The following is a 288,358-nucleotide window of genomic DNA, read 5'->3' on the forward strand; positions in this document are numbered from 1 at the left end:
TTGTTGGAACAATGTGGAAGGCAGGCTTCAAAGCGCAGTACCTGGGAGATCATTGGGGAGCCTTCATCCAGCAGTGGCTCAACAAGGTCTGAAGATGAGGATGATCTATATATGTGGGTAATGCGCGGCCGTTTTAAAGGTTTGGGGAGCATCCAATTGCCTACCACTGTTGTATGGTAACAGCATCATAGCCCTCGACATAAAGATAGCATATTTCCGGCTGAAATAGGACAGGTTTTATATGAGCCAGCAAATATATTGGAGAGTAGCGGGGACGCACGAAAAATGTAACCTGTGTTTGTGACACAGATTCGCAGCACCTCTCCCTAACATAAGAATTCGTGCCCCACAAGTATCCCCGGGACTTTTACAGCTACTGTAGTGTGCAATCATTCCTGGGGTTATTCACCAGAGCCAGTGATCTGGGAGAACATTTTCAGCAATGTCCTTATAAGGATAGCCCCCTTTAAGGGGAGATGGATGATGAAGGGGTGGAGAGAACAGATGATGGGGAGGGAGAGAGGAGGGAGAGAGAGAGAGCTACAGTTTGCTGGCCTGAACTGTAGGGGAAGGGATTTTTCTTTGATATACTGTAGCATGGAACATTTTCACACAGGCACACAGCACTGCATCACTACAGACTAGGGGCAGCATTCCTACAGACAGACAGGTTAGCGCCGCACTCATCACACCCAGGTAAGCCCTGCACATCAGGTGGGATTCCCAGAGGAGGCTGGCAGCTGGACGCAGGATAGAGGGACAGTGCTGTTGATGTAGGTGGGCTATTTTAAAGCCTGTCACAAGAAACATCAGGCAGATCAGCTTTTACATTTCCCCATCAACTAGTCCTTGGTGACTCGGCTGGTCTAACCACGTCAGCGCCAAAACGGACAGCGACACACCGCATCGCAATACGTTGCCGACGCCGCTGGTACTGAAGAGGTTAATTTAAGGTAATCCAGGAACTAGAAGCATGTCCTGTTTTTTCCATTATTAATGAATATTTTGTATTTCACAGCCAGCATTGTGTGTGTGGGAAGCTGTCTTGTCGCTGTGTCTAGTTGCGGTGTTGTCTGTGTGCGTGCCAGTGTTTGTGTGTAGCTGTGCCAGCGTACGATGCAAGCTGTTAGACGCTTCCCTAGTTATACCACACAGGCTGTCCGCCTCGCTCAGATGGTGCTCAGCTACTCTCGCCAACCCCCAAGCAGTGTTCTCAGTGCTTTACATAGCACTGCTCACATAGAGGAACGCTGTGTCATGAGGTTCCATATGGATACAGCGTTAGAGGGGAGAACCTGTTCCAAAGAGCTTGCAATCTTTCTTCTTACATGCTGCTGAAAATGTACTCAGCGCTGTACAAAATGACATATATTGAGTGAACAAGATAATACAAGGTTAATACAAGGGTATTTGTTACTGATAAAAGGATAATGCAGTTTGTGCCCCAAAGAGCTTACAATCTAAACCATGACACCTCGCACTGCACAGGGATAGTTACACTGTCAGCATTCTAGCAGCAACGTGTCCAAAATGGATCACACACATACCTGTAGGGAATGTGTGGTTTATACTGTTATACTGAGGGGGACCTTCAATAAGCTACCTTATTTCTACAGGGCTTAACCAGGGCTGGTATACTGTATGTCGGCCAACAAGATATTGGAGATAAAGCACGGTGCTCCTCTAAAAAGCATTTATTTATTATTATTTAAAAATAAAACATAGTTTTTGTTATGTCTTTATGCTACATTTATCTTTGACTTATTTGAGCATTTCAATGAACTATTTGCGAGTTCGCCAGAACATTAAGCAGCTTTTAATAAACTCACATTCCTGAGATCTGGGATGTAAATATCTCCGGCTATTTTAGTGCGGATCTGATTTCCCGGAACCTTTGTGTTATGGATCAACAAGAAACGTCATATAGTGATTCTGAAATAATTAGGAGCAGGGCTGGAATGCTGACAGATATTCTGATTCTAGCACATCTCTTTATTTAACCAATATCTTCCTTTACTGGGGTTTAGAGATAGTCATTTTTCTCTGTTTCAACATTTCTTCCTTCAAAAACACAGCAGGAAATATTACAAACACAGACCTCAGTGTTTGGGTCACCTTTGTGTTCTACTGGCGCCATCCACTAATGGCACCGGTGCTGATTGGACTGCTCGCTGCCATTTTTCTCACCCCGATAGGGGAAACTTTGGTGCAACGATCTTTGTTTTTTGCCATTTACCGCCTTTGGAAAAGAGGGGATCTCTCGTGTATGAGTGATCCGGTTATGCTCTGGGAGATCTCTCGTGTATGAGTGATCCGGTTATGCTCTGGGAGATCTCTCGTGTATGAGTGATCCGGTTATGCTCTGGGAGATCTCTCGTGTATGAGTGATCCGGTTATGCTCTGGGAGATCTCTCGGGTATGAGTGATCCGGTTATGCTCTGGGAGATCTCTCGTGTATGAGTGATCCGGTTATGCTCCGGGAGATCCCTCGTGTATGAGTGATCTGGTTATGCTCTGGGAGATCTCTCGGGTATGAGTGATCCGGTTATGCTCCGGGAGATCTCTCACCGCTCCGCCGATGGTAAACCAAGGAATAATGTTAACTGGTAATTGAAGAATTGGGTTTTCAGTGTGGAAGCGATGCTTCAGCATTTAAGAAGTTGAACAGGAGGGAACAAAATATAGAAAGTGCATTTAGATGGTGAGAACACGGCCTACCTGATCTAAATAGCAAATAGAAATATGATGCGTGCACATGGGAACAGAGGGGCACTGCACTGGGCAGCTCCGTGGCTGATACTATACATCTCGTGCACTGACCCTTTGCAGACGCACTGACCAGAGCGCGCCCTCCTACAGTCTCTGTAAGTTCTCACTACTTACCACTTAGAGTGTAAGCTCTTCAGGGCAGGGACTCCTTTTCCTAGTGTTACTTTGATGTTGAAGAGCTTATTCCCATATTATGTTCTGTGTGTTCCAGCTGTGAAGCGCTGAGTACATGGGCAGCCCACAATAAAGGTATACACACACTGCAAATATTCAACCTTTCCGCAGGTCCAGTTTTCTGTAGAAATGATAAAATTAGAGTTTAATCGCGCTGGTCCAGGGGTCCTCAACTCCAGTCCTCAAGACCCCCCAGCAGGTCAGGTTTGCAGGATATCCCTGCTACAGCACAGGTGGCTCAATCTTCCACCGAGCCACTGATTGAGCCATCTGTGCTGAAGCAGGGATATCCTGCACACCTGACTGGTTGGTGGGCCTTGAGGACTGGAGTTTAGCTCCCCTGGTCTAATTCCTATTTCTGCGCCTTGTGTGAGAAGCAGCAGAACATATTAGGGAGAATTCTTCCCCTCCTACTGACTCGGGGGGGTGAGGCACTGAGGGGCGTGGGCGCCAAAGGCCCAGTTTGTGGCTAGTAAAACTAAGACCCCAATAGAGAGATGGTAAAAAAAAAAATAGGCGTAAAAGACATTTTGTGTGGGGAACATTAATAGAACGACGCAAGAGACAGGAGAGGCGAGTCTATTTAATTTGTTTAAACGAGCTCAGCCTGGGCGTGCACACGGTAAATACGACTGGTTTTGTTTTAGCGTCTAATTAAGAGTGGGAATAACGGCTGTTTTTAATTTAAGATCTCTTCTTAATTATGCGCCTGTAGGAAGCAGCCGCCAATCAGGCTGCACTATAAGAGCCCAGCGTTTGCACATAGATTTTCTGGAGCCGTGGCTGTTTGTTGCACTGTTTATTGTGCTGGTGTGTGCGCATGTATACATATACATATATATATATATATATATATATATATATATATAAAGGCAATAAAGCAGCGCCTAGTGAGGGTATTGATACAAGTGAGAATATAAAAATTAAAATATATATGTATTAGTGATTAGTAAATGTACTAAATATATGATATAGTCAATAATAAATGTACTAAATATATAATATATGATGAATATAACAGATATACTAACTAAGTGCCTGCGCAAACAATTCACACAAGTGAAAAAATGAATAAAAGAACAACCAGTGAATAACCTGTAAATTACATACAGTATACTGTGATAAACAGGAATATTAAACAAAAAGCAATAAAGAGGGTAAAAACCAGTCCTCAGGGCAATAGTCCAATAATCTAAATAGATGCTGGTGCAAGGGGTCTCCGGTTGCTCTCAAGAGGATTAACCACATCCGTAAGGAATCTGCAGAAAGGAGAGAGGAGAGAGCGCACGCCCCATAGTATAAAACCGTAAATTTACTGAGGGGAAGGGGGAAAAGGGGGGGAAAAATGCACTCACAAGGGTACAAGGTTTAAAAGCATTTCGTGATCATAATCACCACCATCCGGTAACTGCAATAGATTCTTTGGAAGACCCTCGATCTCGAAGATGGAGGAACCACAAACTAACAAGATGTCCAGGGTAAGTGGATAGTTCGGCAACAAGTTCCAGAGATCCAAAGAATAACACCTTGCTGGCAGGCCTCTGTGGCGTCTGGCGCTCGAGTCGGTCTGCTCCTGCGCTCCGTGATGACGTAATGTCTATACGCCTTACGTGATGACGCTCCCTGACGCGTTTCGTCACACACGGGTGACTTTTTCAAAGGGGACTTTTTATGGTTCCTCCATCTTCGAGATCGAGGGTCTTCTAAAGAATCTATTGCAGTTACCGGATGGTGGTGATTATGATCACGAAATGCTTTTAAACCTTGTACCCTTGTGAGTGCATTTTTTCCCCCCTTTTCCCCCTTCCCCTCAGTAAATTTACGGTTTTATACTATGGGGCGTGCGCTCTCTCCTCTCTCTTTTCTGTATATATATATATATATATATATATATATATATATATAATCAAAAAATAAATAGATGATACCGTTCTGTGGCTAACGAAATGCTTTTATTTGTGCGAGCTTTCGAGATACACTGATCTCTTCTTCCGGCGATGTTACAATAAATGAAGCAAGGATAACTTAAAAACAGTGTCTCTTGGAATGTTATCTGTGCTTGTCCTTCCCCCGGTGTGGATGTGTTTTATGGCTAGAGGTGTTATATATATATTTATATATATATATATTTATATATATATATATATATTATAAAGCGTGCACTTGCCTAGACACGCTGTATTATAGTGCTGGGTGCCTACTGCCTTTCTATTGTATACACACACACACACACACACACACACACACGAAGAAAAACATACAGCGTACCAGAGGTGAATATCCAATTAAGTGTATTAAAACACACCCAACGTGTATCAGTAACTTACATGTAAGATATAAAAAATGTGCTCAGCTGGAAATCCAGGAAAGAATGAGACCGTAGATAAAATACAGACAGGACCACAACTCCAAAAGGAGAGCAGACCGCGTCATGGCGTGTGACGCACGAACAGGACGACGTATAGCGTGATGACCTGAGATATGTTAAGGCTAAGGTATTGTTGCTAGCCTTAGCATATCTCACGTCATCACGTCTCATGTATATGTATGTGCTGTCCTGTAGGACACATGCCCTCCCTGTGGGAGTAGAAATATGATGTTCGGAAGGCAGCATTTCCTGCCCAAAAGCCCAGAAACAGAACTGCCCGTCAGCTCTTGCACACGGCGACACACAGGGTTCTCTGCCTGTGTATATCACTTTATAGGGTTGGTGGATAATGCAATAACAGGGTGCATACAAGAATTGTGCCAGTGAGGAATCCTGGAACGCACTTCAGGAACGCACATCTGGAACCCACATCTGGAACCCACATCTGGAACGCACATCCCCTCAACATCGGCCATTCTCTCTCCACCTTCAAGGCACGGCTTAAAACTCACCTCTTTATCGAAGCATTTCAGTAGCATCAAAGTACTCGCCCCTTGCAGACGCACTTACCAGAACACCCTCCTACTGTCGCTCTAAATTCTCCGTACATACCACTTCGATTGTAAGCTCTTCGGGGCAGGGACTCCTTTTCCTGTTTACTTTTCGTTGGTGCGCTTATTCCTTGGGTGGGTGTCACAGGAGACCAGGACTTTTAACCCTTTTATACTGGGATCATTCACTAGGCAATACAAGGTAGTGGAATAAAATGTAGTTTATTCGGGTAAACCCACGTACACACAATGAATACACAACATACAGACGACAACACACTTACTGGGAGTCTGGCAGGAAAATAAGCACTTATTCCCATGACCTGTTATTTATATTATTTGTTATTTATATGATTACAACATGTATTACTACTGTGAAGCGCTATGTATATTTATGGCGCTATATAAATAAAGACAAACTACTACTACTACTATCCAGGTATCTTTGGTTGAAAAATTGGCGGAAACACAGTGAAAAGAAAAAATGTTATTTAGAGAGCCGGTGCACTGATTTTGCACCAGGGAAATGTTGATACCTCTGTGTGTTCCGTCATTCAATGCAATTAGTGAGAGCAGGGCCAATCAGAGAGCTCCGTTACGAAGCGTTCTGACCGCCGCGAGTAACTCGCTGTCTCCCTGTTTCCGCTTCGCGCAGGAGCCCAGTTACACGCAGTTACGACCATGCCTCTCGGGAAGAACGGCAAAAAGAAAATCGAGGACATCACCATGGTGTATAACCTCAAGGAGAAGCTTGGAGCGTGAGTGTCTGATGGAGGGGGGCGGGGGGCACGGGACCGAGGGGCGTTATTCCTAAAGGGCAGGGTACATCCTTCTATAACATACAGGCTCAACATGTCAACAACTTGTTCTTGTCATACAGGGGGCGCGGCAGAGAACGACACGTTGAGGTTATTCTTATTTTATTCACAGATGGTGGCTGAAGTACGTTGAGATTCACTGATATTGCCTCTGGCTCCTGCTTCTCTTTTTTTGTGGAACAGCACAACCCTGTCCCCTCAAACATCAGGTGAAGTAGAATGGAGGGGAGGGACAGGTTTGTGCTGTTCCCCAAAATCAGAAGCCAGGGGGGATCAGCAGTTAATCTTAATGCACCGCACACTTCCAATAAAATAAATCACATCACAATATTTGAGATGTTCTTTTTTTGTAAGAGTACGTTTGGATTTTTAGATGTTTTGAGGCTAAATGTATAAAATGGGTGTATGCTTTTTGTAATGATGTTTTTGTTCTATATTGATCTGTGACTATACACACAGTGCTGTCATAGTACTGTAAAAGAAATGCACGTGCAGTGAATCCATGGCCAGCAGAGACTGCAATCTACGTGTTCAGTATCAGAATGAAATTGGTTGCCTAACTGCAGGTTTATAGATATATTAGAAGGGACAGTCTGTGTGTCCCTTTGCCCAGTGACAGGAGGGGACAGGCTGTGTGTCCCTGTGTCCAGTGACTAGAGGGGACAGGCTGTGTGTCGCTATGTCCAGTGACTGGAGGGGACAGGCTGTGTGTCGCTATGTCCAGTGACAGGAGGGGACATTCTGTGTGTCCCTGTGTCTGTGTGTGTGCACAGTGACAGGAGGGGACAGGCTGTGTGTCCCTGTGTCTGTGTGTGTGCGCAGTGACAGGAGGGGAGACATGGTGTGTCCATGTGTGCGCAGTGACAGGAGGGCAGGCTGCATGTCCCTGTGTCTGTGTGTGTGTGTGCAGTGACTGGAGGGGACAAGCTGTGTGTCCTGTGATTGGAGGGGACAGGCTGTGTGTGCAGTGACTGGAGGGGACAGGGTGCGTCCCTGTGTGTCCAGTGACTGGAGGGGACAGGCTGTGTGTGCAGTGACTTGAGGGGACAGGCTGCGTGTCCAGTGACTGGAGGGGACAGGCTGCGTGTCCAGTGACTGGAAGGGACAGGCTGCGTGTCCAGTGACTGGAGGGGACAGGCTGTGTGTCCCTGTGTGTGTGTGTGTGCGCAGTGACAGGAGGGGAGACACGGTGTGTCCATGTGTGCGCAGTGACAGGAGGGCAGGCTGCATGTCCCTGTGTCTGTGTGTGTGTGTGCAGTGACAGGAGGGCAGACTGCATGTCCCTGTGTCTGTGTGTGTGTGCGCAGTGACAGGAGGGGACAAGCTGCGTGTCCTGTGATTGGAGGGGACAGGCTGTGTGTCCAGTGACTGGAGGGGACAGGCTGCGTGTCCAGTGACTGGAGGGGACAGGCTGTGTGTCCAGTGACTGGAGGGGACAGGCTGCGTGTCCAGTGATTGGAGGGGACAGGCTGTGTGTCCCCGTGTGTCCAGTGATTGGAGGGGACAGGCTGCGTGTCCCTGTGTGTGTGTAGTGACAGGAGGGGACAGGCTGCGTGTCCAGTGATTGTAGGGGACAGGCTGTGTGTCCCCGTGTGCCCAGTGATTGGAGGGGACAGGCTGTGTGTCCCTGTGTGTCCAGTGACTGGAGGGGACAGGCTGTGTGTCCAGTGACTGGAGGGGACAGGCTGCGTGTCCAGTGACTGGAGGGGACAGGCTATGTGTCCAGTGACTGGACGGGACAGGCTGCGTGTCCAGTGACTGGAGGGGACAGGCTGCATGTCCAGTGACTGGAGGGGACAGGCTGGGTGTCCAGTGACTGGAGGGGACAGGCTGGGTGTCCAGTGACTGGAGGGGACAGGCTGCGTGTCCAGTGACTGGAGGGGACAGGCTGCGTGTCCAGTGACTGGAGGGGACAGGCTGCGTGTCCAGTGACTGGAGGGGACAGGCTGCGTGTCCAGTGACTGGAGGGGACCGGCTGTGTGTCCAGTGACTGGAGGGGACAGGCTTTGTGTCCAGTGACAGGAGGGGACATGCTGCGTGTCCAGTGACTGGAGGGGACAGGCTGCGTGTCCAGTGACTGGAGGGGACAGGCTGCGTGTCCAGTGACTGGAGGGGACAGGCTGCGTGTCCAGTGACTGGAGGGGACAGGCTGGGTGTCCAGTGACTGGAGTGGACAGGCTTTGTGTCCAGTGACAGGAGGGGACAGGCTGCGTGTCCAGTGACTGGAGGGGACAGGCTGCGTGTCCAGTGACTGGAGGGGACAGGCTGCGTGTCCAGTGACTGGAGGGGACAGGCTACGTGTCCAGTGAGTGGAGGGGACAGGCTGCGTGTCCAGTGACTGGAGGGGACAGGCTTTGTGTCCAGTGACAGGAGGGGACAGGCTGCGTGTCCAGTGACTGGAGGGGACAGGCTGCGTGTCCAGTGATTGGAGGGGACAGGCTGCGTGTCCCCGTTATGCCTGAATGATTTGTTACACAGTGCATGTACTTTGTTCTTGGTGTAGGAGATTAATACAGACACCAAGGACACATCCGATGCATTGGGAGAGGCTTGCCCAATATCGCACCAAATTGGCACTGTGTCTCCAACCACACTCCCACTTCAGAGGCCGAACCGCCGCTGTATATCCTGAGCCATCCAGACTCTGCACTTTCTTCTGAACAATATGTTGGATTTTCCCCCCCATCCTCCTGCTGTCCTAATTATCTCCGTCTGCCCACGTTGTACCAGGGGAGGGGAGGTAGGCCCAGCCAGCCGTGCCAAGGTGCTGCAGTAGGGCAGTTATTGCACAGAGATACACTGCCAGCCTGAGCCCACGAATCAGCAGGGATCCGTGTCTGGAAGGTGGCATCTCTGCTTCCTCCTCCGAGAGCCCAATTAATTCAATGTCTCTCCTCCTCCGCCTGGTTTCTCTGCTGTCATGTCAGCCTGGCTGGGTGCCGCTGCCGCTGCCCTCCTCTTCCCACGCAGTGCCATCGTTCGTGGGAGACGGCTCCATCCTCCCCCTGCTAACGAGGAGGAGCGCTAGTTAGCGAGTGGTGAAAGCTCTGTGCGTGGGCTGAGGGCCGCACAGTAGCCTAGAAGAGTCACTACGCTCCGTTAGCCTATATGACGGTGACGCAAACCCGAAATTGACATGAATAAGGGTGGCCATTTTAAATGATCCCTGCATTATATTCATTCCCTAGTCACCAAGTTCCTTTACGGTAATTGCCAGGAAGTAAGACATTCACGTCATGCCTTAACCCTGGCATTACGCCCAACCAGACCGGGAAACCCAGCCCAGCTGGAGAGGATGAATGAAAGATAATACCTACAATGAAGCATTCATCCCAGAATACCAGGGCAGTAATACTAATGTCAGGGACCCCTCCGGGACCCGCCTCCAAGCTCCGATCCCAAAACCTACAAGTTATAAAAGTCCCCAGATTCAGACGCACGAGGCGGGCGAGCCGTGCCCCTTTGGTACTGGGCGCCAGGGAAGGGAACGCCCTCCCCATACCCATCAGAAGCCTCAGAGACCGCCCCGCTGTCAGAAAACAGCTCAAGGCTCGGCTCTTAGAAATCCCCTTTCCGAAACCCGATTCATTCTTCGCTCCACCTTTGGAGTTATTAAAAAGCGCACCGGAGCAGGGTTACCTTTGTGTACGCGCCATACAAGACATGGAGATAGATAGATAAGATAGATAGGATAGATAAGATAGATAAGATAGATAAGATGGATAAGATGGATAAGATAGATAAGATAGGATAGATAAGATAGGATAGATAGGATAGATAAGATAGATAGGATAGGATAGATAGGATAGATAGATAGATAGATAGATAGGATAGATAAGACAGATAAGATAGATAGGATAGATAGGATAGATAGGATAGATAAGATAGATAGGATAGATAGGACAGATAAGACAGATAAGATAGATAGGATAGCTAGGATAGATAAGATAGATAGGATAGATAGGATAGATAGGACAGATAAGACAGATAGGATAGATAGATAGATAGATAGGATAGATAAGATAGATAAGATAGGATAGATAGGATAGATAGGATAGATAGGATAGATAGGATAGATAGGATAGATAGGATAGATAGGATAGATAGGATAGATAGGATAGATAGGATAGATAGGATAGATAGGATAGATAGGATAGATAGGATAGATAGGATAGATAGGATAGATAGGATAGATAAGATAGGATAGATAGGATAGATAGGATAGATAGGATAGATAGGATAGATAAGATAGGATAGATAGGATAGATAGATAGATAGATAGATAGATAGATAGATAGATAGATAGATAGATAGAATAGATAGGATAGAATAGATAGGATAGATAGGATAGATAAGATAGATAAGATAGATAAGATAGGATAGATAGGATAGATAGGATAGGATAGATAGGATAGATAAGATAGGATAGATAGGATAGATAGGATAGATAAAATAGGATAGATAGATAGATAGATAGATAGATAGGATAGATAGGATAGGATAGATAGGATAGATAAGATAGGATAGATAAGATAGATAAGATAGGATAGATAGATAGATGTAGGATTTGAATGCCCAGGGTAAAGGTGAGCTCCCATGTGTTTGAAGACGGAGAACATGATGCTAGCGAGCTCTTGTATGACCATTATTTTTGCTTAGTGGAAAATACCGTGTTCCTGTTCTAGGTAATGTCCCATTATTTGACGTGATGTAATGAAGCTTAGTGAATCCAGCCCGGCGAGTGGAAGGATTGCCCCTACAGAGAGGCGTTGCACGTTAAAGGGGGGAGCATGAAACCTTATTCTGCAGTCGCATTGAAGTCAATGGGTTTTTCAGGATAAGGGCCAAACAAGCACAGAGCCGCAGACACGTCACAAACAGACATGTCCCGAGTGCCGATAGCAGCAGGAAATCGCAGGAGTCTGTATAACAAGCAGTGACTGTTTATAGGGCGAACACACAACAAAAAGGGTTTGAAATGTGAAACTTTAAAAGGAAATTAAAGACAAAAGGAGTACACCAGGGGTGACCAACTCCAGTCCTCAGGGACCACCACCAGGCCAGGTATTAGGTCTATCCCTGCTTCAGCACAGGGGGTGATGGAGGGAGAGAGGAAGGTTTGATATGCAGTGATGCTGGTTTCTGTCTTCTGATCTCAGGGGGGCTTTCTCTGAGGTGGTCTTGGCTCAGGAGAAGGACTCGGAGCGACTGGTGGCCCTGAAGTGCATCCCCAAGAAGGCGCTCAGGGGCAAGCAGGCTGTGGTGGAGAATGAGATCGCAGTGCTGAAGAAGTAAGGAGCCTGGGGAGGGGGTCACAGGCCGGGAGGAGGGAGGGGTCACAGGACGGGAGGGGTCCCACTGCTGGACACTATTACATTATCCGATGAGCGAGTAACCCCTTCAACCCCACAAGAGGCTGCGATGCAACACAGAGCAATGTATTGCATGTCTGCACTGAAGAGGTTAAGGAGAGGAGGGGGGGAGGGGGGGGGGGGGGTATTAAAACATTGCACCACCAATGTGTAAATATTATCATCCCCTTTTTATATGGGTCCCCGATATCTTCCCCATTATATCGCCGTTACCTGCCCCGACGTGCAGCTGCCAAATAGGATGCTACTAGCTGTTCCACTTTCCTTTTACACAAACTCAGGCGGATGTTATAGACACTCTCTCCCTTTCTGTTTAATGGGCAGTCCAAAGAACTTTTCCTGATAAATCCCTTCACATTGCGTTGTTTGCCCCCTCTAGCCTTGAAGGGGTTAAACCACTGCTGCTGACTTGTCACATGTCTCTAAAGTAGGACAGCCAGTATTAGTCCTTAACCGGATTTCCCTAGAATGGTTGTGACTCGTCACCCCTTCAGTGTTCCCTGTATATAGAGCTCAGCATACTGAGCGAGGCACCTGTAGCAGGGAGACCCTTTCCTGGTCTCATTATAGTTGGCTGTGGTTAGCCAGCCATTGTATGCTAGGGCCGCGCGTGCGCCCACTATATTACGGGCCTAACGCAGTGCCGCGATTGTAGTGAGCGAAACGGCGCATGCGATTTTGCATGCTGCGCAAACAAAGTGCAGCGGCTCTAATGGGCCGGCCATAGTGCGCGCTGAAAAACAATCGCGCGGCAATTTTTTTTAAATACAAATGATTTAGTTTTTTGCGTCATGTGACCAGTTCAGCCAATGAGGGCGCACCGGCCTAGTGAGGCGTCTGCCACGTCTCCCCATCGCCTCAATCCTAAAAGCACACATCATTTACTAAATATATGCATTTTGTTCCACAAAATTGATGAAAAGATTATATATTTATTTCAGTTGCAATCGGGTCCAAATAAAATGATATATATATGTATATTGTCCCTTGTAGAAACTACATACATACTACAAACACCTGATAATTACCATGAGAGCATAGAGAAAAACGAACAAAATCACATATATAAGTAAAAAAAAGAAATAATAGGAATAACATTAACTAAAAAACGCCTCGGATATGTACCTGTGTTACTCCATGCGCTTTTTAAATCGGGATTACACGTTTGTAGGGAATGTATAATACTGCCGAGTATCGCTATACACTTGCAGTCTCATCCAATTCCTTCTCCGCAGAGAAAATCACATTTAAACTACCGTGTTGTATTCCCTGAAGTCCCACGGTGATTGTGATCCGTGTGTGGCCTCTCTGACAGTAATAATGGGTCGGGCGGCTCTGCCACAGCAGGGACTTGTGTCCGGCTGCTCGCAGGCTGCGAGGGGCACTGCAGACAAGCAGCTTAAACAGCTGTAATTATGTTCTCCATGGAGATGAAGCTTATAGGTCAGAGCACTCCCGAGTTACACTGTATATTGAGGCGTGCGAAAGTTCCTATTGGTTTATGGGCTCCAAAAAAGCAAATACAATTTCTGTGACAAAACAGTGACAAAAGACAAAGAAGTTTCACTTACAATGCGCGTACTCGGGGCACACTCCCTTTGCTATTTGTGTAAATATGTCGCTCAGCATCCCGCGCATCGGAAGGGACAAACAATTACTGTGTTACCAAAACCTACAAAAGTAAATGTAATATTAAAATGAATGGATGCGCAAACACTGGGCATTTCTACACCGTCACCTCTGTATAACACAACGCCACTATAATGCGTTCTGGCATTTCTACACCGTCACCTCTCTATATAACACAACGCCACTATAATGCGTTCAGCCATTTCTTCACGTCACCTCTGTATATAACACAACGCCACTATAATGCGTTCAGCCATTTCTTCACGTCACCTCTGTATATAACACAACGCCACTTTAATGCGTTCAGGCATTTCTACACCGTCACCTCTGTATATAACATAACGCCACTATAATGCGTTCAGCCATTTCTACACCGTCACCTCTGTATATAACACAACGCCACTATAATGCGTTCAGCCATTTCTACACCGTCACCTCTGTATATAACACAACGCCACAATAATGCGTTCAGCCATTTCTACACCGTCACCTCTGTATATAACACAACGCCACTTTAATGCGCTCATCCATTTCTACACCGTCACCTCTGTATAACACAACGCCACTATAATGCGCTCATCCATTTCTACACCGTCACCTCTGTATAACACAACGCCACTATAATGCGTTCAGCCATTTCTACACCGTCACCTCTGTATAACACAACGCCACTATAATGCGTTCAGCCATTTCTACACCGTCACCTCTGTATATAACACAACGCCACAATAATGCGTTCAGCCATTTCTTCACGTCACCTCTGTATATAACACAACGCCACTTTAATGCGCTCATCCATTTCTACACCGTCACCTCTGTATAACACAACGCCACTATAATGCGTTCTGGCATTTCTACACCGTCACCTCTGTATAACACAACACCACTATAGTGCTCTCCAAGCATGAGCGCCGGGTGTTTGCACTATTTCGCAAGTGCGCAGGGGGGGGGGGGCACGCACGTGTGCGAGGGGATGGGGGGGCACGCACGAGCGCACCGCGTGAGCGGGGACTTGCAGATATACATTTATGTAATTAAAAGTGGCAAGCACCGCGCGCTCAGCGCAGTCAGCACCAGCAGGGGCTCACTTGTTGCCAGTATTCCCAGCAGCAGTTTGAGCTGCAAACTGTAATAACAGATAATGTTACCTTAGTAATATAAGAATACATTGTAGCTGCTGCGTTACACTGACTGAAGGACTGATTGAAACTGAAAGGCAGCCATTTAGTGAACCCTGGGAAGCAGGATCTTTGCTGATCGATTATGGGAGAACTAATTGATTGGCAATTTAGGTAATTAATTTTCAATAAAGGTAATCACAGGCTGCATATATTAACAAACAAAAAGATTTTTTATTTTTGAAAGTGCGGATTGGATTGTCTCTTTAATTTCGTTCTGGAAGCAGAGGTTTAAACTGATGTCCCTTTCCTATAGCTGCAATGTTTCTGTGTATGCAAAACAGAAACAATGTTTCCCTCCTTTTATAATCCCAAAACAGAACATGTTGCAGTGTATAGTGGTAGCAAAACTCTGTATATCTCCATCTCCTTGGAGGAAAAAAAAATGTAATAATTTAGAGCCCCGACATGCTGGATCGCAAGCGCTTATCTGATCAAAAGCAATCCTTTTGGCATGGTTATATCTTCGCCCAAAAGCAGAACTCCCGCCGTTACCGTGGCAACCTCACAACTTTTCTCTCTAAACTGAAATGATTCAAACGCAGTGTCCATCTTACACACGCCGCCCACTGTATAATTGCCTGTGCGTTGCTGCAGAGAGCAGGGAATAAAGATATATATTATCAGTGGTTCAAGTGTCTTAAGAAAAAAGCCGTGGCCCCGTGTCTCGCCGCACGCAGTCCCAGCCACCATGGTTACAAAACTCGCCGAGGACATCGTTTTCAGGGCAGAGGAATACTATGGGTGGGGGGCTTTTTATTTCCATAAAGGAATATACAGTGGTGTGAAAAAGAAAGTACACCCGCTTTGAATTCCATGGTTGTACATATCAGGGCATCATAACAATCGTCTGTTCCTTAGCAGGTCTAAAAATTAGGCAAATACGACCTCAGATGAACAACACACGACATATTACACCGTGTCATGATTTATTTAACAAAAATAAAGCCAAAATGGAAAAGCGATGTGTGAAAAACGAAGTACACCCTTACTGCTTCCATCGGAATTAAGATGCTAAGTAGCAGACAGGTGCTGCTCATCAAATGCCCTTGATTAATTGATCATCATACAGGACTGGTTTTAATTGATCATCAGCAAGTGTGACCACCTCTATAAAAGCTGAAGTTTTAGCAGTTTGCTGGTCTGGAGCATTCAGGTGTGTGTTAACACAATGCCAAGGAGGAAAGACATCAGCAATGATCTTAGAGAAGCAATTGTTGCTGCCCATCAATCTGGGAAGGGTTATAAGGCCATTTCCAAGCAATTTAAAGTCCATCATTCTACAGTGAGAAAGATTATTCAAAAGTGGAAAACATTCAAGACAATTGCCAATCTTCTCAGGAGTGGACGTCCCAGCAAATTCACCCCAAGGTCAGACCGTGCAATGCTCAGAGAAATTGCAAAAAAAAAACAGAATTACATCTCAGACTCTACAGGCCTCAGTTAGTGTCATGGTAGACCAAGCTTATTAACCTCTTAATTACCGGGATCATTAATTGAGAAAAGCAGAGAGATAAAATAAATTGCATGTATTCACATAAGGAACGTACACAACTATGTTACACAAATTACAGGAAAAGACACACTTACTTTGGAAACTGGTATAACAAAACTAATCTTTCTTAGTTGCAAACACACAGCAAAATAATCCCAGCCATTTTTCATTCCCTTAGCCTCTTGCTGTTGGATTCTGTTCACTTATCCTCTGAGAAATTTAGACGATTTACTCAGAGCTGGAACTGATGGAACTCTTAGATGGAACTGACTTCCCCACTGACTGCACAAACTTTTAAAAACTTCACAGGTCCTATTTCCATAATGTACAGCCAATCTCTGACGTGGACATTTTTATCCCTGGCCACTCACACGCTTTGCCAGGTGGATAACTCCTGGCAATCCTGGCTTCAGGAAAGTGACAGAGCATGTGCACGAATCACCATTTTGCACACTCACCATTCGAAATCCCCCCACCTGTCACAGGACATATGGCTTCCTGCTTTCTTAATGAATGCAGATCAGTCTGCCTCACTCCTGCCTGTGAACAAACGGTTTAACACATCTAGGGCACAGCCTTTCCTGCTAACACAACAGTTCGCACCTCTGGGACAAATGTCTCTTTCATCTATTAGCCATAAGCCCCCCACTGAGTTTTTGCAGACTAAAGATCCTGTCTAATTTAATACTTAAAGGTTAACCATATCTTAAAACACTGTTGCTTAAAACTATACTGGTTTCAATAGCCTATACTTTTCTACAATTCTGTATTAACATGCACTAAGTCTGTTGGGGTGAGAGAGAGAGCGAGAGAGAGAGAGAGAGAGAGAGAGTGAAAACCTTAACTGTTGATACACTTTAAAACCTAACTTACACAGTTTTAGTCTAACATGAATTAAACATTTCCCTTACCCCCCAAATAAACTCTCAGCTTTTATCACCTAGCTGGCGTTATTCCCTGAACCCCTAAACTAGGTTCAGAATACCTGGGCATGTATGTGGGTACCTCTGCAATACTAAGGACTCTGTGTATACCTGCAGATATCTTTTAACCCCTTCGTACCCATTTACCTTGTCTGGAAGATGCTGCAGCAGGGACTCTGGCGGTGTCGTAAGAACGTTTCCAGGGTCTGAGGTTGGCGGAATAATGCGCTTAGCTGTATCCGAAGATATCACTCAATCTCCGGATACAACTTTTGGGGTATCCCCTAACTCCGGAACCCCGCTACATAACCACATTCTGCAAAGACTTTCTCCGCCAAACCCACCCTGAAACTTACAGCCCAGAAATCTCCCGATCCCAGCACCCCAGGAAAGGCAAAAAGTGACCGAAATCTTTAATGTCGCAGAATTAGTATACAGTTGCAGTAATACATTCTCGACATCTGGGTCCCAGAGCTGACACTCTAAGACCCCAACACATGGGTCAGGGTTAACCAAGTGGGCTTGACCTATATTATAAGCCTGGTTAACCCCTTCCCCGCCACACCTCCCCACTTCAATAGGAGGGCTTTGTGGCAACCACCTCTCCTGGTGGTCCCACACACCCGGAGACTTTTGAGGTTTCTGGCTCACGAGGGATATCCTTGTCATGCTGGCTGCCTTTCTGGTGTTGAATAGCAAAGTCAAAGTCCTGCAATGCCAGAGTCCAGCGCAGCAACTGGCCATTCTCCCCCAGGCCCCCTTGCTCACTAGTGGCATACTGCTGCGGCCGAGTTTATTCGAGCATTTGCCCGTTCTCGGCCGCAGCAGTAACCTGGCGCGCGCCGGAGGGTGCCGGGCCCGCGCCGAAGCAGCGGAAGAGCGCCCTCCGATCGGGGCGCTCTCCCTCCCGCTGCCGGGTCCGCCGGGTCCCCCGGCACCCCCTGCCGCCGTCCCCCACATCGCGGGACACCAGGGCTCCCTCGGGGAGCCCTGGACGCGCGTGCAGGGGGCGCTGGCACCCGATGACGCGTGACCGCGCATCGGTGACGCGCGGCACACCGAGGGAGTGGGGCTAGCAAGCCGGGGCATCCCCCGGCTTGCGGAACTAGCCCTGCTCGAAAAAATCGTGTCGGTAGTGTATGCCACTTCTCTGGGCAGCAGTTTTCTGCTCAGATGCACAATGGGCGGTTCACCCCCCTCCTCGGCCCCCTGGCTGAGTCCACAGGCAGGAGACCAGACTACCAGACCTGAGAGTCGCTGTTGGGTCACGTCAGTCAAGGGTTGGGTCACAGCGCTGTACTGGGGAACAGCCTTCCTGTAGTAACCTGCAGTGTCTAACGAAACCTTACCCCATTCTGGTTCTGGCTTTAGGTGCCCTCCACCCACTCAGTAGCCAAAGTACAGTACCTCTGCCATACCCACCACCCAGTTTGTAGGCTTCAGCGTCAGCCCTGCCTCCCTGATCCTCTGCAGCACAGCGGCTACAGAAACTAAATGTAAGACTTACTAACCACAGCCATGGTGTCCAAGTATGCCCTTGCAAACCTGTGCATCCCTTCCAGTACCCTCTCTACACTCTCTGTTGCTACCTGATAGGCATACCTATGCAGAGATCTCCAATCACCAGTCTCCACTGGATGATCTGGGCTATGTGTTCTGCCCAGCTCACCTGGGAACAGAACCCTATGCTGTTCTAGCATAACCCTTGCTTGCACACGCTGCTGTGCACTGCACTGGGACCCTATCCCTACCTGCTCCACTGTGCCCCCCTGCCTAGATTCCCCTAGGAGGTTAGGCAGAGCATCGCTCGCCGGGTCCCCCATCAGTGTGCTACAAACAGCCAGCACTGATGCCACACTCTGCTTGAAATACTCCTTACCCATGTTAACATGATAAGCCCTATTTCTCTCTGTCTCTCCATCTTCCTGTACAGTGTACACCATAGGTGTACTCATTCATTGTCCTGAAAACCTGCTGGTTAGGTAGGCTAAAGCCTGCTATAGAAATCACAGGATGAAAAGTATATTAAAACTCATTAAAAAAATGCAGTAAGTATCTAATATTACAGAGCTGATTTATTAAAAAACACACGTAGGATATTGCATGCATTGCTTCTTTAATTCACACCTCTGCTGGAGCAACCCCCTAACAATCTCAATTTCCTTTGGTTTAAGGATTAACCACAAAAACATTGTTGCCCTGGAAGATATTCACGAGAGTCCCACTCACCTGTACCTGGCGATGGAGCTGTAAGTCACACGTGTTTGTTCATATGAGCAATCCGACCGGGTGCACCAACTCACCGCCGCGTGGCTCCACCTCACACATAGATGTCCATCCAGGCCAGGGGGGCTATGTGTCAAGGCAATTTGGGAGCAAAACCAGGGCATTTTCCCCCTGCACCCATATATGAAAGCATTTTGACCCATAAATCCCCAGCTTGCACCTTGGGGAGAGTCAGTAGGAGGAGTTGGGGAGGAGTTACATGGGGCACAGATTATAATGAGATGTATCACATTCTGCGTCTCTGTCCCAGCATGCACCTTGGGGAGAGTCAGTAGGAGGAGTTGGGGGAGTTACATGGGGCACAGATTATAATGAGATGTATCACATTCTGCGTCTCTGTCCCAGCATGCACCTTGGGGAGAGTCAGTAGGAGGAGTTGGGGGAGTTACATGGTGCACAGATTATAATGAGATGTATCACATTCTGCGTCTGTCCCAGCTTGCACCTTGGGGAGAGTCAGTAGGAGGAGATGGGGGGTTACATGGTGCACAGATTATAATGAGATGTATCACATTCTGCGTCTCTGTCCCAGCTTGCACCTTGGGGAGAGTCAGTAGGAGGAGTTGGGGGAGTTACACGGTGCACAGATTATAATGAGATGTATCACATTCTGCGTCTCTGCCCCAGCATGCACCTTGGGGAGAGTCAGTAGGAGGAGTTGGGGGAGAGTTACATGGTGCACAGATTATAATGAGATGTATCACATTCTGCATCTCTGCCCTGGCTTGCACCTTGGGGAGAGTCAGTAGGAGGAGTTGGGGGGAGTTACATGGTGCACAGATTATAATGAGATGTATCACATTCTGTGTCTCTGACCCAGCTTGCACCTTGGGGAGAGTCAGTAGGAGGAGTTGGGGGAGAGTTACATGGTGCACAGATTATAATGAGATGTATCACATTCTGCATCTCTGCCCTGGCTTGCACCTTGGGGAGAGTCAGTAGGAGGAGTTGGGGGAGTTACACGGTGCACAGATTATAATGAGATGTATCACATTCTGTGTCTCTGACCCAGCTTGCACCTTGGGGAGAGTCAGTAGGAGGAGTTGGGGGGAGTTACATGGGGCACAGATTATAATGAGATGTATTACATTCTGCGTCTCTGTCCCAGCATGCACCTTGGGGAGAGTCAGTAGGAGGAGTTGGGGGGAGTTACATGGTGCACAGATTATAATGAGATGTATCACATTCTGCGTCTCTGCCCCAGCATGCACCTTGGGGAAGAGTCAGTAGGAGTAGTTGGGAGAGTTACATGGTGCACAGATTATAATGATGTATCACATTCTGCGTCTCTGCCCCAGCATGCACCTTGGGGAAGAGTCAGTAGGAGTAGTTGGGAGAGTTACATGGTGCACAGATTATAATGAGATGTATCACATTCCGGTCAGCAACCGGATACGAATTTAGGCTGGTCTTTCGTTGGGCCTTATAATAGCAAAGTTGCTTACAGTCCAGCAAAGACAAATACCATTTGTGAGCACATTCACGTCTCAGACAGGGCCACACACCTGCCCTTCCCCGTTATATCTTAACATACAATGCTTCCACTGCACCCAGGGATTCTGGGTAATGACATGCAAATGAGCACTCACAGGGAGTCACATTTTGCTCCGTATCCACTTTACCATGGACCCCTATAAGCTTACACCTGTCGTATTACACAGCTTTCCCTAGAAAAACCTACATGGGTTTATTCATACACAGAAAGGATACATATACTGACATATTCAAGTGCACAAACCCACCCAGGGTTTATTCACTCAATACCTAACTCACTCACACTCAATCACATGCTTTTTCTAATGCCGCACTCACATAAAGCCCTTCCCTGCGTTACAATGAATTGCGCCCCCCTCTGGCGGGGAAGGGGCTTGGCTCTCAGGAGAGGGTCAGCACATCTCTGTATTTCACAGCGTCACAGGTGGTGAGCTTTTTGATCGCATCATTGAGCGCGGATATTACACGGAGAAGGACGCCAGCCAGCTGATCCGACAGGTGCTGGACGCGGTCCAATACCTGCACAACATGGGAATAGTGCACCGTGACCTGAAGGTACTGGGGACACGTATATAGGAAGTTGGGAAGAGGACAGGTGGCAAGTCCTGTATTGATAGCAAGGGACAGGTATCTGCGGGTTTACTGTGAATCAATGCTTTAGAGAAAGGCTTATTATGGGTCGAGGGGTGACAGTCCTTCATGCCATTTATCACACCGGCATTATCAGAAAGGCTGCAGTGTATTGAGATTTCTTATTAAATCCTTCCGGGTTTATGCGTCCCCTATTTTTAAAAATGGCAGCCGGCGAGGAAGATGACAGGTTTGGGCTGCACTGGGGTTCTCACTGCAAATGTTGGCAATCAACCGAGACAGGAAAATTCAGAGAGCCGGGGGTCTGTCAAATATTGATGGTGAAGACAGAGGCAGGAGATGTTATTACTATTACGTAACGTACGTTATTGCCATGTCTTCTCCCCTTGCTGGCATCATGTCCTCCTCCTGACAGCCGGAGAACCTCCTCTATGCCACCCCTTTTGAGGATTCCAAGATCATGATCAGTGACTTCGGCCTGTCCAAGATTGAGGACGGTGGAATGATGGCCACGGCTTGTGGAACTCCAGGCTACGTGGGTAAGCTTCCTGCTGTCTCTGTATAGGGCCTGCTAAAGGGAAACCCTTTGATCATACTGCATCAGGGTGCCAGCAGAGCGGTGTCTGAGTCAACATGCATGTGCAAGTGTGTACGTGAACTTGGGAGGAGTATACATGATTCTCCAGAGTTGCTCGAGTGTGAATGCCATTGCATAGCTGAGTTCACCATAACATGCCGTAGTTGGGTTTGCACAGCAGACATGAAGACTAGTAACAGAGCTGTGTGTGTGCCTGGAGAACCATTAAAGTGAAGGCAAAGTTTACTCAAGGACAGACGAGTGTGTCTAATCAGTATAGGAATGGCAATGGGCGCTGACCAGTGGGATTCCATAACAGTGCTCCATCACTTGTTCTTCTCCTCTCTAATTCCCTAACCCCTTTCTGCTGCTTCCAGCTCCTGAGCTCCTGGAGCAGAAGCCGTACGGTAAAGCGGTGGACGTGTGGGCTATTGGAGTCATCTCTTATATCCTGTACGTATCTCTCCCTGCCTTCCTCTTCCCATTCTTCGTGAGGTGTAGTAGGGAGCAGCACAGAACTATATGAAATCAATTGGACGGAAAACCATTTACAGAGTAGCAGAACCCATCGGATTGCCTACGATGGCCACTAAGGGCTCTATGTATCAATGGCAAAATGTAGGCGCAGTCGTTACCCTAGCGCACGGTTTCTCAAAGCAAGTTGCGACATCTGTTTGAACCAGTTTAGCATCTGCGAGTGTTTGTTGGATACCTCATGTTAGTGCAATATCACCATGAAGAGACAGAGAGACGCAGATAATGTGCAAACTCCTCTCCCCCCCCCACCCCTCCCGGTTCATCTCGGCCCCTAATGGTTTCCCCATTTTTTGTAGGCTTTGCGGTTACCCCCCTTTTTATGATGAGAACGACTCAGAGCTTTTTAATCAGATCCTGAAGGCGGAATATGAGTTTGACTCTCCTTACTGGGATGATATATCTGAATCAGGTATGTACCCCTGACAATAAAGCACCTAGAACCCCTTTGAAAGACTCTTAAAGAAGCAATCCACCCTAACTAGCCTCCATTAATTTTAGTTTTTAACGGAATTGGAATGCCACCCAGGAGCCCACTGTGTTGGGAGATACTCACTGGTGAAGTTACTGGTATTGCTTTCTGTTTTTTTAATGGGGATTTAAATGTCTATTACTTAGGAAGCCACCACCGATGATGTTCCAGCTTCCTATTGGCCCGAGATTTGGCAGCCATTTTGTTTCCCCTGAGGGAGATGTAAACCCGGTAACTCCTTGGGAACCAGGCAGTCCCCTGAGCTGAAAACAGTGGCGATTCAGGGTGACCCCCAATTGCCATCCTGTAAAAAAAGATGGAGGCTAAAAAAAATGTAGGGGAAACTGTTCCTTTAACCCCTTCACTTACTAAGGGGCAAAACTATGCATTGCAGCCAATACTGGTATGGAACGGGCAAACCCCTTACTGCCCGAAAATGCGTGTCCCTCTTTTCACAAAGGTGGTTAATTACCAGGTTGGTCTTTATTGTCATAGCACCCTGAGGTGGCAGACACCCTTTCATGCATTTCATGGAGATGCTGAATGAAGGGGTGTGGGACCCGTTTGCTGCATTGCAAAACATGCACATCCTGAACTTACATGGACCCTGTGTACATCGCCTGTACATACTGGTGCTTGGGTGTCGCTCGTACATTTTCTCCTACCTGTCAATGTCTTCCCAGCAAAAGATTTTATCCGACACCTACTGGAGAGGGAGCCGGAGAAAAGGCTGTCGTGTGAGCAGGCTCTACAGCATCCTTGGTAAGCTACCCACGCAGAGCGTGGCATCATCTCCCATGGCCTTGCTGTGATTACGTCTACCACAGGGTTAGTAAGTAGGCAGGTAAGGGCAAACAACCCTGTCTAATCTGCAACAATTAGGCTTGTTTACCATCATATGCAATTATCTTCCCACTCTACACAGGCACCAACCCTCTGCCACCTTAACCCTTTCAGTACTGGATAGGCTCGGGACACAGCTCCCTCAGGCACTAAAGGGATTACATTTGGAATAATAATTTTATATTTACTTGGAAAACAACCTATTTCTTAATGTATTATTGTAAAGTGAAAAGCAGGCACCCAGCCCTTCACCGCGAGACCATGCAGATAATGAAACACACTGGACACTGCAAATACATTCTAAATCAGTGGTTTACAACTATTTTTGGAACCCTATGTGAAATTCGGAGGAAGCCCAACCCTCTCTAATAGCACGTCTGAGATCAGATGCATTGTATGGAATCCCAACCTTCTCTAATAGCGCGTCTGAGATCAGATGCATTGTAAGGAACCCCAACCCTCTCTAATAGCGCACCTGAGATCAGATGCATTGTAAGGAACCCCAACCCTCTCTAATAGCGCGTCTGAGATCAGATGCATTGTAAGGAACCCCAACCTTCTCTAATAGCGCATCTGAGATCAGATGCATTGTAAGGAACCCCAACCCTCTCTAATAGCGCGTCTGGGATCAGATACATTGTAAGGAACCCCAACCCTCTCTAATAGCGCGTCTGGGATCAGATGCATTGTAAGGAACCCCAACCCTCTCTAATAGCGTGTCTGTGATCAGATGCATTGTAAGGAACCCCGACCCTCTCTAATAGCGTGTCTGAGATCAGATACATTGTAAGGAACCCCAACCCTCTCTAATAGCGCGTCTGAGATCAGATGCATTGTAAGGAACCCCAACCTTCTCTAATAGCGCGTCTGAGATCAGATGCATTGTAAGGAGCCCCAACTCTCTCTAATAGCGTGTCTGAGATCAGATGCATTGTAAGGAACCCCGACCCTCTCTAATAGCACGTCTGAGATCAGATGCATTGTAAGGAACCCCGACCCTCTCTAATAGCGCGTCTGAGATCAGATGCATTGTAAATAGCCCCAACCCTCTCTAATAGCGTATCTGAGATCAGATGCATTGTAAGGAACCCCAACCCTCTCTGATAGCGCGTCTGAGATCAGGTGCATTGTAAGGAACCCCAACCCTCGCTAATAGCGTGTCTGAGATCAGATGCACTGTAAGGAATCACAACCCTCTCTAATACCGTGTCTGAGATCAGATGCATTGTAAGGAACCCCAACCCTCTCTAATAGCACGTCTGAGATCAGAAGCATTGTAAGGAACCCCAATCCTCTCTAATAGCGCGTCTGAGATCAGATGCATTGTAAGGAACCCCAACCCTCTCTAATAGCGCGTCTGAGATCAGATGCATTGTAAGGAACCCCGACCCTCTCTAATAGCGCGTCTGAGATCAGATGCATTGTATGGAATCCCAACCTTCTCTAATAGCGCGTCTGAGATCAGATGCATTGTAAGGAACCCCAACCCTCTCTAATAGCGCACCTGAGATCAGATGCATTGTAAGGAACCCCAACCCTCTCTAATAGCGCGTCTGAGATCAGATGCATTGTAAGGAACCCCAACCTTCTCTAATAGCGCATCTGAGATCAGATGCATTGTAAGGAACCCCAACCCTCTCTAATAGCGCGTCTGGGATCAGATACATTTTAAGGAACCCCAACCCTCTCTAATAGCGCGTCTGGGATCAGATGCATTGTAAGGAACCCCAACCCTCTCTAATAGCGTGTCTGTGATCAGATGCATTGTAAGGAACCCCGACCCTCTCTAATAGCGTGTCTGAGATCAGATACATTGTAAGGAACCCCAACCCTCTCTAATAGCGCGTCTGAGATCAGATGCATTGTAAGGAACCCCAACCTTCTCTAATAGCGCGTCTGAGATCAGATGCATTGTAAGGAGCCCCAACTCTCTCTAATAGCGTGTCTGAGATCAGATGCATTGTAAGGAACCCCGACCCTCTCTAATAGCACGTCTGAGATCAGATGCATTGTAAGGAACCCCGAACCTCTCTAATAGCGCGTCTGAGATCAGATGCATTGTAAATAGCCCCAACCCTCTCTAATAGCGTATCTGAGATCAGATGCATTGTAAGGAATCACAACCCTCTCTAAAAGCGCGTCTGAGATCAGATGCATTGTAAATAGCCCCAACCCTCTCTAATAGCGTGTCTGAGATCAGATGCATTGTAAGGAACCCCAACCCTCTCTAATAGCGCCTCTGAGATCAGGTGCATTGTAAGGAACCCCAACCCTCGCTAATAGCGTGTCTGAGATCAGATGCACTGTAAGGAATCACAACCCTCTCTAATACCGTGTCTGAGATCAGATGCATTGTAAGGAACCCCGACCCTCTCTAATAGCGCGTCTGAGATCAGATGCATTGTAAGGAGCCCCAACCCTCTCTAATAGCGCGTCTGAGATCAGATGCATTGTAAGGAACCCCGACCCTCTCTAATAGCGCGTCTGAGATCAGATGCATTGTAAGGAACCCCGACCCTCTCTAATAGCGCGTCTGAGATCAGATGCATTGTAAGGAGCCCCAACCCTCTCTAATAGCGCGTCTGAGATCAGATGCATTGTAAGGAACCCCAACCCTCTCTAATAGCGCGTCCGAGATCAGATACATTGTAAATTATTCTGTTTTTGGTACAATTTTAAAATTATCTGAAAATTGCAGGGGACTCTTTAGGGATGCCTGGGGGAATCCAAGGGTTTCTAGGAATCCTGGTTGAAAGACACTGCTCTAAATAATAATAATAGCATTAGATACAGAAGCTAACACTGAAGACAAGGGACTCGTGTTCCGAAGAACATACCGGTCCAAATCTTGTAAGAAGTCTTCTGCCATAAGACTCCTAGAGCTGAAAGAAACCTTACAGGCCATGGTCGTGGATGGGCTGTAGGATTTCTTTTATGGCCAGAAAATGTCTGTCTTAGGCTGCGTCCAGGGTGATGCTAAGCGGGCGCACGCGCTGGCCGCGATGAAACACATTGCTGCAATGTGTGTGGCCAGCGTGAGGGAGCGCCTGCGCATGTACAGCACTTACCTGCTTGGCGAGACAACCAAATTTGATTTGGCTGCTCGCTGATGTGTCATGTGAGCGGTTCGCCCAATGAGGGCAAACCAGCTTTGTGACATCACGGCCGCGCCCCCCAAACCCGCCCCCTTGAGCGCGCAACTGGCTGGCAAGGAAACGCCCAGCACCTGACGTCATGGCGCTCGAGCGGCAGCGAGCGCTCACCCATCCTGGCCGCAGCCTTACGATACAATCATGCATAGTAAAAATTACGCACAATCTCTGTATGGCTTCCCTAACACTCTCATTTAATGGACTGAGAAATAATTTAGGGGTGCCCATGAATCTCAAAGCTCAACCAATCACCCTACTGGCCATTAATTCAATAACAGACAAGTAAATATGAGGTTCATTTAGATGATGGGGTAGAGCTATTGTATCACAAATGTACTACAAAAATCCAAAAGATAGTGATGAAAGCCCCAGTAATGCCGGATCTGAGAAGAAAGGAAGGGCCTGAATCAGACCCTACAACTCTGTCATTACCTGTAGGATTTCTGGGGACACAGCCCTGGAGAAGGATATCCATGGATCAGTCAGTGAGCAAATCCAGAAGAACTTTGCCCGGAGCCAATGGAAGGTGAGTAGATGACAAGGTGTATGGGTTAGGGAAGCTACTCAAGAAGGGTCACTTGCATTTAAATGCATCAAGTACGCATCCAAATACCATACTGTGTGTAAACTTTAAACTCATGCTTGAACAATATTACCACTCATAGTAACCCAATTCATCGACCAAATTATTACTCAAAAAGTTAAGTAAAGGCAGCATCTTATACACATAGGACATGAGCCATTAGAAGTGACAGTACCACATATTTTCCATAGAATGGAATTATTCTGGATGTCTACATCTGGGTTCTTCAACTGATGGCCTGTTGGCCAATTACAGCCTTGTTGTTGCCCTTGGACTGTCTGCTCCTGATCATTTTATCGTAGTTGTTAAGGCAACTAAGTGCAAACTTAATTGTAAAGATAAGGTAATGTACATATATATTGTACAGATGTTACTAATTGTGTGCCAAGTGTGCATGTGTAATAGTTTGTAAAGTCCAAGCGTATACAGAATTACATTACAGGCATACCCCGGTTTAAGGACACTCACTTTAAGTACACTCGTGAGTAAGGACATATCGCCCAATAGGCAATTGGCAGCTCACGCATGCGCCTGTCAGCACGTCCTGAACAGCAATACCGGCTCCCTACCTGTACCGAAGCTGTGCACAAGCGGGGAGACTATAGAGCCTGTTACACATGCGTTATTTACATCAATTATGCACGTATATGAAGTTTGCAGTACAGTACAAGCGTCGATAAGTGGGAAAAAGGTACTGCTTCACTTTAAGTACATTTCCGCTTTACACACATGCTCCGGTCCCATTGCGTACGTTAATGCGGGGTATGCCTGTACAATACTCATGTCCCCTTCTACTCTTAAATTTGTTTTGATCCGGCCTGTAAGATGTGTGCAGAGGTTCATTTAATGGAGACCGATTAGGGTTAAATAAAATTCTGGCTTTATTAAGCCTGTTCCTTTAACAAGGCAAAACATACAAAAAGAAACAAAATAAACAAACACCTACTCCTATTTGTAACGATGCTCGTCTCAAGCAGGAAACAGACCCGCAGGGCTGAGGTCGGAAGGTGAAAGAACCGACCTGAGCCGAGGGACAGAGTCCGGATAGAGTAGTGAGTCGTAAGCCGAAGGTCAGGGCTGGCAGCAGAGCTGCGCAGTCGGTGTGGATGCAGAGGCCGAGGCAGGCTGAAAGCAAAGGTTAGTCGAGGTACTTGCAATGGTCGGGGCGGGCTGAAGACAAGGGTAGTCAAGGTACGTGACCCGGGTCTGGTAACGTGAGAGACATAAAGCATAAACGCGTTGCATGAACACAGCAGGAAACTGGAACTTTGCTCTGCAACTTCCTGCTAACAGGGCTGTCTTTTTAAAGGAACAAAAATGGACGATCCAGCCACAGAGAGCGAGCAAGAGCAAAATTCCCAACCGGAATATGAAAACCCGGAAAGGATTTTGCCAAACCTCATAATTTTCAGGAGTCTGACAAAACATTTACTCCCGCCCTTTGATTGTGAATTTTAAAACTGTGATCCCACTGCAGTCTGAGTTGGGATGTTGAACATTGTATGAAGTTGACTAGGATTAGTTAACCGATATAGTATGTTTCTCTGCTTAACTCTGAATCTTGTTTCTCCACATCTGTCCAAAGAGGGCCTTCAATGCAACATCATTCCTGCGTCACATCACGAAGATGGGACAAAGTTCTGAGGCAGAGACGGAGGAGAAACTTGGAGAGGCTGTCCCGGAAGAGAAGGATAAGTGGTGATGGGAGGTACGTGACTTTTCTGATATCTCCAGTACAAAATATGCATGTGGGAGTCCGGGGATTCATATTGTACCCGTCAGTCACAAAAGGTAGATCATTTTATTTGGGAATCCAGATATAATGCTCATTCAAAGTCACAGACTAGAACTGATCAACTTGATACCAGGAAGAGAGGTTGGCCTTATTTATGAATGGAAGATTTAATTGGGCCATCCTAATCTCCCAACTGTGTTATGCTCTTGGAAAGCCATATAGATCTTTATCCCTATTAAGCATAGGAAGAGTAACACATCATGTATATTTCTTTCAGTTATCACAAGACAAACTTGCTGAGCTTCAAATATACTCTACATTGATTTAGCTAACGGCTCTTATTAAAGTCTTTGTTGGTTACCACACTGGGGACACTTTTAGTCATGGTTCTGTGGGTTGGAAGGTGGGTTGTGAGCATTGGCACAGACTTTCTCTCTTTCCATTTGCTCTTTCACAGCTGAAGAAAGAAGACTTGATGCCTGGAGTACCCCATACCTGGGATCCTCCATGTCAGGCACAACACCCTTGCATGAGCTTGTGGTGACACCTGTCTGCATGATGCCTCTGGCCGCCAATGGCTGTTCTTCCCTTAGCCCACCATGGCACCCTCTCCTCCCAGCCCCTCCAGCTGGACCCAGTTGTTGAAAAGTTGTTGAGACAGGGTACAAATTGCAGCTTCAGCAATGTTGGTTCTCATTATTTCCATGAAAAGAAAGGGAAATAGACCTGCCTTCTTGGCAACTTCCATTTGTCTTATTACTAGGCAGTCCTCCGTCGCAGAGAACATTCTGCAAGATGACCAAGTAACCAGGAATGAGTAGGATGGTGCATTACCTCGTAGTAAGTACATAGTGGTCACCCTCAAGGGGGTGTTTATATACTTAACCTTCTACCAGCTCCTATTCTGTATACCAAGAGGCCCTTATATATATATATATTATTAATTTCCATGTATGTTGGGCATTCATTTCTCCATCATCTACAAGGATCTGATTAGGTGCCTCACATCAGTTATTTGCAATGCGCTATATTCCAATAGTACGACATCAATATGCTGTTGCCATGCTTGTGGCTGACAACAAAGTCTTTAATGAAAGTTGCTATATACAGTGAAACACCATTTGCCACAGTAAGGATCCTGGTGTCCTGACATTGCAGCGCTTTTAAGGGTTTGCTTTTACTTCCTTTCCAACCAACCTTTTGACAGCAGCCTGTAAGTGTTAGGAAACATTTCCTCCCACAGCCAAATTATTAGCTTTATTCATTGGACTTCAAAGGCTCCCAATATTTCCCTCTCAGCTATTTTAGTTCACAGTTTTAACCGTGAGCCACCTACTCTGATGTGTGTGTGTGTGTGTGTGTGTTTGTGTTGGAAGTAATGACCCTAAGTTTTATGTCCCTTGCAAATAAATGTCCCCAACAGACAAGATGGAGAGAGTTTGTCGGGAAGCTTATAAGATGGAGAAAAAGGATGCAGAGTTGGATGGAAGTGGGAAACTTCAGAATAAGCAAAACGTTGCCTGTTTATAAATGGGAACAAGACGAACAAGGGAAGGGAAGGGGATGAAATATATTACCAAATACGAATGGGAGGCTGGGACCAGGGAGGCTGGAATGGTGAACTGAATTATACTTGGGATTGGATGTATGATTGTTCCCCTTTTAGTGAAAACTTACCTTACTTCAGCGTCAACCTGGGCCTCTATGCACCAAAATATGGGCCATGTACTGCTTGCTGTTGTCATGTCGCCTCTACATGGTTGTACTGCTCCATGAACCCCATGAGTGATGGGGTTTCTTTGCAGTCTCCTCCTGCACTAAAAGTTAGATGCAGCTCAGAAAAGGTCTCTTCTTGTGAACACCCCCCTCTCCCCGTCAGTAACCACCACCCATTGTGAAATCTCCCTTTTACCCTCTCACGGTGAAGTCGTGTCCTTTTGGAAAGTGTGCCTAGGCTTCTGGTGTCGCTTTGAAACTGAAAATACTTTGTGGTGTTTTAGGACTGTGTTTATTTTTGGTTTTCTGGAAGACCGTACTCTTGTGAATTGGTTGTCTTACATTAAATACCAGTGCTGACCTGTGACAATATCTGTGGCCTCTTGTCTTGAATTTCTCCAGCCTCTTGCCCTTTCTTCTTGATTGTGATTGGATGAGAGCAGAAACAAAAAAGGGGAATGATTATTTGTGGGACATTTGTAGCCATTATATAAAAAGGTTATTTTAAGCAGAGCTTTTTTTTTTCTCAAAAAAGAAAAGATTGATGTTCACAGGTTGGGCCTATGTTGATGCTCAATTAAAATATAATAATATACACACAATTGTTGCTACTTAATTTGATTAATCTGTAGGAGATGCGTGCAGAGGTTGTAAAAAAGGAGAATTCTTTTAAGGGGAAATCATATGGGCTTTTATTAGCTGAAGCTTTGACAACATAAAAACTGCTTGTGTTCAGCATACAGGAACAAAAATAAACAGGTCTAGATAGTGTTTGGAGCGTTCACTATAACACTACTTAGTCTATATATAAGTTGGGAGGCTAAGCCTTTTTCCAACGATAAGTCACCAGTCAGGTATAGGCAAGTTCTACCTTTGGGCCTCCTGGCTGGGATGGGGGTTAAAAATTCCAGGTACATGGTGGTCTCTCTTAAGCGGTCCAGTCTGGTAACTTCCTGGATCCCAGAGTCCTTTGCAGTAAGTTCTGTAGCTGAGGAGGCTAAGTAAGCCAGGCTGCTCTGGACCTTACCTGCAGCACAGTGCTGACTCAGGCTCTGAAAACATGTTTCCCCGGCACTATTATCAGACAGGGGATCCACCCTCTTACACTCATATTTATGGGTCCATCACTAGATGAGTAATATGAATTGGAGTATTTAATTTAAGTGAGCGGGTCTGACTCATTCTCATATTGTGTATGTTAACTGGGCAGTATCTACACAACAAGAATGCGAGAGAGTAGGAAGGTGGTGGTAGGTTTTCCAGAAGACCTCAGCAATGGCAGAGTGAAAGTATATCTATATATCTATATACACACACACACACACACACACACACACAAAGAACGTGGCCTGGATAAGGCCTCGGGCATGGTGCCTCGGGCCGCGCTGAGCCATGCTCCTGATCTGCATCGCCTGCTCAAACTGGAGCTTTTTTGTGTCCTGGCAGGCGAGGCAGTGAGCGCGCTTTGGGGGCGGGGTGAAGGCGTGGCGGAGGTGGAACGGAGGCGTGGCAGGAGGCGGGGCTAGTCCGTCGCTCCCATTGGATATGAGCGGTCACATGACCGCTCCTCCGCTCACCTGAGCGGCAAATTTTAAACTTGCCTGTCTCCTCAAAATTTCTCAGCCTCCGCACGCATGCGGAAGCAGCTGCTAAAGCCGCACTGATCACAGATGAAGGGGGTAAGTTCATCTGCTCAGTGCGGCTCAGCACGGCCTGTGGGACTATGTCCCAGGCCTAAGGCCCCATACCGGCAAAGCGGTTAAAATGTGCGTGTCGGGCAGAAAGATCGCCAAGAGGTTTCCAGGCTCTGGTCTGTCCTAAGCTTAGCGCTGTCATAACATGTGCCGGATTTAAGCTGCCACCCTCTCCAGCAGCGCATTACCAAGTAATGTTTATGACAGGTATGTGGCTCAGCCCGCTGCTCGGGAATGTAATGTTAAACACAAGGACGCCTGTTTCACTTAATGTCAGACATTCTGCTTCTGTCATCCATACTGGAGTTTTTACCATTCAGAGTATGGCACAGAACAGGGGAGCGCAATCTTTTTTTCCCCGCGCCTCCCCTGCCGGATGTTCCCCTCTCTCCGCGCCCTCCCCCCCCCCTCTCTTACCTCGGCACTGGCGTTGACACCACGTTGCCATGGCGACGCGTCTCCAGAAGCCGCTGGAGTCAAGGTAAGTGCAGTTTACAGAGGCCTTCGCCGCTTCCCCGGCACTTAATTTAATTGCCTTCGGGAAACGCGCGGGGCCTCTGTAAACCCCGCGCCCCCCACAGACAATCTCGCACCCCCCCTCGGGGGCACGCCCCCCAGTTTGCGCACCGCTGGCACAGAATACACTCTCCAGCGTGCAAAGTGCTGGGTTACTGACTAATTTATTTCACTTCTTTTTGCAAAGTAGATATTGAATCTTTTTTGTTTTACCAGTAATACGGTGAGTGTGCAAACGCCTGCCAGTCTGCGATACGTGGAGGAAGCTATAAATGAACACGCGTGGGATGTCGGCCTACATGAACATCGGACTGACACCACGATATAATATGTACACTTTGTATCCTCTCCATAACTCGTCCTTGTGCTGCATGGAACTACCCTATTTCATCAAATCTAAGACGCACCTTTTTTTTCCCGATTTTCACATGTCTGAAATCGGGGTGCGTCTTAGAATCGATGTATTAAAAAAACTACAGTACTAACCCCCTCTTTTCACTTAACATGTTTCAGGATGTCAGCGGAGGACGAAGCGGGCAGCGGCAGGAGAGGTCCCACGTCTGCAGATGGTTTTAGATGGACAGCGGGCGGGAGTGCGGTGGCGCGGCAGGACAGGTCCCAAGTCTGCAGGTGAATGAAGATAAGAAGACAGCGGGCGTGCGGTGGCGGAGGCGGCTAATAGATCGTAATAGCAGGAGCAGAGCGGCATAGGGCCGGGAACGGCTTGGGAGGTGCACTCAGTAACACCGGAAGTTGACCGGTGTCTGACTTCCGGTTACAGTGTGCACCTCCCAAGCCGTTCCCTTATGCCGCTCTGCTCCTGCTCAGCCCCCCTCTATTATGATCTCCTGCCGCCGCACCCACCGCACATCCGCCCGCCATCTTCTTATCTTCATTCACCTGCAGACTTGGGACCTGTCCTGCCGCCGCCACCGCACTCCCGCCCGCTGTCCATCTAAAGCCATCTGCAGACGTGGGACCTCTCCTGCCACCGCCGCCCGCTTCATCCTCCGCTGACATGGGACCTCTCCTGAAACATGGTAAGTGAAAAAGTAATTTTCCTCGATTATAAGGGTCAAATCGATGGTGCGTCTTACAATCGAGAAAATACGGTACTCTCCATATACAGCCAGCTATGTAAAGTTACTCTCTGCCACTCACGTGAGGTATTTCTAGGCAGCTTGGTGGCTAATTTGAAAATACCTGCAACACCGAAATGCACAACTCCGAGAAATAAATTAGAATTTAAGGGCCAAGTATCACGGCAATTTTGGAGTATTTCCCCCCCCCTGTACCTGCGTATCAAAGCATTTTGCTCCAGTTTTGCCCAATCTGCCCCATCTTGCACCTTGGGGAGAGTCAGTAGGAGGAGTTGGGGGAGTTACATGGTGCACAGATTATAATGAGATGTATCACATTCTGCGTCTCTGTCCCAGCATGCACCTTGGGGAGAGTCAGTAGGAGGAGTTGGGGGGAGTTACATGGTGCACAGATTATAATGAGATGTATCACATTCTGCGTCTCTGTCCCAGCTTACACCTTGGGGAGAGTCAGTAGGAGGAGTTGGGGGGGTTACATGGTGCACAGATTATAATGAGATGTAACACATTCTGCGTCTCTGTCCCAGCTTGCACCTTGGGGAGAGTCAGTAGGAGGAGTTGGGGGGAGTTACATGGTGCACAGATTATAATGAGATGTATCACATTGTGCGTCTGTCCCAGCATGCACCTTGGGGAGAGTCAGTAGGAGGAGATGGGGGAGTTACATGATGCACAGATTATAATGAGATGTATCACATTCTGCGTCTCTGCTCCAGCTTGCACCTTGGGGAGAGTCAGTAGGAGTAGTTGGGGGGAGTTACATGGTGCACAGATTATAATGAGATGTATCACATTCTGCGTCTCTGTCCCAGCTTGCACCTTGGGGAGAGTCAGTAGGAGGAGTTGGGGGGAGTTACATGGGGCACAGATTATAATGATATGTATCACATTCTGCGTCTCTGCCCCAGCATGCACCTTGGGGAGAGTCAGTAGGAGGAGTTGGGGGGAGTTACATGGTGCACAGATTATAATGAGATGTATCACATTCTGCATCTCTGTCCCAGCTTACACCTTGGGGAGAGTCAGTAGGAGGAGTTGGGGGGGTTACATGGTGCACAGATTATAATGAGATGTAACACATTCTGCGTCTCTGTCCCAGCTTGCACCTTGGGGAGAGTCAGTAGGAGGAGTTGGGGGGAGTTACATGGTGCACAGATTATAATGAGATGTATCACATTGTGCGTCTGTCCCAGCATGCACCTTGGGGAGAGTCAGTAGGAGGAGATGGGGGAGTTACATGATGCACAGATTATAATGAGATGTATCACATTCTGCGTCTCTGCTCCAGCTTGCACCTTGGGGAGAGTCAGTAGGAGTAGTTGGGGGGAGTTACATGGTGCACAGATTATAATGAGATGTATCACATTCTGCGTCTCTGCCCCAGCATGCACCCTGGGGAGAGTCAGTAGGAGGAGTTGGGGGCGGGGGGAGTTACATGGTGCACAGATTATAATGAGATGTATCACATTCTGCGTCTCTGCCCCAGCATGCACCCTGGGGAGAGTCAGTAGGAGGAGTTGGGGGGGTTACATGATGCACAGATTATAATGAGATGTATCACATTCTGCGTCTCTGCCCCAGCATGCACCCTGGGAAGAGTCAGTAGGAGGAGTTGAGGGAGTTACACGGTGCACAGATTATAATGAGATGTATCACATTCTGCGTCTCTGCCCCAGCATGCACCCTGGGGAGAGTCAGTAGGAGGATTTGGGGGGGAGTTACATGGTGCACAGATTATAATGAGATGTATCACATTCTGCGTCTCTGCATCGCTCTTTTTTACTTTTATTCATGCTCCCACATCTGAAGTGACGAAAGTTTATCAGATGAAAGAAACTGTTCTAACATACGCTGCAGCCCTGCTCCAAATTACAGAGCACTGTGCGTTAAAACCAGCTTTCTCTACGTTGACATATAGACCTCTTACTCTGTAGTAACAAAGTTGTTACCGTTACAATGACCCTTCTCAGACTGCTCTCTCGAACCCCTATACCCTGGGAAGCACTGGATGTTCTACTGACAGCTAAGGCATAGGACTCCGGCTGCAGTTACATACATACATACCACACATTAACGTACGCAATGGGACCGGAGCATGTATGTAAAGCGAAAATGTACTTAAAGTGAAGCACTACCTTTTCCCACTTATCGATGCATGTACTGTACTGCAATCATCATATACGTGCATAACTGATGTAAATAAAGCATTTGTAACAGGCTCTATAGTCTCCCCGCTTGCGCACAGCTTCGGTACAGGTAGGGAGCCGGTATTGCTGTTCAGGACGTGCTTACTGGCGCATGCGTGAGCTGCCGTTTGCCTATTGAGCGAGATGTACTTACTCGCGAGTGTACTTAAAGTGAGTGTACTTAAACCGGGGTATGCCTGTACTGCAATTAACTACAATCAGGCCACTAGGATTACTCTGGCTGGTTGCAGGTGAGGACAATGCTTTCTTATGGCATGGTAGCAGTTGTTCCTATGCCACAGGGACGTCTCTACCACCAGCTATTGAAGAGCATTAGATGTCACAGGATCTTGGGAGTACCACTACGCAGGATCTTTCCTTGTGGTACAGTACTGCGATTATTCTTATTATTATCATTGTTTAGTTGTAAAGTGCCAACATATTCCACAGCGCGGTACAAAGGGGGGTACAGATTTGATAATTACAGAAACAGAGTTACGTACAAATAAGGACAGACACGCACAAACAGTTACACAGGGGTAACACGGGCCCTGGTCCTGAGAGCTTACACTCTAGAGGGAATGAAGGGCAGTGTTGAAAGAAAGAGGTGCAGCGTCTGCTCATTGTGGGGTGGCGTATACATCAGGATGGAGTGTGGTCCAGCCACACAGGGTGGGGATGTTACATAACGTGCCACAGATGGGGGACCCCCGCAATAGGACAAGGATTTTTAACACTCGTCAAAAGGATTATTCTCCATTTATAGAATAAGATCAAATACCTATCTGTAACTTTAGTGATTGTCCAATAAAAAGTATAACAATCTTTTAAAGTCAAATTTCTTCAGAAAAAACAACAACTGACAATTAAAATGGCACAGTGCAGTTTGTTGTGTGATTGTAGTGCCACCTAGTGGTGGAACATTGAAAAACAGCCTTCTTAACTCTAAGGCCTGGGACCCGCTGCGCTCGTTGGCGCGGGCGGCCACCCGCGAGTTCCCCACCAGCAGGGGAATCCTCCCGAGCCGGTCCCGGTCCCCCCTGGCTGCACAGCTCACTACACGCTGTGGCGCATCAGCCGCTACGGGATACAAGAGAATGGTGATCCCTAGCGTTGACGCGTCACGTGGTGTGGCTGTGAGCCAATGAGGAGGGGAGGCTTCGGGAGGAGGAGAGGCTTCGGGGAGCGGGGAGGAGTGTGGGGGGAAGCAGCGTGAGTGCCTGTCTGTGTGTGTGTCTGAGTGCGTGAGTGCCTGCCTGTGTGTGTGTGTGTGTGTATGTGTATGAGTGCCTGCCTGCGTGCGTGTGTGTGAGAGAGAGTGCCTGCGTGTGTGTGTATGTATGTGTGTGTCTGAGTGCGTGAGTGCCTGCCTGTGTGTGTGTGTGTGTGTATATGTGTATGAGTGCCTGCCTGCGTGCGTGTGTGTGAGAGAGAGTGCCTGCGTGTGTGTGTATGTATGTGTGTGTCTGAGTGCGTGAGTGCCTGCCTCTGTCTGTGTGTGTGTGTGTGTATGTGTATGAGTGCCTGCCTGCGTGCGTGTGTGTGAGAGAGAGTGCCTGCGTGTGTGTGTATGTATGTGTGTGTCTGAGTGCGTGAGTGCCTGCCTCTGTCTGTGTGTGTGTGTGTGTGTATGTGTATGAGTGCCTGCCTGCGTGCGTGTGTGTGAGAGAGTGCCTGCGTGTGTGTGTATGTATGTGTGTGTCTGAGTGCGTGAGTGCCTGCCTCTGTCTGTCTGTGTGTGTGTGTGTATGTGTATGAGTGCCTGCCTGCCTGCGTGTGTGTGTGTGAGAGAGTGCCTGCGTGTGTGTGTATGTATGTGTGTGTGCGCCTGTATGTGTGTGTGTATGAGCGCCAGCCCGAGCCCGTGGAGGGAGGGAGGGGGGGGGAGTAGCGGGTCCCTCCGCTCAAGCCACGCCCCCCCTCCCGCTCAAACCTCCCACTCCCGCCCACCTCCCGCTCCCTACAGACCGCATATCTGTGTCTGTCAGCGCCCCGCCTGTCTGCAGTGCGGGAGCGCTGACGGAGGGAGCGGGGCCTTAACCTAAGGCTGCGGCCCCACTAGCTCTGAGTGGGCGGTGCTTGGCGAGGTGACTTGCATATATATATATATATATATATACATCGCTCACGCGGGTATGCGCGTGCACACACGCGATGCGCTTAGGTAAATTACATTTTTATACTTTCCCGCTCGCTCAATATTCGGCAAGGCCGCCGCTCTCCTCCCCCCGCGCGCGAGCAGACGCAGGACACCCGCCACACATGCTTTGAGCGCCAACGTGCTCAGCGCTAGCGGGGACGCAGCCTAAGGCTGCGCTTATTACGCCGGCGAAGGTGACGTCAGGCTGCGTCCGCTGGAAAAATCAAATAGAGATGACTTCCAGCGATCGCTCCGTCCTTACAATAAGCACACACAACAGCGGCAATGCATCTGTTTTGCCGCAACGTCGCCGGCACTATAAGTGCAGCCTTGGTACAAGTGACACCTTTCGTAGCTAATGAGTGGTTAAAAAGAGTGCAAGCTTCCAAGACCACAAAGATCTTCAACCGGACTTTTTTCACAAATGAATCTGAAATAGCTTGTTCTATTTATACAGTGATGACGTCCTAGTAAGCATAGATATACAGGTTTAAATGATGTGCTTCACAAAGTAACATCCTTACAATAATTATACTATGTAACTATGTAATTCCTGGCCAATTTACATTGGCTTTTTTGCATTTCCATGTTACTTAGTGTGATACACAAACATCTGTATATCCAGACTTATTAGGCCTCGTCCATGGTTATTGCTTGCTGGCGGAGGCGCGCTGAGGCGCGCTTCCACTCAGCACTGAGCCTTTACCGCCGCAATTAGAGCGGCTTTAGTAGGGGCGCGTCTGCGTTTCCGCAAGCGCGCGGAAGCGTAGGTCTTACCAGAATTTTACATTTACGCGCTTGCCGGAGCGCAGGGCCGGTCACGTGAGCGGTTCGCCCAATGAGGGCGAACCAGCTCCGTGACATCACTTGCCCGCCCCCGGCCCACCCCCTGACAGCGCGCTGTCTAAGCCTCAGCGCGCCTCAGCACGCCCGCCGGAACCCTGGACGAGGCCTTAGGGTGTAATTCTTGTATAAATATGACATGCTATTTTAACTTCATTTGTAAAAGAAGGGACCTCTGTGGTTCCAAAAGCTAGCACTCTAAATTGGATTGCTGCTGTTGTGTCCAAAGCAGTTAAAGCAGAAAAACATGAAAAAATAAAAAATTGTTGGGAAAAAAATACCAGCCCCACGTTGTGAGCTCATTCACAGGTCTCAGACAGGACTGCAACGCTGCGCTTCCCCTATAATATCTCCCAGCATACAGTGCTTCCACTGCAGCCAGGGATTCTGGGAAATGACAAACGAATGAGCACACAGTGTCATCTTTACTTCAAATCCATTTTGACATGGAGACAAATAAATATTTTTATTTTTATATAACTTACAAAATGTTTTAAATTGTTGGAAATTAATCGGTTCTGTAGAATTAGATAATACTTTTTTTTAAACTCAGCAAAACAAGAAAAAACACAAGAGCCAGAGCGCGGACTGAACTTTTTTTAAACTTTTTTTTAAACTCCTATCGCCATTTTTAATTATTTTTTTAATGTACTGATCATCCGTTGACTGCTACAGCAACCATTTAGAAAGTCACATCCACTTCCTCTTTTGGAAACAGGCTCTGAGATAACTTTTTAAGCTCTGCCCTTTGGCAACAAAGTATCACAAACAGATCTGTTGCTGTGTTCCAAACAGCAGACTGTCTATTACTCTGAAAGCTGTAACAATAATGTGTATCACTTAGTAATTTAATGTTACATATCAGCTAAAGCATTTCACAGACTGCAGCACAAAGTTACGAGGCCGCCATTTCGTTAGGCCCACAATCAGGATTTTTACAGACTTATAACAGGAGCACCAAACGGTTGCCAGCCTAGGTAAGAATGTAGAATGATATATCTCACATGCTTTGTATATCAAAATAAGAAGAACAAAAGGTGGAATGTAGTTTTGCTGTTTAAAATGTCAAATGGATCCATATTTCACCACAAGGTGGCGCTGTGTTACTGTCTGCAAGCAAATGCCCCATGTGTTCAGAGCTGCTCGGATCCTAATGATAGGATGAGTATCTTCTCAGCCCATTACATGTAACATTACATGTAACATTACATGTAACATATGGTGAACTTGATGGACACATGTCTTTTTTTTTTTCAACCTCATCAACTATGTAACTTTGAAATGTGGCACTCCGGCCTATGGATCCATAAGAGACTGTAACACAAAAGCACAACTTTGCATTGGAGTTTGTGGTATTCTACAGGAGCACCCCAAAACAGATCTCAGTTTATAACCCCCCCCCCCCCTCCCCGCCAATATGAAGGTACTAAAGAATTTCACATTTTGATAAAGAAAGCTGTATATTTGTGTAATCGCGCAGGGGGCGAGAGTAAGAAGTAACGGATGCACCCGGTGCATGAACCCCGCCTGATGGGATGGGATGGCGGGGTAATATGGGGCGTTTAGCAGCTTCTTGTATTCAGCCGGTCCCCCAGGGCTTCCTCGTGTTACTGGCGGATGAGATTACGGGAACGCAGCACAGGACATATTCTTGTGAAACATCTCGAGTCCTTACTCTCTGCTCTCCCCACCCACCCACGCATCTCCTCCCCAATATCCCCCCCGGGGGGGGGGGGGCTCAGTCACTGCTGATCCCACTGTAATGGGCAGGGTCCTCGCTGGGAGCACTTAAGCAGCCTTTAACAATTTACTCACCCAGAGCAGGCCTAATGTAGTCCGTCAACAAGGACCCTTTAACCCTTTGCTGATTTTCTTTGCAATTAAAGGGGACAGTTACATATTGTTGGCCTCTATGGCAGGAAAGAAGCTTAGCATGTGTGCTGTATACTGTATGTGTCTGTATAAAGCACACGGCAAGGAACTGTACTACACGTGCCCAGGGGCATAGGCTGCCATTTTTTGGGGGAGGCAATTTATTTGTATGTGTTTCACCTTTTACATAGCAGGACCCCTCCTGTAGTGTTGCGGCGTCATGGCAACGCAGCGTCGTGACATCGTACGCTCAGGAGGAGGGCCGCCCCCCACCCCCCTGCCTACAGGCGGTAAAAAGCTAAATCCGCTATTGCAAGTCCTTAAGGCTAGGTCCCCGCTGCAGCCGCGCGCGCGCCTCTCACCAGCCCCTTACCTCCTCCCTAGCTGTCCCCGGTGACGCCTCGCTTCCCTGCTCACTGCGACGCGTCAGCCAGCAGGGGCTACAACAGGATTGTGATCCCAAGTGGCGACGCGTCACGTGGTGCGCCAGGGAGCCAATCAGCGGGACCCTAGCCTCCGTCTCTGCCTCCTTTCCACTTTCTTTTAATTAAGTGCTGCTCCTCCATCTTGTATCTGGGGGGTTGGGGGGGGGGGTATTGATTTTCAGCCCGTATTCGGGGCAGCTCGCCCTAGCAAAGGTTTGTCACGAGTTTTGGAAAACGCTTTGTGTGTGTGTTTGTGTATTTGCGGACTGCAATCTCGCACATTACCCTGCCCCCGTCATGGCTGCGCCCACCCGGCCTGTTTTGGCCACGCCCCCTGCGCCTAAAAAAACTCCCTATAGACAGTAGATCGTGGTGAAGTGCCAGGATGCAAGGCGCGTGCAGTGGGACCTTAGCCTAAGGCCAGGTCCACAGTGCCTTTGCCGGTGCGCGGCCATGACGTCACACGCGTGAAGCGGTGCGTTTTACGGCCATGGTAGACGCACCGTCGGTGGGTGTGTCTAGAGGCGTGCCAGTGACGTCACGGAGCTGGTTCGCCCTCATTGGGCGAACCGCTCATGTGACCTGTCTGTTGTGCCGAGAAATCAGTTTTAACTGATTTCTCGCGCGATGCGCGCCCCACCCGCTGTTGAGCGCACACTCACGCGCCGTATGGACGCGATCACTGCCTTAAGGCAATCTGATCGCGCCACATGTGGACGCCTCAGCGCGGTCTGCAGCAGCATAGCCTCAGCCTTAGTGTCTATGCCACATCTAAAGAGACGTTGACGTGGTTGATGCTACTTTCTTAGATAAGTCACAATCCAGCCAGTGCTAGAGGTGTGACTGATACATTAAAGGTGACAAAAAAATGACATTATAAAAGGGGGAACGGCTGCTGCAAAGACGTGTTTAAAATTACTCTGTCCCCTAAACCAGGGGCGCTCAACTCCAGTCCTCAAGGGCCACCAACAGGTCAGGTTTTTCAGGATATCCCAGCTTCAGCACAGGTGGCTCAATCAGTGGCACAGTCAAATCTGAGCCACAGATTGAGCCACCTGTGCTGAAGCAGGGATATCCTGAAAACCTGACCTGTTGAGGGGTCTTGAGGACTGGAGTTGAGCGCCACTGCCCTACACAATATGCCGTTAGACCGTCTTTCCGCTGCGAGGGAAGATTTAACATCCATTCAAACTGCTCTTTTCCGCTGTATTGAAAGCAGCCCCGAGAACACCATCTTCGGATTCCTGCGAGGGCGTCTGTGTCACTGAGTGAGGCTCACTTCCCCTAGCCAAGGCAGGAAGCCAAAGTTCCCCGTGGCAACACAGGATGGGGAGGACAGAGACAGGAGCTGCGTGGCGCGGGGCGGGTTCCAGGGCTGTTTCCATGGATACCGCATGCAGCTGCAGGGCAGAGGGAGACATAGGGGGGGGGGACAGGGACTTTAACTGCAGCCGGGGGGATATGTATTAAGGAATCATTACAGGAGAGGGAACGGTCATCGACGTGTGTGTGTGTGTGTGTGTGTGTGTGTGTGCACGGAGTGGCTGGCAGGGCGGAAACGGGGGGGGGGGGGAGACATTTATCAAAGTCTCCTGTCTGCAAAACTGCTGACAAGAAATAGCATGAAAGTGGGTTTTTAATGTGTCCGGAGACTATGAGGGTTATCCATTAAATTGGGATGTTGCTGAACCCATTACATAGAAACGAAGTGGTGGTGAGTATTTATTCATCCGATTCGGTCCAACACCGCACCACCTCGAACCTTGCGTTGGGCCGAGACGTCGGATGAATAAATACCACTATTTTGGAGGGTTGCACTTTCCTCTTTATGTCTATGGGATTTCCCCGTTGAGTTTCAGCACTGCAGGTATTGTTCTTTTGTGGGTGCACGTATACTGTACCTTCAGATATTCTGTGCTGATCTCGTTACACTCATAACCCCTTATGTATCTAGGGAAAAAACTGGTGCAATCATGGAGCAAAACAACCCCGCACCAGATATATAAATCAAAATATGGAAAGCAGTATGGGGATATTCGTGCTACCGTTTGCCCCCATTTTTCCTTAACACATAAGGGGTTAATGTTACGTGTCAACGTCTGGCTGCAAAAACCAAAGCAGAAATACTACGCTGCAGTGATCCAAGCAAAAACAATCACTTTTAAAAGCAAACAAAAGCTTTGAACAGAATTTTGGACAATTAATCTGGTGTTGTTTTGTTGCCGCTGGGAGATTTTGATACATAAATCCCTGACCGTGTTTCCTTGATAAATCTGGTACTGTTTCTTTTAGCCCTGTGGGGGGTCGCGTGGATAAGTTAGTAGAAGATCACAGGGACCGCACAACACAGGCCAGTAAGGATAAGACAGGAAAGGAAGCTGCAGAGAGCCATTGTATTGTTCTTGATGTCACCGACGTCCCACAAGAAGTATTAAAGTCAGGGGAAGTTAACAGGAGAATGAGGAGCGATAACCGGTGTCACTATTCAGGCCCAGAGGTCGGTTATTGACCAAGGGTAACACCCTGGGAGGTGCTAACGGTATCCCCGAAGCTCACTAACGCAGCGTTAAGTGCTATTTCCGTCCGGAACGGGCCGTTAGTGATAATGATATCCAAAATAGGTGTTCCCTCTAACAACAAAGCATGTCCAGAGCTGTTATAGTTAACACAGGGATGTAACAAGGCGTTAGTTGGGTCATACAGGGAGACATAGTCCCACAAACACACCTTTATACAGTACGTTAGGCCTTGGGACCCGCGCCTCCGGGGGCCCCGCGCTCCCTCCTCTTGGCGCCGGAATCCAACTTCCACCTGACCAGAGAGGGGAGCTGGAGAAGGGAGCGCGAGACCCACCCCCGCCCCTCCTTCGGCCCCCCTCCTCCCCCATCCTCCAGCTCCCCCCTCTGGTCGGAAGGATTCCGGGCGCCGACACGAGGAGGGAGCGCGGGGCCTCTGGACCGGCAGAAGCGAGGTGAGTGTGTGTGTGCTCTGTGAGTGGGTTCTTACCTTTACCAGAGTGGCCCGACTCCAGTAGCATCGCTTTGCCATGGTGACCAACGCCAAACGATGCCGCAATGCTGCCAGCGTGCCGCCTTGGGCCCGGCAAACCCTAAGGCCGGCCCTTGCTCGTCTTGGCCTAAGCCCGGCCCTGCGGTTAGGGGCTCCCAACTCCAGTCCTCAACACCCCCCCCCCAACAGGTCAGATTTTCAGGATATCCCTGCTCCAGCACAGGTGACTCGGGCTCTGTGCTGAAGCTGGGATATCCTTAAAACCTGACCTGTTGGGGGGGTCTTGAGGACTGTAGCTGAGAATCCCTGCAATACATGGAGCGATACCTGTTCACAAAAAGAAGCGCAGCTGCTAATTCTGTCTCTCGTTATTTCAGGCCAGCGTGAGGCAGCGCTAACGTAACACGGCGTTAAGGTGCGAGGCACGCCGCAGCCGTTGTTTTTGCATATAATTAGCTTTGTGAATAAATGCCCATTAAGGATTATGATAACGTCCCGTTGTTAGCAGGGTGTTACTGGGCCTTGGTGGACCCCAGCTTCCGCTCCCTATGTTGCAACGCTCCAATGTTCTGTTCTTCTATGCATTATTTTAAGAGTGTAAAACATGGCGGACATTTGGCACCCCGGGGTGGCCGAGGGGGGTATAGTATTTTTGGTGCATAAATGAGAAAACTAACATAAAGTGCTGAATATTTTTTAGGGATTTTAATTTTTTTGAAGGGTGAAAAAAACCCAAAAACATTTAACCGCTTGGTGATCAGAGGCGCTTACAACTCATTGCCGCGGCTGGCTCCTCCAACTGCCAAGGGGTTAATGAATCTGGTTCTGTGTCAGTGAGCGCAGCACCCTGTCCTGGCCGGCTGCCTATCCCTGCAATGTCAGGAAGACTCGCTTCCCCTTTGTGTGCAGGAAAGCCTTCCCCCGGAAGCAGCTTGCAGGATGCTGGTGTGTGCCGAGGGAAAGGGAGTCTGTGGGAACGGAAGCCAGAAGCCTGGGCAATGCGTCGCCTGGTGAGCTGTAAGACTCTGGCGCGTCTCTGCACAGAGAGACAAGTGTGAGGTCACTGAGCAGTCATCACTTCACTGTCTGTACCGAGACCGTCATTATATAGATGTGTGTGTGTGTGTGTGTGTGTGTGTGTGTATATATATATATATATATATATATAGCAAATGGAAATATTACTGTATGCTCATTTGCATGTCTTAGGCAGGTCTGCAACCCCGCCTTTCACCATTATCACCCAGCACTTCCACTGCAGCAAGGGATTCTGGGAAATGACATGCAAAGCAGCACACAGTGCCACCTTTTGCTTCAAATCCATTTTGACATGGACACCTATAAGCTTATGCTTGCTCTATATATTATATGCACAGGGTGCATCATGAATATTAGAAGTTTGCATGATTGAGCCACCTGTGCTGAAGTTGGGCTATCCTGAAAACCTGACCTGTTGGAGGTGGGGGTAGGGGGGGGGAGAGCTTGAGCACTATCATGGGACACTAACCTGTGCATTTGCCTCTCCGCTTGTCACTGGCCCCGGAGAACTGACACACAATGTCAGTGTGCTTCAGTCCTGTGATAAAGTGCCGGGTAATAGCCATGTGACATTAGCCTGGGAATAATGTGGCCAGTCACTGCTGCTGGTGGCTCTCACTAGGACACTTTCTTTGCTAGAATAAACCATCTCACGCATAAAAAAAGGTGCATTTTATTTTTGTTTAAAAATCGTACAACAAAGAGTGAGTATGCAGGTCATTAATTAAAAAGACAGAGACTCCGTAACTTGCATAATGCCTTTTTTTCCCCGTATCTTCACTAGACAAAGAGTTATTTTAACAGGTGAAGGGAGCAAATTACTCACTTCCTAAATGTACAAGAGTTCAAGGTAAAATTAACCGAGAAAAACAGGTGGTCCTTTAAAAATCGCAGCGTTCAGCAGCTCTTGGCTACTACATCAGTCCGGAAACGTGTTGCAGAATCTTCACAGGAAATGTAAAAACAAGGAAAACGTAACAGCACAAATCCGAATTCTGCTGCCCCCCAGGTGAATCAGCTTGTTATTTCTGGGCTTCACTGGGAGTGAATGATCTGGCTGTTCTGTCACGCCCTGCTGGTCACCTCTCTCAATGATAACGCAGGTTTAACACACTGCTGTCATTTACATCTCAGCTCGTTCGCTTTCTGAGCCCGCAGCATTTTGTCATATCTATCCACTCTGCCGGGCGAGTGCTAGTTTGCTAATTTACAAACGCATCTTTTCTTCTTTTTTTTTTTGTTTCACTGTAATCTTGTATTAAAGCTGCAGTTCAGGCAATATCCTGCATGTGTGTTTTTTTTAATAAATCAGTTCTGTAGTGAGAAAAAATACTTTTAGCATTTTCTGTTTTAAAACCAACAACTTTGAAAGACCAATTTTCATGTATTCTATTTTAACAAGCATGCTAGTTCCTATAGCAACGATTTACATTCCCCATATTTAAAGATGTCGCCAAACTTTGCCGATCAATAGACGGAGAACGAATTGACCGGCAGCTATGCAGTTCTTTAGGTAATTAGAGATTGCCCACATGAAATTATTGAAGTAAAAAAATAAATTAAAAAAAAAAAGACTGAACTGCAGCTTTAAACAGTTGCTCGCTGGGGCAGATTTTATTAGGGTCTCGGAATGGCTTCGCGCGCGTGAACAGGTGTGAACGGCCCATTGGCTTAAATCGAAACCGACGCCTGATTGGGTGCGTTTATCCATACCGGACCATTTAGGAATAACCGCCACTATGTTAATTTGCAATATCTGGACCATTAAGAGCAGAATCATCTCTCATTGAAAAGGTTGCAGGGGGAAATGTAACACTATTTTACTAGCCACAGCTGGTTGGAACAAGATTTAGAAACTGGGAAGTTGCAAACTTTTTTTTTTCTTCCCAGGGAAAGATTTGTTATGCTAAAAATAATGGGAAAGCCTGGATCTTTAGTTCAAGCTTTCGTCTTTGGTTCACGCCCGTTATAACAGGGGTTCGACTTATATTTATAGTAAAGATACGCGGGAACAAATCAAATAATACTTTGCCCACGTGTGTCCATGTGCCGGTAATATGAGCTGGCTTTCCGCTTCCACATTCAGGGTGAAGCTGTTGGGTCCTCCTGGTGAACGGGTGCCTGATTTGGAAGAGTTGGTGTCTCTGACCAGCTTTTCTCTTTTTGTACAGACCATCACAATGGGTACTTATTTAACCTTTACATAACTATGGATACATTGATGACACTTCACTATCGCAGCACAATCATAATCCAACCACAGCCTCTTTTGGAACAGCCCCCCATTTAGAATAAGTGCTATGCAGTCCAATGGCTTTGGTGGAACTAACTTTATGATATAACGTGTCGATAACCAATGTTTCATGTGAAAATCCTGTTTTACAAAATACTTTGAGGCATCTCAGGGGACTGATTTCTGGGCTGTTTGGGTTCTGTATTGTCCTACTAGTTATACTTAGCCAGAGAATGGCAAAATAAAAACAAATATTCCAACCTGAGTAACCTCTACATGCATCTCTGACTGAATAAATACTTTGTATCCCATCCCACAATCATATCTGTATGTAAACTGGCAGCCATCAAGTGTACACAGCTGTGTTGTCTGTGACGGACGAGACATGGCAGTATTTCTGATAAAAGCAGAGTATTTTGGACCTTCTGGGCATACGTAACAGTGACCAGCGGTAATCCTGGCCCTGCACTGCAGAGCTGCAAAGTTGTGTAATACCAAGCGCTTTACATCAATGTAAATTTCCCAAACGGCATGTTTAACCACAAGCGCTCCCTCGCCCTCTTGGAGAGGGGTCTTTAAATACCAGAAGAAATCCTGAGTTCCGTTTTCTGGGACCGGTTATAACTCCGGTCCTGAAAGGAGTCAAATCGTAAAAAAAAAAAAAAAAAAAAAGACAGGACAAACGGTTTCCAGAGAAGCACAGTCAAAGTCCAAAAGTGAAGCGAGTAAAATATCAGAATAGAAATGCTGTACAAATGTCGAGAGACATACATGGCTTTGTATATGTTCACGTCCCAGCCCAGACTGGTCTGAATCATCCTGTCTAATGATGCTGCTCTTCTATAATCCCGGCAGGAATCTATCCTGGCACATTCTGCTCTTCACATTCTCAATCTTATGGATTCCACGCACAGAATTGCTTATTCCAGTCGAGCAAAACAAGGGATTCCTGGCCGTGATCCATTAAAAAACAAAAAAACAAAAAAAAGAACGAGCACGTTATGTTCCTGATTTGAGTTTTTATTCCCAATCGTGTATACTTTATATTTAGAGTAGCTAGCACCTCTGTTCTGAAATTCAGCAATAAATAAGACAGAATTAATCTGCTCATAGAATAATATGAATCCACTTGCCGCTGGAAGGTCTAGCAAAACGTACTGGCTGATGTTCTTACGTCAAGGCTGTGAGGTTCTGGCCCAAACAAGCTGTAACAAGTTGACTCTGTTGTAAGGTTATCTTTCGGTCTGAATGCTTTGGTGGTTCTAATGCTCTCTTGCCAACTGCACACCCCCCTGCAAGGATGAGATGCATCTAACTTCCCTAAACAACTGGGGAGTTGTGCAATGAATGCCAGCCGCATCCAGCAGTAATCGCAATGTGCAACGCGTGTTGGATCTACCAAACCATAAGCTTCCGGCTCGTTCTTCCAAACATATTCCAGCCTGTAAACATCTTACAGTGATTTGAACTGCACATGCGGAGATTCTGGGGGAGGACTTGCAAATTAGCACGTGTCCCTTTTTGGCTTCGCATTCACAACAGGAGCACCAACATCATTAGCCTGTTGCATTGAACAAAGCATATATAATGCTCCCCTATGTTCCAGCTGTTTAGACTAGCCAAGGAATGCTCAAAGTGAGAATCTGAAAGAAAGCCCCATTCCCTACGTGGAGTCCAAAGAGTCCAGCTCAAAGACGTCGTCACTGGCAGGGCTGGTGAAGAATGAGTGGTGGCCAGGTGGCCGATTGTCATCGGGGCTGCTGAGGCCCAGGCTCTTCTCGAAGTCCAGCAACTGGCCCATGAAGTTGAAATTGGGGGAGATGTTAGTCTTCTTGCGCTTGACGAAGTCATAGGCATCATTCAGGGAGAGATTGAGCTTCTGCATGAGGTAGGCGACGGTGACAGTGACGGATCGGCTGATGCCAGCCAGACAGTGCACAAGTACCCCACAGTTATGGGAAGCTGCCTCATCTGGAGAGGAAACAGGAACATCCAATGTTACTATCACTGTATATAAAGCCCTTCATTCTACAGGAGCCACTCAAGAGCCTGCCAGAGAAAATCCATAGCTTTGCTGCTAGAGACATTCCATAGCTTTTATGGATAACTCTTTCCTTGCGGGAGACTTTAGCTTTACTGTAAACATTTTGAACTTATAGAGACTGTTCACAGTTCTGCTGTTTAACCCCTTCCTATAAGCCATAGATACTTTTTCTTCCTCCTCCTCCATAAGACTATGGTGCTGGCCACTGCGGAAGTCAACGGACCATTTGGTCTAACCTAGTATCGGCGGTCCTCATGACCAATAATATGTTTTACAAGCTGCTGTACAGCAGATATGACATTACTGTGTTACTTTTTGTACACCCCACTACTCCCGTGGCACCGTCCTCTCAGAGGGTCACGGAATAACTGTAAAGTCGCTTATAGAAGTAAAAGATTGGGAGGACAATATGCGCACATTCTTATGAGAAATTACGATGTATCAATATAATCTGATATCCCGATGCCCATAGATGGATACTCATATGCCTGTCTCATAACCCAGCGAGCTGCGTGTCCTCCACCGCAGAGAGGAACGAGGTAAAAATAGCTCTCTAGACAAAGGCAGTAAGTGGCAGACAAAGGAGGAGGAGGGACATCCATTAAGGTAACCTTATCCGGGAGGCAGTAAGAAGCCAGACTGAAGGTCAAACTCAAAGACATGCACACACACAATCATGTCCTTAAGATGCCCAGAAAGATACACATCAGAGATATTTACCCCTAAATCTCTATTGCCACCTCTGTGTGATGCCTAAATACGATGCGATGGACTCATGTAGCAGTTTATGTTCAGAGTAAACTGTTTCATTATCCCCCATTAAAATTGAACATAGCAATCTAATGACGACGAGTATCTCTGCATTCCTCTTGTACCCAGTTCTCTCTTTCCTTCCAGAAAATATAACTTACACTACCCCCCAAACAACCCACATATGCAATGTAGAATTGATGCACGACCACCCATCACTGCTGCCCTTTAACCCCTAGTAACGCCCAACAGGCGAGCCTGTCTGTAGTAGCGGGTACATGCTTGGGTTTTGAGGGGTTAAATAACTGGAGTAGACCTTAGTAGGGGAAACAAGCCAAAACAGCTAATGTAAGAATATGTGGGATGGAGCCTGTCAAAGGAATACACATTTTCATAATCAAACTCCAAAAATAAAACGATTATTTAATAATAAAAAATATGGCTGTACTCACCAATAAACTCAATAGCTTCTGGGAAGAACTGGGACAGATTCTGGCTCCAGTGGTCAGAGATGGGGATCTGCTTGTAGTGGAACTCTCCATCCTTCTCGAAGATGTTCGGTAGGTTTGGGGTGACGTTTAGGATGTAACGGATTCCTAGCTTGGCCAACGTGTCCATGTTCCCAGAATCCCTTGCGCTGCCAAGGTATAGGTGAGGCAGGATTTGCACAGGGAAGGATGGGGGCTGGTTGCGTGGGCTCATGCCTTCCGAATCCATCCCACTCAGAGGCTCCCGGTCAAGGTCCGACTCAACATCAGAGCAATCAGAGGCGATGCACAGGCCCCCCAGTCCCAGCACAGGTGTCGGGGGCAGTGGTGAGCTACTGGCACAGCTGGTGGAGTCCAGATTGGTTTCACAATGGTGAGGGAATTCAGCTAGAAACTTACTGAAACCACCTGTGAGGGAAAGGTAAAATAGCTTTACAAAGCACAGTATCTAACGCCAACGTAGGAAATCTCCTGTAGTCGCTGCTTGAGGTTGGAATGCAATATATGAAGCAGTTAGCTGGAGCTGTTAGGGGCAAAGTTACAGAGAATGGCTATATGAAGCACCAGGAAGAGTTAGAGGCAGAGATACATGCAACCGTATGAGGGGTTAAGGAGCAGCTACAGGTAGCAATTATATGCAGCTGTAAGAGATGTGTGCTGAGGTATGCAAATGGAGACTGTTTTAGGGTGAAATTATATCTTGGCTTTATTGAGCCTGGATAACAGGCAAAACATACAAAAAGCAACAAAATAACAAACCCCTATCCCTTTGTAAGGGCTAACTTACATCCCCAGACCCTATCTGCAGGACTGGAGGGATATTCCCATTACCAGCCTATCACCCCAAAGTCTCAGGGGGTACCTTAAGCAGGTGTCCCTCCGTGTCAGTCTCTGGCAGGGTCCTGGGTCCTCTGTGTCCAGGAAATATAGGTCTGTGGGTGTCTTGATCTCAGCACAGCCTTTGTGCTCATGACAGTGTCTGTGTGCAGGCTTCTCTGCTCTCCTTCTGTCAGCCCAAATGTGAGCTAAGGAATCTCTCTCCTGATTCCAACAGGAGGCTGTGCTTAGAGCTCTAATGTGGCCAGGTGGAGTCAAGTTAATTGCCTGTCTGCAATTAACCAGCTCCGTGCTGGATTTAGAGGCAGTTTCTCTCAAACAGTGATTAGTCCCTGTTACAGCAGTAATGTGAGGGGTTAGGGAGCAGCTATAGGTAGCAATTATATGCAGTAATGAGAGGGATTAGGGAGACATTCAAAAGAGCAGTTATATGGAACAATAGGTTTGGGGGGAGTTATACGGGGAACACGGAGCTAGGGGGAGTTATAGGTAGAGGTTATATGGAGCAACAGGAGGTGTTAGGGAGAAGTTGTTAAGAGGGGAATCACAGCCCGAACATTCTCTAATGTAGGACCCAACTAAAACTGCACCAATTGTAGCCATCTTCATAGCTGTGCATAAATACAAAAAAATAAATATATATATAGAGAGAAACTTGATAAAGGGTCATTGTGACCTGAAACGTCGCTGCTGTTACCGTTTCCTGCTGCCAATCTGATGGGATAAATGTGAGTTTTTTTATGCGTTTGAATATACCTGCGCTGTGGACTGTTTTGTTTTCTATGGAACTACTTGGTGGATGGGTGACACTTCCTAGTCCGACGTGCACCTCTTCTGGCAACTATTCTTACATGGGCATTCCTGTGTTTTCTACAGCCTGAAGCAAGGGCGTAGCTATAGCCCGGGCTCTTGGGGGCCCCGCTCTCTCTCCCCCCCCCCTGTTGGCGGCCCATCTGTCTCTCTTCTGATAGAGATAGGCTTGGGCGGGTAGGAAGAGAGCGGAGGATGCCGGCTGCTGAGTGCGGAGCTGATCACAGAACGGAGGGAGCAGGGAGGAAGGAGCAGGGAGGAGGGAGCAGGGAGGAGGGAGCAGGGAGGAAGGAGCAGGGAGGAAGGAGCAGGGAGGAGGGAGCAGGGAGGAAGGAGCAGGGAGGAAGGAGCAGGGAGGAGGGTTGTCTGGCTGCTTAACCACTTCTGGGCAGCAGGTGGCGCTGCAGAACTCTCCATAGCTGCTCCTCTCTACATCTCCTGGTTCCTTGTGTGTGTCGGTAAGTGGGTGTGTGTGTGTTGGTAAGTGTATGTGTATATATATGTGTGTGTGTATGTGTGTCTGTGTTGGTAAGTGTGTATGTATATGTGTCTGTGTTGGTAAGTGTGTGTGTGTATGTATGTATATGTCTGTGTTGCTAAGTGTGTGTGTGTCTGTGTTGGTAAGTGTGTGTGTGTGTGTGTGTGTGTGTGTGTGTGTGTGTGTGTATGCCTGTGTGTGTGTGTGTGTGTGTGTGTGTGTCTGTATTGGTAAATGTGTGTGTGTTTATGAGTGTGTGTTGGTAAATGTGTGTATTTGTAATGCATATGTGTGTTTCATGCATTATGTGCATGTATATATTGTATATTTAGTGGGTTTTTTATATGTTGAATATAAATGTGTATTTGCATATGGTGTGTGTGTGTTTTACACTAATGTTGCATGTTTGGTAGGTGTGTATATAGTGTAGTGTTTGTGTGCATATATGGGAGGGGATGGAGGAGAGAGAATGGGGGAGGGAGGAGAGAGAGGATGGGGGGAAGCGAGGAGAGAGAGGATTGGGGAGGGAAGAGAGAGGATAGGGGGAAGGGAGAAGAGAGGATGGGGGGAAGGGAGGAGAGAGGATGGGGGGAAGGGAGGAGAATGGGGGGAAGGGAGGAGAGAGGATGGGGGGAAGGGAGGAGAGAGGTTGGGGGGAGGATGGGGAGGAGGTGGGAGGAAGGGGGGTGAGAAGAGAGAGGATGGTGGGGAGGCAGGAGAGGATGGGGGGAAGGAGGAGAGAGGATGGGGGAAGGAGAGAGGATGGGGGGAGGGAGAGAGTGAGGATGGGGGAGGGCGATAGTGAGGATGGGGGGTGGGAGAAAGTGAGGATGGGTGGTTGGAGAGAGGGGGGAGGGAGAGTGAGGATGGGGGGGCGGAGAGCGTGAGGATGGGGGCAGGGAGAGAGTGTGGATGGGTGATTGGAGAGTGAGGATGGGGGAGGGAGAGAGTCAGGATGAGGGAGGGAGTGAAGTGAGGGGGAGAGAGTGAGGATGAGGGGGAGAGAGTGAGGATGAGGGGGAGAGAGTGAGGATGGGGGGGCGGGGGGAGTGAGGATGATGGAGGAAGCAAAAAAAAAAGAAAGGGGGGGGGGGTGTAGGCGGACGCCCACAGAGGTATGCAAGGGAGTCTGGTTATAGTGAAATTAAATAAGGCTTTTATTGCGCCTGTTTCCTTAACAGGAAACCATCCAAACAAGGGGTAAACAAAGCTTCTATTCACTTTGGAGTATTTCTAGTGAAATACTACTGTATGCAGTCCACACTCCCTTTAGATAAGCATGTCTCCCAAACATAGAGCATGAAATAAGCAGATATATAAAGTCTCATAAATTAAAGTCTTATCTGTTCCTTGTGGTTTGAAGGGAAAATCTTCTCTGTTCCTGCGTTGCTACCTTTCCTCAGGTTTTGTCAGCATTCAGGTTTAGAAGTTTCCCCTGTGTCATGAAAGCAGCTCTGCTGTTTCTTCTGGCAGGGCTCAAGACAAGTTGTGAGAGTCAAGGACAAACTCTCTGCTCTGTCTCCAAGTTCAGCTCAGGTGTGAGCAAAGGAGTCTCTCTTCCTGTCTCAAAAGACAGGCTTTTCTAAGCAATCTAATCAGGCAGGTGGTGTTTGTTAATTGACTACCAGCAGTTAACCACTACACTGCTGGATTAGAGGCACATTACCTGAACAGGGATAACTCCCCTGTTACAGGGGGGCATGTGTCCCAGTTTTTTTACATTTGAAATCTGGTCACCCTAAGGAGAGGGAGATCTGATGATGAGGAGGGGGGAGAGCTGATGAGGAGGGGTGGGAGAGCAGATTATGATGATGGAGATGAGATGGTGGAGAGAGATGATGAGGGGACAGAGGGGAGGAAGGAGGTGGAGCGAGGAGGGGAGATGAGGAGTAGTAGGGGGAGAGATTATGAAGAGAAAGGGGCGAGATGATGATGGGGAGAGATGATGATGACGAGGAGGGATGGGGAGAGATGAATAGGGATGACGAGATAGAGGATGGGGGGGAGGGAGAAAAAATTGCAGTCAGTATTAATATTAATGGGGCCCTGAAATTTCTTTTGCCCGGGGGCCCGCAAATGTCTAGCTACGCCACTGGCCTGAAGTAAGGGGTTCTCACCCAATACCCAGTAATCTTTTTCTGAAGCAGTTTCCATTTGTTTCTTTGTGTGTGTGTGTGTGTGTGTGTGTGTGTGTGTGTGTGTGTGTGTGTGTATGTGTGTAATATATATATAGAAACGTGAGAAAAACGCTCTGGTTTCATGACATCGCATTCTCTACAAGACGGAGTACAAAAGTCAGATCCGATCTCTAGTCATGAGGAGCAATAAGTGAAATGTTAATAGTTTCCTCCAGTTCTCCTATTAATAGAAAACGTGCTAATGAAAGCGCTGGTAACGGCCTTAAGCAGTTGGCAGGAAAGATTTCTTAATGACTTTGTGTCTGCTGGATATTTCCCTTTGTCTTGCTATTTTAATTTCATTCATATTGCTTCTCGTAGAATAAGTCTGAACTCCTTAAGCCACAATTTACTGTAACAACCACTCGTACCTCCTTTCCCGCGTGGCATTTCCATGGAACCCGTCCCTAACCAGACATCTTCAAAGCAGCGCGGTGCAAGCACTTTCCCGACACACACACTTGCAGACCACTGCCGTGTAACCCCCTACCAGAGACCTGCAGAAACGTTTGTCTATTCTTGACATAGCTACTATGTAACAAAAGGGCTGCATTGTCCTATATCGGATTGCATAATGATACCATTGTGGCAGGAGCACAGGTCAGCAGTAATGAGTATCACTGGGCTGTATAGGAGGACTAACCAGAGATGCCCACTAAGGCTGCTTACCCTGTAGGTAGTAGGCCGGACAGCCTTCCTTCCGGAGCTTGTGGAGCAGAGTCACAAGCACTGGTTCCTGCTCCTCAGCCTGGCTCCCAACGCGCCCTGGCAGGATGGCCGTGCACTCATCATATAGAAGGACCGCTCCCCTCGCTGCTGGTGGGGAGCCCGGGAGCAGCGAGTGAGCGGTCAGGTTCCCCTTGCGTAGCCGTCGTAGCATCAGGCCAGGAAGTGCCACGTGCAGCGCTTTCTCCACGCGCGAAGAGTCGTAGAGCTCCCGGCTGCGACAGTCCAGAACGCGCACGCCCTGGGCATGAGAGTCCAGCTCCTCCCGCAGCCAGGACGTGGATTTACACAGGGACTCCATCCGTCGGGTTCCAACACGGACCAAGTCAGCTAAATAGGGGGGCCCCCCCCCTTTTTGTGAGGCCTGACAGGCCCAGGGCAATCTCTTATTTCTTGGTTTGCTGGTTCAGGGCATCTCTCTGGAGAACAGGAGAGGGGGCAGAGAACAGTGAGGACCATTTTGAAGAACAAAAATGATGATTAGATAACAGAGAATTAGCAAAAAAAATGGGATTTGAAATAAAATGGAAAAACAGGGCAGATTTCCCCACATGTGAGTGTGGGAGAGTAAGCCAAACGCTATACAAATGCACTGAACAGTGCCAGGTATTTGGGAGCTTGGCATGTAACAGTAGTATTGGGGCTATCAGAGTCTTCTTCTATACCATGCTGACTTGCCACTCGCACTTAGGGAACGTAGAGCTGAGTAACGCGAGAGAGAGAGAGCAAAGTCCTACTAGCCGTACGAGAGGAGAGCAGATTCATTGTACGTTGTAATACAATTTAGCGAACCAACATTGAAGTCATTTACTGATTAATTTATAGTGTACCGAGCTTTTGAAACCTCATATGTTTCTTCTTTAAATGCACTAATGTTGGTTGTTCCGCTAAGGTTTCACTACCTCAAATGAATGTGCGACAGAGCAGAAGGGTGGTAAGTTTAACACGTGTTCACTCCTACTCACATGAATGGGAGCTGAGGATTTGCAGTAACACACCCTTCTGTGGATCAGGGCCTAAGAGTCATTTGGATTACACAAAGTATTTTGCCTGTAATTAGTGAGCCACGGGATCGGTGTACATGGGACTGGAGAGGGAGGAAGCAAATACACGTATGATAATGGCATGTTCCCAGTTCTGCATCTGGGGCCTTCATTTTCTTCTAACTTTCTTCTCAGTCAAATACATCAGAGGTCAGAGGTGTCGTTAATCTCTCCGGCTAACAGATGTGTGTCGGAAAAAACAGACTCTCACATTAATCTTTGCGGCAGGTAAAGGTACGCCGCCACGAAGCGCTGTGCGGCAGGTAAAGGTACGTCGCCACGAAGCGCTTTGCGCAGGTAAAGGTACGCCCCCACGAAGCGCTTTGCGGCAGGTAAAGGTACGCCCCCACGAAGCGCTTTGCGCAGGTAAAGATACGCCCCCACGAAGCGCTTTGCGGCAGGTAAAGGTACGCCGCCACGAAGCGCTTTGCGGCAGGTAAAGGTACGTCGCCACGAAGCGCTTTGCGGCAGGTAAAGGTACGCCCCCACGAAGCGCTTTGCGCAGGTAAAGATACGCCCCCACGAAGCGCTTTGCGGCAGGTAAAGGTACGCCCCCACGAAGCGCTTTGCGGCAGGTAAAGGTACGCCCCCACGAAGCGCTGTGCGGCAGGTAAAGGTACGCCCCCACGAAGCGCTTTGCGGCAGGTAAAGGTACGCCACCACGAAGCGCTTTGCGGCAGGTAAAGGTACGCCCCCACGAAGCGCTTTGCGCAGGTAAAGGTACGCCCCCACGAAGCGCTTTGCGGCAGGTAAAGGTACGTCGCCACGAAGCGCTTTGCGGCAGGTAAAGGTACGCCCCCACGAAGCGCTGTGCGGCAGGTAAAGGTACGTCGCCACGAAGCGCTTTGCGGCAGGTAAAGGTACGCCCCCACGAAGCGCTTTGCGCAGGTAAAGGTACGTCGCCACGAAGCGCTTTGCGCAGGTAAAGGTACGTCGCCACGAAGCGCTTTGCGCAGGTAAAGGTACGTCGCCACGAAGCGCTTTGCGGCAGGTAAAGGTACGTCGCCACGAAGCGCTTTGCGGCAGGTAAAGGTACGTCGCCACGAAGCGCTTTGCGGCAGGTAAAGGTACGCCCCCACGAAGCGCTTTGCAGCAGGTAAAGGTACGTCGCCACGAAGCGCTTTGCGGCAGGTAAAGGTACGCCCCCACGAAGCGCTGTGCGGCAGGTAAAGGTACGTCGCCACGAAGCGCTTTGCGGCAGGTAAAGGTACGTCGCCACGAAGCGCTTTGCGGCAGGTAAAGGTACGCCCCCACGAAGCGCTTTGCGGCAGGTAAAGGTACGTCGCCACGAAGCGCTGTGCGGCAGGTAAAGGTACGTCGCCACAAAGCGCTTTGCGGCAGGTAAAGGTACGTCGCCACGAAGCGCTGTGCGGCAGGTAAAGGTACGCCGCCACGAAGCGCTTTGCGGCAGGTAAAGATACGCCGCCACGAAGCGCTTTGCGGCAGGTAAAGGTACGTCGCCACGAAGCGCTTTGCGGCAGGTAAAGGTACGTCGCCACGAAGCGCTTTGCGGCAGGTAAAGGTACGCCGCCACGAAGCGCTTTGCGGGAGGTAAAGGTACGTCGCCACGAAGCGCTTTGCGGCAGGTAAAGGTACGTCGCCACGAAGCGCTGTGCGGCAGGTAAAGGTACGCCGCCACGAAGCGCTTTGCGCAGGTAAAGGTACGTCGCCACGAAGCGCTTTGCTGCAGGTAAAGGTACGCCGCCACGAAGCGCTTTGCGGCAGGTAAAGGTACGCCCCCACGAAGCGGTTTGCGGCAGGTAAAGGTACGTCGCCACGAAGCGCTGTGCGGCAGGTAAAGGTACGTCGCCACGAAGCGCTTTGCGGCAGGTAAAGGTACGTCGCCACGAAGCGCTTTGCGGCAGGTAAAGGTACGTCGCCACGCAGCGCTGTGCGGCAGGTAAAGGTACGTCGCCACGAAGCGCTTTGCGCAGGTAAAGGTACGCCGCCACGAAGCGCTGTGCGGCAGGTAAAGGTACGTCGCCACGAAGCGCTTTGCGGCAGGTAAAGGTACGTCGCCACGCAGCGCTGTGCGGCAGGTAAAGGTACGTCGCCACGAAGCGCTTTGCGCAGGTAAAGGTACGCCGCCACGAAGCGCTGTGCGGCAGGTAAAGGTACGTCCCCACGAAGCGCTTTGCGGCAGGTAAAGGTACGTCCCCACGAAGCGCTTTGCGCAGGTAAAGGTACGCCCCCACGAAGCGCTTTGCGGCAGGTAAAGGTACGTCCCCACGAAGCGCTTTGCGCAGGTAAAGGTACGCCCCCACGAAGCGCTTTGCGGCAGGTAAAGGTACGTCGCCACGAAGCGCTGTGCGGCAGGTAAAGGTACGCCCCCACGAAGCGCTGTGCGGCAGGTAAAGGTACGTCCCCACGAAGCGCTTTGCGCAGGTAAAGGTACGTCGCCACGAAGCGCTTTGCGCAGGTAAAGGTACGTCGCCACGAAGCGCTGTGCGGCAGGTAAAGGTACGCCCCCACGAAGCGCTTTGCGGGAGGTAAAGGTACGCCGCCACGAAGCGCTTTGCGCAGGTAAAGGTACGCCGCCACGAAGCGCTTTGCGGCAGGTAAAGGTACGTCGCCACGAAGCGCTTTGCGGCAGGTAAAGGTACGCCGCCACGAAGCGCTTTGCGGCAGGTAAAGGTACGTCGCCACGAAGCGCTTTGCGGGAGGTAAAGGTACGTCGCCACGAAGCGCTTTGCGGCAGGTAAAGGTACGTCGCCACGAAGCGCTTTGCGGCAGGTAAAGGTACGCCGCCACGAAGCGCTTTGCGGCAGGTAAAGGTACGCTGCCACGAAGCACTGTGCGGCAGGTAAAGGTACGTCGCCACGAAGCGCTTTGCTGCAGGTAAAGGTACGTCGCCACGAAGCGCTTTGCGCAGGTAAAGGTACGTCGCCACGAAGCGCTTTGCGCAGGTAAAGGTACGTCGCCACGAAGCGCTGTGCGGCAGGTAAAGGTACGCCTCCACGAAGCGCTTTGCTGCAGGTAAAGGTACGTCGCCACGAAGCGCTTTGCGCAGGTAAAGGTACGTCGCCACGAAACGCTTTGCGGCAGGTAAAGGTACGCTGCCACGAAGCGCTGTGCGGCAGGTAAAGGTACGCCTCCACGAAGCGCTTTGCGGCAGGTAAAGGTACGTCGCCACGAAGCGCTTTGCGCAGGTAAAGGTACGCCGCCACGAAGCGCTTTGCGGCAGGTAAAGGTACGTCGCCACGAAGCGCTTTGCGGCAGGTAAAGATACGCCGCCACGAAGCGCTTTGCGGCAGGTAAAGGTACGTCGCCACGAAGCGCTTTGCGGTAGGTAAAGATACGCCGCTACGAAGCGCTTTGCGCAGGTAAAGGTACGCCGCCACGAAGCGCTTTGCGGCAGGTAAAGGTACGCCGCCACGAAGCGCTTTGCGGCAGGTAAAGGTACGCCGCCACGAAGCGCTTTGCGGCAGGTAAAGGTACGTCGCCACGAAGCGCTTTGCGGCAGGTAAAGATACGCCGCCACGAAGCGCTTTGCTGCAGGTAAAGGTACGCCGCCACGAAGCGCTTTGCGGCAGGTAAAGGTACGCCCCCACGAAGCGCTGTGCGGCAGGTAAAGGTACGCCCCCACGAAGCGCTGTGCGGCAGGTAAAGGTACGCCGCCACGAAGCGCTTTGCGGCAGGTAAAGGTACGCCGCCACGAAGCGCTTTGCGGCAGGTAAAGGTACGCCGCCACGAAGCGTTTTGCTGCAGATAAAGGTACGCCGCCACGAAGCGCTTTGCGGCAGGTAAAGGTACGTCGCCACGAAGCGCTTTGCGGCAGGTAAAGGTACGCCCCCACGAAGCGCTTTGCGGCAGGTAAAGGTACGCCGCCACGAAGCGCTTTGCGGCAGGTAAAGGTACGCCGCCACGAAGCGGTTTGCGGCAGGTAAAGGTACGCCCCCACGAAGCGCTGTGCGGCAGGTAAAGGTACGTCGCCACGAAGCGCTTTGCGGTAGGTAAAGATACGCCGCCACGAAGCGCTTTGCGGCAGGTAAAGGTACGTCGCCACGAAGCGCTTTGCGGCAGGTAAAGGTACGTCGCCACGAAGCGCTTTGCGGTAGGTAAAGATACGCCGCCACGAAGCGCTGTGCGGCAGGTAAAGGTACGCCCCCACGAAGCGCTTTGCGGCAGGTAAAGGTACGCCGCCACGAAGCGCTTTGCGCAGGTAAAGGTACGTCGCCACGAAGCGCTTTGCTGCAGGTAAAGGTACGCCACCACGAAGCGCTGTGCGGCAGGTAAAGGTACGTCCCCACGAAGCGCTTTGCGGGAGGTAAAGGTACGTCGCCACGAAGCGCTTTGCGGCAGGTAAAGGTACGTCGCCACGAAGCGCTTTGCGGCAGGTAAAGGTACGCCCCCACGAAGCGCTTTGCGGCAGGTAAAGGTACGCCCCCACGAAGCGCTGTGCGGCAGGTAAAGGTACGCCCCCACGAAGCGCTGTGCGGCAGGTAAAGGTACGCCGCCACGAAGCGCTTTGCGGCAGGTAAAGGTACGCCGCCACGAAGCGCTTTGCGGCAGGTAAAGGTACGCCGCCACGAAGCGTTTTGCTGCAGATAAAGGTACGCCGCCACGAAGCGCTTTGCGGCAGGTAAAGGTACGTCGCCACGAAGCGCTTTGCGGCAGGTAAAGGTACGCCCCCACGAAGCGCTTTGCGGCAGGTAAAGGTACGCCGCCACGAAGCGCTTTGCGGCAGGTAAAGGTACGCCGCCACGAAGCGGTTTGCGGCAGGTAAAGGTACGCCCCCACGAAGCGCTGTGCGGCAGGTAAAGGTACGTCGCCACGAAGCGCTTTGCGGTAGGTAAAGATACGCCGCCACGAAGCGCTTTGCGGCAGGTAAAGGTACGTCGCCACGAAGCGCTTTGCGGCAGGTAAAGGTACGTCGCCACGAAGCGCTTTGCGGTAGGTAAAGATACGCCGCCACGAAGCGCTGTGCGGCAGGTAAAGGTACGCCCCCACGAAGCGCTTTGCGGCAGGTAAAGGTACGCCGCCACGAAGCGCTTTGCGCAGGTAAAGGTACGTCGCCACGAAGCGCTTTGCTGCAGGTAAAGGTACGCCACCACGAAGCGCTTTGCGGCAGGTAAAGGTACGCCCCCAAGAAGCGCTTTGCGGCAGGTAAAGGTACGCCGCCACGAAGCGCTTTGCGGTAGGTAAAGGTACGCCCCCACGAACCGCTTTGCGGCAGGTAAAGGTACGTCGCCACGAAGCGCTTTGCGGCAGGTAAAGGTACGTCGCCACGAAACGCTTTGCGGCAGGTAAAGGTACGTCCCCACGAAGCGCTTTGCGGCAGGTAAAGGTACGTCGCCACGAAGCGCTGTGCGGCAGGTAAAGGTACGCCCCCACGAAGCGCTGTGCGGCAGGTAAAGGTACGCCACCACGAAGCGCTTTGCGGCAGGTAAAGGTACGTCGCCACGAAACGCTTTGCGGCAGGTAAAGGTACGCCCCCACGAAGCGCTTTGCGGCACGTAAAGGTACGCCCCCACGAAGCGCTTTGCGCAGGTAAAGGTACGTCGCCACGAAGCGCTGTGTGGCAGGTAAAGGTACGCCGCCACGAAGCGCTTTGCACCAGGTAAAGGTACGCCCCCACGAAGCGCTTTGCGCAGGTAAAGGTACGCCCCCACGAAGCGCTTTGCGGCAGGTAAAGGTACGCCGCCATGAAGCGCTTTGCGGCAGGTAAAGGTACGCCGCCACGAAGCGCTTTGCGGCAGGTAAAGGTACGCCGCCACGAAGCGCTTTGCACCAGGTAAAGGTACGCCCCCACGAAGCGCTTTGCGCAGGTAAAGGTACGCCCCCACGAAGCGCTTTGCGCAGGTAAAGGTACGTCGCCACGAAGCGCTTTGCTGCAGGTAAAGGTACGCCCCCACGAAGCGCTGTGCGGCAGGTAAAGGTACGTCGCCACGAAGCGCTTTGCGCAGGTAAAGGTACGCCGCCACGAAGCGCTTTGCGCAGGTAAAGGTACGCCCCCACGAAGCGCTTTGCGGCAGGTAAAGGTACGCCCCCACGAAGCGCTTTGCGCAGGTAAAGGTACGCCCCCACGAAGCGCTTTGCGGTAGGTAAAGATACGCCACCACGAAGCGCTTTGCGCAGGTAAAGGTACGTCGCCACGAAGCGCTTTGCGGTAGGTAAAGATACGCCACCACGAAGCGCTGTGCGGCAGGTAAAGGTACGCCACCACGAAGCGCTGTGCGGCAGGTAAAGGTACGCCCCCACGAAGCGCTTTGCGGCAGGTAAAGATACGCCCCCACGAAGCGCTTTGCGGCAGGTAAAGGTACGTCGCCACGAAGCGCTTTGCTGCAGGTAAAGGTACGTCGCCACGAAGCGCTTTGCGGCAGGTAAAGGTACGCCGCCACGAAGCGCTTTGCGGCAGGTAAAGATACGCCCCCACGAAGCGCTTTGCGGCAGGTAAAGGTACGCCGCCACGAAGCGCTTTGCGGCAGGTAAAGGTACGCCGCCACGAAGCGCTTTGCGGCAGGTAAAGATACGCCCCCACGAAGCGCTTTGCTGCAGGTAAAGGTACGCCACCACGAAGCGCTTTGCGGCAGGTAAAGGTACGCCACCACGAAGCGCTTTGCGGCAGGTAAAGATACGCCCCCACGAAGCGCTTTGCGGCAGGTAAAGGTACGTCGCCACGAAGCGCTTTGCAGCAGGTAAAGGTACGTCGCCACGAAGCGCTTTGCGGCAGGTAAAGGTACGTCGCCACGAAGCGCTTTGCGGCAGGTAAAGGTACGCCGCCACAAAGCGCTTTGCGGCAGGTAAAGGTACGTCCCCACGAAGCGCTTTGCGCCAGGTAAAGGTACGTCGCCACGAAGCGCTTTGCGGCAGGTAAAGGTACGCCCCCACGAAGCGCTTTGCGGCAGGTAAAGGTACGCCGCCACGAAGCGCTTTGCGGCAGGTAAAGGTACGCCCCCACGAAGCGCTTTGCTGCAGGTAAAGGTACGCCGCCACGAAGCGCTTTGCGGCAGGTAAAGGTACGTCCCCACAAAGCGCTTTGCGCCAGGTAAAGGTACGCTGCCACGAAGCGCTTTGCTGCAGGTAAAGGTACGCTGCCACGAAGCGCTGTGCGGTAGGTAAAGGTACGCCCCCACGAAGCGCTTTGCGCAGGTAAAGGTACGCCCCCACGAAGCGCTGTGCGGCAGGTAAAGGTACGCTGCCACGAAGCGCTTTGCTGCAGGTAAAGATACGCCCCCACGAAGCGCTTTGCTGCAGGTAAAGGTACGTCGCCACGAAGCGCTTTGCGCCAGGTAAAGGTACGCTGCCACGAAGCGCTTTGCGCCAGGTAAAGGTACGTCGCCACGAAGCGCTGTGCGGCAGGTAAAGGTACGTCGCCACGAAGCGCTTTGCTGCAGGTAAAGGTACGTCACCACGAAGCGCTTTGCTGCAGGTAAAGGTACGTCGCCACGAAGCGCTTTGCGCAGGTAAAGGTACGTCGCCACGAAGCGCTTTGCGGCAGGTAAAGGTACGCCCCCACGAAGCGCTTTGCGGCAGGTAAAGGTACGTCGCCACGAAGCGCTTTGCGGCAGGTAAAGGTACGCCCCCACGAAGCGCTTTGCGGCGGGTAATGGTACGTCGCCACAAAGCGGCGTGATAGGTCCGGCCTATTCATCTCTGTCTGATTGTGTTTTTTTTCTTCCTGTCACCAATTAACAATCCTTTACCAGCAGCTTTACATGTCATTCTGACGCATGTCCTGGGACAGCGAGATAACACTGATGTAAATATTACGACGACACACAGGTGACAAACAGAGGAGGGCAATGTATTATCAGCAGACCACAGATTCAGGTGGTGCCTCCTAAATCACTCGAGTCTGTTCCCGTGATGAAGTGATATTGGCCTCATGAAATGCGTCAGTAGACAAAGTCTGACCGGCTGACCGGCTGTCCCTCTGCATTGTAACAGCTTGCTGTATAAATGTTGTACAAATAGAATGCTACAATGTTTGTTACGTAATTAATGTGGACATGCGAGACATATGAAATCGTGGCTTATTTCTACATGTTTTTTTTTTAGCGGTTTCTGATGGGTCAGAATGCCAGAAATTGCTCTAAAATGTAAATACGTTTTATATACTGTACATCAGACACACATTACAGTACCTTTAATGCATTTGTATACCCCGCCAGCGATGGAGGGATGGACAAGGACTGCAGGACTATATATAATTATTCACACACACACTTGTAAGCAAATACACACACACACACACACTATATATATATATATATATATTTAATATATAATATACACACATACACAGTACAGAAGCACCCATAGTGAAAGTTGGTTTATTGGGTCCAACGTTTTGGTTGGACCCAATAAACCAGTTTTCAGAATGTGTGCCTGCCCTCTTTAGTTGTCTGTTATATGAGTCCTGGGTATGCTTAGTTAGCACACTGTACCGTTGCAGTATATATATATACTACACACACGCGCGTAATGTGCGGTATCATAACTACAGATGCTCACCTTGTTTAGCCAAGTGCTTGTTCTCCGTAGGAAACTCTTCTGCAATCAGCAGGTGAAACGCCTCACTGTAAGGAAGTTTGTTTCGCTCCCAGGTTACTGCCGAGTATGCTGCCCATGACTCCTGCTAGAGTCCTGCCTGGGATGTAACTGGGTCTCACTCCATCACTGTGTTGGCCTCTGGCTGTACTGTACCAACGTCTTGCAGTAATCCCATGAAAGAGCGCAGAGGGAAGGTCCTTGTTAGCTCAGCTCGGTAACTGCGACGTCCTTATCAAGATGTCCTGTATGTGAGTGTTCCCTTTCTGCTGTACGCACGTTGGTGTACAACAGTAAAAACAATGTGTGTATACTCTTCATTCAGATGATATTGCTTCTCTTCCTGTGTCTGTCCTACGCCATTGTGTGTGGCCAGCGACCCTGCCCATTTTCGTGTCTGCTCTCTGTAAATTCAGGGAATTCCCTTGTCCAATGTTCTCTTCCCTTTAATCCAGCTGTATCGTGCTGGCTATCCAAAGCCACTCGACATGCCGACTCGCAATTCGGCTAAAAGAGCGGCCCTCCTCTTGATCGTGCGTCTTTGGCAAGTAGTCATCCAGGTGTTTTCCAGTGTGGGGGCGAGATAAAAACAATGAAGAGAGATGCCTTGCGGTTTGTCTCTCTCCTGCCCAGCTCAGAGAGTTTAGGGGTGTTACTGCATTCACACGGATCGAAGTGCTGGGTATCCTAGGGACCTGGAATGGGGAAAGCAGACAGAGTTGGAAAGACGATGCCTGCATGTGGGAAATAACTGACGAACTGGTGGGAGAGGCTCTCACTGCCCGTTTTCCTGGAAATCCACCCCCGACTTCCTCCCCTCCTCCCCCCCCCCCCCCCCCAACCCCTCACATGTGCTGCTAGTAGGTTTCCTCTGGACAGGACCTCAGCATGGAGGAGAATATAACACAAATCCTTCCATGTGCTGAGTTTAAGCTACTTCAAACCATCATAAGAGAAGGGTATCCCACCTCCATCCTGTTACATATGGGGGGAGAAACTTCTCACAATATGTATGGAGCTGTGCAGAACTTTGCATCAAGTTTGCAGACACCGTAATTATGTATAGTATTACAGGGATCCAATTAACACATTTCAGTATTTATTGCTCTTCTTTGCTCTTTTAATTTGAATACATCAACGGCTCTAATACAGAATGAACACAGTCTCCAGGAAAGTGCAGCCGATGAAACGTGGAATTGTAAATGACAAAATATTGTTTATGGGGCTGAAAGAATGAATGGAGATGGCTTCTTACAGAGCACCCCGAGAGTGTTAGGGTATGTACATACAAGACCTCTCCGATGTGTGTGCACACATCAATTGCCTCTGTAATATTTGTACACATCTTTAATGTAATATTGCTTTCAATGACACTAACATTTGTATTTACTTTCCTGCTTCCTGTATTTACTTAACTTCAGGTGGACAGTTATAATAAGGAGGGGCCGAGATCATTACCAAACTGTTAGGATTGTTATAAAACCCCACTGGAGGCATTTACCATTGGTAATGAATGATGACAAGTCTATAAATGTAACCCCTTTCTGTGCTGCAGGGCAGTGAAGGGGTTACAGGCTTTTTATGTCTTTTCGGAGTCAGATAAATCCATTCTGCACACCCTCTCTTTTCTGCAGAGAGGGGGGTTCACACATTCTATCTGCCCCCTCTACATTCCAACACTGTACTGTATATAAGAACAACATGATGGTCCAGCTGAACTGTACCTTTCAGACAGCTCAAAGTATGAGCTACAGATCCACTCTGAGAGCCATGTTGGGTCACACCCACTCACCATACAAAAGATTACTTCCAACAATGTTATTGAAGATCAGTCATTATTGCAGCTACCAACCCACAATGTCTGATGCCCTCCAAGAACCAATGGCGAAAACCTATTTGCCAAAGCACTCCTCTGCGAGCTGCAGAAGTGCGCACCGCATCTTCCGTAGCTGGACATGTGCAGTGGAGATCGGTGAAACATGTGCACGCTGTTTTGTAAGGCGCAAATCTTGGACATTCACAACTTTACAAGTAATTAAAGAAAATAACATTCAAATGCCCAACTTGGGGGTGACAATCCATTCCCACATTTGGACTTTTTGTTTCTTTGTTGGCGGGTTTGTCAACTTTCTCATCATTTATGAAATACCCGTCAAAATCTGACAACGTTGTGATTTCCTAAAAAAAAAAAATATGGGCACAAAACATAACACGTGTTTTGTGTGAATTTATCAGTACATTTGCATCAACATTCACAAAATAAACAGGAAAAACAAGACATATCTCTAGTGCACTGCACAGTATATCCGTAACGGTATATACAGTGCAGGAGGTGGTAATACAATGCAGGAGCACACAAGGGGTTACAGCAGCTATGGGTTAATTAACAGAGGGGCGCTCAACTCCAGTCCTCAAGCCCCCCCAACAAGTCAGGCTTTATGGCTATCTCAGCTTCAGCACAGGTGCCTCAATCAGTTACTGCTTCAGTCTTTGACTGAGCCACTGATTGAGTCACCTGTGCTGAAGCTGGGATATTCTGAAAACCTGACATGTTGGGGGGGGGGGGGGGGGTGGGGGGGAATTGAGGACTGGAGTTGAGCTCTTGAGGGTTAATGCCCCCGAATAGTTGTTACCTTCAAGTCAATTAGAGTTTACAGCATTTTGGGACAGCCAACTCGCACAGGAGCTTGATGAATCTGGGGGGGGGTACACAGTACAATTAAATACTCAGTACTCCAGGTTTAATCAGTTACGATAATACTTGATCCAAAGAGATTACAATTTGGGTTTCAGTACGATTCTTCGGGGTTATGTACAAGGCATAATAAATGCCCTTTATTGCCATAAACACGACTCTTGTATCCTGCGTCTCTCAGCATCAATGTACCAAATCGTTCATCTGGTACTTTGCCCTGTGTGGGTCAGTTTCCGGCTCAGGGAGTGTCCACTCGAGAAGTTAGGGAAGAGTTACATGATTGATACAATTTATAATGGGATGTATCCAATTTGGCCTCACTTTTTTCCTCTTCTTTGCGGGCCTCAAAACTCCCCCACATACCCCTCTCTCTAACAACTTGCATTTGACCCAGGCAAAAAAAAAAAAGAAAATCCATGTGCACTGCTGTGTATCTATGGGGGATTTTTCGGAAGCTTGGTACACAGACCTAAATACACTCTGTCGTGACTTTGACAAGTACAGAATGGTCTCTACACAGCCTCAGATCACTGTGTGTAACTCATCATGTGAATTCAATCTTTTCGTATCAATACCACCTCGTGACAGAGCACAGACAACCACACTGTCCCTGCAGCTGCATGACATTTTTGTTTTAACAATGACACTTCTTTCAGCCTTATTTAAAGCTTCGTAGCTGGAGGCCACTCTGGTAGAAGAAAAAAAAAAGGGAGAGAGTAGAATGAAGCAGTTTTGATGTGGCGTAGTCCTGCACGGCGATGTTCTGCAGGACACTCTGGCAGCCAAGGGAAGCAAGGGCTGGGAGAAACACTGAAACACACACAAATCTCTCTCCCCTTTCCTGGATGTGTAATTGCAGGTTTCCTGGAACAGCTTATGCGTGATTTCCAGGCGCTGGCCTAAGGAAAGGCCTTGGCAAACAGAACCTGCAGTGACTCGTTAGGGGCCGAGAGATGTTTTGAGATGAGGAGGCATGATCGTATTCCTGAACACGCCTGCACATGCAGCAGCACACAGCTGCAGGGATCCACATCAGGTCCCTCGCCATTAACTCTCCTTGTGCCAAACGGCGCAGCAATGCATTGTAGGAATTTAAAAAGGTTTAAAGGTGCAGCCCCACGTGGTGACCTGTAGCTGTAATTGCAATAAACAGCCATGCGACGCATTCTCCACCATTCTTCCTGTATCATTTAGGAAACGGTTTCGTTTACTAGCTCTGCACACTGAAGCCCGAAACCATAAAGGGAAACGGTCCAAGAGCAATTATCAGAGAATTTACAATACGCGCTGCTGTTGGGAAGCGCCAGTTAAGAGCAAGGAGAACGTGGAGCAAAAGCAGCAGCGTTCACTGAGGAGTTAATAAGCAGCTTTCAGAAAAACACAATGGCGGACAGCTTTAATAAGCCAGAGAGAAATTGCATTTACATCAAAATGTCTCCAAATCAGAGAAGTATCAATTGGTGAGGCTTATACCAGGGCCAGCCTTACCTATGGCGGGGCCCAAGGCGGCATACTGGCAGCAGGACCCCTCATCCTGCAGCGTCATGACATCATGTCGAAACGTGACATCACGTTGTCATGGAAACCCATCACGTCGCCATGACAACATGACCCTGCAGAAGGAAGGCCCCTACGCATAAGGCAAGACCCCCACTACGCATGCGTGCGCGCACACCCACCCTCCGATGCCCCGACCTTGGGGTGAGCGGCGGTGCGGTCCTGCGCCGGTTTGAGGACTCCCCAGCTCTCCCCTCTCCTGTTGGGCGGAATTTGGATCCCGGCACCGACAGGAGGAGGGAGCCCGGGACCCCCCGAAGGCGCGAGGTAGCCCACCTTTCCCTAGGGCTGGCCCTGCAAGTTGTAACCAACATAAAAAAGTGAGAGTAAATTAAATGTTTAGAATATAGTGCTGTCAATGAACAGTCCTTTATGTTTTAACTGCGACATATGAAGTTAATTTGGTGTTTTAAAGTCCAACTAAGTGATGTACAGTATGCAAGATGTGCAATACAGTGCAAGCATTCAGGCATGTTTAGCCTTGTCTAGATATTTGATGTTTGACGCCAGATGTGTTTCACAGCTCTTCAAACCCAGGCCCAAAAGCCTAATTAAACAATACACGCTGCTTTCGTTATGCGCTAATTAAGGGATCATACGAAAATGAGGTAAGGATGCTACAGTGATGCAGAGATCTTACAAAACATTCATATTTAAAAGGCTCTGCACACATGCCATTGTTATATTTAAGGTTTAGCTTGGCTGGATACTCGGTCTCACTCAGGGTGTATAATGTCTACAGCAGGCACTTTAGATGTGCCTCCGATTCCTCAAACAGCCCAGAATACTTTATTAAGACACAGTGAGGCAGCCTGCTTTCAATTTCTCTTTTAAACAGATGGATTTTGCTGGTTTAACCGTGAAGTTGCTGGTTTCTCTTTCCCAAGATGTTCTCTTCTTTCCTAACTCCTACTACAATCCCCTTTTTTTTTTTTTTTTTTTTAAGCCTGAACTTCTGGGATACAAAAAGTATGCTCTTAAATATGAAAATAAAAACTCTAATCTTATCACTGTACCCAGAATCACCATCCTTAAAGCCGCTCTCCCTTTATTCTTGTTTTAATTGAACGGGGGGTTGGATGGCAGTGGACCACAGACCGCCAACCTCTGTGGACCCCCACGCCCCCTCCAGTTCACAAGATCCTCGTAGTTTTTGTGTGCCGTTTCTGGCACATATAGATGGCCGGGGCATTACTAACAGAAAGCTGCGACGTCATATCACGACAGCTCTGTATTGCTTGCCGGAGCAAGGCTTGACCCCGACAGCCATTTTGTATCCCCTGCGCTAGTATTCGGCGATTGCCTTGGCGTCATAGCACCCCATCCCGATTCCAGTAATAGAAAAATAAAACAAACCGGTGTGTACTGCGTCTTTCACATTCCAACTGCCAAGTATCGCCGGAGGTGTTACCAAATGAAGGAAGAAACAAAACAGATGCATTTTGTTTCAAGAGGTTGTGAAATGCTACTTCTGTACTGCAACGTGGTCATAAAGGTAAAGAAAATACAAGAGCAGGGTGCTATTTTGATACGCTGTGATTTTAAAACGCCGGTTCCCTGTGCATGTGCTCAACGTAGGAAAATCAGCGAAGTCACTTGCCTTCCGCAAACACCCCTCAAATTCCATTCAATGGTATCTCCGCGGCATCATATCCCTTCACAAAGTCCCCATTATACCATCAGCCTGGGAGCAAAAACAGTGTGTGGAGCCTGCTCAGGGAATCAAAGGCTTTACAGAGCATACAAAAATGTGCTGCTCGCCTCCGTACAGAAGAGAGGGAGAGAGAAGGGGAGAAGGAAAGAGCTGGGGAGAGAAATAAAGGACGGAGTTGGCCAGAAGAGGAGAGAGTGCGGGGTAAGAGACAGGCGGGAGAAGGTGACAATGCAAAGGAGAGATGACAAGACAGAGAAGGTGGTCTGGTCTCCCCCAAAGGCTCTCCAGTTGGAGCCTAAATCTTATCCACGCTGGGAAAAGCCCTTCCAGTCCTCGCTTGATCAACTCCGCCAGCCATACAAGGAAAAGGGAAACGGATGTTTAGCATCATCACAGCGGCGCTGAGCTATAATGTATTCTAATGGTAGCTGGCGTAGAACTTGCAGTACAACTTCCAGAGAAAGTGGCAGCACAGGAGGAGCGTTGGTCCTTCCCGCTGCGTGGTTTAGTTATTTGCTGTCGGAATTCTGCGCATAAAACATATTAAGCGAATACCTCCAAACAGTTCAACGTGCTGGGGGGGCTTTCTGGCTTTGACATCGATTTGTTTGCATTTGCCTGTGTTGTACTTGTAAAGCATACACAAAAAACAACAACTTTTCATGCGTGCTGGAATCCCAGATAGTTAAAATGTTTTATCCTTACACTACTTGGATAATCCAGCGCATAACAAAGCAGTGCATTCCTCTCCACAGTTGATGGGTTACAAAAAGGAGGGTAGGCGAATATGGGACCCTAATTACTAACAGCACATCTGCTGTAAGACCTTAGGCTCTGCTTGATCTGTGCCTTTTATCCCCTCTTCCCTAACTCACGAGGGGTTGTGTTGATCCCATGCATTGTATTTCATTCCTTTGCTGTACGTGACTCCCCCTAGTCCTGCTCTGGCCCTAATTCCTCCACCCTTTTAGTGAAGAGGAGGGGTGGGGGGGGGGGGCTTCCTTTCGTTTCCCCTGAGACCATCGCCCACTCCTGTTGCCAACAGCTATTCCCAGCATTCAACCGACTTACCTGGAAACCTTTCGCAAAGTGTACACATATCCCTGGTTGTGGATGCAGAAGGGTGGCAGACAGGACCTGCCTCTATCTCTCTCTCCTCTTTGCACGCTGGCAAGCAGGCAAGACTTTTAATGATTTCCAGCTCAGCTTGGCGGCTGCATTTCCTCTCTTACAAAAAGCAAACCCCTGTTCCTCCCTCCTCCTCCTCTCTTTCCATCATTCCCCAGCATCTCCTCCCAGTACACGTGCGGGCTGTGTACAACCTGCAGTACCGCCTGCTCCTCTCCAGTGGCTGATGTGGGATTCGGGGAGGAGTTGGACAGCACCAGGGGCCCGAGTTGATGTCAGGTTACAGAGGAAAGTGGGGGCCGAGGGGGGGGGGGGGGGGGGGGGGGGATTTCTGAGTCATTTTCACGACTGAGCCTGTGTAATGATCATCTTCAGGCATGAGCCAGAATTAACTCCCGCAGTGCTGCAATGGGCTGAAACTAGTCAGGGGTAAAGCTGGCTAATTGGGAACCCCAAGCAACAATACATGAGGATCCTTTACTCATCCCTCAGTACTGAGGGGGGCGTGGGGGGTGGGGGGTGGGGACTAGTAATACATTATTGGGCATGCGTGGCCGCGCTTATAGTGCCGGCAACGGTGACGTCAGGCTACGGTCGCTGCAAAAATCAAATTGAGATGACTTCCAGCGATCGCGACCAAGGCGTCGCGCTTACTATAAGCGCACGCGACGGCGGCAATGCATTTGTTTTGACGCGACGTTGCGTCGCTGGCACTATAAGCGCAGCCATAGATTGTAAACTTTTAAGGGCCGGCACTCCTTTCTCCAAGTCTTTGCTTTATTTGATCCACTTACCCTACTTTGTACCATATTTCCATAAAGTATGTTTTATTTAGACGATGTGCACTATAACATGTAAAAATACCCAAACACTTAGATAAGCGTCTCCATCACTAACTCATTTATATACTGATCACATGCCCTGCCATTACCGAAGAGACGTGTATAATAGTTGCATTTGCAGATTATAATCTTGCTGCGGTGCAGCCATTGTTACCTTTTGTATCGGTACACATAGTAATATATCTTTATTATCCTCTCTCGTCCCCAATCCACTCAGAATATATTGGTGTTTTACAAATAAAAGTTAATGGCCAGAATGATACAATCTCTCTGCATAATTAAAGGGATTCGTATAATATTCTGGATCCTTGTTTTCACTGATTGCAAAAAAATCTTTGATTCAATTATTCACAAGGCACAGCAAGCATGATTCACTCTCAATCTTTGTCTAAAATAATAATAATACTGTACAAAAATAGATGCAGTGAATTGGCCTTGGTTGGACTGTGTGCAGTGATTTGTTTTGCTGTAACTTGCAGTCCAGATGTGATCGCAGCCCCTGCTTTGTCAGCTGTTAAAGATCACGGCAGTCTTGGATTACGTTTTCTGCCAGTTTCATACATGCTTTTTTTCCAGCCCAGACCTGGAAAGGTCTTATGGAGAAAGTTTTCGGCAAGATAAGACCTAAAACAATGCCAACTAATAATATTCGGCATTTGTATCATAAGCGGCCTACCTTACGCACAGATGTACGCTGGATAATATTTATTCAAAGCCCCTTCATACATTGAACATTCCAGCAAAATGACCCTTTCATCTTCCACAATGTAACATTACTCTTTTTTCTTAATGCTCGTTGACTATAGCCCTTCCATCGCTGAAAAGGGTCCGAATGATAAAATAATTTTCCCCTTCAAAAACATTTCCGTGTCTCATCTGGTTCGTTCGGCCTCGCTAGAACTTCAATTAAAAATGAACCACAAAAAAAAAATATGTTTCAAACAAACACAGTCACCATATTCCGCCCCACAAAGTTTTCTGGAGATACTTAAAGTCGTACAATCAACAGCTCAGGCAAACCACCTCAATCCTTTACTATGAACACCGTGGTAATCTGCAAAGCACAGTTGTGACCCACAGGGCAGCCATCTTTAAGAATTCCAGTTGTTCTCTCATACTGTAGGCGGCAAAGCTTCTTGAAACAGGGACACAGTGAAAGAGCCCAGGGCTTTTTGTGTTGCCTCTAGTTTTGGGGGCGATATGCTGTCAGGGTTCCACCACAGAGGAGGCTGCATGAAGCCTCCAAAGTAGAACTCTATACCACTCCAGACGTGAAAATCAGCACAACACAAAGTATAGGTATCTTTTTTTTTTATTTCAAACATTTTTATTGTTTTCTGACAGGGGTACATTCACATCACATGGTTGTTTATAGACAGTAAACTTAATTAACATATACATTTAAAAGTGAACAACCCGAAGCATCTCAAGGTTGATTGATCGAGAAGAGGCGATCTGCCCCTAGTATTTTGTAACCTCCTATGCATTTAGATTCTACTATGTAGATCCCGTCCGGGAGAATTAACAGTTTTAGGAGGATCTTAGATCAAACCCCTTATATTAGTACTGTAAAGGATAGGCAGAGAGAGAGAGGGGGAGAAGAGAGAAGAACAGAAGAAGGGGGGAGAGAGGGGATAGGAACGGGGAGAGCTAAGGGAAGGGGTGTAGTTGTCCTCCCCTCCACCTTGTCAAAAGACCCTGAGTAGACATGAACTCCCCCTTAGAGGGGTTAGTGGTCTAATGCAGAGTCCAACTGAAGCATCCATATTATCTTTAATGTAGATATTTTCAGTGTGTCTTGAATGATGGGAGGAATGAGTCTCCAAACTACTGGTTTTTGTTAACAGAGAGAACTTACAGAAAGTGATGTTAGGATCACTTTCTGTAAGTTCTCTCTTAACAAAAATCAGTAGTTTGGAGACTGTTCCTGTAACATAGGGGTTTGTAGTTGTCAGGGAATGAGCGTGAGGAAAACACGCATGCTTATACAGAAGTTTGCACGTACTGTCATCCGCACACGGTCTGAGGATTTACAGAGCTGCACTTTGATTTCATCTGCCATCTTGTACAATTAGATGATCAGTACTTAGCTTAAAAAAAAAAACCTGGATGTCGGGGTAGGATCGTTCAATTGTTCTGACGGACGAAAATACGTTTCTTTGCTTTGTTCATTTCTTGAGTGTGGAAAGAAAGTTTGTTGATGATGTTTAGGTTACGTGAACAAGAGGGATCCCTTAATTCCTTCAGTTCTCCAACACGGGAAGCAGAGGGTTAAACAGAACCTCAGTCAGAGCTTCGAATTACTCTGCAGAAAAGAAGGTCAGAAAGTCTAACTGCAAACAGCACAACACCAGGAATACAGTATCTGCCACACAATGGTTTCATTAAGGGAATAATTAGGGCCTCATACCCAACAAGGAAAGCAATGAAGCGCGTTAGATGCAGAGATCTGAGCTGTACAGAAAAGAATTTCCTAGAAAATTCACAATGGTGTCCACTTATAAACCTTTTATATGTAACTTCCTTCTCAGGCACAGAACAAGAAGGGAGGCCATACCACTGAAGTATTGTGACCAGGCTGAAAAGGGAACCAGAGAATCTAGTGTTCTGTAAAATGTGGATAAAGGGAGAAATATATATCTGGAGCCCACAGAGTGGGTCTGCATGTTAAAGGGAAGGATAAACAGATGACCTCATCGCTGGCAGAGAATCGTCTGTCTTCCATTCCCGAGCTGCAGAGTTTCAGACTATTTCAGGGCTCTGTCTTCTCTCCCACTCTCATGTTCGGTTTACTGCATCCATTTTGCGACTGCTCTTACCCCAGGAATTATATATATATATCTATCCCTGGTTACCAGCAGGAAATTTAAGTCGTGGCCTGAAGTACATCCAGCAGTGAGCATCTGGTTTTCTTGCTATACTTCCTCCTATACAAGAAACAGCGGAATGTAGAGATTTCACTTCCTGTTTCTTGAATTCGCTCTGACTTGTCACGTTATTTTCTTCAAGTGAATAGAGGGTATTAGATCAGTGGTTCCCAACTCCAGTTCTCAAGGATGCTCAACAGGCCAAGTTTTAAGGATATCCCGGCTTCAGCACAGGTGGCTCAATCAGTGGCTCGGTCATTTTCACTACACACCCAGTGCTGACGCCGGGATATCCTTTAAGCCGTGGGGGTTCTTGAGGACTGGAGTCGGGAACCACTATGTTAGAGGAACTGGTACAAATGAAACGACTGAATGAACGTGTAAGCATAAGAAAGGCCAATGAGCCCCGCATCCACCAATTAGATGCAGTCACTAGAGTACGACCACAATATCCACTGAACCACAGACCCAGCTGTGTGACTATCTGCCAGTGGTTCTCGTCCTTCTCTTCAGTAACCCCAGTCCACACCTGGTTTCTGTGGCAAACCACACACCATTTTAATTATATGCAAATTAAGTATATTCACCTGTATGTATGCAGGTGCATTGGTAATTCCTAAAACCTGGTGTGGGCGGTTTCCTGAGGAGAAGGTTGGGAACCAGTGGTCTAGAACCGTGGTATGGAGTCCCATGAAAAGCAATGGTGGATTTGCCACTATTTTCCTATAGAAGTTGACAGCCGACAAAGGCCTCTTAGTTTACTTAGTCTTCCCATCAAACTGCAGCCCTACATAATCTCTGCGTGTTTCATACGTTATAATCTAGTTACTGTATGTACCACGAGCAACTACTGCTCGTCAGTAGAATACAAACATGATGTAATGAATCCAAATCAAGCTGTGTGCGGCCCTCAGCAATCACAGTAAAAGAGCAGTTTCGCCTACTTGGGTTTGTTTTTTACCCCAATATTATACAGGGTGAAAAACAATGGCTTCCCCCTGAGTCAGACACCCCTATTTCCAGCTCTGGGGACCCTCTGGTTCTTGAGGTACTTACCAGTGAAATTACTGGGTTTAAATCTCCGTCAGGGTGAATAAAATGGCTGCCACATCTCAGGCCAATAGGAAGCTACGACATCATAGTTGTTGGCTTCCCATTGGATGGCCATTTAAATCCCCTTTAAAAACAAGGAAGAAATACCAGTAACGTCACTGGTTTAGCTTCCCCGAGCTAAAAATAGTGCGGATCAGCTCTGGAGAAGAGAATCCCCCTCCTCCCCCCCTGTAAAAATGGAGGTTAGTTAGGGTGGATTTCTCCTTTAATATAGAGTTAAGGAACGCAATGGACACAGTTGCTGTCTATAAACAAACCTGTACAATTAAAGCCAGTTGGGGCATGAGTCACAGATTTGTAATAGTCGGTCCAATGCTCCACCTGCATAACTATTTGCACAGCAAGCTTCTGTAGGGCTACCAGCTGAGTGTCCTCTACCTTTCCATAACCGACCCATAACACGGCTTACCATCATGAAGACAGTTTACTGACCTCCTCCGTATGAGACGGTTGGGCAGTACCGGCCTACTTGCTTAGATTGGGGTGTTAAATCCCGATAACCAGCTGCTACATAGAGGCCTCACCCAGCAACCCTTGGCTACTACATGCTACAAGCCTGGTGACTTTTCATTGCTTTTACCTGCTTAAGTGTTGAGGAGGTCTGCAATATGATACAGTACCTCTAAAGCAGGGGTGCTCAACTCTAGCCCTCAAGCACCCCTTCCCCCCCGGTCAGGTTTTCAGGATATCCCTGCTTCAGCACAGGTAGCTCAGGTCTAAGACTGAGACTGAACCCTGTGATTGAGCCACCTGTGCTGAAGCAGGGACTGATTGAGCCACCTGTGCTGAAGCTGGGATATCCTGACATGTTGGGGGGGCTTGAGGACTGGATTTGAGACCCCCTGCTCCAAGGTACCACTTGTGGACAGAAACACTGACCTCACGATATACTTCACCTTGCGATGCACCTACATCTCTGTAGTGCTACAAGAAGGGAATGAATCACTGTAGGAAGCATAAAAAGGCTTGCAGCCACAGAATGTGTGTTGCTTGATAGCACATTCGCACGTATAAATGGCAGAGTAAAAGTTTTAAGACAACTTGTTCAGTGTGCAGCCCACCCGCAGAGCCTGCACCCACTCACTACGACTATTTCATATCACCAGCCATCTGCTGCGCTGATACGGGATAGCAAAGACAAGCTTTTGTTCTGTAGCCATTAAGCGCTTCCTGCTATTATCCAGCCTCGCGTCCGGCCAAGAGCTCTTCAGTTTTTAATCCCCTTTCTCCAGCGAAGGACGGATAAGAGGGCGGAGATGGGGGGGAGGAAGCCAAAATAGGATGTTTTCAAAACAGAGTTCAAGGGCACAGGGAAATAAGCAGGCCCGGCAGGAACCCTCGGAAAGGTTTACTCTGTGTACTAAAGGCTGCGATCAATAGGCTGCAAAACGGTGCAAAAAAACAACAACCCACACCAAAGGTATCAAGAAAGAAAGCTAAGGATTGTTATAGGTGGATGGGAAAAGAGACTTAAGTTCATCGAGTTCAACCTATGTAACATTTAGATTGTGACATTGCTGTTGTTATGCAAAGTTTACAACAGGGAGACTTGCTGACCAGCTTTCTATGAATGTATCAGCCCCAGGGCCCAGTGCAGCCACTTTAGGGAGTATAGGTCAAAGTGGCATTAAAAATTTAGCATCAAAGTGATTTATTGCTGGAAAGTATCATCTCCTCCTAAAGGCGGGGGCAAAGCTTTTTGCATTCCCTTTACAAAAGGTTTGTGTGACGAAAGAAGGGCAAACCCTTTTTCAAAACAGATTAATTTTTCTGTAACCGCACCACAATTATAAATAAAACCCCCACTTAAAACAATGTTTTCTTTGTACAAATCTGATGCTGTTTTTCTTGGTCACACTATTGTACTCATTGTGCGCTAGGAAGTCTTTGATACAGAGCCACTATGCAAATCAAAAACAAGTATTATATATATATATATATGTATATATATGTAAAGGATATGTGCAAATACATACTAGGCTAAGTATTTACAAATGAAAAGATGTTGGCAGCAGACAAAGGCCTCTGAGCTCACCTGGTTTTCAAGGAAGATGAAGAGCAGTTATACCTGCTATAGACCCCAACAGCTCAGAGGGAACAAACCCCTTTAGAAACCCTACTAGCAGCTCTGATTTGTACAAATAGATCTAAGGAACCCTGCTGGCCCTCAGGGGTCAGTATAAGTGATGGGAAACTTCGGTTATTCCAGTAAGAGTCGCTGGGCTGTCTTCTCTTCTCTCTCCTCTTTATTTTTCTTTCTCGGCCTTCACACCATACCTGATGACTCAAGGCCTATTATGATACCCAACCTCAAAGGAAATATCAGGTCACATGACACTCACAGAGACCATTGATTGACTCCAGAGCTGGGACGGCTGCTGTTGATATCTAGACATACAGTTGCTGCCTGGCGCTGATACCCTCTTATCAGAGGCATTTGTGCCTCTAGTTTTGATATAAAAAAAGGTGGGAGGTAAAGTGATCCTCCTCCCTCAATGAAAATGATTATGAGCAATATGAGCAATATGAAATTCTGACGACGTCTATGGGCTCTCTTCTACTTTACTCAACCCCACCAACCTTCCCCTATCACTATACCCAATGCCCCCCCACTATACTCAACCCCACCAACCTTCCCCTATCACTATACTCCCAACGCCCCCCCACTATACTCAACCCCACCAACCTTCCCCTATCACTATACCCAACGCCACCCCACTATACTCAACCCCACCAACCTTCCCCTATCACTATACCCAACGCCCCCCCCACTATACTCAACCCCACCAACCTTTCCTCTATCACTATACCCAACGGCCCCCACTATACTCAACCCCACCAACCTTCCCCTATCACTATACCCAACGCCCCCCCACTATACTCAACCCCACCAACCTTCCCCTATCACTATACTCAACCCCACCAACCTTCCCCTATTACTATACCCAACGCCCCCCCACTATACTCAACCCCACCAACCTTCCCCTATCACTATACCCAACGCCTCCCCACTATACTCAACCCCACCAACCTTCCCCTATCACTATACCCAACGCCCCCACTATACTCAACCCCACCAACCTTCCCCTATCACTATACCCAACGCCCCCCCACTATACTCAACCCCACCAAGCTTCCCCTATCACTATACCCAACGCCCCCCCACTATACTCAACCCCCCCAACCTTCCCCTACCCAATACCCAACGCCCCACCCCACACTATACTCAACCCCACCAACCTTCCCCTATCCCAATACCAAATATCCCCCCACTATACTCAACCCCAACCTTCCCCTATAACTATACCCAACGCCCCCCTCCCACTATACTCAACCCCACCAACCTTCCCCTATCCCAATACCCAACGCCCCCCCACTATACTCATTCCCACCAACCTTCCCCTATCCCAATACCCCCCCACTATACTCAACCCCACCAACCTTCCCTTATCACTATACCCAACACCCCCCCCACTAAAGTTAACATCACCAACCTTCCCCTATCCCTATACCCAACGCCCCCCCACTATACTCAACTCCACCAACCTTCCCCTATCACTATACCCAACGCCCCCCCCACTATACTCAACTCCACCATCCTTCCCCTATCACTATACCCAACGCCCCCCCCACTATACTCAACTCCACCAACCTTAACCTACCACTATACCCAACGCCCTCCCCCACTATACTCAACTCCACCAACCTTCCCCTATCACTATACCCAACGCCCCCCCCCCCACTATACTCAACTCCACCAACCTTCCCCTATCACTATACCCAACGCCCCCCCACTATACTCAACCAAACTAGTTTCTCCCCCACTAATCCTATCCAAAACAACCCCTCTTCCACTATTCTCAAACACATTGGTCTGTACTCCCAAACAATGTCCCTCTCTCCTCTAACCTTCCACCAGCCTCTGACCCCTACTGTACTCAACAAGCGCAGATTCTCTTTCATTGTGCCATTATTTTCTCTTCCTCCATTTTTTCTTGAATCTTCCCTGCAGATGGTAAGCTCCTATGAACACGGGATCTGCTTACCTACCTAATTTTTCCCATTGATTTTCCCATTGCAGTATATCACCCTCCTTTGTCCTGCGCTGTGGTTAGAGCCTTACACGTAAAGGATGATAACGTTGCTCAGCGACCTTGTTGCTGTGCCCGTCTGGGTTTTTATTATCACAGACCCACCAATGTTTCCTGCAGGCTGCGGGCAGATGGGGCTGTTATGATCAGCCCACCTTTCTGGCAGTGACTTTCTGGGATAAGTTTAGAATCACCCAGCAAGCCTTACACCAACAACAACAAAATATATCTTTCAATTCACAGCCAAGCAAGCAGGCAAGTCTGGATGAGCAATGCTTCGTGCACGGTAACCATGCAGCATCTGCAAAACCATGGTAACGGGGAAAGTATTTAGGGAAATATTCTTACCTTGGGCACATTCTCAACACTGCTCTGCTGAGAAGAGGCGGCACAGAGTCAGACACTTACAAAGCTAGGCTAAAAGAGATGTCATTATGTGACAAGGGGGAATAATACAGTTGCAGAAAGCCTTTAATGCAGAGTACCCTGGCATGGTCATTCTACTGCTAGTGACTACTGCAGGCAGATATACACAAGGCTCACTTCTGTTCTATCCATAATCAAGGGTACAACAGCGCCACCTTGTGCCCAGGACCTGATATTACCACCACAGCGACAACCTACTAGAAAGTGTAATATCTCTACATCCTGTTCCACAAACTATGGGGTTTATGCAAATCTGGTGGTTTTACTTTATTTAGGTTTTTGATTTATGCCGAAAACTAGCATCCTCATTTCGGAAACATGCATCATTTGTTTTTCAAACAACTGGGTGAAAAATAAATATCAATCTGGATGCAAAATGTAACACAGATCAGCACTGAGATGCCTGCTGAGATGTATTGTTTCTCTGCCAGTACATCATACAGAACTTTTCAACCCAAAAAATTCACTGCAGATCTATTTGGCCACGTGTCTGAATGGAACACTAATCTATATCTGATAGAAAACGGTGCCTAAAATTCACTGAAAGTGACGCATTCTACCTGGCTCCAAAAACATGGCTTCCTAGTCTCAGGAGGCACGGGTTGTGCCAAGGCCAAGCACTCTGTACACATAAGACTTTATACACAGTAAATCGCACAAAACATGGAGGCACACCGTTTAAGTTGCAAAACCGATTGCTAGGATTTTACTTCATGCTTACCGGTATATCAGACCAAATAACGGTTTGCCGGGGGGCAATTATCTCTGGACGGGGCTGTGTCCCGTAAACGTTATTTGGTCTGCTATAAGCATGAAGTTAAATCCTAGCAATCGTTTTTGCAACTTAAACTGTGTGCCTCCATGTTTTGTGTGATTTACTGTGTTTATGTCCGGAGTTGGAACATTTGGGTGTTGATGGGTTAGTTTGCACCAGGACTTCAATACCGTCTCTCTTTTTTGGTAATTGGTGTGCCGCTACATATATATTATATATATTATACTTGATACCCTTAAACTCCGACTGCACTTATACTACGGAGTCTGTAAGCCTCCCAACATACCACTTAGATTGTAAGCTCTTCGGGGCAGGGTCTCCTTTGCATTAACCTGTTGCGTTTATACGTGTTTGTACTTTATTTTCCTTGTATTATAATGTTGTAAAGCACTCTGTACACTGTTTGCGCTATATAAATAAAATGATACGTACAGATCACATTGGGAATAAAGCCTGCAGGATTGATTATACCAGGAGTGGCCAACTCAAGTCCTCAAGGGCCCCCAACAGGTTAGGTTTTCAGGATATCCCTGCTTCAGCACGGGTGGCTCAGTCAATGACTGCACCCCATGTGCTGAAGCAGGGATATCTTGAAACCTGACCTGTTGGTCGCCCTCGAGGACTGGAGTTGGCCGCCCCTGGATTATACTCTGCACTAACAAGCCATATATATTGAACAAATATTCTTCTTTAACCACAAGCCTAATAAAGGACACGGATGCTAAACGCCTACAAGCCAAATACCGCGGAAGGACCTGGAACCGTCACTCTGTCTACATGAAGGCTGTACGTAATTAAACATAATGCGTTTACAGCAGCGCTTTAAGATTACACCTGAAAGAACGCTGTATTCCGTCTCTATAATCCTGTAATCCATTCTTTAAGCACAACACGGGAAATATGAGCTGTAAACTGTGAATGGTTGGCTTCACGTAAATAAAATATATTATATACATATTATGTATGTAGTAACAGCTAGACCTCAATATTTTAGAGTGTATATTGATGCTGCCCCCCCCGCCCCCTCTTAGGAGTAAAAAACAATGGAATAAAAATAACCCAGTCGCCCACGATGCGCAAAATGCCCATTTTGTACCATTATCTGCACCTCCAGCATCATGGGTGAGGAGCAATATACATTGTAAGATCTCAGGATCGGGCCCCTCAATGCCCTGTTGTATCTGGGCCTGTTTGTTCTCGCCTGTATGTAACTATTTATGCATTATACATCACCCTGTGCCTCTGCAATAATAATAATACACATTGATTAGCTATACCAGGGGTGGCCAACTGCAGTCCTCAACGGCCACCCAACACATTGTGTAATAAAGATATCCCTGCTTCAGCACAGGGGGCTCAGTCCTGTGCTGAAGCCAGCATACCCTTAATACCTGCTGACTGTTGTCTGGCGCTTTGAGGACTGACTTTGATCACCACTCATTGCAAATCGTTATATAAAAATAGGGAGACGAGCGATCCACCCGGGATTCAAACAGAGAGAGGGTTCTCCAGTAAAGAACCGCATGTTTTCAGCTCCCAGGACTCCGGCGTCCCAAGGTACTCATTACCGGTTCTCAAAGGGGGATTTAAATGGTCACCCAATGGAGAAGCTACAACGGATGATGTTGCAGCTTCCTATTGGTCTGAGATTTAGCAGCCATTTTTTTTTGTTTTTTTTCCATGCTTTTCTTTTATTGGGTAGATATACAGTTACATATATACAAGAGTCAGCATTTACATCCCAATACTTTACACCTTTTTCGAGTTTTGTGGAAGAGGGGCAAGGCACCTTGCCCATAAGGAGCACTTCCCAAGAGGGGGAAGCTTAGGATAGTTCCAAAGTGGAGAGAAGAAGGGAGAGGAGAGAAAGGGCGGGGGGGAGGAAAAGAGGGAGGAAAAGAGGGGGGAGGAAAAGAGGGAGGGGGGGGAGGAAAAGAGGGAGGGGGGGGAGGAAAAGAGGGAGGGGGGGGGGTGTAGCCATTTTTGAGGGAGATGTAACTCGGTAACTTCACCAGTATCTGGGATACCTGGTTCCCACCCTGTAAAATAAACGTGGACGGGCGGAATAATATGGGACGCGACGACCAGCAATTCAGATGAAGCAGTGAGCCCGCGTGTAATCTACTGTCAAACAGATTGTATGGGAAGATTCCCTTTCCTCTGTGACAGGGGAACGTGATTCCAGAAGCAAATGAAAAAATATATGTATTTAAAGGGGCAAGACAAGCAGGCAGAATAGACCAGTATGTGTACAGGAGTTTCATAACCCCCTAATATAATCCTCACTGTGAAACTATGAACCTGTTAGTGACACCCCAACCTGTGTGTGATGCACAGCTACAGCAATAATATGCAACCCCAATCTGTGTGTGATGCACAGCTACAGCAATAATATGCAACCCCAACCTGTGTGTGATGCACAGCTACAGCAATAATATGCAACCCCAACCTGTGTGTGATGCACAGGTACAGCAATAATATGCAACCCCAACCTGTGTGTGATGCACAGGTACAGTAATAATATGCAACCCCAACCTGTGTGTGATGCACAGGTACAGCAATAATATGCAACCCCAATCTGTGTGTGATGCACAGCTACAGCAATAATATGCAACCCCAACCTGTGTGTGATGCACAGGTACAGTAATAATATGCAACCCCAACCTGTGTGTGATGCACAGGTACAGCAATAATATGCAACCCCAATCTGTGTGTGATGCACAGGTACAGTAATAATATGCAACCCCAACCTGTGTGTGATGCACAGGTACAGCAATAATATGCAACCCCAACCTGTGTGTGATGCACAGGTACAGTAATAATATGCAACCCCAACCTGTGTGTGATGCACAGGTACAGCAATAATATGCAACCCCAATCTGTGTGTGATGCACAGCTACAGCAATAATATGCAACCCCAACCTGTGTGTGATGCACAGCTACAGCAATAATATGCAACCCCAACCTGTGTGTGATGCACAGGTACAGCAATAATATGCAACCCCAACCTGTGTGTGATGCACAGGTACAGTAATAATATGCAACCCCAACCTGTGTGTGATGCACAGGTACAGCAATAATATGCAACCCCAATCTGTGTGTGATGCACAGCTACAGCAATAATATGCAACCCCAACCTGTGTGTGATGCACAGGTACAGTAATAATATGCAACCCCAACCTGTGTGTGATGCACAGGTACAGCAATAATATGCAACCCCAATCTGTGTGTGATGCACAGGTACAGTAATAATATGCAACCCCAACCTGTGTGTGATGCACAGGTACAGCAATAATATGCAACCCCAACCTGTGTGTGATGCACAGGTACAGTAATAATATGCAACCCCAACCTGTGTGTGATGCACAGGTACAGCAATAATATGCAACCCCAATCTGTGTGTGATGCACAGCTACAGCAATAATATGCAACCCCAACCTGTGTGTGATGCACAGCTACAGCAATAATATGCAACCCCAACCTGTGTGTGATGCACAGCTACAGCAATAATATGCAACCCCAACCTGTGTGTGATGCACAGCTACAGCAATAATATGCAACCCCAACCTGTGTGTGATGCACAGCTACAGCAATAATATGCAACCCCAATCTGTGTGTGATGCACAGGTACAGTAATAATATGCAACCCCAATCTGTGTGTGATGCACAGGTACAGTAATAATATGCAACCCCAACCTGTGTGTGATGCACAGCTACAGCAATAATATGCAACCCCAACCTGTGTGTGATGCACAGCTACAGCAATAATATGCAACCCCAACCTGTGTGTGATGCACAGGTACAGTAATAATATGCAACCCCAACCTGTGTGTGATGCACAGGTACAGTAATAATATGCAACCCCAACCTGTGTGTGATGCACAGGTACAGTAATAATATGCAACCCCAATATGTGTGTGATGCACAGGTACAGTAATAATATGCAACCCCAACCTGTGTGTGATGCACAGCTACAGCAATAATATGCAACCCCAACCTGTGTGTGATGCACAGCTACAGCAATAATATGCAACCCCAACCTGTGTGTGATGCACAGGTACAGCAATAATATGCAACCCCAACCTGTGTGTGATGCACAGGTACAGTAATAATATGCAACCCCAACCTGTGTGTGATGCACAGGTACAGTAATAATATGCAACCCCAATATGTGTGTGATGCACAGGTACAGTAATAATATGCAACCCCAACCTGTGTGTGATGCACAGGTACAGTAATAATATGCAACCCCAACCTGTGTGTGATGCACAGGTACATCAATAATAATAATATATTCAATCATATCTCACTAACGGCCTTCCCAATCCATATCCAACTCCTGAATGAATCACTCACCCTCACGTGTTATGGCGTTGTCACACTGCTGCCACCAGATTGGCTACCGCCGCCGAGCGCGGGAAGGCAGGCCCCGCCTTCTGCTGGCCAATCAGAGCGCAGCGCGGGAAACACGTACCCTGCGCGAGTCCCCCCATGAGACAACGCGCGGGAAATCAGGCCCCGCCCACTCAAAGGGCGCGTGCACTATCCGCCAATCGCGAGCCACCCCTCCTTTGAAGTGGCCAATCCGAGGCGGCCACGCAAGAGAAGTGAAATGTCTCTATAAAATACGGGTCGATTCTGCTGGCCAATCAGAGTGCAGCGCGGGAAACACGTACCCTGCGCGAGCCCCTGAGAAAAAGCGCGGGAAGTGTGTGTGACGAGCAGACAACGCCGCCCGATATGATCGTAACGATCAATAAACACGACGGGGAATAACCGAGTATGAGGGGGTCTCTCTCTGGACACAGCGACTCAGGAATCCCCTGCGAAATCATTACTAACACGTGACACTGTCTCCCAACCGGGAACACTCCCTGGCAACAGCCATTCGCACGCGGATTTCTGCGGCGGGGAATACCAGCTTTATTGCAATAGCTGCAGAGAGCGCGCCGGCAGTGAAGTGGTTAACCGAAGTGAAGTGACCGACGCCGGCGTTTCCACCCTCCCCGGGTATTCGGAGACCAGTAATCGCCCGATCCGGGTCACGCGCAGGGACCCGTATACACCTACGCACGTGCAGCGCTCTCCTGCAGGCAGTGTAAGGGACACCTCCATTCAGCACAAGGACCCCGGAAGCTGTGCTCTCCAGTGATGCCCGTGCTGTGTGCGCGGGTTCTGTTCTGATCGCTGCACACTGGGGGAGTAGCCCATTCTCTGGCGGTGTTTCTCTGTACGTTACCCCCACGGTAGAGGCAATGTACCCGGCGAGCTGTGTATTTAAGGGGACTGGCTCGGTGTTTAACCGGCCGAAGAATAAATACTTGTTCAGACTAACCTTTAAATGTCAGTTTTACCCTAATCTTAATCTGCCACCCTAATCTTAATGACAGCCTAATCTTAATATGCCAGTTTTACCCTAATCTTAATCTGCCACCCTAATCTTAATGACAGCCTAATCTTAATATGCCAGTTTTACCCTAATCTTAATCTGCCACCTAATCTTAATATGACAGTTTTACCCTAATCTTATTATACCAGCCTAACCCTAATATTAATGTGCCATGCTAACCTTTACATGTTACTCTAATCTTTATATCTAGTGTTGACCCTAATTTTATCCCAGCCTAACACTAATCTTAATCTGCCAGTCTATCCTTTACATGCCAGCAGAACACTAACTTTAGTATGGCATCCTAGCCCTAAATTTATGCCAGACTAATACGAATATTTCAGCCTAACCCTATTCTTAATTTGCCACTGGTAGAGGGGCTGAGTCTGACATTGTATCTCCCTGTACACATCAGATACTGTAAATAAACTGCAAGCGCTTTTGATCAGAGCCTGTGATGTATCCTGACTCCAGCGCATTAATATGCTCTTATAGGTGCCATATAAAAATACCTTTTTTTTTTGTATATTTTCAGTGTTCTATTTAAAGGTTTCACTGTCTACAAAGAATCCTATTTACATTGATGAACCGATACAATTTTTGCTACAAATATCCAGGCATGTATAGGGTAATCTGAGGGCTGCCACATTGAAATAAAACAGCACATCCCCTATTAAAACCGCACATCCCCTATGCATAAACCTCTGGATATAGTTCATGCAGTGTTGTGATTTCATTGCTATTTCCCCTGATTTAGGAAGGAGGGATGGACATGGAGACCAATAGTGCAATGAGGGCGGATACAGACAAGGGAGTGAAAACCCACTTTAAAGTCACCAGATTTATCATGGAAGCGGGTGAGTATTTCTTACGTGCTGTGAAGTTAATTGTAAAGGTCTGTATTTTAGATACAGGGGTCACTGTCCATAATATAAAATAAAGTATGCAATGCGAGTAATTTACTGTTCTTTCCATTAGCATATACTGTACATCAATTCTAAGTAACAAAAATAGGGTACATTCATACTGAATACATAATTAACAAAGAGCAATGGTTAAAGAGGCAATCCAAGCGTTTTTAATTTTATTTAGGATTGAAGCAGGGGGTCTCCGGCGCTGAGGCCTATTCATTCATTTTGATGCTCCGTATCATGTGAGCCAATAGGAAGGGCACTGGATGATGTCACGGCTTCCTATTGGCCTGTTGGGCGCAGGAGCTTTGAAAAACGGCCATTATCTGGTCCCTGCATGAGCCAGAGCGGCTTCCGGTACCGCTGAAAGCAGGGTCCCCCTGGAGCTGAAATGAATGGGGTTCATCTCCGCAGCCCCCCCCCCCCCCCCCCCCGCTTCAATCCTATGTTACAAAAATGTAATAATTAATAATAAAATAAAAAGTGCGCTTGGATTTCCTCTTTAAGGTGGAGATTCACCAAAGAGTTTGGGAGGATGTTCCCACGTTAACTTCCATTCAGGTCAGTGGCAGCTATGCCAGATCAAGCTGTGATGCCCTTTATCAGAGCTTAGTGACTCCCAGCCTAAGGCCACGCTTATAGTGCTGGCGATGCGGCCGTTGCCACCGGCGAAAGTTGTAATTTTACTTTTAGGGGCGTCGCTGGTGACAAGGCCAGTGACATCACAAAGGGGCGGGCCACGTAATTTGATTGGTTTAGAGACAGTCATATGTGGCGACTGTCTCTAAAAAATCAAATTTACCCGGCTTCCAAATTTTTAGACGCGACGTAGCTCCGTCGCGCTTACTATAAGCGCTAGCGACAGTCAATTAATTTGTTTCGGAGCGACGTCGCACTATAAGCGCGGCCTTAGGGCTCGTTCAGGGAGCCAGCTGAGGACTCTGAGGGGGGGCGTGCGGGAGGCAGTGCTGGGAGTTTGCTGGGCGACATGTGATTATCCCCCAGCAGACTTTTCAGCGTTGGGGAGGGGGCGGGGCTACAGACGGCAGGGTAAAGTATCCAAGCTGCAGTCATGAAATCATTCTGAAGAATGATTTCATTGGCTGCCTTGGTCCCTGTGATGCTGCTTCAGCACCAAGAAACGAAATTTTCGTTTACTGAAGCTGTCGTCAGCGGCAACTCCTGGCTTCGGAGGCAGGGCAGTTGCTACCCTGACAACAAGTATTCAAATTGAATACTTTGTTGCTCACGGCAGCACGCACGTCAGCACGCCCGGCCTCCGAAGCCAGCACCCTGAACGAGGCCTTAGACATATTCCACATTACATCAAATTCAAATTTTTTAATGCACAAAATACTTATTTTCTATGTGCCATGTACAGTTTTTATACTTTGTTTCACAAAGTCCTCCATTAGTTTTTTCTTAACATTTTAACCCCCCCCCCCCCCAAATGTTTTCATGTATTTTTGCTTGTTCCCTATTTAGTCTTACTGGTCACCTATAGTATTTTACCAGCCAACCTATTAATTTATAACAACATTTACATAGCGCCCTTATACAGGGCACGCTGTATATTAGTTAGTAAAACAACGGTGGGATTACATACGGATCATTTCATGTGATGGGAGTAGTCATTGTTAAGATATCTTTGTGGTGGGAACATTATGGTCGGGCTATGGGTTGGGTAAGGCTAAGGTCCCGTTGCACGCGTCCGCACGGCTGGCTTGCTTGCCGGCGGCGCGTGCAACTCGCTGTACCGCGATCTGCGGTCTACAGGATACTTTTCTCGGAGCGGGGGGCGTGGCCAAACGGGTCGGGGGGGGGGGGCGCGGCCATGACGTGAGGGAGCGGGAGGTGGGCGGGAGTGGGAGGATTGACAGGGAGGGGGCGTGGCTTGAGCGGAGGGACCCGCTACTCTTCCCCCCCCTCCCACGGGCTGCCACGGGCTGCAGGTAAGTATAAAAAACACACACACGCAGGCACTCATACATATACACACACACACACGCAGGCACTCACGCACTCATACACACACACACACACAGACAGACAGAGACAGGCACACACATACACACACACAGGCAGGCACTCACGCACTCAGACACACACACAGACAGGCACTCACGCTGCTTTCACTCCACACTCCTCCCCGCTCCCCGAAGCCTCCCCTCCTCCCGCAGCCTCCCCTCCTCCCGCAGCCTCCCCTCCCCATTGGCTCACAGCCACACTACGTGACGCGTCAACGCTAGGAAACAGCATTCTGTGGTGTCTCCTAGCGGCTGACGCGCCACAGCGTGTAGTCAGCTGTGCCGCCAGTGGGGACCGGGACCGGCTCGCGAGGATTCCCCTGCTGGTGGGGAACTCGCTACATTGCCGCCCGCGCCAACGAGCGCAGCGGGTCCCAGGCCTAACCTAGCCATCGCTTTATGGCAATTTTTGACAAGTGTGCTGTTTTTGTGTTTAAACTTGTGTAGTATGTGTTGTTTTTTAAAATCTTAGCTGGAGGATTTAAATCTGGAAGTTTTTGTGATTAAACGTGGCTGTATATTTAAATACTCTACATCATTATTTGTATGGGCTGATGCTTTTCTGTAGAGTTTCCCATGCCATGCGATGCCTGGTGTTTCCTCTGTACTAACGTTGTTGTGTTGATGCACAGGTGTTAAGCTGGGGATGCAGTCCATACCAATTGCAACAGCATGTACCGTTTACCACAAGTTTTTCCATGAGACCAGCCTGGATGGTTATGATCCCTACCTGGTAGCCATGTCTGCAATTTACCTGGCTGGCAAAGTAGAGGAGCAGCACCTGAGGACACGGGATATCATTAATGTGTGCCACCGGTAAATACTGTCACATAAAGGCTTTACTTGTAAAAAATATAACAGCATGGTCCCTGCCAGAGTAGTTTATATCCCGTTTCATAATTTACTGGCTAAAAATGTTACGTGTATGTGTTCAGCAGCGGGTGTTCATTGAATGTACAGGTAGTCCTCGCTATCCAACGCAACTCTATGGGCCGATTTTCGACGCCTGTATGCGTTATCCGACGCTGAATTCTTTATCCAACGCTCACCGCCACTGATTAACATGGGACTCGCTTTACAGCGGTTTCACTATCCAACGCTACTTGCAGAACGGATTCCGTTGGATAACCGAGGACGGCCTGTACACAGCGTAGGTAGTTATTTGCTGCGTGATTTCCAATAAATTGTGCGATATAGGGTAGTGTGTCTTTAAGGAAGTGTGATACAGTATAGATGCCTGATCAATAGTACTGCTCTGTTCAATGCACAGGTACCTAAATCCAGGAACTGAACCCCTTGAAGTAGACTCACGGTTTTGGGAACTAAGAGACAGCATTGTGCACTGTGAATTATTGATGCTTAGGATTTTGAATTTCCAAGTCTCTTTTCAGCACCCGCACAAAGTAAGTGTTTCAGACTATATCCACTGGCACATTTGATTTGTTTGCATTTTAAAATTGCATCAGCTTTTTCAGTGGTATACAAGAGTGCAACATGTTCTAATAATAGGGATGTTCTTTCTTTGCACATCTTTGCCTCCGTTTCCTCTTGCCCGTTTCATTAAATACGGCCGGTCCTTGCCTTTACGGCAGTGCAATTATCTAAGCTGCCGCTCGCTCTGTTCTTACATCATCGATAAGGGAAAACCCTGCTTCCGAGGGCACGGTATATGGCCGCCTCTTTCAACAGTTGTGTAGCTTCCTAAATAGTTGCCATAAATCATTAAAAAGGGCGTAAAGAGTGGCTTTTTTTGATATATGTTAATGTATCGAATACTACACAAATGCTTTGATTTAAAAAAAAATAGGCTTTTGAATGAAACGCTATTTTCTTTTAAATATCGCACGCTAACTAATGTTCTTATTTCTTTACATCTTTCTCCCCTTGTCCCTCCATGTCTGTGTATGAAACTGGGCGTTGGGCACCTCCCAACCGGAGGGATGAGACAGATCATCGGACTGTATTCGAACCTCCTTGTTTGTTTTCTTGGTCCCTAGGCTGCCTCTGGTTTTAGGTTCATCCACAGGCAAAACGCCGTCACCCCGGGTCTGTTCCTCCCTTTAGAGTAGTTCTCTGATAAAGCGCCCTGAGCGTGAAACACGTCAGCGTGTTTGTCAGGATCTTGTTCCCATGTTTTTTAACCCAACACATCTTTGAAAGAATCTCCGGTGTCCCATGCTGCACGGGTGGGGCTGTGCTCCGGTTCCTATTTTGGACTTCGTGTAAGTCCAACACTGTCCCTTACATCTGTATTCGGGGTTGTTTGATTTGGTGATACTCTAGTATTTTGCCTTCTACGCTTTGCTTTTATGCTGAAGCGAGGGATCCTTCTACCGTCTGCAAAACATCCGGTGATCTGTGTCCTACTTCCAGTTGGAAGAGGCCTAGTTGTCCGTGGCATGTACCGCCAGGGGGAGACTGGAAGTAAATCTCTTTGGTTATGGTAACGATGGGAGCACTGTGTGGTTCCCGTCCTCCTCCGATTCATTTGCTCTCTAAACACACTGTGTAAGCTTATACCTACTTTCTTTTTTCCAGTATCTACTGCATTACCTTATTTCTTTAAAAAACTGGATGAATCGGCACAGCTGGGACCGTACTCCTATTGCTACTGCTTCCTGGGCGCTCCTCAGGGACAGCTACCATGGGGACCTGTGCCTTCGGTACGAGGCACAGCACATTGCTGTGGCAATACTGTATTTTGCCCTGCAATGTTACGGAGTGGAGGTGCCCGGCAATGTCGAAGCGGAGAATCAGTGGTGGCAGGTAAGGTTGGCCATGGGGAATTTGTCATGAACCATTATGCCCGTGCTGCTATATGGCAACACTTTGCACCTTTTATTTTCTGATTAGGAGCTCGGGCCTTTTATGTGAGGGGATGAGTTTAATATTGTAGACCAAATGGGCTAAAATACTTCAGTAAATCAGTGTAAACTGTAGATTGTTTTAACGTAACCCCTTGTTTATCTCCATTTTCTTATTGTAGTTTGTCTGTATTTAGTAGGTGACTGTATTTGCATGAACACATCACAAATATGGATTTTAATAGGTAGTGATGACATTTGGTAGACCAACAAGAAAATAGTTTTTTGTTTGTGTCCTTTTACAGACCATATACAGATGGTCCCTTCCAATCTTCTTACTGAAGTATTCGTTATTTGAATAGACAGGCGCCTCTGATTTAACCATATTTCTAGAAATATAAATTGATTTTTGTTCTAATACTGCTCTTTTCCCACTGTGCAAGAATATCACACACTGTGCAAGAATATCACAATCTGTCACAATATAGTAGCGTAGAAATAGTACATTGCAGGAAAACAGGGTGACAATTTTCATAAATGTTCTTGTCACCTCGTACAAAATGATGTAAATTAGATTTTAAAATGACTATGTCCCTTTGTCAAGTCTACTTTACTTGAGTTACGTTGCCATTTTCAAACAAGCAATGTTGTTGTGACACAGATACAACTTTCATCTGCTAGCAGCGCATGTCCTTACTTTGTGGATAAAATGCACGTGTTGAGTTCTGACCCATATTACCCAAAAACTGACCTTCATTTCCGTCACTACTCCTTCTCCTGCAGGATATTTTGAAAGGGCACTTCCGAGTCTAATAGCGCAATTTGCCCAATGTGCATTTATAATCTCTTCTATAAACAATGTAAAAGTTTTAGTAGAAAAATATAATGTTGCTGGCACCTCACCGCTTGTTTTTACCCAGCGCTGGTGTTTTTCACAGGGTTTCTTGTACTGACTATGAATCTGTTGGGTACTTTTAGACTTTGTATTCTTTGGTTGGATAAAATAAATGAATTAAAAAAGGTCAAAACCACCATTCTAAGTGTGACTTAATTTATTCAGGGGTTTTTTTTTTTACTTTATTTCTTTATGTTGAATCTAGGTTTTTAGCGAAGATATTACAAAACTAATAATCAACAACATCATCTCTGAGCTGATACACATTTACACTGTGGATACGGAAATAGCCTGAGCTTGCGTGGCAGGAGGGCTTTGGACTGAACTACATAATTCAATGACGACTGAACACCTGTTTGTGTAGCCACTTGCAGGCGGATTTAAGTTTGGCCATACTTGTGAGCGGGCATGGATCCCGAACGAGCGATGCAACTCCAATAGCAACGTGTCTATCCGCCTTTTTGAAGATGTTTGGGGTGGCCTGCTATTTTACAACAAGTCTGTTACACACTTTGCTGCTGTATTTCCAGAAGAGGAATCGTGTCCGTGTTTGCACGTGAAGCTATTGTGTTCAAAAGACACCTGTATTCATTGTTTCCGTACACCCCTGTGCCTTCAGCTGCAAGATACACGGGGCCATGTTTTAGGTTATGTTCAGACTCGCTGCTTGAGTAACAAGCAGGCATTTAAAAGCTGCTTCAGCACGCTTGTGTTTCTGTTTAGCAGGATGCCCTGTGCTGTTAAAGTCTGCTTTCCTTTGTTCACTTCATGCGACGTGTACATCTCGCTGTGTTTCCCTGTGAGCTCCACCTGCATCTGGTTTCTTTTTTAATGAAATGAATAAGAAGAAGACTGCCATTATTCCTTGTGCCTCTGGATTTCTTATGTTGAAACTTTTTTTTTTTTTTTTCAATTAAAGCATTTTTTTTGTCTGATTTTTGTGGTCATTGTTGATCAAGAAGTCAACAGCTGGCAATGCCTCTGCACTCTGACTATTTAAATACATTTTTGTTTACTTCTATATTTTGACTGGCTCCCTAAAATGTAGGCAGTGAGCTGGTCTATTCAGGTACAATATATGATTGATAGCACTGTGTTTTATGTATCTTGTGTGTAATTATTATTGTACTAGACATTACATTCACTGCAGTATTTTCGAACTAACAGTGCAAGAAATAACAGCCTCCTTCCTCCCAATGTCAGGCCAGTAAAACTTAAATCCTCACCTCCCAGTAATGTCCCGCACAAAAGCTACTGCGCCTGTCCTAACCCGCGAGCACAACCGCAACCCCCACAATGCTTTGCTGCAGCATGTGGATGGGGGAAACTTTCAGATTGAGCAAAGTTCCCCTCTGTGTTTGACCTGAGCGCCCTCCAAGTCCCCTTGTGCCTCAGGGTGTTAGTTACAGATAAAAGCTGCGGTTTGTTCACCTCTCCCCCCCGGGAAGGGACCTGTGCTCTGGCAGGAGCTTACTCTTGTGTGCACAAAGTCCGTCAGTTCCTCCTCCCTTGGAATTTGTGTGTATATATTACACACCTGTATGTGATTTTACACTGAAGTATGTCTCTTACTAAATGCAGACCTTGAATTAAGAAAAGTATTTTAAATGTAAATTTGGGAGATTAAAAGGTTTGAGATGTAGAACTACCTTACACGTACGTTCATTGGGAGGCTATTCCAACTATTTCACACCCCGAGCTATATGTCACACACACACACACACACCGCCTTCTTTACCCGTTACTTCCATTTATCAAAATGTTGAAAGACAAGAAATGGATTCCGTAACTTGGCAAACGTCACCTGTTTGGGTGTAACCGAGCTCAGCCTGATTTCTCATGTCCTGCCGTGGCTGCATCTTGGTGTTCTTATCAATACAGTTCATTTGGTGCATCTAAGCTGCGCTATCTTCTGTAGCACTATCCCACATTATCCAGCTCCAATGTTCTTTTGGGCACCAATGACCCAGTGATGTGTAATGGCGTTACATTTTACTTCTATGTATAAATTGGTGCATTGCGTCATCTGGCCTTTTTGGGAAGTTCCTCTCTAGTGCAGGGGTGCTCAACTCCAATCCTCAAGGACCCCCACCCTAACAGGGCAGGTGTTAAGGATATCTCAGCGTAAGCACAGGTGGCCCAGTCTTTGACTGGCGGGATAGGACAGGGGTGGCCAACTACAGTCCTCAACGGCCAGGTTTGCAGGATACCCCTGCTTCAGCACAGTTGGCTCAGTCAAAGAATCACCTGGGCTGTAGCAGGGATAGCCTTCAAACCTGACCTGTGGGGGGGGGGGGGGTCTTGCGGCTGGAGTGGAGACCCCCTGCTTTAGTGTACCACAGACAAGTACTCTAAAAAAACATATTGCAATGGAGTGCGGAAGAATTGGGTGGGCCCATACCTGTTTTATCTCCTCAAATGTCACAATAAAAGTGACATTTCTGGTGTAAAAAGCTTATTTATTTTCATATAAAAAAATATATATATAATTGGTTATGTGTAGTGTAGTGATTAGGTTTGCCAAGAACAGAAAACAAGCACACATTACCAAAACTGGGCTTGTAGAATACTTTCATGTTTTTGTTTTATACAGACACGTTTTTTTTGCCTATTTTTAAGTTCTGAAATTCCGATACAGACTTGTTTATACTATACAGGGTGTATTTTGGTTTTTTCTTTCATATATAACTTTTTTTCATAACAGGCAGGTAAAATTTAATATATGAAGCAATCTGAACAAAATCATATAGAGCCATTCAATACAGTATATGGTTCAGAGAGACCTTCCAATGTGAGTTTCAAGCCCACCCTGAAAAATGTACAAGCGTTTCTCTTTATTATTTTTGTTTAAAAAAAAGGACAACATGGACATATTGTACTTTTCCCAATCTCCCGCCTACCTCCACCCGCTTCCCCCAAATAAAATCAATAGGCAAAGCACGCTTACGTCTGGCAAATTTATACAGCAGTAGTGGCTTTTTTTTTATGTGGTATTTTTTTTTTTTTGTGGTTTTTTAAATATATAATTCTTTATCATTTGTTCTATCAATATATCTACAATATTGAATGAAAAGAAGCCTGCAAATTAACTGTATTACACATTTTTTTTATCATTTTCAAATCAAACATCAAGATTTTTTTGTTGTTAAATATCTTGCGTTACACTCGGATGCTGAAAGTACCGAGGTTGGATTTTTAAAAGTTTTTTGTCTTTTTCTTCCTTTTTAACATTTTTTTTTCTTACAAGATTATTACGCAGTTGTTTCTTCAGTGTGGTCTTAAAAACAAATAAATGGCTTAAACCAGCGGGAGCTGGTAGTTTGAGTGGGTACTAGAGGGTCTGACAGCTTTTTATCTGTCATTGCTTGAAAACTATTACCTCCAGAAAAAAAATTGGGACCGTCGTGAAATGCGTCTCCCTTAAAAGAGCCATTCCTCTTACTCATTTTTTTTTTTTAGCCCTCATTATTTTTACAGGGTGGGAAGCGGTTCACTCTGGATCAAACGCCACTATTTTCAGCAGGTTCCTAAGATATTTACCGGTGAAGTTACTGGGTTTAAATCTCCATACGGGGAAAGAAAATGGTGCCCAAATTGTACATCAATAGGATGGCGCAACGTCAGCTGTGGCTTCCTATTGTATATTTAAACCCCCCTTAAAAAACAGGAAGTAATATCGGTTACTTCACCAGTAAGTACCTCGGTAACCGGAATCCCTGGATCGGAAAGTAGTGCGGTTCAGTTCTGGAAAACCCCCTAATTCCAATCCTGTAAAAAAAAAAAAAATGGGTAGGCTGGATTGCTCCATGACATGCTTCTGTCCATTTGCTGTACCCCACAGCATTATACTCCTGCAGGGCGAACGCTGCAAAGTGCAGACACAAAGACGTATTTCTCACCTTGCAATGATTTAATGCAACTGTGAATAAAATCCCTTGCTTTTGCAACACAACCTTGTAACAGAAGTAAAGCTGGCATTTAAAATACATCACGTAGGAGTTCCCATGGCTTATATTTTATGACAGAAGTGTGACTTCTAGGTGAAGAAGTCCTAGGCAGTATCCTACAAACACTGGGGTGGAAGGCATTGCTGTATTTTGGCAAGCTCACTAGTACAGGGTTCCATCAAAAATGTCAAAGCATATCACAGCAGTTGTCCCCCATCCGTGGCGATCATTCTTATCAGCTGAAGAAAAGCGGAGTGGTTAGGGATTCCACCAAGTGTTGGACAGGGTGCTTTGCAATGCATGGCACACTTTCAAAGATACCTCAGTATTGGTTTCAACATGAAAGTGCCTAGTGTACCGAAATCTTTCATTTAGTCAGCTATGCAGCCGGCTCCAAAACACAGACAATAAACAGAAGCCTTTACCGTTGGCATTTACTTCTGTTTCATCTTCATTAATAGGTGCTAGGAAATCAGCTTCTGCCTTGAAGGAACCTCTGGTGTTCCCAATGTTTTTTTTTTAGTTTGAACAAACAATGCTATGCAATGCATAGAACTGACTTTACAGAATAAATTCCCCATTTATTCTGTTACTTACGTATAGATGCACCTAGGAAAACAGACTTTGTGTACTTGTCTCCTGTTAAAATATAGACGTAGAATCACACGCACAGGATGTCGAGAGAAAATGTGAATGTTAAAACAAAATGGCACAAACTTCCGGTCAAAATGATTATTTCAACCTCTCCACTCCCCAAACAGCATACAATAGCACTGGTGTAAATCACCATGCAGTCTGGGATATTACTAATAAGGCTTTGAAATACTCCTTTGCTGCTTTAGTGCAGCATTTATATATCCAACCCAACAATGTTATGGTGGGCAATTATGCGCTGGTTAATGTTATTCAGGGCGCTGTCCCAGCTTAACCCTGCCTTTTCAAATATATATGTGGAAAGAATGGGGGTTCCTGTGTGAGAACCACGTTTATTTTGGATCCGAGGACCCCGTGCTTCCCGAGGTGCATTCCGGAAAAGGTGTCACCCAGTACCTCATGGAGGTTGAAACCCGCTGTGTCACGTGGGCCGACGGGAAGCTTATTGGCTAGTGTGATGCTGGAGATTTACACCTGTTTTGTGGGGCGAGTACCTGGCGGCTCCTTTGCCGGGAAGCAGGGGGTCCCCCAGAGCTGAAATGAACGTGGATCAGCGCCAGACTTCCCCTGCTTTTCTATACATGTAAAACATTAAAAAAAAAAAAGACCAAGCGGAAATGCTTCGTCAAACTGCATTAATGCTGATCAGGGCCTGTCGCCGGCAAATTCCCGTTGAAGTCAACGGTAGTTCCCTTCCCAAAAATCCCCCAATGAGCACTGTTTAATGAATAACCCCCTCAGGGGTCATTTATTTGACATAGATTAATTTGTGAGATTTACTAGATTAAACGCAGTTCTCTGCTGCTGCTGCCTGTTAAACCAGATGCCTGCCTTTTAATAAAAAGACATTACCAGCACCCACTTGTTATTGAACTCGAGCGGTGGCAGAATTGTATTAATGGTAGTGCACGTGCTGGAATACTGTTACTAAATTCTGCGATCAGGATCTATTCAAATCCCCTATGGAAAAAAGAAAACCCCTATTCTAGTGGTTAAAGGGATAAATTGTGCATTTCTGAAGTTGGATGCTCTCCCCTTCCCCCGCTCAGCGCCCTTCTATTAACTATATCATCAACTTTAATATGTATTTGTAGAAATCGTTATGAACTTAGGACAATACGATGTAAATAAAATTTAAATGGCGACATCGGTGTAGCAACATAAGTGACCTTTTCCAAAACTTCCAATTTACTGTGTGTGTGTGTATGGGATTCATCTTCAAATCCCAGTCCATTTAGAGACCCCAATTCTTGCAACTTTGGAATGACCCCAGTTTTCTTGCTTCAGTTCGATACAAATCACCTAACTAGCTGCTAGCACAGGGGCGGCCAACTCCAGTACTCAAGGCCCCCCCCCCCCCCCAAGAGGTCAGGTTCTCAGGATATCCCTGCTTCAGCACAGGTGGTGCAGTCGAAGACAGAGCCACTGATTGAGCCACCTGTGCTGAAGCAGGGATATCCTGAAAGCCTGACCTGTTGGTGGCCCTTGAGGACTGGCGTTGGCCGCCCCTGCCTTAGCACAAGCAGTATGTCATGTTTGTAATACTCATGGGGCCTACGTTTGGGAAACGGCTGAAGATGCATTCCTAATGTTACAATGTCACCTCATGCCCTACACATTGATGGCTGCTTTTACTTAACCGACGTGTCTGCGGGGCTAGGACTTTGCCAGGACCAGCTGATTAATGTTGATGCCTAGGATGACCCCAATGGTATATTTTTAACCTTTCAATTAAAAGTGATGATAAAAATAGCCAAATGGGATCTTATGGTCTTGGATACCCCTATTTTTTTTTTGATTGCTTGGTAGAACACATCTAGGCTGTTTCAGCAACAAGTAAGGAGTCCTGTTCTCTTGCTGTTCTCGTGGTTACTGCAGATTGATTTCGGGTTCTGTTAGAGAGAAGTCTCCACGCTGTGCAACGGGCTTTCAGGGTTGGAAGAGGGAGCCGACTTGCTGCTATCTGTGGTCAAGTAGATGCCGCTGTCTATGGCATTGTTGTTCTTGTTAGGGGATGGGGGTGGAATGGGCCACAGAACCCTGCCCGGCGCCTCGTCGCTGTCTTCCACATCTGTGTCGTCAATAAGGGGAATGTTATGGATGTAATCGTTGATCAGAAACTCTGGTGTTGTCATGAAATTGTGAATGGAGGTCTTGGAGTCGGGTTTCTCTAGGCCTTCGTAGAGGGAACTACGGAATGCTTTCACCACTCGGATCTAAAGGGTTTGGTGGATGGAAGGAGAAGACCCAATGGGCCCAGGGGGGAAGGCGGGGGAGTGAATGACAGAAGGATTTGAAGGGAAGTGAAACAAGGAAAGAAATGTTACAAAGATTATGTTTCCAGCTTGAAAGAAACACTCATTTTCAGGCCACACTAACAGTATGTACTTTTTGCGTTCATCCATTAAAAAAAAGTGTTACTTTTGCTTAACTATTGTTTGGAAATGTGCTGTTTATTAATCATTCTGTTTTGAATCCCTGAAGTAATCTGTTTGCATGTTTCCCCCCCCAGAAAGTATATGCAATATGCAGAGCGGGTAAGATCATTGGATGATGCTTCCATATTAATTATAATATGTTGACGGTCAGAACTAAATGGACATTTGGGAAGGTCGGAACCAAACTAGTTATGGTCTGCGTAAATTAAATTTGGCGCTCCCTGGCAGTAAATGGTTTATGTAGCCACACTGTTCTGTATTGGTGATCTGCAGCATCGTGTTTCCGATGTTTATACTATCGTTTCTGTTTCATTTGCTTGTTGGATGCCCAAATAATGGCTGCACTGCAACCTGTTCATTTCTTGGCTTTATTAGATGTACCTTAAAAAAAAGGTTGTTAATTCCTAATCACTTGCCACCAGTATATAGCAGGGGGTGGGTAATGCCAGTCCTCAAGGGCCACCAACGGGTCAGGTTTTCAGGATATCCCTGCTTCAGCACAGATGGCTGAATCAGTGGCTCGGTAAAAGAGTGAGCCACTGATTGAGCTACTTGTGCTGAATCCAGGACTGATTGAGCCATCTGTGCTGAAGCATGGACTGATTGAGCCACCCGTGCTGAAACAGGGATATCCTGAGAACCTGACCTGTTGGTGGCCCCTGAAGACTGGAGTTGCCCACCCCTGGTGTTAACATCTGACTATCATTCCCTTCATTATTAGCGCACGTGCATAGTAGTCAGATTTGAAGCCGTCTTTTCATTGCCACTTATTAGTTGAGTTGCCGTATGATCTTATTAAAGGCAGTTCGGGAATGCTGCATCTTTGAGATGCAAATGCCAACTCTTAGTTGCCTGTAAATGTTAACTTTTGAATACTTGCCTGGAGTCTAACCCAATCGCTTCCGCTGTGGCAGAGAGGTTGTCTAAATAAATGGTACTAGTTTCCTTCGGGTACCTGGCAGCGACATACTGACAATACTTGGCTTATTTTCTGCTTATTGTCTTTTTTGTTCATTTGTCTCGAACCATCGTTTGTTCTTTGCTGATAAATAGAATAATGCATCATGTACATCAGGGTGCGCAAACTTTTTTGTTTGCGCCTTCTGGCTGCTACCACCCCCCCCCCCCCCCCCCTTTAGCTTTTCTCCGGCGTCATCTGACATCACAACGTCATGTGATGTTGCGTTGTCATTTGACCGTGCGGCGTCATCTGACTCCCGAAGCCGCCAGAGACAAGGATAGGGATATACAGAGACCTCGTGCGCTCCCCATGTATTTAATTTAAATGTTGTGGGGGAGAGCGTGGGGCTTCTGGAAGCGCACCCCCCCCCCCCCCTCCTGAAAATGATGCGTTACCCAGTTTGCGCACCCCTGATGTACATCATGTATAGTAAGTACAGGTTTTTTATTGGATGCGCAATAACAGATCTCCCTGCCACATACTGCATTACTGTAGCGTGATCATGTGAAGCATTATAAAAAAACATTCTATTTCAAGATTTGCAGTGGTAAAAAAAAAAAAAAAAACAGCAAATATATCAATCTATATGGGTATTTATAGCCATATAGAGTTATATATACAGATATATAGACAACGAACTATGTACACAACACATTTTGTAATTAAGTTTACAAAACACATGTGAATTTACATATGGAACATAAAAATGATAAATACTGCACCAAGAGAAAGAGCGTTACTAATAGACTAGTCACAACTCCATGAAACATACATTCACTACGTGGTACCTGAAGAAAGCAAAGCCACGAAATGCAATTCACTACTGGAGGGGGAAAGTGAAATAAAGAGGGGGCACAGAAAAAAATGAAAAGCTGCAACATTGGCTCCAAAAAATCATAGCAAAATGAGCATTGTTTTGTGTATTTGTTCTTTTGCCAAGTTTTTTCTTTACTACTTTGCAAAACCTAGTCACATTTTATCTTAAATGACCCGTGATGGTCATTCTTCTGTACCTTGCAAAAAATTTACAATTTAGTGGAGAGAGAGACACACAGAGAGAGACAGAGACACACACACACACAGAGAGAGAGACACACACAGAGAGAGACAGAGACACACACACAGAGAGAGAGTTGAAATTAATCCACACATGTTCTAAATGAGAATCCAAGGTAATAATTGTATTCATCGTTATTAAAAATATATATGAAGTAGAAAAGAGAAATAAATCCTATAGGCAGAAGAGCAAACTGAATCCCTGAGGGTCTAAGTGGGGTTATTGGTTTAACCCTAAAAGTTCCCCAATTCCTAATGACCAATTTAGAAGGTAATCCTTTCACTTCTGCGATGGCGCACACAGATGGGAATGTTTCATTTCCGTTATTCTGTTTGCATATGTCTGCAAATGAATCAGAAATTGTCAATTCCCTGATTACTTATTAGTCTGCTCAAAAGAAGGAAGCTGCAGACTTCATACCAAAATATATATATAAAAAATATGCAGTGCCAACGGTACAGTTTTTCAAAGTTTCTTTCAGTGTTTAATAAAATAAAATAAAGAATTGTTACCTTTTTATTCCTTTTTCTTATCTTTTCTCAATGTCCTATCAATATTTATGCTGCAAATGGCAATGTATGGGGACTAGTAAGCGTGACGCTTAAGCTTTCATCACTGGAGAGTCCGTCTACACAGCAAACCTTTTTGATTCCATTAACAACGAAAAGGTTGAACAAGTAGAAATCTAAATCGCGATAGTGCATATCGTGATAATTAAGTCCGTCATGACTTTTTGTGAGCACAGGCTGTTGCACTGTTCTCAATTAGCTACCTGCTGTGTGGAGAACTCGGCAATGAGAGGAAGCGTCAGGTGTTTATTGCATTGCGCACATCCATGACAAGCAGGAGTGAACGCCGCCGCCGCATCCAAAATAACGCGTGCTACAGAAAAAGAACATGGACTGTACTCTACGTACGAGTGTGCACAACATGGAAAGCCAATGGATGCCTCAAAAGAATAGTTAACATGAAATCATAAGAAAAATCAAGCTGGTTCTGGTTGATGGAAATGCGCTCATGCTGCCCTTTAAACCCACAGGAGAGGGAAGAATAGGAGGGAAAAAGATCAACATTCTGCCATGACTGTGTTCAGCGTGATGTGCAATACAAAACAACACAAGGAGCCTGGGCCCACACAGTGACACAGCCTTGACGGCTTGGAGGCTGAGCTTTAAAGTCATACTCATGCATTATAGCCACAGTAAACATTCGAGTATTAAGGCCCATCGTTGCTGTATGAAGGGACTTAGCTTAGGTTGACCAGCCTCTGGTGGAACAAGGATCATGCTAGGAGGTGTGTGTGTGTTCTCTCCCATGCCTCGGGGTGGGAAGAAACGGAGGAGACGAGGTAAGGGAAAAGGGAGGAAAGCCAATGGAACACAGGAAAAAAAGGGGAGATACACCTGGATCGGCCAAGTAAGTGACGGGGATGGAAAAGCTACAAGCATGTCTGTGCCAATGTTGTGTTTTTGTGAAGGTACAAATCTCTGAATATTTGTAGCCTTTTTAAGATAAATAAGCTTTTCTGCATGACTAGTAGATCCTATTCTTAACGGACTGAAGACTAGAGTTAAACCCCTCTTTTAGACGGTGTATTTCAGACTGAAACCTTTTTTTTGCTTGCTATGTAGAGCAAACATTTTCAGTAAGGTAATCCGAAACACATGGATAAAGATTACAATCACGAATGTAAAATCCGAGAAATACAGGTCTATCTCGAGCTAAATTGCTTTGTATCTGCAGTCCCCGATGCTCAGCTCTTTATGGTGCGACAGCCTTCTCTACAGTATCAATAGAAACAATGATTGCTTTGAAAGTCCTGACCCTTCGGGGGATGTGTCATTGCAATGCGTTCTTACAAATGGATTCTGCTGCCCCCCCCCCCCCCCCTCTATCGTTCAGTGTTATTACTGCCTATGTTTTGAATTCAATGGTGAGTAGGCCATAATGACAGCAAGAAGCGTTACGTTAAGAGAAAGCGTGATCGTAATGGTGGAAGTAGAAAGAATGGTACATAACAACAAACAGGAAAAGCATTAATTGAAGACCAGAGTCCATGGACTTCTTCCTGTGAGAGCTGGAAAACGGAAGGAGGCAAAGCGTGTGCCTGTGCGTGTAACAGGCGTATATCACATCCGCAGAGTACTAGGGAGCCCTCGCTGTCAAGATCTCATTTCAGGCTTTGTTGATTTAAACGTTTTAAATAGGACCAGCGTTTTTTTTCTCTTCAAAGTCAACAGCTCGAGGCCACTGTTTAGCCTGGCATTAAGGGTATATTCAAGTGAGCGGGCAGAAGGTGTCTTGTAGAGTAACACCGTTTAGTAAATATTGGCCCACGTCTATAGAGCATTGAAGATATGAAGCTTCTAAAATATACTCTTCAGTCGTCTCAGTAATGTTTAATGTCTACATTATGGAAATGCTTTTAGGGTGTACAGTCTTCCAGGTCTCCCTCCAAAATAATTACCTGCAAGTGAAATATCTCTGTAACTTTGCACACCGTAAAAGAGCATTCACATATGAAACATGTGAAGAAGGCTAAGATCGCTTATCACAATGTGCATGTCTCTTTCCCCGTGTCATCTGCTTCCTTAAAGACGTAAGTGACTTATGCGTGATTATTAGAATTATTTTATACACAAATAAAGAAGTTATTTTCTCTTTATATGTAAAACAAATACTTGGATAGCTTATTACTAAATATGACAATATCACTTTATACTTGAAGATCGTTTAGATTGGATTCGATTGTGGCCTTTATTTTGGCGAAGATCCAGTAGGTTTATTAGTCCTGCAGAAATCTAGATTAGTGGCAGGTCATCACACCTTTGAATGAGTTCCTTCTTCAAACAAGACTGCTAAAGAGCCGGACAAGAAATGTTTGGTGCACTACTGCAACAGGAAGGAATACCGTATCAAACAAAGCTCCTGACTTTCAGCGAGGATAACTAAATAGCAAGTACTCCCGCGTAGTATCCGACACTACTCCAATTACTGCCCATTGCTGGACAGAAGAGTGTCTTCCTTAAGTCGCAGCCATATGGAGTTGAACTTCTTAATCCAGAGACTCAAGCCTTTAACATTGGCGGCGGGAACCCTGAGTCCGGCCGAGCCTGCTCTTGTAAGAGGGTGTTTTTAAAGTTTGTACACAATAGCAGGTTTGTTTGTTTTTTGTCACTACTGTTCAGGTTGCTGTTTCACAATTTTTTCAACTTGGTAGGAAGATTTTCTTCTCTCTGTATTCAGACGTCCAGCTCCACACGTCCGTGACTTTAGGAAGACCCTGCTGTCCAGCTCCACACGTCCGTGACTTTAGGAAGACCCTGCTGTCCAGCTTCACACGTCCGTGACTTTAGGAAGACCCTGCTGTCCAGCTCCACACGTCCGTGACTTTAGGAAGACCCTGCTGTCCAGCTCCACACGTCCGTGACTTTAGGAAGACCCTGCTGTCCAGCGATTGGCAATATTTAGAATTCCTTCTTCTGGTGTGGTATTGTTACTATATCGGAAGGTGCTTTGCTATTTAGTTTTCCTCGTTGAAATTCAGGACGTTTCTTTGATTTGACGGCTTAATGAACTCAAATGAGTTATTCGGGGCTGCGGGAACAATATACTCCATGTAGAATGGGTTGCACTTTTGGACTTCTTGGGAGTCCTGCTCCGTGTACAGTTGCCATCAGCTATCTTGGGCCTGGCTTGCACACGGAGTACTTGGGACAGCAGCTTTTAAGCTGCTTTCTGGTGGCATTGATACTTGATGGGGAATGGATAGCAACAAGATAATAGTTGGCCAATAAAAAGGCCAAAGTGCTTAGAGCAGATCATTAAAAAATGAAGCCGTCTCTTGGGAAAAGCCTGGAATGACGGGTCAACTGCAAGGGCTCCTAATCACAAGATGGCGGCTCAAGGATTCCTGATGGGAAAGAAATTGTTGTTAGTAGTTTTCACGCTGAACTTTCAGTGCTGGTCACTGCAAGGAAGAAAAATGCATCCCCCGGCTGCAAAGCAAGAGAAAAGGAAGCAATGTTTTATACATCAGCTTATACTTTGGGCCCATACTCGAAGGTTTACTCATTCGGATCTTGGCACGAAAACAGATCAGCGGAAGAGCGTCAAGAATTGCTCGGCAAAATCAAAAATATTTCACCATATTCTTTTTTTCTGAGTTTTTTTTTTTTTTACAACTCATTGTTAATTTTCACTGCAAAATGAATAATTATGTTTAAAAAAAAAATAATCTTTCTTACCTTTTTTTGGTTTGTAAAAGGGCTGTATTTTCATGTAAACAAGACTGGGGTTTTTGAATTGTTTTAGCCATTAGGTGTCAAATAGTGAATTCCATGAACAGGAAAGCTTGGATTGCAGTTGATGGGTATGTGCAGAGAGCCCAGTATCATGCAGGAACGCTGAGCTATTTAGGGTATTCCAACCATATTCCAATGGCATTTTGTTTTTAGAAATGAATAAAACATTAAAGCTGCAGTTCAGTCAATATCCTGCATGTGTGTTTTTTTTAATAAATCAGTTCTGTAGTAAGAAAAAATACTTTTAGCATTTTCTGTTTCAGAAAAAACAACCTTGAAAGACCAATTTTCTTGTATTCTATTTAAACAGCCATTTGCTAAGGCACTGCCCCTTCATGTCCTGTCACAAGCCCTGGCACACCCCTTTGTCAGCCCTGCCCTCCCTCTTGCACATGTCAGTGCAGGAGTGCTCATGAATATTCATGAGCTTCCACTGACTGACAGAAGCAAATAAAAACATATGCCAGCTCTAATTATGTCACCAAATTTCGCCTATCAATACATGGAGAACGAATTGACCGGCAGCTATGCAGTTCTTTAGGTAATTAGAGATTGCCCACATGAAACTATTGAAGTAAAAAAATAAATTAAAAAAAAAAAAAGACTGAACTGCAGCTTTAATGCGGCCAAATCCCAAACCAAGCAACTGCCCCTAATTCCTAGATCCCCAGCATACGCTCATTATGTGCAGAGGCTACAGGTATCCACGGGACGTCTCACCCTAGTATAGTGGCACTTTCCAATGTTTTCTGTATGATAACTATAAACAAATTCTTAAGAACACAGTCAAAGATAAAAACTCATCTACTGCTGACACTAAACAAAATGTCCAGTTGGTTGCAACGTTTTAATGTATTTATTAAAAGATGTTCGGTAACTGTGACTTATATGGAGATAAAATGCTGTGGTCTGTTCTAGCAACTCACTGTGGCAACCTTACATAGTTACATAGTTACATAGTTACATAGTAGATGAGGTTGAAAAAAGACGTACGTCCATCAAGTTCAACCTATGCTAAATTTAGACAACAGATACTTTATTCTATATCTATACTTACTTATAAATGATAGCATCTTGTTAATCAAGTGCTAAACCTAGTAAGCAAATGTATGTAAAATAGCTGGACATCTGCAATCTGTAGGACTAAAACATAGGGGTTATTCATTAGGCTGCTATAGTGGTGATTGGGGCAGAATCGCACGGGAAACCCCATTGATTTTGGTGGCGTAGTGTCCTAATCTGCACTATGGCAGTTTAATGAATAACCCCCTAAGAAATCCTTTCAGCTTCTCCTATCACATCAGTGTATTTCATTCACTTGGTGGGAGAAGCGCCATGTCAAGCCTTCACTATCTGTCCCTGTGGTTCAAATGGAGGGTCCCACATGGCAATAAACATGGGGTCCAAATGATAAACAACAGGAAGACACGCTCATTTGAAAAAGTGTCTCTAGAAAATATAATATGGAATGGGGGTCATTTTAACAGTGATAGAGAAAATTGGAATTGACCGTATTTAGGGGATACGCCCGGTTTGTTATAGCAAGTTGCCTGGTACTGCGACCTGAATAGCAATCTAATGCAAAACACACAAGAAACGGAAAGCGCTGATGAGGAGCGGCGGCAATTTAGAAGCGAGGCAGATAACACACTTAGCCGGAAGGGAAAATAAAAATCGGCGGCAAACAAATACTTTAAAAAGCCCAACCAGACCCAAAATCCGAACACAATACCATACGCACACCACAATACGGAAGGATAGAGGAGAATATGGCTTTGGAAACTCTAGACCATCTTGACTGTAAAAGACCAGACAAAGCGATAAATAAATGAAAGGAAAGTCACGGCGAGCAGATAATGCGAGACGGCGAAAAAGGAAGGTCAAGTAACTCTCACACAGGTGCGTAACCAAAATGTGTTATCGATGAGCAGTAAGGAAAGGAAACTCACTCCCAGCGCAGCCGGCGGCATTGGCGGCGGAGAGAATGACGTGAGTGGGAGTGGAAATATTTGTTACATCGTGGAGCTGGCTGAGGACCGAGGAACGGCGGCGCGCTGCGCCCTGAAATGAACCGCTTCTCTTGAAGGTACTCACTACCTCCATCTGTGGGAGAGAAAAGGACATTACCGTTTTCTTTCTGTTCTGCCCGGAAGCGTCTCTGGTCTAGGAGCAAGCGGTTAGGGGGTCAAAGTTCAAGAAAAACACTTAACCTCCTGATATATGTTTTATGACATATACAGAGATATACACACATATATACACCCAAATATAGATATGTTCTTAATAAGTGTGTGTTTGCATGTTCCCCCACAAATATTAGTCTATTATAATATATATATATATTTGTTTTGTTAAACATTACCTGAAATTTAAGGGGTTCGTCAAGAGATGAATCTCAGTATCCCAACCCTCCCCCCCCCCCAAGTTTCCAAGTCAAATAATATCAAAATAATAAAACTGCATGGCAGTGCCGGGCTCACCAACAGTAAGCCACAATGGGGTCTATGTATTAAGACAATTGTGATGGAAAACCAGCGCATTGTCACCGTGCACCTAAGTAGCAAAGACCTTTGCTCCAATTCTGCCCTGTCTGCTGCAGCTTACACCTTGGGGAGAGTCAGTGAGGGGGTCGGGGAGGACTTACACGGGGCACAGATTTTAGTGAGATGGACCACAGTCTGCGTCTCTTTTTGCCTTGTATTTGCCCAAATAAATCCTCCATATCTGAATTTGGCGCGAGGCTAAAAAGAGTTAAACGCAGCCGGGTATACAGAAGAGATAGAGGGATAGAAAACACAGACTAATACGTTTTAATATAAAGGGCATCAGAGACGCCCAGTGCACTCACATTATCCGCATACAGAATACCTCGGACTCTACGTGTCTCCATTGAGTTGAGTCAGTTGTACTGCACTCACAATGCGCTTGTTATGCTGGTAATGTGAGTGCACTGCGCCTCTCTGATACCGTTTACAGTAAAACGTATTAGTCTGTGTTTGCTGTCCCTCTGTCCCTTCTGTATCCCCGGCTGAGTTGCATGAGAAGTGCTCTCGTGAAGGACAGAGGAGAAGCCAAGGAGTCTATTCACTGATCCATTTCCCACATGCTCAATCAAGAATAGTGTCTGACTCCCGAATCTTGCAGTGGGGGACACCTTTTTCACACATAACACTGTTTTTCCCACTATTTTCTTTCCCACTGCGCTTTGGATTGTTTTTCTGTTACCTGACATAAATCAGAGAATGAACCTTTGCTGAAATGTTTATTGTACAAACATGAGGAACACATCTCATTTATTTATTATAGTACATGGAAATTCTGTGACACCAATTAACTTCCCAATTAGTAAAATGTTGAACACATGTTAATGACTTTGTGCTTTTTCATAGATAACACTAGTTTTTTCCCCTTTGTTCTTTCCCACTGCGCTTTGCCTTATTCCCTCGGGGTGAGAGACTGCCCTGTGACTGCCTTATTCCCTCGGGGTGAGAGACTGCCCTGTGACTGCCTTATTCCCTCGGGGTGAGAGACTGCCCTGTGACTGCCTTATTCCCTCGGGGTGAGAGACTGCCCTGTGACTGCCTTATTCCCTCGGGGTGAGAGACTGCCCTGTGACTGCCTTATTCCCTCGGGGTGAGAGACTGCCTTGGATGCCCTGTGACTGCCTTATTCCCTCGGGGTGAGAGACTGCCCTGTGACTGCCTTATTCCCTCGGGGTGAGAGACTGCCTTGGATGCCCTGTGACTGCCTTATTCCCTCGGGGTGAGAGACTGCCTTGGATGCCCTGTGACTGCCTTATTCCCTCGGGGTGAGAGACTGCCTTGGATGCCCTGTGACTGCCTTATTCCCTCGGGGTGAGAGACTGCCTTGGATGCCCTGTGACTGCCTTATTCCCTCGGGGTGAGAGACTGCCTTGGATGCCCTGTGACTGCCTTATTCCCTCGGGGTGAGAGACTGCCTTGGCACTGCCCTGTGACTGCCTTATTCCCTCGGGGTGAGATACTGCCTTGGCGCTGCCCTGTGACTGTGCCTTATTCCCTCGGGGTGAGAGACTGCCTTATTCCCTCGGGGTGAGAGACTGCCTTATTCCCTCGGGGTGAGAGACTGCCTTATTCCCTCGGGGTGAGAGACTGCCTTATTCCCTCGGGGTGAGAGACTGCCTTGCTAGTTGACCACTGTTGGACGTATTTATTGCACGTTTGTTTGTTGTTGAGATATTCTATTTGGTTTGTTCTGGCCTACTGTATATAAAGTATTTGTCAGATATATTATACCGCAGTCACAGGTAGTTATTCATTAAGCTGTGACAGTGCCGAGCTGGCTGCTATCACACTGAAAAACCTATTGATTTGAATAATGATCAGTATCTGTCACAACCTTAACTTATGCTGGGTTCAACTGATTTATTTTATTTGGGAAGGGATGTTAAATTAGAAGGGGACCGAGGGGAACACATTGTCTTCTTGCTTCTTTGGTAAAACACATTTGGTAAATGACACAAGGCAGACGGGGAAACGAGTGTTTTGTTTTCTGTAAGGTAGGCAAACGTGTTTCCTTGTCCTTGCTGATCACTCCGGGTAGAAGAGAAACGTTATTGAAATGAAACCTTCAGATTAATAATGCATGCACAAATGTCATTACCTTAGCATTATGTGAAGATCATGGGAGGTATACATAACATGCATCTCAATTCACTTTTAAGCATTTGTTTTCACCAGATGAGCTAACCGGTCTGTATGGAGAGGGTAGAAACGCCGTACCTGAGTCTGGATTCGATTCAGACCCCGAAACCAAAGGATCTGACCACGTCGGAGCTCCCTCTCCGCGTGATCGATTTCATCCTCATCGTCAGCAAGTTCCTCATCGGTCATGTCGTCTTTCCCTGGCCCGTGTCCTGCCTCCTTCAGGCATTTCAGGTGACTTGTGGGAACAGTGGAGATAACCTGGACAGAATAAAGGAGGTCACCTTTGGAGGTCAGAGCCCGTCGCTTGTCCCTCTCCAATACCCGCTACACAAAGATGTTTTGCCCAATTAAGATGATACTTTATTTGCGCAAATCCTCTGTCCTGACACTATGCACAAGGAACATGCTTAAATACGTATCTTTCCACATTACTATCTAACGTGTTATCAAAGCAGGTCATATTGTGAAATGGAAGGAACGTGCATACGAGTTATAGAGATCGTTTCACCTGTCCCCAAACAAGTTCCCCCACTCCTACAAACAGGCACCAAAGCCATTGTTCTGCGTTTAGAGGCGCACAGCTGAAGGGCTTCCCTCCGAACTGCACAATCACAATCTGAAACAAGAAGGGGAAACAGCCATGTCGTTACATGTCAGGGGCTGCAAGAAGGGGAAACAGCCATGTCGTTACATGTCAGGGGCTGCAAGAAGGGGAAACAGCCGTGTCGTTACATGTCAGGGGCTGCAAGAAGGGGAAACAGCCGTGTCGTTACATGTCAGGGGCTGCAAGAAGGGGAAACAGCCGTGTCGTTACATGTCAGGGGCTGCAAGAAGGGGAAACAGCCGTGTCGTTACATGTCAGGGGCTGCAAGAAGGGGAAACAGCCGTGTCGTTACATGTCAGGGGCTGCAAGAAGGGGAAACAGCCGTGTCGTTACATGTCAGGGGCTGCAAGAAGGGGAAACAGCCGTGTCGTTACATGTCAGGGGCTGCAAGAAGGGGAAACAGCCGTGTCGTTACATGTCAGGGGCTGAAAGAAGGGGAAACAGCCGTGTCGTTACATGTCAGGGGCTGCAAGAAGGGGAAACAGCCGTGTCGTTACATGTCAGGGGCTGCAAGAAGGGGAAACAGCCGTGTCGTTACATGTCAGGGGCTGCAAGAAGGGGAAACAGCCGTGTCGTTACATGTCAGGGGCTGCAAGAAGGGGAAACAGCCGTGTCGTTACATGTCAGGGGCTGCAAGAAGGGGAAACAGCCGTGTCGTTACATGTCAGGGGCTGCAAGAAGGGGAAACAGCCGTGTCGTTACATGTCTGGCGAAGCTTCCAAGGGAAATACACTGCCAGGTAGTATAATGTTGAATGATCGTGCTTTGCATTACGGAGGAGCACCCTACCTGAGAAAGTAGCTCGGATTTATGTTTTTGTACAATGTTGCTACATTTTAGGTTTGCGATTGAGCTCATGCAGTAAGAAGATACTTAAATAAGTCATCGCATCGCACTGTAGGGTGTTGGGGAATTTCCCATGTCACTTTGTTTTTGGAAGTGAAACATCTTTGCTGCGCCTACAGGGTTTTCATGGGACACAATCCTTGCCTTGTAATGAAAAACCGCAACGCGAGTGATGTCACGGTACTGATAGGCGCGCACTGTCGCACGTTGCCATCGCGCATGCGCAAAAAAAACCACTATGCCATGATAGCCGCACATGCGGTGTGGTGGCCGGGCACGGCACACATGCGCACCAGCCGCTGGGTCAGCGCACCGCTCATGCGCAGGCGCAACAACAACCCAACTTGGGAGACAGAGGCACCAGATTCACACATACAGAGACACACACACACACACACAGAGAGACGCATGCACACACACACACACACACACACAGACGCATGCACACACACACACAGAGACACATGCACACACACACACACACACACACACAGAGAGACGCATGCACACACACACACACACACACACACACACACACACACACACAGAGAGACACATGCACACACACACACACACACAGACGCATGCACACACACACACACACACACACACACACAGATGCACATGCACACACACAGAAACACATGCATAGACGCACACGCATGCACACACACACAGACAATTAGTATAACTATAGAAGTGCAAATAATTGCAAACGGGGGTGTGCCGAGCACGCGCGTTCTAAGTCAAACTTCTTTGTGTTTTGTCACCGACATTGTGTTTTGAATTTTAATTAAAAATATCACCATCACAAATACAATATCAGTAACAAAACAGTGACCAAAGACAAAGAAGTTTCACTTATAATGTGCGTGCTCGGCACACACGACTTTCTTCCAGTAAAACCTCATCTTGCCGTACAGAAATCTCTGGGAGGTATTTCATTCTCCTGAAACTTGTGCCTCAGTTAATATTCTTGTATTTGATTCTTCAAGACTTCGCCAATCCACTGAAATGGGACGCTCCTAATTTAACTCGGTCTAGTCTCCAAATTAGTATCTGGTTCTAGTGAAATATATATCTTGTCCTTACCTGGACTAAAAAAGTGCCCAGCACAATGCTGCAGAAAATCGGGTTGGCAAAAATACCATCAAAAACGTTCCTCTCCCCGTGGATCTTGCGGGCGTTGATCTCGTTAAACAGCTGCATCATGACGAAGGTGTTGAAGATGATGGTGTAATGCTCGGAGGGGTGAGAGTGCAGGGGCGCGTTTCTTCCGCTGTCAATGTCAAAAATGATTTCGCCTAGGAACCCAATATAAAAGATATCCCTTAATTCCCAAATTAAATATTTTAACGGTACGTTCTTCATTGATAGAGCAGACATGGGTGTTTTTTTTGTTTGTTTGTTTGTTGCTACCTACCAGCAAAAAGCAGTGTAAAAATGATGATGAGTTGGTAAACCGCATGGCCAAGAATGTTTTTCATCATGGTGCGAGATATGAGAGGCTTGTTTCTCCCGTACGGTTTGCGCAGAAGGAGAGATTCTGTAGGGGGCTCGGTTGCTAGAGCCAGCGAAGCAAATGTGTCCATGATTAAATTCACCCAAAGCATCTGGACAGCTTTTAAAGGAGAGTCCTGAACAAACGGTATGGATTACAACATTAATACAACATTAATACACCTTTATTAATTGGTATATTGTAATTTTAAGAGCATGAGGTACAGGAATAAACAGGGCAAAGGCTGCGCTAGGCCAGGGGGGCTCAAATCCAGTCCTCTAGCCCCCCCCCCCCCCAACAGGTCAGGTTTTAAGGATATCCCAGCTTCAGGGACTGATTGAGCCACCTGTGCTGAAGCAGGGGTATCCTGAAAACTTACTGTGCTGGGAGGACTTGAGGATTGGAGTTGAGCCCCCTGCACTAAGCTTTCACCAATACCAGTACAAAACTGGCTTGCAAACATCTCCCCCCCCCTCTCTGAGCAGACTGACCTGGGTAATACAGGCCCCAGTAAACGCCACGATCACGGCCACGACGTTGACGGTCAGCTGGAACTGGAGGAACTTGGAAATGCTGTCGTACACGTTGCGACCCCACATAACCGCCTTGACGATGCTGGAGAAGTTATCGTCGGTTAAGATGATATCAGAGGCTTCCTTGGCAACGTCGGTACCTGCCAAACCCTAGGTGTGCGGAGGGGAGCAGGCAAGTAAAGAAGTGATGAGCGAGACACGGATAGACATGTTCACATACAGTGTGTTTATCCTGAAAGAGCCTGGATAATGAAGGAAATAAACCGGTGTCAAGTAGTGAAAACCAGATATTAGCCCTACATAGTTTCCTTCTCTTTACCAATGGTTACGGCATTGGTGCCATTTTTTTTTAAATGATTTCCTTTCTTTACTCCCGGTTATTATTTAATTGCCAAATTTGGTTAACATGTTTATTTACCAAACCTAAACCAAAGGCCAACATATGTGCCTCTCCCATGGGAGAAGACCTAGGTAGAGAGTGGGCACCCCAGTCTCGGATAATAAATAAAATCGCTTTATTTGCTATGTCAGCGCCTCAGCGCCCCTTCACCGGTCTTATGGTCCCATTAATATTTCAGTTAACAATTTGGCCCCATTTCCATCGATGGTTTTCATGTCGGTAAACAACAGAAAATTATGGCTTGATTGTGATCACGCAGAAGGGCTTCTACAATTGCTCCTAAATATATATATGGAAACGTTAAGATTGGTCAACCTTTTTACTGCGTTCTTTAACAACCACGAACGTGACATCGCAGAATGTGTGGAACACACACTTGCAGCATGATTGTGAAAAATGACAAACAGGGCGCTGAATGTAGTTTGCATTCTTACTATACAACTTTTGTGCTGGAGATTACACTTTAAAAAGTAAACTTTCTCAAACGGCCATTATCTGAGCAATATAATAATGAGAAATCCCAAATCATTTGAGCTAAAAAGAGAGCCTGCGGTGTTCTATAAATATTTTCTCCCAGAATTCTTTGCAGTGCTTATAAGTTAGGTATCCTGTTAGTAAATTACATTGTGTGTAATTCTACTTATTTGAGATTTTGCATAAAAATAACAATACACTTCGCGTGATGAGAATCTATGCTTGGGACGCAATGGCACAATACTGAGCGGTTCCGCTCAAGAGGAACCAAACTCGGCTTTAATTTAATTACTTCCCCCAACCAAACTTTGTTGTATTTATTGATTTTTTTTGTAAAAGCATCTTTAACATTACTTTATATATGTAGAGGGAGAGGGGGGTTGGCCCGGTATTAAAGGGGTTGCACCCCATATGGCCACCCACTGACCTCACCAGGGAGGCAAGGGGTTAACTGGACTGCGGTCCAGGAAGGTGGTTTACACCTTGTCATGTCAGGAAACTGTATGTTCCCCTGTTCCCATGTTTCATTATAATCCTGTATTTTAATGTTTTAAAGTGCATTTCTGTATCTCCAGTTCTGGAGGTCGCAGAGAGTTGATATTTGGCCAATATGTGGAGTCACTGTAGGCATTAAAAACTGGCAAATTTCGACCCACTGAGCCCACCAGAATGGAACTTATTAATATGTGTAGATATTAAAGAGTATATGTATGGTATTTTGGATCTGCTCTGAAAAATGCAGACTCCATCTGCTATGCTAAATAGGTCAGGAAAAGCAGCCGGATGATTGAGCCTAAGTACTAATCAACAGATCAAGTACTAATCAACAGACTCTGCCACTCTAATTGTTACCTGAGGGCGGAGAATCATCAAACTGGAGTGGTTTGTAAGTGTTATGTCTACACCTACAAACAATGCAGATCCTACCAGATACTTAATTTGGTAGACTGGTCATCGCCCCTGATTGAATTATGGGGCTACAGAAATAAGACCCTCAGAGTCCCAGTACACATGGGCTAACTTGCTGGGGGGCATGGGTTAATCTGTGTCTCCACGTTAGGGATTGGATACAGATAATTGTTCACCAATAGTCTGTATTCAATGTTAAGAATAGGGTTACACAGGTATATAAACTGTGTCAACCCTACAGTTTTTAGTTGTTCTTCTGATTCCACCTGGGATGTCACCGGATTGCTGTAGAATTGCTAGCTGATACTTCTCCATCCCCCAACCCTAAGTAGGTGTTACCTTGTCTGTTAATTGTACTATATTGCTGTGTTCACCTTTTTAAGGAATAAATATATTTTATTATATCTAAGCCTCGTTCAGTTCAACCCAGATATTTGGTGTTCATTATATCTTGTCATAAGCTACCGTGACAATATATTGATACATCTCTACATCTTTTGTATCTATTTTTAATAAGTGAAACATAAAACAAACCATTTACCATTGCAAAGCCAACATCTGCCTTTTTAAGAGCGGGTCCATCATTGGTACCATCGCCTGTCACTGCCACGACCTGACGCTGCTCACCAATTGTGCTGTCGATGATCCCTACAAACAATGCAAGACAACAAAACCCTCTACATCCGCATTGTATGATGGAGGAATTCTTTTCAGTATTTGGGGGGTTTTTCAGATCAAGGTTCAGCTTATTAGTCATTTAAAAAAAATAGAAGTGATAACACGGTGCAACAGGGACTTATCACTGTTTGAGAGAAACTGCCTATAAATCGAGCAGGGAGCTGGTTAATTGCACACAGGCAATTAACTAGACTCCACCTGGACACATTAGAGCTCTAAGAAAAGCCTCCTGTTGGAAACAGGAGAGAGATTCCTTAGCTCACATTTGGGCTTACAGAAGGAGAGCAGAGAAGCCTGCACACAGACACTGTCTTGAGCACAAAGACTGTGCTGAGATCAAAACACCCAGACACAGAGAGACCTATATTTCCTGGACAAGGACCCAGGACCCTGCCAGAGACTGACATGGAGGGACACCTGCTTAAGGTACTTCCTGAGACTTTGGGGTGATAGGCTGGTAATGGGAATATCCCTCCAGTCCTGCAGATAGGGTCTTAAAAAGAGATATGGGTTTGTTATTTTGTTGTTTTTGTATGTTTTGTCTGGATAAAGCCAAGATATAATTTCACCCTAATCGGTCTCCATTATACGAACCTCTGCACATATCTCTTACATATGGTGTCAGAAGTTGGGATGAGAGGTGGCCCTTAAAATTAAAAGGGGCCCCGGAGACTGCCTGTGAATTTTTTGTGTTTTTACTTGCATGCATCCTGAGCAACAAAACAAAGAACCACGTACAGAAGTGACCAGATTTTAAGGGCTACACATCCAGACAGGAAAACTACAACTGCACTGGAGAAAGCCACAACACCAGTTTGACTGGGAGGGCTGCGACAGACGGTGACCCACACAAGGCACTGATTCTGTGTTTAGAGTCTACTCCACCACTTGTGAAAGAAAAAAAGAAAAAACCATGGGATTTTAAAATGGCCCCCCAGCTGTAGTCAAATACAGACTCTGCAAGAATGGGGAAGAAAATGTGTTCCTGGTGTACAGAGCCCAGCCACACGAAGCACTGTCCCTTCAGGCCTTATTCGGACGATGAGGATGATCCCTACGTGGCCCCAAAAAAAGGGCTGTTGCCAGAGGAATATTTTTTTCAACGAGCCAAGGAACTGCAGCAGCAAGCAATGCACTGTGGTCACACGGAAGGTGCAGAAGTTTTACTTGGCAAGGGCACATCCAGTATCACTGATTAGAAAGAATGTGTGCACAGTACTGCTGATGTTTCAGAACCTACCAAAGTAAAGAAGAAAAATAAAAAGTCTTCAGAGACGCCTGAGAGAGCTACAAACTCTGCAAGCAAAGTCTGCCCACCTGTAGGACTACCAGCTGGGGTCCTAGCGAATACAGTGAAAATAGCTGCAATAGCGCCTCCCGAAGTCAGGAAGAAAAATACACCTGATAGCCCCAAAATGGAGGACAAGATGAGGCGTTCCTGTAATGAACCCTACCCCACGGAAGAGTGGCCCATCCGGTCCTATGAGAATACGGATAAGGATGAAGATACCTCTTACGGGGAACCCGAACCGAGTCACACCCACAAAACACCCCAAGAATGGTGGCGGTGCCTAAACGCGGTACGCACCGAACAAACAGGTGTATATGACCGCGAATATTCCTGCCAGCTAACGCAACTGCCAGAAAAGCCTGGCGGATACCGTGCAGCTGCTGAAGTTTCAAATAAAGACAGAGACGTCCTGATGGGACGGAGTGGTCCAAAACAAAAAGGCGGAAAAAGGAAAGCGGTTCTTCACTTACCGTGGAAGGAACAGACACGTCCGAAGATCTCGCGGAGAAAAAGGGGGTCCGAGATGTCCTGCAGCCTAGAGAAAATGGAGGATGTCATGCGGATGACAGACTATCCAGAGGGCCCAAGGCTGAAGTCGTGTAACACAAAGATATGTCCGGTCAGTGCCAACAGTGAGGAACCCTAAAGCAACCATACCAGGGAAGCGGAGCCGGAACCAGTTAGTGACGATCCCTTGACCAGCCCTGAAGATGCACTGCAAGCTGCCAGGCATAACTGTGATCTGCTCCGGGAAGAAGTAAAAATGGAGAGAGAAAATCGTGCTGAGCTACAGAAGACTGTGCTCGCAATTTACTCTGCGGCCAAGACCGAATTGGAGGATCTAAGGACGGATCTAGATACTGCGAACACTTCTATTACCGCCATGGATGAAAAGCTGAGCAAGTCTGACCGAATGATTGCTAATCTGAAACAGAAGTATGAGGACGCACTGAAAGAGATTACAGTCTCTCAGCAATAGGTTCGCAATTGCCATAGAGAGTTGGAATGAGGTTCATACTCTCCGCATAGAACTGGATGCCTGACACCAAGAGATAAGAAGTTGCTGCACAGAACTGGAAGTCTCTATAAAGGAACTTCACAGACTCGATGAGGAGCTGGACAGCTCTAAAAAAGCTGTCTACAGTCTAAATATGGATCTTAAAGTCTTTCAAAAGGAGCTTCAGACCCTCAACCTAGAGATAGAAGTCTCACGCCAGGAGACCGGGAGTCTCAACTCAGAAGTGCATAAATGTAAGGAGGACTACAAGGAGGCCCTGAAAATTATAGCGACTGTAAAAAGAGAAAATACCAGCCTGAAAGAGGTAAATTCTGATTTGACTGACCACATCAGTGAAATGAATAGCAAGCATTATGAGCTACAAAAAAGGAATAGACTATTGGAAGATGAAAAGTTTGAAGCATTGGAGCAACGCACACAAGCAGAGCACCTACTGCAGAACCAACTGCAAGGTCTGCGTACGCACCTCCAGAATGCCGAGGAGAAGCAGCGAACTCTGCAGGAAGAAAATCTGTACAAGTACAAGTAAAAAAAAGTACAAGTAAAAAAAGTACAAGTGCTCCAGGAACGTCTGATTACCCAGTGTGTTCCCACAGAGCATCATGAGGAACTGAAGGCTACCCTGATCATCACCAGAGCATTGTTGGAGGCGAAGCTTAGAGGCCAGGTGACTCTGTATGAGAGGGAGCACGAGAAGGTCCAGAAACTATAGCAAGAGATGGAGAAGCAGAGCAGCTGCTCCATCCCCAAAAGTCAGTACGCCCAGGAGAAAGAGGTGTGGAAATCGCAAGCAGCAGCGACCCTGGAGATGAAATCTGCAGAGCTCCAAAATATGAGGATGCGTGGAAATAAGCTCAGAGTGAGCACAGTGAAGAGATGAAGGCCCTGAGAGGAGAATTGCAGGATGCACTCAAGAAACAGGGATCTCTCGCTGATGAGTTAAAGCTGGCAGCTAAACACACATACCAGCAATTTGCAGCTCTACAGATGCAGATTGCTGACCTCAAGATACAGCTCACCACAAAGGAAGAGAGTGAAAAGGTGTCCGTTCGTCAAGTGGCCAGCCAGACACTGCGCTATGAGGCCAAGATGGCCGATGACCGCAAATTGCTGGACAATGAGAGGGCCTGGCTGCAGCTGGGCTGGACAAAGTCCGGAGGAGCACTGGCAGCTGCAGATCAGAAAAAGACAAGGAAACAGATTTAAGCCTTGCGCTGAGTCAACTGGAAGATGTGGAATTGCAACTCAATTCCAAAGAAGCTGAACTTGCAACTGCATTGTGTGGAAAAAGAAGTGCAGAAGGACAGCTTCAAGAGCTGAAAACTCAAATAGCTATTCTTGAATGCTCAGTAAGTGATACCATGACATGGCACGAGTCTAGGATAGTAGAAATAGATTTCGAACATCAGACAGAAATCAAAAGTAAGATGGCAGAGGCTTTGCAAGACCTGAGCAAGGGTTACAAGGAAAGGACATTTAGTGCTAAAATGGAGTCCTTGGAAAAGATGGCGAGAGAAAGCTATTTGCGTAAAAGCTCTGCGACTGTCACCATACAGTCTGCCTACAAAGAGAGGATCGCCCGACGCAGGGGAAATCTCATGACCACGCGGTCAGTAGAAAGACTATACTTGGAAAAAGTCCTCTTCGAGCGACTGAGGTGTGCTGCTCTCAAGCACCTTCTGGAGGAGACACTAATAACCTGGAGAAAGGGCTCCAATCCCAGCGGGACGGAGGGATCTCGTACTCCATCCACTCTTACTCGAGCCGCAGAAATATCTCGAGTGAGAGTAGAAGGATGGACTTCGGCCGTGGTAAGCCCGAGATTTCCACAAACATCGGAGGTATGTAACAGGGACTTATCACTGTTTGAGAAAAACTGGCTATAAATCCAGCAGGGAGCTGGTTAATTGCAGACAGGCAATTAACTAGACTCCACCTAGTCACATTGGAGCTCTAAGAAAAGCCTCCTGTTGGAAACAGGAGAGATTCCTTAGCTCACATTTGGGCTGACAGAAGGAGAGCAGAGAAGCCTGCACACAGACACTGTCTTGACTACAAAGGCTGTGCTGAGACCAAGACAACCAGATAATAATATTTCCTGGACACAGAGGACACAGGAACCTGCCAGAGACTGACATGGAGGGCCACCTGCTTAATGTACCTCCTGAGACTTTGGGGTGATAAGCTGGTAATGGGAATATCCCTCCAGTCCTGCAGATAGGGTCTGGGGAAGTAAGTTACCCCTTACACAGGGATAGGGGTTTGTTATTTTGTTGTTTTTGTATGTTTTGCCTGGATAAAGGAACAGGCTCAATAAAGCCAAGATATAATTTCACCCTAAAACAGTCTCCATTATATGTACCTCTGCACACATCTCTTACACACAGTATGACATTTGTGTTTACACTGAACTAACACGTGACTTTGCGTTTTTTTTTTTAGGTGTCTGCGATGTTAATCTTAGCTTAAAATAGTGGGTAACTTGCAGTACAAAGTTCAAGAGCAAATAAAGTGGAATTAAGCAGTCTATATTGAAATTATAAACTTCTGAGTTTACCTTTTACTAGTGTGTGTTTATCAGTTGGGGATGAGCGAGCCAGGACCCTTAGCTTTGGCCAAATTTTGTCGATACGTTCTTGTTCTATCTGAGAAGAGCAAAAATATATAAATATATATATATATATATATATATATATATATATACACACAAACACACACACATAGACAAAACCTCATACTGTAGGTTTATTTGGTAGATTTAGGAGTAAATTCTTTATACTCCGATGCTGCCATTGAGGCCGGTTTCGTCCGAAAGTCCTCATTTAAGTCATTAAAGATTTTCGGTCTAGAACGGCCTAAACGTTTGCTTCGGGGTATATGGAAACGTACCCCGTAGATTGTAAAATAGAAAAAAATATAAGTGCTTGCTTACAGTTGACACTTCTACATTCTGTATAAGGTGTAGCGTGCTTGGTGTAAGGCGTAGCGTGCTTGGTGTAAGGCGTAGCGCGCTTGGTGTAAGGCGTAGCGCGCTTGGTGTAAGGCTTAGCGCGCTTGGTGTAAGGCTTAGCGCGCTTGGTGTAAGGCTTAGCGTGCTTGGTGTAAGGCGTAGCGCGCTTGGTGTAAGGCGTAGCGCGCTTGGTGTAAGGCGTAGCGCGCTTGGTGTAAGGCGTAGCGCGCTTGGTGTAAGGCGTAGCGCGCTTGGTGTAAGGCGTAGCGCGCTTGGTGTAAGGCGTAGCGCGCTTGGTGTAAGGCGTAGCGCGCTTGGTGTAAGGCGTAGCGTGCATGGTGTAAGGCGTAGCGCGCTTGGTGTAAGGCGTAACGCGCTTGGTGTAAGGCGTAGCGCGCTTGGTGTAAGGCGTAGCGCGCTTGGTGTAAGGCGTAGCGCGCTTGGTGTAAGGCGTAGCGCGCTTGGTGTAAGGCGTAGCGCGCTTGGTGTAAGGCGTAGCGCGCTTGGTGTAAGGCGTAGCGCGCTTGGTGTAAGGCGTAGCGCGCTTGGTGTAAGGCGTAGCGCGCTTGGTGTAAGGCGTAGCGCGCTTGGTGTAAGGCGTAGCGCGCTTGGTGTAAGGCGTAGCGCGCTTGGTGTAAGGCGTAGCGCGCTTGGTGTAAGGCGTAGCGCGCTTGGTGTAAGGCGTAGCGCGCTTGGTGTAAGGCTTAGCGCGCTTGGTGTAAGGCGTAGCGCGCTTGGTGTAAGGCGTAGCGCGCTTGGTGTAAGGCGTAGCGTGCTTGGTGTAAGGCGTGCTTGGTGTAAGGCGTGCTTGGTGTAAGGCGTAGCGCGCTTGGTGTAAGGCGTAGCGCGCTTGGTGTAAGGCGTAGCGCGCTTGGTGTAAGGCTTAGCGCGCTTGGTGTAAGGCGTAGCGCGCTTGGTGTAAGGCGTAGCGCGCTTGGTGTAAGGCGTAGCGCGCTTGGTGTAAGGCGTAGCGCGCTTGGTGTAAGGCGTAGCGCGCTTGGTGTAAGGCTTAGCGCGCTTGGTGTAAGGCGTAGCGCGCTTGGTGTAAGGCTTAGCGCGCTTGGTGTAAGGCGTAGCGCGCTTGGTGTAAGGCGTAGCGCGCTTGGTGTAAGGCTTAGCGCGCTTGGTGTAAGGCGTAGCGCGCTTGGTGTAAGGCGTAGCGCGCTTGGTGTAAGGCGTAGCGCGCTTGGTGTAAGGCGTAGCGCGCTTGGTGTAAGGCGTAGCGCGCTTGGTGTAAGGCGTAGCGCGCTTGGTGTAAGGCGTAGCGCGCTTGGTGTAAGGCGTAGCGCGCTTGGTGTAAGGCTTAGCGCGCTTGGTGTAAGGCGTAGCGCGCTTGGTGTAAGGCTTAGCGCGCTTGGTGTAAGGCGTAGCGCGCTTGGTGTAAGGCGTAGCGCGCTTGGTGTAAGGCGTAGCGCGCTTGGTGTAAGGCGTAGCGCGCTTGGTGTAAGGCGTAGCGCGCTTGGTGTAATGCGTAGCGCGCTTGGTGTAAGGCGTAGCGCGCTTGGTGTAAGGCGTAGCGCGCTTGGTGTAAGGCTTAGCGCGCTTGGTGTAAGGCGTAGCGCGCATGGTGTAAGGCGTAGCGCGCTTGGTGTAAGGCTTAGCGCGCTTGGTGTAAGGCTTAGCGCGCTTGGTGTAAGGCGTAGCGCGCTTGGTGTAAGGCGTAGCGCGCTTGGTGTAAGGCGTAGCGCGCTTGGTGTAAGGCGTAGCGCGCTTGGTGTAAGGCGTAGCGCGCTTGGTGTAAGGCTTAGCGCGCTTGGTGTAAGGCTTAGCGCGCTTGGTGTAAGGCGTAGCGCGCTTGGTGTAAGGCTTAGCGCGCTTGGTGTAAGGCGTAGCGCGCTTGGTGTAAGGCTTAGCGCGCTTGGTGTAAGGCTTAGCGCGCTTGGTGTAAGGCTTAGCGCGCTTGGTGTAAGGCGTAGCGCGCTTGGTGTAAGGCTTAGCGCGCTTGGTGTAAGGCGTAGCGCGCTTGGTGTAAGGCGTAGCGCGCTTGGTGTAAGGCGTAGCGCGCTTGGTGTAAGGCTTAGCGCGCTTGGTGTAAGGCGTAGCGCGCTTGGTGTAAGGCGTAGCGCGCTTGGTGTAAGGCGTAGCGCGCTTGGTGTAAGGCGTAGCGCGCTTGGTGTAAGGCGTAGCGCGCTTGGTGTAAGGCGTAGCGCGCTTGGTGTAAGGCGTAGCGCGCTTGGTGTAAGGCTTAGCGTGCTTGGTGTAAGGCGTAGCGCGCTTGGTGTAAGGCTTAGCGCGCTTGGTGTAAGGCGTAGCGTGCTTGGTGTAAGGCGTAGCGCGCTTGGTGTAAGGCGTAGCGCGCTTGGTGTAAGGCTTAGCGCGCTTGGTGTAAGGCGTAGCGTGCTTGGTGTAAGGCGTAGCGTGCTTGGTGTAAGGCGTAGCGTGCTTGGTGTAGCATGAGGAAAGGTCCACAAATAGGGAATTTGCAAAGCGTGGTTCACGGAAAGCCGTTCCTTCTCCAGGTGAACCTGTCCTGTCTTTGTGCCCTTCTGCACACTCGGATACACTTGAACAAACCTCTCCTTTTTCGTTCCGGATACGCCGGTTGAACTCTTTCCCCTCCAAACAGATGAAGTCCTCCCCAGGCTGAATAATGCCGCACTTGGCTGCGATGGCGCGCGCGGTGTTAATGTTGTCCCCAGTAACCATACGGACGCTGATCCCGGCGCGCTGACATTTGCGGATAGCTTCCGGGACCTGTGCACACAGCATATGGTAATACCTTGCATCATACTCACTGCTCCTGTACAGCATTTGGGACACGTTCTGTCATTTCCAATATTATCATTTTCAGTTTATATTTCTACTTTTTATAGATTCTTTAGTGAATATATCAGTTTCGATCAGGGGTGGGCAAGCCCAGTCCTCAAGGGCCACCAACAGGTCAGGTTTTCAGGTTATCCCAGCTTTACCACAGGGGGTGCAGTCATTGACTGAGCCACCTGTGTTGAAGCAGGGATATCCTTAAAACCCGACCTATTGGGGGCCCTTGAGGACTGGAGTTTCCACCCCTTCCTTCGATGGATGGATTTTTTTACATGAATATATATTGTGTGTCCTTTTTTTACACTGATAAATAATTGCCCGTGTATGTGCAGCTCACACCACTTTGGAGTGCGGTCCAATTTATCACCATGGATTATTTTCCATGTTTTCGAGATTGCTTTACTCATACCTAAAGGTAAATCTCCCTTATAAATCTAAAAACAAGTCTTTTCAATATTGTCATAGTTGAAGAAATATTGACTCCTGACGGTGCTGGCTAGTATCGGCGAGTGCCCGATCATGAGAAACGGTACCCATCTTTACACAGAGTATATTGCAAGTCGAAATTTTACAATCAATTGCTCAGATAAAAAAAAAAAAACCTCTACATTTAAATGCTGTTCCTGCGATGTTAGAAAATGTTAAAAGAAAAACGTGACAAAGTGAATCAACAAGTAATAACTAGAAATTAGAGATATAAAAAACTGTTAAATCCATTGGCACACTTTGACATTTTTTTACACCAAAATTGATTTGTAGCTGATCAGTTTGCAGAACTTTTTAGAACTAAACATTTTTTCTGAAATCGCGCATTTTCACCATCAATTCGCTGTTTCGCCAAAAGAATTGCAGACGAGTCACAAGTGACTCGCCAAACACTTTGAGTTTGTTAAATGAGAATGAAAAGAGACCTAACGTACAATTTATACCACGTGGAGAGATATCGGTGAATAAACCTGGCTCATTTTGGATATGCACAGTATATTCAAATTTGCATAATTCCCATCACTCCCTCTCACGCAACGTCAACCTTTTGGGGAAGCAGAAAAAGGGCCAATTTCACATGGATTGCAAACTCGAGCTAAAGCTTTGCACGTCTCTACTAAAAATTCAAGCGGAAAACTGAAAGATGTCTACACTTGTGCCAAAATATCAGCCTCGTGTAAACAAGTTGGAAGCAAGTACAGAAACCCAAACTTCTAGAAAACCCATGGAATCCACTAAAAAAAATACAACTAAACATAGCCCAGCGGCGTGTCTTACCTCGGGCCTCACAGGGTCCTCAATTCCTACCACGGTAATGCAGGTCAGGTCGCCCACTATCTCGTTTTCGTTCTCCCACTCGGGCTCCGGTACTCCCGGAAGGTCCCGGTACGCGATGCAGATGGTCCGCAGTCCATCGCAAGCCATGGGCTCGATGACCTTCTTTACCATGTCGTCGCGATCGCGGGGGCGGAATGTGCGCAGCTCCCCAGTGCTGCTTAAGATGTTCGAACACCTGGCGCAGGAGAGAGGCTCACCGTCAGGGAAATGACTGGGTGTTTGTGCAGGAATGGTCTTTTCTTATTTTGTAAACCATGACGGATAAGCCGGGCACTATAAATAAATATATATATATTGTAACTGTGAGGATTCGGGGGATCGCGTCCCTTGCGGCGCGGTCCCTCCTCTCTACATACCAGTACTGCAGCGGCCGCTGCCTCCGATCCGCCCCCCCCCCCGCTGTGTGCGCGCAACCCCGCTGTTTACAGAGCGCGCGCGCGCACCCGCTCCTCTTCTACCAGGTCACGGACCTTAGCTCCGCCCCCACGGTCGCGTGACATTGTTCCTCAACGCTATCATATGGACTCGTGAGAACAATAACAGTTTATGTAAGGATGTAACAAATACAATTCCCACCAACTTTGTGGAACATCATTCGAATGAATGAGTTGAAGATGACCCATCGGATGTACCGGTATGCACCATACCGTGATCTGATTTAAAGGATGGGGACATCTGAAGATAGGAGCTGGGTCTTGAAATGTCAAGCAGAACAATTTCTATACAGTGTGAATCCTAAACCATACCTACCCTGTATGGATCGGTCATCTGAAAGAATGACACAATATAGTAACATTTATGTTACCAAAAAAAAAATACAAAATCCTCAGGAACCTTAGGCTAAGGCCCCGCTCCCAGAGTCAGGCGGTGCGCTGAGATACACAGACCGCGATCTGCGGTCTGTAGAGAGCCGGAGCCGGAGCGGGAGGTGGGCGGGAGTGGGAGGTTTGATCGGGAGGTGGGAGGTTTGATCGGGAGGTGGGCGGTTTGACAGGGAGGGGGGGCGTGGCTTGAGCGGAGGGACCCGCTACTCTCCCCCCCCCTCCCTCCACGGACTCGGGCTGGAGCTGGAAGGTAAGTTTAAACACACACACGCAGGCACTCATTCATACACACACACACACACACGCACACGCACACACACACAGGCAGGCACTCACGCACTCATACACACACACACGCGCGCACACACAGGCAGGCACTCACGCACTCATACACACACACACACACACAGACAGAGGCAGGCACTCACGCACTCGGGCACACACACACACAGACAGGCACTCACGCACTCAGACACATACACACACAGACAGGCACGCACTCAGACACACACACAGAGAAAGGCACTCACCTGCTTTCACTCCACACTCCTCCCCGCTCCCCGAAGCCTCTCCTCCTCCCGAAGCCTCCCCTCCCCATTGGCTCACAGCCACACACGTCACGCGTCAACGCTAGGAAACACCATTCTCTGGTGTCTCCAGCGGCTGACGCGCTACAGCGTGTAGTGCTCTGTGCAGCCAGGGGGGACCGGGACCGGCTCGCGAGGATTCCCCTGCTGGTGGGGAACTCGCGACCCGCCGCCCGCGCCAACGAGCGCAGCGGGACCGAGGCCTTACAGAGAGACACACTGTGCGTGTTTCAGAACTCGGTCTCCCTTTTAGGCTCTCCTGTCTGTATCACTCTCTAGGAATCCCCCACGTATATTTTTGGGATTATGGATGTTCTGTGGGGGAATCGTGATTATGCTATAGGAGCTGTGTGAAAATGCTAATAAAATACTTTACAAGTTTGTAAAAGACCCTGTGGTTTTACTTCCCTTAATAAAGTTTAAATGCCAAAAGTAATCGGTCTAAAGTTAAGAAAATGTATCATGCACGGATACAAAATCTACACTATTAAACCTGCTTAAAAATAATAATTTATCACATACGCCTATACCCTCCTCTGCCCCTCCTTACATCTCCCCCTAATATCTCACTATACCATCCTCTGCCCCTCCTTACATCTCACCCTAATTTCTCACTATGCCCTCCTCTGCCCCTCCATACATCTCACCCTAATATCTCACTATACCCTCCTTTGCCCCTCCTTACTGTATATCTCACCCTAATATCGCACTATACCCTCCTCTGCCCCTCCTTACGTCTCACCCTAATATCTCACTGTACCCCCCTCTGCCCCTCCTTACGTCTCACCCTAATATCTCACTATACCCTCCTCTGCCCCTCCTTACATCTCACCCTAATATCTCACTATACCCCCCTCTGCCCCTCCTTACGTCTCACCCTAATATCTCACTATACCCTCCTCTGCCCCGACTTACGTCTCAGCCCTAATTTCTCACTACACACCGCTCGCCTCATGCGTTCTGCTCAAGGATGTCTTCGGTCTGCCCCTTTTATACCTAAAACTTACACATACGGTGGGGTGCCAGGCGGCTTCTCCAAAAATACTGGACCCAATGGTGACAGGTGCAACGCACTTAAGACACACACACAAAATCAGTGGCTCTTCGACTGAGCCACTGATTGGGGCACCTGTGCTGAAGCAGGGATATCCTGAAAACCTGATCTGTTGGTGGCCCTTGAGGACCAGAGTTGGCTACCCTTGGTGTACACCAATTCATCTCATTTGCGTAGTCTTTGATCATTTCCAGCATAATGCTTACATCTGGTGCTCCCCATGTAACGTGCTCCTTCTCCATATAACCTACCAACCTCAGGTAATGAACAATGTGTGTGTGTCCCCCCCCCTTCTTCTTCTTCTTAAGCCGTATTCACTCCTTGTGTCTCATCCTCACAAGAGAAATCGGCGCATTGCGACCCATCGGAAGCACTCACTTTTTCAGCACGATCTCCGACGCGCCCTTGCTGTAGAGCCGGAAGCCCCCGCCCGGCAGGCAGATGATGGTACTCATGGACTTGCGCACAGAGTTGAAGGTGTACACTTTATAGAGCCGCTCCTCAGGTATCTGGTCTCGCACCAGCTGGTAATCCCGTTGTAAATCCAGGACATAGCCAAGCAGGGCGCACTCAGTTTTATTGCCTACTTGCTGAGGAAGCGCTCCTTCTTTCTGTGGAGGCTGGAAGGCAGAGAAATATGTGGCGTTATATATTTACTGTATTTGTCATACCCTTACACAGTACAGGGCGCTGTATCTTAGTTAGCAAAGCATTGGTGGGCATGTAACATTGCGAGTGACGGGCATACAGGCGCTGTTGACATGTCTGTGGTGGGCAGAGGTGGGAACATTATGGTCAGGTTATGGGTTAGGTCAGCGGTGCTCAACTCCAGTACTCAAGCCCCCCGCCCCCCTGTCAACAGGTCAGGATATCCCAGATTTAGCACAGGTGGCTCAATCAGTCCCTGCTTCAGCACAGGTGGCCCAATCAGTCCCTGCTTCAGCACAGGTGGCTCAATCAGAGGCTTAGTCTTCGACTGTGCCTCTGAGCCACCTGTGCTGAAGCTGGGATATCCTGAAAACCTGACCTGTTGTGCAGCCCTAAGGCCGCGCTTATACAGCCGGCGACGCAACCAATGACGTCACCCGTCGCTGTCGCCATTGCGATAGTTGTAATTTAAGTTTAGGCTACAAGGCCAGTGACGTCAGAAAGGGGGAGGGCAGAGGGACGGACAAGCTCTCTGATTGGCCACAAGGGGAGACCGTCGCTGAAAAAAGTCAAATAACGGTGACTACTAGATTTTTGGTAGCGCTGTCGCTTGGTCGCGCCGTCGCGTGCACTATGAGCGCCGATGACGGTGACAATTCATTTGTTTTGACATGACGTTGTGTCGCCGGCACTATAAGCGCAGCCTAACTGTGAATTAAATAAACCCAGCCGAATCATTGTTACAGGAGAACGGATCGATCAGCAGCTCAGCCAATCACGTGCCAGTGCGCAGATTGTACTGATGCGCATATTGATCAGCAGCTCAGCCAATCACGTGCCAGTGCGCAGATTGTACTGATGCGCATATTGATCAGCAGCTCAGCCAATCACGTGCCAGTGCGCAGATTGTACTGATGCACATATTGATCAGCAGCTCAGCCAATCACGTGCCAGTGCGCAGATTGTACTGATGCACATATTGATCAGCAGCTCAGCCAATCACGTGCCAGTGCGCAGATTGTACTGATGCACATATTGAATGGGAGTTTTTTCATGCCAATAATGCTCGTTTTGTAGGGGTAGGGAGAGATTGAGTTCAGAGTGGCACGGAGGCTGGGGGGTGGGGCGTTTGTGAGGGGGGGGGGCTTGAGGTCTGGGGTCTGGTGTATAACATACACACTTACTAGTATCTTGCTGGTGTAGGCACAGTTAATGGCAATGGCATTGACGAGAAGGTCCAAGCTTTTGGGATTGATGCTATCAGGATCTGGCTTTCCTTTATGATGCTGATCCCCGATGTAAGACTGAACAACGGTCATCCGGTTTGTAGTGAGAGTCCCAGTTTTGTCCGAGCAGATGGCGGTGGCATTGCCCATGGTCTCACAAGCGTCCAAGTGACGTACAAGGTTGTTGTCCTTCATCATTTTCTGTAAACAAGAAGCGTGTTGGTTTGAAATCCGTACGCTGCTTTTTCCTGGACACGCCGGGATGGCGTGGATGGTGTGGGGGGCCTAGTGGCCTAATCACTGGCTGCTGAGATGGATACAGAGCCTGTAAGGCAGGGGTGACCAACCCCGGTTCTCAAGGGCCACCACCAGGTCAGATTTTCAGGATATCCCTGCTTCAGCACAGGTGGCTCAATTAGAGGATCAGTCATAATGACTGAGCCACCTGTGCTGAAGCAGGGATATCATGAAAACCTGACATGTTGGTGGCCCTTAAGGACTGGAGTTGTCCACGCCTGCTGCAGTGTGCGTGTTTGGATACCGCATGGCTGCATGTGTTGATTAGATGCTGATCTAACATCATGCAACTTTTGTAACAAAGTGTCAAATAAGTATCCCGAACTAGGGATTGTACTGTGTTACAATGTATACAAACATATTTACTGAGCTGTCCTGTGCCATAATACACATTGCAGACCAGTCTCGCTGTAACGGAAAGCTACAATGATATATTTAGCTCCGTTAACACATTGAACCATTACCGGAAATGTGCCATTTCATTAAAGACAAAGCAAATACTCAAATGGTTTCTCAAATTATCAGTGTACAATGTATTTTAACATCGCCTCAAGGGAAAAATAATCCTTATTCTGCTGAACCCAACGAGACAGACTTCTTTAAACAACTACTTGCTGGAACTAGAATTAATTCATAGACAGGCAAGAGAGTGGGACGGACAGGCGACTAAGGGTCAGGAATAGTCAGAACAGGAATTGTAGGTGCAGGGCTATAAGAGAGTGGGACGGACAGGCGACTAAGGGTCAGGAATAGTCAGAACAGGAATTGTAGGTGCAGGGCTATAAGAGAGTGGGACGGACAGGCGACTAAGGGTCAGGAATAGTCAGAACAGGAATTGTAGGTACAGGGCTATAAGAGAGTGGGACGGACAGGCGACTAAGGGTCAGGAATAGTCAGAACAGGAATTGTAGGTGCAGGGCTATAAGAGAGTGGGACGGACAGGCGACTAAGGGTCAGGAATAGTCAGAACAGGAATTGTAGGTGCAGGGCTATAAGGGAGTGGGACGGACAGGCGACTAAGGGTCAGGAATAGTCAGAACAGGAATTGTAGGTGCAGGGCTATAAGAGAGTGGGACGGACAGGCGACTAAGGGTCAGGAATAGTCAGAACAGGAATTGTAGGTACAGGGCTATAAGAGAGTGGGACGGACAGGCGACTAAGGGTCAGGAATAGTCAGAACAGGAATTGTAGGTGCAGGGCTATAAGAGAGTGGGACGGACAGGCGACTAAGGGTCAGGAATAGTCAGAACAGGAATTGTAGGTGCAGGGCTATAAGGGAGTGGGACGGACAGGCGACTAAGGGTCAGGAATAGTCAGAACAGGAATTGTAGGTGCAGGGCTATAAGAGAGTGAGACGGACAGGCGACTAAGGGTCAGGAATAGTCAGAACAGGAATTGTAGGTGCAGGGCTATAAGGGAGTGGGACGGACAGGCGACTAAGGGTCAGGAATAGTCAGAACAGGAATTGTAGGTGCAGGGCTATAAGAGAGTGGGACGGACAGGCGACTAAGGGTCAGGAATAGTCAGAACAGGAATTGTAGGTGCAGGGCTATAAGTGAGTGAGACGGACAGGCGACTAAGGGTCAGGAATAGTCAGAACAGGAATTGTAGGTGCAGGGCTATAAGAGAGTGGGACGGACAGGCGACTAAGGGTCAGGAATAGTCAGAACAGGAATTGTAGGTGCAGGGCTATAAGAGAGTGGGACGGACAGGCGACTAAGGGTCAGGAATAGTCAGAACAGGAATTGTAGGTGCAGGGCTATAAGAGAGTGAGACGGACAGGCGACTAAGGGTCAGGAATAGTCAGAACAGGAATTGTAGGTGCAGGGCTATAAGGGAGTGGGACGGACAGGCGACTAAGGGTCAGGAATAGTCAGAACAGGAATTGTAGGTGCAGGGCTATAAGAGAGTGGGACGGACAGGCGACTAAGGGTCAGGAATAGTCAGAACAGGAATTGTAGGTGCAGGGCTATAAGGGAGTGGGACGGACAGGCGACTAAGGGTCAGGAATAGTCAGAACAGGAATTGTAGGTGCAGGGCTATAAGAGAGTGGGACGGACAGGCGACTAAGGGTCAGGAATAGTCAGAACAGGAATTGTAGGTGCGGGGCTATAAGAGAGTGGGACGGACAGGCGACTAAGGGTCAGGAATAGTCAGAACAGGAATTGTAGGTGCAGGGCTATAAGGGAGTGGGACGGACAGGCGACTAAGGGTCAGGAATAGTCAGAACAGGAATTGTAGGTGCAGGGCTATAAGAGAGTGGGACGGACAGGCGACTAAGGGTCAGGAATAGTCAGAACAGGAATTGTAGGTGCAGGGCTATAAGAGAGTGGGACGGACAGGCGACTAAGGGTCAGGAATAGTCAGAACAGGAATTGTAGGTGCAGGGCTATAAGGGAGTGGGACGGACAGGCGACTAAGGGTCAGGAATAGTCAGAACAGGAATTGTAGGTGCAGGGCTATAAGAGAGTGGGACGGACAGGCGACTAAGGGTCAGGAATAGTCAGAACAGGAATTGTAGGTGCAGGGCTATAAGAGAGTGAGACGGACAGGCGACTAAGGGTCAGGAATAGTCAGAACAGGAATTGTAGGTGCAGGGCTATAAGGGAGTGGGACGGACAGGCGACTAAGGGTCAGGAATAGTCAGAACAGGAATTGTAGGTGCAGGGCTATAAGAGAGTGGGACGGACAGGCGACTAAGGGTCAGGAATAGTCAGAACAGGAATTGTAGGTGCAGGGCTATAAGGGAGTGGGACAGACAGGCGACTAAGGGTCAGGAATAGTCAGGACAGGAATTGTAGGTGCAGGGCTATAAGAGAGCGGATGCATGATTGACTGAGCATTGAAATGAAGGGATCTGAATAAGCAGCATTTACAAGCCCTACACACCCCATATTCCCTGTCACGAATCTCTTGACATTATAATAAGTAAAGATTTCAAAGTACTTACAAATTGACCGACTAGCACATCCTCTAATGCAGCCTATCACTAACACCGTGGGTAGTACATCTCCGGGGCTGTCCCCTTATCTCTCCAAGAACAGGCTTGTGCTGGGGCTAGGTTTAGTATTTGCAGTATCTTGAGAGATTTCGCTATTTTAATGCTTTCACCTCTACACACAGATTGTGATTATTGTGCTCACATTCTCATGAACCCGGAAGAATTTACATAGCACTAATTATTCATCAACACTTTTACTCTTGCGCATCAGGAGACTTCAACAGACGGCGCCGGACTTTCTAATCCGTCGCGCCTGGGCACTTCGCTGGACGCCCGCCTCCTTGCGGCCACCCTCCTTCTGAATCACAGCGTCAAATGATGATGCAATGTCCCCAATGTGGCACGGCGTCGCGTTGCCATGGTAACGTGATGCCGCATTGCCATGGCAAGGAGACAGTGTGATGTCACGTTGGTGACGTCCGCCGTGTTATTTGACGTTGCGTTTCGAAAGCAGGAGGGCGGCAGCAAGGAGGCGGGAGTCCAGTGAAGCGCCTTTCCATTAGGCCCGATTAACCCGAGAGCGCGGCAAATGTATATGGGGGCAGACATTGTTGCCACCCCCAAATGTTGCCGCCTTAGGCCCAGGCCTAATCTGAAATCCGCCGCTGTCAACCGGGAAAGAACACTGTCTGTCTGCGGAGTTGAGGGAGATGTAAAGTATTACATGAACTAAGGAGCACTTCAGGGTGAGGTGAGACCTTTTATATTCGGATTAACAATTGATATTATAAGACAAGCGTTCGAGAGTTCTGTCTCTTCCTCGGGCCTAGCAATGGCCTGAGCTGAGGAAGAGAGGACTCTCACAAGCTTGTCTTATAATATCAATTGTTAATCCGAATAAAAAAGGTATCATCTCACCCTGAAGTGCTCACTCACTCTCCACTATCGCAACTGGACTAACACGATTTCTACTTAATGTATTTTAAATCGTTAATCTTCCAAGAAGCATTTTTATGTTTAATACGGTGAACTTATTTTTATTTCTGTTTGTTCTCTCTCTGATATTTGTTTGTATTTGTGTGGCCAGTCGGCAGAAAAAAGATGGCTCCACAAACGTTATGTGACGTGTAACTGAATTGTATCATTTACTGGGAAGAATAAAACAGTAAAAACAGAACGCTTTACATTTTTTTACGTGATCCAGGTTTCTTTTTGGACGGACTCGTTTGCACTTCTGTCTTTTCAACACCGACAATGCAACTATGGCTTTGCTGTAGTGGTTTGGGTTTCTGGCTCTCTTTGGCTTTAAAATGAAAGGTAACATAGCTGCTACTGCTTACCTTGACAGAATAGGCTAGAGAGATGGTAACCGCTAGCGGCAAGCCCTCTGGCACAGCCACCACTAGAACAGTGACTCCAATGATGAAGAATTTGACAAAGTACTGCACGTAGACAGGGGTGCACTCCGCTAGCCACACTCTGCCCTGGACCACAAAGGTTTCAATCACAAAGTACAGCACCAGGATGATAACCGTAATTGCCGACATCACCAGACCTGGCGGAGGTGTTAGGGGAACGGGAAAAAGAACGGGAGCAGAAGAAGGGAAGAGTGGGAGGGAATGAGTCAGAAAGGACAAACGAGGTTAATTAAAGGATAGAGACAGAATACAGCAGCACGCGGATTTCTGTTGCTTTAACGTGTACTTCTCTTACAGAATCCATACAGTGTACATAGCAGGCAGTCAGAACCTTTACCCCAATCAATACCAAGGTCAAAGAGTATAGTGTGCTACTCCTGGACCAAAGATACACAGAGGAACTGGAGACATTGCTTTAAACAACCCTAAACAATGTCGTTAGTACCTCCTTCATACACAAGGGGAGACAGGGACTTCTTTTTTACCACAAGATGTAAAAGAACCAGTTCTTGTGATATATATATATTACAAAATTGCAACATCTTTAAAAAAGAGGAAGGGGTTATTCATTAGACTCCAATAGTGCTGATCGGGGCACCAATTCCCAGAAACTCCCATTGAAGTCATTGTGTTGATCGCCACTATTGCAGATGAACGAAGAACCCTCTAAATCAGGCATGCACAACTCCGGTCCTCGAGGGCTGCAAACAGGCCAGGTTTTCAGGATATTCCTACTTCAGCACAGCTGGATTAATTAGTGGCTCAGTATGACTGAGGCACTAATTGAACCAGTTGTGCTGAAGTAGGGAAATCCTGAAAACCTGGCCTGTTTGCAGCCCTCGATGACCGGAGTTGTGCAGGCCTGCTCTAAATGTTGGATGAAGATGTGAGGTAGATAGCCAAGTCCAGAGGGTATCGACATTCAGTTTGAATCTACCAAGGCCGCAATAAAATCAGAAGTTGAAACTGACCCTTGACCCACCGCCCAGTAGTCTCCCTTCTACAATTTGCTGTCACGCGACTTGTTAAACTTCTCGCTGATTGTAATTTCTCCCCTCTAACTCCCTCATTGATGCACTTCAATCTGAATTCTGCCCTAACTACCCCACAGAGAGGGGTCTAACAGAAGCTGTGAATGATCTTCTCAGGACAAAACCACAGGGTCAGTTTTCCTTACTAATGTTACTAGACCTCTCTGCTGTCATATTGCCAACCACCCTCTTCATATGCTATTCCACTGGCCCGGTTGGCACTCTCCTCTCTTCTCTTGCTATATATCTGACTGCTGCTTCAGCGTTTCCTTTGCTGGCACCTCGTCTCCGACACTGCCACTCAGTGCTGCTGTACCCCCTGGGTTTGCTCTAAGGACTCTTCTCTTCTCACCACTTCCCTGAGAAATCCAAAACAGTTGTTTGGCTTTCACTCCCCTGTAGCCGATGACACCCAAATCTACCTGTCCTCTTCTGAACTCTCTCCCTCTCCCTAGACCTGTGTCACTTTTTGTCTTTCTGCTGTTTCCTCCTAGATGCCCCACAATGACCTCCAACTGCACATGTCAAAACCCAAATTAATACCCCCTACCCCCTGTAAATGTAACCCTATGCCTGACTTCTCGCTGCACATTTTAACTACACTATCCTCCCGATATCACAATCCAGATTTCTAGGTGTCTTACTTGACTCATCTCTCGACTTTATACCAGATATCCGGTATGTCCCTAATTCCCACCTCCTCCACCTCCAAAACATTACTAAAATATGCCCTTTCCTCACCAGGCAATGCACCAAAATTCTACTGTAACCGGTTGGCAGTCTGTCTCCGGCTCTTCCCCCCCCTCCCCCCGCAGTCCATCCTAAATGTGTCCGCCTGGCTCATCGACCTCAGCAACCGTTCTATGTCTGCTGCTTCACTGTGCAAATCCCTGCACCGGCTCAGTGGCCCCCCCATACCCAGCAGAAGCAATAACGGGGTTCTGGCTCTCCCCTACAAAGCTCTCCATGACAGAACCCCTCTCTACATTTCCAAGCTAATCCCCAAGTACTCTCCCACACGCAGTCTCACACTTGGCTCATAACCTCCGTCCTCTCCCCTCCTATTCCCACCACCAAGGGCTGCCCACAACTGTGGGACCCCTTACCCCACACGATCCATCTGACCCCCGCTTCTATAAAGAGGTCTCTATCATACAGCGTTCTGACCCGCCAGCCGTCAATACCATCCTAAGGGGTCGTATACCCCCTCTAGTCATCACTCTCCTCCTAGGTTGTAGGTTGGGTGGGGGTTTTTTTTTGGGGGGGGGGGGGTTGAGGACTGAAGTTGAGCCCCCCTGTACTAACATCTGCCACTAATCATTTTAGGTGAGAAATTATTATATTTCATTTTCCCATACCAATTCTTATACATAGCCACCAGTGTTGGTTATGCCCAAGGCTCCAGGTTGGAAAAGCAGGTTTTGTTTCTGGAGCAAAAATAGCACGATTGGTCAAAATGGAAAAATCCATAAAAAACAAAGATGTAATTGTTTAGCTTTTTGAGATACTTCTACGGCCCTGATACTCTATACAGGCATACACCGCTTTAAGGACACTCACTTTAAGTACACTCGCGAGTAAGTACATGTCGCCCAATAGGCAAACGGCAGCTCACGCATGCGCCTGTCAGCACGCCCCGAACAGAAATACCGGCTCCCTACCTGTACCGAAGCTGTGCACAAGCGGGGAGACTATAGAGCCTGTTACAAATGTGTTATTTACATCAGTTATGCACGTATATGACGATTGCAGTACAGTACATGCATCGATAAGTGGGGAAAAGGTAGTGCTTCACTTTAAGTACATTTTCGCTTTACATACATGCTCCGGTCCCATTGGGTATGTTAATGCGGGGTATGCCTGTATAGTAACTTTTACCTTTCTATATAACCGTCTTCTCTCCACTACCTGTACACTGCAGTGCTTCTGTTTTAAGGAAGGAGGCACAAAGTTCTACATAATGTCCATTTCTATTACGGACATCTGCATCAGTGCTGAAATGCAGACATGCCACAGTCATAGGAAAGGGACAATATCGCTATTATATCCCTTCGTTATTGCAATGCACGTGACATTGCTTTGTCATCGAGTACCTGCTTTTCCTATTTGCACTGCCAGTTTGGTGAGCTTCCCCTGGAGCACAGACTTCTCCTTTTTGGGGACGCTGATTTTCTTCTTTTCTCTCTCTTCCATTTCTCCTCCTTCTGCGCTCTTCAGGGGCTGCATTTCCATGGCAACGGCTCCATCCTGCTTTTTGGCTACAGAGGAAAATCACAAAAAGTCCCGTCATGAGTGGGAACGGCACGTACGTTGCAGGGGAGCAGTGGAATCCGTTCCCAGGACTGTTTCTAAACGCCTTGCATTGTATTTTTTAAAAGAACGACTGTAACTAGTTAGATCACAAACGTTCCGGAATGATACCTGAAACTATGCAGATATACAGCCCGTCCTCAATGTCCTTAGCTCCACACAACAATACTTACTTTCCGGATTTCACTGCCTGGTTGGAAATACTCATGTGAATTCCTTTAAAAAAAAAGCAGTCATAACTTCATTTGCAATGTTGTATATACATCTGTTAGGTGAGATCATTGACCAGAATTAGTGTCATGTGTGACAAATGACAGCCACTTATGTAGGATTGCTATATTTAATTTTTTTTTAGTATTAACATTGACAGCGCACTTACTCATCTTGTGTCAGGACAGTACTAAAAAGTGAAGGATTGTGAGACTGTGATGGCAAATACAATAGATATCGTCAAAAAAAAGAAGTTGGACATATTTTTTTTAGAAAGGAAAGGCATACAGGGATATACCTAATAAGTAAACATGGGAAGGATGTTGATCCAGGGAGTAATCCGATTGCCAATTCTTGGAGTCAGGGAGTCATTCAGTTTCCCCTTATGAGATATCATTGGATGATATGACGCTGGGGTTTTTGTGTTTGCTTCCTCTGGATCAAAATACTGTAAGTACGGATATAGGATAAAGTATCTGTCGTCTAAATTTAGCATAGGTTGAACTTGTTGGATGTATGTCTTTTTTCAACCAAATCTACTATGCAACTATGTAACTATATAACTATGTAACTATTTAAGTGAAGTAATCAGTATTTTCAATTTACAATAAACCAAAAACCTCCACCATATACACTACAATAAAGCCACCATACAATGTTCAAACTGCTTACAGTATAGCCAGAGTCTAGGTGAGTGTGTCACAATTGAGCTTTTATTCACTTTGAATAGGAATTTCCTCTAAATCTTCAGTATGTGCCACTGTTGGAAGCTCGTACAGCGGGACCAGGGCTGACGTAGTGGAGCGTCACTAAAGGACATCTGTTTGGTCGTTTATGACTCATCAGAGTAAGATGAAATGCTGGCTCCTTGTCGTGAATTTGATTGTCGACTATAAACCATACATATAATAATGTTATGGCGGATAAAACGTGGCAAGGTAACCCCATTGCAACGGTTAAATGTACGGGAAAGATAGAAAGCGCTGACAGCGACGTGAACGCGGAGATTTCCCCCGCCTGTCCTAGTCTCGCAAACACCTTACATTGTTTAAACTGCACAGGCCCAGATTCTGGGCATGTCCATGCATCGGATCACAAGGGGTTTATATTATGAGGATCGGTACTGGAAAAACCCGATAGAAATATCGGTCCTGCTCATTTCTCATTTCTGTACAGATCACATAGTAGATGATGAGGGTGAATAAAGACATATGTCCATCGAGTCCAACCTATTAAGTGGTTGTTGTGAAGAAGAGGGCTTGATTTGCTTGGTATTTTACACTTGCCAGATGGCTATGATTGAGGATTATTGGATAAATTGGGCTCTGGCAAATGCACGTTTCTTTTTCTGGATTACACAATAGGATGCAGCAAATAACATTGTCACAATTGCCTTGGCCCTACAACCTGTTTTTCCATCATTTTTTTCATGCAATGAAGGTTGGACCAGTTAATAAATATGTCCCGCGGGTCACTGGGGAGCGGCGTGTAGACCAGAACTTTCTGACCCAATATAAATGAACAGCCTCCAATTTTGCGAACTATTCATATAAAGCAAAACCTTACAAAGCCTAGAAAGAGTCATTGTTCCTATAGCCCCAGTAGCCAATTGAGTTAATGGACACGCATAAAAATGGCCATGTCAGCATTTCATGTCACAGCCCTGTTACTAGAACAAATCAAAGGCCCTTCATCGGCCTGTTGGGATTCTACTGCTTCTTATTTTCCTCCGCAGGCAGGAAGGAAGCCTTCCCCCAATAAAGCGTGACATGCTACGACAAGGCCTTCGACAAAGTAACACAGATATTGTGCAGACCACTGGGATACTTAAATAATATTCATTATAGTTGGGTGTGTCAAGGTTCGGATCTTGCAATAATATTTCTCTGTTTTTCTACGTCAATTAAATCCAACATATGAAAGTAGCATAAACCGATTTGTGGAACAGATCTTCCTAAAATGTAACAAACGTGATCAATACGTGGGCACCGTACAGGCAGAAAGCAGAATCTCAGAGGCAGCGCAGGGTACCCCGTGCGCAATATATAAACCCCTACAGTAAGGAATCCTTCGCCTGTACAGATGTAACCCCAACAATGAACCCACGATGGTTGCCCTAACAAACCACAAGATGTCAGCGGCAAACATATCAAACCTACGGCCGATTTCACTCAGCGCTGAAGTTGTATTGCCGCAGATATACAGGAAACAAGTCCAATCTCTTTGTCGGGTTCCTCACTGTGCTAACAGAACATAGCACTGCGGTGTATTTTCTCCTTTGTACGCAGGAGAATGAGCTATTCCGCATAATACGGATTCCTTTGGAAAATAACGGTTGCTGATGGCTGATTACTTTGTAGCACCAACGCAGGAGTGGCCATCTCCAGTCCTCAAGGCCACCAAAAAGTCAAGTTTTTCAGGATACCCCTGCTTCAGCACAGGTGGCTCAAATCAGTGGCTCTGCCAAAGACGTAGGCAAGTGTGCTGAAGCAGGGATATCCGGAAAAAACGGGGATGTGCTGCAGCCTGCTGTTTCCATTGTGTATTATCAATAAAGCTTTGATGTTCAACTTCGGATCCTGACGTCATTGGGCAGCTTCGCTGTCGTTCCGGATTCACCCTTCTCTTTCTACATATCCTGAAAAACGGACCTGTTGAGGGGGCTGGGGAGGGGGCATCTTGAGGACTGGAATTGGCCGACCCTGCGCTAAGGGCTACGTTTCTCCAGTGTGAGTTATCGCGCTCGTTATGGCGTTAACTCCTATTCAAGTCGATGGGAGTTGACGCCGGAACAGGCACTGGATAACGGTGCCCCTAAACGTACTAGACGTTGTACCGGTGGCTCTTTGTTCTGCAGTGGAAGGTAGTGCCGATTGTTACACTGTACGTGCAGCTGTTCTTATGCAAGCCACCATTTGTGCCAAGGACATCCTTGTGTCCTCCCATCCGGCCACTTGGGACTAGGCTCGGTCAAGTTACACTGCGCGCTTTGCACATTACCTTTGTTCTGATTATTCTCCACTGCCCCATCCTGCTGCTTTCCTACAACAAAAGAGGGATGACAAACACAACACATGAAGACAGACAAGACAGAGTGCGCACAACAAAAACACACAGACACTGACACAATGGGAAGCAGGATCATGCAAAACAGCCAGCGCAACACTCAACAGGAGACATGGAGGAGTGACGGAGAAGTGATGGAGGAGGCATGGAGGAGTGACGGAGGAGGCATGGAGGAATGATGGAGCTGTGATGGAGGGGACATGGAGGAGTGATGGAGTAATGGAAGATTCAAGGAGGGGGCATGGAGGGGTGATGGAGAAGGCATGTAGGAGTGATGGATGGGGCATGGATGAATGATTGAAGAGGCATGAAGGAGTGATACAGGAGTGATGGAGGAAGCATGGAGGAGGCATGAAGGAGTGATGGAGGTTGCATGGAGGATGCGTGTAGAAGGCATTGAGGAGTGATGGAGGAAGTATGAAGGAGTGATGGATGAGGCATGGAGGAGTAATGGAGGGGGGATGGGGGAGAGGTGAAGGAGGCATGGAGGATGCATGCAGGAGTGATGGAGGAGTAATGGAGGAGGCATGAAGATGTAATGGAGGAAGCATGAAGGAGTAATGGAGGAAGCATGGAGGAGTAATGGAGGAAGCATGGAGGAGTAATGGAGGAAGCATGGATGAGTAATGGAGGAGGCATGGAAGAGTAATGGAGGAAGCATGGAGGTAGCATGGAGGAGTAATGGAGGAAGCATGGGGCAGGGAAGGAAATAAACACGGCCAAATTCCAGCAAAAGTGATTAAAAAATGGTCTAATTTCCGAGGGAAGTGAAACAAACTTTCTGTTTTCAGTTACTTTTATCAGACGGCCTGTACCCATATTGTTCTGTGCCACATTAACCCTGCATTCTGTTTCCCGTTGGCTGGTTTATCTTAGCTTGATGATGATGATGATGCCCAGAGAGGGCTTTCTATGTGAACCTTCCAGCTTTGAAGGGCTGCATCTAAGGAGAAACAGCCCGACCGGTGACGGAGAAAAGCTTCAATCTTATTACAAGTCATAAAACAGCCTGGGAATGGCTTCCACCGCGGGCCCCTTCAACCAGGAAAGTTATCAACATGGACTTATTCCGAAAGTGGGACCGACCGCTGAAAACCAAAATCACAAAAATGAAGAACGTTCAATGTTATCAACAAAAAGTGGTCACATTTGTCAGGTCCTTAATTTTACTTGGTTACAAAAGACATCGTCCGAAAAGTAAATAATGATGGGAATCACTGGAGTAAGTTGAAAATCGGAGGCCTAGAAAGCGGAGGCCCTGAAGAAGCACGTACCGTTCATGTAGCTGGAGGTTAGGAAAGCGTTAGCAGCGGTGATATGGTGCGCAGTGACGGCAGATTTGGCAGCTAGGAAAGACAGTTTAAACGGGGGGGAGCAGGTTGCAAATTTGTAGAAGGGGGGGGAGGAGGGGGTTCATTCGGGTTAGAAATGTCCACGAGCAGGTGGAAGAAAGGGAGGAGGAGGAGGAGGAGGAGGAGGAGGAGAGAAGGTAAGAGAAACAGAAAATAAAACCACAATGAAATGGGCTCTAAACATCAGTAAGGCCTTCACCGAGTATCAAAGCAGCACGACAATCTCTGTGCGCGCTCAATCACTTCCATGAGAAGAAATAGGACAGTGGGCGGCCAACCCCAGTCCTCAATGGCTACCAACAGATCAGGTTTGCAGGATATCCCAGCTTCAGCACAGGTGGCTCAGTTACAGACTGAGCCACCTGTGCTGATGCAAGGATTGATTGAGCCACCTGTGCTGAAGAAAAGACTGAGTCACCTGTGCTGAAGCAGGGATTTCCTGAAAACATGACCTGTTGATGGCCCTGGAGGACTGACGTTGAGCACCCCATGTCTAGAATAACTATACTTATCGGCCAATATTTAACAGATGCAATAACAAATAAAAAAACTACACAGGGAAAAAAATACATTTCAACAAAAGACTAATACTAACGATGAAGATTCGCATAAGAACAGGAGACGGGCTTTTCCCAGAGCAGTGGAAGGCGTGCCATGGACAACGGCTGGAATTTGGGTTACACAATGATAGGAACCAGTCAGCGTCTTGGCTGCAATGCTGCGCTAGCCATACGCAGAAACTAAACCACACGTCACCGCCATGGCGGGTCAGAGGGACAACTAGGGGAGGAAATGTGCGCGCTCGGGTGTGATCCCGCTCTGAATTATGCCAAAGGATCCATGTTATGTATTAATCTGCGATTAGCGCTGATCGATGCACTAGCGCAGGCTCATGAATAAACCCCTCTGTTACTGATGCTTGCTTTCTTTTCTTTCTACATATTTTAGCAGGACTTCGCCATTATACCGTCAGGTGTAACTATGAGACAGTGCGTGTGCGCTGTGGGGCTCGTCTCGCAAAGGAGTCAATTTGCGTCCTATATTTTTACTTGGGTCGGCTGATATATACACATATATAAGAAGTAAGCAACAATATTGTTTCTGTGTGTGTGTGCGTGTGTGTTGTGTGTGTGTGGTGTATATAACTCTTTAACAATTAATGTAATTAAGCAATTCTTCAAGTGTGGTCTTTATGCTACATCATTACTATGTATGTCAGTCTATGCATGTTCTAAGACAAGTATTCAACTATTCACTATGGAATTTGATGTTGAAATCACATCACACCCCTAATTTCTGACCTGGTATATCACGGAGCTAATGATTATATAGGAGGTAGGTTGTATTTCATAATAGACACAGTGAGTCTATACGTGAAATGGCAAATAGATAAGATTCTTTATGGATCTATGCAAGGATATATTAGGCTGTTAAAGCAGCAGTCCAAGCTGACATTTTTTTTAAATGTATTTATCCCCCCACCCCTTTAATACTGTATCTGCATCAATACAATCCACACAATGTTAAGTAAATAGCTAAGTTGCCGATCGATCCGTTCTCCTGTGATTGATCGGTGAAGATTCGGCTCGGGGGGTTCACTAAATGGCTGTCAGTGCATCAGAAGAGGACCCAAGATGCAAAGTTCTGTGGGGAAGATCATGTGACCAGGCTGTCACTAGATACAATTAGTGCACTGCTAGAGAGAGGGCAGGGCTCAAAAAAGGGTGTGCCAGAGCCTGTTTCAGAAGAGGAAGGGGATGTGACTTTGTAAATGGTTGCTATAGAAACCAAAAAATGCTTTTTACATTATAATACATTAGAAATGTCATTCTGAGTTTTTTTTTTTTTTTTTTTTCAATGCTACAAGTATTTTCTCATAGTACAGGACCGATTTATTTAAAAAACATACACGTAGGATATAACTTGGACTGCAGCTTTAACGTGTTGTGAGCAGTCAACAGATCCCATTCTAGTGAATAGGAGGTTACAACTGTTACCATGTGACCGTGTTCACGCTCTCCTGAGCAGACTACGCACTGTACCATTGAGGTTATGCCATTAAGCGTATTATATGCATTTTGAAGCTAAGTGTCACAATGTAGCAAGCATGCCCAGCACACATACTGTAATACCATCACGTCTTTGATCAGGACTGGTCAATAGTCCCCTTTTCCTGCATCAAAAACTCTGATGTGGAGTAACCACTGCTGGCATCTGATGCAATGAGTACGAATACATTGGCAGCCGTCGGAATACTCCTGTTAGTAAGTACGGTATCGATCCCAATGAGCCTTATGCTGCGCATCTGGAAATCAATGTTACACGAGGTGGTTGGGTTTATAAAGGTGGTTGCTTTGCTAGGTCCAACAGAGGATGTAGCGGGATCACACAGCCGCACGTAACCACAGACACAACGCGCTTCACACCTCGCACTAGTTGGGATTTGCCTGTCGGATGCTACGTAGAAGTGTATTTTTGTCTGAAAACCACAAGCCCTTTTGATTTAAACATGTCCCCAGAGTGGGCACGGCAGGCGTCTATCAATCGCGCAAACTGCCTGGGCTCCTCACGTTTATTTGGCTGCTATGATCGAGCGCACAGTAAGTTTGCAGACATAGTAATTGCAAAACACTTTTTTTTCTTAAAGCAAAAACCATCAGCCTCTGGGAAGCACTGACTGCTGGCCAGGGTCTGGGAAGCACTGACCGCTGGCCAGGGTCTGGGAAGCACTGACTGCTGGCCAGGGTCTGGGAAGCACGGACTGCTGGCCAGGGTCTGGGAAGCACGGTCTGCTGGCCAGGGTCTGGGAAGCACGGTCTGCTGGCCAGGGTCTGGGAAGCACGGTCTGCTGGCCAGGGTCTGGGAAGCACGGTCTGCTGGCCAGGGTCTGGGAAGCACGGACCGCTGGCCAGGGTCTGGGAAGCACGGTCTGCTGGGCAGGGTCTGGGAAGCACGGACCGCTGGCCAGGGTCTGGGAAGCACGGACCGCTGGCCAGGGTCTGGGAAGCACTGACCGCTGGCCAGGGTCTGGGAAGCACTGACCGCTGGCCAGGGTCTGGGAAGCACTGACCGCTGGCCAGGGTCTGGGAAGCACTGACCGCTGGCCAGGGTCTGGGAAGCAGCGGTGTGCTATAGCAGTAAGAGCTCTTGTGGATACAGACAGCCGTGAGCAGCCAATTAGACATCAGACCAAAAAGATGCCCCAGCAGAGTGTGGCGATTACCTTTCTTGTCCTTCTTCTCCTCCTCCTCTCCGCCGGCTCCGAGCAAGGTGAAAATGATTCCGGTTTGTGAGTTTACACCAACTGCTGTGACCACCATCCTGCCGGAACCTTCCATGACATGAGTACCTGCCGGACACACGCACGGAGAGACTATTACACCGCCCTGCCATGTCACGGCCTGACGCGTCTCAGGAACGGGTGACAAGTGCAGAGATAAAGCCGCTCGGCTCTGCAGAGGGGCGGGTGGTATACATGACGGCAAAACAGACTTCCTAAGTAAATGTGCTAAATCACCTACATTATGTGTGGGGGGGGGGGGGTTTAATCCTCTTGTTACCATCAGTTATTATGATCACATTCCCACAATAGGGACCAGACTCCTGGCACGGATAAAGCTGGGCTGCGGTTGGTTCTAATGACAGGGGCTACATAATATTTTCTTATCACATGATCCCCTTAATTCCCGTCTTTTGAGCATTAATGTTTCAGGGCTTCAGTAACTTGTATTTATTTTTTTGTACTGCGACTTCCAGCTCAGTGAGACGCGACTCAGCCTCGGGGAAACACACATAACAGCCGGAGCAGGCTATGTGCTAGCTTTATTATTATTATTATTATTATTATTACGTCGATGTGGTATGAAAACTAATTAAGCCTTTTTAAGCACCAAGGATGTGGTTTAAAACCAACTAGCCCAGGGGCGGCCAACTCCAGTCCTCAAAGACCACCAACAGGCCGGATTCTCAGGATATCCCTGTATCAGCACAGGTGGTGCAGTCTTCCACCTGTGCTGAAGCAGGGATATCCTGAAAGCTTGACCTGTTGGTGGTCCTTGAGGACTGCGAGTTGGCTACCCTTGAACTAGACCATATATTGTTGTTGTCTTGTTTCTGCCCCTCTCGTTTGGTTGATATTACATGTGCCCCATTGGGGTCCACTGGTGCCGCTGACCCTCGGACAATGTGATCGGTACGAGAGGTTGTGGCGAGGTCACCAATTTGAAATGTAACAAATGAGGTGTTCTGTGCGGCGACGCCGCCTGGTCAGCACTCACCAGATAGCAGCATCGGATCTTTCTCCACAGCCTTGCGCACGTGGTCCGACTCTCCTGTCAACGAGCTTTCATCAATTTTCAGATCGTTTCCCTGGATCAGAACTCCATCTGCGGGCAGCAGGTCGCCTGGAACATCACAGGAGATTAAAGGGAGAATTAGGTTCCTTTTCTTCTGCAATATTAATATTGCACACAGTGATGCACTGCCTTCATCTCCCGGCAGAGTGTGGTACAGGGCAGCACACCCAGCTGGGGTTACGGTTATCTCCGCACCTGGAATATCGAGTCCGGGAGAAGGGGCAGAATCCTGTCTCTGTTCACTCGCACCATACACCAAACAGGAGCGGGGGGGGGGGGATTACTCAACATCCATTCCCAACGCCTCCCGAAAACGATGAACACATTCCCGAAGGTTAATATCCTACTAACAGCGCTATTCTTCCACCAGGTGTAATTCAATAAAACCTGCGCCCTCCAGCAGCACGTACATCATCGAAATGTAGCGGAATAACTTTTTGGGGACACTTAATATTTTTTACAATGAATCTTGAGTGGAAGAAAGCTATAGGCACGCTATAGGCACGCTATAGGCACGCTTACATTACACACAAGAAACTCACACAAACATAAAACACTGAATTTCATGGCATACTATGGCATTGTAAGTCCACATTTCTCTCCTGATTGGGCCGGTGCCGCTCAGAGATGGCGATCAACACAATTTCTGGCAGCCTTAAAAATGAAATAGTGCGTCTGAGAAACGGAATAACCGATGCTCCGCAGCGCTACGCCAAGCAGCGCTCCCAATCCGAGACCGGGCTGCGTGTGTGGGCCCGGGGGGTGGGTGCATGTACCTCCTATCGGAAGGGAAGTCCTCACCGTATTTGATCTGGGCGATGTCTCCCGCCATGAGCTCCGCCACGGGAATCTGTATGACCTGCCCGTTTCTGATGACGGAGAATCTCTGCTCCTGCTCGATGCGGCTCTGCAACCCTCGGAACTGCTTCTCCTTACTCCAGTCATTAAAGGCCGTCACCCACACCACGCAAATAACGGAAAGCAAAATGGCGGCTCCTTCGATCCATCCAGCTTCTGCTTCCCCGTCGTCGCTGCCTCCCGATGACTCGTTGCCACAATCTGGAAGGCACGAGGGGGCGTGGGGGGGGGGTGAGGGGGAATGGGAACCCAGTGGTAACGAGCATCTGTTTCACAGAGTTCCTAAACTATACTTCAAGGGCCACCACCAGGTCAGGTTTTAAGGATATCCCTGCTTTAGCACAGGTGGCTCAGTTAATGACTGCACCACCTGTGCTGAAGCAGGAATATCCTGACAACCTGATCTGTTGGCGATTGTTGAGGACTGGTGTTCCCCCCCTCCCCCCCTTGCCCCCTGTTCTAAAGCATGTGCTTCAAGTCCAGTCCTCAAGTACCGCGAACGGTCCAGATTTTCAGAACATCCTCTCATTAGCACAGATGGCCTAAGCATTTTGACTGAACCCCCTGTACTCAAGCAGGGGTATACCTAAAACCTGGACTGTTAGCGATCCCTGAGGATACATTGTTGGGAACCATTGTTCTAAAGCGCTAATTTGAGGAACAAGTAGCTCCTTCCGACCGGGGATAAGCCGGAGCTCATACAAGTAAGCCAACAATTATGGTTTTATCTTTTAAATCCCACATTCCTAAAATAAAGAATACGTCTCTGCAATGTTTCACTATAGAAGCGTCACGAATAATCACTTCACAAAGCGCATAATAGCTGCTTAATGGGTTCGTTAGATAAGAAAACGTGCCATGTAGAATGGAGGGCTTTAGCTTTGCAGAAACCTGCGCCGTTGTCACCGCTTTTTCCATTTACACTCACAATCTGGATGAGAAGTCTGACTCCCACACAAATGCCTATCAAAGGAGCTGACAAAGGCAGAGGGATTAAGCCTGTGATGCCAGTGAGTCACGGGAACCACGTGCTGCGTTTTTGCCACAGAAACTATGATGGAAAGCAATCCCCTGCATCAGATATTGACATTTGAAATTATGCAAAGCTGTCTTGTTGAAATGAACTGAAGCGTATTCCAGATTCGGTATCATTGTATCTTAAGGACATTCTAACCTGTATAGGAACCCATCTATATGTAAAATGAAAGGTTTATACACAAATGGATTCATTTTCCATTAGTGACCAAATGATGTCGTTTCACCGTCATTCTATAGCTGAACCCGCATTAGTCCGCTGGGTCACTACAGGCCTGTGTGTTTATACCAGGAGCGGCCAACGCCAGTCCTCAAGGGCCACCAATGGCTCAGGGGGTAAGGATATCCCTGCTTCAGCACAGGTAACTGCACCACCTGTGCTGAAGCAGGGATATCCGGAAAACCTGACCTACGTGGTGGTTCTTGATGGCTAGAGTTGGCCGCCCCTGGGTTTGTTATCGTGGGTTGTGTGTGTTGGGACGGTTGTCACTGGTTGTACGTGTGAAACATTGTGGCACCGAAGCCGGTTGTGATAAAAGACGGTTATAATCACTCACTGGGCGATTCCACTCCAACGCTCATTACACATATGTCTATAGTGGTCAATACATTGTGACATCAGTTTATGAGCCAGGGCAGTATACATTGATTTTCATGCAAGGTTAAAATACGTCTTCGGTCTCTGTCAGAGGATGGATGGGGGAATAGCACAAGGCATTTATTTAGCTACTTTGTATAGGCTACAGAAGGGCACAGCATTGTATAGGGTCACAGAGGTCTCTCATGTGATATGTGACCCTGATCCTTAGAAGTACAAAGGTTAGGAGAACACCGTATTATACTTTGGATGGGTGGAAATGAACGGCCCCGCTGGGTGAAAGATTCAGCGTATTTCTGTCTGCTGCCTGTACCTACCAAAGAGCCCCACTTATAATGCTGGGCATCAATCACCTATTTAGATGCTATCTGAGCTCATACATTATTTGCAAAGTAGCCCAACTGGTTGCTAGATGAATGGCACAACCCTTATTTAGAATTAGGGATTGGGGTTTTAGGTTTTAATGGGAAGAAAACCCCCGGAAAATTACCACCAAATGATCATCTTGCACTTCCTGTTAAAAATGATAAAAGACAGAAGTGAAGCATCATTTCCTATTATGTCCCGTCTCTTTCAGCAGCCAAGCTACAGGTACGGAACAGGTACGGAACAGGTACAGAACAGGTACGGAACAGGTACAGAACAGGTACGGAACAGGTACAGAACAAGTACAGAACAGGTAGGGAACAGGTACAGAATAGGTACAGAACAGGTAGGGAACAGGTACAGAATAGGTACAGAACAGGTACAGAACAGGTAGGGAACAGGTACAGAACGCGCATTACTTTGCATAGAGTGCACAGGTAGAGTCCCTGCCAAAGAGCTGACATTCTATCCTTTGGTGCCCCAAAGTAAAGGCACTCCAAGGGTAAAGACACTCCGAGAGTAAAGGCACTCCGAGAGTAAAGGCACTCCGAGAGTAAAGGAACTCCGAGAGTAAAGGCACTCCGATAGTAAAGACACTCCGAGAGTAAAGGCACTCCGAGAGTAAAGACACTCCGAGGGTACAGACACTCCGAGAGTAAAGGCACTCCGAGAGTAAAGACATTCCGAGGGTACAGACACTCCGAGAGTAAAGACACTCCGAGAGTAAAGACACTCCGAGAGTAAAAACACTCCGAGAGTAAAGACACTCCGAGGGTAAAGACACTCCGAGAGTAAAGACACTCCGAGAGTAAAGACACTCCGAGAGTAAAGGCACTCTGAGCAAGTGCGAGGTCACAAGGAGTTGACACCGGGAATTGAACCGGGCGCCAGTCATTGTTCTCGGAGGGTCTTCACTCTCCGAGCCGCTCCTCCAGGAGCAGAAGGATGGCCTCACCTACAATGTCTACGTCTCTGGAGCACGCAAAGCGCAAATCACCTGGACGCATTCGCATAGAGAGAGAGGGGCATTGCGATCTTGTGTCTATTTGCGCCAAATCTGCCTCGAGTCGATGCATCTCCCCCCTAAATATTTAAATAAAGTCCTGTAGCCATCTTTAACTTCAGTTATAACCAAACACAATGGCGAGATGGTACATGCTGGCGCGGCAATGCCGCGTTACTTACTCTCGCTCTGCTCTCCTGGTGGTGCATAGAATGAAAGGCCCAGGGATACAATGGCCGCAATTTCCAAAATGATAAGGGTCACGTCCTGGAGGGCTTCCCAGACTAATTGCAGGAAGGTTTTGGGTTTTTTGGGAGGGATGAAGTTCAGGCCGTAGATCTGCCTTCGTTTCTCAAAGTCTGCTACATTCTCAGACAAACCTGCACGTAGAAAGAGAGAGAGAGGAAAATGAGACACAGAGAGACTGGAACAGGGAAAATAAAGACCCCGCGAAAATAAAACGAGAGGAATTTAATTGGGAAGAACATTTTCAGAAATGCACTATACACACGTGAAGATCTTCCCCTACTCGGGGGTTATGCTTGAAGGCCCGAAGATACCGACTGCACCAATGACGGACGGAAATTTCTGTTGACAAGAAGCTTTTCTATGTCACTGTATAATTGTACAGTAACAGGGGTTCTCAACGTCATCCCTGAAGACCCCCCCAACAGGTTGGGGTTTCAGGATATCCCTGCTTCAGCACAGGTGGCTCAATCAGTGGTTCAGTCTTCGACTGATGGGATAGGACAGGAGTGGCCAACTCCAGTCCTCAAAGGCCACCACCAACAGGTCAGGTTTGCAGGATATCCCTGCTTCAGCGCGTAGTAATCACTACGCCTATCTAGCTGCGCAGACAGTGCTATTACCTTACGGCGTTAGCTTTTGTGGTGTCCTGTGTGTGGTCTGCCCAATGTGTTAGCTGCTTACATCTGGCAATCTCTGTAACCTGTTCAGTAGCAGAAAGGCACTGTTACATGGCCCCAGGGATGGAAAGAGTTAACGTAGGGACACCCAGTGTAGGACAGATTCAGGTTATATTCTGCCCATTCTTAAAGGAGAAACCATTAATGTCTGTCAAGAAAATCGAGCCTAAATTCTATGGAAAAGCACTAAGAACTAATCCCTAGTACCATTCAGTGCTTGCATACTGTAATTACGTTAGCAATGCCAGGAGACTCTGATGCTTAATGACATACAGTGTGATGGATTGGATAAAATGCCTATTTCTTCATTTGTAATGTGTACCTCACTATGTCTATGTTCCTTACTCAAAATGGCTACCACAGCACCCCCTCCCATCAAGATGGCACCCAACTCAGGAATTCCACCCAAATGCTGATGTGTCCACTGAAACTACAATAACAAGACCATAAACTACAATAACAAGACCATACAAGGAAAAGACCTAACAAGAACCAATGAGACACTGACATGTGCATTTACACAAAACCTTTAGACCTTAGACAGCTCCTTCTGCATACAATCTTTCCCCTGAGCCTCTATATAGAAACGCAGGCTGTAGCAATAAAGCAGGCATTATCATTCTGAACTTTGTGTCAGTGTGATTTATCTCAGTGCACGCACTACCTACGTAGGAAACCAATCTGGACGGGGACAGATACTCTGCAGACGTTTTTGTCTGATCCAATTCAACAGTGCAGGACATACGTAGCAGGGCATCATTTGGAAGCTGCACTCCTACCATGAAAATGTGGGATTGCTTTTGGCAACAAGGCATGTTAAAGCAGGAGCAGACCACGCGGCTCTGCTCCAGAAAGTGGTGCACCTGTGACATCGGACTTCAGGTATACAGCTACAATTATACAGTGGCCACAAGTACAGCTTGTACCAGCAGGTCTCCATCTTGTCTGCGCTGTATGCGGGTTGTAGCGCTGCAGCTATTTCTTCTCAGTAAGTCAGTTTCTGCTGGATACTTTCCCAATTAAATGGCGTTCATGTTTCTGAATCTGGGTGATGTGTTGGAAACTATGTCCTTCGCTTTTTTGGTCAGCAGACGCGTTAAGGGCGTGTCTTGCCATGGGTCCACTATCCCAAAACGTTTGTTTCTTTACGGTAGACTTGGCTGGGAGGCAGTTATGAGATGTCCACTTTGGCAAAGCAGTGAATTCTGATAGTGACTTGTGGCAATGAAAGGTATATTATTATTATTATTATTATTATGATAATAGTAATGATTGAATGTCAGAGCCCTTTTAATATACTGCAGACCTTTTCAGCACTGGTGAGTGTGATTAATAAAAGGATTTACTAAGGTCAGAAATTACAGTTCTTGTGCAATCAGAGCTCTTGTGTTTGTTACGTGCAACTGAATGAGAAGAAAATCAGTATACGTGGTGAATAAATATTCTATATACAGTATTCCCTTCCACGACACCCCCTTGCTCTACCTGTCTCTTCAGACCCATATGCAGCCCCATATAGTCTTTTATTTATGTTGCGTTTGTACTTTGTTGGAAATGGATTTCTGAGACTCACACCAGCTGCCTCAGCGCACTTCATACTGGTAACATGAAAGGCTGTGTTATCGTGGAGCACTATAAGAGCAGCAACCTATTACCAGCTTATTGCACCTGTGTATGCAGCATATTCAATACAGCAACACTATAGGCTGCATGTATCAAAATCCGGAGCAAAGAAGACTTCCATCATGAAATCAACCAACTTAACAGCAAAGGGAATGGTCACCTCAGGATCATTATGGGAGATTTCAATGCACAGATTGATGCCACCATAAGACACACTTGCTTAAAGAAGCATACGAGTAGCACCGTAGATATTACAGACACGATACATAAAGCTTGCCCCCCTGCAGAAGCACTTACCAAAATACCCTCCTACTGTTTCTGTACGTTCCTCCTACATACCAATTAGATTGCAAGCTCCTCGGAGCAGGGACTCCTCTTCCTAAATGTTACGTTTGTCTGAAGCACTTATTCCCATGACCTGTTATTTGTATTATGTGTTATTTATATGATTGCCACGTGTATTACTACCGTGACGCGCTGTGTACATTAATGGCGCTGTACAAATAAAGACACACAATACAATGCCGAGCAGAAAGACGAAGCATCAGTTGGTAAGAATGGTTACGGTAACAGGAATTAACGTGGGGACAGATTGGGAGAATTAGCAGAATCTGAAAACTTCTACATCATGAATTAATTCTTCAATAAGAATCCAAGTAGGAAATGGAAAAGACCCAAAGGAATCAAGAATTAAATTGACTATATCCTAGCTAACACTAAGCATGTGATGGAAGACTCCCCAAACCTTGGCCTTTTCGACACGAGGAGCGATCACCGATTGGTTTGATTCAAATGACATCTGAACGCGAAGATGGAAAGAAGAAAAATGATTTTAAAAAAAAAGAAGAAAACAATCAACATCAAGAAACCTGAAGAATAACGGCAGAGAATTTCAATTAAAGCTGAGAATCACTTCAGCGTGCTGGAAACACACAGGGACACTTTAACAAACAATTATGAAGAATTTATGAAGATTGTGGTTGGAAGCGCAAAACAAGTGGCAAAATCCCCAAGAAAAAAAAGGATAAGAATATATCAGATGAGACAACGCAATTACTAAGGAGAAGACAAGACATGAAGTAATCCCAAGGCGCAAGAACAATAAGTGAATATGCGGAGCTGTGCAAGATGAGCTGCAGACACATAACTGAAGATGTGAGAAAATGTCACGGTGAGATGGTAAGGAAGACTATCCAAGTTAACAAAAGCTTAAAGACAAAGCAACGATATATGATTGGGAAGAAGCAAATCATTGCACTCAAACAAGACGATGGATCGAAAATAAAAAAAGGTGCACATAAAGAGAGTTGAGGACGTGTACATGAAATTGTACGAGAACGCAGATGACACAGCACATAATCCAGCAGAGGAAGCACGAGAAGAAACCACCAATGTACCATGCATCCTTCCAGAAGAAGTGGCGAAGGCAATAAAATAAAACCCCTGGGAAGATGGAATTACAACTGAAATCTCGAGAGGAGATTGAAAGATCCGAGCCCAACTCTTTACATGCTTCTTGAAGAAAAGGAAAATTCCAGAACAATGGAGCACTGCCATAGTTATCCACATCCATAAGAAAGGAGACAGGGACCTCAAGAACTACAACCCCATCAGTCTACTTCCAATAACGTACAAGATTTGTACAAATTTACTTGCTAATCGGCTGCAAAAGAACCTGAATTTCACCCAGTCTAGAGAATAAGAGGGATTTTGCAGTGGATACAACACAGTGGACCACATCCAAGTCGTACAAGCAGCGATTTCCCGAAGTAACGAGTACGATCTACCACGTAGTTTGGGATACGTAGATTACGAAAAAGCATTTGATTTGGTCTACACATCAGATGTTCTAAATGCATTAAGAAGACAAAATGTTGAAGGTTAGATTACATGAAGATACAAGACATATAAGGATCAACAAGGGAGTGCAGCAGGGAGACACCATGTCACCAGGATCAGCAAGGGAGTGCTGCAGGGAGACACCGTGTCACCAGGATCAGTAAGGGAGTGCAGCAGGGAGACACCATGTCACCAGGATCAGCAAGGGAGTGCTGCAGGGAGACACCGTGTCACCAGGATCAGCAAGGGAGTGCTGCAGGGAGACACCATGTCACCAGGATCAGCAAGGGAGTGCTGCAGGGAGACACCATGTCACCAGGATAAGCGAGGGAGTGCTGCAGGGAGACACCATGTCACCAGGATCAGCAAGGGAGTGCTGCAGGGAGACACCATGTCACCAGGATCAGCGAGGGAGTGCAGCAGGGAGACACCATGTCACCAGGATCAGCGAGGAAGTGCTGCAGGGAGACACCATGTCACCAGGATCAGCAAGGGAGTTCAGCAGGGAGACACCGTGTCACCAGGATCAGCAAGGGAGTTCAGCAGGGAGACACCGTGTCACCACGATCAGCAAGGGAGTGCTGCAGGGAGACACCATGTCACCAGGATCAGCGAGGGAGTGCAGCAGGGAGACACCATGTCACCAGGATCAGCGAGGGAGTGCAGCAGGGAGACACCGTGTCACCAGGATCAGCGAGGGAGTTCAGCAGGGAGACACCGTGTCACCAAAGCTTCTCACTGCAACACTTGAAAAATTGTTCAAGACATTGAATTGGAGAAAAAAAAGGAATTCAAAATCGACAGTGAATACTTGAGTCACCGACCATTTGCAGATTACACTGTTATTTTTGCCACAAGTGCAGAAGACCTAATGCATCAAATGAGAGAACTTGCCGAAGCAAGGAAGAAAGTGCGCCCACGTGTGAATCTCAGCGAGACCAAAGTGAAGTTCAACAAATGTGTCAACTCTGCAAAGATTAAAATAAATGGAATAGACTGAGAAGAAGTGGAAGACTATGTCTACCTTGGCCGGCGAGTAGCAATGGACGGGAGCCTTTTGAATGAAATCAACAGAAGAATGAAGATGGGTAGGAGCACATTTAGAAGAAACAAGACGATATTTCAGGAGAACTTTCCACTGCGCCTCAAGGGGAAAGCTTTCGACCAGTGTATTTTGCCCGTGCTCACTTATGGATGTGAAACGTGGACCCTAAATTCACAGATAATTCAGAAGTTTCAGACAACATTCTGCTTAAGGATGTCTTCTCTCTACCCCCTTTGTATCTAAGCCCTCTCCCGCCTTAAACCTCTCTCACTGACTGCCCCGCACCTCCGGAATGCCCTTCCCCTCAGTACCCGACTAGCACCCTCTCTATCCACCTTTAAGATCCATCTTAAAAAACACCTCTTTAACTAAGCATACGAGTAGCTCTGTGGCTGATACTATACACCTCATACATCAACCTTGGCCCCTTGCAGGCGCACTGACCAGAATACCCTCCTACTGTCTATGCAGAGATGTATGCTGGGTATTACCGGTCACAGGAAAATAAATGAATGGGTTCGAAACCAAACAAAAGTCTGTGACATCATCACACGGGTGCAGAAATTAAAATAGCAGCAGGTCAGACATATTTCAAGAAGAAACGACCATCATTGGACACAGATGGTACTTGACTGGTTTCCAAGAGTAATTAAAAGACCAAGACGACAACTAAAAGTAAGATGGGGGGATGAAATCAGAAAATGTGTTATAGCGACATGGAGAAGAGAGGCTGTAACTGCAGTACCTGGGAGATCAATGGGGGAGGCTTCATCCAGCAGTGGAGAGACACAGGCTGCGCCAAAGGCTGTCCGCCTTTGGGGCGATGGAGATGTACACTGAAGGGGTTCAGATTGAATGCAGCTCTAAGTTCAAAGTCCTTTGTCCTCTTGGCTCATTAACATTCCAGTTGGTGGGGTTGAAGTTCCACATAGTACAAGTAAATGTTAACCCTTAGCACGCTGGTCCTGTACAGAGAGGAGGATCTTTTGGGGAACCCCATCAGGTATCAGCCTTTGGGGCGACACAGATGTACACTGTATACTAGGGTCTATGTATTAAGATAATTTTCTCTATTGAGTAACACCCCAACACCTATGGATCAAAGCATTTTGCTTCAATTTTTTCCCATCTGCTCCAGCTTGCACCTTGGGGAGAGTCAGTAGGAGGAGTTGGGGGGGAGTTACATGGTGCACAGATTATAATGAGATGTATCACATTCTGCGTCTCTGTCCCAGCTTGCACCTTGGGGAGAGTCAGTAGGTGGAGTTGGGGGAGTTACATGGGGCACAGATTATAATGAGATGTATCACATTCTGCGTCTCTGCCCCAGCTTGCACCTTGGGGAGAGTCAGTAGGAGGAGTTGGGGGGAGTTACATGGTGCACAGATTATAATGAGATGTATCACATTCTGTGTCTCTGTCCCACCTTGCACCTTGGGGAGAGTCAGTAGGAGGAGTTGGGAAGAGTTACATGGGGCACAGATTATAATGAGATGTATCACATTCTGCGTCTCTGTCCCAGCTTGCACCTTGGGGAGAGTCAGTAGGAGGAGTTGGGGGAGTTACATGGTGCATAGATTATAATGAGATGTATCACATTCTGCGTCTCTGTCCCAGCTTGCACCTTGGGGAGAGTCAGTAGGAGGAGTTGGGGGAGTTACATGGTGCACAGATTATAATGAGATGTATCACATTCTGCGTCTCTGTCCCAGCTTGCACCTTGGGGAGAGTCAGTAGGAGGAGTTGGGAGAGTTACATGGTGCAGAGATTATAATGAGATGTATCACATTCTGCGTCTGTCCCAGCTTGCATCTTGGGGAGAGTCAGTAGGAGAAGTTGGGGGGGGGGAGTTACATGGTGCACAGATTATAATGAGATGTATCACATTCTGCGTCTCTGTCCCAGCTTGCACCTTGGGGAGAGTCAGTAGGAGGAGTTGGGGGGGAGTTACATGGTGCACAGATTATAATGAGATGTATCACATTCTGCGTCTCTGTCCCAGCATGCACTTTGGGGAGAGTCAGTAGGAGGAGTTGGGGGGAGTTACATGGTGCACAGATTATAATGAGATGTATCAAATTCTGCGTCTCTGCCCCAGCATGCACCTTGGGGAGAGTCAGTAGGAGGAGTTGGGGGGAGTTACATGGGGCACGGATTATAATGAGATTGTAACAGGGGACTTATCCCTGTTCAGTAATGTGCCTTTAATCTAGTAGTGTGGTAGTTAATTACTAAACACCACCTGCCTGATTAGATTGCTTACAAAAACCTGTCTGTTCAGACAGGAAGTAACTCCTCCCTAGCTCTGACTGAGAGCTGACCTTTGGAGAGACAGAGCAGAGGTTCTTGAGTCCCATGAGAGACTGACCAAAAGAAACCCAGATCTCTGGAGCTGACCGGTCTTGAGCTCTGCACAGCAGAGCTGAATTCAAGACACAGGGAAAACTACTGCACCTGAAGCTGAACCAGGAAGTGAGATTTTCCCTCCAAGAAACAGATAAGACTTTTATTCTTAAGAGACTGCTTATATCTGCTTATTTCATGTTATATGTTTTGGGGCTGCGAGAACTTCTTGACTAAGGGAGATGTGAATTATTGCATAGTGTTTCACTAGAAATACTCCCAAGTGAATGGAAGCTTTGTTCCCCCCCCCCCCTGTGTTTGGATAATTTTCCTGATGAAAAGGAACAGGCACAATAAAGCCTATTATAATTTTACATTATAAAGCCTCCTAATTGTGTACCTCTGTGAACGTCCGTCCACAGAGATGTATCACATTCTGCGTCTCTGCCCCTTTCTTTTTGGCTTTTCTTTTCTCAAACAAATCTTCCACATCCGAAGTGGTGTCAATCTAATATTCTGTATCAGATGTAAGAAACTGTTCTAACATATTCTGCAGCCTTGCTCCAAAATACGGATTATTGCTACTAACACATATTTTTCCACGTAGATGCACAGATCCCAATGACTGCTGCCAACCACACCTGGCCCCTCATTCACATGGGGCCCTGGAAATAACTGCAAATCAATTAAACAAGAACAACCCACAGCTGAATGGGTTAATATCCACGTGGCTTGTAATGCAAAATAAAATATTCCCTTCATTTTACAGCCGATGGCTAGCTATTAATACCTGCGTGGAATAACTCTGTCATACTAAATATGACCGAATATTCTTTAAGGCTATTTAGGTAGCCTTGTGTTTTCCTTGGAGGATTACTGTAATAGAATAATTTGTCATTAACACATCTCTAATTATAAACCATTTAAAGCACCGAGCCTGGTATACTTACCACCGCTGGGGGTGGTGATGCACCCGGCCTGGTATACTTACCACTGCTGGGGGTGGTGATGCGGGCTATAAGGAGGAGTGCCAGCAGATTTAATTATAAGGAGCGTGTACAATTATTCCATCCTTTCAATTATTCCTCGAAGACATGGTGAGAGCGATGGATAGCATCTCAGAACGGGGTGAGTTAGGCAACGTGCGTGACGCGATGAGCTTCCTCCATACACATCCACCCCGTTCCCAAGTCATTATTCCTACAAATTCTATTGTAAAATATAAGTCTTAATAATGTGCACATTTACAGAAACGTTTGGTCGCTTATATAGTCAGAGGTCAATTCATCTGTGGTGTTTAGGCATTAGTCAATTTATATTAAAACCAAAAGAACCAAACCATACTTAAAAGTGCAAACCTTCTCCCAAATACGGGGTAATAATAATAATAATAATATAATAATAATAATAATTATGGGGTACACCATTCACATGAGAGAGCGGGCAATTATAAAAACTACTCTATTTTGCTCTAAAAAAATTAAAAAAAAAAAAAGTAGAATCTTCTGATTTTAGTTTTAAAAACTGGCACTGTGTCAGAGAGACAGCAAATAAAAATACCACTTGTAATCGCTTAGCCAACAGTGCTTCTGCTGCAGCCAGGGATTCTGGGTATTGATATGCAGATCAGCACAGAGATGTTGTTGCTTATATCCTGTTTCCTTGTCTCACCGTCACTATATGTTGGCTCTCCCTCCCAGGCGGGGGCAGTGATATTATATTAACCCAAACGTTGATACATTTAATTATACTATTTCTCCAAGCCAACGCCGTCCCCGACTGCCCCAAAACCCACGCCCCAAATGGCAAAATCACGCAGGTGCAAAGTACCTTAATACAGGAGGGAGTAAAGCAGAGACTAAATGTGCAGCAGCCCTTGATACATAATCACAATTGTGTCTGCAACCAGTGAAATATATATATATATATATTATATATACATACACACACACAGCAAATAAAAAGATCACTTGTGAGCACATTCACATGTCTTAGGCAGGTCTGCAACCCTGCGCTTCCCCCTATATCTCCCAGCATACAGTGCTTCCACTGCAGCAAGGGATTCTGGGAAATGACATGCAAATGAGCACACAATGTGTCACCTTTTGTCTGAAAAACCATTGTTACATGGAACCCGTATAAGCTAATGCTCGCTGTTAACACAGCTTTAAAAGCACAGCCTGGGAATCAGATGCAAAGCCAGAGAAACCACTCGCAGACATGTTTCACCCTTAATGGGTCTCATCGGTGGAAGTTTCTTGTTGCCTTTTTCATCCACCATAACTTAAAACGTGATGGTATTTATATATATCAATGAAACATAACTGTACCAAGCAGGGATGAAATATAAAGTCTAAACTTGGTGAAGAGTTCTTTGGTTTTTCATCCCCCCCCCCCCCAAGCTAACTAGGAAATATATTTCTATAAAAAAAACCTGTGAAAGTCAGCAGTAAAAACCCGCACATTTAATTTGCACTTGTATTTTGCTTTTCTTTTTCCAACATCACACCTAAGAAGAAATCGTGTGAATGTTTCTCTGCCGCTGAACGCCTCTCGGGAGAATAATCTGCGCGGCTAGATGAATGCACGGCTATCTTTTTATAGCGCGGGAGGAAAAAGCGCAGACTACGTTATATATTCCTGCTGATTATTAGATTGTAATGAATTTTTTGGGTGATTGACAAAGACAAACGCTACATAGAGATTATTTCTGATTGTAAGAAAAAGTTACTAAGAGGTTATTTGACGTAAAGGGGTGTGGCTAAGTCCAAAGATAGAGATTCAGAGTGTATGGTATGATATGTAGGGTGTATGGTATGATATATAGGGTATATGGTATGATATGTAGGGTGTATTGTATGATATGTAGGATATGTAAGATGTATGGTTTGATATGTAAGATACGTAGGGTGTATGGTATGATGTATAGGATATGTAGGGTGTATGGTATGATATGTAGGATACGTAGGGTGTATGGTATGATGTATAGGATATGTAAGATGTATGGTATGATATGTAGGGTGTATGGTATGATATGTAGGATACGTAGGGTGTATGGTATGATGTATAGGATATGTAAGATGTATGGTATGATATGTAGGGTGTATGGTATGATATGTAGGGTGTATGGTATAACATGTAGGATATGTAAGATGTATGGTATGATATATAGGGTGTATGGTATGATATGTAGGGTGTATGGTATGATATGTACGGTGTATGGTATGATATGTAGGGTGTATGGTATAATATGTAGGGTGTATGGTATAATATGTAGGATATGTAAGATGTATGGTTTGATATGTAGGGTGTATGGTATGATATGTAGGATACGTAGGGTGTATGGTATGATATGTAGGATACGTTGGGTGTATGGTATGATGTATAGGATATGCAAGACGTATGGTATGATATGTAGGGTGTATGGTAGGATATGTAGGGTGTATTGTATGCTATATAGGATATGTAGGGTGTATGGTATGATATATAGGGTGTATTATGATATGATATATAGGATATGTAAGATGTATGGTATGATATGTAGGGTGTATGGTAGGATATGTAAGATGTATGGTATGATATGTAGGGTATGTAGGGTGTATGGTAGGATATGTAAATGTATGGTATGATATGTGTAGGGTATGTAGGGTGTATGGTAGGATATGTAAATGTCTGGTATGATTTGTGTAGGGTATGTAGGGTGTATGGTATGATATGTAGAATATGTAGGGTGTATGGTGTTATATATAGGATATGTAAATGTCTGGTATGATTTGTGTAGGGTATGTAGGGTGTATGGTATGATATGTAGGATATGTAGGGTGTATGGTGTGATATATAGGATATGTAAATGTCTGGTATGATTTGTGTAGGGTATGTAGGGTGTATGGTATGATATGTAGGATATGTAGGGTGTATGGTGTGATATATAGGATATGTAAATGTCTGGTATGATTTGTGTAGGATATGTAGGGTGTATGGTGTGATATATAGGATATGTAAATGTATGGTAAGATATGTGTAGGGTATGTAGGGTGACCAGATGTCCTGGTTCGGTCGGGACAGTCCTGTTTTTTTGTTGTTTGTCCCAGTGTCTCGAAATTGTAGTAAATGTCTCGGTTTTTCAAATCACTGACTGTGCATGCGCCGTCACCTGTGCTGAAGCAGGGATATCCTTAATACCTGACCAGTTGGGGGGGTCTTGAGGACTGGCGTTGAGAACCCCTGCCCTAAGCACGCTCTATTCGTGGCAGGGGGAGACTAGAAATCTTTACAATAACCGTACTAAACAACTTTACTTTATATAGCGCTTTTCTTCCGGTGGGACGCACGGCGCTTCACACGCCGCGTTCTGTATGGACATTTACAGGCACATTTTGTGTCCCAAAGATCTTGCAGTCTATGTTTGCTGCCTGAGGCACAGGGGGGCAAAGTGACCAGTCCATGGAGCTGACACCGGGATTTGAATCAGGGCCCCTGCTTCAGTACAGGTGGGTCAAATCAGGGCCCCTGCTTCAGTACAGGTGGGTCAAATTGGGGCCCCTGCTTCAGTACAGGTGGGTCAAATCGGGGCCCCTGCTTCAGTACAGGTGGCTCAATCAGGGCCCCTGCTTCACTACAGATGGCTCAAATTGGGGCCCCTGCTTCAGTACAGGTGGCTCAATCAGGGCCCCTGCTTCAGTACAGGTGGCTCAATCAGGGCCCCTGCTTCACTACAGGTGGCTCAAATCGGGGCCCCTGCTTCAGTACAGGTGACTCAAATCGGGGCCCCTGCTTCAGTACAGGTGGCTCAATCATGGCCCCTGCTACACTACAGGTGGCTCAAATCGGGGCACCTGCTTCAGTACAGGTGACTCAATGAGGGCCCCTGCTTCACTACAGGTGGCTCAATCAGGGCCCCTGCTTCAGTACAGGTGGCCCAAATCGGGGCCCCTGCTTCAGTACAGGTGGCTCAAATCAGGGCCCCTGCTTCAGTACAGGTGGCTCAATCAGGGCCCCTGCTTCACTACAGGTGGCTCAATCAGGGCCCCTGCTTCACTAAAGGTGGCTCAATCAGGGCCCCTGCTTCAGTACAGGTGGCTCAATCAGGGCCCCTGCTTCAGTACAGGTGGCTCAATCAGGGCCCCTGCTTCACTACAGGTGGCTCAATCGGGACCCCTGCTTCAGTACAGGTGGCTTAATCAGGGCCCCTGCTTCAGTACAGGTGGCTTAATCAGGGCCCCTGCTTCAAAGTCAGTGTCACTTTTTTTTTATGCCTTAGGACACGGGTGCTCAACTCCAGTTCTCAAAACCCCTCAACAAGTCAGGCTTTAAGGATGTCCCTGCTTCAGCACAGGTGGCTCAATCAGTAGCTCAGTGGAAGACCTGTGCTGAGGCAGGGATATCCTTAAAACCTGACCTGATGGGGGGAGGGGCGAGGGGGTGGGGGGTGTCTTGAGGACTGGATTTGAGCGCCCCCCGAGTTAGGAACGCGCACTGTAAAAGCGCGTGATGATTTACGGAGGCCGCATTCTAGTAACTGTATCCCGACCGATTTCCCAGCCCCCGCTTCTCACCCTCCCCCCTTCTCTGCCGCCGCAGTCTTATCCCATTCATAAACCAGGACACGAGAATAGAGAGCGTGAAGAGTGAATGAAAAGCGACCTCATTAGCAGAGCCGCGCACGCTCGGCGTCTGTGCCAGTCGCGGTGCAGAAGCAGGAGGTGTAAATGTGACATACAGTCCCTACTTAACAACTGGAGGCGCTCTGCGAATGTCTCCCACTAATGCTGACAGGGGGGGAACAAATCCCCCCGATCTGTCCACGAGACAGGTCACCAATCCTAAAAACATCACCGTATTAGCACAAGAACTGCCGGGCAGAACAGGACGCTCCCCCCAACATCCCAGGACCTCAAGTTCAGGACTAAGGTGTCGTTTTGTGTGCTTGGATGGACACTGGGGTAGCCAGTACAAGGCTGGGACGCTACCTACAGATGATGTGGCTTTTCGATTGGCTGCCGGAGCAAGCCCTGACCCCGGAAGCCATGTTGTTTCCCAAGTGGACAGCTACTCCTCTGTAACTGTGCTGCTCCTGACCAGGAGAGGACCTCCCAGGAGATCCCCAGGGACAACCAAGTTCAGAGAACATGGGAAAGACTGAAGGTGTCCAGCATTGGTGCTTTAATGCTTAACTCTTCGTGAACAAAGTGACCTGTCACACATTACTTTTCACTTCGAGCAACACAAGGGTTAAATAAAGAGTGAGATTATGTCAAGGAAAGAGATGATATAACATGAACACTAGAGAAACACAAACACAGTCATATTAAAATGAATATGAATATGGTAGAATAAGTCCCTGCTTTAAAGCTGCAGACCAAGCAATATCCGACGTGGTTTTTAAAAAAAATAAAGCAGTTCTGTACTATGAGAAAATACTTGTAGCATTTTTTGTTTTTTTAAAACAACTCTGAATGACATTTTTAATGTATTATAATGCAACAAGCATTTTTTGTTTCTACAACAACCATTTACACAGTCACATCCCCTTTCTCTTCTGAAACAGCCTTTGGCACACTCTTTTTGAGCCCCGCCCCCTCTCTAGCAGTGCATCAATTGTATCTAGTGACCGCCTGGTCACATGATCTTCCCCACAGAACTTTGCAGCTTTGGTCCTCTTCTGCTGGACAGTGAACCCCCGAGCCGAATCTTCGCCGATCGATCACAGGAGAACAGATCGATTGGCAACTTAGCTAATTACTGATCATTGGGTGGCTTGTGATGATGCACATATTAAAGGGGAGAGGGAAAAGAAAGGGCAGCTTGGACAGCTGCGTTAAAGTGATTACTATCCAGTTTGGGAGCTGGAGAAACAAGGAGGTGAATTTCTCAGCATCCCGACACGCTAGCACTAGGATTCAAGCTCCTGCCATTTCTGCTGGCTGCCGGCAGCAGCCCTTGAGAGGCATACAATATGGCTGTTAAAAAGACCCGCGTCACAGGGGCCAAATGGAAGCCATGATGTCATCCCTTGCGGCGTGACGCGGGATGTTTAAACCTGCATTATATATCGTCAGCACCTTCAAAGGTAATTATCTCGGGGCGCAGGTAGCCCCCGGAGCTGAAATTAACGTGGTTCAGCTCTGGTGACCCTCTGCTTTGCACCTAGGGCATTTTCTTTAAAGCCCCCTATGGATATGTGCATATACAGTACAGCTTGTTTTTTGTTTGCGTTGGTTTCTGTTGAACATTAAAATGATTAATGATAACATATTTTCGAGTGGTTCAGCTCCGGAAAACCCCTGCTTCCCACCTGGGAGGGAAATGTATATATACTGTAAAGGAAATGCTTCTTTAATATAAAAATCATGACATAATACCAGTTCTGTCAAGTCAACCGTATCGTGTCATAGGAATAAGACACTCATTCAACCCCTACTCACCTAGCATATTCCAAGAAAGGTCCCCAAACCTCAGTAATACTTACTATGCCAGATCTGGGTTACCTTTTCCAATGTTGCTATCGCCTATGCTTTTAATCACCATTTACCGTGGGTGGGTTTGGAGATTCCCACCTATCGGCTATCACAGCCTTTGTGGCCAACACAAGGCGTTCTCGCTAGCTTCTCCGTCCGGTCAGAGAGGTCTCAATCTTCCGGCCACCAACGGAGTGTTTGTGTTTTTACACTTCCCTGTGTCCCGCTAGCTAACTTGGCTCAGAATGTATTTATTGTAGAACACAGCCACCAAAAGTGATAGAAATCTGCCTTACACTCACACATCTTCCAACACGTGCCAGGGGTGTGAGGGTAGAAACAGGACAATGTTCCTGGTTTCCGCGGTAGAAAATGTTGCACCATAACTGAACTCAATTAGTCGCAATGGACACCTTCCTTAAATCCAAATAGAGGTCTCCCCAATCCTTCCATTCCAGAAGACTCAGCCTGCCATGTATCATACCATGATCTAACGTCAGCTTGATATCGCCTACTTAATTCTGCATATCATAGTCAAGAGATTACCCGTGTGAATTGCCACTGAAAGAAAAAACGATTTGAACATTTGAATCACCACATTAATATTTGCTAGCGAAGATGTATATGGCTTCTAAAAATGCAGAAAACCTCATATTTAGCATTGCCAGAGCTATCGTAATGTATTTTATTTATAGGTCAATGATCCTGTGTATTAAATCCTGTGGCTTGTTTGTATTGGGATTCCTATCACGGTGAGATACATTCCCAGGTCCCTGATGTTATTTCTGATCGGTTACACTGCACTGGTCAGAAACGGCAAATCTTTATTTCACCTAATTACTGATAATTAGTCATAACCCGCGTCAGGCGCCACCTCCTAGCTGCGTTTGCTTCCCCAGCCTCCCTGGATTGCAGGGCTCTCATGCGCCCCCTCCCTTGCTCTGTCTCTGTGATACTTTGCCCTTGGTTCGTCCTTGAGATTGCGGCAGGCGAGCTGCTGTTGCTCTCCTTGCTGCTTCTCTCGCTACTGATATATATTTATTTACCTGTGCCGGCTACATCATCTCTCGTTCCTCCCCCGGACGCATAATATGCACCGTGAGAATGCACGCCTGTGGATCCTTATTTCTCGTTCCAAAGCTAACAATGAACATTATTTTTAACAGGAAAATCATTCAGCTGCATCCTTCTAGCAAACGCTTTCACTTGCTCCCGGCTGAGCCCCATTGAGACAGCGGGGGGCTGGGAGGATTAGTGAATGCTTGGGGAACGTGCAAACATACATTTATATTCCAGTAGATACAAGTTGGCGAAGTCTAGGAAAATATCAAGCTATAGAGAGACCGGAATCGAAGGGTTAACACTGCAGCCTAAAGTCACGCTTCATGTTACCAATGCAATGTTACTGTAGCAGAATATTCTCTGTCCAGCATGGCTACGCGGCTTATTTCTGCAAGAAAACGTGCAAACAAAGCGCACAGAATATTGTACTGCAAAAGGTATTAGTTTGTTATCATTTATCCTTTAATTAATTATCCCTTAACCCCAGGGGTTCTCAACTCCCGTCCTCCAGACCCCCCAAAAGGTTAGCTTTTAAAGGATATCTCTGCTTCAGTACAGGTAGCTCAATCGATGACTGAGCCACTGAGTGAGACACCTGTGCTGAAGCAGGGATATCCTGAAAACCTGACCTGTTGAGGGGGTCTTGAAGACTGGAGTTGAGAGCCCCTGCCTTAACCCTTTCATTGCGGCGAGTGAAATATGATACACAGAGCTCCCTGTTACAGAGAACACAGGTTATCTGAAATACACAAAATCTCAGAGATTGCAAGAAAATGTTCGTTAAAAACAAATGGAATCCGCTAGAAGACCTAAATAAACGAATTTCCCAGGAAGAGCTAGCCGGAGCCATTAAATCCCTAAAACCAGCCGAAACAGCCGGCCCCGGCGGATTCTCCAATATCTATTATAAAACATTCATGTCAACCCTGGCCCCCCTACCTGCTCGACATGTTTAACTCCTTCCTGGCGGGCGATCCAATTCCCCCTACAATCTGCTCGGCAAATTTAGCCATCGTCCACAAGGAAGGGAGAGATCCACTGTTGTGCGGGAATTATAGACCAATTTCCCTTCTCAACACAGATCTCAAGATCTACAGCAAGATCTTAGCAAACGGGCTCAACCCAATTCTCCCTCGACTTATTCACATTGATCAAGTAGGCTTTGTGTCAGGAAGGCAGGCCTCTGACAACACCCGCAAAATTGGGGATATTATTGACCGTGTGCATCTCACTGGAACTAAGGCCATGATTCTAAGTCTCGACGTGAAAAAGCGTTTGACAGAATCAAATGGTCATACCTCGATCAAACACTACTGAAATCTGGCTACAGTGGCCCATTTCTACAAGGAGTCAGAGCCCTCTACCAAAACCCCACGGCACACATTAAGCTCCCAGGCGGATTATCAGATCTGATACAAATTAAAAACGGAACCAGGCAGGGTTGTCCCTTATCCCCTTTACTATTCGACCTATCAATTGAACCTCTTGCGGCTAAAATCAGAGACGAAACAAGTATAAAAGGGGTTATGATTGCCGAAACAGAGTACAAAATCTCTCTGTTTGCCGACGATGTAATACTGACCCTCACCAGCCCCCATATCTCCCTCCCCAACCACCAAAAATGACCAGACCAATTCGGAACAATTTCAGACTACAAAGTCAATATGGATAAGTCAGAAGCTCTTAACCTAACTCTCCCAGAGCTGACGTGGAAACTGCGACAGCTTAACTATAAATATAAATGGAGTACAACCACTATTAAATATCTTGGGGTTAAAATCTCAAATTCATATAGGTCCCTATACCAGTACAATTCCCCCCTCCCCCCCCCTATTCGACCAGATCAAAAAAGACCTTGAGTCTTGGAGCAAACTCAAAATTTCTTGGTTCGGAAGAATAGTCTCAATTAAAATGAACATCCTCCCGAGACTTCTCCACCTCTTCCAAACTCTCCCCATAGCCGTTCCACTTCCAGCTCTAAAGAACATCCAGTTCCACATATTCTAATTCATCTGGAAAAACGGGAGACCAAGGGTCCCGATGTCGGTAATGCTATCCCCCAAAAGGAAGGGAGGGCTTGGGGTCCCTGATGTGATCAAGTATTACCAAGCGGCACAGCTGAGGCAGGCTGTAACTTGGAATTACGACCCGGCCTCCTCATGCTGGTTATCAATAGAGTCCCATTACGTGGCCCTCCCTCCCGGTGTCCCCTGGTCCCAGGGGGGCAAGGAGAAAAGCCCTAGGAAGTTTGATCTGGGATCAATGAGATGTACGTGGGACATATGCTCAAAAATAAAGGGAAGTACGGCCTGTTAGCATCCCCCTCTCAACTCATCCCCATCTTTGGAAACCCAAATTTCCCACCCGGGTGTTCCCAAAGACAATTCGGTCAATTTCAAGACCTGGACATCAGGCTGGTTGCAGATCTGCTGATGAAGGGACAGCCCTTCACCTTCAAGGAGCTCCGGGATAAATATCTGACCCAAGATCTCCATCTATTTAAATACCTGCAAATTAGGCACTTCCTCTTTTCGCTTTCCCAAAATGCCAAATTCCCCACACTAACCAAATTCGTGTCCCTTTGTATCAAGGGCAGCTACCAGAAGGGGTTGATCTCCGAGATCTACAAGGGGTTTGTAGTTGACAGTGTATCCCCCAACCCATAAATATATGCAAAAGTGGTCCGCGGACTTAAACCTGACAATTGACACAGACGACTGGAAGGATGTTTGGGAATCGGCAACGAAAACCTCTATTTGTACAGTCACTAAAGAAAAAAATATATAAAATCCTATTCCAGTGGTACCTGACCCCGACTAGGCTGAGCCAGATCTTCCCTGGCACACCTGACCTGTGCTGGAGGGGATGTGGTCAAAAGGGGGACATGGCCCACATTTGGTGGTCATGCCCAGAGATTCAGAGATATTGGTCCATGATCCAAAAGTTAATACATGAGACCACGGGACTAAAGATCCCCTTAGACCCTCTGACCTTCGTGCTCGGCAAATCTATTGAAAACATCCCAACGCCAATGGACAGACTGATCTCCTCGGTCCTCACAGCCGCCAGATGCTCGGCCGCAGCGGCCTGGAAGCAAAGAAAAGCCCCAACTAGAGGCGCAGTTGTCAAAAGGATCAACACAGTTATGACTATGGAGAGACTCCCAGCGATGCTCCATAAAAAACTGCCGCAATTCCAAAAAACTTGGGACCCGTGGCTGGAGTCCCGACCCCCCGGGGCTGGCCTAGGTCCAAATTGTAAGGGCCTCCCTCTCCCTCCCCTCCCACCTCTCCATCCCAGTGTATCTGTCTCCCCCTCCCCCCTCCTTCTATATGTTAAAATGTTAATTGGAAACTCACTGTATCAATCTCAGCCGTGTGCTCATGACAACTCTGTATCCCTTATTTCCAATAAAAAAAAGAATGGGGAAAAAAAACAAAAAAACAAATGTAATCCTTCCATAATCGTGGTTTGTGTTTCTGAGTTTGTACCTAGCACAGCTGGTGAATTCCCTTTCATGGAGACTACAGAAAAACAAACACTAATTAATACAACTTAAATGCACTTAGTTGATATATCACAAAACTCATAATTCAAATTTCAAATACTTATCAGGAAGTTATATATATATATATATATATATATATATATATATATATATATATATATATATATTTATATTTATATATTTTAGACAAGGAGTAAATCAGAGCAATCAGAAAACGTTTGTTTATGGAGGGCTTTATTGCGTGCAGTAATTTAATATGAAATTGATGGTATTTGTGTAGATATAACAGCCTACTGGTTCTGGCATTAATTGTGAAAAGGTTATTTATTCTATTCCACTTCAGAGCCGGTCTAAGTCTCCAATCCACTTTCTCAGATTACTTATCACTCACGTCCCTGCTTATACAGTATACTGTATGTGCATCCTTCTGTCAGCTTTCTGTGGCCTTATGGGGGAAAAAAATAATCAAAAGTCTTTACAGTAAGGGCAGTTACAGCGTGCGATTCATTCCCCTTGGAGACTGTGATGGCAGATACAATAGATTTGTTCAAAAGAAGGTTGGACATCTTTTTAGAAAGGAAAGGTATACAGGGATATACCAAATAAGTAACATGGGAAGGATGCTGATCCAGGGAGTAACCTGTTGCCAATTCTTGGAGTCGGGAAGGGATTTATTTTCCCCTTATGAGATATCATTGGATGATTTGACACTGGGGGTTGTGTTTGCCTTCCTCTGGATCACAATACTGTAAGTACGGATATAGGATTGCAGTGTTTCCCAACTCCAGTCCTCGGGGGAACCCCGACAGGTCAGGTCGTAAGGATGTCCCTGCTCCAGCACAGGTGGCTCAGTCAAAATGACCGAGCCGCTGACTGAGCCACCTGTGCTGGAGCAGGGATATCCATATCCTCAGAACCTGTCCTGTTGGGGTTCGCTGGGGACTGGCGTTGGGAAATACCGGGAGAAAGTATCTGCCGTCTAAATGTAGCATAGGCTGAAAATAATGGGCGTATGTCTTCTCAACCTCATCTACTATGTATGTAACATGGGTAACTATGTAACCACTGTATGTAACATGGGTAACTATGTAACCACTGTATGTAACATGGGTAACTATGTAACCACTGTACGTAACATGGCTAACTATGTAACCACTGTACGTAACATGGGTAACTATGTAACCACTGTATGTAACATGAGTAACTATGTAACCACTGTATGTAACATGGGTAACTATGTAACCACTGTATGTAACATGGGTAACTATGTAACCACTGTATGTAACATGGGTAACTATGTAACCACTGTATGTAACATGGGCAACTATGTAACCACTGTATGTAACATGAGTAACTATGTAACCACTGTATGTAACATGGGTAACTATGTAACCATTGCATGTAACATGGGTAACTATGTAACCACTGTATGTAACATGGGTAACTATGTAACCACTGTATGTAACATGAGTAACTATGTAACCACTGTATGTAACATGGGTAAATATGTAACCATTGCATGTAACATGAGTAACTATGTAACCACTGTACGTAACATGGGTAACTATGTAACCACTGTACGTAACATGGGTAACTATGTAACCACTGTATGTAACATGAGTAACTATGTAACCACTGTATGTAACATGGGTAACTATGTAACCACTGTATGTAACATGGGTAACTATGTAACCACTGTATGTAACATGGGTAACTATGTAACCACTGTATGTAACATGAGTAACTATGTAACCACTGTATGTAACATGAGTAACTATGTAACCACTGTATGTAACATGAGTAACTATGTAACCACTGTATGTAACATGAGTAACTATGTAACCACTGTATGTAACATGGGTAACTATGTAACCACTGTATGTAACATGGGTAACTATGTAACCACTGCACGTAACATGGGTAACTATGTAACCACTGTACGTAACATGGGTAACTATGTAACCACTGTACGTAACATGGGTAACTATGTAACCACTGTATGTAACATGGGTAACTATGTAACCACTGTATGTAACATGGGTAACTATGTAACCAATGTATGTAACATGAGTAACTATGTAACCACTGTATGTAACATGGGTAACTATGTAACCACTGTATGTAACATGGGCAACTATGTAACCACTGTATGTAACATGAGTAACTATGTAACCACTGTATGTAACATGGGTAACTATGTAACCACTGCATGTAACATGGGTAACTATGTAACCACTGTATGTAACATGGGTAACTATGTAACCACTGTATGTAACATGAGTAACTATGTAACCACTGTATGTAACATGAGTAACTATGTAACCACTGTATGTAACATGGGTAACTATGTAACCACTGTATGTAACATGAGTAACTATGTAACCACTGTATGTAACATGGGTAACTATGTAACCACTGTATGTAACATGGGTAACTATGTAACCACTGTATGTAACATGGGTAACTATGTAACCACTGTATGTAACATGGGTAACTATGTAACCACTGTATGTAACATGGGTAACTATGTAACCACTGTATGTAACATGGGTAACTATGTAACCACTGTATGTAACATGGGTAACTATGTAACCACTGTATGTAACATGGGTAACTATGTAACCACTGTATGTAACATGGGTAACTATGTAACCACTGTATGTAACATGAGTAACTATGTAACCACTGTATGTAACATGGGTAACTATGTAACCACTGTATGTAACATGGGTAACTATGTAACCACTGTATGTAACATGGGTAACTATGTAACCACTGTATGTAACACGGGTAACTATGTAACCACTGTATGTAACACGGGTAACTATGTAACCACTGTATGTAGCACGGGTAACTATGTAACCACTGTGTGTAACACGGGTAACTATGTAACCACTGTATGTAACACGGGTAACTATGAAACCACTGTATGTAACACAGGTAACTATGTAACCACTGTATGTAACACGGGTAACTATGGAACCACTGTATGTAACACGAGTAACTATGTAACCACTGTATGTAACACGAGTAACTATGTAACCACTGTATGTAACACAAGTAACTATGTAACCACTGTATGTAACACGAGTAACTATGTAACCACTGTATGTAACACGGGTAACTATGTAACCACTGTATGTAACACGGGTAACTATGTAACCACTGTATGTAACACGAGTAACTATGTAACCACTGTATGTAACACGAGTAACTATGTAACCACTGTATGTAACATGGGTAACTATGTAACCACTGTATGTAACATGGGTAACTATGTAACCACTGTATGTAGCATGAGTAACTATGTAACCACTGTATGTAACATGGGTAACTATGTAACCACTGTATGTAACATGGGTAGCTATGTAACCACTGTATGTAACATGGGTAACTATGTAACCACTGTATGTAACATGGGTAACTATGTAACCACTGTATGTAACATGGGTAACTATGTAACCACTGTATGTAACATGAGTAACTATGTAACCACTGTATGTAACATGGGTAACTATGTAACCACTGTATGTAACATGGGTAGCTATGTAACCACTGTATGTAACATGAGTAACTATGTAACCACTGTATGTAACATCGCCAGATACACGTGCACACAATATTAGTATGTTAGTAGCCAAACACGAAGAAATACAAGGAAGCCAAACTTGCCACTGTTGATCAGACGGTAAAATGCATCAGGGTTTGAACAAGACGAGCCCACCTCACCGGCGCGGAAATAAACTCACCGGCGCAGAAATAAACTCACCGGCGCAGAAATAAACTCACCGGCGCGGAAATAAACTCACCGGCGCGGAAATAAACTCACCGGCGCGGAAATAAACTCACCGGCACGGAAATAAACCCATTGTGCGGAAATAAACTCACCTGCGCGGGAATAAACTCACCGGCGCGGAAATAAACTCACCGGCACGGAAATAAACTCATTGTGCGGAAATAAACTCACCGGCGCGGAAATAAACTCACCGCACGGAAATAAACTCACCGGCGCGGAAATAAACTCACCGGCACGGAAATAAACTCACCGGCGCGGAAATAAACTCACCGGCGCGGAAATAAACTCACCGGCGCGGAAATAAACTCACCGGCGCGGAAATAAACTCATTGTGCGGAAATAAACTCACCGGCGCGGAAATAAACCAACTAGTGCTTGCAAAAACATCAGCGAGGATTTTTACACTTTTCCAAACTCAAGGGAAAAAACATAACTTCTACTCTGTCCCTTTCCTAGCCTGACCTAGAACGTACAATACAGCGCAGCTCCATTCTAACCTGACCTAGAACGTACAATACAGCGCATCTCCATTCTAACCTGACCTGGAACGTACAATGCAGCGCAGCTCCATTCTAACCTGACCTAGAACGTACAATGCAGCGCAGCTCCATTCTAACCTGACCTAGAACGTACAATGCAGCGCAGCTCCATTCTAACCTGACCTAGAACGTACAATACAGCGCAGCTCCATTCTAACCTGACCTAGAACGTACAATACAGCGCAGCTCCATTCTAACCTGACCTAGAACGTACAATACAGCGCAGCTCCATTCTAACCTGACCTAGAACGTACAATACAGCGCAGCTCCATTCTAACCTGACCTAGAACGTACAATACAGCACAGCTCCATTCTAACCTGACCTAGAACGTACAATACAGCGCAGCTCCATTCTAACCTGACCTAGAACGTACAATACAGCGCAGCTCCATTCTAACCTGACCTAGAACGTACAATACAGCGCAGCTCCATTCTAACCTGACCTAGAACGTACAATACAGCGCAGCTCCATTCTAACCTGACCTAGAACGTACAATACAGCGCAGCTCCATTCTAACCTGACCTAGAACGTACAATACAGCGCAGCGCCATTCTAACCTGACCTAGAACGTACAATGCAGCACAACTCCATTCTAACCTGACCTAGAACGTACAATGCAGCGCAGCTCCATTCTAACCTGACCTAGGACGTACAATACAGCGCAGCGCCATTCTAACCTGACCTAGAACGTACAATACAGCGCAGCTCCATTCTAACTTGACCTAGTACGTACAATGCAGCGCAGCGCCATTCTAACCTGACCTAGAACGTACAATACAGCGCAGCTCCATTCTAACTTGACCTAGTACGTACAATACAGCGCAGCTCCATTCTAACTTGACCTAGTACGTACAATACAGCGCAGCTCCATTCTAACCTGACCTAGAACATACAATACAGCACAGCTCCATTCTAACCTGACCTAGAATGTACAATACAGCGCAGCTCCATTCTAACCTGACCTAGAACGTACAATACAGCGCAGCTCCATTCTAACCTGACCTAGAATGTACAATACAGCGCAGCTCCATTCTAACCTGACCTAGAATGTACAATACAGCGCAGCTCCATTCTAACCTGACCTAGAACGTACAATACAGCGCAGCTCCATTCTTATCTGACCTAGAACGTACAATACAGCGCAGCTCCATTCTAACCTGACCTAGAACGTACAATACAGCGCAGCTCCATTCTAACCTGACCTAGAACGTACAATACAGCGCAGCTCCATTCTAACCTGACCTAGAACGTACAATACAGCGCAGCTCCATTCTAACCTGACCTAGAACGTACAATACAGCGCAGCTCCATTCTAACCTGACCTAGAACGTACAATACAGCGCAGCTCCATTCTAACCTGACCTAGAACGTACAATACAGCGCAGCTCCATTCTTATCTGACCTAGAACGTACAATACAGCGCAGCTCCATTCTTATCTGACCTAGAACGTACAATACAGCGCAGCTCCATTCTTATCTGACCTAGAACGTACAATACAGCGCAGCTCCATTCTAACCTGACCTAGAACGTACAATACAGCGCAGCTCCATTCTAACCTGACCTAGAACGTACAATACAGCGCAGCTCCATTCTAACCTGACCTAGAACGTACAATACAGCGCAGCTCCATTCTTATCTGACCTAGAACGTACAATACAGCGCAGCTCCATTCTTATCTGACCTAGAACGTACAATACAGCGCAGCTCCATTCTAACCTGACCTAGAACGTACAATACAGCGCAGCTCCATTCTAACCTGACCTAGAACGTACAATACAGCGCAGCTCCATTCTAACCTGACCTAGAACGTACAATACAGCGCAGCTCCATTCTAACCTGACCTAGAACGTACAATACAGCGCAGCGCCATTCTAACCTGACCTAGAACGTACAATGCAGCACAACTCCATTCTAACCTGACCTAGAACGTACAATGCAGCGCAGCTCCATTCTAACCTGACCTAGGACGTACAATACAGCGCAGCGCCATTCTAACCTGACCTAGAACATACAATACAGCACAGCTCCATTCTAACCTGACCTAGAATGTACAATACAGCGCAGCTCCATTCTAACCTGACCTAGAACGTACAATACAGCGCAGCTCCATTCTAACCTGACCTAGAATGTACAATACAGCGCAGCTCCATTCTAACCTGACCTAGAATGTACAATACAGCGCAGCTCCATTCTAACCTGACCTAGAATGTACAATACAGCGCAGCTCCATTCTAACCTGACCTAGAACGTACAATACAGCGCAGCTCCATTCTAACCTGACCTAGAACGTACAATACAGCGCAGCTCCATTCTTATCTGACCTAGAACGTACAATACAGCGCAGCTCCATTCTAACCTGACCTAGAACGTACAATACAGCGCAGCTCCATTCTAACCTGACCTAGAACGTACAATACAGCGCAGCTCCATTCTAACCTGACCTAGAACGTACAATACAGCGCAGCTCCATTCTAACCTGACCTAGAACGTACAATACAGCGCAGCTCCATTCTAACCTGACCTAGAACGTACAATACAGCGCAGCTCCATTCTAACCTGACCTAGAACGTACAATACAGCGCAGCTCCATTCTTATCTGACCTAGAACGTACAATACAGCGCAGCTCCATTCTTATCTGACCTAGAACGTACAATACAGCGCAGCTCCATTCTTATCTGACCTAGAACGTACAATACAGCGCAGCTCCATTCTAACCTGACCTAGAACGTACAATACAGCGCAGCTCCATTCTAACCTGACCTAGAACGTACAATACAGCGCAGCTCCATTCTAACCTGACCTAGAACGTACAATACAGCGCAGCTCCATTCTTATCTGACCTAGAACGTACAATACAGCGCAGCTCCATTCTTATCTGACCTAGAACGTACAATACAGCGCAGCTCCATTCTAACCTGACCTAGAACGTACAATACAGCGCAGCTCCATTCTAACCTGACCTAGAACGTACAATACAGCGCAGCTCCATTCTAACCTGACCTAGAACGTACAATACAGCGCAGCTCCATTCTAACCTGACCTAGAACGTACAATACAGCGCAGCTCCATTCTAACCTGACCTAGAACGTACAATACAGCCCAGCTCCGATATACGCCGCGTGCATTATAAGAGCCGCATTTGGCCAAATAGTTACTCTAATATTATAGCCTAGTTATATTATAATAATATAGTCTAATATTTTTATGGGCTGCTTCAAAACAGAATCAAATATTATTTTAGAAAATAATAAAACAGGACTGACCTCGCTGTCTTTCAGAAAGTCTGTCCTGTGCCCTCATAATAACGCCACTATTTGTCATCGTTATCACGTGGGATAAAGGGTTTAGAAGCGCTGAGCTCATAGTTTAATCTCTGTCCAATTCTCCTAAAAATGCTAATATTAATCAGTAGGAGCGCGTGCGAAAGCTGGGGGTAAGTATTCTATTATTAAGCATTCAGTGGCGCAGACTTCACCGGCAGCGCACGCTACGGCAGACCTTGAAATCCCCGTGTAAACAGGTGATATGAGTTCATCTATTCACGGAGAATGAAGCCTGTAGCATCTCTTAACCCTTTCCTGAACGCCAGGTGTGTTACAGCTGTGATACGGGACCTGCACTTTTGGCATAATATATAAGGTCTGTTGGATTAGAGGCCTGGCGTTCCTCTGCTCATAAAACACACAGGCTAAGACTCAAATTTATGCTGAGTAATACTGAATTCATCATCATCATCCATTTTTTGAGTAATAAAACGCCTCCACTTAAGGCCTCGGGCATGGTCAGCGCCCGTGCTGAGGCGCTCTCGCTTACCAGTGAGCCCCTGCAGCCGCAATGAGAGCGGCTTTAGCAGGGGCTCGCGCACGCTTTCCGCAAGCGCGCGGAAGCGCACGTCTTATCCAAATTTTAGATTTCGCGCTCATGGGAGCGCAGGGCCGGTCACGTGAGCGGTTCGCCCAATGAGGGCGAACCAGCTCCGTGACGTCACTGGCCCGCCACCCGACACGCCCCCGGACGGCGCGCTAACCACGGCCAGGGAAAGCACCCGCTTTCCCTCAGCCTCCGCGCGCCTCCGCACGGCTTCTGCGACCCTGGACGCAGCCTAAGGGAGCATCTCAATACTGTATAGTTAAATTAAAATGATATACAATGGGTTTGTTAGACAGGGGAATCCAGACGGAAGAGGTAAGTCTTACACGAGCCCGAAACGGTGGTTAAGTGGATATACACCTGAGCTCTGGCGAGCTCTGCCCAGCGTAGGGGGCAGAACCCCTGGCACAGAGAGGGGGCCGCCCACCCAGCGTAGGGGGCAGTACCCCTGGCACAGAGAGGGGGCCGCCCACCCAGCGTAGGGGGCAGAACCCCTGGCACAGAGAGGGGGCCGCCCACCCAGCGTAGGGGGCAGTACCCCTGGCACAGAGAGGCAGACCCCCTGAGGACCTGAGATCATAGCCAGGATCCCGTCGCAAATTGAAACGGGACTGCACATAGACAGGTCCCTGACCTTGCAAGGTTTTAAAGGTCATTACGGCCAACATGAGCCGAACCTGGAAGATCACTGGGTGCCGGTGCAGAACGCGTCCGATGGGAGTGATGCGCTCAAAGCGAGAAACACGTCTCAGCGAGCGAGCGGCAGCGTGCCGCACATATTTACCTACGGTACTGAAGCGCCAAACTGCGACATGCAAGCTCTCTCCGGATTTATGTATCAATGCAAAGAAACGTCTGCTGCGCCACAATGCACCATTCTCCCCCCCCCCCCTATCAAACGGAAACTCCCACTGTCTTCAATGTAGAGCCCCGATCGGCACTATCACAGTCTACATGGAAGTTCTGGCCCGTCCTGATTAACCTCTGCAATTCCAAATGGGAATGAATTCATAGAACAAGAACTACATTCAATGTGTAAGTGGAGGGATTTACTATACGTATTCTAACTAGTGGAAACCTTTATTGATACATTGTTGTCTTTCTGCGTTTATCCAATTTATGTTTATGGACTGCACTTGAGTCAGCGCGCCGGGGGGGGGGGGGGGCACCCTTTCTTCTTTGCTCACACTTTGGGGAGACGTGGAACCCTCTCCTGGACTCTGGCAGCAGAACCTAAGTATACCTTATTGGCCTTTTTATCTTCCTCCCATTACACATTATTTGTTGCACTGTCGTATTTTGTAACAGACGGTGAGTAGGTGGTGGCTAGCGCTGCTTTTTCTTTAAACTATCAATCTTGACAGCTAACTATGATTTAGTGCAGAACAGAGTTGTACCTGTTGCTCATCACTGACATCCCTATTATAGTGTAAAAGATGGGCCACTTCACCCCGACACCGGCTTTCATGTCACCTCTGGGATCTGCCGGCGTTCTGGACACCGCAAGTTTCCTTCTTATTGTTACTGGAGCCTCTTTTAGTTCTGTTAGTCCGATGTTATCATTGGGTTATACAGATGTGTACACTCCCTGATAAAGCTCCCTGAGGTCTCTTTCCCAGTCCTTTATTACACTGGTTTATGCTGGCATGCGGGAGCGCTTTCTGTGCTAGTAAATTTCTTTTGCCTGTTTGTCTACTGCTGGCCCACTGGTCCCCCCCCCCCGGCAAGTGCAGAGGCGCCCGCGCGAGAGGTGATCCGTGGCCAGTGGGATGGGGAGAGGGAGACGCGACTGTGATGTCACGCGAGCGGTTCGCCCTCATTGGCTGAACCGCTCACGTGACCCGGCCGTCGCTCTATGTCCTTCCTCGTTGAGGTACGGCCTTGTGTTCGCGCCGCGTGCGACGTCGTGCGCGCGGCCTAAGAAGCCTTTAACTTTTTATTGCATGTTTATAGCCAGTCATTTGCAAAGTATATACACCGACCCAAAAGCGCGGTCATTACCTTCAGTGGGGGAGGTCTTCAGTCTCCTACAGAGGCCATTAACATCACCATAACTATCTTGGATCTTCTGAATCCCCTCTGCTCCCCGCAGTTCCATAAGAGAGCGCAGTTCCTGCAGTGTGCAGCCAAACCCGCTAGCATGGTTCTGCGAGCTGCGCTGGTTCTTTGGGTAAAAATCCACCGAGCTGTTCAGATCTCCCATCGTGGCCGCCTGATGTTATTTTGTACTTGACTGGAGAAGGTTTGTATCGGCGTGCGCGCAGTGTTTCAATACTAGAAGCCACAATCTGGAGGCTTGGCGTAAGCGGGTGTGTTAGAAAGGTGATGGGCCTGCAGAAAGAGATAAAGGGCAAGCAAGAGTTACAAATAACTAGTTAGCAGCTTGTAGTAATGTCAGTTTTAATGTAGGACAGTTGACTTTGTTGTACGATTCGATCTTACAGCTTTGCTTAGAATAAAATGGTGTTTTTTTATTTCCGAATAGATCTCTTTCTGTGCTTTTATACACATTGTAGAATGTGTCAGTAAGATAGGACGTAGCCGCCAGCCTTGTCCTGGACTTACATTGCCTAGATTTACCGCCATGGCAAATGCCCAGTTACCTAATCATACCTAAACGGTAACCACACGTAACTTACTATAGTCAGAGGAAAGGAAAGCAGTGCTTTGGTCAACAATGTCAAGTTGTACATGCCACATATTAATTACTCGTTGCTACAGTAAGAACCATAATATATGTGAATGTCCACAAGCAGGCATCAGTCTCACTTACTAGCTCATGTTATAGATGGAGTGTGATAGGGAGAGAGAGGGAGAGAGCTAGATAGATGGAGTGTGATAGGGAGAGAGAGGGAGAGAGCTAGATAGATGGACAGAGTGTGATAGGGAGAGAGAGAGAGATAGACAGAGTGTGATAGGAAGAGAGATGGATGGAGTGTGATAGAGAGAGAGATAGACGGAGTGTGATAGGAAGAGAGATGGATGGACAGAGTGTGATAGGGAGAGAGATAGGGAGAGAGATGGATGGAGTGTATAGGGAGAGAGATGGATGGAGTGTATAGGGAGAGAGATAGGGAGAGAGATGGATGGAGTGTATAGGGAGAGAGAGGTAGATAAATGATAGAAATATAAATAAATTGTTTGATAGATATAAACTATGATAGTTATAAATGTTGATGGATATATATATAAATAGAAATAAACTGATAGTTATAAACATTGATAGATCAATTTAGATATATAATATATAGATAGATACAAACTTTGATAGATAAATGATAGGTAGATGAATAATTAGACAGAAATGTTTATAAATCAGAAAGATAGGTAAATAGAGTTCAGAGCGCTATATTAGGTGAGTACCAATGCTGGTAGTGTTGTGTAGTGTTGTGTATCGCGATGTGTCTCCTATGTTAGTAACTTACAGTATTAGTACAATAGTTACTTTAACATACACACTCATATGATTTAACAGTTACAGACACAGAGTATACAAGGAACACCATACAAGGTATTTATCACCTGGCCACAAAGACTTTGCAATTAGATTTTCTCCTCGGGACGTGCCTGCTTAGGATTTTGTCGCTGTCAGCGTCATAACACAACTTTCAGTGGGGATTTCATTCATGAATGCAGCCACATTTACCAGTCACAGGCGTCACTGCGAGTCCGAGCTGAGTGAGGGGGCCAATCCATGGACGATGTTTAGTTTTGTTCAGTTTCAGTTGCAAACTGCTGCTCTGACCCGGTCAGGGGCGAGCACATCTAGGGTCTCCACTGCACTGAGAAAACCTGCGTTCCAGAGGAAGAGACACATGTAAGGGAAACAATGTATCATATACACATATCTATTATATATTAGTGAAAGCACTGTATGCCTGTCTGCATCTTCCTGTGTCCCTACGGACAATCTGATTGCACCTTTGGCCTGTCACTCCGCCTCAGGTCATGCCCGCCCCCGCACACCTCTCATTGGTCTGCGGTCCGCCCCCGCACAACTCTCATTGGTCTGCGGCCAACACCACTGCCACACTGTCCCACCCCTCACTGACCTACACCACTGACACATTCTCCCACCACTCACTCACTGAGCTTTGGGAACGCTTGCCAGCACCTAACCCTCACTGCTCTGAGAGATTTGCACCTAACCCTCACTGCTCTCAACCCAGAAAACCCTGACCGCCTGCTACCATGGGGGGGGGGGGGGGAGCAGGAGCGGAGAGAGGGGGGAGCAGAGAAACATAAATGGGGGTGGAGAGGAGGGACACAGAAATTGTAAGCAACCCACCCCCCCTCCTGTCCACTGTCCCCCCCCTCCTGTCCACTGTCCCCCCCCTCCTGTCCACTGTCCCCCCCCCCCTCCTGTCCACTGTCCCCCCCTCCTGTCCACTGCCCCCCCTCCTGTCCACTGCCCCCCCTCCTGTCCACTTCCCCCCCTCCTGTCCACTGTCCCCCCCTCCTGTCCACTGTCCCCCCCCTCCTGTCCACTGTCCCCCCCCTCCTGTACACTGTCCCCCCTCCTCCTGTACACTGTCCCTCCCCTCCTCCTGTCCATTGTCCCTCCCCCTCCCCTCCTCCTGTCCACTGTCCCTCCCCCCTCCCCTCCTCCTGTCCACTGTCCCTCCCCCCTCCCCTCCTCCTGTCCCTCCCCTCCCCCTCCCCTCCTCCCGTCCACTGTCCCTCCCCCCTCTCCCGGGCAACGCCGGGTCTCTCAGCTAGTATATATATATACACAAGCAACTTGTATAGTGGGCGCACCTCAAAAAAATAAAGAAAGTGCACGAGACATAAAAAGAAATAAATATACGCGTCACACAATGCCAGGATCGATGAAGACGTCTCAGCCCTGTATGATAGCGATCAATAAAGAATCGTATTGGGACGACAATTTTGGTTGTCCAGATAGAATCCTTTAATGATCATTATCATGCAGTGCTGAGACTTCATCGATCCTGGCTTTGAGTCAAATCTCTCTCACACAGTCTCCCGCTCTCTCTGTGTGTGTGTCTCTCTCTCTCTCTCTCTCTCTCTCTCTCTGTGTGTCTCTCTCTGTCTCTCTGTGTCTCTCTCTCTCTCTCTCTGTGTCTCTCTCTGTGTGTGTGTCTCTCTCAGTGTCTCCCTCTCTCTCTGTGTGTCTCTCTCTCTGTGTGTCTCTCTCTGTCTCTCTCTCTCTCACTGTCTCTCTCTCTGTCTCCCAGTCTCTCACACTCTCTCTCCCTCCACTGTTAGTTCTGCGACACACAAGCAGCACAAGTCAGTCTGTGAACGCCTACTCAGATTATTTGTATACTGTGCATCAGATCTGCTCTTTATTTACCACACACACACACACACACACACACACACACACACACACACAACGTAATAACAATATTTCACAAATGATTTCATGTTTGTAAATATTTACAAGTCCCGTCTATCCTGTATTAGTTGTTATTTACGGGCCGAATCGTTTCAGTAACTTGATAAACCATTCTGATCGGTGTGAATATTTTTATGACAATATATGAAAACAGTAAAATGCAGTGAAATACATTATAGGAAATCAGTACAACTTTACTACGGCTTAGTAACATTGACAAATATTGGCGGTTATGCATCAATGTTTTCTTGGTACAAATAAACGACACCCGACTTATCAAATAAATTTTTTTATTAAAGCTGCAGTCCAAGTTGCTGTTTTTTTTTAAATCTTATTTTTCCCCCTTAAATATGTACATCAATACAATCCACACAATGATAAGTAATTAGCCAAGTTGCTAATCAATCCGTTCTCCTGTGATTGATCGGCGAAGATTCGGTTCGGGGGTTCACTAAATGGCTGTCAGTGCAGCAGAAGAGGACCAAAGATGCAAAGTTCTGTGGGGAAGATCATGTGACCAGGCAGTCACTAGATACAATTGGTGCACTGCTAGAGAGAGGGCAGGGCTCAAAAAGGGGTGTGCCAGAGCCTGGTTCAGAAGAGGAAGAGGATGTGACTTTGTAAATGGTTGCTATAGAAACAAAAAAGTTTGTTACATTATTAATACATTAAAAATTTCAGTTTTTTATTTTTTAATGCTACAAGTATTTTCTCATAATACAGAACTGATTTATAATTTAAAAAAAAAACAGGATATAGCTTGGTGTGCAGCTTTAATACATGGAAGAGGGATCTCCGGCTTGTGATGGTGATCTGTTGGTGGGCCAAGGACCATGCACGGGAAAAGGGAGTTAAGAGATGTGACTTTGTAAATGGTTGCTATAGAAACAAGAAATGCTTGTTACATTACAATACATAAAAATGTGATTAGAGGTTCTTTTTTTTAAACGCTACAAGTATTTTCTCATAGTACAGAACTGACTTTTTTTTTATTTTAAACACACATGCAGGATATTTCTTGGTCTGATATTTTTTTTTTCTTTTTAATATCTGGTGCAAATGTTTGCCCTGGAAATGCACCAGTTTTTCCTTAATACGCAGACCGCATAATTACGAGTCTTCCTCAGGTTGGCATAAATTAGGTTATGCCTATTATTATTATTATTATTATTATCAATTTAATCATTAAACTCAAGTTATGTGTTCATATCCTATAAGATAGAAATACTCATTATCATATCCCATTTTAATTGAATCATTCAGCTTAAATGCTGCTCATGATTATTTAAAATGCTCCACTTATAAGTAATATATTCTACATTAGTACTGTACTACAGAGCCTAAAGAAGTCCCTTGCATTAATGGATGAAATCTGTCAGTATAACAATGGTATTCATTATCAAAATGAGAAGTATTACATGTTTTTTCTTCAGAGAACCCTACCCCCCAAACAGCAACGCTCGTTTAACCTTGAGATGGAGGGTGGTCTCCTTTCTCAGTATTTTGTTATTTTTGCCCAAGTCCAGGAGACCTCCAGCAACAAATTCTAGAACTCGCCGAAGTGAGTAAAAAGGTGGCCTCCATATGAATCTTAGCGAGACCAAGTGATGTTCAACAAACGTGTCAAGTCTGCAAAGACCAAATGGAATTAGGAGAGGAAGACTATGTCTACCTTGGGCGGCAAATAACAATGGCTGGGAGCCTTTTGAATGAAATCCATCGGAGAATGAAGATGAAATGGAGGCATATGGGAAAAAAAGACGACAATATTTCAAGGGGATCTTCCGCAGTGCCTCGAGAATGCCTGTGCTCAGGTATGGATGTGAAACTCGGACCCTAAATTCAGAAGCTTCTGGCAACGCAAAGAAGTATGGAGAGATGCACGCTGGGTATCACCTGAAGGGACAGGGAAAATAAGAAATGGGTGCGAAATCAAACACAAGTCTGTGATTTCATCGCAAGGGGTTAAAAATTAAAATGGCGGTTTGGTTGGACATATAGCAAGAAGAAATGACAGAGATGGAACTCCACTGGATTCCAAGAGAGATTAAAAGACCAAGACGACGACCAAAAGTGAGATGGGAGGATGGGATGAGAACTTGTGTGTGAGCGACGTGGAGAAGAGAGGCTGTAACCGCAGGACCTGGGAGATCATCGGGGGGCTTCCTCCAGCAGTGGGGAGACACGGGCTGGAGAGGATGGGATGAGAACTTGTGTGTGAGCGACGTGGAGAAGAGAGGCTGTAACCGCAGGACCTGGGAGATCATCGGGGGGCTTCCTCCAGCAGTGGGGAGACCAGGGCTGAAGATATATATATATATATATGCAACTGTTAGCAACTTGGTGCAACTAGAACAAATAAGGATGAATCTATAATAAATTAAACAAGTTACTCACATGAGAAAGGTCCTGGAATAGAACTGAAGTGTTGAGCATGTAGTTAATAAATAGATTTTGTTCAAGTAATATGTGAGCACCTGGTTTAATGTTATATATATATATAATTCTAATGAAGAGGACAGTAAACATAGCATAAATGATTGAGCTAGTTAAGTTATACGTTTGTTTTGCGTTTGTTACCTTCTTGTTTGCGCTGCCGCTGTGAGCAGTGTTATCTGTAAAATTCACACGAGGCGCGGCAAGAGAAGCACGCATAAACTAGGGAAATAATGATGGAGAAATAAGAAATGCCCCCGGAAAGAGGGGTGGGTGAAATGCCCCCGGAAAGAGGGGTGGGTGAAGTGCCCCCAGAAAGAGGGGTGGGTGAAATGCCCCTGGAAAGAGGGGTGGGTGAAATGCCCCCAGAAAGAGGGGTGGGTGAAATGCCCCTGGAAAGAGGGGTGGGTGAAATGCCCCCAGAAAGAGGGGTGGGTGAAATGCCCCCAGAAAGAGGGGTGGGTGAAATGCCCCTGGATAGAGGGGTGGGTGAAATGCCCCTGGATAGAGGGGTGGGTGAAATGCCCCCAGAAAGAGGGGTGGGTGAAATGCCCCCGGAAAGAGGGGTGGGTGAAATGCCCCCGGAAAGAGGGGTTGGTGAAGTGCTGATGCCTCTGGCTTTATTTCCAACCGGCAAATTGAGAATGACTCAACAATAGCCATTGTCATGTATTATTAATATACTGTAACTGATGTCAATGTATACAGCACTGTGCGCAGCAGAAGAATGCCGTTACAATGAATCCCTGCCCCCCCAAATAAAGTTTATTGCCTATTTAGTTTGGTGACGAGCCAGTTCCTGAACCCCCAGGCTGTCCGGTTTCCAGGCATGCACTTTACTTCTCCTTAAGCGTGGCCCGTCACACGGCTGTATAAGGGAATGTAGGTGCAGCGTGTCACCCACAGGAAGAGTTTGACACATCTAATGACCACGTATTTTCCACTTGAGAATCTCACATTTGCGCAACTGACAACGAATGTGTCATATTATCCCATGTGGGTAAGAGTACTACTATGGTTAGTGGGACATAGAAATGTACAGCTAATAAAATCCCTAGTCTTCTATACAAATCATCTTTAATGCCTAGGAATATAACCCAGGTAAACTGCTGATAAGGTAGATAACCTCTATGACAGGGCTCTGCAGGCCAAATCCACCCCACAAAGGGCGTGGATGTGGCCCGTGGTCTGTCGGCCCCTAGTAATTTCATAGCCGTGACTTTACGCCTCTATAATAGATGCTGTGTCTCACACTGAATTTTGCTTGTAATATAAAATAATGCGCATGTATACGGTACAGATGTTATAAATGCTTGCAGAAATGTTTAAATATAATCATGTTTAATGTATCACAAATGTAAATACAATAAGATGAGCGCCCTTCTGCGCCAAAATATTTTCTGATCCAGCACCTTTGAAAAACTTGTTGACGACCAGAACTTATATTTACTCGGTGATCCAAGAGGAATCGAAAAAGATCCCCATATCTGCCCAAAAAAATCAAAATACAGTAAAGCAGACAGATAGTCATCAAATAATGCTGGTTTTAATTGGTGTTAATACACCTGGGCTATATATCAGAGATCTGTCTGATAGGACTGAGCCACAAACTGCAGTATGTGGTCACAACAAAATGTTTAAAAACCATCAAAAAAATGTACATTTTATTAACCACATAGACTCACTAAGTGCAACATATACACACGCAGTGTCAATGGCTACACATCCCCGGTGGTGGGATACAAGAGGTATATTGAAACAATGTCAGTATACACATAGGTATAGGGAAACCATCTGTTTTGTAACTATATGAGAGTAATTGTCACAAAGCGCTTGGTTTGCATCAAGGTAAGCAGATAAATAATCTTATCAATCCAAATGTCAGTATCTATGTCTCAAATAGTGTAACATATCCCGGCATAGCGGTGATTAGCAGCATATTCCGTGCTCACGGAACCATAGAAGAGGTACCAGAACTTGGCAGAACTGCGGTCACACCCCCAAGAGAACACTCACGGAACTCACGTTCTGTGGGCCCACACAAGGACCCCAGCTATCCCAGCCTAGGCAAGGTCTTCCAATTTACCCAACAAAGTGCAGAGGCTCGGGCTGCAGTTTCCGGATTTCCATTATAAACATAAATGTGTAATAGCTTCCTGCCATTAACATCTATTAGGTTTTTCCATGTCATGGGCCTCTGACCGTGCTTGTCCATCAAGTGAGCCTATGACAACGAGGACGTTTGATGCAAGGGGAGAGATGGCAGGAGAGAGGAGCTCATTATTATTTTAGAGGCACCATCACTGCAGCTTTGAGTTCTGACTGTGTCTGCTCTCTGCCGCCGCCACCACAATGCCGGCTTACTCCCAGCTCAGCATTCTCCAAAGGAACCCATCTCAGGACCCAGGACGCTCCAGCTGTCCCATCTCTGCCTATATGAGCCTGCGTGAGAGCAGTGGACAAGGCCCAGCACATCTGCAGCCTTCCTGGAAGTAGATTCTTATAATGCGCAGCCTGTTGTGTGCTTCAATGGATCCACAGCATCCAATCAACGTCTTCTGTAATAAAAACAACCTACTTGTATAAATAAGGTGTTAGATCACAGCAGTATAATGAAGCCCCTGGGATGTCCTTGTGCTATGCAGGACACTATGTTGGTTTCTTGTACCGTGTTACCATATACTGTATTTATATGTAGTGTTATATACTTTGACTTTGACAACGTCATCAATTACCTCTTTATCTTCCTAGTGAACACTTTCAGAAGTAGCATAGAGGTCCACAGAAAATGCAGGGCAGGCTTTCAAAGTTATTTAGCTGCTAATTTAAAGTAAACAAGAAATGTGTATCAATGTTTTTATCTATTCAATAAAGAATAGTACTATATACCCCCACACATTATTTTTAATACTTTTTCATAAAAGTGAAACGATTAGTGTGTATAATAATAATAATAATAATAGCGTGTTCTTGTATAGCGCTGCTAGTTTTACGTAGCACTTTACAGACACATTTTGCAGGCACAGGTCCCTGCCCCGTGGAGCTTACAAGCTATGTTTTTGGTGCCTGAGGCACAGGGAGATAATATGACTTGCCCAAGGTCACAAGGAGCCGGCAGCAGGAATTGAACTAGGTTCCATTCAACCCCCAAACTCCGTGCCAGTCAGTGTCTTTACTCACTGAGCCGCTCCTTGTCCCAGGTTCCCCTGCTTCACACTCAGTGCCAGTCAGTGTCTTTACTCACTGAGCCGCTCCTTGTCCCAGGTTCCCCTGCTTCACACTCAGTGCCAGTCAGTGTCTTTACTCACTGAGCCGCTCCTTCTCCCAGGTTCCCCAGCTTCACACTCAGTGCCAGTCAGTGTCGTTACTCACTGAGCCGCTCCCTCTCCCAGGTTCCCCTGCCTCACACTCAGTGCCAGTCAGTGTCTGTACTCACTGAGCCGCTCCTTCTCCCAGGCTCCCCTGCTTCACACTCAGTGCCAGTCAGTGTCTTTACTCACTGAGCCGCTCCTTCTCCCAGGTTCCCCTGCTTCACACTCAGTGCCAGTCAGTGTCTTTACTCACTGAGCCGCTCCTTCTCCCAGGTTCCCCCGCTTCACACTCAGTGCCAGTCAGTGTCTTTACTCACTGAGCCGCTCATTCTCCCAGGTTCCCCCGCTTCACACTCAGTGCCAGTCAGTGTCTTTACTCACTGAGCCGCTCCTTCTCCCAGGTTCCCCTGCTTCACACTCAGTGCCAGTCAGTGTCGTTACTCACTGAGCTGCTCCTTCTCCCAGGTTCCCCCGCTTCACACTCAGTGCCAGTCAGTATCTTTACTCACTGAGTCGCTCCTTCTCCCAGGCTCCCCTGCTTCACACTCAGTGCCAGTCAGTGTCTTTACTCACTGAGCCGCTCCTTCTCCCAGGTTCCCCTGCTTCACACTCAGTGCCAGTCAGTGTCTTTACTCACTGAGCCGCTCCTTCTCCCAGGTTCCCCTGCTTCCCACTCAGTGCCAGTCAGTATCTTTAATCACTGAGCCGCTCCTTCTCCCAGGTTCCCCTCCTTCCAACTCAGTGCCAGTCAGTATCTTTACTCACTGAGTCGCTCCTTCTCCCAGGCTCCCCTGCTTCACACTCAGTGCCAGTCAGTGTCTTTACTCACTGAGCCGCTCCGTCTCCCAGGCTCCCCTGCTTCACACTCAGTGCCAGTCAGTGTCTGTACTCACTGAGCCGCTCCTTCTCCCAGGTTCCCCTGCTTCATACTCAGTGCCAGTCAGTGTCTTAACTCACTGAGCCGCTCCTTCTCCCAGGTTCCCCTGCTTCACACTCAGTACCAATCAGTGTCTTTACTCACTGAGCCGCTCCTTCTCCCAGGCTCCCCTGCTTCACACTCAGTGCCAGTCAGTATCTTTACTCACTGAGTCGCTCCTTCTCCCAGGTTCCCCTGCTTCACACTCAGTGCCAGTCAGTGTCTTTACTCACTGAGCCGCTCCTTCTCCCAGGTTCCCCTGCTTCACACTCAGTGCCAGTCAGTGTCGTTACTCACTGAGCCGCTCCTTCTCCCAGGTTCCCCTACTTCACACTCAGTGCCAGTCAGTGTCTTTACTCACTGAGCCGCTCCTTCTCCCTGATGCACACCGTTGCCTAAAAGTGTTGTGTTGATCGATACCTATGTTGCATGTATGTGGTTGCTGCTTCTCTTCTTCCTTCAATGGTTTCTGGGTTTGTATGTAGCGCTTAAAACTCTTAAGCATTACAAAGTAGTTATCCATTGTGGCTTTGTATCTTCTGTGCAGTAATCCAAAGGCAGCCATCTTTGATCTATCTCTTGAGACTAGGGTCCAGATTCACAAAGCTCCGTTATTTACTTAACAAGGTTATAATTTAAGTTAATGTCTCATTAAGTGCTAATAGTTCTCTCTGAAGCTCACCGACAGTGTTAAGTGCTTTTCAGCCGTAACGGCCCTTGCATTAGTATAACTTGTTTAAGTACAGTCCCAAGCACTATATATTTCCCCCCAAACAACATACAGAGAGACACCTTTGCTCAAAAAGAAGCCCACCTTAGATACCTGGGAGATATGCAAAGTATAATTAAATTACTCACATCCCCTAAATGATTTCCATAAGACCTTTACTGCCAAGCTTAAGTGTCAGGCCCTATAGGGTCTGAACCAACCTCTGCTATACAGGCAGCAGCTCAAGCCTTGCGCTCGGATGATGGCTAGCTCCCCTTCCGCAGCATACTTCAGATCTCTGCGGCCCACACCTGTGGCTAATCATAGCCACACTCTCCTGGCTTCCTTTCACAGCCGACCCCGTCCACCCCCTGGTTGCCAGTTCAATGTGCCTTGGGCACAAAAAGCAGCCCACCTGTGACACCTGGGAGATATGCTAATAGGATATGCAAAGTATGGGAACGAAGCCAGGGAGGGTGTCCACCGTGGGACAGGGAACCTATCCGGAGGCTGTGGGGTTCTGATCCGGTTGGGCCCAAAACTAGGGGCCGTAGGCTTATCAGTATAGGTCTTACGGAAGAATTTAGGAGGTGTGGGAGTGTGAGTCATTTAAATATACTTTGCATATCCCATTAGCATATCTTCCCAGTATTTAAGGTGTGCTCCTTTTTGAGCAAAGGTGTTTCTCCATATGTTATTTGGGGGGAAGTTTGAGGGGAGGAGCTACCAACAGGGGGGGGGGGATTCCCAGGACCCGGCCCAACTCCTGCATCCGTCTGCCGGGCCCCCCCTGCAGACGCCAGGCCTTGGCTCTCCCCAGCTTCTGCGGGCCTCCTGTATCTCTCTCCCTCCCCCCCTCTCCTTTGCTGGTGTGTGCCAGATCTGTCTCTAGAAGTATCACAGAGTATCACAGAGTATCACAGAGGCTGTAGTGTATTGTAATTCCTACTAATATTCGCATTCTTTCTCCTCCTCTTCCTCAGGGCTGTTATACTAAACACACCGTGTGAAATAAAGGGGGAAGTGTACAGATTGGTGCTGTTGCAAGAGAAGCAAAAGTAATGTTATTATTGATGTCTTTGAATGTTTCAGCCTCTCAGATGCGGCCTGTGTTTAAATATCACAAATAAAGAAGTCTGACTCCAGTGGAGGATGCAGCCTGCCAGTTTAACCGTCCTATTTTAAGTATTTATACTTCGAAGTGGTATTATTATCTGGTTGCCAGCCCCCCTAAACACCCACGGTATTCATTAGTCTGGCACATTCTCACACTACAATATGTATCCGACGGCGAATGTATCTCTCTTCTCACACAAGCAGCTCACCAATGGCCAGAGTCACTAAGCCAGTGTTTAACAGGGGTTCCTATTTTTTAGGTCATTTGAAAATTGTTCAACATACAGATGAATTTACAATGCATCTGATCTCAGACGCACTATTAGAGAGGGTTGGGGTTCCTTGCAATGCATCTGATCTCAGACGCGCTATTAGATAGGGTTGGGGTTCCTTACAATGCATCTGATCTCAGACACGCTATTAGAGAGGGTTGGGTGCCTTACAATGCATCTGATCTCAGACACGCTATTCGAGAGGGTTGGGGTTCCTTACAATGCATCTGATCTCAGACGTGCTATGAGAGAGGGTTGGGGTTCCACAGAATTTCACAATATAGTTATAGGGTTCCTTAAACAGAAAAAGGTTGAAAACCACAACACTAAGCAGAGCTGAGCCTTGCAGCCCATGCAAGTGAATGGTCCATAAAGGTATAGTGACCTTGTGCTAACATAGATCCGTGCAAGTGGAGTACCCTATTAAAGGTCCTTTACATCCACTGGAGACATATATATCTATTGTTGGCACTTGATTTCTCTATTGGCCCTTGTAAGGGAGTGAAGAGGTTAACTCCCTTTGCAAGCAGCAGGAGACTGAACTAGGTATCGGGATTCCTGCAGGTGATGAGTAAAACTCTTGATTGAACAGGGGATAAAAGGCAGGAAGTAGCTGCTTTTCAGTGTACTGGTTGGTGACTCTGTGAGAGGATCACAGATAACAGAGGTTCCGCCTGCCAGGATCCAGGCTTGTTGACAATAGGATTTTGCCTGGCAACAGTGGGGAACCAAAAGCCCCACAAAGCAGAGAAGCCTGCATGGATAAGACAAAAGATGTACTGGGAACAGCAGAACGTCACCACCTGCATCTTAAAGTGCCTGGAGAAATCGGAGATGCCGGACCAGAACACACAGATAAGACTTTCTATATTGTTCCCTGGTCTTGGTACTATTGCCTTTATATGTTTGGGGCTGGTAACCAGCTTAGCTGGCGCCCCAGTTAGAGAGAGCCATCTAATATTTAGTTGTTTGTGTGAAGAATAAAACCACTTATTATTATGGTTTACCCAAAAAAGCATGTGTGGCCTCATCTCTGACTTTGCCTACAGGCCGCTCCATCACTCCTCTACACATACAGCTGAACCCTGTTATAACGCGGTCCTCGGGGCCACAGAATGAGACCGTGTTATAACCGGGATTGTGCTATAAAATGTTACCACGCGAGGACTTACCGGCATCTGCAGCTCTCGCTGTGTCCACGCGCGCGGCACTTACGTAGACGTTCGAGCACGGAGGAGGGTCAAGACACACACACCCCTACATCATGTTTTTTTTATTTTAAACATTCAATGCTTTATTGCTAACGAACACATACCCCTACACCATGTGGGAGTTGAACATGAATACATTTGATATAATACACATGCAGGAATCGAACCCAGGACCTTTCATATGCTAGTACCAGTTCCCTACCTCCTATGCCACAGGATTGGTGTGATCAATTATAAATTTATTAAATTATTTTAATTATAATGTATAAATTAATTTATTTTATAAATTATTATATAAAATAATCCATTTATAAATTACACCATATACAGGAATCAAACCCAGGACCTTTAATATGCTAGTACCAATTCTCTACCTGCAAGCTTGTGTGATGTCACAGACTCTAAAAACAAACTTAACATAATAGTACACAGTGCAGTCTACTGCACTGTGCTGTAGAATAGATGTTAAGTATATTTATAGGCTCTGTTTTATCTCACCAATCCTGTGGTGTAGCAGGTTGGGCATTAGTACTAGCATATGAAAGGAACTGGGTTTCGATTCCTGTACATGTATTATATCAAATGTATTCATGTTCAATTCCCACATGGTGTAGGGGTGTATGTGTCTGTTAGCAATAAAGTATTGAATGTTTACAAAAAAAAAAAAAAAAAATTAAATCAGGAGCCACGCTCAGACCGTGTTATATGCGGATCCGCGTTGTAGCGGATCGCGCTGTAACGGGGTTGAGCTGTATATAGAAGATCAGGAAGACAGTGGACTTTTATCATTTCTATTCCATCACTACACACTATGTGTAGATCACCACCACACGTTCAAATTCATAACCCATTTTAAATAATTATCATTAAAATTTAAGTATTAACTTTTTCATTGCTCATTTCACTGGTGCCATGACCTATGGACGTTTGAATGCTTCCCTACCAGGGATCTCTTTCTCCTTGGTTGCCTTAAATCCTTATCCCAATTTAGCAACACGCCCTCAACATACAACGGTTCGTATATAAGCTGAGCGAGGGTTCCCCTTTCCCTTACCCCCCACCCCCCCGTGTATAGACCAATAGTGATTACAGCTCAGCACTGCTTCCCAAACATGGCGCCATGTCCAAAACACAGGGGGGCTCAACGCCGGTCCTCAAGCTCCCCCAAACAGGTCAGGTTTTCAGGATATCCCAGTTTCAGCACAGGTGGCTGTCTGATTGAGCCACCTGTGCTGAAACTGGGATATCCTAAAAACCTGACCTGTTTGGGGGGGTTTGAGGACCGGCGTTTAGAACCCCTGCTCTAACACATGATCCTAAGATGGGAAGGTGGCCAAATTGCCCCCCATTTTTTTTCCCCATGACAATTTTTGCATAACACGGCAATCCAGGCCTAAAATTCGCCAGGCAATCAAAGCCAAGGTGAAAGGTCACCTGGCCATTTCCATCCAATTCTGGCAACATTGGTAACATTCTGGCATAAGTTTGCTAATTTTCGAGCAATATAAACGTCTGCAAAAATTTCACAAACCCCCCCCCCCCAAATGTATGCAAATTTGTGAAAAAAGAAATGGCGGAGGAATTCTCCCGTTTCTAGTTGGGGCTAATTAACAAAGTCTAACGCAATAAGCCTAATGTTCCTTGATAAGTGCAGTTATTTTATGCAACAGTTTGCAGACGGGAGACTTGGCGCTCTCAGTGTAAAAATGTGTGCTCCGTAAACCAATATTGCAAAGCCGCCACGTCGGTTTCAAGGAGACGGTGCCGATGCGTCGGATAAGCGACAATTATCCTGGTTTACAAGGAGCAGATTCTCCCTTGGGCCGCGATTATAGTGGGGCGGCGGGCGCGCCTCTCACTCGCGTGACACATGCACTGCGCTGGAGGCGATCGGGCGACGGTGTGGATGCATCACCCGGCTGGTTCACCCTCATTGGCTGAACTGCTCACGTGACGCGGCCGTCGCGTTGCAAAATCTATTTCATTTGTCCCCTCTGCAGCCTGTTGCCTCGTAGCGCTTGGTCGCACGCACTTTGTGCATCTTCATTGGTCTGCATTAGTTTGTTACGGCATTGCGCGCCACCACTACAATCGCGGCCTTCGGGCAGTAAGCAGGGGGTCTCTGGAGCGGAACCACGTTAATTTCGGCTCTGGGGACACCCTGCTCCCCCCAAATACTTGCCTCTGTAGGTGATGCCGGTAGCAGCTGCGCAGGTTTAATTGTCCCGGTCACGCAGGCCAATAGGAAGCTGCAAGGGATGAGGTCACAGTTTCCTATTGGCCGGCAGAGCGCGGGAGCTTTAAATCCGCCATTTTGGAAGCCCCACACAGTCCAGCCAGAGCAGTTACCAGCACCCCTATGGAGGCAAGTATCTCAGGAGGCCTCCAGCGCTGAAATGAGCACCGCTCAGCCCCATAAACCCTCTGCCCAAAACCTAGCACTCTAAAAATAACACAAAGGGATTTCTGCTTTAACTAAACTAATAAACACCACTTTCCCACCCGTTCCTGGTGTGGGCAAGGGCCCCCCAAATCAGCTGTTATTGCCATGAGCCATTCCCGGCATGTGCAGCCATGCCCCTTCCCTGCCACTGAATCAATGGAGAGGGGGGAGAGCAGAGGAAGGGGAGGCTGGACCGGTGGAGTAAAATGCGAGAATTTCAGTTGCTATGACGACAAGAAGTGGATGTGCGGCAGTGACGATCTGCTGTTGTTTTTTTGTATACAGAGCGACAGAAAATGTTTTTCTCTCCATTTGGTTTAGACATGGCAGAAAGAAGGGTGGGTGCAAAGCGGTACGAAGCGTGTTCCTGCCCAAGTCATGAGGACATCACATTTACACATGTGCACTATTGTAATATTCGGTTGCTGGTAAATAATGGTGTGTGTGTGTGTGTGTAATACATAGCAAGTGACACAACATGGTTCTATGTTTCCAATGGTTTCACTGTGTTGTGCGGATCTCAGGAACTGTGGAGCGACACCGCAAACTTAGGGGTTCTCTTGGGGTCCGGAAATGACCTTTGTAGCATTGAATTGATACAATAGGGAATTGTCCGTATGCATCCTTTAGAATCAATGTAGCAAGCTAATTGAAAATGTTTTGTGGCATCAGATGCAGTTTGTGGCGTGGTTACATAAAGCAAATGGCATCTGATGTGCGTTCAGACGCGCTGACCTCACTGGGAGCTGATACTGAGCCCTACAGGAGGGGGTGGGTTGGAGCACAGAATTGTTATGGATCACAGGAGGAAATTCTACCTGTTGGAGATAACACGGAGAGCCGCCTCTGGTTGGACGTGGTTATAGTGTAATCAGCCGGCCGCGGACCTGCGGAGACGCCGCCCAGTGCAGAAACCATCTCCTCCAGTTGAAAATGGCTGGACAAGCGGACAAGACTGCGAATCGGTGCGATTACTTGATAATCATTAGCCGTACGCAGCGCTTTAACGAACGGAGACGGTATGCGTTTAAATGCCTTAAATAGGTCAGCACCGTGATGCATGGAAAGAAATATTTAGGATAAACGCCATTTTCTTGCAATGTCATTAGAAAGCGGATATAATAGTGAATTCCTCGCCACACCGCTGGGCTATGGATCCAGGAACGCTCCGTCACCATTTTGGGGCAACACACATTCCTCCCCCCCCCCCCCCCCCCCACCCCCAAACTGAATGGAACAGGTGTGGGAAACTTCAGTCTTCAAGGGCCCCCAACAGGTTTTCAGGATATCCCTGCTTCAGCACAGGTGGCTCAATCAGTTGCTCAGTCAAAGACTGCACCACCGGTGCTGAAGCTGAGATCCTGAAAACCTGGCCTGTTGGTGGCCCTTGAGGACTGGACTTGCCCACCACAGGAATAGAGCCTGTAACCTGGGGACGGAGTAGGAGGTCAAGTGGTGGGGAGGGGGGTGGGGAAGAAGGAGGTAAAGTGGTGGGGGGGAGAAGGAGGTAAAGAGGGGGGAGTAGGAGGTAAAGCGGTGGGGAGGGGGGGAGAAGGAGCTAAAGTGGTGGGGAGGAGGGGGGGGAGAAGGAGGTAAAGAGGGGGGGAGAAGGAGGTAAAGAGGGGGGAGGGAGGGAGAAGGAGGTAAAGTGGGAGGTAAAGCGGTGGGGAGGGGGAAGGGGAAGGTAAAGCGGTGGGGAGGGGGAGGGGGAAGGTAAAGCGGTGGGGGGGGGAAGGTAAAGCGGTGGGGGGGGAAGAGTAGGAGGTAAGCGGTGGAGAGGAGGGAGTTCTATAGCCCTTTTCTATATGTAAGGCGGCGTTTCCTCCCCACTCAGACAGCGCTGTTCCTCCCCACTCAGACAGCGCTGTTCCTCCCCACTCAGACAGCGCTATGCCTCCCCACTCAGACAGCGCTATTCCTCCCCACTCAGGCAGCGCTATTCCTCCCCACTCAGGCAGCGCTATTCCTCCCCACTCAGGCAGCGCTATTCCTCCCCACTCAGGCAGCGCTATTCCTCCCCACTCAGGCAGCGCTATTCCTCCCCACTCAGGCAGCGCTATTCCTCCCCACTCAGACAGCGCTATTCCTCCCCACTCAGACAGCGCTATTCCTCCCCACTCAGACAGCGCTATTCCTCCCCACTCAGACAGCGCTATGCCTCCCCACTCAGACAGCGCTGTTCCTCCCCACTCAGACAGCGCTATGCCTCCCCACTCAGACAGCGCTATGCCTCCCCACTCAGACAGCGCTATGCCTCCCCACTCAGACAGCGCTATTCCTCCCCACTCAGACAGCGCTATGCCTCCCCACTCAGACAGCGCTATGCCTCCCCACTCAGACAGCGCTATTCCTCCCCACTCAGGCAGCGCTATGCCTCTTCCTTGAGAAGGACTGGTGGGAAGACGCAATAATTGTACTAATTAGCCAATTAAACAGAACTGTTCTCATTAAAGCCATGTTCCGGAGCTCTGACCCCGCTCGCCACGGGAAGCTTAAGGTAAAGGACACGGAGGAGCAGAAAAGATGAAGATTACATAGCTATTTTCCGGCGTTTTTTATCTCCGTCAGCAATTTGTGCTTCCCAGCAACACTGACCTGTAACCCCAGGGAGCAGCCGGGGGGTGTGCGGGTAACGTGTGTGACTTGGTGAGCAGGGAGGGCGTTCGCCAGCCTCCTTACTTACCGAGAGCGCAGAATATCCGGGGGATTCAGCGGCAGGGAGAACCCGGAACATCAGAACATCAGAACATATCTCACCCCAACGCCGAAGGCTACAATAACCAGGTTATCAGAGACGTAATGAAGGAATACAAATACCGGAGGTGACTTGGCCTATAATCCTTTCCGTTAGTCCTGGATGTTGGTGGGGGAGTCGGTTCCCTCGGAGGGGACGGGCGTGCTGCTCTTCGTGCGATAATCTCTTCGCTACCATTCTATACATGGACAGTCGCATATCAAGTCTAGGTATTCAGCAGGGGGCGCTCAACTCCAATCCTCAAGGGCCACCAACAGGTCAGATTCTCGGCATATCCCTGCTTCAGCACAGCTGGCTCAAACAGTCTTTGTTTCAGCACAGGTGGCTCAGTCTTTGACTGAGCCACTGATTGAGCCACCTGTGCTGAAGCAGGGAGTACTTGAACTGTTGGTGCTCCTGGAGGACAGGAGTTGGCCCGCCACTTGTATACAGGATTAATTGAAGCACCCGCACACCCTTCCCCTGACGGAGGAGCTGTGACCCCCAAAACTTTGTGCCCACCTCTTCAACATATAACGAGCATTACATGACTAAACAAAAGTGTGCCCAGTGCGATGGGCACCCTGGGCGCTGTGCCCGGACGTCGCGGCGATCCGCACGGGATATTTCATAGTGTTATTCTTTGTACTATAACATCCCCCCTATATCTATACGCCCTGTTGTATTATACGGTATTAGTGGCTATAGAAGGAATTTCTGCCTGCAGGTGCAAAAGCAGAGCCCTGTACCGCAAAGACGCAGAAAGCACTTTCCGACCTCTTATTGATCTTTGTATGAGATATTGATTCAGAACGTCAAGGTTCCTGACTAAGTGTCATCAGCGAAAGGCAAAACAAATCAATGTGATAACGACGAGGAGAAATAATACTTACAATTTTCCAAGCAAAACAAGTTTTTAATAAAATAATAAGTCCCGTTCAGTGTCAGGCTATTCCTTTCATAGCAACTGTGTACTACTATACAACTAGGGAGACCGGAAGCACTTTGGGATGTGCTTTTAGGATATGCCAATGAACCTTATCTAATGTATCGTAAACACGTGTTTTGCTGCCAGGAGACAGAGTAATGGTTTCCCGATGGTTCGCACAGTCCTCGCGCCTTATGTAGGGTCCCATGTCCGAAATGGAGAAGGCGGACCATATAGCACTCCCCTTTAGGAATGATATAGGACAGGGGACTGGACGACACATTATTGCTATAATAATAATAATAATAGTTCAAAAAATGGTTTAACAGCTCTGCTGCACAGGGAGAAACCATTCTTAAGAGCATCAGGCTTAGAAGCGTCATATGGAGAGAAGGCCTCAGCTGCCCGGAGGATCTTCTCATCACGTCTGTGTTAAAGTGTTTGATATGTTCACATATTCATCTTTTCACTATTTCTGGGCAAACATAACCTACCTTTGCTGAATAGATACAACTTGAGGACCAAGCTACCCAAAGCAATATGTGATTGACACTTCATTTTCATGTGGATTGATGACTAAAGTAAGGATGTATGAATGGGTAAAACATGGTTTATTTGTAGATTCCTTTATTTTTTTTACACCAGGGGCCAAGCTTGATGTATCAGGTGTATAGTATTAGTCACGGAGCTACTCATATGCTTCGTTAAGCAAGTGTGTTTTTAAGGTGGGTCTTAAAGGTGGAGAGAGAGGATGCTAGTCGGGTATTGAGGGGAAGGGCATTCCAGAGGTGCGGGGCGGTCAGTGAGAGGTTTAAGGCGGGAGAGGGCTATAGATACAAAGGGAGTAGAGAGAAGAACGCAAGAGTCGGGATGGTGCATAGCGAGAAATTCGGGCTGAGATGTAAGGAGGGGCAGAAGAATGAAAAGCTTTAAAAGTGAGGAGGAGAATTGAGTGTGAGATACAGGATTTGATTGGAAGCCAGGAGAGGGATTTCAGCAGGGGAGACCCTGAGATAGATTTAGGAAAGAGTAGAGTGATTCTGGCAGCAGCGTTTAGGAAAGATTGTAGGGGAGACAGGTGAGAGGCAGGAAGGCCGGACAGCAGGAGGTTGCAGTAATCAAGACGGGAGAGAATGAGGGCCTGTGTCAGAGTTTTAGCAGTCGAGTAACAAAGGAAAGGGCGTATCTTTGTAATATTGCGGAGGAAAAAGCAACAGGTTTTAGATACGTTTTGAATGTGAGAGAGTAGTCGAGTGTGACCCCTAGGCAGCGTGCTTGGGCTACTGGGTGTATGACTGACCTTCCAACAGTAATGTGGAAGGAGGTAGTGGGCCAGGTTTGGGAGGCAGTATGAGGAGCTCTGTTTTTGCCATGTTAAGTTTAAGTCAGCGGGTGGCCATCCAGGATGATATCGCAGAGAGACATTCAGAAACTTTGGGCTGCACAGCAGGTGTAAGGTCAGGGGTCGTAAAGTAAATGTGTGTCATCAGCATAGAGGTGGTATTTGAACCCAAGAGATGTAATTAGGTCACCTAGAGAGAGTGTGAAAAGAGGTCCCAGGAGAGAGCCCTGGGGTACCCCCACAGAGGGGTCGATGGAGGAGGAGGTGTTGGCAGAAGAGACGCAGAAAGTACGATGGGAGAGGTAAGAGGAGATCCAGGATAGAGCTTTGTTACGAGTGAGAAATAAATAAAGCACAGCATCCTTTTTGGTAACTGGCCAGCCCAGCAGACTCAAACACTTTGCACAACTGTGATGATGGAAATGAGATACGCTAGGCCTTCTGTTGGTGAAACATGCCAGAACCCCCCTAATGCATGATTTTAGGTAACGTACAAGGCAAAATGAACCCCCTCGGTGCAGCAGAAGTACTCCATCATGGCAATTACTTGCTGCAGTGAGCAGCCTCCTTACACCCCACAGCCTATTGCATAGTTAGAGATTCGGTACTTATTTTTATAGTAAAATCTGCGTTTTATTTTATTAACAATCCTGAGTTTATCACTGTTGATAATGGGGGGTGGGGGGGGGGTTGATTTTTATGGCCTACTTTTAGGTGTCACACTGCCCAGGTGTCGCCCTCTCCTCCCACCTGTGGCTGGGCGGCTACAAGAGGTGGAACTCGCAGGAAATGACGCTTGTACGTCCGATTTTTATTGGTTTCAGCCAGAAGGGTAAGATGATGAAACTGTAGTGTATGGTATAGTAACATTGTGTCACTGACTGGAAGATAATGGCGTGACTTTCTTCCTCGGCTGTGAAATCGGTCCTGGATGGTTTTAACACCACATGTTACCATTGGCCGTTGGTTTACATGTCCTTAGCCGCTGATTGTTTGATATCACATAAGAGCAGATTTGTCAGTGCTGTCAATTCATAAAGAGCGTCTGGGAATCCATATTCCTTAGTCCTGAGGTGTCTGCTTCCACCAGACAGCAGGAGGCAAGATGATTAACAAATGTCCATTTTATCTAACTGCGTAATAGGGAAAAGACCCTTCCAAGAGCCTGCAAACCTAATCATTCTGAAGAGCCGAGTCCTTCTTTTTAAAATGAGTTTATGACAGATGAAGAACTCCAGACCCAGCGCTGGAAGATACTGACTTGCGGGATCGGTGCAAGACGTTAAGCAGCCAAAATGAGCACACACTCCGCCGGTCTCGTGCTCCGTGTCACAGACGGGAGATTAAGAAAGCTGCCCTGGCGAATGGATTTCTATCGCAGTATGACGACGTAACTATAAACTGCTAATGCAAACACACTGACTCCATTTCTAAAAACCCTTCCTCGGCCATCCCCCCCCCCGACTGATCCCACCGTCACTGACACTGGAATGTTTTCTTACCAGATGTCTCACGCTGGCCGTGGCGGGTGTGCCACGTGGCAGGGGTGCCACTCACAAAAATCTTACATCCACAATGTTTGTTATACAGAGAATCCAACTGCGTTAGAGCCATATTTCCTAAGCAGTGCTACGCTGTAGGGCACGGGCGGCCAACTCCAGTCTTCAAGGGCCACCAACATGTCAGGTTTTCATGCTTCACCCTGCTTCAGCACAGGTGGCTCAATCTGTAGCTCAGTCTTTGACTGCACTCCCTGTTCTGAAGCAGGGATATCCTGAAAACCTGACCTGTTGGTGGCCCTTGAGAATGGTAGTCGGCCAATCCTGCTGCACGGGATCCAATGATCCGTTCATGTGTATGCAGTACAGAGCACGCTCATGGCTTCATATTAAGACAGATGGGGGAACCGCCGTGTTGCAGATCACACGCGAGCCGGAGGGCAGGCATGTATTGTTGCTCCCGACGTAAAATATCAATATATTGACCCAATTTCTCGTGCTCCCATTGCATGTTTAAAAAAAAATTCTATCCCTGGCAAAGAAATCAAAAACAAAAAAAACTAACTCCACGCAGAAAATGAATACGCCGGCAGATTGCGCTCAGTGAATTTCCCTCGCTGCCAATTCTGTGCGATGGAAAACCACTGGGACCGGGAGGGAAGACGACTCTCTCTGTTTGACCTTATGGCTGATCAAATAAAATAAAACCCACAGGAGCCCGATGTAATATCGGCTTCAGCCGCATTACCACAACTCGTCTCTCATAACACTTTAAAGATCCATGAGGTCAAAACCAGTTTTCTTACAAATCCCTATTAAATTTGTTTGCATGTTTATGGAGGAAGTAGAAATGAGCGCAGAATTGCAGTTGTCCTGTTATGTTTTTCTTTCCGGGGGGGGGGGGGGGGGAGGTTGATGGGTTGAGATGGGTTCTACAGCTGAAATGCCTGTCACTCATGCCTGGTGCTGGGAGTACACTTACTGGATCCCTGGTACTGTGTGCACGGAGAAGCCTTCGCACACGTTGTGGATTTTAACACTGTTGAGAAATGCAAAAATATTTGATATAAACCAGGATTCTTCAACTGGTGGTGGGGTTGCCGGAGGTTCAGTGTTGAACCGGGTGGTCCTGAATTTATAAAGGACACACTGTCCAGTAAAAAATGAGAGGGAATACTGGACGTGTGTGTGTACCGGTATTACCTCTCTAGACATGTATGTGTCCGGTATTACCTCTCTGGACACAGTGACCTGACCGGCTTGGGGGGCCGTGGGATTTCCCGAAGCAGGGAGAGAGCTGGGTTGCTGCTAGGTAATGCAGCCAATCAGGAGGCGGTGTAAGGAGCCTGGGGGTGGGGCCAAGGAGAGAAGGAAACAGCATGGAGCGGAGAGAGGTGTGTGTGTGTCGAGTGCGTCACACCGTATACCATTGTGTCCAGTATTTTTTGGGAAGTCATCTGACAACCCTAACTGGTGGGCCGAAGGTCAAATACGGCCCAAAGGTCAAATACGGCCCACAAAGAGCCTTGATGTGGCCCTTGGACCCTCTGACCCGGCTAATTTCATGCGTGAGGTGTAGGCAGCTAAATAACAAATGTACAAGCAGAAAAACCCTCAGAAATCGCTCAAGGTGATCCAATGTAAGGGTGGGATACGGAGCTCGTACTTTCTGGAGTTCATTTCATCATTACTATTCCCAGTGTATCCAGTTCATTATCAAAGGAGTGAGCATTGTCACATCTCCATATCTCTATCTCTATCTCTCTCTCTCTCTCTCTCTCTCTCTCTCTCTCTCTCATATAAGAGAATCAAAGATCAAATAGGGTCTGAGGTCTCACAGCAGATAGGAGAATGGGGGGCCACGGGGCTCTTATCTGTCACATCCTGTTTCTGAGCTGGGTCGGTGAGAGGGCCCCCACTCTTAATTGACACACAGTGTAGCTGTATTTCTGGGCCAGTGCATGACCTATGAGAACCTCCTCTGTAAATCCTTACAAGTCCTGATGGGGATCTGTAACTGACCAAGTGCATATCCGATTGGGGGAATTAGGTACAGACATTAAAAATCGTGTGGGCGACATACTGTGGGGCAGATGTGCACCCTGTCGTTACAGAAGTTCGCCTTCATTCACCACCCTTATGGTAAACGAAACGGCTTGAGGAACGTGCGCTGTTTTTTTTTAAACCTGCTTACCTGGCAGAAATCGGAGTATAGCGCACAGTGTCGCCACATACTTCCTATGCTACCAAGCTGCGCCCCTCGCAGCTCGCCGGCAACACGAATAACGTGGCGAATTGCATTGGGAAAAGATCAGCGAAATGGCAAACATTTTGCCTTCACTGCAGCATTGCGCCACATAACTTCCGTACAGTACGTGACACCCAAGATGCTCAGTAATTAAATAAAAATGATGTTAACAAAGTACCATTTACCAGGTGCCTGCAGTCCTGTCCTGACACCCCTGGCTAGTTCTTCTGCAGATAATTCAGGGTAACCCGTATGTACGTCATGTTGCCAAAGCAGCACTGGAATAACGCCTCACGATATCGTGCGCTGAATAAAACTGGGGTGGCTGATTTGAAACCCGACACGGGGTTTGCCATCTCCAAACTATACTCAGAAATCCTAATTCTGAAATCGGCATCCTTATTTAACCCACACTGAATGGTCCTGTATGGGGGGAGGCGGTTCAGAACCGGGTCACAGTGTAGTATACGGATTCTGCCAGCACAGCTCATTTTTCTTTAGCTTTATGAGTTTTTCCTAACAGTTCTAAAAATATTGTGGGTCTCTGGATGAAGAAAGGGGTGTGACGCTTTTGCATTAAAAAATTGCTAATGTCTTTCTGAAGCTGGACATATTTATCACGTGGTTTTTCTACGGCTGCAGAATTGGGCGCATGCTGTCCGAAGAGAACATGACTTGCGTCCCCTTGGAAGGTGATGGGGGAAACCAACCCAGAAAACCGTCAACCAAAGTAACGCAAGCCGCAGGTGGGCTCGTACAGAGACCTGCACCGATATCCTAACGTCACTCCGCCCCAACGCCTCCCACCAGCGCCATAAATCCCTCACCTCGCCGCAGACAAAACCACAATATGCTGCAAGTATGTACGACAGATGGTGCCTGCCGTAACTTGCTTATATAAAGACGTTGCGCCGTTATTTGCACTTTGGTACATAACGCCCATCGTACATTCCGCTCAAAAACCGTCAGCCTCCTGCCCCCTCTGCCCCGTTGTCGCTCCGCCAGCGGTTCTGTTCCGGGCTGCTTGGGTGGCGATGGGGACCTTTTTTGCAGCTGGCGTGGGGTAAGGAGAAGCAAAATAATGGTTGTGGGTGTAACGCCACAGGGAGCGACACTTACGCACATCCCAACGCCAAATCCAAGTCTCCCACCCACCAAAGTGACTTGCGTGCTTTCACATACAGATGTATTTAAGGAAAGTGACATTTTTGTCACGGCTCAAGCGGCACCATTTAGCATTTCAGTTTCACCATTTCACACGCACAGTGGTTTGAAAAGCAAGTGGGTGCTGCGTCTTTTCACGTCGCGTTTGAAAGGCAGTCGCCTAGGCATAATTGCACTGGTTTATTCAGAAGGGTTTAGCAGTCGGTAAGTTGTACAGATGGAGCCACACGGGCTGTCCCCAGAACCACGGGAACAAAAAGGCGGAATGGCGGAGGTGACAGCCGCGGGGACCCGTGGCGTCTTCATACTTCCGAGATGGGGTGTGGTCCCCAGAGCTGAACCAGACATTTGTCATTTTTCGATGCCGGTTGAAAAAAAAAAAAAAAAAACTACAAATATGGCCAAACAGTCACGAATACAAAGTTACAACATCACGCCCAAGCGAACTCTGACCCCGCAGGCGCATGCTAATGGATTGGGAATGAGGGGAGAGGTCAGGGGCCCTTGGATGAGCTGCAAGAGACCCTGTTCATATAGGCAAACAAAGCTGCTGCTTTAATAGGGTTATAGTTTAGGGCTGTGTGAATCTCTCTGTGTGTACAGTTTGTATGTTCAGTATATATCCATATTAGTATAACGCCCCCAGTGTGCACGGCGCTGCACAGGAACGCAGCAGAATAATACAATTCCGCTATTAGGGGGTTGCTGATTCAACATTTAAGCCAAGATCATTCCTGGCTAACTGTTTCACAGAGCGGGCTAGTGGACACTAATGAATATAATTATATAAGGATTATCGGGTTTCTGTGATGTTGTAGTGAACCGCACAGGTTATCGTCTTTGTAAATCCACTGGTTGCCAACGCGAGGCTTCTGATCTTGGAAATAACGGCTTCACAAGGAAGGCGCCGGTTTCAAGAACCTGTTATTTGGACTTCAGTTCAATGTAAGTCTGATACAGGTGAATGGGACTGAAGGTGTGGCAAGTCATGGCACCATGTACCCAGCGATGTCTTGTGCTCGCTCACCGCGGTGAACGCTTGCCGGGAGCACTTGCTATTACTCATGACAAGAGTGAATTAGTCATTCATAATGAGAAATTCAATAACACATATGTGCTGGGTTACATTCCCCATATGCGGATTAACAAGCTGCTAGGTGGGTACACATTATCTCGACACGGCGATGTTTATTTAACCCTTTAATGGCAGAAGGCTACTATTGAAATTAAAGGGATAATCACTAAATTATAAGAAGAAATGACACATCATGAACTCACTTGCTATGCCACAGTGGGGGCCGTGTATAAAGCCCCCACGGGTTATTCTGCTGTTAATGTGACAATGATTTCACATTTGGAGCATGTATCTCTTAGTGTCAATGTATTCAAGCATCTATTGCCCCTAGTTTGCCTGGCTGGTGTAATTGGATTCACTCAGGGGCAGTAAGAGGAGCGATTTGATGCATATGTGCCCAGGATTCAGCTCATGGCTGACCAGTGTAAGACCGGACTTGAAACTAATTGTAATAGGAGGAGAAATCTTTAACGCCTGTGTAACGAGGGACTGTCAACGCGCCCAGAGGTTTGTTTAGTGCACAGGCCCTTATACAGGACACTATACAATGTCACGGTTTGTGGACATACTAACTTAAACCTCCTCAACATTGTTTCCTAAAGGCCTGATGTGTTAAAGAATGAGACATTAGCAAAGCTCCCGCCTCGTATTCTGTGAAGCGGAGCAGCATGCAGAGACTGAGACTATAATCCTCAAGGGCCAGCAACAGGTCAGATATTAAGGATATCCCTGCTTCAGCACAGGTGGCTCAATCGGTCCCTGCTTCAGCACAGGTGGCTCAGACAAAAACTGAGCCACCTGTGCTGAAGCTGAGACTGAGCCACCAATGCTGAACCTGGGACTGACTGAGCTGCCTATGCTAAAACTGGGACTGATTGACACACCTGTGCTGAAGCAGGGATGTCCTAAATACCTGACCTGTTGTGGGGTCTTGAGGGCTAGAGTTGAGGACCCCCGCTTTTAGAGTTCTCATCATTAATAACCATGCTGGCAATTATGGTTAACCGCAAACATTTGTGAGCCAGGACCTGCTGTAAGGGAATCCTTTGCCACCATGGGCAACTTTCCAGAGCCATCTCCTGCCCGCGTCCTCAGCCGGGTACCACTCTCCTCACCTGGTTTACTAGCACAAGTTACTCTGTGTCAAAAGCAAGTCACTGAAAGGTTCATCTTAACAACTGAATCATCACATAACACCGGCACAGAGACACCGACGGCAGATATTGCTTAGTGCACCAAATCTGCGCATCCTCAGAGCGCTTCTTGTGGTCCATATATTCCCTAACCATACATATTCCCTAACCATACCATATATATTCCCTAACCATACATATTCCCTAACCATACCATATATATTCCCTAACCATACATATTCCCTAACCATACCATATATATTCCCTAACCATACCATATATATTCCCTAACCATACCATATATATTCCCTAACCATATATATTCCCTAACCATACCGTATATATATTCCCGAACCATAAATCCCTTTACCGTATTTCCCCGGACTACTTTAGCCGGGGTGTCGCTCGCATCTCCACCATGGGAGATATTCAATATTGTCCAACGAGGGTTTTATTGGCGCCCAAAATGTGCGCAAATACTTGTTTTTACGGAACTAGGCAGGATCAGGATTGTAAAAAAATGTTAGCAGCTGAAGCCCCAAACTATTTTGGCAAAAGCGATGTGTTTTTTTTATGCTGAATGGGCTTTTAACGGGGTCGTTTTATTGTCCATAACGGCCGATCCGGAAGTTTTCAGCCCAAAATCCTTATTAAATTGTAACTTTAGACCGAACGTCTGTTTCTGATAATAATCTTAATTTTCAGTTCAGAGACAGATTCCTTGATTAGCATTTCAGTTTCTCTAGAAAGTACGATCTTCCTCTATCTTCTTCTGAAAGCCACTAGCACCCCTCCCCCCCCCCCCCCCCGTTACACCAGGGCTCAAGTATCCCCAACAGATGGGGTCTTAAGGATATCCCTGCTTCAGCACAGGTGGTGTAGCTAAAATGACAAAGACACTTATTGAGCCACCTGTGCTGAAGCAGGGATAGCCTTAAAGCATACATGCCCATGGAGCATGGGTGGCTACCTCTAGGCCAACAAGTCAGGTTTTTAGGATATCCCTGCTTCAGCACAGGTGGCACAATCTGAGGCTCAGTCTTTGATGCAGCCTCAGATCAACGTTTCGGTCCCGGTTAGGACATTTGTCATGATGGTCCAATCGGGTCCTAAATCCTTACATTTGTCATCAAGTCCTCTGGAGTGACGGCTATTAATATTTGTCCACATTGAATGCTGCTTGCCGTGGCAGGCCGAGCACCCGTGGCAGGCTGAGCACCCGGATATATGCGAGCGCTCCTTTTTAAATACAACATTTAAGTGGTGCTAAGACATGTCACGTTACAGCTTAGCACTATGAAGCGAATATGGCCCAGGGTTTTTAACCTGCAGACACGGCTAGGAACGGACTCTGGATATCCCGAAAACAAAAAAGTATTTTCTGCAGCATTTAAAAATGTAAAAATAAATAAATAAATTGTTAGCCAATATCCTGACGCCCTGGCATAAACATTTTAACAAGGGCTAGTTCCTCGTTCCTTCACGCTTATTCATTCACGCAAGAAACATACTAAATGAGTCCTCATCATTTTCGCCCATGTCATTACCCAGAATCCCCGGCGGCGGTGGGAGCGTGGTATGCTGTGTGATTATGGGGTTGAGGACCTCTCCGAGCCATGTGAATGTTCACCACCCACGCAGCCACATCATGTCCAGAGGAAAGGTAGAATTACCAGAGCTGGTCTGACAGCCCTGCCGCAAAGGATGCTGTTTACCACGGTCACACTCCATCACGTACCTGTATGCCGCACTGTGCGTGGCAATGCCGGGGGGTACTTCTGACTTCTAACCAAGGGCTCACAAAATGGAAGCCACAATCCTTATGAGCCCAGACAATGAACCCATAAGCTGCCGCAGTAAATTGACGCTAACCGGACAATCTCTTAGGTTAAACTTCTGTCTATTTTTGTGGGCAATCTCTATCCCACGGGTGCTCAACCCCCCCCTTCCCCAAACCCCCAACAGGTCAGAATTTCAGGATATCCCAGCTTCAGCACAGGTGGCTCAATCAGAGGCTCCTCAGTCTTTGACTGAAGCTGGGGCTGATTGAGCCACCTATGCTGAATCAGGGACTGATTGAGCCACTTGTGCTGGAGCAGGAACTGATTGAGCCACCTGTGCTGAAGCAGAGATATCCTGAAAACCTGACCTGTTGGGGGGTGAGGGGCATGAGGACTGGAGTTGAGCACCCCTGCCCTAGGGAACTCGTTTCAGGCACCTTGCTTTGTAAACATCTAGCATATATTTTTTAGGGATCAACAAGAAACTCCATATATTGATAACAAAGTTATTATGATTGGGGATATACTACTACTACTACTACTACGGATATACTACTACTACTGGGGATATACTACTACTACTACTACTACTACTACTGGGGATATACTACTACTACTACTGGGGATATACTACTACTACTACTAGGGATATACAACTACTACTACTAGGTATATACTACTACTACTACTACTACTGGGGATATACTACTACTACTACTACTACTACTACTACTAGGGATATACTACTACTACTAATACTGGGGATATACTACTACTACTACTGGGGATATACTACTACTACTACTACTACTACTGGGGATCTACTACTACTACTACTACTACTAGGGATATACTACTACTACTACTGGGGATATACTACTACTACTACTACTACTACTGGGGATCTACTACTACTGATAGTAGATTGATGAGGGGGTGGGGGGGTACCACATTTCTTTAAAGCTACATGATGGATTGTCGTTTAGATAAACGTTCCCCTGTTCCTACAGAAACCCCGCCTGTAAAAGGTACTGCTCCCTCATTAAGGAATGCAGGGGTTTTCATTAAAAAAAATTCTAAATATTAACACCCGTCCCCAAAAGAGTTCTTCTATTTTAGCAGTCTCCCTATGCCACCCGCTGTGGGGTTTCACACCTCCCGTCTTCATTTCCCCCAAATCTGGCGGTGAAAAGATAAGAGATGGAAAAAGCAGACAGTGATAGAGAGGTATCCCAACCCAGCACGTCTCCCCGACACCTGTCTGCAGCGAAACGCGAGCGGACATTTCGGAAGTGGAATCCCAGAAGTAAGGTCATTTAAGTGTAGGGCAGGGGCGGCCAACGCCAGTCCCCAAGGGTCACCAACAGGTCAGGTTTTAAGGTTATCCCTGCTTCAGCACAGGTAGCTCAATCAGTCTCTGCTTCAGCAAAGCTGGCTCAATCAGTGGCCCAGTCAAAGACTTAGCCACCTATGCTGAAGCAGAGACTGATTGAGTAGGGATAGCCTTAAAACCTGACCCGTTGGTGGCCCTTGAGGACTGAAGTTGTCCTCCCCTGGTGCAGACTGATGAACCAAGGCTATCTCACACTGGGACACCATGTTCTTAACTAACCCTAGCAGCAATTCTATCCCTTCTGGGGAATAAAGAGAAGCCTGTGAGGTGGAAACCAGTCCCGTTTCAGAATCATCCAAATGGTTCTTGAAACAGGACAGGCCACAGGCTAGTCCGGCCTAATATACAACACAGGGGCACGGCGGAGAAATGGACGGTAAAGCCATTGGATTTTAGGGGTGGGAGGTCCCCAAACCCCCCCCCCCTCCTCTCCGAAATGTCACTCCTGGAGAATACAACGCCATGCCCAATACTCAGGGCCCCACTCAACAAGATCTCTCTCCCCCTCCTCTTTACCTTCCCTCCCACCATCCTAATTAACTGCTGCTGAGATACTCCTCTGTCACTCTGTGACTGCCGTCCAATCAGGATTAGGGACAGGCTGCGTTGTGTGTCGGAGCCGGATCCCTCCCCCTACCCTGCAGCTGAATAAAAAGAAGAAAAAACGACATTGCAATGCACCAATACATCAGCGGTGGTACCCAAGCACCGGGCAGGTGTGCCAACCTGAATGCCAGGCTTCCTGCTATGCCTGCCCTGAGCCGCCTGCCTCTTATTCTGCAGTATACGCCGTGCAGCTCGCGCCAATCTGCATGTACCTATCACACACTGATCCCCTTTATTCCACCCCCCTCTGTCCTCCACCCCCCCAGGTCATGTGTAATTAGGATGCTTATTTAGCCATAATAAAGAGGAAAGGGAAGCTGTGAGCATGATTCCCAAACCACAGCTGTGTGACCTCCTCTCCATCCTTAATGAAGGCACAGAGGGGACTGCAGGGGACTTCCTGCACCCAAAGCAGAACCATCAGAGAGGATTCCCAAATCTGCAGCCACCACATGGGGACAGTAACACGGCAGATTAGCAGAGCAGGGTGTATTATATTTAATTTCGTCACCGGATGCAGGATTAGGTGAAATCCAGGTCTCCCAATGCAGAATGCCCAGGGGAGAAGGTCTCATATTCTGAGCTCCCTTCACCCCTCACCTATCTCTCTCCCATCCACAAACTGGGAAATACAACCTTCTGCAAGCAGACAAGATGCACATCCTAGAGAGACACACACACACACACACACACACACACAATTCCTCATTGCCCTGCATGATGGTGTATGCTCCAGTTTGTTGCAGAGGATAAATAACCCTCATTTTATGCCTAGCATCACCTTCCTTTATAATAAGACTTATGCTATAAGTGAATAGAGAAACAGAGTCAGGGAGACAGAAAAAGGCAGCTGTGAAAATGTAAAAACCCAAAAAACTCAAATCTCTGTTACCCTTTCATGCAAAACCCAAAGCACATATAGCTATTCTCATGCAAAAGAACCAGTACACACAGCACCTTAGCAATGGGGAATAATCACTTACCAGGCCATGGTGGATGGAGGGAGGGAGGCAGGAATCAGGGGAGACTTGGCTTCTTCTTTTTTTGTTTGAACCAAAAGAAAGAAAATGAAAAAAAGCTGGAAAATGATGTAAAATTGGTTCCAGCAGCTGGTGCTGGGGAACTACATGCCTCTTGGGTGGAGCCAGGACTCTGTGCTCTGGTCCATCTGCAGACTTAAGCAACCCAGGAGTATGGGAAAGGGAAGGGGGGCAGGGGGGAGGGACAATAAGGGGTGTCTGATGGAAAAGGAGACCCCCCAGAGGTCACAGTGCTGGGCACAGCCCCCCTGTGACAATGTCAGCCCTGTGTGCGGTGGGCTGACTTCTCAGCATGTGATCTTTGTTTCAGGGGAAGGACACAAGCGCTGAATTCCCTTTGCCAACCCACAGATGAAAATGGTTCGGTCCAAGCCCACTGTATCGGGGATGGCACAGGCATTGGTTGTACCTGCCACTGCTTCCCCTGTTCTGCAATGCTCTATCTAGCTGCTAGCATTAGCTGCACACACCCCCCCCCCCCCGCCCCCCAGACTTCTCTCCCCTCCCAAGGAGCACCTCTTTAATCCCTTAACTACCATTTAAAAAAAACCTCAAGCAAGAAAACAAAGAGAGGCACAAAAAAAAGGGGGCTCCCAAATCCTGTGCAGTGGGCTGCCATGCTGAGGGGGGGCGCGTGTGCTACAATGTGACACATGCTAGTGGAAGGAGAATTAGGGGGGGGGCAGGTTTAACCCTTTCAACAACAGAGAGCAATGCCAGGGGGTCACCGGTTCCATCAATGTACTGCAAGTGTGTGATGGTCGCACAGAACACAGCATTGTGTATGTTTGCACCCATGGGTGCATCCATGGAGAAGGAAGGGGGGGGGAGGCAAGGAGGGCGGTGGGAGTCAGCACAGAAACGCTAACCTTGGACAGGTCATTCATCCTCTCTGTGCTTCAGACACCCGCATTTAGAAGACTTTGTTACCATACAGAGACCGGCCCCAGGCAGTGCTGCTGAAACCAATGAATGAATTAACACATCTCACTTTAAAGCCCATCACATTTGTCTACAGAGCAATGTGTTCTGTTTATAGCTGGCGTGGTGAGTATCTGGCACCCCAGGCAGCCGGCATTCGGTGTCCTCAGTAGGTACAGCAGATGATGATGTGTGCCAAAGGACGTTACCAGAGACTGCAGCAACGTCCTTGACGGGGTCCTTGAGAAATCAGCCGTAGTATTCATGCACAGCGGCTCCATTCATAAAGCGCAGAACAGGGTGGGAAGTGGGATAGCACGGGCTCAATAACACCAGGCCAAGAACGCCCGGTGTGTGCCACCCTGTCCTGTCCCTTACTGTGGCGGGCATTGGGTGCAGTGTCTGTGCATTCCTTTGCTGCTGTCCTTAACTCCTATTGTGGGTAACAGATTGCAGCGCAAAGCAGCTTTCCGCTGCAAAACAAGGGCTGACATTGGACGATGGTCAGAAAATTAATAGTGTGTTTACAGACGTGGTTTAAAGTTACATAAATAATTACCGCTGCAACTGGGCGGCTGTGTCTCAGTAACAAACATACCACTCCTTTGCGTTACGTTGCTAGGAATAACCGGGCCCCTTTTAACCTCCTCGTCCTTCTTTAACATGGATTCTCCAAAGTCAGGCGCGCTCAGCTCCAGGCCTCCCCAACAGGCCAGGTCAAAGATTGAGCCACCTATGCTGAAGCTGGGATATCCTTAAAACCTGACCTGTTGGGGGGTCTCGAGGACTGGGGTTGAGCGTCCCTTTGTCACCTGCTGCTGACAGGGAATGGGCATTGCAACGATGCACTCTCCCCAAGGGGCAACCCAACCAAGCTCCTCTCCATTACAGGAGGCCCGAGACAGCTGCACAGGTCTCAGGCCGCCCTGTCCTGGGAGACTGGGGAAGAGACTGCTCCTGGGAGACTGGGGAAGAGACTGCTCCTGGGAGACTGGGGAAGAGACTGCTCCTGGGAGACTGGGGAAGAGACTGCTCCTGGGAGACTGGGGAAGAGACTGCTCCTGGGAGACTGGGGAAGAGACTGCTCCTGGGAGACTGGGGAAGAGACTGCTCCTGGGAGACTGGGGAAGAGACTGCTCCTGGGAGACTGGGGAAGAGACTGCTCCTGTGAGACTGGGGAAGAGACTGCTCCTGGGAGACTGGGGAAGAGACTGCTCCTGGGAGACTGGGGAAGAGACTGGGGAAGAGACTGGGGAAGAGACTGCTCCTGGGAGACTGGGGAAGAGACTGCGCCTGGGAGACTGGGGAAGAGACTGCTCCTGGGAGACTGGGGAAGAGACTGCTCCTGGGAGACTGGGGAAGAGACTGCGCCTGGGAGACTGGGGAAGAGACTGCTCCTGGGAGACTGGGGAAGAGACTGCTCCTGGGAGACTGGGGAAGAGACTGCTCCTGGGAGACTGGGGAGGAGACTGTTCCTGGGAGACTGGGGAAGAGACTGCTCCTGGGAGACTGGGGAAGAGACTGCTCCTGGGAGACTGGGGAAGAGACTGCTCCTGGGAGACTGGGGAAGAGACTGCTCCTGGGAGACCGGGGAAGAGACTGTTCCTGAGAGACTGGGGAAGAGACTGTTCCTGAGAGACTGGGGAAGAGACTGCTCCTGGGAGACTGGGGAAGAGACTGCTCCTGGGAGACTGGGGAAGAGACTGCTCCTGGGAGACTGGGGAAGAGACTGCTCCTGGGAGACTGGGGAAGAGACTGCTCCTGGGAGACTGGGGAAGAGACTGGGGAAGAGACTGCTCCTGGGAGACTGGGGAAGAGACTGCTCCTGGGAGACTGGGGAAGAGACTGCTCCTCGGAGACTGGGGAAGAGACTGCTCCTGGGAGACTGGGGAAGAGACTGCTCCTGGGAGACTGGGGAAGAGACTGCTCCTGGGAGACTGGGGAGGAGACTGTTCCTGGGAGACTGGGGAAGAGACTGCTCCTGGGAGACTGGGGAAGAGACTGCTCCTGGGAGACTGGGGAAGAGACTGCTCCTGGGAGACTGGGGAAGAGACTGCTCCTGGGAGACTGGGGAAGAGACTGCTCCTGGGAGACTGGGGAAGAGACTGCTCCTGGGAGACTGGGGAAGAGACTGCTCCTGGGAGACTGGGGAAGAGACTGCTCCTGGGAGACCGGGGAAGAGACTGTTCCTGAGAGACTGGGGAAGAGACTGTTCCTGAGAGACTGGGGAAGAGACTGCTCCTGGGAGACTGGGGAAGAGACTGCTCCTGGGAGACTGGGGAAGAGACTGCTCCTGGGAGACTGGGGAAGAGACTGCTCCTGGGAGACTGGGGAAGAGACTGGGGAAGAGACTGCTCCTGGGAGACTGGGGAAGAGACTGCGCCTGGGAGACTGGGGAAGAGACTGCTCCTGGGAGACTGGGGAAGAGACTGCTCCTGGGAGACTGGGGAAGAGACTGCTCCTGGGAGACTGGGGAAGAGACTGCTCCTGTGAGACTGGGGAAGAGACTGCTCCTGTGAGACTGGGGAAGAGACTGCTCCTGGGAGACTGGGGAAGAGACTGCTCCTGGGAGACTGGGGAAGAGACTGGGGAAGAGACTGGGGAAGAGACTGCTCCTGGGAGACTGGGGAAGAGACTGCGCCTGGGAGACTGGGGAAGAGACTGCTCCTGGGAGACTGGGGAAGAGACTGCTCCTGGGAGACTGGGGAAGAGACTGCGCCTGGGAGACTGGGGAAGAGACTGCTCCTGGGAGACTGGGGAAGAGACTGCTCCTGGGAGACTGGGGAAGAGACTGCTCCTGGGAGACTGGGGAGGAGACTGTTCCTGGGAGACTGGGGAAGAGACTGCTCCTGGGAGACTGGGGAAGAGACTGCTCCTGGGAGACTGGGGAAGAGACTGCTCCTGGGAGACTGGGGAAGAGACTGCTCCTGGGAGACCGGGGAAGAGACTGTTCCTGAGAGACTGGGGAAGAGACTGTTCCTGAGAGACTGGGGAAGAGACTGCTCCTGGGAGACTGGGGAAGAGACTGCTCCTGGGAGACTGGGGAAGAGACTGCTCCTGGGAGACTGGGGAAGAGACTGCTCCTGGGAGACTGGGGAAGAGACTGCTCCTGGGAGACTGGGGAAGAGACTGGGGAAGAGACTGCTCCTGGGAGACTGGGGAAGAGACTGCTCCTGGGAGACTGGGGAAGAGACTGCTCCTCGGAGACTGGGGAAGAGACTGCTCCTGGGAGACTGGGGAAGAGACTGCTCCTGGGAGACTGGGGAAGAGACTGCTCCTGGGAGACTGGGGAGGAGACTGTTCCTGGGAGACTGGGGAAGAGACTGCTCCTGGGAGACTGGGGAAGAGACTGCTCCTGGGAGACTGGGGAAGAGACTGCTCCTGGGAGACTGGGGAAGAGACTGCTCCTGGGAGACTGGGGAAGAGACTGCTCCTGGGAGACTGGGGAAGAGACTGCTCCTGGGAGACTGGGGAAGAGACTGCTCCTGGGAGACTGGGGAAGAGACTGCTCCTGGGAGACCGGGGAAGAGACTGTTCCTGAGAGACTGGGGAAGAGACTGTTCCTGAGAGACTGGGGAAGAGACTGCTCCTGGGAGACTGGGGAAGAGACTGCTCCTGGGAGACTGGGGAAGAGACTGCTCCTGGGAGACTGGGGAAGAGACTGCTCCTGGGAGACTGGGGAAGAGACTGGGGAAGAGACTGCTCCTGGGAGACTGGGGAAGAGACTGCTCCTGGGAGACTGGGGAAGAGACTGCTCCTCGGAGACTGGGGAAGAGACTGCTCCTGGAAGACTGCTGAAGAGACTGCTCCTGGGAGACTGGGGAAGAGACTGCTCCTGGGAGACTGGGGAAGGGACTGTTCCTGAGAGACTGGGAAAGGGACTGTACCTGAGAGACTGGGGAAGAGACTGCTCCTGAGAGACTGGGGAAGAGACTGCTCCTGGGAGACTGGGGAAGAGACTGCTCCTGGGAGACTGGGGAAGAGACTGCTCCTGGGAGACTGGGGAAGAGACTGCTCCTGGGAGACTGGGGAAGAGACTGCTCCTGGGAGACTGGGGAAGAGACTGCTCCTGGGAGACTGGGGAAGAGACTGCTCCTGGGAGACCGGGGAAGAGACTGCTCCTGGGAGACTGGGGAAGAGACTGCTCCTGAGAGACTGGGGAAGAGACTGCTCCTGGGAGACTGGGGAAGAGACTGCTCCTGGGAGACTGGGGAAGAGATTGCTCCTTAGAGTCTGGGGAAGAGACTGCTCCTGGGAGACTGGGGAAGAGACTGCTCCTGGGAGACTGGGGAAGAGACTGCTCCTGGGAGACTGGGGAAGAGACTACTCCTGGGAGACTGGGGAAGAGACTGCTCCTGGGAGACTAGGGAAGAGACTGCTCCTGGGAGACTGGGGAAGAGACTGCTCCTGGGAGACTGGGGAAGAGACTGCTCCTGGGAGACTGGGGAAGAGACTGCTCCTGGGAGACTGGGGAAGAGACTGCTCCTGGAAGACTGGGGAAGAGACTGCTCCTGGGAGACTGGGGAAGAGACTGCTTCTGAGAGACTGGGGAAGAGACTGCTCCTGAGAGACTGGGGAAGAGACTGCACCTGAGAGACTGGGGAAGAGACTGCTTCTGGGAGACTGGGGAAGAGACTGCTCCTGGGAGACTTGGGAAGAGACTGCTCCTGGGAGACTGGGGAAGAGACTGCTCCTGGGAGACTGGGGAAGAGACTGCTCCTGGGAGACTGGGGAAGAGACTGCTCCTGGGAGACTGGGGAAGAGACTGCTCCTGGGAGACTGGGGAAGAGACTGCTCCTGGGAGACTGGGGAAGAGACTGCTCCTGGGAGACTGGGGAAGAGACTGCTCCTGGGAGACTGGGGAAGAGACTGCTCCTGGGAGACTGGGGAAGAGACTGCTCCTGGGAGACTGGGAAAGAGACTGCTCCTGGGAGACTGGGGAAGAGACTGCTCCTGGGAGACTGGAGAAGAGACTGCTCCTGGGAGACTGGGGAAGAGACTGCTCCTGGGAGACTGGGGAAGAGACTGCTCCTGGGAGACTGGAGAAGAGACTGCTCCTGGGAGACTGGGGAAGAGACTGCTCCTGGGAGACTGGGGAAGAGACTGCTCCTGGGAGACTTGGGAAGAGACTGCTCCTGGGAGACTTGGGAAGAGACTGCTCCTGGGAGATTGGGGAAGAGACTGCTCCTGGGAGACTGGGGAAGAGACTGGGGAAGAGACTGCTCCTGGGAGACTGGGGAAGAGACTGCTCCTGGGAGACTGGGGAAGAGACTGCTCCTGGGAGACTGGGGAAGAGACTGCTCCTGGGAGACTGGGGAAGAGACTGCTCCTGAGAGACTGGGGAAGAGACTGCTCCTGAGAGACTGGGGAAGAGACTGCACCTGGGAGACTGGGGAAGAGACTGCTCCTGAGAGACTGGGGAAGAGACTGCTCCTGGGAGACTGGGGAAGAGACTGCTCCTGGGAGACTGGGGAAGAGACTGCTCCTGGGAGACTGGGGAAGAGACTGCTCCTGGGAGACTGGGGAAGAGACTGCTCCTGGGAGACTGGGAAAGAGACTGCTCCTGGGAGACTGGGGAAGAGACTGCTCCTGGGAGACTGGGGAAGAGACTGCTCCTGGGAGACTGGGGAAGAGACTGCTCCTGAGAGACTGGAGAAGAGACTGCTCCTGGGAGACTGGGGAAGAGACTGCTCCTGGGAGACTGGGGAAGAGACTGGGGAAGAGACTGGGGAAGAGACAGTTCTTTGGAGACTGGGGAAGAGACTGCTCCTGGGAGACTGGGGAAGAGACTGCTCCTGGGAGACTTGGGAAGAGACTGTTCCTGGGAGACTTGGGAAGAGACTGCTCCTGGGAGACTTGGGAAGAGACTGCTCCTGGGAGACTTGGGAAGAGACTGCTCTTGAGAGACTGGGGTAGGGACTGCTCCTGAGAGACTGGGGAAGAGACTGCTCCTGAGAGACTGGGGAAGAGACTGCTCCTGGGAGACTGGGGAAGAGACTGCTCCTGGGAGACTGGGGAAGAGACTGCTCCTGGGAGACTGGGGAAGAGACTGCTCCTGGGAGACTTGGGAAGAGACTGCTCCTGGGAGACTTGGGAAGAGACTGCTCTTGAGAGACTGGGGTAGGGACTGCTCCTGAGAGACTGGGGAAGAGACTGCTCCTGAGAGACTGGGGAAGAGACTGCTCCTGGGAGACTGGGGAAGAGACTGCTCCTGGGAGACTGGGGAAGAGACTGCTCCTGGGAGACTGGGGAAGAGACTGCTCCTGGGAGACTGGGGAAGAGACTGCTCCTGGGAGACTGGGAAAGAGACTGCTCCTGGGAGACTGGGGAAGAGACTGCTCCTGGGAGACTGGGGAAGAGACTGCTCCTGGGAGACTGGGGAAGAGACTGCTCCTGAGAGACTGGAGAAGAGACTGCTCCTGGGAGACTGGGGAAGAGACTGCTCCTGGGAGACTGGGGAAGAGACTGGGGAAGAGACTGGGGAAGAGACTGGGGAAGAGACAGTTTTTTGGAGACTGGGGAAGAGACTGCTCCTGGGAAACTGGAGAAGAGACTGCTCCTGGGAGACTGGGGAAGAGACTGCTCCTGGGAGACTTGGGAAGAGACTGTTCCTGGGAGACTTGGGAAGAGACTGCTCCTGGGAGACTTGGGAAGAGACTGCTCCTGGGAGACTTGGGAAGAGACTGCTCTTGAGAGACTGGGGTAGGGACTGCTCCTGAGAGACTGGGGAAGAGACTGCTCCTGAGAGACTGGGGAAGAGACTGCTCCTGGGAGACTGGGGAAGAGACTGCTCCTGGGAGACTGGGGAAGAGACTGCTCCTGGGAGACTGGGGAAGAGACTGCTCCTGGGAGACTGGGGAAGAGACTGCTCCTGGGAGACTGGGAAAGAGACTGCTCCTGGGAGACTGGGGAAGAGACTGCTCCTGGGAGACTGGGGAAGAGACTGCTCCTGGGAGACTGGGGAAGAGACTGCTCCTGAGAGACTGGAGAAGAGACTGCTCCTGAGAGACTGGAGAAGAGACTGCTCCTGGGAGACTGGGGAAGAGACTGCTCCTGGGAGACTGGGGAAGAGACTGGGGAAGAGACAGTTCTTTGGAGACTGGGGAAGAGACTGCTCCTGGGAGACTGGAGAAGAGACTGCTCCTGGGAGACTGGGGAAGAGACTGCTCCTGGGAGACTTGGGAAGAGACTGTTCCTGGGAGACTTGGGAAGAGACTGCTCCTGGGAGACTTGGGAAGAGACTGCTCCTGGGAGACTTGGGAAGAGACTGCTCTTGAGAGACTGGGGTAGGGACTGCTCCTGAGAGACTGGGGAAGAGACTGCTCCTGAGAGACTGGGGAAGAGACTGCTCCTGGGAGACTGGGGAAGAGACTGCTCCTGGGAGACTGGGGAAGAGACTGCTCCTGGGAGACTGGGGAAGAGACTGCTCCTGGGAGACTGGGGAAGAGACCGTTCCTGAGACGGGGGAAGAGACTGCTCCTGGGAGACTGGGGAAGAGACCGTTCCTGAGACGGGGGAAGTTACCGGTTTTACTTCATGGTTTTTAAAGGCGATTTAAATGGTCATCCGAAAGGAATCACTAGAGATCCGCAGCACTCGCGGTTAATCCATGGATCCGCCACGGGTGCTCAATCATTCGAAACAAGAGCGGATCGTACTGACACAAGAGCGGATCATACTGACACAAGAATGGATCATACTGACACAAGAGCGGATCATACTGACACAAGAATGGATCATACTGACACAAGAATGGATCATACTGACACAAGAGCGGATCATACTGACACAAGAATGGATCATACTGACACAAGAATGGATCATACTGACACAAGAGCGGATCATACTGACACAAGAATGGATCATACTGACACAAGAATGGATCATACTGACACAAGAGCGGATCATACTGACACAAGAATGGATCGGCGCTCTGCTGGACTTCCGCGCAAAACAAGTTATTAAAGTTTAATGCGAGATCGATGTTTCAGTCCCACTTTGGACAAGTGAGAATGTTGCAGCTTCCTATTGTCCCTAGATTTGGAAGCCATTTTATTTCCCCTGATGGAGATTTAAGCCCGTTAACCTCACTGAGTATCTGGGGAACAGTGGGGTCCCCGGAGCTGAGCATTGTGGCGTTTGGCTGAGGGGAGCCGGTAACCAACGCCCGGCCTGCACACCTCTCACACCCCGACACGGTAACCAACGCCCGGCCTGCACGCCTCTCGCACCCTGACACGGTAACCAACGCCCGGCCTGCACACCTCTCACACCCAGACACGGTAACCAATGCCCGGCCTGCACGCCTCTCACACCCTGACACGGTAACCAACGTCCGGCCTGCACGCCTCTCGCACCCAGACAAGGTAACCAACGCCCGGCCTGCACACCTCTCACACCCTGACACGGTAACCAACGCCCGGCCTGCACGCCTCTCGCACCCAGACACGGTAACCAACGCCCGGCCTGCACGCCTCTCGCACCCAGACACGGTAACCAACGCCCGGCCTGCACACCTCTCACACCCTGACACGGTAACCAACGCCCGGCCTGCACGCCTCTCGCACCCAGACACGGTAACCAACGCCCGGCCTGCACGCCTCTCACACCCTGACACGGTAACCAACGCCCGGCCTGCACGCCTCTCACACCCTGACACGGTAACCAACGCCCGGCCTGCACACCTCTCACACCCTGACACGGTAACCAACACCCGGCCTGCACGCCTCTCACACCCTGACACGGTAACCAACGCCCGGCCTGCACGCCTCTCACACCCTGACACGGTAACCAACGCCCGGCCTGCACGCCTCTCGCACCCTGACACGGTAACCAACGCCCGGCCTGCACGCCTCTCACACCCTGACACGGTAACCAACGCCCGGCCTGCACGCCTCTCACACCCTGACACGGTAACCAACGCCCAGCCTGCACACCTCTCACACCCTGACACAGTAACCAACGCCCGGCCTGCACGCCTCTCACACCCTGACACGGTAACCAACGCCCGGCCTGCACACCTCTCACACCCTGACACGGTAACCAACGCCCGGCCGGCACACCTCTCACACCCTGACACGGTAACCAACGCCCGGCCTGCACGCCTCTCGCACCCTGACACGGTAACCAACGCCCGGCCTGCACACCTCTCACACCCTGACACGGTAACCAACGCCCGGCCTGCACACCTCTCACACCCTGACACGGTAACCAACGCCCGGCCTGCACGCGTCTCGCACCCTGACACAGTAACCAACGCCCGGCCTGCATGCCTCTCACACCCTGACACGGTAACCAATGCCCAGCCTGCACGCCTCTCGCACCCAGACACGGTAACCAAAGCCCGGCCTGCATGCCTCTCACACCCTGACACGGTAACCAAAGCCCGGCCTGCACGCCTCTCACACCCAGACACGGTAACCAAAGCCCGGCCTGCACGCCTCTCACACCCAGACACGGTAACCAACGCCCGGCCTGCACGCCTCTCGCACCCAGACACGGTAACCAATGCCCGGCCTGCACGCCTCTCACACCCTGACACGGTAACCAACGCCCGGCCTGCACGCCTCTCACACCCTGACACGGTAACCAACGTCCGGCCTGCACGCCTCTCGCACCCAGACACGGTAACCAACGCCCGGCCTGCACGCCTCTCACACCCTGACACGGTAACCAACGCCCGGCCTGCACGCCTCTCACACCCTGACACGGTAACCAACGCCCAGCCTGCACGCCTCTCGCACCCAGACACGGTAACCAACGCCCGGCCTGCACGCCTCTCACACCCTGACACGGTAACCAACGTCCGGCCTGCACGCCTCTCGCACCCAGACACGGTAACCAACGCCCGGCCTGCACGCCTCTCACTCCCTGACACGGTAACCAACGCCCGGCCTGCACGCCTCTCACACCCTGACACGGTAACCAACGCCCAGCCTGCACGCCTCTCGCACCCAGACACGGTAACCAACGCCCGGCCTGCACGCCTCTCACACCCTGACACGGTAACCAACGTCCGGCCTGCACGCCTCTCACACCCTGACACGGTAACCAACGCCCGGCCTGCACACCTCTCACACCCTGACACGGTAACCAACACCCGGCCTGCACGCCTCTCACACCCTGACACGGTTACCAACGCCCGGCCTGCACGCCTCTCCCACCCTGACACGGTAATCAACACCCGGCCTGCACGCCTCTCACACCCTGACACGGTTACCAACGCCCGGCCTGCACGCCTCTCCCACCCTGACACGGTAACCAACGCCCAGCCTGCACACCTCTCACACCCTGACACGGTAACCAACACCCGGCCTGCACGCCTCTCCCACCCTGACACGGTAACCAACACCCAGCCTGCACGCCTCTCGCACCCAGACACGGTAACCAACGCCCGGCCTGCACGCCTCTCACACCCTGACACGGTAACCAACGCCCGGCCTGCACGCCTCTCACACCCTGACACGGTAACCAACGCCCGGCCTGCACGCCTCTCACACCCAGACACGGTAACCAACGCCCGGCCTACACACCTCTCGCACACTGACACGGTTACCAACGCCCGGCCTGCACGCCTCTCCCACCCTGACACGGTAACCAACGCCCGGCCTGCACACCTCTCACACCCTGACACGGTAAACAACGCCCGGCCTGCACACCTCTCACACCCTGACACCCTGACACGGTAACCAACGCCCGGCCTGCACGCCTCTCACACCCTGACATGGTAACCAACGCCCGGCCTGCACACCTCTCACACCCTGACACGGTAACCAACACCCTGTCTGCACGCCTCTCACACCCTGACACGGTTACCAACGCCCGGCCTGCACGCCTCTCCCACCCTGACACGGTAACAACACCCGGCCTGCACGCCTCTCACACCCTGACACGGTTACCAACGCCCGGCCTGCACGCCTCTCACACCCTGACACGGTAACCAACGCCCGGCCGGCACGCCTCTCACACCCTGACACGGTAACCAACGCCCGGCCTGCACGCCTCTCGCACCCTGACACGGTAACCAACGCCCGGCCTGCACACCTCTCACACCCTGACACGGTAACCAACGCCCGACCTGCACACCTCTCGCACCCAGACACGGTAACCAACGCCCGGCCTGCACGCCTCTCGCACCCAGACACGGTAACCAACACCCGGCCTGCACGCCTCTCGCACCCAGACACGGTAACCAACGCCCGGCCTGCACGCCTCTCACACCCTGACACGGTAACCATCGCCCGGCCTGCACGCCTCTCACACCCTGACACGGTAAACAACGCCCGGCCTGCACGCCTCTCACACCCTGACACCCTGACACGGTAACCAACGCCCGGCCTGCATGCCTGTCGCACCCAGACACGGTAACAGCGTGGCAAAGGGACGTGACGGAGCCTTGGATACTATTCTGCAAGACAAATATCGCTGCTCTTTAATAAGCTGACCACGTGTGGATACAGATCTGGCCACTGCACCGGTCCTGGAAAAGGTCTGCTTTCTTGTAAAAACTTTCAGAACTATCGTGTTAGCCCAGCGAAAGGTAACACAACCCGCAAGCAAGGGAATGCCTTAGCTGTTACTTCCCCTTTGTCATTTCTCATTGGTGTTGCATCTCATTGATCAGATTAATTATAATAATAATAATAGCATGTTCTTGTATAGCGCTGCTATTTTTACGCAGCGCTTTACAGAGACATTTTGCAGGCACAGGTCCCTGCCCCGTGGAGCTTACAATCTATGTGTTTGGTGCCTGAGGCACAGGGAGATAAAGTGACTTGCCCAAGGTCACAAGGAGCCGACACCGGGAATTGAACCAGGCTCCCCTGCTCCACACTCAGTGTCAGTCAGTGTCTTTACTCACTGAGTCGCTCCTTCTCCCAGGTCCCCCTACTTCACACTCAGTGCCAGTCAGTGTCTTTACTCACTGAGCCGCTGCTTCTCCCAGGCTCCCCTGCTTCACACTCAGTGCCAGTCAGTGTCTTTACTCACTGAGCCGCTCCTTCTCCCAGGTTCCCCTGCTTCACACTCCGTGCTAGTCAGTGTCTTTACTCACTGAGCCGCTCCTTCTCCCAGGTTCCCCTGCTTCACACTCAGTGCCAGTCAGTGTCTTTACTCACTGAGCCGCTCCTTCTCCCAGGTTCCCCTGCTTCACACTCAGTGCCAGTCAGTGTCTTTACTCACTGAGCCGCTCCTTCTCCCAGGTTCCCCTGCGTCACACTCAGTGCCAGTCAGTGTCTTTACTCACTGAGCCGCTCCTCCTCCCAGGTTCCCCTGCGTCACACTCAGTGCCAGTCAGTGACTTTCCTCACTGAGCCGCTCCTTCTCCCAGGTTCCCTGCTCCACACTCAGTGCCAGTCAGTGTCTGTACTCACTGAGCCGCTCCTTCTCCCAGGTTCCCCTGCTTCACACTCAGTGCCAGTCAGTGTCTCACTGAGCCGCTCCTTCTCCCAGGTTCCCCTGCCTCACACTCAGTGCCAGTCAGTGTCTTTACTCACTGAGCCGCTCCTTCTCCCAGGTTCCCCTGCTTCACACTCAGTGCCAGTCAGTGTCTTTACTCACTGAGCCGCTCCTTCTCCCAGGTTCCCCTGCTTCACACTCAGTGTCAGTCAGTGTCTTTACTCACTGAGTCGCTCCTTCTCCCAGGTTCCCCTGCTTCACACTCAGTGCCAGTCAGTGTCTGTACTCACTGAGCCGCTCCTTCTCCCAGGTTCCCCTGCTTCACACTCAGTGCCAGTCAGTGTCTGTACTCGCTGAGCCGCTCCTTCTCCCAGGTTCCCCTGCTTCACACTCAGTGCCAGTCAGTGTCTTTACTCACTGAGTCGCACCTTCTCCCAGGCTCCCCTGCTTCACACTCAGTGCCAGTCAGTGTCTGTACTCGCTGAGCCGCTCCTTCTCCCAGGTTCCCCTGCTTCACACTCAGTGCCAGTCAGTGTCTTTACTCACTGAGTCGCACCTTCTCCCAGGCTCCCCTGCTTCACACTCAGTGCCAGTCAGTGTCTGTACTCGCTGAGCTGCTCCCTCTCCCTTTTAATTGATTGATTGATTGCGGCCTCAAGTTTGTGGATGTTTAAGCAACAATATAAATCATACCCATAGGAGTGGGAAGGGAGAGAGAGGGGGGGAGTTATTGGAAATAAAAACTAAAGCATGCCCTGGAAATTGGTTAAGTGAGGGGTGTGCCCGCTTCCTGCACTTAGGATCTCCCCTGGGCGAGTATAGGGGACAGGGAATGGGGTATATACAAGTCCTGGCCTTTTTTAAATGGAGCCTCTAAATGTAAAGCTAATGGCCTATACCTCTGCAAACATCGATTGACTAAGGAAGAGCCAAATATATAATAGCCAACAGTCCATAACGGCGCAGTCCCGCGAGGTTATTTGCCGGGGAATTCCTGGGTACGAGCCCAAAACTCTGCACAGATTTTTTTTTTGCTGTCACTTTTTTTTTTGTAATATTAAGCTATAATTTGCAGTAAAGTAGCACTGAATTTAAAACAGCAAGCCGCCAAAACGGATATTTTTAGCAGTATTTAAATTGCAGGGATTCTGAGATATATCATTTTTGTACGCTCTGAAAGGGATTTTTTTTACGTCATTTTTTCCCCCACATGATATCCAAAAGAAAATATGCAACAGCAGCTCGCTTGTGGAAAGGCCCCCTGTGAGGACCGAAACGTTGGCATTTGTGCCACCTACTCTAATACAATCTTTTTGAAAATGACCTCTGAGTCCTGTCTCGTTCCAACTGCGTTGCTGCGGCTGCACCACTGCTGTGAGGAACACCCCTGCCTGTTACCTACTGCTAAGGGACATGCACCTACCTTTTACTGCATCATACACGTGAGTGCCAAGTACTCTCCATTCACTATATATATATATATATATATATATATATATATATATATAACAAGAAGTGAGAAATTATTCATTTTAACCTGGGACGAGTTCGGGCCCTGTCACCTCTTTTAGGGACAGGTAATTAATGCAACTACATGGGAGACTTGCTATATACCAATTAGATTGCAAGCTCTTCGGGGCAGGGACTCCTCACTCGCAATGTCCTACTTTATGCACTTCTCTGTATGTTGTACCATAGTACAGGGGAGATTGACTGACTAAAGCCCGTTGGTTGCGGGTTAACTCGCCCGATCTGGACCTTACTACAGTCTATAGTAGTTAACGCCAGATTGGGTACGTCAACCCATAACTGAATCTGTCGCCTATGTTTGATATATAGTACTTTGTAAACCTCTGTGTACATGGTTGATGTTATATATACCTGTGTATATATATAACAGAAATAGCCATGTTAGTCCAGTTGCGATAGCGCAGAATAAATGAGTTCTTCAGTATTAGGTACACCATGTATGTATGTATGTATGTATGTATGTATGTATGTATGTATATGTGCAACCCTCCCTGCCTGGCTGCTAGGGAGATTACATCGGCGTAGCGCGTGTGGCGTCTCCGCGCGGGATGCCGTGACTCGGGGGCGGGATTCAGGCGGCTGGGCGATGAGGTAGGAAGGTTGTAGAATAATGGGCGCCAGGAACGTTTGTCATACAGCTGTCATTAATTCAGATCGCCGGGCATGGGGACCGCTCACATTTCCAGACGTTGTACTATTTTATATCAAACATGCAGGATTGCGGTTTCTTCCGTCAGCGCCCTCTCCTAACGCTATAATGGCGGTATATTAACTTCATTTATTTCTTGTGTTGGCCCGCCCCCCCCTTGTTGCTTCGGGATACTCCTTCCTATACACGGGGCCCATTCGGGAATACTAGTGGGGCGTTTGTAAGGGACCACTAGACATTTGGCCTGTTTGGGAACTGCCACTTCCTTACAGACTGAGGGGAACGTTAATGCAGATCCGCGGTTAGACCTGATCCGCTGACACTCGGCAGCCATCTTGACTTGAGGCCCTCTGTGGCGTGCCGGTTTCCCATTTGTTAGCTATGTTGGTCTCCCTTAGCCTTTTGCTGGGATCCTAACTAACGGGCACTGTCCCTAACTACAACCCCATAACATAGGCTGGTCAGTAATATTACTTAAAGAACATACCTATCTACTCTCCCCGAGGATCCAGTCCTCTTGTCCTCCAGGAACCTAACCTTCCCCTTCTCTAAGTCCTCCATGATGTCATGATTCCATGGCAACACAGGAGGGGGCACTCAGACCTTCTAGTAACCCTTTAGGAGGGGATTTACATAAATAAAAACATACATACTGTATATTACAAAACTTTCTTTGCCACTGTGCCAACATTGACAGCGCTCATAGGTTTCCATCACGCCGGGGGGAGAGATTATCTAAATGTTCAATACAATTCAAACAGAAAATAGATTCTTGCTAGAACAATAACAGTAGGACGTGTCTAGATTAGGGGTGGCCAAGTCCAGTCGTCCACGGCCACCAACAGGTCAGGTTTTAAGGATATCCCTGTCTCAGCACAGGTGGCTCAGTCATAACTGAGTCACTGTTTGAACCCACCTGTGCTGAAGCAGGGATATCCTTAAAACCTGACCTGTTGGTGGCCCTTGAGGGCTGGAGTTGGCCACTCCTGGTCTAGATGTTCGTAATGTCTTCTGAGCTGTGATATTCGCCGTACTGCCCCGATCCTGCCCATACCAGCACTCACTTCTTTTATTTGTACAAAATAGGCTTTTTAAGAAAGTCCATTTGGAGATGCATGTCTCGGGGTACACGGGAGAGAGGAACAGGCCACATAACGGGGACAATCAAAAGGAAGACTACGGGCGCTCTGGAAGTTCTGGAAGATGCTGGGGTTGATGAGGGAATCAAATCAAATCAACCGGCCGGAGATGAGAATGTAGGAAGCAGGGCCTCTTTACCGGGTTCTGTGGTTTTGGAGGGTTTGCACCCCTGGGTTCGGGGACCGGTTTCTGAGGGGAGATGAGAATGTAGGAAGCAGGGCCTCTTTACCGGGTTCTGTGGTTTTGGAGGGTTTGCACCCCTGGGTTCGGGGACCAGTTTCTGAGGGGAGATGAGAATGTAGGAAGCAGGGCCTCTTTACCGGGTTCTGTGGTTTTGGAGGGTTTGCACCTCTCGTTTCGGGGACAGGTTTCTGAGGGGAGATGAGAATGTAGGAAGCAGGGCCTCTTTACCGGGTTCTGTGGTTTTGGGGGGTTTGCACCCCTGGGTTCGGGGACAGGTTTCTGAGGGGAGATGAGAATGTAGGAAGCAGGGCCTCTTTACCGGGTTCTGTGGTTTTGGAGGGTTTGCACCCCTGGGTTCGGGGACCAGTTTCTGAGGGGAGATGAGAATGTAGGAAGCAGGGCCTCTTTACCGGGTTCTGTGGTTTTGGAGGGTTTGCACCTCTCGTTTCGGGGACAGGTTTCTGAGGGGAGATGAGAATGTAGGAAGCAGGGCCTCTTTACCGGGTTCTGTGGTTTTGGGGGGTTTGCACCCCTGGGTTCGGGGACAGGTTTCTGAGGGGAGATGAGAATGTAGGAAGCAGGGCCTCTTTACCGGGTTCTGTGGTTTTGGAGGGTTTGCACCCCTGGGTTCGGGGACCGGTTTCTGAGGGGAGATGAGAATGTAGGAAGCAGGGCCTCTTTACCGGGTTCTGTGCTTTTGGGGGGGTTGCACCCCTGGGTACGGGGACAGGTTTCTGAGGGGAGATGAGAATGTAGGAAGCAGGGCCTCTTTACCGGGTTCTGCGGTTTTGGGGGGTTTGCACCCCTGGGTTCGGGGAAAGGTTTCTGAGGGGAGATGAGAATGTAGGGAGCAGGGCCTCTTTACCGGGTTCTGTGGTTTTGGGGGGTTTGCACCCCTGGGTTCGGGGACAGGTTTCTGAGGGGAGATGAGAATGTAGGAAGCAGGGCCTCTTTACCGAGTTCTGTGGTTTTGGGGGGTTTGCACCCCTGGGTTCGGGGACAGGTTTCTGAGGGGAGATGTTGAAGGAGAGTTTTCCTCTGAGTTTGTAAGTAGCTCAGACAATCTCCTTTTCTGTTCACTTGTGTGTTCTTTTAACCCCGCTCTCTATTCTCCGCTTTCCCCCCTTTGCCTCCAATGAAACTAGAAAGAGTGGGGGGGGGGGGGGGTTGGGGGGAGGGGTATAAAAAGAAACGTTGCTATATGTAAAACATATTTTTTTTTCTGCAAATGGAGTCGTAATAAAGAGTTGAGATGTGTTGTTATGGAAACTAAAGTTTCTGAACTGATAGGAAAAGGCGAGAAATACACTTTCATGTCATTTAGCCGGTAAGTAAGGGGGGGAACAGGTTCAGGGTGAGCAGAGGGTGTGAATTGGGGGGGAGGGGAAGACTTCTTACTGTAGGATATATTTTTAGCATGACGCTTATATCACTTTGTGTTACAGACGGGGGAACTAGTGAGTGAGGGAGCTCACAGGTAATACACAACGGTTACTGACTAGGACACATGGACAATATGAGGGCCATTTTACCCTTTAATTTCTGACCACTACAAAAGAGCGCAGCTTGACAAAGCTATCTACCTGTATGTTTTTATATATATGTACCTTTATTTATATAGCACCCACAATGTACTCAGCGCTTAACAGAAGAGACAATACAGGTAACATTATAATAAGTGCAGTAAACAAAATCAGATAATAGGAAAGGAAATCCCTGCCCTGGAGAGCTTACAATCTAAGATTTAGATCGTCCCGATCGCCCGCTTTGGCTGATATAGAATAAGCCCCTTCGTGGCTCACCATTCATTAAGGGCAGACAGTCTGTATTTATAGGAGCAATTCCCCTCCCTGAGACCGTCATCACATTTTAATTTCAAACAAGCAAGAAGGTTAGCGACACAATGAAAAAAATATATAATTTTTATAACATATCGTATGAATAAATGATATCCATGTTAAGCATTTGTATTTACATTTAGCCTAATCTTTTCTTTGCAGTTGGTTGTGTGTCCTTTCCGGGGATGTCACTGGGGCAACCCAACAGCTCTCACCTAACGTAGCCTCGTCACGCCTGCGATCGTCATACTTTCCGTTTTAGGGTCTCGGGTCACTGGCTGAAGCACTGGAAAGTGTTCTAGGCCATATATGTTGTGCGTCTGCGCGGCCTGAAATATTCACGGGGAAGGAGATGTGTTAAAGCTCCAGCAGTGAGTCTGACATCCTATATTTGTACAATCAGATGGTTCCGAGCAGGACGTCGTTTTGTCAAGCCACGTTCTATCCACGTTTTCAAACTTTGACATTATATGTTAATGACACGGACAATGCGTATTTAACATAAGCAACCCCATGACTTGGCTACACCGTATCCCGTTGTAGAAGTGCCATTATACACTTTACTAAATATTGGTGTCAAATAATATTCTTAAATTGTCCACCTTTGTGAATATTCTCCAATTTGCTGTATAATTCTACGCCGTTCGCTGCAGAATTGGGGTTTCTTGTCGCCCGTGCATCAACGTCTCATCCAGGCGTGACACACACTGCAGCATCGCTGAACAGAACCAACCTGGGCCTCCCCCATGCGAATGCAAGGTCAGGGGGAGAGGTCCCACCTGAGGAGGGGCAAAGAAGGAAGATAATGATATGACACCATGTGCCCGTTCCAACGCAATAACGCAGAAGGTACAATATCTGCTGCGTAGCATTGCATGGCGCTCACGCCCGCCACGGTGAGCTTATACCGTTCCCACTGTCACTTTGCAGAATGTCTCAGCATCCCTGGCAGGAGTTCTCCTCTGGTTTCCCGGGTTACATGAGCATCGCTGTATCACCATGGCAACGTGCGAGGCAGTAACCCTGACACTCACTCACTGCACACAGCTACGTGCCCCCCTCTCTCCCGCACCTCGCCATCGCTCTCATACCATTATTATGTCATCAGCCTGCCATTTGCTGTCAAGGAAACAGATAAACTGCAGCTCGCCTCGAGGGCGTCCAGAGAGGACCAAGTGTCCGGGGGCAGCGGGGTGGGAAGTCTGCGCCTGTCCAGTCATCTGACCTGTAGGCTTGGGGGCAGGGAAATTAATCCTTCAGTTGGGTGTTTAACGGTCCAGGGGCAGCCAACTCCAGTCCTCAAGGGCCACCAACAGGTCAGGTTTTTCAGGATATCCCTGCTTCAGCACAGGTGGCTCAGCGACTGCACCACCTGTGCTGAAGCAGGGATATCTTGAACACCTGACCCAGGGATGGCCAACTCCAGTCCTCAAGGGCCACCAACAGGTTTTCAGGATATCCCTGCTTCAGCACAGGGGGTGCAGTCATTCTCACCGAGCCACTGATTGAGCCACCTGTGCTGAAGCAGGAAATCCTTAAAACCTGACCTGTTGGTGGCCTTTGAGGACTGGAGTTGGGCTGCCTGTTTTTAGTCCTTCCGTGCCTCATTACTTTATATTGTTCTCAGAAGTTGTTCCGGAACATAGCAGGGCTGCCTTGGGCTGCCCCGTCCTGCAACGGTGACACAAGTAGGGTCTTCTTGTCCATGATCCCTGTTGTACACACGACCCGGGGGTCAGAAGAAGAGCGAGAGACGGACAGTTTATTCTCCCTCGTCACCACTCTGATGATGCACACCAGGGGTTATTCATTAAGCTGCAATAGTGCCACTAGTGCACGGAAACTCCTGGTGACTGCAGTGTGGGGGGGGGGGGGGTTCTGATAGTGTGCTGCTCGGCACTATCTCAGTTTTAATGGGTTACCCATATTCGGACGTTTCTAATGCCATGGATGCCGCCTGTTCCAAGAAGGTTTCACTCACCGGTGTTTCCGCTCCCTGGCATTTCCGGCTACATTATCCAATCTAATTCACCGGGTACCCCCGAATACAATCTAATTCACCGGGTACCCCTGAATCCAATCTAATTCACTGGGTACCCCTGAATCCAATCTAATTCACTGGGTACCCCTGAATCCAATCTAATTCACTGGGTACCCCTGAATCCAATCTAATTCACTGGGTACCCCTGAAGATGTCACTCCTTATTCCTCCAGTTTTGGCTCTTTACCTCACTCTCTTGTGTTAACACGGGTCTCACACTCAGTCCTCAAGGGCAACCAACCGGCCAGCTGTTATGAATAGCCCTGCTTCAGCTGTTATGAATAGCCCTGCTTCAGCTGTTATGAATAGCCCTGCTTCAGCTGTTATGGATAGCCCTGCTTCAGCTGTTATGAATAGCCCTGCTTCAGCTGTTATGGATAGCCCTGCTTCAGCTTTTATGGATAGCCCTGCTTCAGCTTTTATGGATAGCCCTGCTTCAGCTTTTTAGCAGGGATATCCCTAACATACCTCCTTTATATCTTAGTAACAAAAACTTTGACCGTCGTTCCCCCGCTTCTGCGCCCCCCTGTTTCTAGGTCTGTGAAAGTCTATTGAAGTTAAATGATGGCCAGTCCCACAAAGGTGTTTTCCTCAAGACCACTCTAACCCCCCCCCCCCCCAAACAGGACATGTTTTAAGGATATCCCTGCTTCAGCACAGGTCACTCAATCGAAGACAAAGTCACTGGTTGAGTCACCGGTGCTGAAGCAGGGAGCCACTGATTGAAGCCCCTGTGCTGAAGCTGGGATATCTTGAAAACCTGTTCGGGGGTCTTTTAAGTAGCTTGAAGAACATTGCACAAGGTTGATAACGCCCAGTCCACAGGGTGATAACAAAAAGGTAGACATTGATAGTTTAAAGGGGCAGGGCCACCGTTTCTCCGTGTGTACAGTATGAAGCAGGAGCTGAAATGAATGTGGTTCATTCACGTATGTATGTATGTATGTATGTATGTATGTATGTATGTATGTATGTATGTAAGTATGTATGTATGTATGTAAGTATGTATGTATGTATGTATGTATGTATGTATGTATTCCTATACATGGCAGGTGGGGATCAAATATAAACAGGCAGGAGGAACTGCTTCTGTACCCAAGTGCGCGCTGGTTTCAGTGCCATGTTAAAGAGGCAAGATAGATATATATATATTGAAGCAGGGGGTCTCCTGAACTGAGCCCCATTCATTTGAGCACCGGTAGCCGTTCTTGGTTCACAATATGTTCGCTCTTCAGATACTTCCCGGCCTGCGAGCCAATGGGAAGCCGTGACGTCATTGGGGTGGTTTCCTATTGGCTCATGTGACGCGAGAGCTTCTAGCTTGAAAGCCTCTGCTTGCTGAGGCAGATCAGCTACCGGCACCTCCTTCGCCGGTATTTCCAGAAGCGGGGTGTCCCGGAAGCAGAAGTTAACGGGGTTCAGCTCCAGAGACCCCCTGCTTCAAATTCTATATTAAAAAAAAACTTGAGAAAAAAAATCACTGTCTTGGATTGCGCCTTTAAAGCAGAACATGGCGAGACGCGGGCCAGGTTCTCGCTATAAAGGGGCGCAATTATATCCCAGTTCCATTTTCAAATAAATACAAATAAAAAGGCAGTTTTAACAGTGCAAACAGAAAGAGTAATGGAGAGGTGGGAGTGCGGCTTCTCTCTCCCTGATCCCGGGATTTAAAGCGGTTTCTCCGGCTTCCTTCCATGACACTTTGAGACAAATGTTACCTGCAATTTTGTAGAAGTAGGAGGTAATTACAATGCATTTTCCCCAACCAGCGCAGGACACTATATACTTCCTGGGATCAGTCACAGAGTTTGGGGGATTATTATGCGTGTGTTCCCCCCACGTGCTCAGGACACTATATACTGCCTGGGATCGGTCACACAGTTTGGGGGATTATTAAGCGTGTTCCCCCCACGTGCTCAGGACACTATATACTGCCTGGGATCGGTCACACAGTTTGGGGGATTATTAAGCGTGTTCCCCCCACGTGCTCAGGACACTATATACTGCCTGGGATCGGTCACACAGTTTGGGGAATTATTATGCGTGTGTTCCCCCCACGCGCTCAGGACACTATATACTGCCTGGGATCGGTCACACAGTTTGGGGAATTATTATGCGTGTGTTCCCCCCACGCGCTCAGGACACTATATACTCCCTGGGATCGGTCACACAGTTTGGGGGATTATTAAGCGTGTGTTCCCCCCACGTGCTCAGGACACTATATACTGCCTGGGATCGGTCACACAGTTTGGGGGATTATTAAGCGTGTTCCCCCCACGTGCTCAGGACACTATATACTGCCTGGGATCGGTCACACAGTTTGGGGAATTATTATGCGTGTGTTCCCCCCACATGCTCAGGACACTATATACTGCCTGGGATCGGTCACACAGTTTGGGGAATTATTATGCGTGTGTTCCCCCCACGCGCTCAGGACACTATATACTCCCTGGGATCGGTCACACAGTTTGGGGGATTATTAAGCGTGTGTTCCCCCCACGTGCTCAGGACACTATATACTGCCTGGGATCGGTCACACAGTTTGGGGGATTATTAAGCATGTTCCCCCCATGTGCTCAGTACACTACAGTATATACTGCCTGCGATCGGTCGCACAGTTCTGTGAGTGAACATCGGACGAGTCGGCGATAACATTTATTCATTGGGGGTTTGCTGGGCAAACGTTTTCTCTCAGGGGCCGCCCCGTGTAACAGATTGTGACCCGCGGCAGTAAGACATCCAAGCCTCATCATTGTCACAGTTTCTGGCAATGAAACACCATCCTTTTTTATTTATTTATTGAACTCTATATATTAGGGTCTTATTGCACACGTCGTACATGGGAGAAAGGGCACCCTACGGGATTTATACGGCACAAACACAAGGTTAAAAGAAGGGATCACAAAAAGACACTTCAATATTTGATGCTGAAAAATGTTCAGCTCAGGGTTTGAAAAGCGTTCTCCCCACACACCGCACAGCCCATCTCCCGCCGAGGCCGCGAGCATACTCCCTATCAGCACCCATTTATACTGCCGGTGCTACATATTCTCTATCAGCACCCATTTATACTGCCGGTGCTACATATTCTCTATCAGCACCCATTTATACTGCCGGTCCTACATATTCTCTATCAGCACCCATTTATACTACCGGTGCTACATATTCTCTATCAGCACCCATTTATACTGCCGGTGCTACATATTCCCTATCAGCACCCATTTATACTGCCGGTGCTACATATTCTCTATCAGCACCTATTTATACTGCCGGTCCTACATATTCTCTATCAGCACCCATTTATACTGCCGGTGCTACATATTCCCTATCAGCACCCATTTATACTGCCGGTGCTACATATTCTCTATCAGCACCCATTTATACTGCCGGTGCTACATATTCCCTATCAGCACCCATTTATACTGCCGGTGCTACATATTCCCTATCAGCACCCATTTATACTGCCGGTGCTACATATTCTCTATCAGCACCCATTTATACTGCCGGTGCTACATATTCCCTATCAGCACCCATTTATACTGCCGGTGCTACATATTCTCTATCAGCACCCATTTATACTGCCGGTGCTACATATTCCCTATCAGCACCCATTTATACTGCCGGTGCTACATATTCCCTATCAGCACCCATTTATACTGCCGGTGCTACATATTCCCTATCAGCACCCATTTATACTGCCGGTGCTACATATTCTCTATCAGCACCCATTTATACTGCCGGTGCTACATATTCCCTATCAGCACCCATTTATACTGCCGGTGCTACATATTCCCTATCAGCACCCATTTATACTGCCGGTGCTACATATTCTCTATCAGCACCCATTTATACTGCCGGTCCTACATATTCTCTATCAGCACCCATTTATACTGCCGGTGCTACATATTCCCTATCAGCACCCATTTATACTGCCGGTGCTACATTTCCCTATCAGCACCCATTTATACTGCCGGTGCTACATATTCCCTATCAGCACCCATTTATACTGCCGGTGCTACATATTCCCTATCAGCACCCATTTATACTGCCGGTGCTACATATTCCCTATCAGCACCCATTTATACTGCCGGTGCTACATATTCCCCATCAGCACCCATTTATACTGCCGGTGCTACATATTCCCTATCAGCACCCATTTATACTGCCGGTGCTACATATTCCCCATCAGCACCCATTTATACTGCCGGTGCTACATATTCCCCATCAGCACCCATTTATACTGCCGTGCTACATATTCCCTATCAGCACCCATTTATACTACCGGTGCTACATATTCCCTATCAGCACCCATTTATACTGCCGGTGCTACATATTCCCTATCAGCACCCATTTATACTGCCGGTGCTACATTTCCCTATCAGCACCCATTTATACTGCCGGTGCTACATATTCCCTATCAGCACCTATTTATACTGCCGGTGCTACATATTCCCTATCAGCACCCATTTATACTACCGGTGCTACATATTCCCTATCAGCACCCATTTATACTACCGGTGCTACATATTCCCTATCAGCACCCATTTATACTACCGGTGCTACATATTCCCTATCAGCACCCATTTATACTGCCGGTGCTACATATTCCCTATCGGCACCCATTTATACTGCCGGTGCTACATATTCCCTTTCGGCACCCATTTATACTGCCGGTGCTACATATTCCCTATCAGCACCCATTTATACTGCCGGTGCTACATATTCCCTATCAGCACCCATTTATACTGCCGGTGCTACATATTCCCTATCAGCACCCATTTATACTGCCGGTGCTACATATTCCCTATCAGCACCCATTTATACTGCCGGTGCTACATATTCCCTATCAGCACCCATTTATACTGCCGGTGCTACATATTCCCTATCAGCGCCCATTTATACTGCCGGTGCTACATATTCTCTATCAGCACCCATTTATACTGCCGGTGCAGATATGAGGTGCTGATGGGGGTGTCTTCTTTGCTCCTTTTAATATACTCCCTGATAAATTCCGCGGACCGATCAGAATTCCTGACACTTATCTATCACGAGTAACAATATTTATCTTCCGCAGATCTTTCTCTAACATTTCTCTCCTCCTGTTTCGCTTGTCTGCAAGGATTGCACCAGTGCTTCAGCATTGTGTTTTATTGTATACAAAACAACATCTTTGTCTCCATGTCAAATGGACTAGAAAAAAACACATTTATTATTTCCAGCTTCATGGTTTCGGATATTTGACGTATGTTTTATCCCGGCTCCTTTATCTAAAGCAAGAACTCTTGAAACGGCTTCCCTTTTCCCAATTCTTCCGATTGATGCCCTCTCCGTCCACTGGGTGGCAATGTTACCCCACAAATGAAACATGGGGTGATTAATCGGGGCAGGCAATGCAGGGATGCAGAGTAACTGGGCATGCAGTTTATGAAATGTGTGTGCATGAGACCTCTGATAATAAAGTGCTGTGCCATTACCATGGGCCCTCCTAACCCCTTCACTGCCAGGGTTATAAACCCCCACGGGCATTGAAAGGGTTAAATGTGATGCCCTCATGCTTGGTGGACACTAGGAGTATTTAGAATTGGAGTTGCTGACTAATAACTTGCCACGGCCCTTACAATCTCTTATAAAGAGCTGCGGGGAGTGTCGGGACAGTGACTGGGGCGTGATAATGTGGGCAAAGCACATGCACGGATAATTCCGCACACAGCGCGTGCAGTGACGGCAAAAGCACGTGCACGGATAATTCCGCACACACAGCGCGTGCAGTGACGGCAAAAGCACGTGCACGGATAATTCCGCACACAGCGCGTGCAGTGACAGCAAAAGCACGTGCACGGATAATTCCGCACACACAGCGCGTGCAGTGACAGCAAAAGCACATGCACGGATAATTCCGCACACAGCGCGTGCAGTGACAGCAAAAGCACGTGCACGGATAATTCCGCACACACAGCGCGTGCAGTGACAGCAAAAGCACATGCACGGATAATTCCGCACACAGCGCGTGCAGTGACAGCAAAAGCACGTGCACGGATAATTCCGCACACACAGCGCGTGCAGTGACAGCAAAAGCACGTGCACAGATAATTCCGCACACACAGCGCGTGCAGTGACAGCAAAAGAACGTGCACAGATAATTCCGCACACACACAGCGCGTGCAGTGACTGCAAAAGAACGTGCACAGATAATTCCGCACACACAGCGCGTGCAGTGACAGCAAAAGCACGTGCACAGATAATTCCGCACACACACAGCGCGTGCAGTGACGGCAAAAGCACGTGCACAGATAATTCCGCACACACACAGCGCGTGCAGTGACGGCAAAAGCACGTGCGCAGATAATTCCGCACACACAGCGCGTGCAGTGACTGCAAAAGAACGTGCACGGATAATTCCACACACAGCGTGTGCAGACGGCAAAAGCACGTGCACGGATAATTCCGCACACAGCGCGTACAGTGACAGCAAAAGCACGTGCACAGATAATTCCGCACACACACAGCGCGTGCAGTGACAGCAAAAGCACGTGCACAGATAATTCCGCACACACACAGCGCGTGCAGTGACGGCAAAAGCACGTGCACGGATAATTCCGCACACACACAGCGCGTGCAGTGACGGCAAAAGCACGTGCATGGATAATTCCACACACACAGCGCGTGCAGTGACTGCAAAAGCACGTGCACAGATAATTCCGCACACACAGCGCGTGCAGTGACGGCAAAAGCACGTGCACAGATAATTCCGTACACACACAGCGCGTGCAGTGACAGCAAAAGCACGTGCACAGATAATTCCGCACACACACAGCGCGTGCAGTGACGGCAAAAGCACGTGCACGGATAATTCCGCACACACACAGCGCGTGCAGTGACGGCAAAAGCACGTGCATGGATAATTCCACACACACAGCGCGTGCAGTGACTGCAAAAGCACGTGCACAGATAATTCCGCACACACACAGCGCGTGCAGTGACGGCAAAAGCACGTGCACAGATAATTCCGCACACACAGCGCGTGCAGTGATTATGATAAGAGTAGAAGAGGACCGTCTCGGACACGATGTATACAGGAGGCCTCAGCGTGACCTAATTCACTGTACGCTTATCATGTATTTACAACAAAAATACAAGCCACTGCTTCAGTGCCGGAGGCGCCAGTGCCGTGCTGGCCGGCGGGATGTAGCGGTTATGAATTCGGCTTTGCCACGCTCGCTGGGCCTTTAAGCACTGCCGGGATTTAGGGAGCTGGGATACTTGCACTTGGGGTGAACGGCACTTTTAATACAATAAGCTTATCAATAAGGAGGCTAGAGAATGGTGGCTATACAACGTTAGTGCAGCTAAACCCTTCCTTGTTATATACACCGCAGTGCCAGGGGAGAGGCAGGACAGGAAAGATGCCTAAAGCTTGGGGATTTATTTATTGTTTTGAAGTCTTACACACACTCCCTCTAATGATTGAACATAATTTGGGCGCTCAGTCTTCTGCTCTCTTCCCCCCTCCTCCATCGGTTGCTTTCTTTGGTCCCAGGGATAATACCCCGCTTTGTTTTACTTCTTGTAGTTTCCAAACTGGATGGCCAAGCGGTCAGAAACGCAGCGGAAAGTGGCCGGCTGCACCTCCCAGTACGGCACGGGGTTATTAAAGAGGCTGATCCCGTTGTAATAAGCGCGTTTCACCCCGAAGCCGATTGGGCAGAAATCGTTGACTCCTATTTGGGTGATGTTGTTGGAGTGTAAGTACACAACCTGAAAGAGATGGGGGAAGACAGGAAGAGTAGACATGTGTTATTAAAGGTTCAGCGCCCTCCTGCAGTGCATCTTTCACATTGTTTTTGTAATGTAGAGTTCTGCAGAAATCTGTCGTAATATGTTACGTTTCCTGAGGACTTTACACGTGGCCACTAGCCTTTCTCTGGTTCACTTTAGGATACTAAGCAGGGACGGGTGGGAGACGGGCTGGTCCCCTCTTCCATGTAGTAACAGAGGAGGGAGTAGTAACAGAGGAGAGACAGGGAGGAGCGGGTATGATGCCTTTTATTGGACCAACAAGTAGTTGATCTGTTACAGGCTTTCCCACCTCTCAGGATCCTTCATCGGGTGCGGCAGAAATACAGAAACACAATGATATATACAATGATTGGAAGAGGGTATCTGGTTACTAGTGAATGTCATAGGAGATGCCGGTGTCCGGAATATCTCCCCCCCCCCATCCCGGAGAAGCACCCCCATTCTGCCAAGAGCTGTCCCTGTGAAACCCTGGCGTGGAGACCCGCTACTCCCAGCGCCAGCACATGGCGGACATTTCTGCGTGTTCCTGACCCGCAATCTGCTCTTGTATAGATGTATGCAAGTGGCACTCAAGTGTGCGGGTTTCTTGCAGAGAGTGAGAAGCAGCCATCTTTAACATGGCCAACGGGGGAAATGTGACCTGTTGGTCAGTTTAACATAGCCGTGTCTGGGGTCTGGTCTCACCTGCAGGAATTTCAGGTCTGGCAGACCCCCGGGTACCTTGGCGAGCTTGTTGTTGTCCAGGTGCAGCTCCCGCAGCGCGGGCATGGAGGCGAGACTCCCGTTTTCTATCACGCGGATATTGTTGTAGCCTAATCCCAGCCTGGAGCACAGAGGAGCGCCGTCTTAGTATCGTTTAAACATAGCGGTGTCTATTTACCCGGCAGCCGGCTCTATAACCTCCTCCCTGTCCCTGATGTACCCAGCAGCCGGCTCTATAACCTCCTCCCTGTCCCTGATGTACCCAGCAGCCGGCTCTATAATCTCCTCCCTGTCCCTGATTTACCCGGCAGCCGGCTCTATAACCTCCTCCCTGTCCCTGATGTACCCAGCAGCCGGCTCTATAACCTCCTCCCTGTCCCTGATTTACCCGGCAGCCGGCTCTATAACCTCCTCCCTGTCCCTGATTTAGCCGGCAGCCGGCTCTATAATCTCCTCCCTGTCCCTGATTTAGCCGGCAGCCGGCTCTATAACCTCCCTGTCCCTGATTCACCCGGCAGCCGGCTCTATAACCTCCTCCCTGTCCCTGATTTACCCGGCAGCCGGCTCTATAACCTCCTCCCTGTCCCTGATTTAGCCGGCAATGATTTTCTACCAGAATACAGCTCAGCCCCCTTATAACAGCCTTTCACTGAGCCACCTGTGCTGAAGCAGCGATTTCCTTAAAACCTGACCTGTTGGTGGCCCTTGAGGACTGGAGTTTGCCACCGCTGCACTAGACGTTCTTTCCCTTATTAACCCACCATTACCTCGTGTCCCGTTCCTGCTTTGTTAGTTGTGAACGTGCGCTCAGGTTTTGCACATCCCAGTGTGACCGCTCCGGTTTCTCTGCTCCGTGTCTTGCACTATATACACTATATACACTATATTATATGCACTATATGCACTATATTATATGCACTATATGCACTATATTATATGCACTATATGCACTTGTCCTGGAACAGGACTGTTATTTTTCTGTTTCCATTTGCAGCTCTGACTGCCAGCCTCATCTATTGTGGTTGTTAGCTTTCCCTGTATCTGTAACTCCCGGTGCATGTGGAAACTGTTACATTTTGATACATTCCCCCCCCCCAGACTGCCTATAGCTGGTTGCCCTGACAACCTCTTTAGTACTCCTAGCTGAGATGGTTTGTCTCAACTCCCCTGTCTGTGTTCACAGTTGGCACAGTCCAGTCACGTTTCCTGTGTGACAGGAATCTCATACTTCCTTTCCATCCATGCAGGCTGAGTGAGTACACCTATCTTACCTACTCCCTTTGCAAGCCATCCCTTTTTGACCTTCCCTTAATACAAAAGCACCTTCACAGAGAAGCACTCTCTCACCCCTCATAACACCTACAAGCAGCCTGTATTTTGCTGTGACGTTCTCAATAAAGTTAAGAATATACTAAAGGACTTGGTGTGCTTTCAAGAGGGATGAGTTCAGCTATCTGCCATACTTATATCCTGCATATAACCCTGTGGCTCCAGAATAGCACTATATGCACTATATGCATTATATATTGTTTGCTAGGCTTCTCCCATCTGATAAAGATTGTTGTGCAAAAAGGTTGAGGTCCCCTCAGAGCCAGCTGCTGTGCCCCATCTTATTGGAATATGTGCTGCAGGAAACCCCTCTACAGACACTGCCAGAAACGCACTTTTTTTCTCCATAATTGCCTCAGTATTTTAACCCCCCCCCCCCCACAGTATATACAAACAGTACAGTGTGTTCCCAATGCAGCGTCCTTCCCAAATATCACCTGGATACATAGATCCTCCTTCTGCCGGGGCCTTACCTGTATATTTTGGAGTACTGGATAAGATCTTCTGTTTCGATCGCCTGAATCTTGTTGTGGTCCAGGTGAAGCTCATTTAGTGTATTTGGAAGATCTGGACATGGAAATAAGATACAAACCCCATTTATTTATTGGGTAGAGCAGGGGCGCTCAACCCCACTGCCCACCCCCCCTCCCCTTCCAAACAGGTCAGGTTTCCAGGCCATCCCAGCATCAGCACAAGTGGTGATTGAGCCACCTGTGCTGAAGCAAGAACTGATTGAGCCACCTGTGCTGAAGCTGGGAAATCCTGAAAACCGGACCTGTTGGGGAGGGGCTTGAGGACTGGAGTTGAAAACCCCAGGGGCCCAGAATTAACTCGAGAAACCTGAAACCCACTTCTCTATGACAAAACAGAACGGGTGAACCATGGCACAGTACAGACTGCTACACAATGTAACACAAGGATAAGGCCCAGTATTTTATTGCATAGTATTCTCCGCTTCCCAATCTCACATTGTGTTTCACTGAAATTGACAATAAACAGGACAGGCAAAAATGTGACTGTTCTCGACTTGCTATGCAAACACAGAGGAGGAAACCAACGTACATCTCCCAAATTGGAGCTAGCAGGAGAGCGCTCCCCACTTACCTTTAGGGACTCCCGTCAGCTTCGCCTCGGAGATACGCAGGTAGTTCAGTTTCAAACCATCAAAAGCTCCGGGCTCAATGCCCCCGTTCTCCAGGGGGTTCCCCCCCATCTCTAAAGAGAGGGAAAAAAAAAAAGGAAGTTCATTTGCAACAGGTCAGGTTTTCGGAATATCCCTGCTTCAGCATAGGTGGCTCAATCAGTCCTTGCCTGAAGCATAGGTGACTCAATCTTCGACTGAGCCACCTGTGTCGAAGCTGGGATATCCTGAAAACCTGACCTGTTTGTGGCCCTTGAGGACTGGAGTTGGCCGCCCCTGATCTAGAACCCATATAGATTTGGGCCAGTTATACTGATTGTGGAAGTCGTTCTTCTTTGTCGTTTCTTATTTCCTTCCTATGCCAACACGAGAGCTCAATAATAACAAGAGTTACAGTACAAACAGCCGCCCGCCGGCCCGCTAATGTGCGGCTATTCCCAATCTCTCAGCTTGAAGAAGTTTAGATATTCTGCTTAATTATTAGAACATTGGGGCGCTCACTGGGGGTCTCGGGGCGCTCACTGGGGGTCTCGGGGCGCTCACTGGGGGTCTCGGGGCGCTCACTGGGGGTCTCTGGGCACTCACTGGGGGTCTCGGGGCACTCACTGGGGGTCTCGGGGCGCTCACTGGGGGTCTCGGGGCGCTCACTGGGGGTCTCGGGGCGCTCACTGGGGGTCTCGGGGCACTCACTGGGGGTCTCGGGGCACTCACTGGGGGTCTCGGGGCACTCACTGGGGGTCTTGGGGCGCTGTACAGTCCTACAACAAGATGCAATCCCATTCCATAGCAATATCTTGTTCCGTGTGGAATGTTTCCACGGCTTCTAAACACGTAGCGCCAGAACCTCACAGCTACTGTACGTTCAATCAGGACCCCTATGGGGGACGTCACCTAAAGCGAGAACGGACATTATGTCCCCTGGGGTGCTTCCTCAAAGCTAATTGTATGAAAAAGCAATGGGCGTTCCACGTCTCTTTAATAATAATAATTATAACTATTTCATGTAGCACTTTCCTCCCAATGGGACTCGGCGCGTCACAATTACGGTATAGCGCGCGGGACGCAGCGCATAGGAATGTTAGAGAAGCTTACTGCCGTGTTGTTGTAGCATTATATATATATATATTTATTATTATACTGTGTTATCTTCCAATAACATGATGTGCAGTACAGTATGTGTCTGCGTTACTCCCATCCAGGCCAGGAAAAAGGGAAAGAGCACTATGTTAGTTACGTTATGCTGCCCCATCCAGACCTTGCAAGAGCTCTATATCATGGTCTGGATGTGACTAACGGCAGATTTATGTCTGACCTCACTAACGTAATCAAAGTTCCCATGTTAACCTTATTGCAATTTTGCTAATATGCAATGTTGGGGTAACGCCTAATTTGCATGTGATTTGCATGGAACCCCGACCCTCTAATAGCGCGTCTGAGATCAGATGCATTGTAACGAACCCCAACCCTCTCTAAAAGCGCGTCTGAGATCAGATGCATTGTAAAGAACCCCAACCCTCTCTAATAGCGCGTCTGAGATCAGATGCATTGTAAAGAACCCCAACCCTCTCTAATAGCGCGTCTGAGATCAGATGCATTGTAAGGAACCCCAACCCTCTCTAATAGCGCGTCTGAGATCAGATGCATTGTAAGGAACCCCAACCCACTCTAATAGCGTGTCTGAGATCAGATGCATTGTAAGGAACCCCAAACCTCTCTAATAGCGCGTCTGTGATCAGATGCATTGTAAGGAACCCCGAAGCTCTCTAATAGCGCGTCTGAGATCAGATGCATTGTAAGGAACCCCAACCCTCTCTAATAGCGCGTCTGAGATCAGATGCATTGTAAGGAACCCCAACCCTCTCTAATAGCGCGCCTGTGATCAGATGCATTGTAAGGAACCCCAACCCTCTCTAATAGCGCGCCTGAGATCAGATGCATTGTAAAGAACCCCAACCCTCTCTAATAGCGCGCATGTGATCAGATGCATTGTAAGGAACCCCAACCCTCTCTAATAGCGTGTCTGAGATCAGATGCATTGTAAGGAACCCCAAACCTCTCTAATAGCGCGTCTGAGATCAGATGCATTGTAAGGAACCCCAACCCACTCTAATAGCGTGTCTGAGATCAGATGCATTGTAAGGAACCCCAAACCTCTCTAATAGCGTGTCTGAGATCAGATGCATTGTAAGGAACCCCGACCCTCTCTAATAGCGCGTCTGAGATCAGATGCATTGTAAGGAACCCCAAACCTCTCTAATAGCGTGTCTGAGATCAGATGCATTGTAAGGAACCCCAAACCTCTCTAATAGCGCGTCTGTGATCATATGCATTGTAAGGAACCCCAACCCTCTCTAATAGCATGTCTGACATCAGATGCATTGTAAAGAACCCCAACCCTCTCTAATAGCGCGTCTCAGATCAGATACATTGTAAATTCTTCTGTATTTGATGCAATTTTCAAATGACCAGAAAATTGCAGGGAACCCTTTAGGGGCTTCCGGGGAACCCAATGGTTCCTAGGAACCCTCGTGGGAAAACACTGGACTTAACATGACTTTAAGTCACTTACCAGGGCTTCATCGACCTTGGCCATAATGGGGTGTAGCTTCACACCCCTCCTCCATGTTTTAACACAGCTACATTGACACGGTGCCCCCTCAGGTGGAGAAAGTCTGAAGCAGACATGTGGTGGGCGCTGTTACCACTGCCGAACCCGTTCCCCACTGCTTACCGATGCAGTTCATGTTCTTGAGCCCGTTGAAGACCTCCTTGGGGATCTTCTTGATGTTGTTATCATGGATGCGCAGTTCCACCAGGGACTTGGGCAGGTTCCTGGGTATCTGCTCCAGGTTGTTCTTGGAGATGTAGAGTTTCTGGAGCTTGTGCAGAACGTCGAAAGCCTTCTCATTAACCTTGGAGATCTTGTTATTTACTATGACCAAGGCCTGATTCGGTGTAAAAAGAGGAGAAAACAAACTGAGTTATTTATGAGTTAATAATAAGGGGGAAATCCTGTTGTATTTTTTGATCATTCTTAGCAAGGTCCCCGTGGCCTTATCAAAAAACCCTGCAGACATGTTTCTATTTTAGCCCCTTTTAGCGTGACTTCTGCTTCTGAAACATGTGTACGCCGGGTTTCGTCCCACACAGTTACAGTCCGGCTGTTTGACCTCCGTGTAGATAACGAGGTTATTTGGCCGTTTCTCAGACACACACACTGCTCACAGCCTGTAAAATGTGCCTCACGTACACAGCATTTCTATGGAGAATGTTGGTTCATTAAAACTAAAGGAAAGCATTGTCACCGTTGCCTGTGGTTGGTGCTTTGGGGTTTCAAAGGATATAGATACAGGTGAAAAATATCTGAGATTCTAATAGTGTGTACCTGTGTGATTTACATGTTACAACTACACTTCTTGAAGGTAAGCTGTGTGTGTGTAATATATGCTGGGTCTAGTTTAAGGCACGTTAAGGCATTTCTGCATTGATTTATGGCCCATCAGATTAACAGCGGGGGTCCCTGGCAGTTCCATTCAAACAGAATGGGACTGCCAGGGACCCCCGCTGTTAATCTGATGGGCCATTAGTCAATGCAGAAATGCCTTAAACTTGCCTTAAACTACACCCAGCATGTAACCGGGCCAGTTTAAGGCAAGCCTTAGAATACTCGTTGTCTCGTGTGTGTGTGTGTGTGTGTGTGTGTGTGTGTGTGTGTGTGTGTGTCAATGCTTACATAAAGACTGCTGAGTCCCTTGAAATCATCTTTTTTTATTTCTGTGATTTTGTTGTTCTGTAGATCCAGGAGGGTAGTGTCTTTCGGGATGTTCTTGGGCACGCTGGTGAGACCTGGAACAAAAAAACACAGCTTCGCTGTAGCATTGTGGCCCCTGATATTTGTAACTCCCTGCTCACGCCGTGCACGCACGCTCACCCACGCTTGGCGCTTAAGTAAAAAAAAAAAAAAAGAGAGAGACTTTGAAGCGCGCTCAACTTGCCCGCAACGCCCCCCGTGCGCGCTTGCGAAATAGCCAGGACACCCGGCGCTCGTGCTTGGAGAGCTGGTGACGTAACCGCTCTCGAGCATGAGCGCGGTCAGCGCCAGCGGGGCCGCAGCCTAAGAGAGTATATGAGGAATGGAAACCCCCATCTGCTGATGTTACAGGGCCACATACGGACATTTTATAAACGGTTCTTACATCATCAAACTACTTTTGTCACCTTTATACTTACCTTGGTTGAGCGCAGAGTATATTTGATAAATATATTTGCGTTTGATTCTTATTGCATTCCCGCTGGTTTGCCTTCCTGCCCAAGTTAAGCAGGCCCCAAAATGTAACCCTTTCAGGCGATATGTTCTAGCACGTTCCGGTATAGAATGTCTGCAGCAAGAGGGGGCCCTAAGTCTACCACCGACATATTGACGTCGTCTCCACTGGGGCCTTCATTCCTAGAACTGTAATTCTAACAACGCGAGTCGCCAGTCAGAGTTTCAGGAATGTGCCACCCAGTACCAGGCTATCAGGAACTCATTGGAAACATCTGTCCCGGGCCGAAGCCTTCCTGTTACAGCGCGAGAAACATGATCCGTCCTAGCGCCAAGGCTTACAGTGGGGAGCGTCGGTTAACTCATGCAGTACTGGAGGAACGAGCAATGAATTAAAGGGCAGCGGCGGATTTCAAAATGCGCCGCCCTTCGGCACTTGCCGGCGCCGGCCGCCTCCTTGCTGCTGCCCTCCTGCTCCTTTTGGAATCCCAGCGTCCGATGACGCTGCGGCCGTCACCAACTTGACGTCGCACAGAGGCGCGTTGCGTTGGAAACACGACGTCATTACGTAATTTGACGTCGCGACAACGCGTTGCCGTGGCAACGAGACGCTGTGTGACGTCACGTTGGGGACGTCCGCAGCGTCATTTGAAGCTGAGATTCCAAAGGACCAGGAGGGCGGCAGCAAGGAGGCGGCCGGCGCTGGCATGAGCCTTCCCATTAAGTCCGATAGGCCCGAGTGCGCGGGGCGGGGGCGTGGCCGTGAGTGGTTCACCCTCATTGGCTGAGCCGCTCACGTGCCGCTGACGTCACACGGCGCCCGCTGAAGAAGTCAAAATCCTTTGACTGCCAGCGACCGCGTGGCGCCAGCCGTCGTGCCCACTATGGGCACCCGCGATGGACTGCATGTACTTGCTACAGCGCTGCGCAACGTCGCAGTCACTAGCCAATACTATAAACGCAGCCCGCATATGGCGACGGCTGCAGTGCATTTGTTTTGACGCGACGTTGCATCGCCGTCGCCGGCACTGTAAGCGCAGCCTTAGAAAGAGCCGTATAATTACCTAAAGCGGCAATCCTACTAAAAATAGATTTTTTTTTTTTAAAGGTTGAAACTGGGGGTCCTTTGGAGCGGAACTTCTGTATTTCCAGCTCCGGGTACCCCCAGTTACTTACAGTTTAATCTGCGCTGCACTTCCTGTCGGTCTGGTTTTTGAAGATGGCGCCAGCGGTCACCCAACAGGAAGCCATAACTTCAGGTGCTGCGGCTTCCTGTCGCTGTGCTTCCATTTTCTTTCCCAATGAAGGGGGCAGAAGACCGACAGCTAGAACTGTGAGTATCTAGGTAGCCAGGGGGGGCTCAGAGCTGAAAATAGAGACGTTAAGCTCCAGGCGCCCCACCACTATAAATAAAGAAAAGATGGCTGCAAAAGGGCCGGGGGGCGGCCAACTCCAGTCCTCAAGGGCCACCAACAGGTCAGGTTTTTGGGATATCCCTGCTTCAGCACAGGTGGCTCAATCAGTGGCTCTGTCGCAGCAAGGATATCCTGAAAACCTGACCTGCGGGAGTAGGGGTGCCAGGCGGCTTCTCCAAAAATACTGGACTCAATGGTGAAAGGTGCGTCAGGTCACTATGTCCAGGGAGGTAATACCGGACACATACATGTCCAGTATTACAGTACCTCTCGATACCGGACACCTGGCCACCCCTGTTTAGGGCGTAGGAACGCACGGCCCTAAGATGTAACCCTGGGATTTGTTATGAACGGAACAATACTCCCCCGAATGCTGCGATGCTGCCGGTTTTTATGGCGCATCATTTCGCAGGATATTTCTACCGTGGAAAAGGGCCACGAAACGCGCCTGTGCATTTTCAGGCCGTGTTAGCAGCAAAGGGGTTTAATCTGCCACCGGCTGCAGAACTGTAAAATAAAACGTCACTTAAGCGTTCGCATGGCGACTTTCAGCGCGGTAAACAGTGATGACAGAGTCCTCAGTAAAAGGGACGCATAATGTCTTACAGCGGAATAAACAGCCCTCGCGGTGTCACGGAAACATGAATCACCGCTCGAGGGAAAAAATCACAACTCCTGTGCGTCACGGCCGTGTCTGCAAAAGTACGGAAAAGCCGGCTAATGGGGTGACGCGCTGTCTTACCGGCAGACCCCCTGGGAAGCCCCCTGATCTCCGGCAGGCAATGCTGTCATTCTCCATCACTGCCAGCACCGTGTCCCGTAGGACATCTACTCCAGCAAAGACACACTGACCACAGCTTCTCCAGCAAAGACACACTGACCACAGCTTCTCCAGCAAAGACACACTGACCACAGCTTCTCCAGCAAAGTCACACTGACCACAGCTTCTCCAGCAAAGACACACTGACCACAGCTTCTCCAGCAAAGACACACTGACCACAGCTCCTCCAGCAAAGACACACTGACCACAGCTCCTCCAGCAAAGACACGCTGACCACAGCTTCTCCAGCAAAGACACGCTGACCACAGCTCCTCCAGCAAAGACACGCTGACCACAGCTCCTCCAGCAAAGACACACTGACCACAGCTTCTCCAGCAAAGCCACGCTGACCACAGCTTCTCCAGCAAAGTCACGCTGACCACAGCTTCTCCAGCAAAGACACACTGAACACAGTGGTGACGTCGGATAAAGTTTAACTGCTGCCCAGTTAGGGTAACACACCCGTATTTTCCCGGACACGTCCGGCGCGTTAATATAAAGTCGCTGACCGGTTAGGGTAACACACCCGTATTTTCCCGGACACGCCCGGCGCGTTAATATAAAGTCGCTTACCGGTTAGGGTAACACACCCGTATTTTCCCGGACACGTCCGGCGCATTAATATAAAGTCGCTGACCGGTTAGGGTAACACACCCATATTTTCCCGGACACGCCCGGCGCGTTAATATAAAGTCATTGACCGGTTAGGGTAACACACCCGTATTTTCCCGGACACGTCCGGCGCATTAATATAAAGTCGCTGACCGGTTAGGGTAACACACCCATATTTTCCCGGACACGCCCGGCGCGTTAATATAAAGTCACTGACCGGTTAGGGTAACACACCCGTATTTTCCCGGACACGCCCGGCGCGTTAATATAAAGTCGCTGACCGGTTAGGGTAACACACCCGTATTTTCCCGGACACGCCCGGCGCGTTAATATAAAGTCGCTGACCGGTTAGGGTAACACACCCGTATTTTCCCGGACACGCCCGGCGCGTTAATATAAAGTTGCTGACCGGTTAGGGTAACACACCCATATTTTCCCGGACACGTCCGGCGCGTTAATATAAAGTCGCTGACCGGTTAGGGTAACACACCCATATTTTCCCGGACACGCCCGGCGCGTTAATATAAAGTCACTGACCGGTTAGGGTAACACACCCGTATTTTCCCGGACACGCCCGGCGCGTTAATATAAAGTCGCTGACCGGTTAGGGTAACACACCCATATTTTCCCGGACACGCCCGGCGCGTTAATATAAAGTCGCTGACCGGTTAGGGTAACACACCCGTATTTTCCCGGACACGCCCGGCGCGTTAATATAAAGTCGCTGACCGGTTAGGGTAACACACCCGTATTTTCCCGGACACGCCCGGCGCGTTAATATAAAGTCGCTGACCGGTTAGGGTAACACACCCGTATTTTCCCGGACACGCCCGGCGCGTTAATATAAAGTCGCTGACCGGTTAGGGTAACACACCCGTATTTTCCCGGACACACCCGGCGCGTTAATATAAAGTCGCTGACCGGTTAGGGTAACACACCCGTATTTTCCCGGACACGCCCGGCGCGTTAATTTAAAGTCGCTGACCGGTTAGGGTAACACACCCATATTTTCCCGGACACGTCTGGCGCGTTAATATAAAGTCGCTGACCGGTTAGGGTAACACACCCATATTTTCCCGGACACGTCTGGCGCGTTAATTTAAAGTCGCTGACCGGGAGGAATTTTGGCTAAAAACGTCCGGCATTTCTGGCCGCGCGTGCACAGTCGGCGTTCACGCGTGTACAAACAAAAGCTGAACTGCGCATGCGTGAGCGCCGAGTGCGCATGCGCGATGGGTGTCCCGGCTTGGTGTCCCCTTTTTTGAGTGGGGAATTATGGGGACCCCCCGTGGCTGCCCATTCTCCTATCTGCTGTAACCTCGCGGCCCCTATCTCATCCGCGGCGCTCTTATTTCGAATAGTAGCTTCATGTCAGTCCCCCGCGGGCGGGAATTCCCTCCCTGTATTAGCACGGGAACCCCTCCCTGTATTAGCACGGGAACCCCTCCCTGTATTAGCACGGGAACCCCTCCCTGTATTAGCACGGGAACCCCTCCCTGTATTAGCACGGGAACCCCTCCCTGTATTAGCACGGGAACCCCTCCCTGTATTAGCACGGGAACCCCTCCCTGTATTAGCACGGGAACCCCTCCCTGTATTAGCACCTCTGCTCTGTTCCATGTGACTTCCTCACACTCCCGTTAGCCTCCAGCTTCAGCGCGGGACGTCCTGCTCTAACGCTTCTCTTTCTCTGAAATTACTCTGTTCAACCCCTTTATATATTTGACAGTTTCAATCACGCCCCTCTCCCTTCTCTCCTCGAAGTGTACGTGCTACGTATTATTGTCTTTGGTCTTTTCTGACAAGTCCAATGCTGTAGCCAACTCCAGTCCTCAAGGACCACCGATAGGTTAGGTTCTCAGGATATCCCTGCTTCAGTCATGATTGAGCCGCCTGTGCTGAAGCAGGGATATCCTGAAAACCTGGCCTGTTGGCACTTGAGGAGTGGAGTTGCCCCACCCCTGCTCTAGATCATGCATCATCACGGATCGCTGTATTCCTGCCTGGTTGCTGTCTCCCAGCCACGTACGGTTCCTGTCTCCCAGCCACGTACGGTTCCTGTCTCCCAGCCACGTACGCTTTCCTTCTACCTGTAACAAACATTTGTACATGACTTTACTCCGCAGCATTTGCTGCATCCCGTCTGCCGGGAGGCTGTTCCATGCATCGACTACCCTTTCAGTACAGCAACCATTGCTGAAGCTTGCCCTGCGTATCTCCGGGCACGCTGGGTTATTTTTCAGAGACCGGATTGTACATTTATATTAAGCGACACGGGCCAGTTTACTTTGTAGAGATTGCTCCAGCACTCAATGGGTTAATTCCAATCAGGCACCTTCGTTAGCTGATTGCCACGGGGGGCTCCTACACTGAAAAGTGAGTGTTCTTGTTGCAGTCCGATTACGTTAATATTCCACTTTCTTACCAGCCGCTCATAACTTCCAGAAACATGTCAGGGCCCTAAATCAAAAGCTTGGCACGCATTTCATGGCGCCCTCTAAGGGGGACCCCAAACAGCAGGCGAGGGGCGTCCGGAGGCGAGAGCTGGGAGAGGGGGTCCATGTGCGTGACTGGGGCAGGACAGCCGGCCCTCTAAGGGGGACCCCAAACAGCAGGCGAGGGGTGTCCGGAGGCGAGAGCTGGGAGAGGGAGTCCATGTGTGTGACTGGGGCAGGACAGCCGGTCCTCTAAGGGGGACCCCAAACAGCAGGCGAGGGGTGCCCGGAGGCGAGAGCTGGGAGAGGGAGTCCATGTGTGTGACTGGGGCAGGACAGCCGGCCCTCTAAGGGGGACCCCAAACAGCAGGCTAGGGGCACCCGGAGGCGAGAGCTGGGAGAGGGGGTCCATGTGTGTGACTGGGGCAGGACAGCCGTCCCTCTAAAGGGGGACCCCAAACAGCAGGCGAGGGGTGCCCGGAGGCGAGAGCTGGGAGAGGGAGTCCATGTGTGTGACTGGGGCAGGACAGCCGTCCCTCTAAAGGGGGACCCCAAACAGCAGGCGAGGGGTGTCCGGAGGCGAGAGCTGGGAGAGGGAGTCCATGTGTGTGACTGGGGCAGGACAGCCGGCCCTCTAAGGGGGACCCCAAACAGCAGACGAGGGGCGCCCGGAGGCGAGAGCTGGGAGAGGGGGTCCATGTGTGTGACTGGGGCAGGACAGCCGGCCCTCTAAGGGGGACCCCAAACAGCAGGCGAGGGGTGTCCGGAGGCGAGAGCTGGGAGAGGGGATCCATGTGCGTGACTGGGGCAGGACAGCCGGCCCTCTAAGGGGGACCCCAAACAGCAGGCGAGGGGTGCCCGGAGGCGAGAGCTGGGAGAGGGAGTCCATGTGTGTGACTGGGGCAGGACAGCCGGCCCTCTAAGGGGGACCCCAAACAGCAGGCGAGGGGCGCCCGGAGGCGAGAGCTGGGAGAGGGGGTCCATGTGTGTGACTGGGGCAGGACAGCCGGCCCTCTAAGGGGGACCCCAAACAGCAGGCGAGGGGTGTCCGGAGGCGAGAGCTGGGAGAGGGGATCCATGTGTGTGACTGGGACAGGACAGCCGGCCCTCTAAGGGGGACCCCAAACAGCAGGCGAGGGGTGCCCGGAGGCGAGAGCTGGGAGAGGGGGTCCATGTGTGTGACTGGGGCAGGACAGCTGGCCCTCTAAGGGGCACCCCAAACAGCAGACGAGGGGCGCCCGGAGGCGAGAGCTGGGAGAGGGAGTCCATGTGTGTGACTGGGGCAGGACAGCCGGCCCTCTAAGGGGGACCCCAAACAGCAGGCGAGGGGTGTCCGGAGGCGAGAGCTGGGAGAGGGAGTCCATGTGTGTGACTGGGGCAGGACAGCCGGCCCTCTAAGGGGGACCCCAAACAGCAGACGAGGGGTGTCCGGAGGCGAGAGCTGGGAGAGGGAGTCCATGTGCGTGACTGGGGCAGGACAGCCGGCCCTCACGCCTCGGAGAAATCCCTTTGGCTGTAATATAAATACAGAACGCGTAGCGTTGCCGATGTATCTTCTTATGGGCGCGGAGAAGCCGCCATGAAATTCAGCGGTATACTTACAAACCGCTTAACGCCGTCACTGCTAAATTACCTGGCAAAACAGTGGGTGAGTATATACATATGTATGTACTGTATACATGATAGCATTACAATAACTTCACTGTAACAGGGGGCAGAGATACAGCCTGAATTAGTTACGTCACGCCCTATCTGTGAGTAATGTTATCGCCTATTTACCTGGCACAGAGCGTTCTTTTAGCATCACTGTGTCAGGGACTTTGCCCCACTTTTTGCCCCCTGGGCATCGGCTTGTAAGTTGGGGAGTAACAAAGGATGAGTTAGGGGAGGCGTTCCACAGATTAGAATGACAAGTATCAGATTGTGCGCCTGGCTGAATGACACAATGTGTCGGGTCCGATGTGCCACAACGCTCTTTGTTTAGAAATCGAAGTTACACGTGCCAGTAACTGGAGCAGAACGCGGCTTTACCGCGGTTTCCAGAACGTAGGAAAAGCCTGTGAACGTTTTGCTAGAATCTTTGGCCCCAAAAGTTCCAATGAAATTGGCCCAATTGTTCAAATTTGGCTATTCTGCTTTTTTTTACGTGACTAAACATGCAGCCGTGTGAATTACATTATTATTATTTCTTACGTTCGATCACATTTTGAAAGTGACAGTAATTGAAATGAATGGAACGTGCGGTGCCCATCGGCTTTTAGCATTAAGCAAACTTGTTGCAAGCTGTGAATTGAGGTCGATGGAGCAGCGCCCCAAAACAAGTGTTCCTGTGCACTGATAGACAGACCCTATGTTCCTGTGCACTGATAGACAGACCCTATGTTCCTGTGCACTGATAGGCAGACCCTATGTTCCTGTGCACTGATAGGCAGACCCTATGTTCCTGTGCACTGATAGGCAGACCCTATGTTCCTGTGCACTGATAGGCAGACCCTATGTTCCTGTGCACTGATAGACAGACCCTATGTTCCTGTGCACTGATAGGCAGACCCTATGTTCCTGTGCACTGATAGGCAGACCCTATGTTCCTGTGCACTGATAGGCAGACCCTATGTTCCTGTGCACTGATAGGCAGACCCTATGTTCCTGTGCACTGATAGGCAGACCCTATGTTCCTGTGCACTGATAGACAGACCCTATGTTCCTGTGCACTGATAGGCAGACCCTATGTTCTTTAGGGAGACCGCGAAAGCATTGCAGATCGCTAGATTTCACAACTGGTCCTTTAAACTTTTTGGACTTCCCTTTCTTCAACATTGAACCCAAGGACACTCACCGAGGTCAGAGCACTGTACCACCCGCAGGTGGCACTGACACCCAAATGGGCATAAGTCCATGGGTGGCATGCCAAGATCTGGAACAGTGCTTGTAGGACCCTCAGGCCCCAGCCCTGAGGCCCCTTCTTCGTCTCTCATCATGGCCAATCCATCGTCCATGGAGAAATCCCAGAATCCTCTCTGCTCAAAGGGCAGGGCATGGCTGAGGATCACGCAGGAGCACAGGAGAAGGAAGCCCTTCATTGTAGGAGGGGAAATCTGTGAAGAAAGAAAGGAGACTAAGGTCATTTTGATCCACGTGTATACATTATAAGAGGCATAATCTTAGTTCCGCAATTCTGCGCCGTGTTCCGTTTCTCTGCGCCCACTTTAGGTAAATTACAGCAACGTGTAAGAATATTTGATGCCATTAGCTTTAGAGTTACACAAACATTGATTGGTACAGTATGACATGTACATGCTACGGGGGTAAGAATGCTTTCTCTCGCTCAGTATTAAACGTTTAACGCGGGGAGTAAAATAATCTCAAAACACTCATAAAAATGCACATTACAATGTTATCATTTTCAGTTATCGTTAGAATATAGACATTGGGGCCGGGGGCCATATTTATTCAGCGGTGTTAAATCAGCAACTCCCCCCCCCCCCTACCCCCCAACTAACCCTTTCTTTACTGGTGATGTTACCTGTATTAGGCCGCGCGTATAGTGCCCGCGACGGGTGACATAACCCGTCGCCGTCGCCACCCGCAAAAGTTGAATTTCGCTTTGCGCGACGTTGCAAGCGACCAGGTCTTTGATTGGTTCAGAGGCTGTAACATGTGGCGACAGCCTCTAAAAAATCTAATTTGACCGGCTACCAAATTTTTGGTTGCAACGTCGCTCCCTGCTTACTATAAGCGCTTGCGACGGCGACAATGCATTTGTTTTGGAGCTATGTCGCGGTCGCCAGGCACTATAAGCGCGGCTTTACTGTTTTATAAAGGCGATTGAAATGGCCATCCGATAGGAAGCCACAAGTTGCAGCTTCCTCTTGGTCATAGATTTGGTGGCCATTTTGTTTCCCCTGGAGGAAGATTTGAGCCCTGTAGCTTTTGGTACAATGCTCAGGAACTGGGGGTTCAGCGTTGGGGTACCCTCCAGTTCCCATCCTGTAAACAAATGGGGTTAAAAAAAATAAACAGTAGGGGGGGGGGGAGAGTGCTTTAAGATCTAATGAAACTTTGAAACTTAGGTCCCATTCAAAGGAATGGGACATAACACGCCTAACTTAGCACCACTTAGTAAACATTGTCCTTAATCACACAGACCTCTTACTTGTACTAGACTGCAGCCATTTTAAAAGTGGTTAATGGCGTATACAAGCAAAGCAGACATCTCTGAAATACTACAGTATAAAAATAAAATGCAGGCATCACTGTACAAAGCACGAATTGTAAACAGTAGGGGAGAGAGGTCATTGTAAGTACACTTAATATTGGGTTATTTTTTTTATATATATATTATATATATATATATATATATATATGCAAATGTAAATACAATTGTATGCTCATCTGCATGTCTTAGGCAGCTCTGCAACCACGCCTTTCACCATTATCACCCAGCACTTCCACTGCAGCAAGGGATTCTGGGAAATGACATGCAAATGAGCACACAGTGCCACTTTTTGCTTCAAAAACCATTTTTAACATGGTTCCCTATAGGCTTAAGCTTGCTGCATGGTCACAGCTTTGAGCACAGCCAAGGTTATATATAATCACATTTTAAGATATGGTGGGTTTTTTGTCACCTTTTTCACCCACCATATCTTAAAATGTGTATGGTAAACCTACCCAGCCCTGAAAATTGCAAAGCCAGTACAACCAACCTCACTGAGACCCATTAAGGTTGAAACATGTCTGCGAGTGGTTTGACTGGCTTTGCATCTAATCCCATGCTGTGCTTAAAAGCTGTGTGAGCAGCAGAACATTTGCTTATAATGGTTCCATGTAAAAATGGATATCTGGCAAAAGGTGACACATTGTGTGCTCATTTGCATGTCATTTCCCAGAATCCCTTGCTGCAGTGGGAGCACTGTATGCTTGGTGATAATGGTTGAAAGGCAGGGGTGCAGACCTGTCTAAGACATGTGAATGTGCTCACAAGTGATATTCTCTATTGGCTATATATATATATATATATATCTTGGAAAGACAAGCAAAATGAATTGTACCGTGAAACACAAGGATAAAGGTAGAGAAGGAGAAAGGAACAGCTGGATTCCCAGCTTCTGTACATGGGGACATGGGCTGTGGTGTGAGCCCCTCATTTAAATGACCAGTCTGCAGTAAAGGTCCAGCTAAAATAGCTGCTAAATTATAGCTTGGCCCCAGCTGCTGCGTTCCCAATTACAGGCAGACGATACAAGCGAATAACTGCCTGCGCGGGGCGGAGACGCGGCGACGTTAACCCTTATCAGTACATTCTGTGTACCCCGGAGCTGCCTGCGCGGCCCGGAGACACGGCGACGTTAACCCTTATCAGTACATCCTGTGTACCCCGGCGCTGCCTGCGCGGCCCGGAGACACGGCGACGTTAACCCTTATCAGTACATCCTGTGTACCCCGGCGCTGCCTGCGCGGCCCGGAGACACGGCGACGTTAACCCTTATCAGTACATCCTGTGTACCCCGGAGCTGCCTGCGCGGGGCGGAGACACGGCGACGTTAACCCTTATCAGTACATCCTGTGTACCCCGGAGCTGCCTGCGCGGCCCGGAGACACGGCGACGTTAACCCTTATCAGTACATCCTGTGTACCCCGGCGCTGCCTGCGCTGCCCGGAGACACGGCGACGTTAACCCTTATCAGTACATTCTGTGTACCCCGGCGCTGCCTGCGCGGCCCGGAGACACGGCGACGTTAACCCTTATCAGTACATCCTGTGTACCCCGGCGCTGCCTGCGCGGGGCGGAGACACGGCGACGTTAACCCTTATCAGTACATCCTGTGTACCCCGGAGCTGCCTGCGCGGGGCGGAGACACGGCGACGTTAACCCTTATCAGTACATCCTGTGTACCCCGGAGCTGCCTGCGCGGCCCGGAGACACGGCGACGTTAACCCTTATCAGTACATCCTGTGTACCCCGGCGCTGCCTGCGCAGCCCGGAGACACGGCGACGTTAACCCTTATCAGTACATCCTGTGTACCCCGGCGCTGCCTGCGCGGCCCGGAGACTCGGCGACGTTAACCCTTATCAGTACATCCTGTGTACCCCGGCGCTGCCTGCGCAGCCCGGAGACACGGCGACGTTAACCCTTATCAGTACATCCTGTGTACCCCGGCGCTGCCTGCGCGGCCCGGAGACACGGCGACGTTAACCCTTATCAGTACATCCTGTGTACCCCGGAGCTGCCGCGCGGGGCGGAGACACGGCGACGTTAACCCTTATCAGTACATCCTGTGTACCCCGGCGCTGCCTGCGCGGGGCGGAGACACGGCGACGTTAACCCTTATCAGTACATCCTGTGTACCCCGGCGCTGCCTGCGCGGCCCGGAGACACGGCGACGTTAACCCTTATCAGTACATCCTGTGTACCCCGGAGCTGCCTGCGCGGCCCGGAGACCCGGCGACGTTAACCCTTATCAGTACTTCCTGTGTACCCCGGAGCTGCCTGCGCGGGGCGGAGACCCGGCAACGTTAACCCTTATCAGTACATCCTGTGTACCCCGGAGCTGCCTGCGCGGGGCGGAGACGCGGCGACGTTAACCCTTATCAGTACATCCTGTGTACCCCGGCGCTGCCTGCGCGGGGCGGAGACACGGCGACGTTAACCCTTATCAGTACATCCTGTGTACCCCGGAGCTGCCTGCGCGGGGCGGAGACACAGCGACGTTAACCCTTATCAGTACATCCTGTGTACCCCGACGCTGCCTGCGCGGGGCGGAGACACGGCGACGTTAACCCTTATCAGTACATCCTGTGTACCCCGGCGCTGCCTGCGCGGCCCGGAGACACGGCGACGTTAACCCTTATCAGTACATCCTGTGTACCCCGGCGCTGCCTGCGCAGCCCGGAGACACGGCGACGTTAACCCTTATCAGTACATCCTGTGTACCCCAGCGCTGCCTGCGCGGGGCGGAGACACGGCGACGTTAACCCTTATCAGTACATCCTGTGTACCCCGGAGCTGCCTGCGCGGCCCGGAGACGCGGCGACGTTAACCCTTATCAGTACATCCTGTGTACCCCGGCGCTGCCTGCGCGGGGCGGAGACACGGCGACGTTAACCCTTATCAGTACATCCTGTGTACCCCGGCGCTGCCTGCGCGGCCCGGAGACACGGCGACGTTAACCCTTATCAGTACATCCTGTGTACCCCGGCGCTGCCTGCGCGGGGCGGAGACACAGCGACGTTAACCCTTATCAGTACATCCTGTGTACCCCGGAGCTGCCTGCGCGGGGCGGAGACACGGCGACGTTAACCCTTATCAGTACATCCTGTGTACCCCGGAGCTGCCTGCGCGGGGCGGAGACACGGCGACGTTAACCCTTATCAGTACATCCTGTGTACCCCGGCGCTGCCTGCGCGGCCCGGAGACACGGCGACGTTAACCCTTATCAGTACATCCTGTGTACCCCGGCGCTGCCTGCGCGGGGCGGAGACACGGCGACGTTAACCCTTATCAGTACATCCTGTGTACCCCGGAGCTGCCTGCGCTGCCCGGAGACACGGCGACGTTAACCCTTATCAGTACATCCTGTGTACCCCGGAGCTGCCTGCGCGGGGCGGAGACACGGCGACGTTAACCCTTATCAGTACATTCTGTGTACCCCGGAGCTGCCTGCGCGGGGCGGAGACCCGGCGACGTTAACCCTTATCAGTACATCCTGTGTACCCCGGAGCTGCCGCGCGGCCCGGAGACACGGCGACGTTAACCCTTATCAGTACATCCTGTGTACCCCGGCGCTGCCTGCGCGGGGCGGAGACACGGCGACGTTAACCCTTTATCAGTACATCCTGTGTACCCCGGCGCTGCCTGCGCGGGGCGGAGACACGGCGACGTTAACCCTTATCAGTACATCCTGTGTACCCCGGCGCTGCCTGCGCGGCCCGGAGACACGGCGACGTTAACCCTTATCAGTACATCCTGTGTACCCCGGCGCTGCCTGCGCGGGGCGGAGACACGGCGACGTTAACCCTTATCAGTACATTCTGTGTACCCCGGAGCTGCCTGCGCGGGGCGGAGACGCGGCGACGTTAACCCTTATCAGTACATCCTGTGTACCCCGGCGCTGCCTGCGCGGCCCGGAGACACGGCGACGTTAACCCTTATCAGTACATCCTGTGTACCCCGGAGCTGCCTGCGCGGGGCGGAGACACGGCGACGTTAACCCTTATCAGTACATCCTGTGTACCCCGGAGCTGCCTGCGCGGGGCGGAGACGCGGCGACGTTAACCCTTATCAGTACATCCTGTGTACCCCGGAGCTGCCGCGCGGCCCGGAGACACGGCGACGTTAACCCTTATCAGTACATCCTGTGTACCCCGGCGCTGCCTGCGCGGCCCGGAGACACGGCGACGTTAACCCTTATCAGTACATCCTGTGTACCCCGGAGCTGCCTGCGCGGGGCGGAGACACGGCGACGTTAACCCTTATCAGTACATCCTGTGTACCCCGGCGCTGCCTGCGCAGCCCGGAGACACGGCGACGTTAACCCTTATCAGTACATCCTGTGTACCCCGGAGCTGCCGCGCGGGGCGGAGACACGGCGACGTTAACCCTTATCAGAACATCCTGTGTACCCCGGCGCTGCCTGCGCTGCCTGCGCGGCCCGGAGACACGGCGACGTTAACCCTTATCAGTACATCCTGTGTACCCCGGCGCTGCCTGCGCGGGGCGGAGACGCGGCGACGTTAACCCTTATCAGTACATCCTGTGTACCCCGGCGCTGCCTGCGCGGGGCGGAGACACGGCGACGTTAACCCTTATCAGTACATCCTGTGTACCCCGGCGCTGCCTGCGCGGCAGGGAGACACGGCGACGTTAACCCTTATCAGTACATCCTGTGTACCCCGGCGCTGCCTGCGCGGCCCGGAGACACGGCGACGTTAACCCTTATCAGTACATCCTGTGTACCCCGGCGCTGCCTGCGCAGCCCGGAGACACGGCGACGTTAACCCTTATCAGTACATCCTGTGTACCCCGGAGCTGCCTGCGCGGCCCGGAGACCCGGCGACGTTAACCCTTATCAGTACATCCTGTGTACCCCGGCGCTGCCTGCGCGGGGCGGAGACACGGCGACGTTAACCCTTATCAGTACGTTCTGTGTACCCCGGCGCTGCCGCGCGGGGCGTCTTCAGACAAAAATCCCTACTGAAGTCTATAGAGCAGGGGTGGGCCAACGCTGGTCTTCAAGGGCCACCAACGGGTCAGAGTTTATAAGATATCCCTGCTTCAGCACAGGTGGCGATGTATGGATACGCTGCGTGGGATGTATGGATACGCTGCTGTGTGGGATGTATGGATACGCTGCGTGGGATGTATGGATACGCTGCTGCGTGGGATGTATGGATACGCTGCTGTGTGGGATGTATGGATACGCTGCGTGGGATGTATGGATACGCTGCTGTGTGGGATGTATGGATACGCTGCGTGGGATGTATGGATACGCTGCGTGGGATGTATGGATACGCTGCTGCGTGGGATGTATGGATACGCTGCGTGGGATGTATGGATACGCTGCTGCGTGGGATGTATGGATACGCTGCTGCGTGGGATGTATGGATACGCTGCTGTGTGGGATGTATGGATACGCTGCGTGGGATGTATGGATACGCTGCGTGGGATGTATGGATACGCTGCTGCGTGGGATGTATGGATACGCTGCGTGGGATGTATGGATACGCTGCTGTGTGGGATGTATGGATACGCTGCGTGGGATGTATGGATACGCTGCGTGGGATGTATGGATACGCTGCTGTGTGGGATGTATGGATACTCTGCTGTGTGGGATGTATGGATACTCTGCTGTGTGGGATGTATGGATACTCTGCTGTGTGGGATGTATGGATACTCTGCTGTGTGGGATGTATGGATACGCCGCTGTGTGGGATGTATGGATACGCCGCTGTGTGGGATGTATGGATACGCCGCTGTGTGGTATGTATGGATACGCCGCTGTGTGGGATGTATGGATACGCCGCTGTGTGGGATGTATGGATACGCCGCTGTGTGGGATGTATGGATACGCCGCTGTGTGGGATGTATGGATACGCTGCGTGGGATGTATGGATACGCTGCGTGGGATGTATGGATACGCTGCGTGGGATGTATGGATACGCTGCTGTGTGGGATGTATGGATACGCTGCTGCGTGGGATGTATGGATACGCTGCTGTGTGGGATGTATGGATACGCTGCTGTGTGGGATGTATGGATACGCTGCGTGGGATGTATGGATACGCTGCGTGGGATGTATGGATACGCTGCGTGGGATGTATGGATACGCTGCTGTGTGGGATGTATGGATACGCTGCGTGGGATGTATGGATACGCTGCTGCGTGGGATGTATGGATACGCTGCTGTGTGGGATGTATGGATACGCTGCGTGGGATGTATGGATACGCTGCTGTGTGGGATGTATGGATACGCTGCGTGGGATGTATGGATACGCTGCGTGGGATGTATGGATACGCTGCTGCGTGGGATGTATGGATACGCTGCGTGGGATGTATGGATACGCTGCTGCGTGGGATGTATGGATACGCTGCTGCGTGGGATGTATGGATACGCTGCTGTGTGGGATGTATGGATACGCTGCGTGGGATGTATGGATACGCTGCGTGGGATGTATGGATACGCTGCTGCGTGGGATGTATGGATACGCTGCGTGGGATGTATGGATACGCTGCTGTGTGGGATGTATGGATACGCTGCGTGGGATGTATGGATACGCTGCGTGGGATGTATGGATACGCTGCTGTGTGGGATGTATGGATACTCTGCTGTGTGGGATGTATGGATACTCTGCTGTGTGGGATGTATGGATACTCTGCTGTGTGGGATGTATGGATACTCTGCTGTGTGGGATGTATGGATACGCCGCTGTGTGGGATGTATGGATACGCCGCTGTGTGGGATGTATGGATACGCCGCTGTGTGGGATGTATGGATACGCCGCTGTGTGGGATGTATGGATACGCCGCTGTGTGGGATGTATGGATACGCCGCTGTGTGGTATGTATGGATACGCCGCTGTGTGGGATGTATGGATACGCCGCTGTGTGGGATGTATGGATACGCCGCTGTGTGGGATGTATGGATACGCCGCTGTGTGGGATGTATGGATACGCTGCGTGGGATGTATGGATACGCTGCGTGGGATGTATGGATACGCTGCGTGGGATGTATGGATACGCTGCTGTGTGGGATGTATGGATACGCTGCTGTGTGGGATGTATGGATACGCTGCTGTGTGGGATGTATGGATACGCTGCTGTGTGGGATGTATGGATACGCTGCGTGGGATGTATGGATACGCTGCGTGGGATGTATGGATACGCTGCGTGGGATGTATGGATACGCTGCTGTGTGGGATGTATGGATACGCTGCTGCGTGGGATGTATGGATACGCTGCTGTGTGGGATGTATGGATACGCCGCTGTGTGGGATGTATGGATACGCTGCTGTGTGGGATGTATGTATGGATACGCTGCTGTGTGGGATGTATGGATACGCTGCGTGGGATGTATGTATGGATACGCTGTGTGGGATGTATGGATACGCTGCGTAGGATGTATGGATAAGCTGTGTGGGATGTATGTATGGATACGCTGCGTGGGATGTATGTATGGATACGCTGTGTGGGATGTATGTATGGATACGCTGCGTGGGATGTATGGATACGCTGCTGTGTGGGATGTATGTATGGATACGCTGCGTGGGATGTATGGATACGCTGTGTGGGATGTATGTATGGATACGCTGCTGTGTGGGATGTATGGATACGCTGCGTGGGATGTATGGATACGCTGTGTGGGATGTATGTATGGATACGCTGCTGTGTGGGATGTATGGATAAGCTGTGTGGGATGTATGTATGGATACGCTGCGTGGGATGTATGTATGGATACGCTGTGTGGGATGTATGGATACGCTGCTGTGTGGGATGTATGTATGGATACGCTGCTGTGTGGGATGTATGGATACGCTGTGTGGGATGTATGTATGGATACGCTGCTGTGTGGGATGTATGGATACGCTGTGTGGGATGTATGTATGGATACGCTGTGTGGGATGTATGTATGGATACGCTGTGTGGGATGTATGTATGGATACGCTGCTGTGTGGGATGTATGGATACGCTGTGTGGGATGTATGTATGGATACGCTGTGTGGGATGTATGTATGGATACGCTGTGTGGGATGTATGTATGGATACGCTGCGTGGGATGTATGTATGGATAATCCCCCCCCGCAGAGGTAATCCCCCCCGCAGAGGTAATCCCCCCGCAGAAGTAATCCCCCCCGCAGAAGTAATCCCCCCCGCAGAAGTAATCCCCCCCGCAGAAGTAATCCCCCCGCAGAGGTAATCTCCCCCCCCCGCAGAGGTAATCTCCCCCCCCCCGCAGAGGTAATCTCCCCCCCCCTGCAGAGGTAATCTCCCCCCCCTGCAGAGGTAATCTCCCCCCCCCCCCCCGCAGAGGTAATCTCCCCCCCCCCCGCAGAGGTAATCTCCCCCCCCGCGGTAATCCCAACCCGCAGATGTAATCCACCCCCCCGCAGAGGTAATCCCCCCCGCAGAGGTAATCTCCCCCCCCCCCCCCCCCGCAGAGGTAATCTCCCCCCCCCCGCAGAGGTAATCACCCCTCCCGCAGAGGTAATCCCCCCCCGCAGAGGTAATCCTCCCCCGCAGAGGTAATCCACCCCTTGAAGAAGTAATCCTCCCACAGAGATAATCCCCCCCCCCCCGCAGAGGTAATCCCCCCCTTGAAGAAGTAATCCTCCCACAGAGGTAATCGCTCCCGCAGAGGTAATCCCCCCCGCAGAGGTAATCCCCCCCCCCACAGAGGTAATCCCCCCCCCCACAGAGGTAATCTCTCCCGCAGAGGTAATCCCCCCCCCAGAGGTAATCGATCCCGCAGAGGTAATCCCCCCCCCCCCACAGAGGTAATCGATACCACAGAGGTAATCCCCCCCCACAGAGGTAATCCCCCCCCACAGAGGTAATCCCCCCCCACAGAGGTAATCTCCCCCCACAGAGGTAATCTCCCCCCACAGAGGTAATCTCTCCCGCAGAGGTAATCCCCCCCGCAGAGGTAATCCCCCCCGCAGAGGTAATCCCCCCCGCAGAGGTAATCCTCCCGTTCGCAAAATAGTTTTGGACCCCGTGTAGGCGCTGCTGCAGATTTATGCGTGTTGGTTCGCAGCACGAAGAACAATACTTCTGGCTACATCTGTATGCGATAGATCTCGCAACGCAGGGCCTAACCAGCCCAATTCCAGCTCTGTCTCAAAAGCATGTCACGTCCCAAAAACGGTCAGGGGGCGCCTCGCCATCTGGTTCCCATTTTAACTTCTGCGCTGCTCGATGCGACACGCTTCCCGCACCATGTTTTCTCTGAACTCGAGAGACAGAATCTTCCGGAACAGGAGACGGCTTTTATTTTATCTGCGCTGTTTGCGTTAGATTCCTGGCGCTGCGCTAGTTGGATCCAGTTTATATGAAGAGCAAATACGCACAATACCGACTCACTGCGGTCACAGTGTGAGTGTGATAACCAGTCCTGGTTTTACATTCCCATTGACTGGCCTGTTAGCAAATTTGGCATAAACAGTCAGATCTGAAGAAAGCCCGATCTGGATCATTATGACACTGCTCCCCTTGCTGGGGAAACAAAATGGAGGTTTAAATCTCCCAGGGCACGCGGGGCAACAGGAAGCCACAACCTCATCCGTCACGAAGTCCTATTGGACCACGTGCCGTGAGAGATTTAAAAAAACAGGACGTATCCGGCAGCACCTGCGGTGGTAAATATCTCGGGCGCCAGGGAGCTGAATTGAACGCGGTGCTGCGCCGGAGACCGCCGGCTGCATCACCAATAAAATCGTAATGCGCAGTAAGGAATGCGCGTTTCACTGCTAAACCAGCTCGGCCCTGAGAAAGCGCACGTTTGGGCTCGAAACGCGTCGGCGCGTACGGCGTGCACTTTCTGCGGCGCGTACGGCGCAGTCGCACTTACTGCGGCAAGTACTTTGTCTGAATATATTTAATTTTTTAATCTACGCTTGTGGTAAAAAAAATCTGGATCCAATCTGTCTTCTGTGCTCCATAATGAGCTTATTGTGGCTATGTGGTTGCAGTTACCTGCGGTAAGAGAAGGGCCGTGTCTCAGAGACCACGGGAGAGCTGGAAGAGAAGGGCCGTGTCTCAGAGACCACGGGAGAGCTGGAAGAGAAGGGCAGGGTGTCCGAGACCACGGGAGAGCTGGAAGAGAAGGGCAGGGTGTCCGAGACCACGGGAGAGCTGGAAGAGATGGGCCGTGTCTCAGAGTCCACGGGAGAGCTGGAAGAGAAGGGCTGTGTCTCAGAGACCACGGGAGAGCTGGAAGAGAAGGGCTGTGTCTCAGAGTCCACTGCAGTGCTGTAAGAGAAGGGCGGTGTCTCAGTCTACGGGAGTGCTGGAAGAGAAGGGCGGTGTCTCAGAGTCCACGGGAGAGCTGGAAGAGAAGGGCGGTGTCTCAGAGTCCACGGGAATGCTGGAAAAGAAGGGCGGTGTCTCAGAGTCCACGGGAGAGCTGGAAGAGAAGGGCAGGTTGTCCGAGACCACGGGAGTGCTGTAAGAGAAGGGCGGTGTCTCAGAGTCACGGGAGAGCTGGAAGAGAAGGGCAGCGTGTCTGAGACCACGGGAGTGCTGGAAGAGAAGGGCAGCGTGTCCGAGACCACGGGAGTGCTGTAAGAGAAGGGCGGTGTCTCAGAGTCCACGGGAATGCTGGAAGAGAAGGGCGGTGTCTCAGAGTCCACGGGAGTGCTGTAAGAGAAGGGCGGTGTCTCAGAGTCCACGGGAGAGCTGGAAGAGAAGGGCAGCGTGTCCGAGACCACGGGAGTGCTGGAAGAGAAGGGCAGCGTGTCCGAGACCACGGGAGTGCTGGAAGAGAAGGGCAGCGTGTCCGAGACCACAGGAGAGCTGTAAGAGAAGGGCGGTGTCTCAGAGTCCACGGGAGAGCTGGAAGAGAAGGGCAGCGTGTCCGAGACCACGGGAGTGCTGGAAGAGAAGGGTAGTGTGTCCGAGACCACGGGAGTGCTGGAAGAGAAGGGCAGCGTGTCCGAGACCACGGGAGTGCTGGAAGAGAAGGGCAGTGTGTCCGAGACCACAGAAGTGCTGGAAGAGAAGGGCAGCGTGTCCGAGACCACAGAAGTGCTGGAAGAGAAAGGCAGCGTGTCCGAGACCACGGGAGTGCTGTAAGAGAAGGGCGGTGTCTCAGAGTCCACGGGAGAGCTGTAAGAGAAGGGCGGTGTCTCAGAGACCACGGGAAGCTGGAAGAGAAGGGCAGCGAGCCCGAGACCACAAGAGTGCTGGAAGAGAAGGGCAGCGTGTCCGAGACCACGGGAGTGCTGGAAGAGAAGGGCAGCGTGTCCGAGACCACGGGAGTGCTGGAAGAGAAGGGCAGTGTGTCCGAGACCACGGGAGTGCTGGAAGAGAAGGGCAGCGTGTCCGAGACCACGGGAGTGCTGGAAGAGAAGGGCAGTGTGTCCGAGACCACAGAAGTGCTGGAAGAGAAGGGCAGCGTGTCCGAGACCACAGAAGTGCTGGAAGAGAAGGGCAGCGTGTCCGAGTCCACGGGAGAGCTGTAAGAGAAGGGCGGTGTCTCAGAGACCACGGGAGTGCTGGAAGAGAAGGGCGGTGTCTCAGAGACCACGGGAGAGCTGGAAGAGAAGGGCAGGGTGTCCGAGATCACGGGAGTGCTGGAAGAGAAGGGCAGCGTGTCCGAGACCACAGGAGTGCTGGAAGAGAAGGGCAGCGTGTCCGAGACCACGGGGGAGCTGGAAGAGAAGGGCAGCGTGTCCGAGACCACGGGAGAGCTGGAAGAGAAGGGCAGCGTGTCCGAGACCATGGGAGAGCTGGAAGAGAAGGGCAGCGTGTCCGAGACCACGAGAGTGCTGGAAGAGAAGGGCAGCGTGTCCGAGACCACGGGAGAGCTGGAAGAGAAGGGCAGTGTTCCGAGACCACGAGAGTGCTGGAAGAGAAGGGCAGCGTGTCCGAGACCACGAGAGTGCTGGAAGAGAAGAGCGGTGTCTCAGAGTCCACGGGAGAGCTGTAAGAGAAGGGCGGTGTCTCAGAGACCACGGGAGAGCTGGAAGAGAAGGGCAGTGTGTCCGAGACCACGAGAGTGCTGGAAGAGAAGGGCAGTGTGTCCGAGACAACGGGAGTGCTGGAAGAGAAGGGCAGCGTGCCCGAGACCACGGGAGTGCTGGAAGAGAAGGGCAGCGTGTCCGAGACCACGGGAGTGCTGGAAGAGAAGGGCTGTGTCTCAGAGACCACGGGAGAGCTGGAAGAGAAGGGCTGTGTCTCAGAGTCCACGGGAGTGCTGTAAGACAAGGGCGGTGTCTCAGAGTCCACGGGAGAGCTGGAAGAGAAGGGCAGCGTGTCCGAGACCACGAGAGTGCTGGAAGATAAGGGCAGTGTGTCCGAGACCACGGGAGTGCTGGAAGAGATGGGCAGCGTGTCCGAGACCACGGGAGTGCTGGAAGTGATGGGCACGGGAGTGCTGGAAGAGATGGGCAGCGTGTCCGAGACCACGGGAGTGCTGGAAGAGAAGGGCAGCGTGTCCGAGACCACGGGAGTGCTGGAAGAGAAGGGCAGCGTGTCCGAGACCACGGGAGTGCTGGAAGCTGCATTGTTAATGGTAAAGTAAAGACGTGGTGAGGAGTTGGGAGAACATCAATGTACCGGAGAAAACCCGGTGTCTCGAGTACAGGGACTGCAAATTGTTCTTTAAGTACCAGGAAAAACATTGGGGTTTTTTTCCCCCATATAACATCCAAATCCATTTGGTTTTGGGGAAAGGAAGGGAGGTCACGCTCAGTGTTATATTACAAGCCTTAAAAGGACAAGACACGTGGAAGCAGACACATTGCAAATGGTCCTGGTGATTATATTGGTATTTGTGCATCTCCCCGTGCCTCGGTGGTGTAAGAGAAATGTTGTATTTGCGTGGCTGTTATCTTGCTGTGGGAACACTAGAGTGTGTGTCTCACACACGCTTCAGCACGTCTCAATCTTATCAGCAGAGTGATCGCTGCTGGGGCCAGGGGTGTCCAACTCCAGTCCAAAGGCCACCAACAGGTCAGGTTCTCAGGATATCCCTGCTTCAGCACAGGTGGCTCAATCTGTGGCGCAGTCAGAATGATTGAGCCACCCGTGCTGAAGCAGGGATATTCCTAATACCTGGCCTGTAGGTGGCCCATGGGGATTGGAGTAGACCACCCCTGGACTGTACTGTAGAAACAACGGACGAAATATTGAAATAGGAATCAGTTTGGGACGATCTGCTTTTGAGATGACGGCAGCAGAGGGAAAAAGAGCCGTGTTATTTGGGTACATCAGGTAGCGGTCAGGCAAACCACTTCTAATCATCTTGTATTGTACGTCTTCATTTATATAGCGCCAAAAGTGTACTCAGCGCTTCACAAAGAATACAGTGCAGGGAATTATAATTATACAATAAGCGCAGCAAAATCAGACAGTAGGAAAGGAAATCCCTGCCCCGAAGAGCTTACACTCTAACATATTCATTGATAGTCAAGTGTAGACATCACGGCCTCCGCTCCAAAACCGGGCTGATGCATTGACCAGGAAGGCCATGTAATACCTGCCACGTGATACCTGCCACGTCCTATCTGACCCTACATTTCCTCCACGGACACGGCATTAATTGATTAAATGTGGAAGAGTGAAATTTGCGGCTTTACAATGTAAACGCAGCTAATTAAGAAACCAGAACAGACCTTCCTACCCCTGTGTGAAGAACGGCCTCCAGCTAATCAGAGTTTTGTCTTGGCCCCAATCATTTTAGAAGTGGTCCCTACGTTTCAGATCCTGGTTTGTATCGCCTGGTTCTGTACCCCGTCTCCTAATGTTTGCCAATCTGATGTAGTCTTCAACCTTTCCGCATGTATGTAATCCAAGTGCTGCATGTTAGTCGTGTAATAGAACAGGAAGGTCACTCGCCAACCATTTCCATCATGCGTTTGCAACTGCACTTCTGTTCAGCTTTTTGCATAACCTATTAAGTTCCCCACTTTATAAGCTATCTATATCGTGTGTATATATATATAATCAAAAAATAAATAGATGATACCGTTCTGTGGCTAACGAAATGCTTTTATTTGTGCGAGCTTTCGAGATACACTGATCTCTTCTTCCGGCGATGTTACAATGAATGAAGCAAGCAAAAGGTATACTTAAAAACAGTGTCTCTTGGAATGTTATGTTCCAAGAGACACTGTTTTTAAGTATACCTTTTGCTTGCTTCATTCATTGTAACATCGCCGGAATATATATATATATATATATATATATATATATATATATATATATATATATATATAGCATTATGTTTAATGAGACTGTCTCTAATGTACAGTTGTAGTGGATCAGCTTGTATTGTCACCCACTGAATAATTATGCTTGGGACAGAACAATTCTAGATGAGGCTTGGTGGAAATAAAGCCATTATGTACCACGCGTTTTCCAGTTTTAATAACTTTCTCCATCGCAGTCTTTGAATTCCAGAAATCCAGATGAATGGCATGTGACAAAAAAAATCAGTTGTTTTCTGGAACATGAGAAGAAAACCTTTTTTTTTTATGTTTGAGACTTGTCTACAGGTGCTCAGATGTGACTTTGCACCATCATGACATCACCATCATGACATCACCACCATGACATCACCACCATGACATCACCATCATGACATCACCATCATGACATCACCATCATGACTTCATAGAGAGCTTCCATGATTTGAGTGAACAAGTATGTCAGCTGCGGATACATTTTGCTGTATCAGTATCAAGAACCAAAATATCTACCGTCTCCTTTGTTTTTAAGTACAGTGAGATTAAAAATACAATTGCTTTTTGAATATTTTTTTTACCGGATTGAAACCTCCGGTTCACCTCAAACTAAACTGTCTCAGTGGACCCCTCAGTTCCTGAGATAGTAACAGATGAAGTTACCGGTATTACTTCTGGGTGCATCGCAGGAATTTAATTAGCCGACCAGTAGGAACCCTCAATATATGGTGTTCCTGGCTGCTTTGTATTGGCTCGCTGGACCTGCATGATTTGGTTGGCCATTTTGTTTCCCCTGGAGGGGCAGAGACACCAGTAACTTCACCGGTAAGTATCTCGTGAACCAGTGGCGGGGAGGTCAACTGAGCAGAAAATGATGTGTTCCAGCTCTAGACGACCCTTGGTTTAACCCTTTTAAAAATGACCCCGTAAAGTGGTAAAAAAATTTGAGCAGACAAATATGTCAGATGTGGATACATTTTGCTGGATAAAATCTCAAGAACCAACATGTGTCCTGTCTCCCCGTGTCCCGTCTCCCTGTATCCTGTGTCCCGTCTCCCTGTATCCTGTGTCCCGTCTCCCCATGTCCCGTCTCCCCGTGTCCCGTCTCCCTGTCTCCCCGTGTCCCGTCTCCCTGTATCCTGTGTCCCGTCTCCCTGTATCCTGTGTCCCGTCTCCCCATGTCCCGTCTCCCCGTGTCCCGTCTCCCTGTGTCCTGTGTCCCGTCTCCCTGTGTCCCGTCTCCCTGTGTCCCGTCTCCCTGTGTTCTGTGTCCCGTCTCCCCGTGTCCCGTCTCCCCGTGTCCCGTCTCCCCGTGTCCCGTCTCCCCGTGTCCCGTCTCCCCGTGTCCCGTCTCCCCGTGTCCCGTCTCCCCGTGTCCCGTCTCCCCGTGTCCCGTCTCCCCGTGTCCCGTCTCCCCGTGTCCCGTCTCCTGCTGGGTTCTCCAGCATTTCAGAAGCGCAGCTTTGTTTTTAGGTACACTGACAGTGTAAGTGGGGCATGCGCACAAAGGCTTTGCCGAGGTATATGTTCATAGAATAAAATAAACATTGGTTAACATGCAGCCTGGCCTGCTGCATCCAGCCCTAACCATGCTACCGTGCGCACAACACTCTGCTCCGCTGTCAGTGCGGTTATGACAGATTATGACCAATCATGTGCCAGAGTCACGCCCTTTCTACTCCTCCGAGATAAACGCAGGCTTACAATTAGCAGTGAATATGTTGTGGGGTACCCCACTAGTTACCGATTGGAAATTTTCTTGAGGTTTTAGTACAGGAGTGGCCAACTCCAGTCATCAAGGGCCACCAAAAGGACAGGTTTTAAGGCTATCTATCCCTGCTTCAGCACAGGTGGCTCAAGCAGTGGCTCAGTTGAATACTGTGCCTCTGTGCTGAAGCAGAGACTGATTGAGGCACCTGTGATGAAGCAGGGATATCCTTACAACCTGACCTGTTGGTGGCCCTTGAGGACTGGCATTGACCACCCCTGTTTTAGTACAACACCAATTTTATGGATGGGAATCTGGAATGTTTTCCCTTGTTGGTATAAACCTTCCACATTACTTTAAGGTAACACTGTGGCCTGTGATCGAAGGTTCAAACATCTGGACTGACCAGAGCAGCGTACTGGTCTCTTCATGGTGTAGGCGGTCACTCCAACGTTCCGCTCGTCATAACAGGAGTAGTACAATGCTGATGACATGGGGGAGACGCGTACGTCAGAGAACGTTCACATAGGCGCCCTAAAAGCCAGACCGTGTACTCTACATGTATCTCCGCATACACCTACATTTCTCCAGGAACAATACAGCTACTAGAACCATGAACTGCATGGCCTTGGGTAAGTCACATAGGGTCTTATTCTACATGAGCCATGGAAGCCGACCCAGCTGTTTGCAGCCACTTTGGCTCATACACAATAAGCCCCTTAACTTCCCCGCATTTCAGACACCTATATACACTCTGCTGGCAGGGGCCAGTGCCCGGGAAATTCAGTGTACGGTGGCGTGTGCACTTTCTATGCAAGAAAGACTGGCATATTACAAGTATTCTGGAACACCCTCCTTTGTCTTTGGTCATTGTCTTACTGCCAGCACCGTAACACCAGCTCAACACCGGTCTAGGAACGGGTACATCCATTCGTCACACGAGAGGTACGCTTGCGCTTTATTGCAAGGAAGCATAATCCTAATTAAGAAAAGGATCAAGGTTTTTGACCGATCCTCAAATGGTTTACTCTATGAGGATTATTCTTTGACCTGCAATAGTGCCAGTCGGGTCACTACTGCACGGAAACTACTATTGAAGTCAATGTAAGTTCCCATGCGGTAGAGTCGTGATAGCCACAGGAGCACGATAGCAGTTGAAGTAATAACACCCTAGGGATACAGGCATACCCCACATTAACGTACGCAATGGGACCGGAGCATGTATGTAAAGTGAAAATGTACTTAAAGTGAAGCACTACCTTTTCCCACTTATCGATGCATGTACTGTACGGCAATCATCATATACAGGCATAACTGATGTAAATAACGCATGTGTAACAGGCTCTATAGTCTCCCCGCTTGCGCACAGCTTCGGTACAGGTAGGGAGCCGGTATTGCTGTTCAGGACGTGCTGACAGGCGCATGCGTGAGCTGCTGTTTGCCTATTGAGCGAGATGTACTTACTCGCGAGTGTACTTAAAGTGAGTGTCCTTAAACCGGGGTATGTCTGTACACTACAAACGCCTAACGGGGAATAATTGTGTCCATCAATTCAGATTTCTATCAAAAAGGAAAGGAAATGGTATTTTATTATTATTATTATTAATAAATCTTGGGGTATTATTCAGTGCCCTCCCTCATCCATAATACCCCAAATACTCTCAGATAGTGTCGTTGTGCTACAAAATTGCACAGAAAAGGAACAAGGTATCTGTAGCTGGAGTAGCCAACTTCAGCCCTCATGGGTCACCAACAGGTCCGTTTTAAAGGGGTATCCCTGCTTCAGCACAGGCGGTGCAGTCATTGACTGAGCCTGTGATTGAGCCACCTGTGCTGAAGCAGGGATATCCTTAAACCCGGACTGTTGGTGACCCTTGAGAACTGGAGTTGGCCACCCCCTGGTTTACAGCGCATCTCAGATTGCACCTCCACGACTGATCACATCTCCGGCAATGAGACGGGCAGCTGGGCACAGCACCGTGCACACCACATGCTACAGAACAAAACCCTGCACATCTGTGATCAGCTCCAATCCACCAAGTGCTGGACAACGCTTTGAGGTTGCCCCTGCAGCAGATGTTAGCCAGTACAGTACTGTCCATACTGTACACATCCTACAGTCAGTCCCAGTGAGAGCTTGTGGCTTCTCTGCTGGTGGTAAAAGGAAGCTTGGCTTTGTGCTCCTGAACAATGCAGCTGCCCCACACATTAGAAAAGGCGCTGCGACTATCCCCATCAGCACACATGCAAACTATATTATAATGCATTAATCCCACTGCATGCACAAGCAATTCCATTAGGAATTACAGTCTTTGTCACTGAACCAACCAACGCATTTAAAATCCTGGTGTCCGGTTGGACCTCTCCTCGTCCACTTGGTGTGCACAGAAATGCTTCGGACATTTGAAAACTCTGTCAATTTCCTTTGAGTGATATTTCGTTCCACAACAATAACTAGGAACATTGATACAATTGAGAGTTAACAGCAGCTGTAAAAGTAAACCTTGGGGAAAGTAAGGTATTGTGCCCAAGAGCTTGCAATCTGTCTGATGAGATAAAAATGTACAGGCAGCATAGGACAAAAGGCAACGGAACTGGTGTTTCCAGAGCAGAGACCAGAGGATAAATATGTATGTTTATTAATATTTAAATAAAGCTGGGAGAGATTTTTACTAAAGTACATGCTTCAGAAGAAAGACCGTACATTGCATTGCTCATAGCTAAAACTTCTCAGTGAGGAGCGGGCTCTGCTTTGTGCATTAGAACATTTGCCCTTGTGCTAACACTACATTAATAGGCTTCCCACACTTTTTGCTGAAATGGACCAACCTATAGAAAACCCAACGTGGTCCCAGAGTTACACACACCGCTGCTTAGCCCTTTCACTTACTAGCCACTTGCATTCACATCTGCTAAATACAGAGATGCTCAGATGTACTGTACCTCTTTCCTCTATGTGCCAGAGAGAGACTTCTTCCCAGGAGCACACACTTTGCAGGTTTCCAAAGTGACTGTCCCTTCCCCGGAGGCTGGTTCTTTCTCTCCCCTGGTCCTCTTCCTTCTTTATTCCCAATTCTTCCAGGAGTTGGGAGAGAAGCTGTTCAAGAAGGCGGCAGCCACCCCACAGCCCCCCTCAGCCTGACTGACTGAACTGCTGCAGGGTTTTTTGTGTGAGGTTTAAGGATGTAATTTCCTTGCAGACAGCAGAGGACTGAATACTCAGATTGCTTCTACCTCCTCCTCCCCCCTTCAAAACATATTATATGTAAACGTCTTTGGGCTGTAATGACATGTGGCTTCCATCACCACACCTGCCAAAAAAAAAACCCCCAACAAGCTCATCTGCATCACTATTCTCTTCCCGAGTTCTTCTGAATCGGCAAATATCCTCAGAGCTGTTAATGCCAAAAAAAAGAAACCCGTTTCCCTGTTTATTTTTGCTTGTCTTCTTCTGAGTGGCGGGCTGCTTTTGGAGCCCGCGCCAGTCCTCTGGAAACGAGCCTGTTTCTCCTTCCCAATCCATTGGTCTGAGCAGAGTGGTGGTTTGGAGGAAACGCGTCGGGTGGAGAAAGCGCGTTGGGTGGAGGAAGCACGTTGGGTGGAGGAAGCGCGTCGGGTGGAGGAAGCACATTGAGTGGAGGAAACGCGTTGGGTGGAGGAAGCGCGTTGGGTGGAGGAAACGCGTTGGGTGGAGGAAGCCAATGCGGCCTGAATGTTGTGTCTCGGCTCTGATGAATATTCTGATTTAGGTGTGGCATTAGCGTGTAGGGGGGTCCTTGTTAAAATGGACAAGAAGTAAAAGGTGACAGTGTGAGTGCTCATTTGCATGTCATTACCCAGAATCCCTGGCTCCAGTGGAAGTGTTATATGATAAAGAGATAATGGGGAAGCACAGGATTGCAGACCTGTGTGAATGTGCTCAAGACTTGGGACGTTTATTTGATGATTTAGGCTTTATGCAAATGCCGTGCAGCCATCGTTCTGCAAAATGGCCTGTCACGTGTCTCTGATGTGGGGTGAGTCTCACTGAGTGGGGTGAGTCTCACTGAGTGGGGTGAGTCTCACTGAGTGGGGTGAGTCTCTCTGAGTGGGGTGAGTCTCACTGATGTGGGGTGAGTCTCACTGATGTGGGGTGAGTCTCTCTGAGTGGGGTGAGTCTGAGTGGGGTGAGTCTCACTGAGTGGGCAGCTCTCGCTCATTGAGTGTAATCATATCGTAGGCTCTGAATGTGGTCTCCCTCTTTGGATTTAGGTTGTCTCCATTAAAATGTCCTCCGTTGCTCCATCAGAATTCCCAAATCCCACACACACGGTGGTTAGGCCAACGCCAGTCCTCACGCCCACCCCCCCCCCCCCCCCAACAGGTCAGCTTTTCAGGATATCCCAGCTTCAGCACAGGTGGCTCAATCAGAGGCTCAGTCAAAGACTGAGCCTCTGATTGAGCCACCTGTGCTGAAGCAGGGATATCCTGAAAATCTGAACTTTTGGGAGGTCTTGAGGACTGAAGATGACCACCCCTATGTTAGGCTTTAGGGCCCATTCATTCAACTGCATGGTGCAACATTGTAATAACTTGTATCACCCCAACCGCAGCGAGAGGTTAATCCCTGGTCTTCTGTGTTAATATAAAGACACAGGCAGCGGGTTTGCTGTTTGACGAGTGGCGACTTTAGCATCAAGCCCCTTACCTGCCTAACGTCAATCTCGGGAGGTTTTTATCCCGGGAAGAAAAAGGAGGCTTCATGTCCTTAAAAAACAAACTCGTACAGCAGAATATAAAGCGCAGCTCGCTCCCACTCACCTCTTCCACGCACTGCACGTGGCTTCAGGTGGGTGACCCTCCAGCCGCCCTGTAATTAGGGCGCTTTGCATTAACGGTGCAGAATACTGCCTAATAAACCTCACCCTCCCCGGGCTGCCAACCTTGTAACGCAAAGTAAGTGCAGGTCATGCACCGGAAGAAGGGTTCACTTTCTTACCCCGAAACGTTGTACCCTGACCGGTGTGGCGTAAATGGACCAAGGGACCCTTTGAAGTAAGAGTGACGTTTTACCGGGATCCTGCCGCGAAGATGTTCTCGCCCCACTGGGAGTGCCGGGCGAGCACACCTCTTTTTTGTTTAAATAAATAACCCCCAAAGTGTGTCTGCGATAAATAAGATGTGTGGTTCTCACCCGCTTTTCTATCGCTCCGCAAGCCTTCCTTACCCCCCCCCCCACTCCCCCCCGCAGGTAAGATTGGGCTGCCCCACTACGCTACAATGTGAATATCTGAATATGAAATCTTATACCACGATGGAATGTGGAAGCCACGGAGCCCGTAAGAGATGAACCAGGAAACCGTACACTGTCATGTCTATGCACAGAGACGCTTCTCCTCAATCCTTTATAATGTATGATAAGTTTACACTACAAGGCATTCCGGAACTGTTCCTCGAAGGAGCAATCCAAGCGGGGGTTTTTATTTTTTTTAAACATGCATCATGTGCAGCACACCTGTGATCACGTTACCTGCATGGGACAAGGGTTAATACACAGCTCTCTAGCTGGCCTACGTTTCACCTTCCACAAAGGGCCCTCAAATGAGTACTATCTCCTCTAACTGCGTCCCAATATACCATCTGTCACGGACAGCACACTAGTGAGCACGTGGCTTATATATGCAACCAGGGTCATGCACAAAACTACTCTAGCCAACTCGCCTTTCTCCTCCGCAAGGTACTTTCAATGAGTTAATATTAAACCCTTATTCGATTGCAATCATATCAATACGCCGCCACAACTCCAGGAAGATGTCTCCCTGTGATATCATCCTGGGTGGCCCTCCGCCGACTGAAACTTAACGTGTCAAAAACAGAGCTCCTTATACTTCCTCCCAAACCTGGCCCTACTACCTCCTTCCACATTACTGTTGGAAGTACCATCATTCACCCAGTAGCCCAAGCACGCTGCCTAGGGGTCACACTCGACTCCTCTCATATATTCTACCTTCACATTCAAAAACTGTTGTTTTTTCCTCCGCAATATAACTAAGATACGCCCTTTCCTCTGTTGCTCGACTGCTAAAACTCTGACTCAGGCCCTCATTCTCTCCCGTCTCGATTACTGTAACCTCCTGCTGTCCGGCCTTCCTGCCTCTCACCTGTCTCCCCTACAATCTATCCTTAACGCTGCTGCCAGAATCACTCTACTCTTTCCTAAATCTGTCTCAGGGTCTCCCCTCCTGAAATCCCTCTCCTGGCTTCCGATCAAATCCTGCATCTCACTCAATTCTTCTCCTCACTTTTAAAGCTTTACACTCTTCTGCCCCTCGTTACATCTCAGCCCTAATTTCTCTCTCTGCACCATCCCGACTCTTGCGTTCTGCTCAAGGATGTCTTCTCTCTACCCCTTTTAAACCCTTCTCACTGACTGCCCCACACCTCTGGAACGCCCTTCCCCTCAATATCCGATAAGCACCCTCTCTATCCACCTTTAAGACCCACCTTAGAACACACCTCCTTAAAGAAGCATATGAATAGCACCGTGGCTGATACTATACACCTCAGAGGTCGACCTTAGCCCCCTGCAGACGCACTTACCAGAACACCCTCCTACTGTCTCTGTATGTTCCTCGTACTTCCAAATTAGATTATAAGCTCTTCGGGGCAGAAACTCCTTTTCCTTAATGTCACTTTTATGTCTGCATGCACTTCTTCCCATTATGTGATATTTGTATTATTTGTTATTTATATGATTATCACGTTTATTACTGCTGTGAAGCGCTATGTACATTAATGGCGCTATATAAATAAAGATATACATACAATAAAAACACAAGAGGCGCACTTTGCATTGTCACAGTCAGTTCTAAAAGACTTTGTAATCAGCATTATTTTTCTGGATTTGCCCTTGATGCCTCCGGGGCAACTACAAGGCCTGGAAATTGTACCATTTTGACCAAGAGTAGCTCAGAGTGAATACATAAGACTCACAATTTATAGCTCGAAGCCGTATAATATTATATATTGAACGAGCCAAATGCAGGAATATCTTTTTCTCTCCCAATAAATAATGAAGCATTCCTAACATTGCACGGGTATCTCCTCTGCTCCGTGTTAGCTGGGGATTATTCTAAGCTGGGGTTCTGACAAGTAACAAATCAATACATAGACACTCTACAAACCAAAGGTGACATCATTAGGGGACGGAATGGGCTTGCCAAAGGCCACCCCAGGGGTGGGAAACTCCAGTCCCCAAGGGCCACCATCAGGTCAGGTTATAAGGATACCCCTGCTTCAGCGCAGGTGGCTCAATCAGAGGCTCGTTCAAAGACAGAGCCTTTGATTGAGCCACCTGTGCTGAAGCAGGGATTGATTGAGCCACCTGTGCCGAAGCTGGGATATCCTTAAAACCTGACCTGTTGGTGGCCCTTGAGGACTGTAGGTGCCCCACCCCTGGGCTACACAAAACTCATCATGGAACACTGTTCTACGAGGGGCAAACACACAAGGTATAACCTCAGCCTGTTTCTGCACAGATGGCTCAATCAGAGCCACCTGTGCTGATGCAGGAAGCATATCCTTAAAACCTGACCTGTTGGGGGGTCTTGAGTTTAGCTGGAGTTGAGAACCCCTTGGGTTAGGAGAATAACTAGTTCTTGTTAAATGTATTAACCATTCGTTTTCACGCTCCCACGTCGGACGGTGGTTAAACCAGAAGTAGAGGAGCACAATGAGTGTTCGCCAGAGCTTCGGGGGAAAGGAGAGACAGGGAAGTGATTCGTGCAGAAGCCTCCGTCCCTTCTGTGTCCGTTGTGCAATAGCGCTGTTTCTGTGGCTCGTTTCTGAGAATCCAGTTGTTTTATCTATTTGTTCCCTGGTGGCTGCCAATGGGATCTCTGGAGATTGGCTCAGTCTTCGGCTGAGCCACTGATTGCGCCACCTGTGCTGAAGCAGGGACCTCCGGAACACCTGGCCTGTTGGTGGCCCTTGAGGACTGAGTTTGAGAACCCTGTTCTAAATCTTTAGCTAATAGGAGCCACTTGCCATAAGAGAATAGTACGATGAATCTATTGTAATATTGGGAAATAACATACAGGATTTTGGTATGTTCGTGGGTGAGCTGTTCTAGCCTTTTAGAAACCCTCTGTGTACTTATCACAGCTTCGTTTTGCTTTCTTGTATAAACGGATGTCCTTTTTCTTACAAAGAACGAGTGTGTGTTGAAATAAAAGCATATGATACGATTTCTAACGAGAAATGCAATAATAGGGCAGTGGGCAGTGTGCTCGCCTCTTAGCCTATGAAAGAGTTAAGTGACCGCATACAGTGCGCAGACTTTTATGGGAACAATATCCTAGCCGTAGATGCGAGTACAGCGCGTCCTCGTGTGCATGAATCACACCAAGTCGCACATTAGAAGACACACAGAATAGGGGAGTCGGGGATGGTCTTTGTTTTAATATTTTTACAGCTGAAAGCAATAGCTCACTGGCCCTGGGAAGTGAAATCCTGCCCCTTGTCCTCAGCTGGGTCCCATGTTTTACTTGGACAACACGCTTACATTCCTTTAGCAAACTAACCAAACCACAGAGAGGGCACTTCCTGTTTTCTGTGTCAAAGGCCAGGCCTCCCAGTTACAGTGGGTTTTGGGAACAGTTGTGTGCTTGTGTTGTTGTCGACGTTGTGTTTGTTAAGTTTGCTTACTCTTGCAATGTCTCAGCACAGCTGCTGTGTTCATTGTAAATCTCCTTTGCAGTAACAGAGAAGGGAGAGGGAGGAGGGGGTATGATACATTGTATTGGACCAACAGCTATTAGGGTTGCCAGGTGTCCAGTATTGAACCGGACTGTCCTGTATTTGGACACTGTCCAGTAAAAAAAATAGACGTAATACTGGACATGTATGTGTATTCTGGTATTACCTCTGGATATGCATGTGTATACCGGTATTACCTCTCTGGGCGTGTACGTGTATACCGGTATTACCTCTCTGGGTATGTATGTGTATACCGGTATTACCTCTCTGGGCGTGTATGTGTATACCAGTATTACCTCTCTGGGGGTGTATGTGTATATCGGTATTACCTCTCTGGGTGTGTATGTGTATACCGGTATTACCTCTCTGGGCGTGTACGTGTATACCGGTATTACCTCTCTGGGTATGTATGTGTATACCGGTATTACCTCTCTGGGTGTGTGTGTGTATACCGGTATTACCTCTCTGGGCGTGTATGTGTATACCGGTATTACCTCTCTGGGCGTGTATGTGTATACCGGTATTACCTCTCTGGGTGTGGATGTGTATACCGGTATTACCTCTCTGGGCGTGTATGTGTATACCGGTATTACCTCTCTGGGCGTGTGTGTGTATACCGGTATTACCTCTCTGGGCGTGTATGTGTATACCAGTATTACCTCTCTGGGGGTGTATGTGTATATCGGTATTACCTCTCTGGGTGTGTATGTGTATACCGGTATTACCTCTCTGGGTGTGTATGTGTATACCGGTATTACCCCTCTGGGCGTGTATGTGTATACCGGTATTACCTCTCTGGGCGTGTATGTGTATACCAGTATTACACCTCTGGATGTGTATACCGGTATTACCTCTCTGGGCGTGTATGTGTATACCGGTATTACCTCTCTGGGCGTGTATGTGTATACCGGTATTACCTCTCTGGACATGTATGTGTATACCGGTATTACCTCTCTGGGCGTATATGTGTATACCGGTATTACCTCTCTGGACATGTATGTCTATACCGGTATGACCTCTCTGGGCGTGTACGTGTATACTGGTATGACCTCTCTGGGCGTGTATGTGTATACCGGTATTACCTCTCTGGGTGTGTATGTGTATACCGGTATTACCTCTCTGGGCGTGTACGTGTATACCGGTATTACCTGTCTGGACGGGTATGTGTATACCAGTATTACCTCTCTGGGTGTGTATGTGTATACCGGTATTACCTCTCTGGACGTGTATGTGTATACCGGTATTACCTCTCTGGGCGTGTATGTGTATACCGGTATTACTTCTCTGGGCGTGTATGTGTATACCGGTATTACCTCTCTGGACGTGTATGTGTATACCAGTATTACCTGTCTGGACGGGTATGTGTATACCGGTATTACCTCTCTGGGTGTGTATGTGTATACCGGTATTACCTCTCCGGGCGTGTACGTGTATACCGGTATTACCTGTCTGGACGGGTATGTGTATACCAGTATTACCTCTCTGGGTGTGTATGTGTATACCGGTATTACCTCTCTGGGCGTGTATGTGTATACCAGTATTACCTCTCTGGGTGTGTATGTGTATACCGGTATTACCTCTCTGGGCGTGTATATGTAATACCGGTATTACCTCTCTGGGTGTGTATGTGTATACCGGTATTACCTCTCTGGGCGTGTATGTGTATACCGGTATTACCTCTCTGGGCGTGTATGTGTATACCAGTATTATTACCTGTCTGG

At 48.4% G+C, this 288,358-nt stretch overlaps 5 protein-coding genes across 19 annotated transcripts; 2 read left to right on the forward strand and 3 right to left on the reverse strand.

Moving 5' to 3' along the window:
* The first annotated feature begins 507 nt into the window (after positions 1 to 507).
* On the forward strand, positions 508 to 31,632 carry PNCK (pregnancy up-regulated nonubiquitous CaM kinase). Its single transcript, XM_075578379.1, has 12 exons — positions 508 to 953; positions 6,518 to 6,620; positions 11,840 to 11,971; positions 19,452 to 19,526; positions 21,474 to 21,612; positions 22,064 to 22,187; positions 22,603 to 22,678; positions 23,059 to 23,171; positions 23,915 to 23,993; positions 27,665 to 27,752; positions 29,395 to 29,517; positions 30,002 to 31,632. The coding sequence occupies exons 2-11, from the start codon at positions 6,544 to 6,546 to the stop codon at positions 29,509 to 29,511; spliced, it is 1,020 nt and encodes a 339-aa protein (XP_075434494.1). The 5' UTR covers positions 508 to 953; positions 6,518 to 6,543; the 3' UTR covers positions 29,512 to 29,517; positions 30,002 to 31,632.
* A 15,108-nt stretch (positions 31,633 to 46,740) lies between these two features.
* On the reverse strand, positions 46,741 to 88,366 carry DUSP9 (dual specificity phosphatase 9). 3 transcript variants are annotated; one of them, XM_075578390.1, is made up of 5 exons: positions 87,667 to 88,366; positions 66,127 to 66,857; positions 56,570 to 57,045; positions 51,563 to 52,006; positions 46,741 to 50,287 (listed from the first exon to the last, which is right to left on the reverse strand). In XM_075578390.1, exons 3-5 carry the CDS (start codon positions 56,925 to 56,927, stop codon positions 49,980 to 49,982), a joined length of 1,110 nt encoding a protein of 369 aa, XP_075434505.1. In that variant the 5' UTR covers positions 56,928 to 57,045; positions 66,127 to 66,857; positions 87,667 to 88,366; the 3' UTR covers positions 46,741 to 49,979. The 3 variants fall into 3 exon arrangements, with proteins under 3 accessions (XP_075434505.1, XP_075434504.1, XP_075434506.1); XM_075578389.1 differs by lacking the exon at positions 87,667 to 88,366 and adding an exon at positions 73,140 to 73,436; XM_075578391.1 differs by lacking the exon at positions 87,667 to 88,366 and adding an exon at positions 71,771 to 73,110.
* CCNQ (cyclin Q) lies at positions 87,978 to 195,767 on the forward strand. Of its 5 annotated transcripts, none has more exons than XM_075578393.1 (6): positions 87,978 to 88,408; positions 89,457 to 89,556; positions 92,270 to 92,453; positions 92,908 to 93,040; positions 94,176 to 94,403; positions 95,542 to 98,280. In XM_075578393.1, the coding sequence occupies exons 2-6, from the start codon at positions 89,466 to 89,468 to the stop codon at positions 95,629 to 95,631; spliced, it is 726 nt and encodes a 241-aa protein (XP_075434508.1). In that variant the 5' UTR covers positions 87,978 to 88,408; positions 89,457 to 89,465; the 3' UTR covers positions 95,632 to 98,280. The 5 variants fall into 5 exon arrangements, with proteins under 5 accessions (XP_075434508.1, XP_075434510.1, XP_075434511.1 ...); XM_075578395.1 differs by lacking the exon at positions 95,542 to 98,280 and adding an exon at positions 195,580 to 195,767 and having other exon boundaries at positions 88,405 to 88,540; XM_075578396.1 differs by lacking the exon at positions 95,542 to 98,280 and adding an exon at positions 113,416 to 113,736 and having other exon boundaries at positions 88,405 to 88,540.
* On the reverse strand, positions 101,678 to 216,936 carry ATP2B3 (ATPase plasma membrane Ca2+ transporting 3). 9 transcript variants are annotated; one of them, XM_075578385.1, is made up of 24 exons: positions 216,525 to 216,933; positions 185,385 to 185,654; positions 183,864 to 184,193; positions 154,034 to 154,231; positions 150,793 to 151,050; positions 149,914 to 150,039; positions 148,860 to 148,985; positions 145,559 to 145,630; positions 144,219 to 144,260; positions 140,792 to 140,956; positions 137,590 to 137,804; positions 132,970 to 133,212; positions 131,516 to 131,757; positions 128,613 to 128,847; positions 127,101 to 127,280; positions 124,194 to 124,281; positions 119,191 to 119,297; positions 116,825 to 117,016; positions 116,256 to 116,469; positions 115,925 to 116,136; positions 113,891 to 113,998; positions 113,458 to 113,640; positions 110,647 to 110,800; positions 101,987 to 102,153 (listed from the first exon to the last, which is right to left on the reverse strand). In XM_075578385.1, the coding sequence occupies exons 3-24, from the start codon at positions 184,063 to 184,065 to the stop codon at positions 102,128 to 102,130; spliced, it is 3,588 nt and encodes a 1,195-aa protein (XP_075434500.1). In that variant the 5' UTR covers positions 184,066 to 184,193; positions 185,385 to 185,654; positions 216,525 to 216,933; the 3' UTR covers positions 101,987 to 102,127. The 9 variants fall into 9 exon arrangements, with proteins under 9 accessions (XP_075434496.1, XP_075434495.1, XP_075434497.1 ...); XM_075578381.1 differs by lacking the exon at positions 110,647 to 110,800 and having other exon boundaries at positions 101,678 to 102,153; positions 185,509 to 185,654; positions 216,525 to 216,932; XM_075578380.1 differs by lacking the exon at positions 110,647 to 110,800 and having other exon boundaries at positions 101,678 to 102,153; positions 216,525 to 216,931.
* A 25,476-nt stretch (positions 216,937 to 242,412) lies between these two features.
* Positions 242,413 to 281,148, reverse strand: BGN (biglycan). The gene is made up of 8 exons (XM_075578397.1): positions 280,845 to 281,148; positions 260,631 to 260,889; positions 251,982 to 252,094; positions 250,980 to 251,193; positions 248,212 to 248,322; positions 247,581 to 247,674; positions 245,761 to 245,899; positions 242,413 to 245,034 (listed from the first exon to the last, which is right to left on the reverse strand). Exons 2-8 carry the CDS (start codon positions 260,872 to 260,874, stop codon positions 244,837 to 244,839), a joined length of 1,113 nt encoding a protein of 370 aa, XP_075434512.1. The 5' UTR covers positions 260,875 to 260,889; positions 280,845 to 281,148; the 3' UTR covers positions 242,413 to 244,836.
* Between the last annotated feature and the right edge of the window lie 7,210 nt (positions 281,149 to 288,358).

Source organism: Ascaphus truei, chromosome 21 (assembly GCF_040206685.1).
Source record: "Ascaphus truei isolate aAscTru1 chromosome 21, aAscTru1.hap1, whole genome shotgun sequence".
NCBI lineage: Eukaryota > Metazoa > Chordata > Amphibia > Anura > Ascaphidae > Ascaphus > Ascaphus truei.

What these genes read in the sequence shown, in the direction of transcription:
- PNCK (XM_075578379.1), top strand. Translation starts at nt 6,544, where the DNA reads ATGCCTCTCGGGAAGAACGGCAAAAAGAAAATCGAGGACATCACCATG. An exon ending in TAGTGCACCGTGACCTGAAG is followed by an intron (nt 21,613 to 22,063) that starts GTACTGGGGACA and finishes TCCTCCTGACAG; the next exon opens with CCGGAGAACCTCCTCTATGC. An exon ending in GGAGTCATCTCTTATATCCT is followed by an intron (nt 22,679 to 23,058) that starts GTACGTATCTCT and finishes CATTTTTTGTAG; the next exon opens with GCTTTGCGGTTACCCCCCTT.
- DUSP9 (XM_075578390.1), bottom strand. Translation starts at nt 56,927, where the DNA reads ATGGAGTCCCTGTGTAAATCCACGTCCTGGCTGCGGGAGGAGCTGGAC. An exon ending in TCCGGCCTACTACCTACAGG is followed by an intron (nt 52,007 to 56,569) that starts GTAAGCAGCCTT and finishes TTTCCCTCACAG; the next exon opens with GTGGTTTCAGTAAGTTTCTA. An exon ending in AGAAGCTATTGAGTTTATTG is followed by an intron (nt 50,288 to 51,562) that starts GTGAGTACAGCC and finishes TTTCCTCTCCAG; the next exon opens with ATGAGGCAGCTTCCCATAAC.
- CCNQ (XM_075578393.1), top strand. Translation starts at nt 89,466, where the DNA reads ATGGACATGGAGACCAATAGTGCAATGAGGGCGGATACAGACAAGGGA. An exon ending in CAGATTTATCATGGAAGCGG is followed by an intron (nt 89,557 to 92,269) that starts GTGAGTATTTCT and finishes GTTGATGCACAG; the next exon opens with GTGTTAAGCTGGGGATGCAG. An exon ending in ATCATTAATGTGTGCCACCG is followed by an intron (nt 92,454 to 92,907) that starts GTAAATACTGTC and finishes TTCAATGCACAG; the next exon opens with GTACCTAAATCCAGGAACTG.
- ATP2B3 (XM_075578381.1), bottom strand. Translation starts at nt 184,065, where the DNA reads ATGGGAGATCTGAACAGCTCGGTGGATTTTTACCCAAAGAACCAGCGC. An exon ending in TCCGGAACGAAAAAGGAGAG is followed by an intron (nt 124,282 to 127,100) that starts GTTTGTTCAAGT and finishes TGCTCTTCTCAG; the next exon opens with ATAGAACAAGAACGTATCGA. An exon ending in TTTTACACTGCTTTTTGCTG is followed by an intron (nt 116,137 to 116,255) that starts GTAGGTAGCAAC and finishes TTGGGTTCCTAG; the next exon opens with GCGAAATCATTTTTGACATT.
- BGN (XM_075578397.1), bottom strand. Translation starts at nt 260,874, where the DNA reads ATGAAGGGCTTCCTTCTCCTGTGCTCCTGCGTGATCCTCAGCCATGCC. An exon ending in CAAGAACATGAACTGCATCG is followed by an intron (nt 248,323 to 250,979) that starts GTAAGCAGTGGG and finishes CCCTCTCTTTAG; the next exon opens with AGATGGGGGGGAACCCCCTG. An exon ending in CAGACCTGAAATTCCTGCAG is followed by an intron (nt 245,035 to 245,760) that starts GTGAGACCAGAC and finishes CATCTCTTTCAG; the next exon opens with GTTGTGTACTTACACTCCAA.